General features: G+C 46.9%; 2 protein-coding genes and 1 long non-coding RNA gene across 7 annotated transcripts; all 3 read left to right on the plus strand.

Annotated features, from left to right (window-relative positions):
• Positions 1 to 15,086: 15,086 nt before the first annotated feature.
• Positions 15,087 to 20,034, plus strand: LOC125944850 (uncharacterized). Its single transcript, XR_007466554.1, has 3 exons — positions 15,087 to 15,440; positions 16,204 to 16,307; positions 18,357 to 20,034. It is a non-coding gene; the product is annotated as an uncharacterized LOC125944850 (long non-coding RNA).
• Positions 20,035 to 52,207: 32,173 nt separating this feature from the next.
• Positions 52,208 to 146,018, plus strand: LOC119450779 (uncharacterized). 3 transcript variants are annotated; one of them, XM_037714280.2, is made up of 11 exons: positions 52,209 to 52,453; positions 61,945 to 62,093; positions 67,117 to 67,318; positions 77,719 to 77,822; positions 96,241 to 96,443; positions 120,299 to 120,334; positions 122,906 to 123,074; positions 124,021 to 124,302; positions 125,703 to 125,847; positions 138,902 to 139,171; positions 145,857 to 146,018. In XM_037714280.2, exons 2-11 carry the CDS (start codon positions 61,956 to 61,958, stop codon positions 145,973 to 145,975), a joined length of 1,668 nt encoding a protein of 555 aa, XP_037570208.1. In that variant the 5' UTR covers positions 52,209 to 52,453; positions 61,945 to 61,955; the 3' UTR covers positions 145,976 to 146,018. The 3 variants fall into 3 exon arrangements, with proteins under 3 accessions (XP_037570209.1, XP_049522180.1, XP_037570208.1); XM_037714281.2 differs by lacking the exon at positions 138,902 to 139,171 and having other exon boundaries at positions 52,208 to 52,453; XM_049666223.1 differs by lacking the exon at positions 145,857 to 146,018 and having other exon boundaries at positions 52,208 to 52,453; positions 138,870 to 139,108.
• Positions 53,175 to 231,172, plus strand: LOC119450780 (uncharacterized). 3 transcript variants are annotated; one of them, XM_049666225.1, is made up of 10 exons: positions 53,175 to 53,195; positions 176,179 to 176,327; positions 181,199 to 181,400; positions 197,421 to 197,524; positions 202,420 to 202,622; positions 208,618 to 208,786; positions 220,476 to 220,757; positions 221,841 to 221,985; positions 222,948 to 223,217; positions 231,011 to 231,172. In XM_049666225.1, the coding sequence occupies exons 2-10, from the start codon at positions 176,190 to 176,192 to the stop codon at positions 231,127 to 231,129; spliced, it is 1,632 nt and encodes a 543-aa protein (XP_049522182.1). In that variant the 5' UTR covers positions 53,175 to 53,195; positions 176,179 to 176,189; the 3' UTR covers positions 231,130 to 231,172. The 3 variants fall into 3 exon arrangements, with proteins under 3 accessions (XP_049522182.1, XP_037570211.1, XP_049522181.1); XM_037714283.2 differs by lacking the exon at positions 53,175 to 53,195 and adding an exon at positions 174,770 to 174,954; XM_049666224.1 differs by lacking the exon at positions 53,175 to 53,195 and adding an exon at positions 175,616 to 175,687.
• The last annotated feature ends 29,222 nt before the right edge of the window (positions 231,173 to 260,394 follow it).

The following is a 260,394-nucleotide window of genomic DNA, read 5'->3' on the forward strand; positions in this document are numbered from 1 at the left end:
GTCCTTATGTCACCGTTTCCTCCAGTCCCTGATGGTGAATATGTGGTCACTCCCCTCACAGATCTGATCCTTTCGCGCAACATCGCACTTCCCCATACCGTAGTGCTTATTGCCAACAACAAAACGTTGCTTCCAGTCCTCAACTTTTCTACTTCGACCCATGTTCTTCCTCAAGGAATTTCACTAGCCGAACTGTCACCTTTGGAAGAATGTATTGTTTCTGCATTCGCTGCTGACGCTGACACCGCGACGCAACCTGCCATACCGGCGCCAACCCAGGCACTTCTGGACGAAATGATATCCCCCGACCTCCTACCTTCCCAAAGTGCAGCACTCCATGGTGTCCTATTTTCGTACCTGGACGTATTTGATGTTGCGAACAGTCCACTAGGACGTACACATGTAGTGGCCCACCGCATCGACACTGGTGACGCCAGCCCCCTTCACAAGCACCCTTACCGAGTATCTCACTCTGAGCGCGAAGTCATCCAAAACGAGGTAGAGAAAATGCTTGATAAAGATGTTATAGAGCCTTCCTCTAGCCCTTGGGCATCCCCTGTAGTGCTTGTGAAAAAGAAGGACAACAGCTGGCGGTTCTGCGTCGATTATCGCCATCTCAATCGGGTAACGAAGAAGGATGTGTATCCTCTCCCACGAATTGATGATGCGCTCGACTGCCTCCATGGTGCCAAATATTTCTCGTCACTAGATCTCCGCTCGGGATACTGGCAAATTGCCGTCGATGACCGCGACCGCGAGAAGACCGCATTCATCACACCCGACGGCCTCTACCAATTTGTTATGCCTTTTGGGTTGTGTAATGCTCCTGCAACTTTTGAACGCATGATAGACACTCTTCTACGCGGTCTGAAATGGTCGACCTGTCTTTGTTATCTGGACGACGTTATAGTTTTCTCGCCCAGCTTTGACAGCCACCTCCCTCGTCTGTCGGCCATTCTCGACATCTTTCGCCGGGCTGGCCTCCAGCTCAGTTCGTCTAAGTGTACCTTTGGGCGCCGCCAGATCAAATTACTTGGACACTTAGTCGACGCTACTGGTGTCCAACCAAACCCTGACAAGGTCCGTGCCGTCCGCGAGTTCCCAGTTCCACGGTCCACTCAAGAAGTACGCAGCTTTCTTGGGCTCTGTTCCTACTTTCGCCGCTTTGTTCTCAACTTCGCGGACATTGCTCGACCCCTCATGGACCTACTCAAAAAGAATGCGGCCTTTTCTTGGGGCGCGGACCAAGCGTCTTCCTTTGCGTCGTTGATTTCTGCCCTCACTACACCACCTGTGCTGGCTCATTTTGACCCGGCTGCTAGAACAGAACTTCGCACTGACGCAAGCGGCCATGGCATTGGTGCTATCCTCGCCCAAACACAGAACGGAGCCAACCGTGTGATAGCGTATGCTAGTCGTCTTCTGTCACAGTCGGAGAAGAATTACACAATTACTGAGCGGGAGTGCTTAGCTCTCGTCTGGGCTGTCGCGAAATTCCGTCCGTACCTATATGGACGGCCGTTCGTGGTCATAACAGATCATCATGCGCTCTGCTGGCTTTCAACACTCAAAGACCCCACAGGGAGGCTCGGCCGTTGGGCATTACGATTACAGGAGTACACGTTCTCGGTAGTGTACAAATCTGGCAAGTTACACAATGACGCCGATTGCCTCTCCCGCCATCCCGTTGAACCATCTGACTCCACTGAAACGGACCCCGACACCTATGTCTTGGCGATAACAGACTTCACCCATGTGGCCGACGAACAACGTCGAGATCCATCTTTGCTCTCTCTTATTGACCGTCTGCAATCCGGCACCCTCGATCCTTCCATCAACATGTTCTTGCTTCAGGATAACGTTCTTTACCGCCGCAACATGCACCCCGACGGCGCAGAACTCCTGCTGGTTGTCCCGCATCATCTGCGCAGGGATGTCCTCATCCAGTTTCATGACGCCCCCACTTCCGGGCACTTAGGCGTCTCCAGAACTTATGATCGCATACGACGACGCTTTTTCTGGAAGGGCCTTTATCGGGCCGTTCGCCGCTACGTAACATCTTGTGACCTGTCTCAGCGTCGGAAGAAACCTGCGACTCTACCCGCTGGTCTCCTTCAGCCAATTGACGTTCCAGCCGAGCCATTTTATCGAGTGGGCCTGGACTTGCTGGGTCCCTTTCCAATTTGCACGAAAGGCAACAAATGGATTGCAGTCGCTACGGATTATACCACTCGATTTGCAATTACTCGAGCGTTGCCAACCAGCTGCGCCACAGACGTAGCCGACTTCCTACTGTAGGATGTCATCCTCCAACATGGTGCTCCACGTCACCTACTCACAGATCGTGGTCGCTGCTTCCTGTCTCGTGTGGTTGACGATCTACTTCGATCATGTGCTACTCATCACAACTTCACGACCTCATATCACCCTCAAACTAATGGACTCACCGAACGCTTAAACCGTACACTGACCGACATGCTTTCCATGTACGTTTCCAATGACCACCATGATTGGGACGTTGCGCTCCCGTTCGTCACATTTGCATACAACTCATCGCGTCATGAAACTGCCGGCTACTCACCCTTCTATCTTCTCTTTGGACGCCATCCCTTACTACCCTTTGACACCTTGCTCCCTTCTGATCCGGCCTCCACGTCCACGACTTCCTATGCGCAAGATGTCATCACGCGTGCGCTTGTCGCGCGCACAGTAGCCCGCGCTCAGCTCACGTCATCGCAGACCGCACAAAAGGCCATCTACGATCGTCGACACCGGGATACTGATTTTCCACCGGGCTCTCTCGTCCTTCTCTGGCTCCCTTCTCGTCGCGTCGGCCTGTGTGAAAAGTTAATGTGGCGGTACGTCGGACCCTATCGCGTGATACGCCAGGTGACTCCTGTCACCTATGAGATATCTCCCATGGCATCCACCTCATCGACTGCCGCACAACTAACTGACATCATACATGTTTCCCGCCTCAAACTTTACAACTGTGATAATCCATTTTGATCACAACAAGCACCGGGACGGTGCTTCATCGGCCGGGGATAATGTCACGAGCAATGGCAAAGACAAAGACATTGTAGTGGGGCTGGGTCAGAGGCTCTCTTGTCGGACTGAAAACCTGCTGGAACCTGTGCGCTCTGTGCAGTCTTGACTAGGCAAGCGCTAGCCGTTCACGGTTAATTAAATACTCCCCGTAACAATATGCTTCTACGGCAATCCTTCTCAAGCGGATGGTATGCGGGCTCTTCATAAGAGGTGTCGAAATCTTCAACTTTAGCCGCTTTCTATGTAGAAGGTAGACAAATAATATAAGCAGAGAGTATTATAAAGTATCTCGTTTGCTGTAGTAAAAGTTCTATCGCGCTTATGAAGCAGGAAGAGAGGCCGATCAGCTGCATCCAGCACCCCTAAATTTACAATTTACACGAGCGAGCATATGCACGTCGCAGCAGAAATGCTTCTCTGTATACGTCGCACACGCTATGGCGTAACTTCCCGGTGCAGAAAGGTAGCCAAAGATATCAGAGTGCATACTATACCCTGAAAACGAGAAGTGGCACCTCGAAAAGGTTGCCGCATTAGTACGGAAAGCTGACGTGTAGCTTTCAAACTTGTACATACAACTATATAATATATAAACACGTTCGCGCCCATGCATTCACAGAAGTGCCACAGTCATGCATGTAGTTTTCCTGCATTAAACTATGCGTGGATCATACCCCGATGGCCGCTTCATTGATTAGGAAGAAACTGCACGCGCTCTGACCAGTGGCGCACCGACGGGGGGTGATTCGGGGGTTGTAACCCCCCCCCCCCTGAGGCCAACTTAACCCCCTCTTTTGTTTAACCCTTTTTCTTTCCTTACGCATTTCAGTACTGCAACTAAGATGTAAGACGCGCAATCGTCTGCACACTCGCAAAAAGCGCATTTTTTGACAATTTCCCCCGAAGAAAGTGAAATTAGCGCTTTTTAGATGGTATTGGCAAACTGTCAACCCCCCCCCCCCCCCCCTGGCAGATATCCTGGGTGCGCTACTGGCTCTGACCAACCTCCAAGAAGACCACAGCGTGCGTGTACGCGCTGTTGTCAAACTATAGAAACCTATCGAGACTGCATCAACAATTTTCGGGCGCATCGCAGAAGAAAGCCTTTAGGAGATCAGCATCAGCAGCGTGACGGCAGGCACGCTGTATTTTGTACCCGCAGCTGAATGGAAGTCACTTTGCCGTCCTACGGAAATTACAGCTGCCCTGTAAGACACTAACCGAGACGTCTTCATGATGTACCGTAAACTCTAAGACGAATTCTTGCTTCTTTCTCATTTTTATAGGTGTAAGTATATCTATAGTAGTGTATGTGTACAATCATTGCATACTACCGGTGCTAACATATGGGGCAGAAACTTGGAGGTTAACAAAGAAGCTCGAGAACAAGTTAAGGACCGCACAAAGAGCGATGGAACGAAAAATCGTAGGAGTAACGTTAAGAGACAGGAAGAGAGCGGTGTGGATCAGAGAACAAACGGGGGTAGACGATATTCTAGTTGACATTAAGCGGAAGAAATGGAGCTGGCCAGGCCATGTAATGCGTAGGATGGATTACCGGTGGACCATTAGGGTTACAGAATGGATACCAAGAGAAGGGAAGCGCAGTCGAGGACGGCAGAAAGTCAGGTGGGATGATGAGGTTAGGAAATTCGCAGGCGCAAGTTGGAATACGCTAGCGCAAGACAGGGGTAATTGGAGATCGCAGGGAGAGGCCTTCGTCTTGCAGTGGACATAAATATAGGCTGATGTTGATGATGATGATGATGATGATGATATCTATAGGTCATCTTACCGGGGACCAGAACATCAGTTTACCTTCGTATTTCGCCTGTGCTGCACATGCTTATACCGTTGTTCTTAGTTTCCCGGAAAACATTAACCAAGATATAAAAATATGCAGTGTACTCTAGGAGCACGCCACTAATTTCATGTTGCTGGTTGTTGTATGCAACAAGCCACACTACTTTTGTGTGGCCTTTTTTGCATATTTATTCAAGAATATTTACCCTCTCCTAAAGTACCCGCCGTGGTTGCTTAGTGGCTATGGTGTTGGGCTGCTGAGCACGAGGTCGCGGGATCGAATCCCGGCCACGGCGGCCGCATTTCGATGGGGGCGAAATGCGAAAACACCCGTGTACTTAGATTTAGGTGCACGTTAAAGAACCCCAGGTGGTCCAAATTTCCGGAGTCCCCCACTAAGACGTGCCTCATAATCAGATCGTGGTTTTGGCAAGTTAAATCCGATAATTTAATTTTTTAACCCTCTCCTAAAGCATTGAGTTCAGGGTAAAACTTCAAATGTCAAAGTTGTAGAGCCTTCTAAGAAAGATCTCATTCACGGCCTTTTTTTTAAAAAACAGAGTTATGGAGTGGAGCCTTCCACTTCATTTCCACTGCATTGCGGAGTGTGAGAATCTATGTCAATTCCACTCTTTCAGTCTGACCATTCCCACTCCTGAAGGGGCTGAGCTGATCAATTCTACTCCTCCTTTCAAGTAAATGAAACGCTTTCTCTATAACTGCTTACTACTTTCGCTCGCATGCGCCTTAACAAAAACATAGTCTTGGATGCCTAGCAATCTGAGAAAGACAATTTATAAGTCACTTTGGAAACCATTCTTCTTTTGCAGGACAATCTCTGGTTTTACATTTACGGGCATATGTTAGGCGGCATTATCTTTTTTTCAAAGACACATTGGTGACCTCCTGTTATCGAGCCTTCTAGATATTGGAAATTGGGCAAAAACATGGCGCGTGCTCAAAATCACCATAGACTGGCGCCAAGTGCAATCATTTGCGACATAGTCTTTGGCCTCCTACGTGGTGTGGTAGATCAAGGACGGTCTCCCTAAATCGAATCATACTTGGCAGATTAAGGTTGCTGTCTTTAAATGCAGTGAAGCTTTGTAACGCAGAAAATATTTGAGGTTTTAAGAAGCGTAGAATGTGTAGAAAACCGTTTTGTTTGTAATTATTATGGCAGATGCAGTCTATCCCCTGAAGGAGCTGTTATTCAGAAAAAAAGTGGAAAAATATAAGAAATTGGCCAAATCTAGAGGAATTTGCAAATATACTGGTTTCATAGATTTAATTACAATGCATGTTTAGCGCTCTAGGACTATACGCCCGTTCCATTCGAATTCTATTCTGAAATGTCGGGGTTTAATTCAATTTCCATTTCCAAAATGACGGTTTTGTCTTTCGCCTTTGCAGCCACCCGCGTTTCCCTTGGCGGTTCTGCACTTGCTTTTTCGCCTTGCCTGTTCTGTTATCTACCGCGAGATTGCGGTGATTGATTGTCTGCTACGGCGGTTCTCTTTTCGTTCCCCTTCGCAAGCAAACTTTTCTACCTTGCTCTTTCAGTGCTTTCTTCGTCGCCTTAACCTTTCTGCTATAGGCCGCGAGACTGCGGGTATTTTTTAGTGCTTCGTTACGTCATAAATTAAAACAGCTTCTGTTCTTGGCACCGCTGCTTCTTTCCCGTGCTCATCGCGGCTCGCGGAACCCCTGAGAGAAGGCGAGGGGCCTTACGCGCATAAATTTTACTCTGTCGTGCAGTGGTTCAGAAAATCTTACCCAGAAATATGAAGGCTCGTATCCATGATCGTATCATCTACTCGCCATACCCCAACGTGGGTATTCCCGAGTGCTCTTTCTATGCTCTGACCAAAGAGAAGCTGCTGGTGAACCCTGACAAACTGTTGCTGGTGACTCCATAGTAATATTTTTTCCGGATCCCATCACATGGGCAGTACGCGCCTTTTAAAGGGAAGCCATGCATACGCGTGCCTGCTTATACGCCTTTCAAACAATCACCTCGTGCCAGAAAGTGGCCTGTAAAAAAATCTTCGCACCAGATTGGTTAAAAGAGCATAAATTTGCTTCTGGCGAAGGGACACCACTTTTATCATTTGTGTTGTTTGGTCCAGAGAAAGTCAGGCATGCTAAATGCTGGGAAAGGAGGTTCATCGGAATGGTTGCTTGCGCTCCTTATTACGTTACTGAAGTATAGAACGCGAAAATTACACAGACAGAGATGAATACCCTGGCTATACATAAACAAAAAACGGATGAAAAGATTAGAGATGTCAGGACACTGGGAGGATAGTTGTAATAATAATGAAAATGCTGAAATTTCTTATCTTTCAAAAGAACAGATCTGAGTAAGAAAAATATACGTTGTTTTTAAATGAAAGGTAACAACTTGCACGAAAGAAATCGCTCTTTACAAATGTCAGTAAATCAATACTCGTTACAAATGAAAGATACGCCGCAGAAGATTACATCAAGTTAACAATAGACCATGTCACTGCCTGGGAACACATTACTAACGGAGAATACAAAAGAAAAATAGCTTGCAGGACCCTTAAGCTTCCCTACTAAGAGTGGAACGCGAAAGCATTCCAAGATACCTCACTGCTTATCACGCTTCCCGGCAAATGCAGCTTATGTAACCGTAAAGTTTACCGGGAAGTGCTTGCGGCGAACGTCATGCACGAAGGCGAGCTTTCTGGTATGAACACGGCCTCTTGCGTGGGCCGATCCCAGAGGTAACGTGGCTGGATCCCATCACCACCAAACCAAAAAAATTACATAATTTCAAGGTTTGCGTAATTGTTTAAAACTTTTAATATTCTAGTCTGAGAAGATTTGACATAAAAGGCATGCACTGTCTGTTTTTTGCTTCATGACATTTGTTTGTGGACTGTCATTCTCAAACTTCCGAGGGATAACTTTGTCAAGAATCGAAGACAACATATGAGCGACTTTCGTGAAAGAATGCTGTGGGAATATAACCCACATATACCGCATGTCATATAACAAGGCGTGGCATATACGTACCTAAATATATACGGAAATTTTCGCTGACGCAGAACGACGCCGACACCGCATTCTCTGCAACACGGGGCATTCTCGGTTCAGCAGTCGGATTAACGCGATCAGTTTACTTTTGAAACTAGCAGGTGTTGACCAAGGCTGTTAACTGCGATGCGACGGGCGTGTGAATATTTATTGGCACAGAGTGGCCCTTGCCGTCACTACATCACTAGTAGCGGAGTTCCAAAGCTGGAATCACGCGCTAGGGAACGACGCCTCTGCTAGAAGACAACTGAATAACATTCACCTGCTTCGGGCTATTTCTGGTAAATCCGTTCCAATATGGCGCTGTAAACACGTGCTGGTTCAAAGCGAGATACCTACTTTCAAACCTGCGATCGCGCATTTCATTTTGCGTCTTTATACACGTACTTCAGTTGTCAGAACGAATGCTGCTACTGTAGGCAGAGTACTGTTCGAAAGGCCTAAGCAACCTCCATAGTTCATTCGTTCCTTCATTACCACGAGTGGACAAACTGTTCCGCACTCACCGACACCACATCAGAGTGTGGCTTTGTGCCTCTTTATAGGCTTGTGAATGGCTTTGAAATGCTCTAGTAGCAGGTTAAGATTGTCTTCAAACCCTTCGCGCTACAAGCTGTTTCCGACGCTAGCAGACGTTCCACAACGAGCACATTCATGAGCTCCTTGTAGGTCCGTGGGGAGGAGTTCCTCTCCTTCGAATAGTATATTGCTCACTGCCGTACGGCATTCTGCTTCATCTCTGTTCCCACAATTACGAGAATAAAGTCGTGTAAATTAGAAGTGCTGCCAGTTGTGCCAGTAAAATTAGACTGGTGCTTTACCTCCACTAAAACTCATAGAATATTTTGTAGGTGCAACACTCGCAATTACTCTTGACCAGGCGTGAGTGTTAAACATCTTACGCAACCACTTTTATTTATTTGTCATCTTGCCAGTTGCATCAAGCTAGAACTGCTGTATACCGTCTTCGGACTAACATTCAAAGAAATAACCACATATTCTCGGTGCCTGATTATCACCGCACAATGCTGCATAATATGCACATTGGTGCTCGCATATTTGGCCACACATTATTTGTTGTGACCTTTAGGTGGTGGCCGAAACAAAAAACAAGAGCGAGTAGTGCCTGTCTGGCGCAGTCCACATAAGACTGGTACACCTGGGCAATACCCCTCAGGTTTTCTGTTGTTTAACTACATTCCGTAACAAACGCCTATACAAGGTGTTTCACTTAACTCGGGCCAAATTTTAAAAACATGCAAATGCCCTGTAGCTGGACAGAGTCAAGGTAATGTTGTTTGCCCGTGAATACCTGCGAAGTGCCTCGTGCGGCCGGTGGCGCGGCAATATTGCGTGTATTCGCGGACTTCTCTCACGCTAGAACAAACATTTTTATGTAGCACGTATTGATAAACCTAAAGCTGTATCGAAAGTTTCTCACGTCGCTCTACAATTTTCTCATTGACACTTTTTATGTAAATATAATATTTGCGAAGTTGAATAATTCATTATGACTAATTATCTAATTAGTCGGAATTCAAAAAGATAGTCTGAGTACCTCCAAGCGACGGCAAACAACATTACCTTGCTTCCGTCCAGCTACGTAGCATTGCATATTTTTAAACTTTGGTCCAAGTTAACTGAAATACCCTGTTACAACATGCAAGATTTGATTACGTAGCGAAGTTCCATGCTTCCAACGTACTTCTCTTCATTTTCTCTTTCTCATCTTCCATCTCCGAAGTTTACCTCTCATATTTTATAAAAGAAAGTAAACGATTACGCTATCCAGAAATTGCACGCTCATTGGCTTAGAGTATCAGCTACTCCTTTTGTGAAAGTTTATGATCTAAAGCGTAACGTGTGGAAGCTTCTTATGGTATTATTCTTCCGTCTTCCTACACCATGTAATTCTTACGTCCCACACCTAAAAATTTAGAGCTCTGCTAAGGCGCAAAGAGCAATCTATGCCGAATGAAAGAATTAGAGTGGCACAGAAGGCTTCGCGTTTCAAATCTGTACGACGCGCGCGGCCAACAATAGACTGAGCACTTCTTGCGGGAGTGTTATCTACGATACACCGGTACTCATCAAATAAATGAAAAATTATATTAACTTGTAGCGTACATTATAACATCCACCTGCTGCGTGCAGATTTTACGTCGCCTATGTTTTACTTGCTTTTAGCAGCAAAGCATGGATGGCGCTGCTTAGAATTTCACTCTTTCAAGGAAAATGTATTTATCGACAAAGGGCTATCAGTAATTGCGCGACTTGCTTTATTGCCTTGCAGGTAACCTTGCTGTGCACAAGCATCTCTACGGCGATGTTTATTTCGTGGATTCTTTCCCGAAGACAGAGACATCAAAAGTCAACAGAAAAGCCCTAGCTCTTTCTCTCCTGAGAGTGTAATCTCTAAACTCCAGCCTTCTGTTATGTCTAGTACAGGAAAGTTTATTTTTCACCATCAATAAATTTTGCTGTGCCACAAGTGTTTTCAAGTTTTCCTCTAGTGTGAACTGTGGATATTCATTTCTCAACTTTTTTATAATACAGTCGAGACCGTATAAATCGAATCTGATGGTGATCACAAGAAAGTTCGATGTATATATATAAGCTTAGATATGCATGACAGAGCCCAAGTTTATGTTGAGCGAGGGGGTTTCTACAGAAAATGTGTCCATCGGGGTCATACATTACCTACCAGAAAATTGTCCTTAAGCGTAAGCAGCAATCTTCACGAGCATCCATTAGCACTTCGGTTAAACAGATTCCCACAATTCATTTAGTGAGCAAATTTATTCCTATTTTTGTAGAGCACAACTAAATGTGTCAATTTTAGTCCGTTTACATTTCTTACCCGCAATCTTTCGCGGCCCAGTTAGTGGTGTTACCAGAGCTGCACGGAAAATAACGACCAATGGCAAATGGTACAACACACTCAGCGAATGGATTAGTTGCGCTTCTCAGGTTAGTGAAGGAGAAAACGAATGCGAGAATGCAAAAAAAAGCACAACTGCGAAACGAATGGTGCACTTCGTTTCATCTCGTTCCGTCTACGATTCATTTTCTTTGTCAGTAACCTGGTGAGCAGTAACTCCAGTATGAATGTCCAACTATGTTTTATAGAAGCTCTAAATTATATTTCGTAGACACGATCCATCTTACGTATCAGTATTTGCGCGTCGAAAGAGTGTCGACAACAGCGGCTTTAATTGGACAACACAAGCGCCGCCTTTGTGTTGTCCACTTATCTTGTGTCCCTCTCTGCACGCCTTACCTTTTTTCTGCATTATGAATCCTTACCCACTAGCTCAGCTTTCTGTCGTTCTAATACCAGCTTTAGTTCGCTCTCTAAATGGTGTAGAGGCTCATTTCATTGAAGCTGTTTGACATTCTCTGGTACGCTGTTTTTCTTGCCAGCATTGATGAAAGTCGAAGGTAACAAACTGCGATATTTGTGTGTCACTACTGCGTTGAAGACGATTCTTGTTATTGGAGAAATTAACTCTAAGCCCAATCTTCATTTCGTGAAAGCCCGATCGTCCGCCTTTTGTGGTAAGTCTGCCGTGATGTAGAGTAAAGCTCGAAAATTATTTTTCACATATGCCTTCTTCGTATAGCAGTTATTCCAGTCATCGATAAATGTAACTGACGTTAAAATGACCATTTCAGAATTACATTGTCGCACAAAGTACCTGAATGCGTTCAGCAGAAGCGGAGTAATTGGCAATCAAATAGCCCGTTCGCGGTGCTTCCGCTCCTACTTCAATTGCCCTGCACTGTGAAGGCTACGGAGGAGAGGAGAGCGCCCACAACGCTTCGGCTACTCGACGTCCCCGTGGCGCGCTGTTCACATTCGATTTCGGGTGTTCAAGTAGACGCTGCTACTTCCAATTTTGGCGCCTACGACACGCCAAACGCGGTTGTCCTGAGCAAGCCGCAGTGCGCTAAGCCAGCGGATTCGTCCCGGAACCCTGCGTCTGCCGTGATATCTGCGGTACGTACCAGACCATAAACTGTAGTGCGTACGCGCAGCGTTTGCTTTCGTACACGACCGGGCTGGGATGCGTGCTCGCGCTCATATGCTCCAGTGTGGCCGTACTACTAGTGCAGACCAGCTTTGTCTTGCGCCAGCTTTACCGACGGATAGTAGCCACATCCGACTTGCGCATTTGGAAGCGCTAATAATATCTCAATACGAATCGAAATCGGCCAAGGCGTCTAACAAGCAGCGGCCTGTAGTAAGCGCGCGCTGCCCTTACGAAAATGAATTTAGAGTTCCATTAGAACTCCTAATGAGTTCCTATGAAGTCAAAAGTAACTCTATAGGAACTCGCGCTCTATAGAGTCGTCTGCATAGAATCTCTATACGAAGTCTAAAGCAACCTCTCTATAGAAACATGTCAGTTCACAAACAATAAAAGTGCAATAGAGGGTGTATTGACGTTATATTTACTGAATTCTATAAAGTATTTTTTAAAGAACGTCTTTAGAACTTCTAACGTGACTTCTCTATAGAATGGCTCTCCATTGGCTTTCTATAAATGTTCTATAGAGGGTGTATTGATATCTTATGTACTAAATTCTATAGAGGAACGTTTATAGAGCGTTTTAGCACTTCTAATGCGGCCTGTCTATAGACTGGCTCTCAATTAGCCCTCTACAAATGTTCTATAGAGGGTGTATTGATATCTTACGTACTCAATTCTATAGAAGAACGTTTATAGAAAGTTTTTTGCACTTCTAATGTGACCTGTCTATAGAGAAGCTCTCCATTCGCTCTCTATTAACGTTCTATAGAGGGTGTGTCCATATCATATGTACTAAATTCTATAGAAGAATGCTTATAGAACGTTTTTAACACTTCTAATGCTGCCTGTCTATAGACTGGCTCTCCATTCGCCCTCTGTAAAAGTTCTATAGAGGTTACATTTACATCGTATGTACTAAATTCTATAGAAGAATGTTTATAGAAAATTTCTAGCACTTCTAATGTGGTCTGTCTATAGAGCGGCTCTCTATTCGCGCTCTTTAAGCATTCTTCAGGGTGTTTCACTTACCTTGTGCCAAACATTAAAAAATATGCAAACGCGACGTAGCTTGAGAGAACCAAGGTAATGTTTGCCGTCGCCCTCAGATGCTCAAATTATTATTACATTCCGCCTAATTCAATAATTAGTCTTAATTAATTATTGAGCTTCTCAAGTATTATAATTAGATAAAAATTATCAATGAGAAAATTGCAGAGCAACATGAAATACTCGCGACACATATTTCTGTTGCTCAATACGTGCTGCATAAAAGTGTTGTTCCGAATGTAAAAGAATCCCGCGAATACACGCAAAGTGCCTCGAGCGGCCAGTCGCGCGGCAATATTTCAGAAGCTGATTAATTATTTAAGACTAATTATCTAATTAGGGGGAATGCAAAAATTATGTGAGTATCTCCAAGCGACGAATAACATTACCTTGGTTTGGATAGTTCGGTCCAGCAACGTGGCATTTGCATATTTTTAAAGTTTGGCTCAAGTTACGTGAAACACCGTGTATGGAGGGTGTTTTGGCATCATATGTATTAAATTCTATAGAAGAATGTTATGGAATGTTTGTAGCACTTATACTGCGGCTGCCTATAGACTGGCCCTCCATTCGCACTCTATAAGCGTTCTATAGTGTGTGTATTCACATATGCACTGAATTCTATAGAGGAACGTTTATAGGATGCTTAAAGAAGCTACCGTGCGGCCTGTCTATAGAATGGCTCTATATTTGCACTCTATAAACGTTTCAATAGAAGGTGTCGAATACTGCTGAATAATATCTCAAAGTGTCTTTTTAACTCTAAAAGACAACAGTGCACCCATGCAAATTTTTGTACTTGCAACAAATGAAATGAAAAAAAAAATAATATACGCTAGTTCAGAGCGAATTGGACAATTGCATTTGCCTTTAAGGTGGTGGGAGGTCCTCAGCGGAGAACGTACTGAGATATTGACACATAATAGTAAGATTCACGTACTGTAACACGTTTAGATATTTTGCTTTTTAGCTCGATATACAGAGCTGTTGCTAAGCTCTTGTAAAATTACCACTCGCGCCAATTTCCAAGGAATAAAAAGCCTGATTATTTCAAACCCGTTTCATAGGTTTTTACTATCAAGCAAGAGCATCTTTACAATCAGTGAAGAAGGCGAACAAAACAAAAAGTGAAATTACACAACGTAACGCCAAGGAAGCGCATTGTGGTTTCTATCGCCGGTGCTGGTGAATCACAAAGATGACCAAGGAACACTAAACAAAACTACGCGTAAGCAGTCGCGTCTATCTGCTGGAACGCAGTGACTGCAGCACTTGGCAGCAAACACACAGAATGCCGCCGCACATTTTGGCCTACGTCACTAAAATGCGACGCATGCACGCTGCAGAGACATGCGGTTTTTTCGAGGAATCTTCGTAGGTCGCACGATACACAGAGAAGGCACGAACGACATGAGTGCAATCCGCGCACGATAAACACACCGACACGAAAGCAAGATACGGACGACATGGGTATAACCTGCGCCACACAAGCAAAATTAAGAACCATAGTATATTTGTTGCTTTGCGACGGACAATTACAATGCGCACGGAAACATCGCACAATTCCATGCGTACCTCCGAGATTGTGTCAAAAATTTCTGGGCTACATTTAATGTTGAAGAAAGCAGGAAGCTATTTAAAACGAAGTTACGGCCCAGGTAGCGCAGCTAACGGCTGCGGAAAATGTCATTTAGGCGCTTTAAGGCAGGTGATCGGAGTTCAAATCGTTCAAATCACGCCCCAGCGACGAATTTCTCAGGATCACATAACCAGATCTCGAAGGCCATGCTTTGTTGGCTACTTGCGGCATAAGTGATTCAAAAACAAGAATTGGTTATGGAATTTCTTCCTGCGCTAAATTGTAGCGTACAATATAGACTGGTGGATGGTTCCTTTTGTCTCGGAACATATATATAAGTAATTGGGCACAAAATGGCAGAAAAACGTGCTGTAGTGGTTATTATTGCTGGCATCACGGAGGCCATAACAGCCTCACAATTATACAGACGGCGCTGGCGGCGCCGGTGCCACTCGGCCGGTAAAATAAGGCGTGTTGTTATTCCTCCGTCTTGAATGTGCCGGTCGGTAGTGCACGCTGCTTCGATGTGTTTGTTTGATCGTGTGTTTTTAGGTTTGCCGTAATGAAATGTGGTGTATTTCGTGTGCACGAAAGTGCCGGAAGGTAGCCTGCGTCTCGCTGCAAACTCGCCGTATGCGTGGCGCGCCAGGCAAATGTGGACCAACGATTTTCATGCCGTGGAGTGTGTTCCCTTTGTCTTGGGTGGCCGTGGAAAGTTTTGTGGACGTCGCGATGAAATAATGCGTATTATTAGCGTGCCTCAGCTCGTCCATTACGCAACGGCATGTATGCTGGATCAACATCGTCGACGCAGCACTGGCAACTCGGAGAGCTCTTTTCGATCTCATTGTACTGTTCAAAAGGTAAGCAATCGTAGTTGCTAACTACACGTGTGTTGTGCGTGCTTATCGTGTGCATAGAGAGCCTTGCGGACGTAGGAAATAGAACACCAACGACAACAGTGAAATCTGTGCTGATGCTTGCGGCGCACTCGTTGTCAGAATTTAGTTACGCAAATTTGTTGCCACAATGCGGAATTGATAATCCTGATAAGCGTTTTCTTCCGCTGAGATAGATTACGTTCGGAAATCATCTTGTGCACCTGTGCGTGAGCTCCCGTTTTTCTGCTGCAGTTGCATAGTAACGATCCACCTGCCTCTTCACCGATTCTTTCAATGACGTTTCCTTGCTTATAAATGCTTCGACGTTGTGGGTAATCTCTGCTTACGAGGTTTTAGGCTTACGAGCAGCAGGGAAAAAATGTAAGCCAATCACAGCTTGCTACTTACTAGCATAGCTTTCTTTTCATGACAAGCTGTGCTGACATAACTTTCACATAAGTAAACATGGTAGGGGAAAGTTGCTTAATCTAAGTAATAAAAATAACGACTCTCTAAAAAATTTAAATATACATTGTAATGTGCAGGTGCGACGTGCCCAAAAATTTACTTTGATGAAGAGGTCCATATTATCAAGCCATTCAATAATTTCAACCTTTTGCTCTCTTGCCATCATGTACTAGTGCAGACATTGTTTTCGTGACTATTTTAGTTGCTCCTTGCATGTGTTTACGATATGACAGCTTTATTGTTCCACTGCTATAAGCTGACACAACTCATTTTGTAGTGGTCAGGCCTTGGCCCGCAACAGTGTCCACTAAAAGGAGGAGCCCCGAGAAATGCTGACCCCATACGAGTGCCTGCAGCAGCATGGCTCGATGCTCATGTCAGGTATGTATGAAATGTACATCTTCCAAAAAAGTTGGATCTTGGTATCATTCATGGTTCAGTTTAGCGACTCATTAGTTTATGCAGTTTACTAAAGAGGATAAATATTTATGCAACTGTATTCAACTTACTTACATGTGTGCGTAAAGATTATGCACACATCATCATGTTCTGTATAAAACTAGACCTAACATGTCCTGAAGTTTAGTATTTTTTCCTGCATAAATTGTTTGGCTGCAACATAAATTTTATTTTTGTTTAGTACACAGTATGTTTATCGCTTTTTAGTTTTGTTCTATTGTCTTAAAACTGTTTCCTATGCTGTTGCATTTATTTCCATATTTTTCCTGTTTGTGCTGTAAGCTCATGCAGTTACCTGTGCATATGTAAGAATTTGTAGTGTAGTTTGCCACATATGTCACAAGTCTAAGCACGTAGCGTGCACACCATTGTTTATCATTAATCTCTGACCAGTTATTTCTGTCCTGTTCCCAGAACAACTGTGTCTGGCAAATGCACATTTGATTAGCTTGAATTTGCTGAAAATAAATATGAAGGTCAGTATTCGCTGTGCTCAATTACTTCAGTAATAAATAGGCAGACTGATTTCAATCCCTTGTCATCTAGAAAGGATATCTTTTTTTCGAGCAATATAAATGAGAGCTCGCTCACACATGTCTTCTTATTTATGTGGCATGCCTCACTGATTTCTCTAGTTGATTTTTCAGTGTGGGTGAACACAGATGAACAATCTTAATCCTACATTATGCCCTGTTGTGACAATGCATGGCCAAGTTGGATAAACATACTGGTCTTTTGTGTGAAATATGGTCATCGCTTGGGCACATGTTTAGGCACCGGCCAGTTTGCCCTATGTAAGCTTCACCACATGTGAAAGGAATACAGTACACTACCTGTGACACATAATGGACAAATTTGGTGGTATTTCTCACCGAGGCAAGCCTCCCTTGCCTGCTTGCCTTTCTCAATTCGCTTGCGGGCTGCCATGCATATCCGGCCTGCTTTATTTTTCGCTAGAAATACATGTGCATAGCAGTCTACAAGTGAACTAAGAAAGGCACCCTGGCCAGGGAGACTTGCTTTATTAAAGATACCATTAAATTTGTCTTGTGTCTGTCAGGGGTAGTGTTGTCTATTTCTGTGATCATATGCATATTTGGTCAAATGTACATGGCGCAGACAGTCCGGTGCCTCAACATGCGCCTAGGAGAGAAAATTATACGGACCAGGGGTTGAGCGATAAAGCCAATATTTTCCTCTGCCTGTGAAAGCAATGCGAAATTGAGGACGGCAGTCCAAACTTGGCATTGCAAAGTTTTCATCGCAAACAACCCTAAAAAAGTCTGATTGGTCCCCATGCAACAGATAGTTAAATGCATTGTTATCATGATTGCTCAAAATCTCAAGCTCCACGTGAGAAATTGAATACTGCCATATTACGCATAGCACATACGAACTATGGGGACCGGCAGATGTAATATTTTTTCACCCACTGAACAATAGAAGCCAGTAGATCATTCTCTTTTCTTCCATAAATTTGTTTGCTATGCGTAGCGCGATGTCTATATAGGAGCCTCAGTTCATGGGTGTTCCTGCTTACTTACATGTTAAAATTAGAATGTGTTGTCATTACAAGATGACGTTAATGTGTGACTGGGCTTGCTGTTCTTTGGAGACACTTTATTTTTGTCACTAGCAATATCATTCTAGTGTCGGTGCATTGGCCTAGTTCTAGTGTCACAAAATCTTGGGAAAGTGAAAATATTCTCAGAATTGATTGCCTGAGAACTGTCCCTCTTCACGGAGATACTTCAGCTACTTTCTTGCTATAATTTTTTTTCTGAAATACTTAAATGAAGCAGTGTACTGCTACAACTATATATATATATATATATATATATATATATATATATATATATTATACCACATTTGTAGATATATATATATTTGTGACATGTTTGCGCCTGCCTATACATTATGGCTAAATGTTCAGTACACCGTTTTAAAATGATTTTCAATTGTATTTTGCAGGCTTCACCGTGGCAGAGTACCAGGCGGAACCAACGAGGTTAAAAGCTAGCCTTTCCTCGCTGCTTTACCAGGAAGTGAAGTAGTGGGCGATCATGTAAGAATGAACTTGCAACATGTGAGCAGTAGCCAAAGCTTCATACAGGTCATGCTGGTGGTAAAAACTGGAATGCTGAGACAAACCACATTATTTATTTATTTAAGTATTAAATAATTTACATTTATTTGTTTATACCTCACTAAAGCCTTACATGCCTCCAGGAAGTAATTAGGTAAAATGGGAAAACATTATTACATCAAAGTAAACACGTTATTCAAAAAAGCATCATTCGCATAGCACAAGCATGATGTAACATTTTTTATTCAGGGGACGTTTCATACAAACCACGAAAATTCCAAGAACCGAAGCTATTAAGTTAACAACTCTTACTAAAAAACAGTGATATCTGTTGACGGATCATACACTGCTCTAAAATACAATAATTAATTTGTGAGTGCAAAATGCTTACAAACATTGGAACATTTACTCAAGCTGTAAATTCATATATCAAATTCCTTGACTTAAGACATAGCTGATCTAGTCTGCAGAACTGTGATATGTGTTTTTATTGCAGAGTTGGGGATTATTAAACTTCGGGGTGCTTTTACTTTTCTTTAAACACGCCTATTTTAAAAAATTTTTACTTTAGGCTCGGAATTGAAATTCTTCCAACTGCTAGGCCTTAACTTTCTCAAATGCTACAAATTTAATTCAAATAGCCCTGTGGTTGTCTCAAAACCATTTAGGAATTTCACACGTATTTAAGGAGGGACATCGGAGTATGTCCTTAGCTAAAGCTCGAGGCCAATTCCGATTTGCAGAACAGAATTGTGCTTGCTAGTTTTTTTTTGTGAATTATAGTTCAAAACATGATAACTTTTTTTAATTGTGCAATTTTCAACCATTCTTAATAAAAATTGATGGTCTAAATGTAAATAACAACAATGAAAATGTTTTAAATAACAAACATCAAGTTCAGTCCCGTGGTTACCGAGAAAAACGATTTCACTTTTCACATGCATAGGAGCTCCTGAGCTAAATCGTTTTCTTAGGTATTGGTGTACGTCAGTAATGTTTGTATTTCCCAGCATAATTTTGGAATATTGAGCCTGATCTCAAAATTTGCCTTATAACAACATTCAAGCTTATTCGGCTTTGTACAATATATGATGCACTTCTCCAGGAGTACCACTGTTTACTGCATTTTTACAAGGACTACCAGTGTTCTTTTTATACTTCAAAATAGGCCAGAATGCTGTGGTTTGTAAGTTTAGTGTGGTTTTGGTGGAGCTGACGCATAACATTGCAGTGCACATATACTTGTGCACATTGATATGAATCTACTTTCAGGCTTTAGTATCCAACCATTTAATGTGCACTGAGCAGGTCCTTCTGCGGTTTTAATGCGAAGCTTTCTTGTTTTAGACAAGCCTGCTTTTCTCAGATGTCAACTCCAGTCGAGTGTGCCACAAATGTTTTCCTGTTTCGTATGTTAGCACCACCAGCTTGATCCGTGAAGCGCATTGGCAGCTACAGTTTGTGTGTTGCAAGTTCTACAGTCTGCATGTATGCAGACTGTTCTGAAGTGTGTATGTAGTATGTATGATGCATGTATCTAGTCTGAAGTGCAATAAACGTTTAAAACAGATCACTTTGTGGTTCTAGTGCCAATTTATTTTGGCCACTGCATTTACTGTAATCGTTAATGCCTACAGTACAGTTCTCTAGAACCTCGGCAAAGTACAAGCACATTACAAACATCGACATAGGTTTTGTAGAGATTTGTCTTTTGGGTCTGTAAAGCAACTGCAGAGAAATGTTCTAAAGAAATTTGTCTTTACATTCTTGAAAGGAACTCAATAGAAATGTTCTATAGAAATTTGTCTTTAAGATCTTTAAAAGAACTCCGTAGAAACGTTCTGTAGAAATTTGTCTTTACAATCTTAAAAGGAACTCAATAGAAATGTTCTATAGAAATTTGTCTTTAGGATCTTAAAAGGAACTCCGTAGAGATGTTTTATAGAAATTTGTCTTTACAAGCTTAAAAGGAACTCCATGAAAATGTTCTATAGAAATTTGTCTTTAGGATCTTAAAAGGAACTCCGTAGAGATGTTCTATAGAAATTTGTCTTTAGGACCTTAAAAGGAACTCTGTAGGAATGTTCTATAGAATTGTGTCTTCAGAGTTTCTATAAGAATGCGGTGTCCAAATAACTGTTGGAACTCTATAGGAAAATTCTATAAGCAGTCAAAATAAACACAATAGAATTCTATCGAACAAGTTCAAAGGACTTTCTAAAAAAACACATTAAAATTTTTGTAAGGGCCATGGCAAGCGTGCATGTGGTCTGACCTTAAACTTTCCTTCTTTTGAGGCTATATTAGTACCCAAACTAGTAGAAATTAGCGAGATCTGATGGCTACGACTCCGATAAGCAGCGTGGTCAAAGTTCCTACAGCGGGCGGCCGCGGTTGAGCGTGAGCAGACGATAGACTGCTGTTTAGAAGAACGTAATTATTATCGAAATTCGAAAGCAGATATTCGGTTATTGCAGCCTTCTAATTGAAATGTGTCAATAAGTATACAAAACAGCACTCGGAAGAAGCGCACTGATCGAACCTTCCTTCTTCATTAATGTCAGCTATTGGCCAATAGCAGCCGCGTTTGGGAATCTGCTATATTACAAATTAATACAGCCCGAAGGGAATCAGGAACATGCTTCTGTTGAAACGAGATCGTTTGAGAAAAACACGACTTCGCGCTCCGCTTGTGAGCTGCACGTGTCGAGCACGACTGCAAAGTTTGGCCTTAATATACACAGCAGCGTAGCTATCCGCACAGCCTGTTGTTTTTTTTTTTCTTTTTGACCAAGCCCAACGGGTGGTTCAGGACCCCTTTACTGAATCCTCGCGTACCATATGCTTTGCAGCTGCTAAAACAGGTCGATATTAAGGCGCGACGGGGGTCTTGAAAAAACACAAAGAAATTTAAACCAAATTCTGCACTCACTTCAGTAGCTGTTTCGGTGTGATAGGTAAGCATGGAGAACTTAGGGTTGGTAATATCGATGAACGATTAATCGATTAAAAGTATCCCGCTAAACGATTAATTGTCATCGATTTCCACCTTTCATTTAATTGACTTAATCGATTAGGCCTGTTCGATTAATAGTTTTCGAGAGATGGACAGGAGTGGCACGAGAATTTTGAAATCGTACTGGAATGGCGGCCCACGAGCAGTGTCGGTGAGGCTGGGGTGGAGCGACTGTCGACTGTCTTTCCGAGTCCAGAGTGATGCCGAGCTGAGCGCTTCCCCTCTCTTCCCCCTTCCCCCACCCCCCCACATTGCACACGCCACCACGTCGCGCGAAGCCGGGGCTTGAAATGCCCTCCCAATTCAAGGCACACTATAGCGAACCAGTCATTGATCGTAGTACCACTGCCAGTCCACTAAAAATGTTTCACAGCATGCGCGCTGGCTTAGACCATGTATTTGACACAACGATGGAGTTCTATATTCTCGCATGCTGGTTGTGTGCCATTCAAAGTAGGTGTCGGTTTCACCTAAACATGCCAGCTAATTGACATTCCTTCACTCTGTAGAAAATATTATGTGGTTTAAAATCCTAAACCACTGACTTTCTTTTCCCCTGTGTACATTCCAATTTCTTGCATATTTCAGTTGGACTTCACCTTTCACTTTTGTCATTTTTCTTAATTCTTCTTTAACTGTACTGTACTTGGATTCAATAGTGCAATGTACCTTAATAAAGCGAAGCTTTATATGTCTATAGTCGCATACAACTTAAGTCTGCAGTGAAGCCCCGTCCACGCCCTCATAACCGCCAGCCACTGTTCCTCCGCGAGGCTGAAAATAGTTCGTACTTCAAAGTTTCCCTGTTACCTAAATAAGGCGGTAACCACGAAAATGAAATTATAAACCCGTAATTTTATACGTTTTCACTTAACTATTATAGTGGAAAGTACAAGTACGACAAGTACAGTCGTATCAAGTACGACGCCATTTTAAAACTTCGCAAGACGACAATTTTGTTTGCTTCTGTGATTGGCTGGCGGAGTAACACAACCACGCGTGGTCCCTATACCTTTTTTGCCAACTGCTGTTTCTAAATTTGTATCCTACTATAGGCGAATTCGTATATGGCTAGGCGAAATCGCCTGTGTACACAAAACTATAATCATCAGCATTCGCTCGAGCGTCATCGTCTTCTTCCGCAGCTCGCTCGTAGGCGCCCCTCGGGTTGCGCTCGTGCTCGTGCTCGGCATGCGCTCGTGCCACTGCTCCCGCGTTCGTCGTCGTCGTCTGCTTCGAAAGCTGGCTGCGTAGCCGCTAATCATTCCAGCGTAGAATTTCACTTCTCTTCTGTCGTCGTAATGGGGAGGCCGGTTTACGGCGCTATCAGCCATTGCTTAAAGGGGCATGAGCCAATCATTGTTTTACGTGACGGACAGATTTAATTTTTGAATCAATTTAATTTAGAAGACTCGCAAGCGGCAGTGGCAGGCGAATGCTGCTAACAACACCGCCGAGAAAATTCGAGACATCGAATGCAAGCGACAACGGCGGACTGCGGGCATACCGTCAGTGACGTCGTTCTCTTCGTCGCAGCCGAACGTGTGTGTAACCTCATAATTGAGCAATACTCTAATGAACCCTAGGGATCAACCCATTGATAAATACCGGGGCTGCACGTTTCAGCTTCGCTAGTTAACCATCTTCACGGAGTGGTAGGGCTGCAGAATTTTTTCATTCTTGACTAAGTGCCATTTTATAACACATAAAATAGCACTATATTGGCATATATTGTTTATATTGTCAGAAGCCACTAGTCTTTAACAAGGCAAAGATTACTTTGTTAAAAAATATATACTTGTGTTTCAAACTTGGTTCCACCACTCAAACATTGAAATAGGGCCCTACAAAAGTAGATAACTGCGTTTCAGCCTTCTTGAAAGTACCCGGCAAAAATTTCGATTAATCGATTAATCGATGAAAAACCCTGCATCAAAAGTGATTAATCGATTAAAGGCTAAAACGATGAACGATTAATCGTTAATTGAATTAAATAACTCATCGACCATCCCTAGGAGAACTAAGCACAAGGACCGAAGATAGAAAGAGACGTACAAGGTAAGCATGTCAACCAGGCCACTCAACCACTCCTGTTGAGCTTCGAAGTAGGTGTCCGTCGGATGGCTGGTATAGCGTGCGTCATTGCCTGGCAAGATACTTCACGGCTGCTCTGCTGAAATGAGCCTTTTAAAGGGCCCCTAAACCACCCAGAGGTTGAAATTTAGTTGTGGAGTTGCAGTTGTGCACGAGTCTACAACGAACACGTAGCCACGAGAATTTTCCGAAATGGTGCCGTAATAGCGGAGTTACACGCGTTTGATGATCGAAAAACGGTCCTCGCTCGTTACCCTCTTTCCTTCGCTACTCTCCTCGTCAGCTGGTCTCTCCTCGTCGCCGAATATTGCTCATACGTCATCGCCAGCGCGCTTCTCAAAATACTACCTACTTCCGGTTAAGGCACGTCCACGCTAGCGGCAAATATACCGACGGCGCAGCGACCTCCCGTGCCCTAGAACGTCTGCCGCGCGAGAGGCGTCCAAAGTAGACGGTAGTTCGGCCGGCGCACCGCCCGCAGCACGATCAATGGGCCAATCGACGACTGCGAAGCTGCGCGCCTCCGCCACCGCCGACGAAAAGATCGGCTGCAGCTGCTGTTCCAAGCAAAATAATTTTCCCTGGATAAAGTGATGCGTAAATTGTACATTTATTGAAGAACAATATCCACTGTCAAACGTTAAATATGAACTCAAGAGCTCCGATACTTGTCGAGCTCAGCTTCCGTTCACGGCTACCGATGGGAGACGCCCGGTTCGGCTGTGCTCGCATCGCAGCTGACGGCGCCGCTAATATAAGCGTGTTTTCTTCTTCGTGTACAATTATTGCGAAAAGCGATAACAACGGTAAGAAAATATTTCGGCTTGTGAGCGTCAGTAATTGATTCCGAACCGCCGTCTGTTTTAGCTTTGAAGTGAGCCGGAAAAGGCCTAGCGACGATATCGGCGCCGTCGAGCGATCGGCCGCGGTGGCGGTGAGGCCAGGGGCCGGACACTTCGACTAGTTTCGGTATCTGAAATAAAGCGTCCGCCATTGTTTTGGTAGGAAGCGAAAATTCAGCAACTTTTGCATGTGTGGCCCTACCTTTCCAACCTACGCATGAATAAAGTTAAGTTATGCAATTATGTGTTGAAAAAAATATGTCCTTGGCCATTTTCGTTTTTTTAACACCCTATATATTTATCCAGACTCGGCCTTCGTTGCGCCGAAGGGCGGCGCTCTCGCTCTTATCTCGTCTGCTGCCATTCCGTTCGTCTGCTCCAGCCCTTTTCGCTGTCCACGTGTGAAACTTTTTAGAATTGCAGGAAAGCGACAATTTTGGTGTTTGTGAGTGCGAACATCTGAAAATGTCGGCGAAACTAGGCACAGGACACAAGGCGTGTTGTGCTGCTCTTTGGTGCCGCAACTCGGGAAGGAACAGCGCAGCCAAATTTTTCCGCTTCCCAGCGGACGAAAGGTAAGCACACTTTTTTTCGGTGCGAAGAATCATGTGCTGTGCTTATCAAAACGGCCACAGAGCGAACCGAAACATTTCTGCCCTTGCTTTACAGTCATTCTTTTTCCTGGCACTGCGCATTTTTCAGTAACGTTGTAAGCATGTAAAGCTACTTGTGGACAGTTTCTGGTGAGCCGGTTGATGCCAGCTGACGCTCAAACGGAAATTTCGCTTCGGTATTGGTTTTTTTAGCGGTGGACCTGCATTTTTTTTCTTCGCGAAGAAATCTTGCAAAGTCTATATATGTTCGCCGAACGCGCTTATTCGACGAACTGGCTCGGCTTCAGAGCATTCCGACGAGCAGTTCCTTGGGGTGACATTACCACATTGGAATGTTTAAGAAAGAAGCCCCCAAAATAATTACGTACGAGCGACTGCTTACATTCCGTGTCACGAGAAGTTCATGTTACCTGCGCTAAGGGCGAGCTTCGCTTCACTTTTGAACTCGTGACATATTTTCTCGCTTTTTAGCACTCTATATATTAGTGTCGCTTTTATGTGTTGTTTATTGATATTCATGGTGGTACCTGTTTCATTTTCTAGGTGTGACGTATGGCGGAATTACGCCCGAAGAGCAGATCTTGAGGGACTCGCACGGGAGCAAATGTACAACGGCTACCGCCTCTGCTCGGACCACTTCGCTGAAAATGCCTACGCCGACCCTGCCAAAACACGACTCCTGTGGACGGCTGTTCCCACTGCTGCAGTGGAAGTGGGGTCCCCGATCGACGAGGGTAAGAAAAACAATTTATTAGCGGTTGCGAATGTGTGCGCATTTGTAGTTCGTTTTCACGCGCCTTATCGCTTGATACATAATTCACGTTCCATATTTAAGCATGAGTTCAAGGTGTGTCCTTTACATTGGATTTCATGCAACAAGCTTAATGTACAACTGCCTTCCTTCGCTACCTCCTTAACCGAGACCGATTTCTACCCTATCTTCCAGGACCCTCCCGGGCAGAAGCCACAGAAGCCACGGCTGGTTCGGCTCAAGACCACCCTGCCGGCCAAAAGAGCGTCGTCCAGGTTGTAGGTATGCAAAGGCCGACATGTTGATTTTGGGCATTAAGGCAGGCGGCGTGAATTCTTGCTTTGTGTAGAACTAGTATGCAAGATACGGCGCAAAAGTGAACAGCACGGAGCGCTTCTTTCTTTCTTTTTTCATGTCGTCTGCTACGGCTTCGTGTGACGTTACGCCGCGAAATTTGTTGCGCGTGCTCCAGGGAATTGCGTTGTTTTCGTTTTTACTTAATATTCGATGATCATGCGTGGTAAAGGGTGTTCCAAACTGCTGGTGTAGCTAACGCTGCGAATATTTTCCAGCTTCCTGACGCAGCGAAAGATGCGAATATCTTCTTTTCACAACGACAGAATTCACGCTCGTAAGAAGACGCAGCCCACTTGGCCTTGCTGTAAGCGGCATATCTGTCGCCCGCCGTTGTCGCTTATCGGACATGGCGTTACACTTTGAAACACGAGGTCGCAGAAATAAATTGAGTTTCGATAGGGCCGAAGTTAACGCACGCCGCCGATGGTCGAAATATTTCGCAGTCGGTTATTACGGCGTGTCTCACGCACGCATCGTGGTACGTAAAATCGCACAATTCAATACGACGAAGCTAAGTCTTGGGTACACGCTGCAACGATCTCCATAATTTTCGTTGTATAGTAGAAATTTTACAGGAGCAGGTGTGCGCGTGCCGGCGCAGAGCAGCTTTTAAATTATTTTGACTTAATTACCTCTTGTGGGCTGTGTAGGCAATGGTAAAGCGAAAGTAAAGTAAAAAAAGAAACTGCAATACTACAATGTTCCTAGCCAGCTAATGAGACAACACCAATGCTAAACATGTTACGTAATTGTACAATAGCAATGCAACTTTGAGCAAAGCTTAATGTCTCTTAGAGGAATATTTTTAGTTGAAGTCATGCAAAGATACACAATCGAAGCTGACCCGCATAAGTTGGAAGCGCCATTTTGCGAAAAAAGTGCTGAGACTTGTTTAAAACATGTGACCTAAAATGCTGCTCATTTCCCCCTTATTTCCAGAAGATGGAAAAAGAAAAAGGAGCTGGCAATGTTGGGCTCAACGTCCTCGTCACCTGCTCTGCATGATCAGTTCATTATTCACGAACGTGTTACTATGAACCTTCGTTCGTGGTGAATTGTACTGTGTACAGCCAATGAACGTGGTGACCCCTGCAGCGATAATCTATATACGATGAATTGTGTGAAGACTTCTCTTATGTTTGTGTAACCAATACAGATGCCAACATTTGTATTTACTGTACGAATTACACAGCTCTGTGCTATTGTGGTATGCATTGAGTTGTATCGTTTGCAATACGTTGCTAATAAAATCAGTGAATACACCACATTTTCCGACTACTCAATTTTCTTGCTCAAACAAAATTGTCACGCTTCGAGCTTGCTAGCTCGCGTGCACTTTAACTGAGAAATATTTCCTAACAAATGTTTCGTGGACGTGCTCAACGTCCGAGAAAATTAGCGACCGAAAGCTGTAGAAACAGTATATGCAGCAGCAACACAATCTAAAAAAGATGCAAGCGGTGCTCTTTTCCGCTTGCGGCTCACAAAGCGGTCGCGCGCTCGTCGAGCGCATAGCAGACGACAAGTAGCTCGGCGTTTCCTCCTCTCTCATCAACAAAAGCGTTGCCATAGCAGCATCAGCAATTTTTTTATTGTTTATTGGTTTCACAGTTTGGCCTACCAAACACCAGGGGACAAATTGGCGCTAGTGACGCAAACATCGTTTACCCGGGGGGCATACCAGCTGACCTAGCCCTGGTGAGGCTACCGCACAAATGGATGCCGGTCTTAGAAATCTGGCCGTTCGCGAGGAAAACCGCCCTCGAACGGCGGTCCGCGAATGGCAAACGGCATGCGGTGAGTTACCGTGCCGGTAACGGGGACGTGGACTCAGCGCGTCTCGGCTACCCGCTGTTGCTGCAGTGCCGGCCCGCGTTCATGCGAAGCGTGCCGCTATAGACCCTGTGTGCGTGCGCGCTCGTCTCGAAAGGCCAACACTGTCGCACCCTGTTCGCGCAGCTAATCGGATCGCTAAGCACGACTGTGTTAGAAAGCGAGCGATTTGGCACTTGCGTTGCAGGCTGTAATTACCGATTCGCAAGGGCGCACAAGCGAGCAACACAAGGAAGAGCAGGGAGCGCGTGTACCTGCTAGCAGACAAACCGGAAGTCGTAGGTTTTTGTTCGACCAATGGGCATCGTCCCCGACGCTGACATCCCCAGATTCACTTTGCTGACATCGTGACGACCGTTGGGGATACCGGAAAGGCCAGGAGAGGAGGACGGCATTGTTTTTTTTTTATTTTGTGGCGCGCCTGCGGTGCGTAGCGCTGCAGCGTTTGGCATCGTGGATCACGACGGCATTCTGAATTCGATGCGCGTGTTAACTTGAAATGTTCAAAAAATATCTGGGGTGGTCTAGGGGCCCTTTAAAGGTTTGTAGACAAAAAGGAACAAGTACCCTGCAAAGCGATTCACAGTATAAGATTATGTGCCGGACATTACAGTTCGCCGATGCTCTGGCGTTTTAACAACTGTCAGAGAACATACTAAAGATACGCAAATGTCCCCCAAATAACTCGTGCACGGTGTTTCAACTATTGAACTGCTTATGAAGGAGTACCACAGACATAAATAAAAAGTCGCAATTTCACCCGAAAGGCGAAGCATCGATTGCGATAGCGAATTAGTAGACAGCTATACGAAGTAAGGATAGTAGCCTTATCGGCCGTAAAAGGTTGTAAATATTCGCTTATTAACTAAATGAAGAAGCACGGCCTCACGCGCGCAAAGGTAAATATGAACACATCTCGCTCGATGACCACGGGAGCTCGTCAAAACGCTGTATTGAGAAAGCGCGCCAGCGGCAGCGAGCAAATTGACCTTCGCGTTGGCTGTCGCTTCATCGCGAACTAAACGTCGAAAGCACAGCGCATACGAAGATACCGGCACGGGGCGCATGCACTTTGTACCCATCGCCTATCGCTTTGAAGATGCACAGTTCGGTTACACCGCAGATAGGTTTCAAGATACGGAGCCCGTGCGGCAGCTCGGTGACTAGTAGCCCCAAGAGCAGAACGTACCTCCCACCGTTTCCGTCGCCTCCTCCAACACCACCTAGACAGCAGAAGGCCTATGCACTCCGATAATAACGCCACGCTACCTGGCCTGACTTTCATAGAATATAACGGGGATGCCCCCGCGTAAGCAACAGTGATTTTGACGTAACCACTTTCGTCACGTCAGCCTTGGCAATGGAAATTTCCTGCAAGATAGCATGACGTCATAGATCGCCGTGCGTAGACCTGTGCTATCTGGGTTGTGCTGCCTCCTCCCCGTGCCTCGCGCGCGAACCCTCATATATTCATAACGAATCTAGTTTGGGCGCTTGGAGTCTTCATATAATTGCTATCGCAATAAAATGGATAGACAAATGCATAAATATTGAACACGGCATTAAGAGATCACAGTGCCTCGTAGTAGTGATGGTGACGAAATCAGTAAAACTGTGAATGACGAAACTGATGCTTTATTAGGCGAACCTGTGCCCACAAAAGCTAGGCGCGTACACACTAGCGGCAAAACGGGCGCGGCGCGCGGCCGCCGGCAGGACGCACGCGGCGCGCCGCAGAAGCATCGGCGAAGCAGGCTTTAACACGACAGCGTTAAGGGCCCCATGTGGCAGAAAATCCGGCGTTGGCATCGGCGCGGACGTCCAGGGCGGACCCTGACCGCGCGGGCGCTACGCGTGGCGCAAGGTATTAGCGCAGGACATCATCATTCGAACCAGCCTGACCCCGCAGGCCCTTCGTCGTGGTGCAAGGTGTTGGCGAACAAAAATTAAAATTTTCACAGTTAAATCCATCAGAAAAATGGTAATGTACAACTTAAGCACAACCTACAGACAGGGTGGCGTCGGACTGTTAATTGAATGTACGAGAAAACATAATTCTGTTACGAGACAACACAAACACAAGCCTCTTTTGCCAGCATTTCTACCATAACAACACCGGCTCACTCGGGTAGGCTACTTACGAAAATGATGGCATCCTCGGCAGATCAAATTAAGACTTGGCCTGCCAAATGCGTTTTCTACACGCGCGCGCTTCGGGGCAACAGCAAACAATTAATAAATAACGAAAAAAGGTCCTGAATTACATTAAATTATGGGGTTTTACGTGCCAAAAGCACGATCTGATTACGAGGTATGCCGTAGGGGGGGACTCCGAAAATTTGGACCACCTGGGGTTCTGTAATGTGTACCTAAATCTAAGTACACCCATCGAAAAGTAAGTACGCCCCCATCGAAACAAAGGTCCTAGGGCCTTGACATTTAATATAAGATGACTAATATTAGCCCTGAAAAAACTTCGTGTTTAAAAGTGAAGCCGACTTTCAGAGGATCGGTGTAAGCTTGGTCTTTGTAAGCTGGCTTTCCCCTGTTCTGTGTTTAAGTGAATGAAGTCTACTTGCCGGATGTGAACGATCCGATGCGAATGGGTCCTGATAACGCTATCGCGTTCTACGCTTAAAGGCGAAGCTTCAAGTGACACTAAAGAGAAACGGAAAATTCAGGTGAAAAAAAAGAGGAACCTTCAGGAATGCATGCACTTTTTGTTGGGTGCAAAAATATGAGTTGTTTGCGGAGAAATTCGTAATCAAAGACCAAATATCTCTTCCTCAATTTCCCTGACCCCAGATTCAGCACTGGAGTAGTGTCGTCACGGATTTCATTGCTATCAGCGAATCAGACGGCGCTTTGATACGTCACCGCTTGCGTAAACGGCCCAGGCGCTGGCTGAATCGTAGGTTGCATGGCCGCTGCGTTTGTGTTCGTTGCGACTTTTTCTTAGGTGTTCGATGGCCGCAATGGATACCGTTGCTGACACTGAACCTTCCAATGAAGATCTCACCACGGAAGCAGGACTGCACTTCAGCGACTTCAGTGAAACGGAGCGCGAAATGCTCCTCCATGCTCGCGCGGCAGGAGTTTCCGCGTAGGATGGCGAGCCGCCGACCGCGCCGACGGAAAGCGAAGCCTCGTTTTCGTCGACGGAAGGCTACGCGTCCGCATCCCCAGGCGACGATGTTCCCGACGATGGCGAAGAACTTCACTCGCGACTCACCAGCACTGACTGGTAAGTGCTGGACTGTCGATGTGGCCACGCGTTTCTTCCGTATAAGAAGGGCGCTATCAGTAAGTGCCGCGGAAGTTGGGATGGTGTCGACCCGACGAAGCAATGGTTTGGCTGTCGTTTGCAAGGGTTTGCAGGGGTTTGCGCTGGGCGAAAACAGCGCCTAGTCCGACACCACTAGCGTGCGTGCGAATCTCAGTTGGAGCAGAGGGATCGAAGTGGCGCAGTACTGGCGGTGAAGTGAGAAGGCGAAGCAGTTCTTGAAATGCGTCATCACAAGCCGGGGACCAGTCCGGTAGCTCAGAACGGCCGGTAAGAAGCTCAGTCAAGGGGGCGATTATGGAGGCAAAATTGCGGACGAAGCGTGGGAAACTCGAGCATAAGCCGATGAAGCTGCGAAGCTCTTTCAGGGTAGTTGGTTTAGGGAACGCGGACACGGCACTAAGTTTCGTAGGGTCCGGGAGGATACCATCTTTTGAGACAACATGACCGAGAATTTAGCTGTCGTGAGGCACGCAAGGACTTGCTCGAGTCGGCTGAGGTGTGACGCAAAGTCGGTATAAAAACTACAATGTCATCTAAGTAACAAAGGCACATGTTCCACTTCAGGACTCGGAGAATGGTGTTCATCATTCGTTCAAAATAGCAGGCGCGTTGCAGAGGTCGAAGGGCATGACGGCGAATTCATATAGGCCATCAGGTGTTATGAAACCTGTCTTTTGGCGATCGGCCTCTGCCATCGGCACTTGCCAGTACCCGGAGAGCAGATTCAGCGAGGAGAAGAATTCCGCGCCCTGTAGGCTGTCCAAGGCATCGTCGATGCGCGGCAGAGGATAGACATCTTTGCGCGTTATGCGGTTAAGGCGGCTATAGTCGACGACGAACCTTATGAAGCCGTTTTTCTTTTTAACGAGGACAACCGGAGATGCCCAGGGACTGTTAGAGTGCTGGATGATGCCACGCTGCAGCATGTCGTCAACCTGCTGGTCGATGATCCGGCGTTCAGCGGCTGACACGATACGGACGCTGGAGCAAATGGGTTTGTTGACTGGCGTCGATATGGTGAACGACTGCTGACGCTCGACCCAAGGACGGTTGGCCAATGTCGAATGAGGCCCGAAAACGCTGGATGAGCTTGATGCTTTCTGCGTGCTGGACAGGTGTGAGTGCTGCGTCGGTGGCATGAGCGAAAACGTCCACAGGGGTATCGGTCGCGTCGGGAGGAGTGATGGCGCAAAGCGGAAGTGATGCCGCATCGTCAAATATGGCAGCCGGGAGAACGCAGTCGAAATATTCAGAGCTCCTGAGGTACTTGCCGCGGAGTATATGGATGAAGGGCACGCGGAGACATTGCACACGTAAAGGGCAGCAGAACCACCGTAAATAGTGACGACAGCAAAATGAAGCAGAAGGTTGCGACGGCTCGCACAAGAGGCTGACGGTGTAAACAAAACAGATGAATTCCCGACAAAGTCACATGACACAGGGACCAGAGCGGCTGAGAAAGGTGCGATGTCGATGTCAGAGGCAGCAACAACTTTAGTAGAATGGTGGTCGTCAGGGTGAAAGCAGGGCACTGATAACGTAAGTTCGGCACGAGCGCAGTCGACAACAGCTTTATTTACAGATAGGAAATCCGATCCAAGAATGACGTCGTGCGAGGAATGGGATAGGACGACAAAGTCGACACCGTACAAAACGCCTTGAATGACGAGCCGGGCTGTGCATGATGCTGAAGGCTAAATGCGATGCGAGGTTGCCGTACGCAGCGATAGATATGTAAGTGGAGTGGTCACTTTGTTCAAATTGCGGCATCGTTTTTCACTAATAATAGAAACGGCGGCTCCAGCGTCAATAAGTGCGCGTACGTTGACGCCATCTACGGACAGTTCAATTTCGTTCGCAGGAGAAAAGTTAGGCCTAGAAATGTTGGACGTAAACGTAGTTCTTGCTATAGAGCACTGCACGGGCCGATTTTTTTCAGCCCGGGCCCGGCGCGGGCCCGTCTTTACGTTGGGCTGCCCGCCCGAGCCCGACCAAAAGTTTTATGGCGAGATGCGGGCCCGGCCCGGGCCCGGAAATAATCTGCATTATCCGCCCGGCCCGGCCCGCCACCCCTTTACCTTAGGCCGGAGCCCGGCCCGAGCCCGGCTCGAAACCGGCCCGAACCCGGCCTGAGACCGAAAAAGATCACCTAGCGGCATTAAAAAAAATAAAGAGAATTAAAGAAATTTATTCTTAGGCATAAATACAGGATATGTGCAATTATGAGCACCATTTGAGTTGGTCTGAACGCAAATGCCAGCGCGCTAAGTAATACCAATGACCCCACCGAGCAGTATGGCCAGCAGTTTCCAACAGCGCGACCTTGATGCGGCCCAATCCACTTCTATCGCAGCGCCGCCACAGTATTTTTCCACGTCGGGCGCCTCACTACAGAGCATGCGCAACCCCTGCCGCCCCAGCCGCTCGTCCCACTCAATCGTATTCTCGTACACTATAGACCGTTTTTTCATGGGCGCCGCCATTGCGTAGGCAGTGGCGCCATCTATGGGCAGTTGGCATGCTGGCTTGGGCGAACGCCCGTGTTGTATGCTGTGGTATACGCTCGGCGGTAGTTTCTGGTGGATCTTTTCGCACTCGCGTGGTCTGTTTAGCATGAAATTGCGTCTTCTACGTGGGGAACGGACCTTTGAGGCGTAGTGAAGGAATTTAAGTCTGAAGTAATTAGGCGCCTGGAGTAACTGCTGGTGTTAGGGCGGACGGAGCACCCAGCGCGAGGTGTGCGCGTTTGTTTGAGCTTACGATCAGCCTCGGATATCAGTTAGGTATTTCTAAAAATTCGTTTAATGAATTACTGCAGCATTCTCGGCACTGTAATTCTAAGCTCTGGTTTAGCTGCAACGAGTAGTTACGAAATATTTAACGATCCTAACAGTGTGGGTACCGTTCTGCTGGAGAATAAGTCGTGCTGTTTTCTTTGACAGGTGCTCAAGATGTTATGTGTAGATACACTGAGCGACTGCCTTGTTTGCTGGGCAAGGTTTCTGCCTACAAATAAAATAGTTTGGTTAATAATAACCGCATACCGTACACTGTGAATCACACGTTTCGAGTGGTTGAACGACCAGCTGCGGACTGTGCGAGCGCCTGAGTCAGTACTAAATGCTGTGTTATAGATCTGTTTGTTCTATATGGCGTATGGTCAAAGTGGTCCAAGCATGCGGCACGTCCATGCGGAGTCTTATGGCGTCGTTATCCCGTGTTCTGTTTTATTTTGTCGCAAAAGGAGGACATATGAACTCTTTTCTTTTTTTTCAGTCTCCTAATTCAGTCATTTACGACGCATTCACCCACGTTAGGTAAATTGTGTACTTACAAATAGCTGTTCGATTCTCTTTAAGCGATCGCCTTTGTATATTGTGCCTTAAAAGGCAAGAAAAGGCAATGCCAATCTAAGCACAATGCAATTGTGTGCATCATGTTGGTTTGCCAACCGCAGTGCTCGCTGTATTGAGCAAAGCCATCGGCCTCTTTCAGGAGGCTAACGTATACATGGTGATTTGAAGTCTACTATAGACTTAAAATCCGTGAGAACGATGCCGGTGGCTGATGGAAATGTTTCACAACAACTCTTCGTCGAGTGAGAACCGATACATCCAACATAATTCACAACACATACACACATCGCGGCTGATGATGCGCGTCGCATTTTTGCACATCCAAGAGAAATTCACAGATACTGTGGCCACTGCTGCACCTAAAGGCTACACAGTGGTTGTCCGACGACCTCGTAAGAACTGACATCCCGTAAAATGCACTCAGAACAAGCTAAAACACCTCCGAATCGTTCCGCAGCGCGCGACCGGCAACACATTCAAGCCGCGCCGCGCCGCGCCGGCTCGCACAAGCCAGAAAGGAGGAAAGGCTCGTCGCGCGCCCTTTCCTCCTCGCCCGATGAAAAGGTCTATAGCCGAAGCGCAGCCACAACCGGTCGTGAGCGCAGCGCATGGATAGAGTAAATGGAGAAAGAAAGCTTCTCGTTCTAGAGCACTGCACGGGCCGATTTTTGCGGCCCGGGCCCGGCCCGGGCCCGTTCTTACATTGAGCGGCCCGCCCGAGCCCGATCTAAACTTTTATGGCGAGACCCGGGCCCGGCCCGGGCCCGGAAATAATCTACGTTACCCGCCCGGCCCGGCCCGCCACCCCTTTACCATAAGCCCGAGCCCGGCCCGAGCCCGACTCGAACCCGGCCCGAACCCGGTCCGAGACCAAAAAATACATGTTTTTCAGAGTTGAGAAGCCCGAGAATAACTCGCAGAAAGCCCGAGCCCGGCCCGGGCCCGCGTCAAAAAACCCGAGCCCGGCCCGGGCCCGGGTCAAAAAGCACACGCCGTGCCCGAGCCCGGCCCGAGCCCGTGAAAAAACTCTTCTACCCGGCCCGGCCCGGCCCACGGGCCGGGCCGGGCCCGGGCTTTCGGGTAAGCCCGAGCCCGTGCAGTGCTCTATCTCGTTCTTCTATGGTGCAGCGTAATGCGCTGCTGCTAGGCGGCCGTTTAAGAACATGCATGCAATCATGGATGGACGCAGTGCCATATTTCAGCCGCGTGACGAATTATCTTACCAGTCATCGTGTTACCAATTCGCCTTTGAAGAATCAGCAAGTCGCGAACGTGCTTGCACCGCGCTGTAAGCATTAATTACATTGATTTAGCTGAGGAATACAATGGAACCCTTTGGTTTGAGGCGACTTCGGTCTTTCTGGACTTTTACATTCTGTTGAAACAGCGCAAAATAAGACAGAAGAAAAGGGAAGTGCAGACGAGTAGCACTGCTAGCTTCCAGCTGCGCCGAAGCAACAGGTTTTTCCGAGTCGAGACACGCGAAGATAACTCGCTGCACATTACATGCACACCACCCGAAAGTCCGAGCCCGGCCCGGGCCCGCGTCAAAATCCCCGAGCCCGGGCCCGGCCCGGGTCAAAAAGCACATGCCTTGCCCGAGCCCGGCCCGAGCCCGTGAAAAAACTGCTCTACCCGGCCCGGGCTTTTGGGTAAGCCCGAGCCCGTGCAGTGCTCTAGCTCTGGAATCGCTAACTACGACTGATAGTTTTCCTCGCGGAGTGGACTGAGTCGACGAACCATGGAGGAAATGGATCGGTGACGTGGGGAGGGCGACAGGCGTGAATCGAAGGGGCGGCGACTAGAAGACGAGTCCGGAGGAAGGTTAGACACATCATGACGCGGAAGTCGAGCAGGCATGTAGCCGGAGGCGCCCCCACTGTCAGGGAAACTGAAGTTGCGACGGCGGCAGAATCGTGCTACGTGGCCCGGGAAACCACAGGAATCGCATACTGGCCGGTTATCAGGTGTTCGCCACGGGTTGACAACAGGGGCTCCAGCGGCCGAGTAAAGAACGGGAACCGGACGTGAAGGTGGTGGCGGTGGTCTGGTAGGCGTCAGGAGTCGGAGAAAAATAAGGCCGAGCGACGACGTTAGCTTAGGTCAGTGGCCCAACAACGGGCTGCGGATGAGGGGCAGGTGGCAGCGCCTCAGCAACGTGAGTTTGAAGCACCTGACGAAGCGATGGAGCCAAGGATGTCACCGGCTCAGGAGGGCTAGTCGCCAGAGACAGTTGCCGCGCGACTTCCTGGCGGATGAACTGCTTTATCTGCGGCATTAAAGCAGAAATGTCGGCGGCGTCGGGGCTGAAATTCAAGGGAGCGAGACCCGCGGTATCCTGCTGAGCAGCACAACGTGTTGAGGCACGCTGCTTGCGCAGCTCGTCGTACAGCTGTCAGAGCTCAATTACCACGGCAATCGTCTGGGGACTCTTGGCGACGAGCGTCTGGAAGGCGTGGTCATCGATGCCCTTAATGACGTGCTTGATCTTGTCTGATTCGTCCATGGATGAGTTGACGCGCCTGCAGAGCGAGAGCACGCTTTTAATGTAGCTGGTAAAGCTCTCGTCATTGCGTTGAGCACGACCACCAATCGCTGCTCAGCACGAAGGCGGGGAACGGTGGGACGGCCGAAGACCTCAGTCAAAGTGCACGTTAAAGCGGTGCTAAAACTGGAATAAAGATTTCTGAACCAGAGGTTCGCCACACCCGTCAAATAAAAGCCTACATTACTGAGCTTGTCGCGGTCGGCCCACTTATTATATGCGCTTACACGGTCGTATTCGGTGAGCTAGTCCTCGACGTCGAGGTCGTCTGCTCCGCTAAATATAGCAGGATCGCGCTGCCGGATGACGCCAGGGCAGACAATGGTCGTGATTACGGGAGCAGCAGCCTGGGACGGTCCGGGATCATTCATCGCAGGAACTGGTGGTAGCGTCCGACTGCGGAGTTCCAGGATGTGGAAGAGATACCCAGCGCCTGCACCAGATGCAATGGGGATGTTTGCCTAGCAGCACTCGACCTAGCGTTTCAACCGTAGACCGAAATAAGTCAAAGAGAGCTACGGCGAAGCGGGCGAGCAAGCGTTGCTTGTGTTCTTCTTCCTTCACCAGTACCATGGCCCAGTACCTTCAGTACAATCAGTACAGGCCTAACATTTTTCGTTGCATCGCTCTTTCTAACTTGTTCTCGAGATTCTTTCTTAACCTCCAAGTTTCTGCCCCATATGTTAGCATTGGTAGAGTACATTGATTGTACACTTTCATTTTCAACGACCGTGGTAAGTTGCCAGTCAGGATTTGGTAATGCCTACCGTATGCACTCCAACCCAATTTTATTCTTCTGTAAATTTCTTTCTCATGATGAAGGTCCCCTATGAGTAATTGGCCTACATCAACGAACTCCTTTACAGAATCTAGAGGCTGACTGGTAATCCTGAATTTTTGTTCCCTTGCGAGGCTATTGAACATTAATTATCTTTGTCTCCTGCATATTAATCTAACGCTCGGCTTAAACAGTTCCACATTTCGTATTTTTTTTAGAATTAACTGCAGGATTTGGCCTTCAGCTACGTTGCCTGTGCTGTAATAGTGTGTTTGTCTATTCAGCGCATGCTGCGCGTTCGGTCGCTCACTCAGTTTCCCACAGACATTCCGATTTTGTTGCTACCCAACGCGTTAAGCATATCACGAAATAAGTTTTATAGCATTCTCAGGAAACTAGGTGGTCATGCACTGCAGTTCGTTAATGCATGATCGGCTTTAGAGGCATTTCAGTAAAATGCGGCCTGGAACGTCTGATACAGGGACGGACAAAATTAGTGAGTAGAGCAATGTTATACGTAGTCTCGTGCTGCAGTACTGACGTGCACACAATTTCTAATTAGAAGGGATTACTTCCACCCTTACACAGCTCGCGCCTGCATGCATCCTAACCCTTTCTTTCCTTGCTCCTACCGTGGGTAGGGTGCACATTCTCAGAGGTATGCATTCGTCCAGCGGTGATAATTAGTGATGTCGCGTAACAAAAACAGGCGACAACCTTTTTTAGATCACCGTTTCCAATAGTTTCTACTCCGTAAGCGGGTCATGCTCTTTTCCGCGTTTTTAACATAATATTTGTATTATTACGCTGATATAATAATGTCTTCCGAGTGCTTTCCGGTAGTCGTAAAATGCATTGACCGGAAGTAGTATTGTACTAACCTCAACAAATATTTTATTTCTGCATTAGAAAGTGGTAATGAGATTTATTGGCAAGAAAATAGTGCAGAGCATGCTTGACAATTGGGAACGATAGCGCGGGGTGCCCGACTAATGTTCAAGGTAAACTGTTTCTCAGTAAAAAACGATACTTTTGTTGTCAGAAAAAGTTGAACATTTGCCACCCCCAGTGAATGGATATAGAAGGGAAATGTGAAATTCGCATTCAACTACAATGCCGCATTGTCAACGCAAAAGCTTGCGCGTGAGCCCTGCGATCGTGCTTCATTTCCAAAACTGCGTAGACTGTCATTTACTAACTCGGCGCGGTGTATTATGACTGAATCACGAGATATTGGGTCATACGAAAAATAAGAATATATGCAAAAATATTACGTATAATCTCCTCAGGGAGTTATCTGAATGATGCGCAAGCATTTCGTAGTAACGACGTGGTGTTGAGCGCGCACACATAACACAGCTAGTAATCCTAGCACTGCTCAGCGGCTGCGGTCTTCTTGGCGCCATTACGGTAAACGCGACAGCACTGCGGTGACGCGAACTGCTATGGAAGGTGGCGCCAGGTGAACTGATGAGGCAAGCAAACTACTGTAGGAGGCGGCGCCAGGCGCGCTGATCATGTTCCGATCCGAAGCCATGGCTGCTCCGCAGTTCTGGCTTACTAAAGGTGTGCCTAGTGCTTGCCTGATTGCACACGTCACGTGGTCACAGACGCGCTCGTGCCACTGTTCGTGCCACTGGTAGCACAGTGGGTTTGCGGGCCAGCGGGTGAGCGGAGACGCCACTGCCCATGTGCGGTATACGCTGGGGCGAACGGCGAGTTTACGGACGGCCCCTCGTTCGCTGCTATCACCCCCGCCGCGGAGCGCGCGCACCGGACCAGCGTTTTTGCAAAACAAACATGGCGACCACTCGCACGAACCGCGGCATGTCGTCGGCGTCGTAATCAAACGCGGTGCTGGCTCGCCTCTAGGCGAAAAATTGTCGGAGGTGTTTGACCACTGAAGAGGACGTCTTACTTCGAGAGGTTTCAGCAACGGCGACTATTTGAAGGTCATGATTTGAAGTGGATGACCGCGATCGAAAACCTGAAGCGAGCGTACAAATCTTTTTCACAGCAACTCCAACCTTATTCGACAGGCGGCGCAGCAAAGCGCTCCGCTCTAAAACCCCTATATAGTAAAAGTACCGACACCTACTCTTTCCTCCGCTGTCTCCTCTCCGAAAGCGTTTGCTTTTTTCTTTATTTTTTGCTTGCGAAAGCAAGTCGGCGGTTGCGGCCCTAGAAAGTCCACATTCAAGCTTGCAGGGCGGGCGCGCGCCGCCGCCGCCAGAGACTGCGGCTGCGCATTGTGACTTTCAACATGGCTCCGAGGCGAAAAAAATATATAAAGAAGTCAAAGCGCGCGCTATCATCGTCCAATCGGAGATACAGGAGAGAGCGAAGTGGGCTTGATCAAAGGATGGCGGTACTTTTCTTATATAGGGATTTTACTGTGCTCGAAAAGGGGTTTTACTCCGCTCTCCCCTCACTCCACTCTACTCTGATCGACCAAGCGAGGGATCGCTGAGCTAAAACTCTTCTTTCGTGCGACGTTCCGATGCCGTCTCCGCTCGCCCGTAGAGCTCGCTAGCCCGTAAACCCGCTCAGCTATTACTCTCTTGTGTTGGGCCCAGGTATTCGTTTACGAAAATGGAAGTGTGACAAGAGTGACCAAGACCAAATGCGCCTTTTCAATAAGCCGATCACGCTTCGAACGCGAATAATACTAAACCATATTCGGACAGCCAGCGTGTTTCAGCGGTACACGGCGACAAATGTTGATATCTACGTCACAGATAGGCTCATTAACTAGGCCACGGAGCTTCGCTAAAACTGCAGAAAGATGTTCGTTTTTAGTGGATGGGACAACTTTAATTTCAACATTCTTGTTTCTTGAGTACTGTTCCTGGTTTGTCACCCTCTCTTCAAGGCCAGACACTCGCTGTCCAAGTTCCCGACATTTGGTAACAAAGCATTGTTTTCCGTTTTTAAAGAGGCGTTTTATTTTTCAATTGCTGCACAGCATGTAGCTATTGCATCAAACTGAGTGCTGAAGAAATCAATACAGTGCTTCATATCTTTGAATTATTTTCGAAGTTCTTATTCGATAGCGCTTCGTATGTCACGCATTTCTTGCCGACTATCTTTAAGGAACTTTGTGAGTTCAGGCACAATATTAGTACCGGCAATTTACACTTCTCGTGTGGCAGCAGCGATGGAGTAGGAAAGAAAAAAATTCATCGGCTATTACGATAGTCCCTAATGCGAAATTTAAGTGCATCTCTATAGTGTTTTTATTTCGGCAAATATTGGATGGCGCGGACAATCTATCTCGTGTGGCAAGCTGCAAATGGAGCGAAGTGTGGCGTGACTGCGTCACTAATCGGGAGATAGAGAGAGAAACAACTTTATTTATCCCATAATAAATGTAAAGGGGGTGCGATAAGAAGGCGAGAGAGGTTGTCCTACTCCCCGGTTGGCCGCCTCTACCACCTCAGCCCATCTCAGGATAGCTTCCTGAGGTTCGGGGTTGTAGCTGTGCCACATAATGTGGTTTAGGTCCGCTCTACAAGCGGGACAAAACTTGCAGGCTGAGGTAGGGTATATTCCAGGGTGAATTTTGTGACGTAAGGTAGGAGATAGAAAAGTGCGCGTCTGCAGTCTACGTCATAGCACCTCGTGTATGCGTGAAGACCGACGCATTAAAGGTGGGAGGGTTCGGCGACCTTGGCCGTAATGCCCGCAAATGTCGCGATTTGAAAGTAACCTGTATTTGGAGCTGAATGCTGGAGGGAGATTATTGGCGTCTGAACAGTCCCGTAGTCTAGCCTGCGCTCGGTTCGTGAAAGCTCGAGCACTTGCGTTGGCCGTTTCATTGCCGATTAGGCCTGCGTGAGCAGGTGTCCAGAATAAACTCAGATGTTGGGATGGCGGATAACGGAATAGGATGGCTAGGGAGGTCCTTAAAACTCTACCTGCTCCAAAGTTTTATATGGCAGTTTTTGAGTCACTTACTATGACAGAGTCATTAGGTATTGTTGCGGCGAGTGTCACCGCCGCCTCCTCCGCCTCCTCCTCCGAAGATGCTGGAATGGATGCTGCCGTCGCAACACTGCCAGTGGAGTGAACGGCTGATATGGCAAATTTGTGTCCACACAGATACTCTGCGACATCGACATAGACCACGCCTTTGCAGTTACATAATTTTTTCTGTAGGGCTATAGCTCGTTGTTGCCTTCTATGTTCTTGATAAACAGGATGCATATTCTTAGGGAGAGGAGGTATATGAAAGTTCTCATGAATCGGGTGGGGTATATTAAATTTCTCATTGGTACTAGTGTGAGTGTTGTATAAGCGCTGGTATTTAGTTGTCAGGTGGGCTTCTGCGAGCTCACTAAATGTATTCAAAGTACCTGTAGCCCAAAATTCTCTCAGTGGAGGCTCTACAATTGGCACTTCAAGGGCAAATTTGTACAGTCTGCGTACCGGTGCGTTAACTTTATCTTCCTCGGCACTAGTTATGTGGAGATAGGGAAGGGAGAATGTGATTTTACTAACAGAAAACGCCTGTACCAGTCGTAGCAGTTCTGCTTCACGGAAACCTCCATGCTTATTACACACCCTTCCTATAATCTGTGTGGTGTGGTCTACGCTGGCAGTAACCGTTTGAAGTGTACAAGTATTGAGTCGGTTCAATTGAATGTGCATGCCAAGTACACGGATTTTGTCCACGGCGTAAACTTGCTTCCTGTTAATATCGGACGAGAACCGGCATATTCACCATGGTATGACCGATGGCCTTCCCGTTAATATTAATCTGAATGTTGGGCGTATTGCGTTTAATTGCGGATAGAAGTAACAGCTCACATTTAGCACTCGAGGTGCGTGAACCCGGCTCGTAGCCACTGCCTCTGCAGCTGCTTGTAAGGTATCTTGAATGTAGCCATCCGAACCACCCTTAATCCATAGGGTAATGGCGTCTGCATACAAAGCATATTGTAGATCCGGTATTTGTGTGCGCGCCCCTGCAATAGACCTCATAGCTAGGTTAAATAGAAACGGCGAGAGCACAGATCCCCGAGGAGTGCCAAAGCTATCTAGGGTGATTTGGGGATAAGTTTGATCATTGAGATTAATGACGGCTGTACGACTTGTAAGAAATTCGCGGATATAGTCATGCATTTTTCTACCACAGTTAATAGCATTCAATTCACGTAAGATGGATTCATGATCTATGTTGTTAAATGCACCGCGAAGGTCGAGTCCGAAGATGGCTCGGGTGTCTTTACTACCTGTAGGGGTGAGGAGGTCATGCTTGAACCTTAGCATGGCTTCCTGGCAAGAGAGTCACTGGCGAAAGCCAATCATCTCTGGCGGGAACAACTGATTGCCTTCCGCGTATTTATTTAAGCAATTAAGCATGACATGTTCGAACGTTTTGCCCAAGCATGACGTGAGAGAAATAGGTGTAAGATTAGATACGTCAGAGGGCTTATTGGGGTTTGGGAACAAATATTACTTTAGTGGTTTTCCATTCGTTCAGAAGGGAGCTGTTCTCGAAGCATGGATTATAAAATTCTGTGAGGGCGAAGACATATATGTCGTCCAGGTTTCGGAGTAATTTGTTACTTACGTTATCTGTACCCGGAGCAGATGTAGTTTTAAGGGAAACCAGGGCATGCCGAACTTCTGTCATTGTTATTGGGGCGTCGAGAAGTTCATTAACCTCGCCTGTACAGTTTGTGTTCTGGTGAGTTGTGATTGGACGGAGTTGTAATCGTCCAAGCTACTTAAAAAGATGGGGAATATTATCCTTGTGTTTGTGCAATAATTGAGTGATATAGTGATTATGTTGCGCACGCGAGTTCGAGGGATCAAACAAATGTGTCAGAATTTGCCAAGTCCTTTTACTACTGAGATTACTATGCATGCTCTCACATGCTTGGCGCCATTGTTGATTAACTAGTTGCGTCGCATATGCTTGTATGTCATGATCAAGTCTAGCTACACGGATGCGAAGCTTGTGGTTGTGGCGGCGTCTTTTCCACCGCTTTAATAGCGATTCCTTCGCTTGCCACATGCTTAGCAGTTTGTAATCAGCTGTATGAAAGGGAGCATCAGGTGGCATAGTTCTAGTATGACTGTCAACATCCGTTTGAAGTGGACTGATCCATTGCTGTAGATCAAGTACGGAATTGGGAACATAATTTGCACGAGTTTGCCGAAATTTGTCCCAATCCGTAAGTTTGGGAGGTCGCGTGTTAAAAGGCTTGTGAGAAAAGTAACAGAAACCTGAATGACGAAGTGATCGCTACCAAAAGTGATTTGAAGGTTTTCCCATTTAGTTAAGTTGACCCGAAAGGTGAGGGTGAGATCTGGTTATGTATCTTTGGAGAAACTATTTCCTAGGCGGGTAGGTGTGTCGAAGTCACTGTGGAGGGTGAGTTGATGATCCTGAATGTGGATCCATAAAGCTCGTCCTTTAGGTGTGGATGTTGTATGACCCCATAGCTGATTTGGAGAGTTGAAATCGCCAACAATGAGGAGCTTGTTTCTCTGAGCTTCCTGTTTAGCACGAGAAGAAACGGTAGTAAAGCAGTGGTGTTTAGAGCTGGGACTGCTGTAAATGTTAATGATGTAAAGGGGCGCCGTCCGGGTCTTTTTATGAAGTATGTCTATGAAGTTGTGGTCAATGTCGATACCGTCGAAATGGGAGCAAGTGCTTTTGTACTAGGATCGCGGTATTGGGATGTTCGCATCTTCTGCATTAGAATGTGTTGTATCCGGGGAATTTAACATAACCATGCGTTTCTTGTACAGCAATGACTGCTGGGAGTTGCATGAGATTGGCTATGTATTGTTGCAGACTGACCTTCTTTTTGAAAACGCCCCTGCAGTTCCACTGTCACACGAATATTTTGGAGCGCTTAGGGGATGCGGCCATGGAGGCGATCGAGTCTTTCGATTATTTGATTGAATCACTCATCAATTTCGGTAAGTCGCTCGTCAACCTGGCAAAATTTAGCGTTTATGTGGCTACTGAGGTTATGAAAGTTAGTAGTAAGGGACTCAAACATAGCCTCTACGGCATCCATGCGTTTCTCGGAGGCCTCAAAGCGGTTGTTACAGTTTAGAATGTATGCGGCCAGTTTACGACTCAACTTATCATGTTCATCCCAAGTATCTCTTCCATCCACAATAGATTTAAGCTTTATGGAGGAGTTGTAGTGAGAGGAGGAGAAGTATCTACGATTAAGATGTGATTGCCATTCTCACTGACAAGGGGAGGGGTTATAGTGGGTTGTTTATCTATAGCGGGTACAGTTGGAGAAGTAGTAGTTGTACATAGTGAAGGGGTTTCGAGGTCGATAATTTGTTTGCGCAGAACACGATTTTCTTCCTGCATCTGTTGTAGGAGGGCATAGATGGGGGCATCAGGATGTTTAGGTATAGGTAAGCTGTGGGAACCTACCGATGCCCAGCTTAGCTGAGGTGGGCTTGGCATCTTGTTAGAGGGAGCAGGCGATAGAAGAGGCCAATCCCCGTTTTTTTTCTTAGGAAGAGGTTGCTGCGTCTTGATCGAAGGAGAAGATTTGGTCTTTGATGGAGGAGGAGTCTTGTCAGCCTTGAAGATTGAGACACTGAATGGATCCAGTATCATGACTTCCACTACACAGTACACACTTGGGAATGCACACATGATCAGTCGGAGGATTCACAGTTCCGCATTTATGTCAAGTATCCTCTTTGTGCGTAGGACACACGTCCGGTCGATCTACAGCTCTCCAACAGCGTCTGCAGGCCTCTATTCTTTGTCAGAAAAGCTTGCGCCGGAGCATTTCCATATCATATTTGACCCAAGAAAGGAACTTGCGTTCCCAGGTAAGTCGCGAGGGCTGCGTCAGAAGTTTTTCCCATTCGTTTAGCTTCTAGAAAATGCATTTGTGGGTTGCACTCACGAAGCATGGTTAGAATGTCTTTTTCGTATATAACTTCTCCAAGGCATACTCTGTCAATGTAGATAATGCCTTTGCACGTCTCGGAGTTCGGAACGCTGTAGGAGGTGACTTCGTGCTCTTGGCCGCCGACCATGAGCGACTTGATGCCGAGATATTTCGTCAGGCGATCGTAGGTTTCCGTGCTGAGGGTAACTGTGTTGGTGGTGGGGTTGATGGCAACGACGTCTTGTCGCAGTTCCATAGTGGCTGGAAGGTCGGCTGCCGTAGAGAGAAGCTTGCTTGGAGAATTGGAATTGGCTGAATCGGGAGGCATTCAAACTTCCGCGAATACGAAAAATAGCCTTGTATGAACCTTCGAGTAACTTGTGAGGCCTCACTTTGTTATTCCTGGAGATCATCTGTTTCCATACCGCAGCCTTGGCAGTGGCAGTGATGGTGTCCTTACGGAGTGAGTCTTGATATGCGGCGTAGTATATGTGAGTTTGCCGCCACTTGAGCATCTCATCCAGCGAGAGATCCTCCCCTTCTACTACATCACGCTGGCTGGCTCTGCCAGTCCATGGTCACAGGGAGCTGATGTCATTCGGAAAGCTACGTCAGCCGTAAGCGCGTATACCGCGTAAGCGAACACGGTATGACGTGTCAAAACGGGAACAATCCCGCACATACGCAGCCGTGACGCCCTCAAGTGACAGTCGACGTCGTTGCATTTCGAAGCAGGCAAAACCTGTATGTAGGACGATCTGAGTAATTATGTCGGCTCTACCGCCGCTCCTGCTAACGTCGACGGCAGTCGCCGACGTTTGTCCCTTGCATCAATTAGTGGGCTCTCCGTGAGGGTCACCTTGTTGCAGTATGAGGAGCCTAGTCATGATGGTCGTTACCGCTTTCACTATCACCTCCAAGATAGCGTTTTTGCTGACTGTTTAATAGTCAGCGCCAGACCCTGTCGTCGTCTAGACGGGCACTGGTGAACTGGCCGCTTCGCGGAAACCACACAAAGAATGCCCTTGCCGTTTCGTGATACCTGGTATATCAATAGTGTGCATGGAAGTACGGTAATCGCGAACATGCATCAAACACTTTTCCGTTTCTTGGTGCAGCTCTTCATCCTGCTTATCGTGGTATTATCCTCCCGGCGCCGCCACTGCGCAGCTGCGTCCATTGCTGCTGACGTCAGATGACAGCTTCCAGCTCTTGACTACACCGTCAGCGGGACTGCTTCGCTGCGAGAGAACGGCTTCCTTTTTTGAAGATAACGTTCCACACCTCACCTTGACCATGTCATTGGCGTCGACTGGTGCATCATCTTCCAAACACTGCTTAAGAAATCGGCAACACTGGAATCCTCTTAGTGGGCATGGAAGTAGGCAATTGCGAACATGCATCAAACACGTTTCCCTTTCTTGGTGCAGGTAGGGTCAGCTCCTTCACTGTTTTGCAAAAAATCTGACAATGTGTTTTTGCCAGTACTTCCATGACCGCAAGTGTGTTTTTGTCTTGTGAACGCGTTCACGCCGCGAAGTTGTTGCTCACGCCCGGTGACATAGAAATGAATACCGAAGGACCCCCTAAGGAGGATCCTTCACGGCAATACAGCGAGCTAGTTTCGCTTATAAAATTTTTACATGAAAAAATGAATTCTATGCATGACGAAGTTATGACCGCGCTCAGTGAAGTTAAGGCAGCCAAAATTCATGGAAAAGCAGATTGCAGGCATTGAAGGTCGTACTAAGGTAGTTCAAACAAGCATTTGCACATTTGAGGAACTGCAGTTTCAAAGTGTTGCTCCGCAGTTCGTGACACTTGATCAGAGGCTGAACGATTTCGAAGGTCGCTCATACCGAGAGAGTTCTAAAGAGACGTGCGCCGAATCCTAGCATGAAATGTGGTCCGTTTTGAATAACGCGTTTAATTTTAGTTTGGACGGGAACGAAGAACGTATATCTCGCGCCCACAGGCTAGGCCGTTTTGTCCCTGAAAAATGTCCACCTATTATTCTTAAATTTGTCTTATTTAAACTGAGGTAAACTATTCTTCCTTAAAAAAACAACTTAAAATCTTCCAAAGCAACCATTAGTGAAGATTTTTGTAAAGCGACAAGAGATGTGAGGAAAAAGTTGTTTGAGTTTGGTACGCAAAGGCGGCAAAAAATTTTTGGCACGGTATAACAAGCTTCATATTGGCAATAAGTGTTATGTTTACTCCGCGGAAACAGGCATTGTGTGTGTGAATTAGGACCAATTAGTGACATTCGTCCAGCCGGGTTTTCGTCTAGCACTAGCCACACTAACGTAGATACATCTTTATACTAGCCAAAGACGTGATCTTAATATCGTCCGCCGGAATTTATCGCTTACGTTTACTAACGTCCGGAGTATCGTAAACAAACGTGATAATTTATGGTCTTTCATTGACTCATGCGCTGCCAGTGTGGTGCTGCTGATGGAGACTTCGCTTTCAAACACTATCAGCAATACAGAATTAGTTCACTGTGAAAAAACAAATTACACCATCTAACGCCAAGACGGAACTTGAAAATACAGAGGTAGTGTACTGATTGCTGTTCCCGATTACCTCACATCAGATATCGTCAACGTCGCGGCCCTTGAATTAATCTGTGTCCGCATAAACCTTGACTACCAAGTGCATAATTCTGTGCGTGCTCTAGGTCACCGAGCTCGACACCATCTTTTTGCAATGACTAATGCGATGTATTGAACGGTTTGGTTACGAGATACCCTTCACTGCCTTTATTTTTCTTAGGTGACTTCAATTTTTCCAATATAGATTGGTCTTGTCCCTTTCCTAATTTCCGAGACACTTCTCAGGCAGTCAGCCAATTCTTCTTGAACTTATGCATACAGTTCAATTTTACAGAGCTGGTTTCAAGACCTACAAGGTTTGGCTCCGGTACATCTAACCTGCTAAATTTAATTCTTACCACTGCTCCTGACCTTTTACATGCTATTAATAAATTGCCCGGTTTGAGCGACCATTGGCTTATTCACTTAATTCGAAATAACAGTATATTCAATAAAGAAAGTAAACAGCGTCAAGACAACTAGAGACTATTCGGGAGGCGATTACCCATCAACTAACACCGAACATTCATTCTTCATTGAAAACTGCATGTCTGCCTTCTTAGAGAGAACAGTTGATCAAAATTGGGCTTCATTTAAATATACAGTCGCGCCCCTAGTTGATAAGTACGTCCCATTATGCCAAAGTGCGAAATAATCCCGATCACCATGGTTCACCGTCGCCTTGAAACGTCTTTTGAATAAGAAGAAACACTTCTTTCGTCTTGCAAAACGTGTTCACACTTCAGAGCGTTGGCACGCATACAGCGATGTTTTGCGCACTTAGCGATTAGCTATCAAAGAAGCCCAAACATGTCTTTCTAAATAACACACTGCCTTCACTTATTTCCACCAATCTACCAAAATTCTGGAGCATTATCAGACCGAAGGAACGAAGTGTCATTCAGCTTTCTGATGCCGCTGAGAATACTATCACAAGTGATGATTGTTGTGCTGCCTTAAACGTCGCCTTTGCCAAATCCTTTTCTGATTGTTCTTTTGATGTGGCCCCAGAAGTTCTTACGCATGATGTTTTCCCACGGACCCCATCGTCATCGATTTCACAGCCATGGTGATGTTATTCCAGGGCGTGAAGTTATGGTCTAGTTGCGGTGTGGACAACACTATTTCGAAGTATTTGAAAAACACTGCTGTTTATTCCAGCGTATACTTAGGACATCTTTTCACCCAGTCTGTTGAACACTCCACAATGCCGGCTGAATGGACGATAGCGAGGGTGGCTCCCCTTTTCAAACAAGATAATCCGAATTATCCTCTTACCTATAGGCCTATTTCATTAACAAACATTCCCTGTAAACATCTAGAGCACATTATATTTTCTAAGCTCGTTTCTTGAGAGCAACTGGTTCTTCATTTTTTGTCAGCACCGTTTTCTAAAGAATTTTTTTGAATGACTCAGCTCTTGTCTATCACTAGTATCTTAGCATCGTCTTTAGATAGTGGTTTAATAACCGACTGTATAGTTTTAGACTTTGCTAAGGCTTTGTGTCACATCATTTACTCCTTCTTAAAATAAGTACCCTGAATATTGACCACAATCTTCTCAAATGGATTGAATGTTTCTTGGCTAACCACTCTCAGTTTGTATCAGCTAACGACTCGTTATCATCACCAGGTGCCGTAACATTGGGGCTCCCTAAGGTTCTGTTTTGGGCCCTTTACTATTTCTATCGATATTAATGACCTTCCGATAGAAATTAATTTTTCCCTTAGGTTTTTTGCTGGTGGCAGTCTTTTCTTTTTCGTGCAATAAATGAAGCATGACGCCATGTGTGTAAAAGCGAACTGCTTTTGTTTGTAATGCCGCCCATTCACCGCTTTCGCGCGTTTCGCCTCTACACGCAGTATTCCTATGTCTAAATACCAAAATGACCCCCCCTTCCCCCATTCTTGTAAATTACTTTTTTTTCAGCTGATACCATCCGGTGGAGTTTCGTACGGGAACTACTGCTTACCTGGGGCCGCAACGTTGCATGAATGCACAAAAAGCCCGGACCGAGCATTTATGTAGAAAAAATAAACATTTCCTCATTTCACAAGGCGTGTTGCGTCTACTTTGCGAAATTGCACGTGGCATAGATTCGATGGGGCTTATCAACATCGTTCGCAATCATTTTTACCAAACAATAAAACAGTTCCGCACCAAGACCGCGCGCGATTGAGCAGTAGAAATAAGAAAATGCCCCACCGAGCAGCGCAGCCCTCGTAACAAGTGCCAGCTAACCTTCAAAACGCGCTTGTCCAAAACCGAAACCGGATGTGCGGTTCAGGTATTGATGCCGACCACTTGGCGCGCTGCAGTCGAATTGGCCGCTGGGCTCTGCGGAGGTGTCTGCTATTGTTGAATTCCTTTTTCTATGCTCGAAGTCCAACGATAGCGGCGAGCACAGTCGGCGATCGTAGAAATCTGATCAGCGGGTCAAGCGTGTCGGCTTTTATACATGACTCGTCGAAGGTTCCAGAGTAATCGCTGGTGCCAGCGAGTTTTGCAGAAAGCACTATACAATCCGTGGCCCGCATACATGCAATCAGATTACATAAGTCTCAGCGATAACAAAAATCAGGTACAATCATCGATAACATTCGAAGAACTTCCGATACATGCTGGCGCGTCCGGCACTGAGCGATAACACTTGTTAGACGGTCAAACGCGGTCACCCGAGAAAGATAAACAAGTACACGTGTCTATATTGTATAAGTTTTCGAAAGCATCAAGAGCAGCAGATAGGGGCATCCTGGTGCATTCAATCTACCGCTTATTCTTCTCATATCACCTTGCCTAAGATAAAAGGCCCGACCACACGGAGCACGCGATATGTGTGTCGCCACGCGTACGCTTCAGCTTACGTGGCTCCGGGTCCTTGCGGGTATGACGAAGGGAAGCGCGACCAGCCACAACGATGCGCACACATACTACGCGCTTCATTGCACATAGCCCGGTACTGCTAGATAACCCTCAGCGGAAACGTTGGGTTTTAGGAGAGCTTGTTGGAGAGTATGTTTTGCAACTTTTTTCATTTATTTATCAATACTAGAGTTACTACACTGTTTTGAAATGCATAACAAAAAGCCAGCTGTTACTCCCAGCGTTGAGAATAGAACTAAAAGCAACTTGTTTCAGCACCTGTGAGGGAAGTTTTCTTGTTAACCACATGCTGTCGGTGCTCAGGTTGCCACTTCCATCGCCTGTGCTGGCATATGATATCGGCAAATATCCACGTCGTCCCCGCGGTCTCTGGCAAGGCGCGCAGGGAAGGCGCTTGTAATGAGTCCCCTGTGATCGGGCCTTAACACAAATTGTTCCTGCCACCCATTTCGGTAACTACGTTTTCGGCTTCGCAGTTTACATCTGTCCTGCTCGCCAAATCAGCGTATATGCCCTGCTCTCCAAAGCGAAATAAAATCAATAAGTCCGCCTTTGCAATGCGTTGCCGAAATTTAATGCAACGGCAGTACTTGACCCCAATTCAGGCACATCCGTTTTGCCTCATCATAAGAGCTCTACGACTTTCAACACACTTGGCTTCTAGAGATTGCCATATATAGTTAAAAAAATTGATAGCACCTCTAGCCTACTCTCTGGAACCTTTATTGATCGAGTAGACAGTTATCAATGAAAGGAAAATACGAAATAGAAATAGGCGAAACTCTGACGGTCCTCGAAGGAGTCATCTCTCTTTGCAGTAGCCAGATAAGATACGGTTTGAAGCGCAGCCGCCAGAAAACACGATAACACCATGGCTTTCCTCTGACAACGCCTCTTCCGCGCAAAAGCTCGTAGATTATAGGCGATCGTGGAGTTTTGAAGGACGTCATCATGCTTGATTCAGTTAACACTTCCAGTATACCCTCAGTAGAAGCTGGTAGGGCTGTATTTCCGGGAAGCTCCCTCGAGGCGCCGTTTGCTTGTAATTCACTGCTTCCTTGACGCTTCCACCCAAGCGCCCACACGTCCGAAATCTCACAGAAGCGTGCAGCGCATTCGGTACTGGTGGTTCACACGGAGGTAAGCTCTGCACACGTTATTGAATCAAGGGAATGTACGTTGAATTGACGCAAGCAATTTATTTTATGAATGTTAAAATCATTGGTGTATTTTTGGTTTTACTAAATTTCAGGTGATGTGAAGTTCGTAATGCAGGCCCCACATGTAGGCAATGATTGTTGGCTCAAGACGCCTACATGTATGCTGTTGCCGATCCTATCCTGAAAAAAATCTTGCATGATATTGCAAGCGCGAAGCGAATAGTGGTGTGCATTCACGAACCACAGCGAGAACCAGCGATTACGCTGTAATGTGCGATGAGTAAATATTGCAAAAGTTAGAAGCGGATGGTAAATAAAGCACCCTGAGCGACACGGTGAGAACTTTTGTAGTAGCTAGGCATCTATGATTCTCGAGGCCATCGCTTCAAATGGTCGATCTAAACGATTTGCATTCTCCGTCGACCTTAAGAAAGCGCACGGATTTTGAATTGGCAGATGTGTGGAACTTCAGCAAACTACTCAAAGTGATGCGTCAATGATCTGTCCTTTCACGCCGGCAGGAAGCTCTGGGGGTATCTTGGTGGACTTCTTACGATTGGTTCTGGATAGTGAGACATGAAAGCCTAGCTTAGCTGAACACAGCAGGCGGCTCGCTATGTCAGTGGCTTCCATCGCCGAGGCTTGATGCAGCATACGTTCTTCGCACATGGGAGCTCGTGTTTTACTTTCCTGCGTACAACAGTACTGCATCACATGACTGGGTCTGTTCGTTTTGCCCTATTTATTAACGGTATATTGCGCAGAGCAGTAGGGATTTCACAACCGCCGATGAACTGTTTTTCGGCGGAACGATTCTTAATTAAATTGATTCGGAGGAAACATGCACCAATCAAACTTCGCTGTTGTACTGAGAGTGGTCTAGTGTAGCTGTATAGTGAACCGGTGGAACGATGCCACAGGAGAAAAGAAACTGGAAAGAAACCCTATATTCACAGCAGATTCAACTAAAACGGCGCTACCTATAAATATGCTTCTACGGCAATCATTTTCAAGCGGATGGTAGGCGGCCACTTCATAAGAGGAGCCGAAATTTTCAACTTAAGCTGCTTGCTATGTAGAAGGTAGACAAATATTATAGGTGGGGTGCTATAACATATCTCGTACGCAGATTTAAAATTTGATTCGTTCTTATGAAGCAGGAAGAGAGGCCGATTAGCCGCATCCAGAGCCCCTCAATTAACACTCTCCACGAGCGAGCACGTGCACGTGGCGGCAGAGGAGTTTCTCTGTATACGTCGCACTGGCGATGTCGATGCAGAAAGGTAGCCAAAGATATCAGTGTGCATACTATGCCCTCAAAACAAGGAGGGCGCCTCGAATCGGTTGCCACATTCGTAGGGAAAGCCGATGTACAACTGCCGCAGTTGTAAATACAACTACATAATATATAAACACCTTGGAACTCATGCATTCGGAGAAGTACCACATGATGTAGTGAAGTGCAGTTTATTTCCCTTTCATACAAAGGAGGGAGCCGGGGCTAAAGGCTGGAATGCCTGACGAAGGCCTTGGCTTCCCTGTACAATCTGACATCCAAATACATAAACACATCACTGAAAATATAACAATATAAATGCAAAATCACCTGCACATGCAAGCGTCACATGATGCAGTTATTTAAACATACAGTAGTAAAAATGGTGTTATACAAAACAAGGACCAGAATCGATAAGATATTTCTTTGTGTCCTCTTTAAACACTTTGAATGAAACATCAAAATCAACATTTGTCGACATTTTATTTATAGCCGCAATTACTTGGTAATTTAATTTTTGTTTGCCATAGTACGCGTCTTGGGGACCCGGTGGATTTGTTTTCGAAAATAGTAAGCTTCATTAGACAAGGGGTTGTTTTGGGTGTGTAATTTGTTGGATTGATCATGCTGCAGCAAACGAAAAAGGTAGACTTGGTTCGCTTTAAGCAAATCGTAACTGCGAAACAACAGTGACGCGGAAAAATCTTTTGGTCTGCCATAGCAACCATGAATGCACCGCAAAGCTCTCTTTTGAAGTACTAGTAGTTTCTCATAGTTAGTGGTCGTAGTTGTTCCCCATACTAGAATACAATAGGATAACTTAGAATATACAAGCGCATAATACATTTGCAGTCTCAACCACACGGGTACCAGTTTAGCTAATTTGTAAAGACGGCCAACCCTTTTACTTATTTCAGATGCTAGTTTTGATACATGCGTGTTCCAGGAAAGGTTCTGGTGGAACCAGACACCGAGAAATTTAATGCAATCACCTTGTTGTATGATTACACGTCCAAATTGAATGTTGACCCTTATAGAAATCAGCAGTATAAAATTGGCCTAAAAATAATATAGCTCGTTTTGGATAAATTTAAGGAAAACATGTTGCATTGTAGCCAGGATTGTAAGTTACCTAAACACCTGTTTACCATAGCCTCAGCTTGGACAAGAGATTTGGTGGTAAAAAATACGGTCGTGTCATCAGCATACATAGTCATGTCATGAGAACCTGGTAGTTTGGTAATGTCATTGATATATATTAAAAACAATAGTGGTCCCAATATAGAGCCCTGAGGGACTCCGCAAGTGACAGTCAGTCGGTTGGATGAAACGTTATTCACCCGTATGTATTGCGTCCTATGACGTAAATAATTCTGCACTAAGGTATGTGTAATACCACGTACACAACAGTAATTTACCTTTTGTAAGAGAATACCGTGCTGTGCGAACGCCTTTCGAAAATCCAAGAATAGACCAAGTGTGTAGTGCTTGTGCTCTATATTTTCAAGTATTTTGTCCTTAATAATGAGCAGTGCTTGCTCTGTGGATTTTTTCTTCAAAACACCGTAATGGGAAACAGATATGAGGTTCTGTCTAGTAAAAAAAAAAAAAAACATTCAAGCCTGCAATTGATGACTCCTTCAAATATTTTAGAAAACACTGGTAACACAGAGATTGGTCGGTAGTTTGACATTTCCATTCAATTACCACCTTTTTATATTGGCCATACCTTGGCTATTTTTAGGTCATCGGGAAACATGCCAGTAGTAAACATTAGATGAGCAAGATAAGACAATACGTCAGATATTAGAGGCACTACGTACTTGATGGGAACAGACCTTATATCATCATGACCTGCAGATACATCATTTTTAACTTGTTGATTAAAGTCTCTATTTCCTGAGAGGAAGTGGGTGAAAAAAACACACTTCGATAAAGAAGCAATAGTGTTAATAAATGCATGGTCAGCTTCAAGTGCACCACCGAGCGATTTAACAACATTGACAAAGTACTCATTAAAAGCACAGGCTAAATCAAAACCAGATAATTTTCCATCCGGCGTACTGATCTCGTTCAGCACATTATAATTATCTTTTTCTTTTGTTAGATTAGTTACTTCTCTCCATACTTTACCACTGTCTTAGAAACAACTTTATGAGGGCTAGTTGGTTCATAGTTGAGCGATGGTATGAAGTAACCGCGCGTAATGAACAAAGACGAGAAAGGAACGAAGACCACAGGACAAGCGCTGACTGCCAACTGAATGTGTATAAGAAAACCAGCCTTTTTATACATGCTCAAAATACATGCGCACATCAAACAATCGCTAATCACAATGCCAATCTTTCTTTCAGGAAGTTTATTTCTTTCTCCGATAGTAGAAGAGAAGGCGCACTGATACAATTGTCACCGTCGATGCTGATCCAAAAGTCCTCTAAAATTTCTCTTTCCTTCTTAGATTTTCCTTGTCCTATAAATTTCGTTTTATTAAACATCGGAGCGCATGCGTGTTTCTTACAATGGTCAGCTAAATGGCTACATGTCCGTTCTTTACGTTATTGCAGTGTTGACGAGCACGATCATTGAAACATTGTCCAGTTTGACCTATGTAAACTTTTCCACAATTCAAGGGAATCTGATACACTACATAGTTGTGCAATCGGACAAAAATCGGGTTTTGTGATTGACAGTGCAAGCGGGAGACTTGTGTCTTGGTTTCATGCGTGCACAAATCGAAAACAGCTCGCAAGGGGCGTTGAAAAGCAAGTCACATTATGCCTATTTGAAACTTTCTTAAGATTGTGTGATAGCTTGTGCACGTACATAACAACGTGCACTGTTCTCCTGTCTTGATCGTTTTCTTTTTTTTTTGCCTGGTTCTGCTTTTTCTCTCTGCAGGATTGTCTGACACACAGATGTGACATCTTGGGGAAAGCCTGCATCTCAATGATCGTGCTCGTCAACACTGCAATAACGTAAAGAACGGATATGGTAGCCATTTAGCTGACCATTGTAAGAAACACGCATGCGCTCCGATGTTTAATAAAACGCAATTTATAGCAAAAGGAAAATCTAAGAAGGAAAGAGAAATTTTAGAGGCCTTTTGGATCAGCATCGAAGGTGACAATTGTGTCAGTTCGCCTTCTCTTCTACTATCGGAGAAAGAAATAAACTTACTGAAAGAAAGATTGGCATTGTGATTAGCGAGTGTTTGATGTGCGCATGTATTTTGAGTATGTATAAAAAGGCTAGTTTTCTTATAATAAACATTCAGTTGGCCGTCAGCGCTTGTCCTGTGGTCTTCGTTCCTTTCTAGTCTTTGTTCATTACGCGCTGTTACTTCATACCTTCGCTTTCCACTGTCGTCTTGGATTCTTATGAAGCGCTCGATAAAATAATTTGTTTTTGCTGTGTTTAACTCCTTATTCAGTTGATTTAGATACCTCTTTATACTCCTTTAGATGGTTGGGATCCCAACTCTGAAATGAAAAGGTGGTACATCTTGTTCATTGTGCGAATTTTTGCGTGCATATGTTTGTTTATCCAAGGCTTCCTGAACTTCTTCCTGTTTAATCTTCTTCTGATTAGTGGGAAAGCATTATTATAGGCGTCTAAAAACTTTCTAATAAATTCTGAGTACGTCTTATTTACGTCACCAATATCGTATATGTTATCCCAATTTATATTCCGAACTAGGTATTGAAATTTGTTCAGAGTTTTATCGTTTATTTACCGTGTTATGTATCTATCAACGGTAACCATAGGTTTGTGCACTCTGCTGATAAAGTAAAAAAATGGAATATGATCACTAATGTCCGAACTCAGAAAGCCACATTCAATATTACATGGTACAACACTTGTAACACAAACACCTAAAAGGGTGGCTGTATCAAAAGTAATTCTTGTAGGCAAAGTAATCCGATTGGAAGATGCAAAAAATGAAATAACAGTGTTTAAATCTCTAGTGCTCTGATCGCCATGCAATAAATTTATATTAACATCACCCATAAGTACAAATGGAGGAGCGGTAGAATTCAAGTTTTAAAGTAATTTTTCAAAAAAATCTAGAAAGTGTCGCTTATTTTCAGTCGGTGGCCTATAAATTGCCCCGACAATTATATTGGGCAGTGATACAGTTAAACATTCGACATTGGGACTCATTATTAAGCTGTCAAGAACAGAATGCGGGTAGCAGCTTTTAATATATTCAGCAACGTATTCAGCCTCCACCTCTTCCGTAGGAGACCGTTCTATGCGTAGTTATTGAAATGAAGACGGTTATCATGTGTGAGCAACCAAGTTTCACTGAATACTAAAGCATCAAATTCTGTTGTTAATGAGGTAAAAAAGTTATCAAGGCAGTCGCCTTTGTTTTTGATGCTTCTTATATTAAAGTGGAGAACAGACAGTTCCTGCTGCCGGTTACAGAGCTTAGAGTTAAAATACTCAGGGTTGTATAGAGAACAAGTCGATACTTGAAACCTGGCCATGATCACTTGAGCGAAAAATGATGCAACTATTGTGATATGTTGCGCAAATCGCCCTCATCGGCAATCCTGACGGCATTGGAAGATTCGCTCTTTCTGTCGAAAATCTTGCCCCCGATCGCCCAAACGAATTTCCAAGACATTTCTTTCTTGCGGGCAATTGTGGCTGCCAGTAGTTGCTTATTAGCACGGGTGAAATGCTCATTAACATACACCCGATGAGATCCAGGTAGTCCCAGCATCTCGTTTGTGATGTGACGTTTTCTAGCCTTCGCAAGAAGCGCCTGTCGCTTATCGCGGCGCACCAAACGAACGATAACGTTGCCCTCGCCCGTCACTCGTGTTGTTATCTTGTGACATGTGTCAATGTCAGCAGCACAACGTGATTCGTCAATGAGTTCGCCAAGTTTTTTTACGACATCATCAGCATTGTTGACTGTCTTAACGCCCTTAAGCTCTAAATTATTCAAACGGCTATATTGTTCCAGCTCGTCGACTCGTTGCGCTGGCTGCTTGTTTTCTTTCTTGAAAGCTTCGTTACTTTTTAGCAGGATGCTGAGTTCCTGGCTCAAAGCTTTCAACTCTGTGTCAATCACTTTGGCTTCATCGCAAGTGTCGCTGCAGAACTTCACACTTTCTTTGACAAAGCGCATTTCAAGTCTCATTTAACGCTTGAAACCATCCAGAGCTTTCACGAAATCCTTCGACATTGTTGCAATCAAAAACTGAATTCGATGCAAATAAAACACAGAAACACAACGCAATGCAAAAATAATGAAAGCGTAATAAAGCTTGGCAGCGGTGCGCAGACTTATAGCGTATGTAGCTAAAACTAGAGGTATAGCTCACCTGCAAGAAGCAGAAGAATTAGTCTGGTGCTTGTTGCTTGCGCACCGCTGCCAAACTGTGCGTAGGCGCCGAGCCGACAGACTTTTTGTAGCAGCCGAAGCCGGTGAAGTCTTGCTAATCGGTGCCTATGACAGAGCGCCACGTCAGAAAAAAGCAGCGGCTATCAGGCTCCGAACTTGCGTCGGAGTGGGGGTTGAATCTGTCCTGCCGAGTCTGTCCAGTGCGTGCTGAATCCAGTAGATTCGTCCTTGAATAATCATCCACCACTGCAAGAAGCAGAAGAATTAGTCTGGTGCTTGTTGCTTGCGCACCGCTGCCAAACTGTCATGTCATGTGGTGTCATATCATGCATGTGTGGTGTCATGTCATGCATGCGGTTATCCTGCATTAAAATGCGTGGATCACAAGCCACGGCGGCCGCATTTCGATGGGGGCGAAATGCGAAAACACCCGTGTACTTAGTTTCAGGTGCACGTTAAAGAACCTCAGGTGGTCCAAATTTCCGGAGTCCCCCACTACGGCCTGCCTCATAATCAGATCATGGTTTTGGCACGTACAACCTCATACTTTGTATTTTAAATTGCAGTTGTTAGGACCCTACTAAACATTCTGTCAGACGTCCTTATCCATCCATTATTTAAAATTTGTTCTTATCTACCTGCTTGCCTACAGATACTTTCCCAGTAACAATGTCGCATGGAGAATTCTAGCGGCAGAAATGTATATTTTTAACATTTGTCTGGTTACCGTACTGCCTGTTATTTCCCAATAGTTATGTTCTTTTATGGCAGGTATTTCACACTATTATCACCTAAATTCCGTCAAGCTATGTCTAGAGAACTGGATTTGCATACACAAAAACAAGATACTTCATTCATAAAAACAATTAGGGCCATTTATTTATGAAGCAAAGCACATCATAGAAAATCTGTGGCGGGTAAGTGCCATAGGAATAGCGAATCCAATAACAAGTACGTTTGGAAGGATATAGCTTTGACATGCGTATTACGTAAAAGATAAGTTGATTTTGTTGACATGCTGTTGTGAAACTATAGAAACCTGTCCATACTGCATCAACGATATTCGGGCGCATCACAAAAGAAAGCCTTTATGGGAACAGCCTGGGGAGCGTGACACGCTGTATTTTTTTTCAAAGCTGCATGGAAGTCACCTTGCCGTCCTATGAAAATTACGGCTGCCCTGTAAGACCCTAACCGAGACGTCTTTATGATGTACTGTAAACTCTAATACGAGTTCTTGCTTCTAACTCATTTCGATAGGTGTGTGGATGTCGAAAGTTTATCTTACCGGTTACGCGAACATCAGCCTACCTTGGTATTTCGCATGCGCTACACTTCTTGCTCATACTGTTGTTCTCAGTTTCCCGGAAAAGTTTAACCAATTTTCAAAAATGTTCAATGCAGTCTAGGCGAAAGCGACCAATTTCATGTTGTTGGTTGTTGTATGTAACATGCCACACTTTTTTGTATTACCTTTCTTGCATAGTGATTCAACAAAATTGCGTTCTTCAAGGGTGTTGAACGTAGGGCAAAACTTGAAATGAGAACATGCCTTTGACTAAACACTTATTTCCGTGCCTTTTACATTACTAAGCAGAGTTGTGCAGTGGGGCCTTCCATTTCATTCCCGCTGCATTGCGGATAGAGAGCAGCTGCGTCAGTTCTGCCCTTTTTATCTCGTTGGAATGGTGAAAGTCTGACCAATTCAACTCCTGAAGTGGCGGAGCTGATTTATTCTACTCCTTCTTTCAAGTAAATGAAACGATTTCTCTATAACTGCTTACCACATTCGCTTGCATGCCTCATAACAAAAACGTACTATTGGATACCTAATGGTCTCACAATTAATATTACTGAGTCACTTCGCAAGTAATTCTTGTTTTGCAGGAGGATCTCTGGTTTTACATTTCCTGGCGTATGTTCGGCGATATTATTTTTAAGCGAAGCTTTATACGCTCGCAAGTGTCGGTGGTGGTGGCGTCATGTAAAAACCAAGAGTTTGGCGATTGCGCTTGAAGGAACACCAAACGGCAGGATGTGGCTAATGTACCGGAATACATTTGATAAGCGTGACTGTGCAGAACAACTTCTTGTGATTGCTGCAATTGCGTAAGGCCATCATTGTCCGTTTACCGCAGTATTATTGGAGTAGAAATCAAGGATATTTTCTCCAAAATTAACAAGTTCTTATGTGCTGTCGGGCGTTTGGGCTCTGCTTTGTTGCACGCGTGGTGGAAACCTTTGAAACGCGCGCCACAACAGCACACGCGGAATGGAGCGTGCGCACCTATCAGGTTAGCTTTGGGAGAACTTGCGTTGGCGCTGCTCGGGAAGTTGGCTGCCCGATAAGAAGTCATCGATGTCCTCACTCTGGAGCTTTTGGGGGATCAGCCTGGTGAGGAGCTGGTGGTGCGCGACCCGTCTATGGTTCTTTTCGCGCGTGGGAAAACGTTTTGCTCAGTGTCCCCGAAAGTGAGAGCTTTTTATTTCGCCTTTGCGACTACCCCTGTTGGACTGGACGGTACGGCGCTTCCTTTTCCGTCTTGCCTGTTCTGTTATCGACCGCGACGTTGCGGTGAATCATTCTCTGCTACGGCGGTTCTCTTGTCGTTCCCCTTAGCCGACACACTCGTTTGCCTGGCTCTTCCGGTGCGTGTTGCTTCGTGTTACGCTTTCAGCTGTCAGCCGCGAGACTGCGGTGATTTTTGAGTTCTTCGTTACGTCGTAAGCAGTTTCTGTTCCTTACGCCGCTGGTTCTTTGTCGTGCTGGTCGTGGCTCGCGGACCCCCTGAACGAAGGCGATGAGCCTTAAGCGCATAATTTTTCCTCTCTCGTGCAGTGCTTTAGGAAATGTTTCCCGAAAATATGAAGGCTCGTATCCATGATCGTGTCATCTACTCCCCATACCCCAACGTGGACATTCCCGAGAGCTCTTTCTACGCTCTGGCCAAAGAGAAACTGCTCGTGAACGCTGACAAACTATTGCTGGTGAGTCCCATCTCATGTGGTACGTGCTTTCTAAAGGGATCTCATTACTACATAGGTTGCACGGACGTCATCGCGGACGCCATATTGGGGTACCAGCAGGTCGAGAAGGGGCGTAAGCAAGGAACATGTCAGCATGACAGCAACAAGAAGCGCGTCTTGCGTCGAACGTCAGAGCGATAACAATGATAAACCGGTGAAACAGCAAGAAGAAGCGCGTCTTGCGTCGAACGTCAGAGGGACAACAATGATAAACCGGTGGAACAGCAACAAAAAGCGCGTCTTGCGTCGAACGTCAGAGCGACAACAATGATAAACCGGTGAAAAACAATCGCCGTGAAAAAGCAAAACAGTTTGCGCGTGATAATACGTTGCACTGACGTCATAGTAGTCGCCATCTTTGGGACCATGACGTCAGTGCAACGTATTATCAGGCGCAAACTGTTTTGCTTTTTCACGGCGATTGTTTTTCACCGGTTTATCATTGTTATTGCTCTGACGTTCGACGCAAGACGCGCTTTTCCTTACTGTTTCACCGGTTTATCATTGTTATCGCTCTGACGTTCGACGTAAGACGCCCTATTTGTTGCTGTCACGCTGTCATGTTCCTTGCTTACGCCCCTTCTCGACCTGCTGGTACCCAAAGATGGCGTCCGCGATGACGTCCGTGCAACCTATGTATATGGGTACCTGTTTATAGGCCTTTCAAACAACCACCTCGTGCCAGAACGAGGTCTGTCAAAAACGATCACCCCAGATTTGTTAAAAGAGCATAAATTTGCCTCTGGCAGAGGGACAACACCTTTATAATTCATGTTGTCTTGGTGCAGAGAAAGTCAGACGTAGTAAAAGCTGGAGAATCATTATATAGAAATGAGGTTCAACAGAATGGATGCTAGGGCTCCTGATTACTTAAATAAATGACGCGAAAATTACACAGATTGACATGAATACCGTGGCTATATATTAAGCAAAAAATCATTTTCAGGTTTTCGTAATTGTTTCACACTTTTATTATTTTAGTATGAGAATATTTGACATAAAATCAATGCGCTGTCAGTGTTTCGTCCCATGACATTTGTTTGTGGGCTGCCGTGCACAAACTTGCGAGGAATAACCTTGTCAACAATGTAAGACAAGGTGTGAGCAACTTTAGTGATAGAATGGTGTCGCGATATAACCCGCATATACCGCACGCCATATAACAAGGTGTGGCATGTACTTATGCCTAAATATATAGGGAATCTTTCGCTCACGGAGAACGACGCCGACGCCGACACCGCATTTTCTGCAACACGGGGCCCTTAATGCTGTAGCGGAAAAAGCTTTGAAGCTAGCAGGTGTTCACACAGGCTGTTAACTGCAAAGTGAAGGGGGTGTGAATATTTATTGGCACGGAGCAGCCCTTACTGGCACTCGCATCACCAGTTACGTAGTTCCAAAGCTAGAATCTGATCTAACCAGTTTTGCCTATGTTTATCTAATATTTTCAACAACGTGTAATAAAGAAAGAAAGAATAATGCTCAAGAACCGACCCTGCTGTTCAAGGTGTTTCCCGTGGTCAATAGAGGTCATGTGAAATACACTAAATAGGCTTTTTCGCACCATTTTATTGCCCGGCACGAAAGGCCCGACCTCCTGCTCATGGCACCATTGGGCCGAAGGTAGGCTTGCGGACAGCGAGGATGAAGCAAGACAAATATTTTGGCTAGGATAGCGGTGTCAGCTTGTGTGTTCCTGCTTTATTTCTACTTCAGGTTGACGTTCCTGATCATGCGTGGGTCAACAGGACGAGTGGGGAAGCACGCTTTTAGATTTTCACATATCGTCTATTGCATCTCTCGACGGTTCACTAAGTGCACTCACAACTATTACAAGGTTAGCCTAGATAAGCGGACGCTCATGTCCGACGAAGGAAAGGTTTACGGCGTTCATAGCAGCGGGAACAATAAGGTACTACTACCTTAATGTTTAAACCATTTCACAGATGAAGCTCGCCGCTTCGAGTTAACAGTCGAACACTACGAAGGTAAAGTCAGCGCCACTAGGAATGGATGGCAACGCGATGTTCCTTGCTGTGTGAATAGACAGCCTTTCTTCTAGGCACATGTCATAGAGATCCTGTGTAAGCGGGCCGCTACTGCTCACGCCTCTACTTTGTCACAACAAGCACCTGTTTACAGCTACGATCATCCATTGCTGCATGCCTTTAAGTACAGGTAGTGAACTTAACCTATATTCTCCATGTAGGTATGCGTAGAACCGTAGTCAAAAAATCTATATATCCGCCTTTTGAATAAAACATTTCTTGTGCTCAACCATCGCTAGCGTAAGAGCAACCAGCGTCTCACTGTTAGTAATATCTGCGCTCACGATTTTTAAAGAAAAGTGATTTACGCATGCGCTTGTTCATCGCTGAAATATTACAGAATGCTTTTTTGGCTTGGAGTGACAGTTGATATCACCAACGAGTAACTGTAAGTTGTCGGTTGTCTCCAATCATCATGTATGTTGGACGTTGTTTGGAGTTTCAAAGAAGAGCATTGACTGATTATTATGCAGCCCCATGAAACTCTTCTACGTGCATACTTCGCTCTCGACATAAAGCGCAAACAAATAAAACTTCGGTATGTAGTTTATACGCCTTTTGGCGAGCCACGCCACTTCATCAAATTATTTATGAAACAAGAACAAGAAACTCTCGTGCAATGGGCATGGATTCGCATGGCGATTTCTGAAGGAACCCATTTCCGCATGAAGGAAATGTTCGGCACGCACGCAGCGAGATAGCGCAGCCGAGACACGTCACACAGTGGGAACTTGCACGAATAAGGTTGCGCACGTAAGGAATCCGACAAAGAATTACAATTTCACAGCATTTGTAAGAACTTTGATTAGCAATAGGTGTTCCATTGGGCCCTGTTTATACCAACCGTGTGTCTCGGCCAGCCGAAAGGTATAATCGAGAAAATAAAAAAAGACACTTCGATTCCTTAGATATGCCTTAGGTTCCATGCAGGCCTTCGTTACACTGTGTTATCGCTGATAATGAATGCCACATTGGTCTTAGCTTGTCAAGAAGGGTTTCGAGCGTTACCATGAGCGCAAAAAAAAAACCGGCAGATCCCACACCCCGTGGGAATCGATGTCATGCGAAGCAGTGCGCGGGTAGCCTACCAAATTTACGAAACGACCGTGATAGCACCGAGACTTAGGCAGCTGTTTTATAGCCTACATGACACGCATGTCATGACATTTACGTTATGAGTACTCAGGAGTCCCTTTAGCTAGGCCTAAAAACCATTATTGCAAAAGCCTTAGTCATGCTCATAACTAAGACTTCGACCAAGAACCTTTAGCTTTTCAATGCGAAACATTTCTTGGCGACCATTTGCTACTTTGACAGTATCTATATATCTATCTGTCTATCTAGCCGCCTACGTCTTGGAGCTCTCATGGTCATTTCCTTAACTTGGTATTTATCAAAATTGGCAATATTATGACAAGAGTGTATGACGAACATGTATCATCGGTCATGACATGAATATCATGACATGTAGGTCATGAAACAGTTGCCGACGTCGTGGTGCTCTCATGGTCGTTTCGTTAACTCAATAGGTAGGCAAAATTGGCATAGTATGACGACGGTGCATGACAAACATAAATGATACGTTATGTCATGATATGCGTGCCATTTATGTCACGAAACAGTCACCTAAAATGCCAGTGACCCAGCAAAACCATTTCACACTCAAAAAACACTGAAATGAGTTCGGACGTAGCTACTAAGGAAGGAAACGCTAAAAGATGATGGTAGAAGGCATAGTCATGAGCATGACTCAGAAAAAGTGACGATTACTCAGAAAAATAAAGATTACCACTCAAAAAGCGCTGAAATTGATTCGGAGGTGGGTACAACGTCAAGGAAACACTAAAGAATGGTGGTAGAAGCTGGACAGATAGACAGATTGATTGATTGATAGACACTGTCCAAGTAGAAAATGCTTCGCATTTGAAAGAAATGCAAGCTCGGTAATGCCGTTACCTGACCCGCCACGGTGGATTAGCAGCTATGGTGTTGCGCTGCTACGCACGAGGTCTCGGGATGAAATCGCGGCCGCGGCGGCCGCTATTTAGATGGGGGCGAAATGCAAAAACGCCCGCGTCTCGTGCATTGGGGGCACGTTAAAGAGCCCCTGGTGGTCAAAATTATTCCAGAGTCCCCCACTACGGCGTGCCTCATAATCTAATCGTGGTTTTGGCACGTAAAACCCCAAAAGTCAATACAGTTTCCAGTAGTGTTCTGCTTCACAGCTGTATCAATACCATACTCAGCTAGTAAGGACTAAGTTGTATAGTTTAGTTGCTTAAAGGCGCGAGATACTATCTGTCAACGATAGCGGATTGTAGTAATCACTGCCAATATGCGCCAGACTGTAAGGGATTCCCATATTAGCTAATGGCGCAATAACAGTGTCCATCAGCGAAGTCCCAGCTCGGAAACCGTTCATCCTGCGCCGTATTTCAGCAATAAGATAATAACGATAGCGAGGGGTTGGCGATAACACCTCAAACACCTAATCATCTTGTAACCTACTCTTTCACGCAAGGCCTAGCGCGTTTTGCTCCACACTTCTCATATACATAAGATTACGAAGTGAAATGTAAGCACGATGTATACCCCTGCTAATAGGAATGGCTTTAAAACCCGTGCACATACCAGCATGCATTCTCACAAGTGTACAAACCCTTTAGAAACGTTTTCTACAATGGTACGCTGCCCTAAATACTATGGCATCGTCTGGTATCTCTGAGTTGCAACTCAAGGGATGGATGTGATGTCCTCCAAGATTTAGGATGCCGGTTATCACTCTGAGGTGGCTCCTCTGGTTTTCAGATGTAGCCTTAGCACTTACCACTTCGAGCAACTAAATTGCTCTAAGGATAAAAGAGTACTCCAGGGCATTGAGAAGCACATACAATGTTACAATGCTGCAAATGAGTGAATTTTACGACCACTTACAGGTTAGCGATGTCGTCAGCCTCACCCGAAGCGAAACGTTGGCTCACATGGAGCGTTATGCTGTTGGTTTCCGGAATAATGGCGTAGTTCCTGGAGACCGGGTCTGCATACACCTCGACAATGGAGTGGAAAATCTGATAGCCATCTATGGGTGCATCCTCGCTGGGGCAACCGTGGTCTTAGCCAAGCCTTCGCTTACGGAAAGTAAGTAGAGTGCAATTTTCTTTTTGGCGTGTTTGCGATGGGGGAGTGGGGGCGAGGAGTTGCGTGGGTGGCCTAAAAAAGCAAGTTTGACTATAGAAGAAGAGTTAACGAAAACGGTGTCCAGCAGATTGCGATTCTACAGAAGTCGCTGACCTTAATCTTCCATTGCAGCACAGAAAACTTCCGAGCATTGGCCGTAAAACGATTTCTCTGTGTGCATAAGCAGGCAGTTCTACGTTCGAAAAGATCAAACAAGGGTGAACTAATGCAGGGTACGCGCAGGCAAACATAATGAATTGGTTGACGAGACCACCACTAATCTAGCTTGTAATTCTGTCAGTATCTGCACTGAACTACGCGTCGGACGTCCACCTAGAAAGCCAGCTTGAAATACCTTGAAAAAAACATGTTTGTCAAAAACAGAATGTGAAAGGTAGCTACCGTGATTAAATATGTCACATACGCAAGCTACGTGCTAGCGTGGGCGCTTATCACGTTTTATTTCCTTCCTTTGGGCAATTGTAAAATCTTGGTGAGTGCTCTTGTCTATAAGTAGAGAAGTAAAAGTTCCCAATTTGCGTAAAATATTAAACAAAAGTGGACCTACTGCCCTGCGAGAATGCGTTTAGACGAAACTTTCTGTGGTGTTAGCGATGAACGCTGCGTTTCTTTCTGATGAACGGCCATTTGCAAGCCCGAAACAGTCCCAGATGATCTTTGAATACGTTAAAATAGCTTCCTTAAGAATATCAATTCCAATAAGTTCGCTTCTAATTATAATTTTTGTCCCCATCCGTTCACACGAACTATGGTAAAAAACATCTACATTCGCTACTATTACACTTTGGAATCGTTTTCCTGCTTCACTTGAAATACTACCTACATTTCAGCGTTTCAAAGCTTCGCTAAACGATTTTCTGCTAACCTCTGATAATTTGGCTTAATAGATAGTTATATTTTCATGTAACCTAACTCATAAGTGTCAGCTGTTCTTTTTTTTTTTGCAGTCTTCACGCTGCCCCCATTTTTTCTCTTTGTTCGTTCTTGTTTTTTCTTCTGCCTTAAAAAATGTATAATTTTTTACATTGCCGTGGGTAATTCTGTTGCACTACATCACATTAGAGCATTGTTTGTTGGGTCTTTCTTCATTATCATTTGCTTTCTTGCAACTAATATACTGTTATGCCATCCACTGGTATGCTGCCAACAACTGTACAATTCTGTTATAGTTTCTCATTGAGGGTCCTGTTTTCAGTAATAATACTTTGGGACCCTCGTCTGTATATTAGATTTATGTATTTATGTTTTGCGGATATCAATAAACTTCAAACATCAACTTCAACAGGACCAATTTGGACACATTTACACCGCAAGAAGCGTCACTCAACGTAAACTTGTAGCACTCTGACATGTAAATAATACTCATGACGACGAAGTATTCACAATGAAAGAGTAATTAAGGTATCGCGAATATGGTGCACTAGGATGATATGACGACAACGACAATGTGATGACAACGCTGAATGACGATGATTGAACGACCACAACAGCATGAAAATGACTGGCGGTGGATGGCGTCCTAGTTAGGTTCCTGATCGTCACGGCTGTGCAACTGTCTGCGATGAGTGCTGCCCTTTCAAAGACTCAGAATGACCCTCTAGCCTGCCGTACCTTGCACCGTACGCATCGCTGACGGTAGTACCTCTCCAGTCGTCGTCATGTTGACTGGTAGAGCGACCGTCGCCGGCCTCCAACCTACCGTTCTCTTTATCGTTCAGGAGCGCTGTCGTCATGACCTGATTTTTGGTGCATGGCGTCTTTCTTCCGATACACTGCGCCCATATTGACTACTCTACAGGTCTTGTTCAGTTAGACGTGCTATGCGACACTTACTCTGTTTTCTGCTGCACCTCCTTCTTTAAGTTATTTTCACTTCACCCGTTTACTATCTCAAGCCGCTGTTTCGGTCATTTTCACCTTGCGTCCGCCTGTACATGACATCAACTATACCATCTATGACACTGTACGCGTGACACTGTACGCTTTGGCGTACAGTGTGACGCTTCCTAGTACTGTCATCACAATTATGTCCCACTCTATCTACCTTCCTATCCTCACCTTTGGATTGTCTACGCATGTATTTCCACGCGACGTTACAGTGGCCCATTTGACATATTCTGGCGAGTGTCAAATCGCCTCGCTCACTACCGATGCTTGTCCTAATACCGGCGTAAAGCTGAGGTACTCTCGTGCGTGTTCCTCGTCTTACCACGCTAATGACAAGATCGCCGCCCCTAATACTACTACTCCGAATGGGGAACTTCGTTCCCTAAGAATCACTTAACGGGATATGTTTTTTTTTTGTTTCGACGATTATCCTTTTGGCCTGGCAACCATCGTCACACATTGCATTAACACTGGTAATGTAACTCCCGTCCATCGACCACCCTGCCGTGTCTCTGTGGCTGAGCGGGACATCGGGCTGAACGAAGTAACAAAGATGCTATATAAAAGCACCGTCAAACATTAAGCTTAATCGTGGGCTTTCGTAGTCGTCCTCCTAAATGAAAAGGGCACACCTGGTAGGTTTGCGTAGGTTACCGCCATATTGACAAGGTTAGCGAAAAGTACGTCTATCTTTTGCCTCGCATCACTACTGCGTCGTATCTCGACGATGTAATCGAGTTTGCCCCAGCCTTTGAACGGCACCTTCAGCGCCTGCGACATGAGCTTGCTATTTCAGAGAGAAGCTGCATACATCTCGTGGCGAAAACACAAAACTCCAGGTTAACAATTGAAGGCAAACGGCATATCCTGCTTTGTAATCAGGCATACACTATATTTATGTATAGATATATATTTATACGCGGGAAGGCACCTCGACACCAGCACTATATATATATATATATATATATATATATATACGTAGTAACGTCACCATGCTTCCATATATAAAAGAGAGACCCGTCAAGCGACTCATTGAGTTCATTCTAAGACTGCCATGGGTAGACCTCGGAAATAAACATAACAAAAGAACAGCGTGCATACGAGGCTCGACCATGTGTGGTGTTTGGTAGAGCTTTGCTGGACGTTCACGTTCGCAGGGCGAGATGGCGACCAATTTTTTTCGTTCCACCAACCTTCCGCACAACTAGTGAAAATGCCCCTTCGGTCGCCGTGCAATCACTGTTCTTGAACACCTCGCCAACGCTTTGGGGATTCAACCTGAACCGAACAAATTTCGTGTTGTCCATACCCTTCCCGTACAATGCTGGGTGCGAAGCTTTATTCGCCCGTGACCGTACTAACAACGCTTTGTTAAAGACTTGACTTACCGTACCGGCGCTGCAAAAGTAGATGTCCGGCGAAGCAGCTGTAAACCACCACTAGAACTGCTCAGGAGGATATGCATTGCTTCATTGCTTTAGAGACATAGTAGGAGTGTGAGTATTGCTCCTTTAGGCAGCATGCCGCCGCTCGTCGTATTGCGTTTTTTTTTTTTTTGCATTTGCAACGCATCCTACTGACGCTGATGCTCGGGAGTCCCTACTATGCGTTGCCTACCCGTAGTGGTGCTGCTACAAGAATGAAATCAGTTAAATCAGTTGCTAGGCTGGTTTTATATTTGAGAGGCTAAAAACGTCACTACGTCTACCCACCCCCATCGCAAGCCTACGACGTCGCGGCAGCTTGTGCAACAGTAATATTTACCGGGAAACGTTTAGGTGGAGCGCTACGTGCTTCGCATTGTTATTCGGCGCGCCTTATCATCAATGATGTGGTTTGGATGCTTATTTAATGGTTTTCGTTATTGAAACGTATGCTGTGGTGTATGTTGTATGTGTGCACTTTTCAATGCAATCGCTGGAGTTTTTTTATCGCTGTAGGTATGTTTTTTCCGTGAAGATGCGCTGCGAAAAATTCCGACCAACTAGAGGTTAGCAGCTTCACTGAAAAATTTTGCTCGTGTTGCTCGGCCTCTCACTGATATTTTGATAAACGATGTCCCTATCTCATGAGGAAGCAGACGCTTCGCTCACGCTCATTGGAGTCCTTACAAACAGCCCGATTTCAGCCTATTACCACCTTTCTGTGCCCACCGAGGTCTGTAGAGATATTAGTGGATTCGGCGTCGGCGCTCTCTTTGCTCTATTCCTGAGTGAATGAGAGTTCGAGCTAGCTTACGCTAGCGGCCTCTCTCGTCCCCGGACTCAATTACTTCATTAGCGAAAGAGGACGTTTCGCCACGAGTCTCGGTAGTCGCAAAATTTGGTCTGTGCCTGCTTGGTTGCCCATTTCGTGTAAGTACTGATCACTACGCTTTATGCTGTCTGTATTTTATGAATAAACTTACAAGTGGACTTGTTTGGGCGTTAAGACTGCAAGAGTTCCCGTTCACCGTCGTGGGTAAATGCGAACGTGTACACCAGGGCGCTCACTGCTTGTCTCGCAATCCATTGGATCCCCCAGAAGCCACAGATGTCGACTCCAACACCTGCGTAATGTCCATCTCTGACATCTGCCACGTGGTAGCCGAGAAGTGCCCCGATCCTGGTCCACGTTTCATCATGGGTTGTTTACGCTCTGCAAACCCCTGATTGTTCCCTTAACTTGGTTGCTCTGCTCGATCGAACCCTATACAGGGGTAATTTGCATTTTGATGGCACTGCACTTGTTTTAGTGGTTCCTGTGCACATTAGGTCCACCATCCTCAAGTGAGTCCTCGACGACTGGGCACCTGGGCATTACCCGCCCCTACGACCGAGTGCGACTGGGTATTTTCTGGTCCGGCCTTCAGCGTTCGGGACGCAGATAAGTCAGCGCTTGCGACCTGTGCCAACGCTTAAAGCTGCCTTTCATGCCTCCCACTAGGCATCTTAATTCCATCGACAATCCTGCCCAACCTTTCTTTCGTGTGGGACTCGATCTGCTCTGCTCTTTTCCAACTTCAAGTGGCGGCATCAAACGGGTGTCCGTTGCGGATGATTGCACCACCCCCTTAGCCATTAAACAAGCCCTGCCCCTCTGCTATACCACGGTCGTCGCGGATTTTAACGCGAGAACGTTAAGGACCCCGTGTCGCAAAAAATCTGGCGCTGGCGTGGACGTCGGCGTGCACGGCGGAAAAAATCATCCGCAACCAACCCAACCGTTCAGGCCCTCCTCTTGGCGCAAGGTGGTAGTGCAGGAGAAAATCATTCCGAATCACACCGACCGCGCAGGCCCTTTGTCGTGGTTCGAGGTGTTAGTGAACAAAAATTGAATTTCTCACAGTGAAATCCGTCAGAAAAATGGTAAACTACAACTCAAGCACAACCTACAGACATGGTGTCGTCGGACTGTTATTTCAATGTACGAGAATATTTCTGTTACGAGAAAACTCAAACACAAACTTCTTTTGCCAGTATATCTACCATAAGAACACCGGCTCACTCGGGTGTGAGCTTGCGAAAATCTTGTCCTGATGACGCTTGCATCATCGGCAGGTAAAATTGGAACTTGTCCTGCCAAATATGTTTTAGACACGCCTTCGCGTCGGGGCAAACGTAATCAAATAAGAAAATAATGGAAAACGGTCCTAGGGCTTCACATTTTATTATAAGGCGACTTATATTGCCCCCGAAGAAACGTCTTCCCAGCAATGCATTTCAGTTTAGAAATGAAGCCGACTTTAAGGGCATCGGTGTAAGCTTGGTCTTTGTAAGCTGGCTTTCTCACGTTCTGTGTTGCAGTGAATGAAGCCTACTTGCCGGATGCGAACGATGCGATGCGAACGGGTCCCGATAACGCTGTCGCGTTCTACTCTTAAAGGCGAAGCTTAAGTGTCCTACAATTTTTTTCTGCATAATGTTCTGCACGGCACTCATCACGTGCTCCCCAGCAATCGCGTATGCAGCTTCCTGTCTAAAAACAATGAAGATATCTATTGCTAATGCTCTGCTACCCACCAAGTCGCCACTTCTTACCACCACTAAGAAACTGCCTTGCCAAACCCCTCAAAAATCACCAATCGACATGCTTGCTGTGTACCATAGACCAACGCGACTAGTTCGTCGTTAGCCGTATCTTACTTTTGCATATAACGTACCCGTCATGACCGCGCTAGTTACTCTCTGGTTTATTTACTGTTTTTCAGTGATCCTGTTTCGCCTCTGGACAACCTACAATTCAATGCACCACAGTTGACGAGCGCTTATGTTCAAGAAACAATTTCTCTGGCTGCCTAGACTCGCCGATAGCACGCGTCCGCCTTAGAGCTTCCCAGGCTTAGCGACAGTCCCGCCATGACAGGCACCACAGGGGCGTAGTGTTTTTGGTCTGGCTACCTCGTGCTCCTGTGGTCACCTTCTCCTGGTGTAAGCTTACCGCAAAAATTTGCGCCCTGTTATTCTAGTCCCTACAGGCTCCAACGACAACCTTCCGATGGTAGGCATGAGATTTCTGCGGCCGACTATTGTGCATCGTCGCTTTACGAAAAGCGGACGTTATTCACGTTGCTCGTTTGAAACCCTACGTGCCCGCTTCCAGTGCCTGATGGTAGCTTGCTCGGGGACGGCGAAGCCGATTAACGAACTTAAACGAGCAGGACAAAGTTCGGTGTCATCAGCTAGGCGGCGGCCCTGTGCCATCTTTTTAGACTGAATTGAACCTTCTGCGTTGGTCGCGTTGCTACCACTTGTGTAAACTTAGCGTCTGGTCCTCCCTGCTAGCAATATTTTTCAGACACATCAAATCGACTGTGATACCATATTTCCTCGCCGCTTTTGTCACTGCATACATTATTTTTTTCCATCTTACAACTTATCTCCTGGCTCAGATACATCAAGCGAAAAAACCAGAGTGTCCCATTATTTCTACCAAGAGCACTGTAACTCAAAATGTATCTAGTGTGCAGACTGCGTAATTACTAACATTTCGGCTACTTTTCCTTTATTAATAACAGAAAGAAATGATTTCGTGAAAGGTACTATAGATGTTAACACTCCTAAAAGTAGCATTCTGGTGACACCTAATGTCACGTCCCTATACGCAAATAAGTAGCACATCGAGGCCTATCCGATGTCATAAAGGCATACAGGGAATGTGATTTTGATCAACCATTTGACGGTAAAACGGTTGGTATTCTCATGAAGCTCATTCCTGAACTGAACAATTTTGAATTCAGTAAGTCACACTACGTTTAAGCTAACGGAACTTCTATGGGCCCTAATAGGTAAACCCTAGGGTAACTTTGGGAATATATTTATCGGCATTTTGGAAGACAATTTTCTTTACAAAGTGATTTTAACGCCATTATATTATAACAGTTTCATAGGCCCCATATTCATGATTAGGTCGCATGGTGAGGCATGCTTTGAGGTTTCATTAAAAACTACAATGACGCCCATCCGTTCATTGCTTCATCATTACGCCTTAACAACTATAACGTTCCTTGCTGTTACGGTCACGGCCTTGCAAAGATTACTATCCACACAAAACTTTTACGTAAACCAACCGATAACTCTCACACTTACGGACCAGTCAGGTCCGGCATTGCAAGACGCGAATACCTTATAGCAAGACGCATCAAATTAAAATATGCTGAAACCATGATGATTTCCTTACAAACTGCCAATAACCAAAATATGCTCTCCTTCAATGAAAATATTAAATGCAAATAGTTGGTGATACCATAAAGCGTTCAGACCAACTAAACCAAATCAACCTTAACGCCAGTTCATCGCTCCCAGAATATATCAGACAAATGTCGTCATGGCTTACTCTGCGTCTGCACCAAAAGTATCTGCGTATTGACATGACACCGCAACATCCTAACGCTAAGCTAACGACTAAAAGAACTTTTCTCTAACCACTGAGCTTGTTCACCGACGGTCAGAAGGCCTTCGCGACATTCATCTTTAAAGCTCCATGCGCGTAGAGAGAACGGCTGTACGACTTGTGGTAATCAGCGATGTAAGGTTTGTGCGCCCTCAGTAGCTACGCAATTTGTTACCAGCTCGTGAACTGATTTTTAGATGAAAATTAAGAGGAACACAAACTGTCTGTTCCAATTCAATATATTAACCAAGCATAAACGCCGTTTAGAACGCGATTTCACAATCATAATTCTCACGCCATAACACTACCCAAACTGCCCCTATCAAAGCAAGTCAAGATGTGAGGTCACTTCTTTGATTATGTTTGACAAAGATTTTTGGTCGCACCATGGGGGGGAAATTCACGAATCGTTTCGCATCTAATAATTCAACACTATAATGTCGGGCACAAACGAAAACACACACACACACCTAAGTCTACCGAGCAGTACCTAACCTCACTTTATTGCGTCTCATGGTATTTTTCAGTCATGATACGGAAGCTAACCGCAATAACCTCATGTTAGTGTGAAATTTTAATGACATCTTCGGATTTCCTTGGAACCTGGGCTGGTATATAGTAAAGCTATTCCAATCGGTTCTTATTCCAAATTGGTCATTATCCCTGCGTGATTGGTCAAAACGGCTGCAGCTCTGACCATACGGGCGTGGCGTGCTCACGTGCTCGTGACGCCTGCGGCAGAAAGAATGTTTCACATCCGCCCCTAAGTTTGTGGGTGGTGGCGCTGGCTAACACCCCCAGGGTGAGTTCTATAGTTGTAAAAACATAAATACCTCAGAAAGTGGATGGGAAAAGGCTCCGCAGTAGCTCAATGGTGAGAGCATCGCACGCGTAATGCGAAGACGTGGGTTCGTTCCCCACCTGCGGACAGTTACTTTTTCATCCACTTTAATTTCTGTTAATTTATCATTTTGTTTAATTCCATTAGTAAGTATAAGTGATGTCCCCTATGTTGTCCTTGGTGTCATTGTTTGTTGGCTTCTTATGATATGATGAATAAAAATCGGGCCCCTCGGTTCCCTTTCTTCTCGTTCACTACATAACGAGGGCTCGAATCCGGCAACATTGATGCCTTCAGGTCGCATATGTGGATTTATTGACCAGTTACCATCACCCAAAAAGATCACGTGCTCGTGATGCATGCGGCAGAAAGGATGTTCCACATCCGCCCCTAGGTTTGTGGGTGGTGGCGCTGGCTAACACTCCCAGGGTGAGTTCTAGTTGTAAAAACATAAATACCTCAAAGTGGATGGGAAAACGGCTCCACGGTAGCTCAATGGTGAGAGCATCGCACGCGTAATGCGAAGACCTGGGTTCGTTCCCCACCTGCGGACAGTGGTTTTTGCAAGCACTTTAGTTTCTGTTAATTTATCATTTTCTTTATTTAAAAAAAGATAAAAATATTAAAAGACGCTACGAAGGATTGCAAACTAACTGCATACAAGACACTGATCGGGCCAGTTTTGGAGTATGCGTCCGTTGTCTGGTCCCCGTATTCTTCTTGTGACGCTAACAAATTGGAATATCTGCAAAACAAAGCGATAAGATATATTTACAACAGATATGACCACCGTTTTTCACCCTCTTCACATGCCCATCACCTATCGCTTGACACACTTGCACACAGACGCACGTGTGAGCGTCTTATCACTTTGAATAAAATCATACACGGGTTGTCCGTTATTGCGGCACCGGTTTCATTTGTGAAGTGTCCTGCGCGTGCAACTTGAAGCACTCACCCCCTTAACCTTGTTCCATTTCAATCACGCTTTAACACTTTTAAATTTTCATTTTTCCCGTCAACAGTCGAGCTCTGGAATGACCTTGACGGCTCACTTCGACAGTTACCTCCCGCACAATTCTCGAAAGAAATCTACAACATCTCTCATTAGTTCTAAGATCTGCTGATGTACTCTTTATTTTTTGTAGCTTTGAATACATGCCTTTCTTTACACGCAATATTGTTTGCACTGACCATGCACATATGTAACATGCTCTACTGATTGTATGCTATATACTGTTTGATTTTGCCTATTTAGGCTACTTATGTACCCACCCCTGCAATGTCTCACAGAGAGACGGCAGTATTTGTAAATAAATAAATAAATTTTCATTAGTAAGTATAAGCGATTTCCCCCATGTTGTCCTTGGTGTCATTGTTTGGCTTCTTATGATATGAGGATTAAAATCGGGCCCCTCGGTTCCCTTTCTTCTCGTTCATATATATATATATATATATATATATATATATATACGGGAGATCATTTTTGTGTTGTCCGGCATTTTTGCACAAGCAATCGAAACACATACAATTATTCTATAAAATCCAGTGATAACGTTTATTTAATGACTATATGGCATATATTCCAGTTTACGAATTGTTGCCGCTGAGACTGCAAGGTGTATCCACTTTGGGAAACAGTATCTTTTTAAAATAATCCTTAGCTAGCGCGTTCCTACAACTTAGAATGGTAATTTTGAAGGGTGTAGACCTGATCGCAACACTGCCGTTATTTTCGCAGATGAGCTACGTTACCAGGCCGAAGACAGCGACAGTACACAGATTCTCACCGATCAAAAGTACACGCATAAAGTCATCAAAGTAGCGGAGGCACTCAAGATCAAGGTAAGCAGTTGCAGGAACGCCGCGATTGGGTTCATAAGGCAAGTAGTTATGATCTAAAGTTTCTGTTTAACTGAAGATGCACATTTCGTCTATTGGTAACAGACAAGCCTGCACGTTTTATTCCTGCTGCTGCATAGTATCCTCGCTTCTTTTTTTTCTTGATGACCAATGTACTCCTTCATACGTGCATCAGACTGATCGTATTATGGTGTAACGTGGGTTTCTGCAACAATAATATGCTGACGTTTATTTTCAATTAATGAATATCCGTCTTCAGATGTTTTTGTTGTTTTTATATAGGTAAATTTCCGAAGGCTTTTATTCAACAGCGTCTGTAAACTGCGTCATAGAAATTACCCCTTTACTTGCTTGAATGGAAACCACATAAGTATTTTTCAAATAATAATTATTTTAATGTGACAGAATCAAATGACCCATTGAGCGAAAAGCCCGCGGCGTCTGTAGCCGCCAAACGGCATCTAAATTCCCATTGGCTGCGACGCCGCGGGGCGAGATGGCTTGTGGTCGGCGAGACAGACCCGTGACGCACGTGTGCGGGTGCCGCCGTCTCACTCTCGGAAGCAGGCGCACGGTCCGTACCTCTGTCTCTTACTCCCACTGGGCTTAGCTGCTGCGCGTGCCTGCCGACATTTGTGGCCGCTGCTGCTTGCTTGGTTTCTCAGCAATGTCGTCTAAATGGTTCCGGCCTACAGCCAACATACGAAAGTAGAAACTGTACAGAAGAAATAACCGGCAGCAATTCGAAAAGATACCCCGTAGCAAAACTCGAAGGAACGCTCAGCAGCGTTCAATTGGACATTAAGGCTAACGCATTCATAACTCACACGTGCTTCAGATTCTTTTTTTTTGACAAATTGGCCTTATTTACTACCCAGCGGCCCGAATGCTAATAACGACATTGGCTAAGTTTTACTCATTATGTTTGAAAGTTTCAACGCAAATTTAGATGATACTTTAACATTCATATCTAAGTAGTTTTGACTGAATGGTTTATTTGTTTCTGTAGATACATACAAAAAAAAAAAACGAAGCGAAGCTGAAGGCCATTCGGCCTGGCGGGGCTTCGCTACGAGGTGACATGAGTGACATTAGAGCATACAAAAATCTAATTTAGCATACAGTGTGATTCAGTCTACCGTGATAGAAATATAAGGAGCAGCAAAAGTAAATAAGCATACACAACGGAGAAATTTTATTGGCATCAACATCTCTGTGTGCGACACATGCATACAAAATGAACAGAAAGGTAATAAAAGAAGAGAAAAAAACATGGAAAATGGCAAACCAGGATTATAAACCAAAAGATCTAAAGATTTGGAAGCAATATATAGATGATGTGCATGGCATACACGTAAACGAATAGACATCATTGGTAGCGCTAGATGGTAGTGTCGACTGCCTACTGTAGTCCATTCACAAATAGTTCTTTGATGTGTTGTTTGAACCGTGTTATTGAGAGGTAAAAATTTATTTTTTCATCGACACGATTTAGAAGCATAGGCACGCGATATTTAGTTAGGTCTCTACCCACCCTGTCCTTGTGGCAGGTACCTGAATTCGTTGTTTACGTAGTGAATGCTTGGTTGTAGTAACTATGCGGTAACTATGCGCCAGACAATGGTAATAAAGTTTCGGAAAAGCAACTTGAGAAGAGAAATTCAGCAGCGCTCACTTTAATTCTGTTTAAAGTGCACCACGCTGAGTTCACTCTGCAGAGTAGTTGTGGCTACGTATCTACGCGGCATCTAACAAACAAGGGTAGAGCGAGAAATGCGGTGATTTGGTGTTCATTCATCTTGTAATGCCAGGAGTGAAACTGGATACGGCTAATAACACGGAGATTGAATAGGCTAATCATATCAGATAGACCTCGGTCTTAGCAGCCGTACTCAGTTTAACTCAGCGTGTTGCAAGACGAATGGCATAAACGTGTCCGCCCAGATAGTCCGCGCCAGGCATGCTCGTCGGCTTTCACAGAACGTTTAGGTAGAACTTGTGCCTTGTTATGATGCATAGGTGGTGGCGTGGAGCAGAGGTAGAACACCCGACTTCAAATCTGAAGGTCGTAAGTTCGAATCCTGCTCCAGTCCACTACATTTTCAGGCATGGATTGGTGCCTGACACCGGCAAAAAAAAATTTGCCGAGAGCTAATGGGGCTATACTAATTCAGGTGCAACCAAACTAGGCAGGCCCACTAAGCTTCATCAAAGTCACTCCCTCACCAGAACAGGAATTGTCCTCCCTGGTGCAGTATTCGGCCACTACCTTTCTCATGACTCCGACAATTAACCCATGGCCCTCAGTCCCCAGTGGCTGCGGAGCACCTGACCAAGGCGGCGGTCAGACCGGCAACGTGGCAGAGGGTGCTAAGAATATCTGGGTCCGGACAGGCTGCCAATACAAACTGAAGCTGGCAACGTTCAACACGCGCACCCTCTCGAGTGAGGCTAGCTTAGCAGGACCATTCGGGGAGTTATCAGTTATTATTGGCCTTAGTGAGGTTAGAAGAACTGGTGAGGCTTACACAGTGCTGACTAACGGCCACGTCCTCTACTACAGAGGTCTTTCAGATAAGAGAGAATCCGGGGTAGGATTTCTAGTTCATAACAACATAGCCGTCCACATTGATGAATTCTACAGCATTAGTGAGAGGGTAGCAGTCGTCGTAATAATGCTGAATAGGAGGTACAAAATGAAGGTAGTACAAGCCTACGCCCCAACTTCCAGTCACGATGATAACGAAATAGAACAGTTTTATGAAGATGTCGAATTAGCAATGAGAAAGGTTTAAACTCAGTATACTGTAGTGATTGGCGACTTCAATGCAAAAGTGGGCCAAAAGCAAGAAGAGCAAGCAATTGGCAACTACGGCATCGATTCTAGGAATGCAAGAGGAGACATAGTAGAATTCGCGGAAAGGGATAGGCTCCCAATAGTGAATACATTCTTCAGAAAGCGCAGCAACAGGAAGTGGACCTGGAAAAGCCCTAATGGAGAAACCAGGAGTGAAATAGATTTCATACTGTCTGCCGATACAAGCATAGTGCAGAATGTAGAAGTGTTAGGTAAGGTGAAGTGCAGTGACCATAGGTTAGTGAGGTCTAGGATTTCTCTCAATTTGAAGAGAGAAAGAGTGAAATTAGTCAAGAGGAAACAGGCCAACCTGGACGCAGTAAGGGTGAAAGCAGACCAATTCAGGCTGGTGCTCGCAAACAAATATGCAGCTTTAGAACAGGAAGATGAAGATAACATAGAGGTAATGAATTAAGATCTGAGATGAGCCCTCACTACGCTGATCTCAGAAGCAGCAATTGAACTGGGAGGTAAGGCACCAAGGCAACCAGTAGGGAAGCTCTCCCAAGAAACAAAGGACCTAAAAAAGAAACGTCAGAACATGACATGACTATCTGAACTCAAGAGATCAGATAGAATTCGCTGAACTGTCGAAACTGATCTACAAGAAGAAAGTAAGGGATATTCGAAATTATGACATGGGAAAGATTGAGGAAGCCGTAAAAGGTGGACGCAGCATGAAATCAGTAAGAAGAAAGCTTGGCATAGGACAAGGCACGATGTATGCACTGAAAAATAAGCATAGTAATATCATCAGTACTTTAGATGACATAGTAAAAGCAGCGGAAGAATTCTATACTGACCTGTACAGTTCCCAAATCAGCCTAGGTACTTCTATTGGAAATGGTGATGAACCGGATACAGAAGCTCCTTCTATAACTAGCGATGAAGTTAGAAGGGCCTTGAAAGACATGACCAGGGGAAAAGCGGCTGGAGAAGGTGGAATAACAGTAGATTTAATCAAAGATGGAGGAGATATCATGGTCAAAAAGCTTGCGGCCCTTTATACATAATGCCTCACAACGTCAAGTGTACCAGAGAGCTGGAAGAACGCCAACATTATAATTATCCATTAGAAGGGAGACGTTAAAGAATTGAAGAATTACAGACCCATTAGCTTGTTTTCAGTATTATATAAAATATTCACCAAGATAATTTTCAATAGAATCAGGGCAACACTTTGCTTCAGCCAACCAAGAGAACAGGCTGGCTTCAGGAAGGGATATTCTACGATGGATCATATTCATGTCATCAATCAGGTAATCAAGAAATCTGCGGACTACAATCAACCTTTATATATGGCTTTCATAGATTATGAAAAGGCATTTGATTCAGTAGAGATACCAGCAGTCATAGAGGCATTGCGTAATCAAGGAGTACAAGAGGCATACGTGAATATCTTAGCAAATATCTACAAGGATTCCACAGCTACCTTGGTTCTCCACAAGAAAACTACAAAGTTACCTATCAAGAAAGGGGTCAGGCAAGGAGACAGAATCTCTCCAATGCTATTCACTGCATGCTTAGAAGAAGTATTTAAGCTCTTAGACTGTGAAGGCTTAGGATTGAGGATCGACGGCGAATATCTCAGCAACCTTCGGTTTGGAGATGACATTGTCCTATTCAGCAACAATGGAGACGAATTACAGCAAATCATTGAGGACCTCAACATAGGAAGTGTAAGAGTGGGGTTGAAGATTAATATGCAGAAGACAAAGGTAATGTCCAATAGCCTGGCAAGGTAACAAGAATTCAGGATTGCCAGTCAGCCTCTAGAGTCTGTAAAGGAGTACGTTTATCTAGGTCAATTACTCACAGGGGACTCTGATCATGAGAAAGAAATTTACAGAAGAATAAAATTGGGTTGGAGAGCATACAGCAGACATTGCCAAATCCTGACTGGGAGCTTACCACTGTCGTTGAAAAGAAAACTGTACAATCATTGCATTCTACCAGTGCTAACATATGGGGCAGAAACTTGGAGGTTAACAAAGAAGCTCGAAAACAAGTTAAGGACCGCACAAAGAGCGATGGAAGGAAAAATCTTAGGAGTAACGTTAAGAGACAGGAAGAGAGCGGTGTGGATCAGAGAACAAACGGGGATAGGCTATATTCTAGTTGACAATAAGTGGAAGAAATGGAGCTGGGCAGGCCATGTAATGCGTAGGATGGATAACCGGTGGACCATTAGGGTTACAGAATGGATACCAAGAGAAGGCAAGCGCAGTCGAGGACGGCAGAAAACCAGGTGGGATGATGAAGTTAGGTAATTCGCAGGCGCAAGTTGGAATACGCTAGCGTAAGACAGGGGTAATTGGAGATCGCAGGGAGAGGCCTTCGTCCTGCAGTGCACATAAATATAGGCTGCTGCTGCTGCTGCTGCTGCTGCTGCTGCTGATGATGATGATGATGTTGCATTGACTGATGTATTTTGCTTAAAAATTGTTCCTGAAGGGTATTTGAATTAAAGAGGGCCAGTGTTGATTATTTACGTAAAACTTTGTATCAGTAAAAATTTACTTAAAATGTATTGACAGCGTAGTTAAAATTGGCACTGCTAAAATTTACATGTCTTCCTGATGAAAATTCACTATCCACGGGCAAGTAAAATATTATATTTGGCTCAAGAGCATCAACGCCATCAGGGTAATATATTGTCATGTGGTAGTGACGGCCGAGAACACAGTACCAATAGTGGTTGTCACATAATTTTGTGCTGACTGTATGGCGGGCATGGAAATGGAAGGATAGCGTCGCCGTAGACTGATGATATCACACTATTACTTTTTAGAGCGCAACGGCTCAACCGATTTTTATAATTTCATCACGTGTGCCTTTAATGATCGAAGTTTATTTTATAACCTAGAATCATTAGGAATAATGAGGCCAGCATTACAGCTACTAAAAGATTACTAAAAGACAAAATGCATGTAGGGAGTGTCACATGCGTTCAATCTAAAATCATGTTCACGAACATTGGTGTGCCTTCGGGTTCTATATTGGACCCACTTCTATTTCTAATATACTGCCACAGCAAACGGTATAAATGAAAATATATTTACAAACTATTTACAGCGAGCTGTAGCACGCCAAGAGGCAGAAATACAACCTTTTTTTCCATTGTCGTCTTCTTCATCCCAGTGGTCAACATCATATTTGTCCCATTGCGTGCAGCCACGTGACATTAACCTCCGCCCGGAAAAACGCCGATCTGGCGCCTAAGGTGGGCGAAAGGTGTGGCTTGAGGCGGGCCACATGCACGACCTCTGAGGAAGGAGAAGACGTGGTATGATCGAGCGGGGCTATTTCGGAAGTAACGTCTGTCAGTTGTCGCAGGACGCGATAAGGGCCAGAGTATCTCCAAAGTAGTTTTTCAGAAAGGCCAACGCGCCGAGACGGGGACCAGACAATGACAAGTTCACCCGCACTGAAGTGGGCGTCCGGGTGGTGAGCGTCGTACAACTTCTACCATGACTGCGACGCAAAGAGGCGAAGACGGGCAATGTGAAGTGCCTTTTCTGCTGTAGCAATGGCGTCGCGTGCGTATTCAGTAGGCAGTGCGGCAGGAGTCAAAATAAGTGTGTTTAAAGGAAGCGTTGGTTCTCGTCCATATAGAAGTTAGAAGGGAGAGTAGCTGGCCGTGCCATTGCGTGAGGAATTATACGCAAAGGTGACAAAAGGTAGCGCAGTGTCCCAGTCATGGTGATGAGACGAAACACACATAGTGAACATATCAGTGATCGTGCGATTCAGACGTTCAGTAAGTCCGTTCGTTTGGGGGTGGTGCGCATTCATAAGTTTGTGTAAGTTGGCACAAGAACGAAGTAAGTCATCGATGACTTTAGATAAGAAGTAGCGAGCCGGGTCAGTGAGAAGCTGACGAGGGGCGCCGCGATGTAAAATCGCGTCTTGCATCAATATGTCGGCGACGTCTGTAGCGCAACTGGTTGGGAGCGGTCTTGTGATAGCGCAACGGGTCGCATAATCTGTTGCAATCGCAATATATTTATTGCCAGTGGTGGAGAGAGGGAAGAGGCCGAGAAGGTCGAGGCCTACACGGAAAAATGGCTCGGCGGGTATGTCAATAGGCTGGAGGAGCCCAGCTGGAGGAAGAGATGGCCTTTTCCGGCGTTGGCACGACGCGCAGGCAGCGACATAACGTTGAACAGAACACGGGAGAACGGGCCAGATAAAGCGCCACCGTACATGGTCATACGTCCTGGAAACACCAAGGTGACCGGCTGTTGGGACATCATACAGTTGCCCGAGTAAGGTTGATGGAAGATGTGCGGGAACGACGAGTAGTAGTTCGTGCCCCTCGGGCTGCATGTTCCGGCGATATAATGTGCCATTTACAATGACGAACAGGCGAAGTGACCGGTCCAACGAGCCAGACTGCAGGCGATTGATGAGGCCATTTAGAAACGTGTCCCGCCGTTGCTCGTCACTCATGTGGCTGAAAGCAGAGAGCGAGACAAGGTCGGACGGTATATCCTCCGTGGTAGCCTCGGAGGCGTCAACGAGGTGCCGAGAGGAGCAGTCGGCATCCTGGTGTAGTCGGCCGGACTTGTACACCACAGTGTACGTGAATTCCTGGAGATGTAGACCCCAGCGACCTAGACGTTCAGTGGGTTCCTTGAGACTCGAAAGCCAGCACAGAGCGTGGTGGTGAGTGGTAACAGTAAAAGGCCGCCCGTATAAGTAGGGGCGAAATTCGCTAACTGCCCAAACGAGAGCGAGGCACTCGCGGTCGGTAATGGAATAATTGCGCTCGGTAGGAGAAAGAAGCCGGCTGGCGTACGCAATAACTCGATCACAATCCACGTTGGCATTGGACTAAAACAACGTCAAGGTCATACCCACTCGCGTCTGTGCGTACTTTAGTTGAAGCATAGGGATCAAAGTGGGCGGAAATCGGCGGGCTAGTGAGTAGCGTGATAAGGTATGAAAAGGCTGTGGCTTGAGCGAGACCCCCGAAAACGGAGCGTCTTTCCTGAGAAGATCTGTTAGGGGACAGGCTATGTCTGCCAAATTTCTGACAAATCGGCGGAAATACGAGCAGTAGCCCACAAGGCTCCCAAGATCTTTGGTACAAGATGGTACAGGAAACTCGACGGCAGCACGTACCTTGGCGGGATTGGGACGGACGCCAGTGGAGTCGACAATTTTTTGGCGGCAACCGAAGTGGCATTTTGAAGATTTAAGTTGTAGTCAAGCCGCACGAAACACCGACAGGAAGGATGAAAGACCTGTCAGGTGTGTGGCAAATGTTGGGGAGAACACGATCACGTCATCCAAGTAGCACATGCATATAGACCATTTAAAGCTGTGCAACAGCGTGTCCATAATTCACTCGAACGTGACCGGCGCATTGCACAAGCCAAATGGCATAACTTTGAGCTGATAGAGGCCGTCAGCTGTAACAAATGCTGTCGCTTCACGGTCCCTGTCGTCCACGGCGATCTGCCAATAACCAGAGCGCAGGTCGATGGATGAAAAATAGGTCGCGCCGTGAAGTCAATCCAGAGCGTCATCAATTCGTGGAAGAGGATAGACATACTTCTTGGTAATCTCATTGAGATGCCGATAATCAACGCAGAATCGCCAACTGTTGTCTTTCTCTTTAAGACAACAGGGAAAGCCCATGGACTCGCGGACGGCTGAATAATGCCTTTTGAAAGCATCTTGTAAACCTCTTGTCGAATAACTTGGCACCCGGATGGTGGCACGTGATAAGGTCGCCGGTGAATCGGAGGCGCATCTCCAGTATGTATGCGGTATTTGACGAGAGAGGTTTGAATTAAGGGACGGCCGTCAAATTTGAAGATGTTGGAGTATGTGATGAGCACTCGTCTACTTGAAAGGGCGGAAGGTCCGGGGAAATCGTCTGTGTGATATCGCTCTGTACTGACGGAGAAGTGGGCGCGTCGGCGGACAAAATTGCTGGCGTAGGATCAGGCAACAGTGATGAAATCTGGAACTCATGTGATGGCGAAAGAGTGGCCAAAACTATGCCATGGGGAAGAACTTGACGACAGAGTCTGAAATTCAAGAGGGGCGGCCAAGTCTGGTTCGTCGCAACAGTCACAACAGTGCGGGGAAAGGAAACGTGCGACAAAACGACACCAGTAGGCGGAGTAACCACATAGTCACCATCCGGTACAGTGGGGCAGGGTACAGCGATAGTACAGGTGATTGCTTGGGGGGACAAACGAACAACCTCGGCGCAGGAGAGCTGACTGTGAACTGCGTTAGGAACGTCTGGTGAAGCGGGAAAGTCAAGTTCAATGACACCTGCCGAGCAGTCAATTACAGCATGTGGTCAGTCAAGAAATCGAGTCCAAGGATTACGTCATCAGGGCAGTGGCGAAGAACATTAAACAACACGGAATTGTGGCGGCCAGCGCCGCTCACGCGTGCGGTGTACATTCTAAGCACGGCCGGAGTTCCGCCGCCAGCGACACGCACAACGCGGGACTCTGGAGGTGTTAGCACTTTGTTTAAGCGTTCACGGAGATCAGAGCTCATGGTACAAATATCTGCACCGGTGTATATAAGGTCTGTAACGGGTAGGCCATCCACTTCTATGGCAAGTTGGTTCTCGTGCATGGGCAAGGTTAAGAGAGGCTTTGCAGGTCGTGGGTCCAATGCAGAGTCACCTCCGACAGCTGCATTGCTCAGTTTTCCCGCGAAGAGCGGCCAGAGGGCTGCGGCGATGAATAGCTGTGGGGCAGGAATGACCCGGAACAATGGTCGTGTGGAGAAGGTGAACGGCTGGAGCAGCGGGTTGGTACATGAGCGTCTCGGAGCGGGGAGTTGTTACGAGCGGGAAACTGCAGGGATCGATTGTCGTCGAGGCGAATGTAAAAAAAAAATGAGCGAGGGGAGGAAGGTTGGCGATACCGGCAGTGACGAGAAATATGTCCAACACCGTGGCAATGCAAACATATGGGCTTATCGTCCTGGGTTCTCCACTGAGCCGGATCATGATAGCGGCGCAACGTTGCTACATTTCTGTAAGGCGGAAGAACCGAACTGACCCGAGGGTTAGGAAGGCAGGCAACAGGCTGGAGTCCTACGTTAGCTAGCTCTTCCATCACGATGGCTTGGATTAAAGAGACAGTCAATCCGGAATCTTCGGAAGGGCGTACGCAATAGGAAGGCGGCGACGTTGCCTCAATTTCACGACGCACGATGCGGACAAGGCTATCGGTGTTTGGTTGCTGATTGGGCGGCTGAACGTCCGCGCGGGACGATGTAGCGGCCGTGTTTGGAAGCCGCATGAATTGTTGGGCGATGCGGCGACTCTTCAGCGCTTCAAAACGCCGGCATTCCTTGTTATGTCTTGAACGGTCGAGCACTCCTTAAAGACCAGGAAGTTGAAAGCATTATCAGCGATGCCTTTGAGGACGTGACTTAGTTTGTCCGCCTCGGTCATGGTGCATCAACTCGGCGGCGAAGGGCAATAACGCCAAGGATGAACGACCCGTACGACTCCGTAGGAGATTAGGCGCGACAGAAGAGATGTTTCGAAGCGGCGCGCTGAGGGCCAATTGGTTTGCCAAATAGGTCACGAATCGTCTGCTTACATAGATACCCAGCTGGTCAGCTCTGTTTCGTTAGTGTTAAACCAGGCGCGTGCTGTCCCACTGAGGTAGAAAGCGACATTGGCGAGTGTCACTGTCAGGTTCCTCCGACTGTTCGTTGCGACGCGCTCATAATTCCCAAGCCAGCCATCGACGTCATCGTTGTCAGTGCCGCAAAAAGAGCCAGGATCACCGGGTAGGATTAAGACCACTGGCTGGGGTGCCGGTGTTGCGGTTGAAGCAATATACCCGCCTATTGGCATGGTGGCATTTGCCAGGACATGTCCACTGCAGAGTTCCATCTTCAGTAGTTATCCAGCATATTCACCAAAATGCCATGGGAAACGGTATAAATGAAAATAAATTTACAAACTATTTACAGCGAGGTGTAGCACTGCAGAGATGGCGGAAAGACAATCTTTTTCAATCGTGGTGTTCTTCTCCCCAGTGGTCAACGTCGTCTTTGTCCCATTGCGCGCAGTCTCGTGACAATATATCAATGGTATGTCTGACTGCCTTTCTTCAATGCGTGCAAATGTTGCTGAAAATGTACTATCACAAACTCTGACGAGTGTCTGAGAACTATAATATCCATATTTAATGACAATTTACCCGACCTGCTGGACTCGTGCCATGCTAACAAGCTACAAATAAGCCCGTCTATAAGAAAATGTGTTGTATTTCCTTCTTACCAGCGTTTAGTGGGCATCATTCCCACCTCTGCAGGTTTTCTTGTAGTTATCTCAGTGTGGAACTTCCCTGAAATCTATCCAACAAAATCGTAAGTAAAGCAGATTGTTGCCTAAGGAAATAGGGTACTTCTAAAAACTCAATACCTATTTACTATCAAATATGAATTTTCTTATTCCTCTCATTGAATCACTCGCGCACTAACTTTTGCATTATTTGCTGGGGAAACACGTAATCCATTTATGCTCATTGTAATTTTTTCAGAACCAGGCGCTTAGGACAATTACAAAAAGGTTATGTAACCAGAATGCTGCATATCTATTACCATCTAACCAATCCTATCAGTCGAACAAGTCGTTAAATTTAATCTTGGTATTTTTAACACTTGGTAATAACACACGACGTGGTGGGTTGATAGTACAACGTTCTCAAATGAATAATTCACGAGGTTCACAGTTATCAAGAACTTTATTTTACCCAAAATACATACTAATTGTGGTATCGTAGGCCGCCAATGGCACGCGCCGAAGATCGTCGATCACAGCACGTGCCTGGACGCCTTGTAATTGCGCATGCTCCAGTCGCTTGGCGCGGGTATAAAACTGTAGCGCTCACCGACGCCGCAGCGCGGGGCGCTTCGTTCGGCGCTCTCAGCTGGTGCCTCGGCGCCGGCTGTCAAAGGAGAAAATAAAAGACGCGCAGCGCGTGCTCGAGGCGCAAGCTCGGCACGCGCAGTGTCGTTCCAAAAAGCCAGCCACGCTGGTCGTCGCAGCCGTTGCTCGGCTCGCCGCCTTCGCCCTTCTAATCAGGAACGACGGCACGGCTCGTACAGCCGCCGTCACGTCCCTCCTACATTGGTGACCCGGGAGAAGGCGCCTTCCACCGAGCGACACGCTGCCATGGCTCACTGGCCGGAGCCCCAGTTCGACCCGCCACTGCCGCCGTTCTCGTCCAGCTACGCCGGCGCATGGTTCGCCCAGTTCGAGGCGGCTCTGGAGCTGAACCACATATGGATCCAGGAGTTCAAGCACGCGGTACTCCTTGACGTCCTGCCGCTTGCTCTCCAGCTCCACCTCGGCGTTCCATCGCCTGGCCCGCGCCCGTACGACGAACTGCGGCAGTCCATCCTGGACTTCTACGGTGCTGTCTACCACCCTCTTCCAGAGGTAGACCGCGCGGTGCGCGAGTCATCTCTGCCGGCGCCCTCACCGCCAGCACCAGACGCGTCTGCTCCTGCGCTCGTTAGCCACCACCAGGCAAGCCTTCCTCCCTCGACTTGCCCTGATACCGTCTCGGCGACCACCCGATGCGCTACCGCACAGTCCCCGGCCTCCGGCTCTCTCCAGGGGTCTCTTTCGTGCGAGTACGCGCACAATGTTGTCGCCGAGGGTATCGTCACGACCATGACACCGGCCACGTCATCGCCTTTCTCGCCCCCAACGATGGCAGGCGACAGTGGAGACATCACCGACCCAACGCCGGCTACCGTGCCGCATGCCATTGGGTCTGTCTCCAACGCCATCGCTCCTGCAACAACGGCACCCGACCCTTCCACGCGGTCTGCTGAGCCGGTCTCCGAGGCGGCGCGCGAGCTCGGTACCGCGCCGATCCCACTGCCTCCGACTCTGCCGGCTACCACCACCGCGGACACGGGTCACGACCTTCAGCGACCCTCACTGCATCCCACGTCAGGCGTCCTCAACGAACCACCGGATGCTCCTGCAGGCCTTGACCCCCCTTTGCCCGGTCAGCTCGTGGCTCACTCGCGACGTATTCCGTCGCTATGTACCCCGCCAGGCTGCGCCGCGTCCACCTGCACTGCTCGCGTCGTGGTCCGCACAGCATTTCAACTCCATCGGTCGTGCGCGCACCCTACGCGCCACGTAACGGTGCGGCACGTAATACGCCGCCGACAACGCTCGCGCGGGTACCGCCGGCGTACCATTCGCCTCACAGGCTTCCCCGTTCCTCCTTCAAGACGTATGGGCCGATCATTATATTGTCGGCTGGACGCGCCCCTCCCAAAAGCGTCCATTCTGCGAGTCCCTCGACCGTTGCGGAGCTCCCAGTGCCGTCCGCCTGAGTAGTGGTGGCGACCCGATGCCTTCATGTTGACGACTCGGACTGGCCACGAACACTTTTCAACCACGATTCAACTGCCTCGTCACTTCGACGTTCCGTCTGGGCGGGGGGCCCTGTAGCGCTCACCGACGCCGCAGCGCGGGGCGCTTCGTTCGGCGCTCTCAGCTGGTGCCTCAGCGCCGGCTGTCAAAGGAGAAAATAAAAGACGCGCAGCGCGTGCTCGAGGCGCAAGCTCGGCACGCGCAGTGTCGTTCCAAAAAGCCAGCCACGCTGGTGGTCGCAGCCCCGTCGCTCGGCTCGCCGCCTTCGCCTTCTGAGTAGGGACGACGGCACGGCTCGTACAGCCACCGTCACGTCCCTCCTACAAAACCACTCAGTCTTTTGAATAAACGTTCATTCTTGTTCGCACAACTAGGTGTCATGCTTTCCACGCTTCCCACAGTCACTATACAGTGGCGACGAGGATGGGATACTGGTTGGACGCACTTCGTCACTGAGATCGTTGGAATGGCATCGCGGCCGCCGGCTTTCGACGACGCTGCGAGCACCTGGAGCACGTACCGTGTCCGGCTAGAAGCCTACTTTGAAGGTAATGAAATAACAGACGCTGGAAAACGTCGTGCCCTGCTGGTGTCATCGTTGAGTGACAGTGTCGTCCGGGTCTTGCAAGGTCACCAGCCGGCAGTCTCTATCAACTCCCTGACGTATGACGACGTTGTAAAATGCCTCGAGGAACATTTCAACCCTCAGACAAACGAAATAGCAGCAAGCTATTCCTTCCTTATGCGAAGACAGGAAGAGCAAGAAAGCGTCCGGGACTACCTTGCGGAACTAAGAAGACTGGCCGCAAATTGTAACTTCGGAGCGACGCTGGACCGTATGCTGCGGGACCGCATCGTTTGCGGGATCCGAGACGAAGAAAAGCGCCGGTGCTTACTGGCCCGTAAGAAGTTGACCCGCGAAGAAGCCGAAGAATTCGCATTAGCTTCTGAGAAAGCGAACGAAGACGCTCGTGGCATGCGCGATTCTTACGCACGGGCTGAGAGCGGCGTTGTCAATATGGTACACCAACAGCAGCAAGGAAGGCACCGGAGAAAGAATTACAACCCGCCAAGTCATAGTCTTTCGTGCAACAGATGCAAAGGGACCCATGGAACGGCATCGTGCCGACATCGCAGTTCGGTCTGCCACCAATGTGGAAAAAGAGGGCATATCGCAAAGCTTGCAAAGGAGCCTACACACACACACCAGGAACATTTGCTGTCGAAGGAACGGAATGCGAAAATGAAGAAGAGATGTACGCTCTCGTCGCGCACAATTCGGCCAATAAGAACATGGTGCAGCCAATTGAGCACGTTTTTACGTGGGAGGGCCGCAAGCTGCGAATGATTGTCGATACAGGGTCACCGGTAAGCGTAATCCCCAAGAGTTTGTATAAGATGCATCGCAAGTGGTGGCTGCTGTACAGAAAACGCCGCTGCGCCTTTCATGTTTTCTGGGACCGTTGCCAGTCTTTGGCAAACTGGATATGACGGTGCAGTTTGGATCAGCTACGGTGAACAGTTCGCTTGTAGTGGTGGACCATCGAGGGCCCCTCCTGTGCGGAAGAGATACGATAGAGGTATTTCGCAAAGCGGGTGTGTCCCTTTTGGAAGGAGGAGCGTCGTTGTCCGTGAATGTTGTTCACGGCGACACCCAGTTAAGCGCGCTGCTTGGCGAATTTTCGGACATATTTCAGAAGCTCAGGTGCTGTAGGGGACCGCCGGTGAAGCTGTACCTTAAAGATGGAGCGCAACCCCGGTTTTGCAAGACTCGGACAGTTCCGTATGCCATGAGAACGCAAGTAGCTGCCGAAATCGACCGGCTCGTGGGAGAGGGAGTGTTGTCACCAGTTAGCGTGGCTGAATGGGCAACGCCAGTAGTGCCTGTAGCGAAGAAGAACGGGGACATCCGGCTGTGCGGAGATTTTAAACTGACGGTCAACCCAGCGACACGAGTAGAGCAGTATCCGCTACCAAAAATTGACGATATTTTTGCAGCGCTATCAGGAGGTGAGGTATTCAGCACTCTCGACTTACGGAATGCTGCCCCTTGATGAAGAAGCCAAGAAGATAGTTGTGCTGAATACACACAAGGGCCTCTTCTGCTACAACCGCTTAGCGTTCGGCATTGACTCTGCGCCGGCGCTGTTTCAACGTCGCATAGAAGCGGTGCTACAGGGCATACCAGGAGTTAAAGTTTACCTGGACGACATTATTGTAGCAGAAAAAGCACACGACACCACGGTACTTCGGCAAGTGTTCGAACGGCTACGGGCGAACGGTCTCACGCTGAACAGGGAGAAGTGTCGGTTCCGGGAAAAAGAAGTCGCATTTTTGGGGCACCGAATCGATGCAAGAGGCTTTCACCCGCTGCAGGACAATTTGGAGGCAGTGCTAGCGGCGCCGCCAGCGACATCGGTAAGCAAGCTAAAAGCATTCCTGGTACTGGTCACGTACTACTCCAAATTTCTGCCGAACTTGTCGTCTACTTTGGCTCCGTTATACCGACTGTTGTCTAAAGGAGCGTCATGGTGCTGGGGGCCCGCACAGGCGGCAGCATTCCAAAACACAAAGCGCGCCATGAGCACGGCAAACTTTCTCGTGCATTACGATCCTCGGAAACCCCTGCGGCTGGAGTGCGACGCGTCTGCAGAGGGAATAGGCTCAGTTTTGTCTCACCGCATTAACGGGGTGAATCACCCGATTGTGTTCCGCTCGAGAACACTTACGTCAGCGGAACGCAATTATTCCCAATTAGAGAAGGAGGCCCTAGCGCTCATCTTTGGCGTTGTCAAGTTTCGAGATTATCTCTTTGGCAATAGATTCACTCTTGTTACTGATCACAAGCCTTTGACTGGTTTGTTAGGTCCAGACAAACCAATTCCGCAAATGGCAGCGGCAAGGATTCAACGTTGGGCGCTGCTCTTGGCCACTTATCAGTACGACTTGGAATATCGAAAAGGGGAGCTAAATGCAAATGCGGATGCTCTGAGCCGCTTGCCTCTGCCGGTGCGCGAGAAGGGCTGTGAAAATGCGCTGGCCGAATATGTGCTGCATGCGAAGGTGCTCGATGATTTTGCTTTGTCTGCGCAGAAAGTGTCCGGCCACACCAACAAAGACGACGTGCTTCAGCAAGTGAAGACGTGGTTCTTATGAGGCTGGCCCAGGCGTCTTGGTTTGGAACAACAGCGATACCAACCTTATTTTGCACGGAGACACGAATTGCCTGAGAGTAAGACGGTATTATACTGGGGTCACCGTGTGGTGTTGCCCGAAGCAGCTCAGGCGTTATTTTAAAAGGTTGCACGACACACACCCTGGCATGACTGCAATGAAGAACATCGCGCGCTCAATATTTTGGTACCCAGGGTTAGACAAGGATATTGAGAAGCTGGTAAAAGGGTGTCCCCAATGCGTGCAGTGCTTGCCCATGCCCACAGCGCAGGAGCCGGCAAACTGGCCGAAGACGAACAGACGGTGGTACCGTTTATATATGGATTATGCCGGTCCCCTGGAAGGGCATATGATCTTCGTTCTCGTAGACACGGAGACTAAATGGATAGAGGCGGTGCCCCTGAGGACTGCGACAGCGGCAACTACAGTAGAAACACTTAGGTGTATTTTCGCACGCTTTGCCCTACCACGGACTGTCGTGTCGGATAATGGTCCGCAGTTCACTAGTGCTGAGACAGCGCGGTTCTTCCGGGAAAATGGGGTGCGCCACATAACGAATGCCCCATACTACCCTCAATCGAACGGTTTGGCGGAAAGGGCAGTACGCACCATCAAAAAGGGTTTAAAGAAAAGCCAAGCGGGAATTTTGCAAAGTCGACTTGCAAAATTTTTGTTACGTTACAGGACCACGCCCACCCAAGAAGAGCAGTCGCCCGCGGAAATGCTGTTGGGATTCCAACCTCGGACTCGCCTAAGCGCCTACTTTGAAGAGGAGGATGGAACGGGCAAGAGTGCTACCGCCAACGGCGTCCCGAGTAACAGAGTGCAACAATTTGTTCCTGGAACACAAGTGTGGACTCGGCAGTGTAATCAGCTTGGTCAAAGGTGGCTACCGGGAACCGTGACGACTGTGGAAGGCCAGCGTTTGTTAACCGTCGACACGCCAAAAGGGGTGCAGCGAAGGCACGTCGATCAGGTACGACCACGCGAATCGTTGACGCCGTTTAAGAAGGAACATTGCAAAACGCAGTTCGCCGCAGAGCAAGCTTCGCAGGAAAGGCCATCCTCATCCGGTGACACCCAATCAACAAGCAGCCAAGCCCTGCAAGCTGGGCAGCCCGAGATGGGAGAAGCGTCTGGAGGTTGCATCGAGCCCACAGCCAGCCCAGTGTCTACAACGGAAACGATTCCTCTCAGATGCTCAACCCGCACTCGTAAGCCCCCGGACAGGCTCTAACTTAGAGGGGAGGAAATGTGGTATCGTAGGCCGCCAGGGGCACGCGCCTTAGATCGTCGATCACAGCACGTGCCTGGACGCCTTGTAATTGCACATGCTCCAGTCGCTTCGCGCGGGTATAAAACCACTCAGCCTTTTGAATACACGTTCATTCTTGTTCGCACAACTAGGTGTCATGCTTTCCACGCTTCGCAAAGTCACTACACTAATTACATCAAGCAGATTGTCCATTCTTCATTCGTCGTCTTCTGAAACGCATTACAACTGGAAATAAAAATAAACAAGATGCACGAGTTTACGAAACGACTTAGAGAATACGTTTTATCTTGTGATGATGCCTAGTTAACTTGTAACTAATATAAATTACTTCAAGTGTCTTCATTTAGTTTTCATTGTGCTAAAACACAGTTGTTATGGATGTGCTTACTGTGCATATATATTTATCTTGAAAAAGTAAAATGTGTGTGTCACATGTTAGTCACGCCTTTCTGTTACATAAATGTGTAACAGGGTATTGTAAAGTACGTGACTAATGGTGCCATTGGAGTATTTGACATCGGAAATCTATTATATAAATATTCTGTAAGCCTATTATTTTGTGGAGTAAAATTGATTTTGATTCTACAAAAGAAACTGTACCTCATGAGATAGGCGCCTCAGTACCCATGCCGTACGACCTAAAATCTGGAAACATGTCATGGAAACTTGAGCAGTACTACCTTTTCTTCATCAGGGTCTTTTCTGCATTGGACCTGCATCAGGCTTTGTCTCAGTCACCGAGTTCCTGGATCTGGATGAGCGAGACTTCGTTGAGTTGCCTGTCAAGAACCCTCGCGACACAGTCCTCGCAGTCTGCTACACTTCTGGAAGCACCGGCTTGCCGAAGGGAGCCGAGATTACGCATTACAACTACGTGGCAGCCTTCTACACAACAACGTAAGAAAGCGCCAAGGTCTTGGTGTTATTGCTGTTGCCTCAAAGCGCTTTCATGCACATGATCATCAACTTCCTCTGCTTTTATCAGCCTACTTTATATTCACTGCAAGGCTTAAAAACGTGTAATATACAACTTTCCTTCGCAGGCTTGCTACAAGCTTTACAACTCAATTTTCATGAAAAAAAAACGTGCGTTAATGTTTCTCTGACAGATATGGCTCAAAAATTATTTTTGAATAATTGTATGCACCTAAACAATGACTGGCGTCTGAAACAGCGAAGGTCGCCTTAGCCTGGTAATGGCTGCTGATCTTTAGTTGAACACTTTTGCCACTCTTACTTACAAAGTATTTCGCTGACACCACATTGATGCAATATGCCTACATTCACCCAACCATGTCACCGTTCACTCAAGATTATTTCTCGGTCAACTGCAAGCTGGTTCTTGTATCACAAAGAGCTTCGAAAACATTTTAGACAACACTTGGTGCCATTTGCGCAGTATCTTTTTCTGAGCACTACTTCATAATTTAGCACTGCTGCGTGAAAAATCACCACTCACCGAGATTATGTCAGGCGTTATAAATCCCAGCCCAGGCTCCCAAGTACGTTTAGCTGCATTTGGAACCCTTTCAGCAAAAGTAACGCTAATGAGCTAGAAAGAGTACAAATAAAAGCTGCGCGATTTGTCTTTTATAATTTCTCCAGGGAAGCAGTGACAGATCTGTTAAAAAAGTCAATCTTCAGCCTTTAGAAAAAAGAAATCGCTGCTTGCCAATTGATCGTTAGTCATTTTGAGGTCGATGTAACGGAAATATTTGCTATTCACACAGGATACGCCACGAGACAAGGCCATAACTTAAGAATCGGTCCATTTAGTATTCTTTTCTTCTACGTACAATAGTACACTGCAATCAGCTCAGCAATAAAACGAAAGCCCAGTCAATATTGGATTTCTCGTTCTATCTAGAAGCCTGTAATTAAATTTCTTTAGATAAACAGCTTTTTTATGAATATTTGTTACTCTTGGTTCATCTTTCTCAATAAGTTTATTTGTTTGTTCAATGTATATTCTTCTATTGTGTAGGTTGCATTTATGCATTCAGTATCTGTACTGTAGTCTTGAAATGTAGCTATCGTATGTTGTATCTGTTGTATACTATGTTATGTAGCTATATACTGTTATTATTTTATTGTCCACTGTTATGATGGTATCCTCATTTTCTGTCTGTCATGGAAAGATGTTCCTGTTTCCATTGGGCCCAGGAGCCTTTTAATAATGACATGGCAGACGGGAACTCTTTACATGACAGACTTTATACAGCCACGTTAACACGGTACAGAACATTTGACAAGCACGCGGACTATAATGCGAGTTCTGAAAACGCCTGCCCGTCTATAGCGATGTGCCTAGCACTCATGCAGCACCACTCGTCGGTGTGCGTCGTCGTTGCGGTGCCCGTGACGGCGGTCGTTGTGGCTGCGTCTCTCTATAGTCTCGCAGGTGTGGTGTTGCGACAACCACGTCCTACGCCGTCACCACCGCGCCGCACCTTGTCGCGACATGGAAGCCGGGGAAAAAAGCAGGCCGGTAGAGCACCGCGCCACTGCTGTACCTGGCCAGTAAGGCCTCAGCCGCTAGAACGTCGAGCTCGGTCGGCAGGCAGGTAGCTTAGGCGTCCCGGCACCCAACACAAAGCACTGCATCAGGTCGCTATAACAGCAGGCCGCTGGTGGACAGGAGAGCCCGGTCACGAGCGGGATCTACACCCAGTACCGCAGGTAGCAGCACACCGGTCGCCAGTACCCGAGCGTTGAACCGCTATTCTGCGTGCTGACGTTGGAGGCTTCCGCTCGGTCTCAAGCTCTGTGTGCTCTGCCCGCCGCTTCATCGTCCGTGGCACGTGGTCTTCTTCTATTATCAACATCCTCTTGTCTTGTCGCCGCCACACGCCACTATCGACATCATCAGAAGTGGTGTGGAGATCATCATCAGCCTATATTTATGTCCACTGCAGGACGAACGCCTCTCCCTGTGATCTCCAATGGCGCCTGTCTTGCGCTAGCTGATCGTGGTGGTGGTAGTGGCGAATTGTAGCAACAGGCGGGTTTCGCCTTGCGAATTGCTGTGCCCGAGCGTCTCTTACAAGGCCGCTGGAGGGTTTCACCATATGTCCATCAAACCAGGTTCTCGGAGGAATTCGATAAGGAGACGTGAAGTTTCTTTGCGGGCTATAACCGATCCTTCGGGAAATATAAGGTGTTGCAGGCACGCATGCGGAAGGTGCTTTTTTTTGCATATTCTTCAGGAGAGCGTCCCTTTCATCTTGGAATTTCGGGCAGGATTACAGAAACGGTTCAATGTCTGCTGCATCGTCGCATGCCATGCAGTTCAGAGAATTGATTCGCCCTGTCTTAACTAACCAGGCCAGTGTACTAGCAGATCCTGTCTTTATTCGCTATAGAAGTGAGGCTACCTCTCGGTGAAATGTCTTGGTTACACCGGACAAATGCGGTGGAACCCAAAGCGACCCAAAGTGATTTATAATGTCACATTTTTTTCACTTGATTACTCTTTGGAGCCTTGACTTAGCGAGGATGACAGCTAGAGCGCTGCGTATGAAAGAGCATCAGCTTTTTCGTTGCCAGAAATACCAATGTGGGAGAGAATCCAATGAAAATTTACTGTTAAGCCTTTGTTGTTGAGTTCTTTCACGATGGCTAGTGATTTTCATGGGAACTAGAGGGATGGCAGACTGCGGTATAGTTGTTGTAGCGCGACCTTTGAGCCCGTAAAGACAATCACATCCTGCGGCGGCAAAGTCTTTAGTTTGCGCAGAGCAGACGCTATTGCTACGCCTCCCAAAACTGTCGACGAGGCTATAGAGTCCCAAAGACCAGACTGGGTATATCTCAGAGAGGTAATATAGAATGCAGCTGAGCAGCGGTCTTGGTCTGCTTTGACAGAGCCACTTGTGTATACTTGTAGGTGATTCGGGTAAGTCGTGTTCAAATTTTCGAGGACTAGTGGCTTGGCTCCTGCAGATGGAATGCAGCTCTATGACTGCAATCGTGGTACACTTAAGTTGCATGTGATGTCCTCGAATGTCCAGGGTGGTTCTATCCTTTCCCTGTCTCGAGCAGCGCAATCATAAGACGTGAAGCGTGTTCAGTGCTGCATAAAAATGTGAGCGCGGCCTGTTACCTATACGTCTTAACACGGCTTTGCCGGACGTAAACTCATTCAATCGTAGTAGCTGTGTCATGAGAGCCTGGGAAGCCTGAAGTCGAAGAGGGCGTGACTAAGCTTCGTAGAGCACTTGCTTTGTTCGATGCTGGCGGAGGGACTTCAAGACAAAGTCGAATACATTGTCTGTGGATGGCTTCTAAGCACTCGTATTGGATTGGCTATCTGAGGGTGACATGAGAGGTATCTGGTATAGGATCCGACTGGTAACCATCGCTGTATGTAGCGGAAGCATCGCCGTCAGGTGGTTGGCCCAGCGTATGCCAGCGACTCGCTTGAGCACATATAGCCTCGGTAACGATGACGCCACAACGTGGTCAACACCGCGGCGCCAGAGTAGCCTGTGGTCCAAGGTAACGCCAAATCGGACGTTGGTGACTTGTCGAATCTGCTATCTGTCCTAGTTCAGCGTCAAGCGTCTACATTTTTCTCACTCCAGTAATTAGTACGAATGATGATTTCTCTGTTGATAGTGATAATCTAATCGTTTCCAAGTGACCTGAATGGCATTTAGTGCTGGCATTTAGTGCTCGTGCGAGGCGGCGATGCTGGTAGCCGGAGACCCATATGCAGATATCATCGGCATATATCTTCACTGGTGTTCGATGGTTTAGTACTCTTGGGAGGCTAGCCATGGCGATGTTAAATAATAAGCGAGATAAAACACTCCCCTGTGGCACAGCTCGAAATATGCCTATTTCAACGCTCGAAGTGTCACCCAGACAAACTCTGATGCGGCGATCATTGAGGAACGTGTGTGTGAAGTGTGAGAGATGACCCGTGACGCCTATAACTTATAACTAGCTGATGATGGCTGTTTGAGACACGTAGGTGTAAGCCGTGGAAACATCCATAAGTGCCGACAGGCCATCCACACTGTAATGTTCTATGTGGCTTAGCAGGTTCAGCACATTGTCTTGAGCGCTTACACGCTGCCGAAACCCAGTAATGCACGACGGTAGTTTTTGACCCTGCTCGACATACCAAGTGATGCTTGTGCACGCCATCTTCTCCATTAGCTTCGCTGCACAGGAGGTCAACGATACCGGTCTGTATGAGTCCAGAGCTGCAGCATTCTTTTCAGGCTTCAGAACCGGTACCACCCATGCTACCTTTCATACATGTGTGATATCCCCGCTGGCCCACACTTGGTTAAAAAATGCCAGCAAATCACGTCGTCTTTCAACCGGTACGTTAGTCAGCTTCTGATTACTGGTAAGGTCAGGTACCATCGCACAGCGACGTCGGAGGCTGCTCATAGCTAGTTCCAACTCTCTGAATGTGAAAGGAGCATCCATCAGAGACGACGATAGCGGTGGAGGTGGGTTGGTTGTGCCGGCTGACCTGCCGGAAGAGTATACTTGAGCAAAGGCATTCGGCAAAACAAGCGAGCGTCTTGCCTAACATCTAGGCTAGGGCTTCAAATGGTTTGTTTGGTCGAAAGCTAGCTGATACCAACTTGCGCCTGCAAATTTCTTAACTTCAACACCCTACCTAGTTTTCTGCCCTCCTCGACTGCACTTCCCTTCTCTTGGTATCCATTCTGTAACTTTAATGGTCCACCCGTTATCTATCCTACGCATTATGTGGCCTGCCGAGCTCCATTTTCCCCTCTTAATGTCAACTAGAATATCTGCTATCCCTGTTTGATCTCTGATCTACAATGCTCCCTTCCTGTCTTTTAACGTTAGGCGTAGCATTTTTGGCCCTTTGATGTATTCCACAATGAACGAATACTCATACATTAACAAGCTCCACTGTAAAACATGGTTATTTACGTGCTTGGTCGACTGTAAGTACTGCAGTGGCTGATGGTCGCACTGGATAATGAGAGGTTTGCCGCAAAGGTAAATATGGAACTCCTGAACAGCCCAGAGAACTCTAAATACTCACGTTCAATGGTGGAACAGTAGGTTTCTCAAGGCAGCAGGTTGGAACTAGCATAAGCAACCAAGTAAAAAAACGTTATCTTCGCTGGCCTGCAGAAGTACCACGCCTAGACCCGTATTCAAGGCATCCGTGCGGAGCACGAAAGGCTTCGTTAGGCCCGGGGCTTGAAGTTTTGAACTTGCGGCGAACGTGTCCTCGCGGACGGTGAAGGCTTCTTCTTGTGTCGGTCGCCAAGACACATTATGGTTCCTGACTTGTTGTTTCTTCTGACTTCGTGTTTTGGTCATTGACAACTGTGGCTGTACACACTTGATTGTACGGTAGATCCCGCTCCTGGCACTTCTTGAAAATGTTAACATGGACGACTTTTGTCTTTCCACTTATGTCAATGACATAGTCAACGTCTTTCTTTATTTCAGAGACCGTAAAGGGGTCTTTCCATTTCATGAGCAGCTTGTTCGAATCAGTCGGCAATATCATCGGGACCTTGTCCTGGTTGTAGTGTTCTTGGTCTGCTCTTGCGATTATAATGAAACTTCTGCTTTTTATGGACCTTACTTAGCTGTTCGTGCGCAAGGTGACCTGTCTCTTCGAGCCAGCTCCTGAGGTTCACAAGATAGGTGTAGGTTGTGCGCACCTCATCGTCGATGTCATCCTTTGTCCACAGCTCTTTCATAACGCTCAGAGGTCCACGCACGTGCCTGTCGTAGAATAATTAAAACGGCGAGAAGCCCAAACTGGCTTGCGGCACCTCACGATACGCGAAAAGAAGAGGAGCTACGTATCGATCCCAATAACATGGCACAATATTTTGAGCACTGCCTTCAGAGTGCCGTTGAACTTTTCAAGCAAACCGTTGGCCATGGCGTGGTACGGAGTGGTCGGGAAAAACTTGACCGAAAGCAGTCGACAGACTTCCTGCATGACCTCAGAAGTGAAACTTGTACCTTGATCGGTCACGACCTCTCGTGGCAAGCCCACTCTGGAAAACATTTCAAGTAGTGCTTCGGCGACGCTGACAGCATCGATATTAGCGTGCGCTATGGCATCAGGATAGCGTGTCGCAAATTCAATAAGGATCAGGACGTAGCAATTTCCTTTATCGGACCTCGGAGATAGTGGTCCGATCAGATCAACCGCGATTCTTTGGAACGGCATCCGTATAAGAGGCATGTTGCCCAAAGAGGCGACACCAACTTTTCCTTTTGGCGTTGTCCTCTGGCACATATCGCATGACCAGACAAAACGCTTGATATCTTCGTGCATCCCAGGCCAGTAGAAATCTCCGAGGATACGGTACGTAGTTCGTCGAACGCCTGGGTGACCAGCCATGGTGCTTTCGTGAGCAACATTCAGAATATGGAGTCGAAACCTTGTTGGGATGACTACTTGCTTAAAAGTTCTTCCCGTAGAAATACGGTAATGACGGTACAAAAGACCTGCCTCTTCATAAAAATAGTACGCAGTGTCTTTCTTGGAACAAAATCGCTTGCCAATCTTACTGAAGCTACTCTTAAGACTTGGGTCTTTTTTATGTTCCTCGGCTAGTTTTGCTGGAGTAACTACTGACGAATCTGTGAACGGTGCTTTTATGACAGAGTCCGTGTTCTTCTGCGTCCATGCGACGGCAGGGGATATGTCTGACATTCATCTAGATGCTGGCGGTTGACTCGAATTATTTGCTTCGGGAGGCACGTCTCGACATTTCCCAATCAGGATCCGGCTAATGTGGCTGCCTGACTCTTGGAATATTGCAAAGCATGAGGTCATATAGATGAATACTACTGCATAGAACATTTATGTCCCCAATGAAATAAGGTGCACGAATTCGAATGTGTGCTTCGGGTAAGTACTTGCCATTGCCATCTAACAGTACAACTTTCCTGGTTTTGCCAGTTAGGCACTAATGAGGAACCAAATCACGCCGCACAATGGTTGTGTTACTATCCCTATCTCTCAGAACGTGTGCTACTTGTCCTAGTACTCGTCCTACAACTGGCATAGTGTCCACTAGGAACATTGGCGGCTTCTCTATCGTCTTGCAGCATTGAATTGTAGCGCATGTTTCTTCCGTGGATTCGGCTAGCGAAACAGCATCTCACTTTTCCACATTGTCTGTTATGACTCAAGGTACGTGCTTCTGCTTAGGCTTAGTCTTGTAGTCAGCTGTCTTGTGTCCAAGTGGCCCGGATGTCTTCCATTTCTCGGCCTCTCTTGAAGCGCTAACACAATCGGGCACCGTATGGCATTTGCGGATGCAAAGAAAGCAAGTCAGCTGTTTCTCGTTCTTGGGTACAACACTGGGTTGATTGATACACTTGGCGTCATCCGCTACTTCGCCAATATTGTTGATGCCCTGGGTTTCGAGAAAGCGATCTGTGGTGTCCGCAAGAGATGTAAGGGTTTTGCATTCCCTTTCCTTAAGAAAGATGGCAAGGTTGGGGTGGCAGGAACGTAAGAACTGCTCAGCGATAACATTATCCCGGTGGTCATCAAATGCTTTTGGAACGGCAGTCATTGCAATCCAGTTATCAAAGTAGCTCGACATCCGTGCGGCAAACTGTTTTACTGTTTCGCTATCTTCTGGTCGCACTTTACGAAATTTCTCTTTGTACCCTTGGACTGTAAATCTGAAGCGCCAAAGAAGCGCCTTTTCTCCTTCTCGTAGTCTAGGGAGTCAGCAGCAGTCATACACCCAATCACAGTTAATGCCTCACCAGTCAAGCACATGCTTATGGCGACAGTCCATTTATCTCTAGGCCAGTCCAGTCCATTGGCTACGCGTTCAAACCTTTGCAGATACGCGTGAAGGTCGTTGAGATACGCGTGAAAAAGCGGCAGTAACTTCTGGGTATTGAATCAGGGTAGGCTCGGCGACGTTACGGGCGTGGTTGGGGCAGGTATCTGGCTCTGCGCTCCTTATTGAAGCTTGAGCTTCAACTGCAAGATTTGTAGCGGCATTCTGTCGGCTAACCGCTGACTTTCTGCTGCTTCATTGGCTGCCTCGCGCTCAGCTGCACATTCGTCCTCTGCCTAACCTGTTCTCTTTCAATCCCCTCGCGAAGTTCAGCGCCAGACAAGCTTAACTGCGATGCAGTAGCAGCTAACTTGTCCAAATCCATGTCGATGGTATAGTATTGCGTGTATACTACACCAGAATACTGGCTTCCGCGTTTGGGATGTTACTGTTTTTTTTTCAATTCATTTTTTATTAATAAGTAAATTAGTACATAGACTAGTATACAGGAAGGGGTCCCAAAGTAAAAACTGCAGGCGGGACCCCGTTGGATCCTGACAGGCTCGCTAGATTGTAATGGAAACAACATGCTGTTTTCTTTGGACCAAGGATCTTTTTAATAATGACATGGCAGACGGGAGCTTCTTACATGCAACACAGAGTTTATACAGGCACGTTAACATGGTACAGAACGTTTTACATGCACGCGGACTACACTACGAGTTCTGAAGACTTCTGTCCCTCTATAGCATTGTGCCTAGCACTCATGCAGCACCACTCGCCGGTGTGCGTCGTCGTTGCGGTGCCCGTGACGGTGGTCGTTCTGACGGCGTCATTCCGTAGTCTGGCACCAGCTCAGCTGGTGTGGTGTTGCGACGATCACGTCCTACGCCGTCACCACCGCGCCGCACCTTGTCGCGACGTGGAAGCAGGGGCACGCAATTTTGGATCTACACTCTGGGCACGTTAATACTGTTACGCTAAGGATCTACACTTGGGGTACCCAGCGTGTAGATCCTTAGCGGAACAGTATTAACGCAGTAGCGTTAAGGGCCCCGTGTCGCAGAAACCCGGTGTAGGCGTCGGCGCAGTTTCCAAAATTGTCTGAATTCACGTCAGTCAAACGGCATTTTGGTCATTTTAGGGATAAGGCCTAAAAAGAAAAAGAAAGTTCAATTGCACCTTCGGAAGCTGAATGCAATTCTGCTAAAGTACGAGAAGTTCTGGACTAGATGAAGACTGAAATAAAGCGTTCGGTTCATCAGCAGAAGCAAGACGAATTTGATTATTGAGAAACCTTTAAACATAACATTAAGATGAAAGCAATAGAAAGAGGTGGCAGTACCATCTGGAAAATTTATTTCGAGAAGAAAGAAGTAATCCTGGGTGGTGCATAAACGAAGTAAAGGAAGCAAGGGCAAAATTAGAAGCTATAGAGTTAGAAAAGTACAAAGGTGCAATGGTTCGTGCTAGATCTGCGAATCTTCTTGCAGGTGATACGCCGACAAAGCGTGCCCTCTCAGAGGGAAAACTTATGCCCGAGGCAACGAAATAGCCAAGGTAGAATACGCAGGCACTGTGGCTCGAGACCAACATGAAATTAACCTATCCTTTCCAGAATACTACCAAAATGTCTTTGCATATCGAAAGCCTAGGGATTCAAATTTTCACAGAAACTTACCTGAAGTACCACAATTAGACAGTGAACATACCAGCTCATTAGAAAGAGAAATTGACGTCAAGGAAGTGGACAGGGCTATATATTACTCATTTGCGGAAAATCTCCTGGTCCAGACGGTTTAACCGCTGCCTTCTACAAGGCGTTTAAGCCGCAATTCGCACTGATCCTGCAGCGTGTACTTGTTGAAGCCTTCCAAAGAGGGCGAGAACAATGCTCGTTCGCACAAGCACACACAGTGCTGGCTCCTAACTCTACTAAGGAAGATCAGCTTCAGTCAGCACAAGGCTACAGGCAGAATACGTTAACAAATGTGGACTACAAGGTACACATGAAAATCCTAGCTGCTAAAGGTTGCAAGGTGTCGTTAAATATATATCATGTCCGATTCAGACTTGCAGGGTGAAAGGCAGAAGCATATTTGCAAATATTTTAGTGGCAAGGAGCATTTGGAATACTTTGACGCTGAGTTAGAAATAGTAACGATGATACAAGGGTGTCATGACATTCTTGGAATATTAGAGCATGTTGGCTTGGCTTCCATAATATGCAAAGGAGTTAGAATGGCGTATAAAAACTGTACGACAAGTCTGGTTTTAAATGCAGAGCTTACACAGCGCATTAGCGTTCATTATGCTCTCAATCAAGGATGTTCCCTGTCGCCGCTGTTGTTTGCTTTGTTTTTAGTACCCCTATGTAGAAAAATAATTAACAGGGATAATTTAGAAGGTCTTAGGCTGCAGTCCATTGAAGTACGAGTCCTAGCCTACGCGGATGATATTTCAATCATATGCACCGACATGAAAAGCGCGAAAGCGGCACTGCAGATCACGCAGGGTTTCTGTGACTAAACTGGTAGCCTGTTGAACAGGGACATGAGTTTGGGATTATGGCATGGTGCATGGCATCAGTCACCAATAGTCTTTCAGAACATGCAGTGGTGCATTGTACCCAACACATACCTTGGTGTTCCATTAGGAATACAAACAGAAAATACGCAGTTTTGGACGCATAGAAGGGATTAATTTGCGAAGTAAAATTTAGGCTAGAAGGGGCTAGATTTATCAATATTGGCACGAGCCACAATACGTAACCTTTTTTAGTAGCTAAAATATGGTACGTCCTCCAAGTGCTATGTTGCACATGAACCAATTTCCAGCGATTTCATAGAGTTTTTGCAGAATTTGTCTGTCATTCCACGTACGAGCGAACATCGCGGACTAATCTTTTCAGTAAGGTCACGGAAGGGAGCTTGGGATTAAGTCACTTGGTTCTTAAAACAGGGGACAAGCTCGTTTTTGTTCTTAAGAGACCAGCAAGATCCTCTTATCCACACATACAATAAAATAATGTTGACAGGAGCCATTCCAGAATTTATAGTCTCCACCATTGAAAATGGTTCGTATAGGTTATCCCTTTACCTATGTGAGGTTGTATCCTCCTATAAGTTTCTAATTAGCAGGTTTTCTATAGAGTACCTAATGTGCCCAGGAAGTGCCTCCTAAGTGATCTGGCAGACACAGCTTCTCCGGTCCCTATATTTAGATCGATTTATTGGAAAAAGTTAGGAAACGATGTTCTGAAACGTGTTAAAAACTTGGTACTCCCTGCAGGGGTCAAAACGTTTTTCTTTACAATTCACACGGACACACTTCCAAGTAAAACTGTTGAAACACTGTCTCCTATTGGGCTGTCTTCAAAGGACACTACAGAAGGATCTTCCAATAGATGCGCACGGCATAAGATTTCTTCCTGTTCAAGGAACTAGCGTCCTCTATGATGTATTTATTCTTATTGGTCTTTATAGCATATGAAGGTGACGTATGGATTTCCAAAACGATGATCCCCAAGCACGATCAGTTAACGCCTATTTTGATGAGAATGTCACCAAATTCAAAGATGTGCTAAAAGACCATGGTGCTGAAGAGGAAGTGCTTCAAATATAGGATCTCCTTACACAATTGAAAGTCATTAGTAAGTGCAACTAACCTTACACAGACTGGCGGATGTGTTGTTACACACATATATCAGTGAAGAAAACGAACAGACAGGTGTTGAATCGGTTAACGTGGTGGTCTCGCAACCAGGAGGTCGGTGGTTCGAATTCGCATACCGACGAGAAATTTTTATTTCCACGCGGCTTGCGTTTATTCACAGAAACACTTTCTCTTATACCCATGGCATCTCTTCCACGCGCCCAGCGTGGCCTCTCATTGGTCGCCTCCTCCCCCATAGCGCCTCTCTGCTGGTCACATGACCTGCGTGACACCACCGAACAGACAGACGGCGAAGGCTCGACTTAGAATAATCCGCTGTTAACGCGTCACAGGCCTGCGCGGCACACGCAGCACAGTCACAGCGTAAGCTGGTTGAGCGGGGCAAGAGTAGCTCCAATTTCGGCACCACGCACAACAAGGTCTTCGCGGCAAAATGTCTTCGCCTCGATGTTGAGGAGAACGATCTGAACTGTCCACCCGGCGACGGCGAGCTGCGTTTGTAATGCTCTCTGCACACCAGTCTGCTGAGCCCGATGATGCCTGGTTGTAGCCGCGCACGTAGCTCTACGATTCGCTTCTTCAGCAGCGGTTCGTACCTTGCGAGGAGACGCCTTAACGTGTACCGAAAAGGTACCCTGAATACATGGTGCACATCTAACATCTGTACGGCATTGATTGCGCTCCTCGTCTGAATCGCATGCGGTGGTTGCAGGCACGTTAACTAGATGGCGGCTCCATACTGGCGGAGGCTCGGGTCGTCTGCGCCTGCGCGCCTACCTAGGCGCGCCGGCGCAGAGGCGCGTATAAAGGGAATGTTTCTTCTGCCTGATAGCAAGCGCTTGTATTAGAGTACGTGGCACACGGAACAGCCGACAAAAACTCCTGACACAGAAAAGCGTTTATTAGCGTCCGCCTCAGCCCAGAACGTCCAAGAACGCAGGCTAGTTCTTTCGAACGCGCTCACGCGCTCCCTGGCCCGATCCTCGTCCTCTTCTTTCTTCTAGGAAGAACGCGGGAAATTCAACACATTCCCGGCCGCGAAGTGGGGTCATGCCTGTAGTTCACGCGGAACCAGTCTTTGGATGGCCCTTGTCATGAGGCCGTCTTGTCGCTTTATCTTGCAAGAGCGAACGTGTCCATCTTCTCCTGCGTACACTTCAATCACCCTTGCATATTGCTCACTGATGACTTGTTGCTTTAGTTGCTCCACTGCATGCTCAAACTCTGACAGCTTGCTTCTGAGAAAACTGTTCTCCTCATTTTGGGCTGCCCTGCTCGTGGCTCCTGCTTGCACCTCCTGCTTCATGTTTTTCATCTTGGTAGAGAGCCTTTCGAGGGCAATGTCTGTCTGGCAGCGCTGCTCCCGAGATGTGGCAAGCAAGCGCTCCAGACTGGTTGGGTCGGAGCGAGCCATAGCTCCTTCGGTACGTGCCAGAGAAATATCCTCCTCTAGGCGCCTCAAGTGCCCAGAAATCTGATTGTTGACAGTTTGTCCTTTGGCGAGCTGGTCCTGAAGCGATTCCACTTGCTCGACGAGCCTTGCGCGCATGTCTGAGCTCTTCTGAAGTTCCTCCTTCAGCCGACTTCTCTCGGCAGCGCTGGACTCGGCTGCTGATGCAGCTTCTGCTTCCAACTCTCTCACTCGACATGTGAGCCTCACGACATCACTCTCCTTGCTGTTTAGGTTGTCTTGCAGCTTGTCAATGTGTGATTCTGCAGCTCGGCATGTGAAGTGGGCAGTCTGTGTATCTTTATCCTTTTCCTTGAGTTTTTCAGTGAGCAGGGCAAGCTGGCGAGCCTGGCTGTCCCTCTCCACAAGCAAGTGATCACGCTGCTTGAACAGGTTCTCCACTGTGGCTGTCAGCTTGTTGACTTCCCTCTGGAGCAACTCCAGCCGACTCAACAACTGCTTATCTTCTGCAGACGATTGGCTTGCTTGCAGATTCATGACTCGTGAGTTGACTGGCTTTGACGACATGTGCTCGGTGCTCCCTTGAAAGATCCATCCGAACTTTGAGTTCATAGCGATGAGTGTTTCCTCGTTTCCCTGTCTGGAGATTTCACCTGTCATCACCGCCCACATCTGGTCTGAGCCAATTAGTACACTTACTCCGTTTTCTCTTTCAATGGACGGGTGGATCAGTTCATCGGCAATATCGTGGCCGGTTCCTTTGAATGATGTGATGAACGAAGGAGTCATCGTGTTGGCTGATATGTCTCGGCAAATGTGGGGTATCTCTATGGCTCTCAGTGCAACTTCAACGTCGGAATGCTGACTTCGGAGGTGAAGCTCGACGATGCGAAATCTTTTCGGTGTGCAACTGCTCACACTGGCGAAAGTGTTTATTGCTATGGTATCATAGCCAAGACACCTCAACTTTAACCGCCTTGAAAGAGCTTCTGTTACGAACGTACGTTCACTTCCTCCGTCGAACACGCCTCTGATGTAACGGCATGAATAATCTGTCACTGCCCATGCTCGGAAAGTCTGTAGGAGCACGCACGTCAAAGCGTCACTTCTTTCGTTGCTCTTAGTTGTAGCTGCGCATACAGTCGTACTGCTGCCTTTCACGTCTTCATGGGCCTTTCGGTTTAGTTTGTCTGGGTCGCAAATACTAGACGCATGACGACCTCTGCAGCCGGAGCACGCAATTCTCCGTCTGCAATCCCTTGCACGGTGGCCTTTAATGGTGCATCGAAAGCACCGCATGTCGGCGGCGAGAAGTTTCTTTTTCTCTGACAGCGATAAGTCTGAACAGCAAGACTCCGTCAAATGCTGCGTTGACTTGCAGAAAATGCAGCCCGTATCCGGAGGTGTTTTTGAAGCTTGGTTATGAAGCACTGATGACGTTGGGATCGCATTGTCAAACTGGCGGTTCTTATTGTCTCTAGAATGAGTCGCCTCGTCATATACTTTTTTCTCCCCAAAGTCACTCTTTTCAAGGCTTTCCAGTTCAATAGAGACGAACTGCAGCAGACGCTCTAGCTCCGTGGCTTGCTGAATGTTGACATTGGCGGAACTTGCAGCTTGTGTAGCGCAAGATCTGTGATACGCTACGACAATGTCATGTGGCAGTGCCCTGAGCAGAACGTCGCATAGCATCGACGAGAAAGACGACTTGCTCACGCCAAGCGCCTCTAGTCCCCGCGTGTTAATGACCACCTGGTCGTACAACTTGCGAAGTTTCGTTACTTCATTAGAAGAACGCACAGGAGTGAGCCTTCGAAGCCTTGAGAAATACTCCTGCTCCAATCGCTTTTTGTCCCCGAAACGTCTTTTTAGCATGTCCAATGCGTCAACGTAACAGGCTTCGGTGGTAGGCAGCCCCGCGATAGCTGTCGCCGCGTCTCCTTTCAAAAATAACCTCAGGTAGTTGAATTTGTCGGTAGCTGTAAGAGTTCCATTCTGGTTGATGATCTGGTCGAATTGCTCCCAGAACGCGTTCCATTTGCTCAGATCACCGTCGAAAGCATTAATTACCAGCTTCGGCAACTTGACTCCTGGCCTTTCAGAATGCCCTGTGGCCACCGGCATGTCGCGAACATCGACTGGCGATGACAATGAAGTGGTTTCGGACTGCTGGCGGCGTTTGCTCTGGAGCTCGGCTAAGATGCGGGTCGCGTTGTCCTCATACTCAATTACGGTTGCGTAATCCGCCTCGAATGCCTCTTCACTTATGTGGCTTTCTAATTTATCATTGATCTTCTTCAATTCATCGTTATTGGTCTTGAGCCGCTCGTAAATACAGTCGATCTGTCGCAATGTCGCGGCATTGTTTTCTAGCACTGCACTTGCCTCTTGAATGATCCTGGTGTTTTGGGCCCTCCTTGTGGCTCGCTTCAACTTGAGCTTATCCATGGCGGTCCGCTGATCCATGTACCTCCGTGGTTCGTGGCAGTGGTTCCAGTCGGTAGCCACCAGCGAAGTCCCGTGACGGTAGCTCCCGGCTGTTGCCTCCCGGGTTTTTCGGCACCAAATAATAGAGTACATGGCACACGGAACAGCCGACAAAAACTCCTGACGCAGAAAAGCGTTTATTAGCGTCCGCCTCAGCCCAGAACGTCCAAGAACGCAGGCTAGTTCTTTCGAACGCGCTCACGCGCTCCCTGGCCCGATCCTCGTCCTCTTCTTTCTTCTAGGAAGAACGCGGGAAATTCAACACTTGCGTGGCTGATTGGTAAAGTATGCGACTCCCATGCAGCGGGCCATGTGCTCGATCCCGGCGGAGAGCGGGTACTTTTGTTGGCATTTCCCGCGATAGCGGCTACGGGGCGGCGGCCAGGGCCACTGCCAGGGCCACTGCAGCCGTCTCCGCTGTGCTGGGGCAGGCTGTGCGGACTGAAGCTGTTGTTATGGTTCTTGGAATACCGGAGGGTCCCGAAGCAGCCACGATAACGTGTCCCTTAATGTTCTGTGCTGCGTCTGTGTATATTGTGTCGGGGTTATTGCCGAATCGTTTTTCTAATTGTTTGGCTCGGGCATTACGCCTGCCTGAATGATATTTTGGGTTCATTTTTTGGGGGATGGGGGAGATCTTTAGTTTTTCTCGCATCTCCCTCGATATGTCCACTAGTTCGCTGCTGCAGTATTGTGGGTTGATCGGGTATCCCAGCTCTTCTAGGACCCTCCTGCCCGCCTGTGACATATTAAGGCGTTCTCGTTGTGTGACCATTGTCATTGCTTTGAGTTCTTCAAATGTGTTGTACACCCCAAGAGCCTCGAGTCTCTCCGTGGATGTCCCCAGTGGTAGACCCAGGGTGGCCTTATACGCCGTGCGTATTAGGATGTCTGCCTGATCTGTCTCTTTACGGTTAAGCTCGTGATACGAGAGGCTGTAGGTAATTCTGCTTATTGCAAAAGCTTGAACTAGTCTTAATGCGTCTGATTCGCTTAGTCCTCTCCCGTTCCGCGTAATTCTTCCTATCATTCGTGTGATTTGTTTTACTGAATTCTTTAGAGTGTTTAGGGTATGGTCTGCTCTAGTATTGTGTTGTATCCACAGCCCTAAAATCCTCACTTTTCGGGATTCTTTAAGTGTCGAGTCTCCAAGCTTCAGTTCAGCCTTTTCAGTTTTGTTGTAATATTTTCCGTGCACCGTAATGCATTCTGATTTTTCAGGAGCACATTTCATTCCGTTCTCAGTGGCGAAATCGTGCACTATGTTTATGGCGTTTTGAAGAACTTGTTCTTTTGTTCCGATTGAGCCTTTTGTCGCCCAAAGAGTAATGTCATCCGCATAAAGGGCAAAATGCAGATTTGGACACTTTTCCAGCCTATGGGCTAGATTATTCATCCCCAAGTTGAACAGTAGGGGTGAGAGGATGGCACCTTGTGGTGTGCCCCTATTTGGCATATTGAAAGCGCCGGATCGGGTTTCTCCTATGCCGATAGTAGCAGTTCTATTCCCCAAGAAAGATTTGATATACTTGTAAGTCTTTTCACCGCACCTAGTTTTCTCAAGTTCTTTCAATATTAATTCGTGCGCGATGGTATCGAATGCGCTTTTGAGGTCTAGGGCCGCTAGTAAATGTTCACTACCTGTTGGAATGTGGCTCAGTACCTCTTCCTTCAGTCTTAGGAATACATCTTGTGTCGATAAGTGTGGCCTGAAGCCATACATATAGTTTGACAAGAGGTTATTGTCTTCTATATAGTTTCTAAGTCTTGTGTGGATGACTCGCTCAAAAAGTTTTCCCAGGCAAGACGTGAGTGAGATCGGCCTGAGGTTTTGTATGTTACGAGCCTTGCCGGGTTTAGGTATCAAAATTATTTGTGCCTCTTTCCACTGCTCTGGAATTTTCCCGGTTGGCCATACCTCTCTGTTAAAGTATTCAGTTAGTTTCTTAATTTGTTCATGATTTATGTTCCGTAACATTGCATTAGTTAACCGATCCTTTCCAGGCGCTGTATTTTTCTTAGCTGCCTGGGTTGCTGCGAAGAGCGCTGCTTCCGTTATGGGGGCGTCCAAAATTTCGTTCGGGGGCCCATCGTATGCTTTCGAGTATGACTGAATAATTGGTTCCCCTATGTATCTTTCTTTCAGTTTGGTTATGAGTTCGCCTTCTGTGCCCTGGAATTCTCCCACTATGGTTGCAAGGGCGCGTGACGATTCTGATTTTGTTGCTGCTGGGTCTAACATACTTCTAAGTATGTTCCAGGTTTTCTTTGTGGCGAGGTTTCCCCTTAGTGAATCACTGAGCTGCAGCCAATTTTCTGTTTCTAGTTTCTGTGCGTAATCATTTGCTTCTTGTGCAATTACCTCTATTCTTGCTCTGAGTTTTCTGTTAAGCCTTTGACGCTTCCAGCGTTTTGTGAGGCCTCTTCGGCAGTCCCATAAGTGTAATAAATGTGGGTCTACGGCGGGGTGTTCCACCGTCAGAGTGATGCTCTTGGAGTTAGTCGAGTGTGCTGTTCGCACTTCTTCCGACCACTGGTTGATATCTTCTATCTGCCCTTCTGCAAAGAGATATTTTCTAAATTTTTCCCAATCGGTTATGTTGGCTGTTCCAAGCTGTCTACGGATTTTTGGTGACGAGGTTCATAGACTGACAATATAATAGTCACTGCCTAGTGTTTCATCTAGGTTCTTCCAAGACGCTGCCTCTATGTTTTTGGTAAACGTCAGATCGGGATAAGTGTCTAAACTCACACTGTTCCCCAGTCTAGTAGGCGCTAGCGGCAGCGTTTCTAGTTCGACCAAAAAACAACACGACAAGTTCGACCTAAAAGGTCGAACGACAAGCGACAAGCGACAAACGACAAGTTCGACCTAAAAGGTCGAACTTGTCCGCGACCTGCACCAGCCTGGTGCCCTTTGGCGAATCCCTTACGTATCCCCAGTGCGAGTGGGGTGCATTGAAGTCACCGGCAACAATTAATTTATCTTTGTGATTCATTTTACCAATTGTTAATTCAATGATGTTCTCAAAATCTGTGCCTTTTTCTTTGGGGGGGCTGTATATATTAACAATGAAAAATTTAGGTTTCCCCCTCTTTTTCGTGTGAATTTCAATAATTTGGTGATGAGTTGAGCCTTCAAGGGGCTCATGAATACTAGTTGCGATGTTCTTTCTCACCAACGTCACTACTTTCGAATGCTTGGGGTCCTGATATGTATACTAATCCCGTAGCTTTACCGGCTTATTTCCTACCTCTTGGAGACAGATTATATATGGCCGGGTTAACGATGTATTAATGAATTGTTGTAGGGCTGCTGCCTTTTTTTGGTAGGTGCGGCAGTTCCAGTGCCAAATTTCGATGTTTTCCTCCAATACCCGTGATCTATAGGCCATGTGGGGTCGATAATTCATTATCGGAGGAGTCGGAGACTACTACATTTTTCGTTTTGCGTGGTTGTGGAGTCCCGGGGTTATCCCCGGCTCTTTTCCTTTTAATTTGCCGTAGATTGGTGATGGATTCGTCCACGTAAGTTTTAATATTTTGAAATTCATTAAACATCTGTTGTTGGAAGTTTTGTACTCCCTGCAGCTGTTGAACTAATTGTTGCAACATTTGCTCTGTTGAATTTGTTTTAGGCTCTGCTGTGTTACTCTCCGCGCCACCCGTTGTGGAAGAGTTCGCGATTGCTGTTTTGTCTAATAGTTGTTTAAGAGACGCGATCTCCTTTTTGAGCTCCGACACGCTCTCTTTGAGTGCGCGGTTTTCCGCTATCACTCTTTGATATGCTATATTGGATGTTATGGGAGCCTGCGGTTTTGCCACCTCCGCCCAACTCACCCTGGTACCCTTGTCCTCCTCTCCCTGCCCGGGCGCGTGTCTCCCTGCGGCACCGGCCTTCTGGATCCTGGGAATGTGGTTTGGGTAAGGGAAAAGAGTTTGTTCGGATGCACTGATGCCTGGTCTTGATTTGGAGTTGGATCTTGATTTTGAGTTGGATCTTGATTTGGGTAGATTCTTATAGTCTATGTCAGGTCTTTGTCTTGATCTCGATCTGGAACTTGATCTGGATTGGTGTCCCTCCGGCGATGGAGATCTTGTTCGTGAGGTTCTGCCTGGTAGCCTTGGCCACATGTCGTCCTCCGATTCGGTGTCGTCCGTCACGAACCATCTATGTTTTCGCGAGGTTTTTGAGTGCCCTTGTTTTTGTTTGTTTGGGATTGGTTTCGTTGGTTTTAGTCGTTTAGCGCATTCTTTTGCTCCTGTTAGATGGTCTCCTCCGCATGATGCGCATTTTGGGGCACAGTCATGGTTGGGGTCGGGCTCTTGTATTCCGCATCTGTGGCATACAGGAAGGCTGGGGTTCGGGCAGACGTCGGTCCTATGCCCTATTTGGCAACACATTTTACATGTTTGGATTGTATTTTTGTAAGGGAAGCAGGTCAACTCACCCCCCTTATAATACACTTGCCTGGGAAGAATATTGCCATAAAATGTAATAACGGCTGTCTTTGATTCCCCGAGCATTCTTGCGTAGATGATTTCTACTCCTTGAGTTCTTATTCGTAAGTTGTTTTTCAGCTCCACGGGGTCCGTCTTTGGTTGCAGTCCATGTATAACACCTTTGAGCGTTCCTTCTCCGGTTGCAACATAAGCGTTTATATCGTGCACCTTGCCGTTAAGGCTGATCGAAGTTAGTTTTCGGACCTTTTCCGCCATTTCTTGTTCCGGTGTCGATACTATAAAGATATTAGATCCTGGCTTTCGTCGTAAGAGAAATTTTTCACCACTGACCTGGCCTCCGCTCGCTTTGGTAACGGCTTCGGCTAGTTGGGGGCTGGTGAAATCCCTTATGGCGAGTCCTTTGTGTGGTCTGACAATCACTTTAAAATCTTCTTTGGGTAGCGGCGGCAGCTTCTTGTAGATTGGTGTCTTCTTAGTGAAGGGACTGGTTCCTGCGGTCTGATACGCTGCTCGCAGTTCTCCGCTGACCTGACCCGATCCCTTTGTTTGATTCTTCTTCTGTTTAGCTTGCTCTTTCCTTTGGCGAAGTGTTAATACAGTCTGCCAGTCTCCGTCTTCTTGTGTTTTGTTCGGTTCTCTGCCATTCGATGCAGTCGAAGGACCCGCGGTCACCAAAATGCCCGCACTGGGATCCCCTTCTTCTTGATAATCCATTACATCGCGCTCAGAGTCCGTTTTGGGCTCAGGCGCCTTCGATGATGTTTTCAACGTCGTCGTTGTATTTGCAGCGTCGCTCGAGCCCCGCACGCTCGACATCGCGACACACGGCACGTGCGCCGCCGGTGCCGGCGTTCCAGCCTCAGCTGCCTGCCCGTTGTGGTCAGAACAGTTCGAGTTCGATTTCACAGTAAATATTGGGTGAACACTCACAAGTCTTGTGTCTCCTGGTTCCTTGGAAGTTGACGAATCAGGTCGTGTCCGTAGCTTCCATGTTTGGTCCCAGAAAACGGCTTCCACAAGCGTTTTTGTCAGAGCGCAATCACACTCAGTCAGCGTTCGTCGGAGCACAGGCTTGGCGAAAGGAAATTTTGTAGCAGACCACATGACGCCACTCTTAGGAGCATCACTGCAGCTGTGCAGGTTTTCTTTGACGGGCGACCACGCTGCATATTGTATAATGTGTTATACGCAAATATATATATATATATGCAAACATTTGTGTGCACTAATGTCAGTTTTTTATTTTACCTATTTTACTGAGACTGGGATAATATTGCATTTGATAAGCTCAGAGATAACATTTTGTGTACAACCTACACCTCATTGGCCCCGGATATTTATTGTATATCCCGGTTCCCTCTATAATGTCCAAATACCCTGACGATAGAATGCATAAATAAAAAAAATGTCGCAGTTTCACCCGAAACACGAAGCACCAATTGCGATAGCAACTTAGTAGAGAGCTTTACGGAGTAAGGATAGTAGTTTTATCAGCTGTGTAAACTTGGACATGCAGCAGCACCAGCAACGCGCAAAACTAGAGATGGGTGACTCAGGAGCGAGCCGGATCCTTTTAGCCGCTCTTTTTAAAGAGCGAGTGAGCCGTGGTTCAGTAAAAGTGAGCGGTGGTTTTCTCTCCGAAAGAATCGCGGCCCAAAAGAACCGCCGCTCACTTGAACCAAGACTCACTCGTTCTTCAAAAAGAGCGGCTCAAAAGACAGCCGAAGGCGAGGGGGTGGAGGCGACTCTTACGAGAAAGGGCGGGAGGGCGGTTTCTTTCTCGCGCCGCTAATAGATGGCGGGGAAATCGCACCCATGCTAACGTACCTGTATGTTCCAAAGGTAGCGCAAACTATTGTTCAAATAGGGAAGGAGAATTTCCTGCATGTCCTCTACCCCTCTCCTGACTTTTTCGCCGTTTTCCGCTCTCCCATTGGACGAGGCTTGACACGTGACGAATAACCCGCGCGGCTTTCGTTATCACGGGAAAACGGCGCCATTAGTGAGCTTAGAAACACCGGGACACATGTGCGCTGTGCGTGAGCGTAGGCTTTTTACATTTAAGAAGACGCGCTCGGCAGCAGCACGATGCCGACTTGCTGTGCTGTTGGATGTTCGAATAGCATTGCCAAGGGGGGGGGGGGGGGGGGGCAAGCTTTTTGCGGTTCCTCGTGGCAAACGGAACCTCACACAGTGAGCGATGTGGCTCCACCGTATCGGAAGAAACAAATTTGACTGCCACCGAGGGAGGTTATTACTGAGGGGGTTTCTGATCGCTGTTCTCACCCAATTAGTGATGAACGCGGTAAGGTGGGTGCGTTCGTGTGTTCACCATGAGCCCACAACTGAGTAATAAAAAAATGTCCATGTTTATGCTCTGCGATGAACAAAAGGGCACATTTTGGCAATGTGAATACCAGCATGACTTCTAATAAAATGAGCATAATGATAGAGTCGCCAAATAAAGAGCAAAACGCAGAAAGCGCGCGCGCGCACGGGAACCATGGCATATAACTGACGGGTAAAGAAAAGCGCGCGGATGCATTTTAGAAATAAAAAAAACGCGTTGAGGGTATTTAACACATAAATGTCTCCGCCATGTTGTGTGTACATAGTTTGATGTACCTTTTTGTTTTCGTAAATGCGTCAGGTAAACAGAACACCATTCGATTCTTAGAAACAATCAGCAGTGGTAAAGACTGCTTGGGATTGCGTTTAACTTGTTCTACCTTTCGTTCTTCTCGTCTGAGCGATGCATATTCTACTAATAATTAAAGGTACTACACATCTTACGTAGAAATCTCACGTACGAACAACCTTGTGAAACTGCGCCCAGAATTAACAGTCGCGTTTCAAGCAAGCGCTTCAACGTGCCGCATGCGATACGATATGAAGCGGGCGCTAGCGGCCGCGCGCTTCGCTTACTGGGCGAGGAGGAAACGGTGCGGAGAGGAGGAGTTGGCGCTACCTTTGAAAAATACAGGGACCTTAACCAATGCAGCAGAAGAGACAGAACGGTTCGCCACGGCTCGAGAGAGAGCCGGCTTCCTGTCTCCGAAAGAACCGCCGCTCACTTACTACTGAACCACCGCTCCCTCGCTCTTCAAAAGAGCGGCTCAAAAGATCCGGCTCGCTCCTGAGCGGATCGTTTCACTTAGGAGCGAGCCGGATCTTTTGAACCCCTCTTTTGAAGAGCGAGGGAGCTGTGGTTCCGTAAGTGAGCGGCGGTTCTTTCGGAGAGAGGAAGCCGGCTCTCTCTCGTTCTGTGAGCCGTGAAGAACCGTTCCTAGAGAGCGCTCAGGAGCGAGTCGTATCTTTTGAGCCGCTCTTTTGAAGAGCAAGGGAGCGGTGGTTCAGTAAGTGAGCGGCGGTTCTTTCGGAGAAAGGAAGCCGGTTCAATCTCGTTCAGTAGGCCGTGCCGGACCGTGCCGTCAGAGCCTTGTCTTCCGCTGGGTTTCGAGGTTTAGTTTTCTAACCGATGAGTGGTGACCGGCGTGGGCAGACTCGCGCTACTCGTACTCGCTCGCAGTGTGGTGTGCGGAGCAGTCGCTTTGTTTTTTTGTGCGTCCCGATGCCACCGAAGGGAGAATTAAAAAAGCCTTAATTGACAAAGGATGGTACTGTTCGTTGCCTGCTGCTGTTCGAACGATGTGTCACGACTCTCACCGATCACACATCGTGCGCTGGTGCAAAAACACTTCCAAGATGGTCTTCCGTGTCTTTAAAGACAACAGGTGAACGTACAGTTTACATCCTGGTCTTGATTTGTGCTAATTAGCGTAGTCATGAAAATGTCGCCCATGGCATCCACTTCATTGCATTTTCTGAGCGTGTATCATTAGCACGTCTATAAAACGAGGCGAATGATCTGTTGAGTTGTAACAGAACTTCATTTCTTCTTTTCTTCTTTTTTTTGGCCTGGGACATGATGGCATGATCGCCAGTATCGCGCGTGCGCTCAAGAGAGAAAAAAACGAAAGGTATGGGTCTTTAAGTATGATTTTTGTATTTTACTTCAAGATATGATTTCGACATTCGTTTTGCATGGCTCACTCATACTGTAGTGAGCGTGCGTATAAGATCTTATAAATGAATGAAGTTGAAAGATAATGTACAATAATTTTGTGTTCTTATTTTGACTAAAGTTGATTTTAAAGTACAACAAAAACAGAAAAGCTCCTGTAATGACAATGAAGTTACGTTTTTTTTTTCTAAGAAAAGTACGTCGCATTCTGCCTGTTACAGTATTATAAGCATTTTATCCTCAATTTGAGAAAAGAAAGTTTCATTACAACTAAAAATTAATGTTTTTAAAATTTGCAAAAATATTCTCTAAATATAGCGAATATACCAATAACACGGTTATTCAATTATGCATATATCGTTTTTTTTTTCAGAGCTAAATAACTATAGAATATGCATAACACAGGTGACACGCTTAAGTGAGCCGGTGAGCTGTTCAAATGAACCGGTTTATTTCAGTAAGCTGAGCTGTTCCGAGCCGCTCACTGAAGTGAGCCGTTTTGTCCATCTCTACGCAGAACTGTTGTCGACGCCGTCGCTGTTTTCCCCGCGTTCGCACCGAACGCGCGCGGCGTTGGTGACTGTTGCCAGGGCCTCTGGGGGTGGCTCGGAGGTTTTCGACGAGATCAGAACGGGAAACTCGTTGAGCAGCGTCGGAAGTCTTTACCACCTTCTCGCCTCGCCACGTTTTATTGCGATAGCAATTATATGGACACCCGAAAGCAGATTTCTGCCGTCGGCGTCGCCGTTGCCGTCGCCGTCGCCGTGAGGTTCCGTATGACGTCAATGGAGATGAAATCGTCGCCGCGCGCCGCCGAACGCTGTATGTGCGAGTGATTAGGCGCGAGCGACGCGCGCTTTCACGGGGAGTGAACCCACGGCGGAGAACAAACGCGCGTTCTGCGCCGTGCGTTAAGGGCTGCAGAAGTAGGCGTCTCTTTCCTCCTTTACAATCACCATATATGTAGAGCAAACGCGCCTTCTTCGGACGCACGAAAGGCCGTGGGGGGGAGGGGGAGGGAAGAGAAGCGACGTTTAGCTGCGGCACCAAGTGCCTATTTATATCAGAGGCTCCGGCAACAGTCACCAACGCCGCACGCATTTTGTGCGAACGCGGGCAAAACGCCGACGGCGTCGACAACAGTTGTGCGTGTTGCCGGTGCTGCTGCATGTCCAAGTTTATACAGCTGATAAAGCTACTATCATTACTCCGTATAGCTCTCTACAAATTTGCTATCGCAATTGATGCTTCGCCTTTCAGGTGAAACTGCGACAACTTTTTTATATAAATACGCATTTGGTGCCGCAGCTAAATGTCGCCTCTCCTCCCTCCCTCCCGTCCCCCCACGGCCTTTCGCACGACGGAAGAAGTCGCGTTTGCTCTCTAAATATGGTGATTGTAAATGAGGAAAGAGACGCTTAATTCTGCAGGTTTTCAGAGAGCGCGGCGCCGAACGCGCGTTTGTTCTCCGCCGTGCGTTTGTTCCCCGTGAAAGCGCGCGTCCCTCGCGCCCTTTCACTCGCACATACAGCATCCGGCACGCGGCGACGATTTCATCGTCGTTCACGTCATACGGAACTTCACGGCGACGGCGAGGGCAACGGCAGAAATCCTCTTTCAGTGTCCATATAATTGCTATTGCAATAATAAATGAATTACAGCAAAGGCTACTTATACGAGTGATGTCGCATTACTATCCGGCACCGAAAGTGCTCATTGAAACGCTCATTTTAATTTAAATTAACAACACGAACTACAGACCTCACAAATGGGGCTAGGTGCTGACAATACGCGCTATAACGCATATCTGCAGGTTACGTCTTGTTGTAGCCTACGCAGATAACGTTCTTTATTAATTTCAACGCGCAAGCTTCCTGCTCGTGTGGAGTGCAGTTCGATGACATAACCTGCGTGTTGCTGGGTTGCCCCTTATACGTCCAGCAAGGACGGCAGCAGTAGCAATTCAAGCTTGGAGCTCTTTTCATTCATTGTGTCTTGGAAAAATAAGTTAGCGGCTATGAAAGAACGGATTTGAAGGAAGTGAAATGATTTTATAGCAGTACAGACATATGATGGAAATAGTAAGAACAATTTGATGCAATGATTCGACTTCGTTGTTGGATTTTGTCTGTTTGCTTTTTTTTCGCTCGTACATTTGTAAGTGCTTTCGCGTTCTAAACTGACGCTTTTACAATCGTTATTTGTTTCTTTGTTTTAAATGTATTTACATTTTTCGCATAAGAGTAAAATGAAGTAGCAGGAGGCGCACAAATTCCAGCCTCTGCAGTTCAACTCTATTTGTCGCTACCTACCTAGCACGGTATATTTAAAAATCTGCTACCAATGCTTCAACAACTTGGTGCACCGCCGCACTACCAGGCATTCCTGCCAGGCGCACAGCCACAACTTTCAGCATTCTTACGTCGTATTAGGTCTGCGCTCTTCAAAAGTGTGAATAGCTCTGTAATTGGTCGTAGAAACGCACTTTCCTCTCCTTTACTCAATATTTGTGCCGCACATTATGCAGGTCGTACACGATTTGGAAAACGTCAGATGTGCTACTTGCCTCCCCTCCCATTACGCACCAGTCGGGAATGATGTTCACCATGTTGGCTGCTCTAGCCGGAATCACCTGTGTCATGGTGCCGACCATGATGACACCTGCACAAGCGGTGGAAACCATCGAGAAATACAAGGTTGTATATTTTGACGTTTTGTTTATAATGCGATAGCATTTTAGTTGGATATCGCGCACTTTGAAGCTATCCGTCTGAAAAAAAAAACGCCGCCGCAGGCTGAAAGCAGTGCAATAAAAACAAAAATGTGGGCCAATCTCAAGGCAGTGCAGTCCAACGCATCGTCTCAAAGCTCTATCTTCCATGTTGGAGTGATGTGAGCAAATCGCACTTGACAGTTTAGGTCCTTAGTGTTGACGAAAAAGCCTTGCAATCCATGCGAGATTGTGCCCTGCTGAAACATCGAAATCAACTTCTCTTGCAACGTCATGTCAACTCTGCGACGTTTAACAACCATCCGTGACATCTCTCTGTCATGAGGCCGATGCCATATTGGCCAAACCGGTCGCTGATGAAATACTTAAATTCTTAGAAACTGAAACACACTGCAAGGAATGCGGATTTTCTAGAAATCTGAAGCATAGCGCCATTCTCAGAAAGTATGCAAACTAGAATACATGAAAAATGTTTGAACCATAGGAAATAGCGGGGTAAATTGGACAGCGTTCCGAGCACACGTTTAATTAACATTTTAAATCACGAGTTAGACTTTTTAGATTGGTGTCCGCGTGTGTTTATGGGTGTTAGCACGTAACGTGAAATCACATTTAATCATGTTATCGCGATTCCTTTGCGCTTGCTCTCTTTCCTTTTTGTGGATTTAGTCCGAGCGCCGCATGCCATAATCGTTAGCTGACGGTCAGCTCTTTGTCATTTTGGTCCTTGCTTGTTTCGTTCTTCTCAAAACTTCTACTTATACGTGTACCAGATAGCCAAGTTCAACACTATAGTTTCGCATATTCTAGGAAATATGCGAAATAAAATTCAAATTATGCCATGTAACTTATGTGACATACTCACAACGTATACTTTGTCGATATTTAACAGCGTACCGACTCACCTGCAGGTGACAACGATAATGTTGTTCCCGTCTCAGCTGCAAGCTGTGGTACGTGAGCTATGCCGCACAGGACGCAAGTTGCCCAGCGTGCGGACTATCGGCACCGGCGGCAGCGTGCTTCCACCATCCGTAGCAGAAGCAGCCCGCGAGGCCTTCGGTAGTCTCGAGAAACTGTCGAAGGGCTATGGCATGACGGAGTCCTGTGGCAGTGTCACTACTCAATCGAAGGCTGGTGAACACGGGGACGGTACAGATGTTGGAATGCCCGCGACAGGAGTCACAGTTAAGGTACAGTATGCTGCAGATTGCTGATACCACACAAAACCGCCGTGCCACCGGGGAAAAAAGGAAACAGGTGGTGCACTGAGTTCCGGTCCACGGACGCTTCAAATGTTTACCTCTGACCACTTGTTCGAAGGAAGAGACCTGGATGGCGACTTTGTTAGCATTTATAGAAAGTGCTAGTGCGCTTGCGGCTAAACGGTAAATGTTATTGATATCTTTAGTCGCGTTCACTGCGAAAGCATCGCACGGCGCCTTTGCACAACACGAGCAAAGGGCTAACTATTGCTACTTTTACATTTTATGAATGCGATCATGACTAGTTTGTACGGTAGCGTGATACGTTAGCAATATTAAGTATAGCGCAACACGTGGGTGCACTTGCAGCGAAGTGCTAATTTCGTTAAGAAAGCATGGCGACTTCTTTGATGTATGTATAATAGTGTAGAACAAAGCAAAGACGGTGAAATGACTGAGTATTTCCAATTCGGTGCAAGAGCGTATTGAAAGCCTGTATGTGGCTTTCAAATTGTGCATCTTTACGGAAACATTTAATTGCACCATGAAAGAATCGCATTGACTCTGAACTGTGCCCACAACAGTACGTACATTGTAGCAAACTCTACGACTTTTACAGCTAAGCTGTCAGCCTCTCGCTGGCTGGCATTTTTCGTGTCCGCGTCCGGCAGCAAATTGTGGGCCGATCCCGGCAGCTGTGCAGGAGCAGGAGCAGTGCCTCGTAGCCCCGTAAGGCAGATGCTTCAAGCAGTCCGGAAAGTGAGGCGCACAGTGCATAATTAATTGAAATCATGCATAAATAAAAGCATACGTTCCAGCAAAGAGCAAGCATAAAACAATCATCCCAACCACATAATTGATAAGGCGCTCCTGATCACAATGAGAAGCATGTATCGCTCCCCGTTTGTATTTGTTGGTGAAGATTAGTGTTGTGCAAGTTGCCGCACCGATCGCAGTTTGTGACATGGAGAGTGACGTCCCTATCCGTTCGTATATGAAAGAACCACACCAGTAACTGATTTTAATGTTGTTGCAGCGCAGCTATGGAATGCGGTGTGCTGTCAGCATTACAATTACTCCCAATACTCGAAATTACCATTACTACCATTATTCTAAAGCAATAAAGCATTGCTTACTGAATATCCACTTTGGCAGGGCCGGCATGGCGAGTCAATTTTTTTGGGAAAGCTAAACGTTAACGAACAGTTATGTGAATTACATCTTCATGCAATAGAAATAAACAATATACTTGAAATACCTTTCTGTTTGCTTCCCAGAGGTCATAACCTTTTAATATTTCAAATTATTCTCTAATTGTATACGCTAGTACGCCTATAAGTAATTTCTGCCACCTGTTGAAGTCAATCTTGTACTCCTTTGATTCCTAGGTGGTGGACGTGTCCACACGCGAAAGGCTTGGCCCACATCAGATTGGGGAGATCTGCTTCCGCACGTTGTCGATGGTTAGAGGATACTACAAACGACCCAAAGAATCCGCGGAGCTCTTTGACGAAGAAGGATGGTGCAAATCAGGTGAAGAGTGATATCAACACCGCTCTTTTTTTGTCATTGTAACTCGCATCTTATGTGTCCGTGCCACATAGTACCATGCAGTGAAATTCTATCTCCTCCAGTGGTGATTAGAAAGGTGGCGAAATGATGCCGCCTTTACGAGGGACCGATATTGCGCGAGAGCACTACTCCCTTTCATCTAGCTCTGCTGCATAACATACTCTCACGACAGCAATAATGAAAACATGTGACGCTGTTTCTATTATGGTAGTTTTATAGAAACTACATGCGATAGCAGCCGCTTGAATGTTTTGCGAAGAGTGCTTTAAGTCGTGTTTTGGTTGAAGTAATCATTTTATTTTATTGTCATTTTATTCCGATAGCAATAATATGGACATTCCAGCCGCATTTTTGCCGTCAGCGTCGCCGTCGCTGTAAAGGTCCGTGTGAAGTGGAAGGCTGATAAAATATTCGCCACGCGCCGTACGCCGTGTGCGAGTGAAAGTATGCGAGAGTGAGCCGGCGATCATGGCTCAATCTCGCGCACGCAAGGGGAGGGAGCGGGAAGGAAGCGCACCGTCTTCCGTTACGCGCAACGCTCCGGGAGGAGAGTGGGGAGGGGGCGTTCTTCCGGGCGGCTCCGCGGCAGCGCGCGCTCGACCGGGCTGCTGTATGTTTAAAGCCATCAGCTGTGTTCTTGCGACTTAGTTCGCGTTAATGACGAAGTACGAATGTCCATTCGCTCGCTACTGCAGCCGCGCTTGCTCAGTCCAGCGTTTTGACAGCGAGTTTTCGCGGTCATCGAGTGAGATGTGTTCATGTTTGCTTGTGCGCGCATGACACGATGCTTGTTCATTTAGTTAGTATTCTTATGTTTTCAAGTTTATACGGCCGATAAAAATACTATCCTTACATCGTATAGCTCTCCACTAATTTGCTATCGCTATTAATCTTGGCTTTCGGGCGAAACTGCGTCTTTTTTCTTTGACAGAATGAGTTTTGTTAACCACGAAGCAAAAAAATCACGCAATCTTGGCATTCCGGAGTCGATAGCTGATATAAGCCAGTACAATAAAAAAAATTATGGGGTTTTACATGCCAAAACCCCGATCTAATTATGAGGCACGCCGTAGTTGGGGGCTCCAGAATAATTCGAACCACCTGGGGTTCTAATGGCACACGCCCCTTCTCTTGACCTTGTAAATCACAAAAACACATAGAGTAGGGCTAGGGCTGAGTACACGCCTTCAATTTGAAAGCAACTTGAACTGGTTAGTGCGTACTCTAAATGTTGCTGTTCCTGCGCAAGCGTCCATTCACCCACAAGGTCCGGGTTGATGGTTACTTAGTGAAATCTAGGGGTGTGCGAATATTCGTAACTTTTGGATAACGAAACGAATAACGCAATATTCGATATAATCCCTATCAATAAATAGGAATAGTTTTCGAGTAATTTTCGAATACTTCAAATCGGCAAACGTGCTCAACACAGCCCAATATTGTAGCAAAAGTACGCAATAAATATATCCCTTCAGCCATAGCTGATATAAAACACTGGAATTTTCGTGCACGCAAGGTCGCTGAGGTAGCCAGATGTTTCCGGCTAAAGGATTACCATTCGCGTTCATTGATGACTTGAAATTATGCGAATAAGCTCCTGAGTTTATCATAATGCTCCATTTAATGTCTTTAATACACAAGGCTTCATAGTATGCAATGAGATGACAATAACTTCGTAAAGTTCTGAATATACGACGATGTGAAGATCGTTTTATAATAATTGAAAGAACAGCTGGTCATTATTCGAAATGTATTCGAAACGTATTCCATTACATTCGCTTCTGGCACTATTCGATTCGTGTTCGACTGGGTCTCAAAAATTAATATTCGCACACGCATAGTGAAATGCCAAGTTCTGTGGCGACTCCAATGAATAAGCCAGGACGGACTCCAAATTTAAATTACACTTCGGCACCGTAAGTTAAATTAAAAAAACATATCTACTATGGTTTTTGTTTAATGTCCAGAATAACACAGCTGTAGGGTACATGTTGCCTTGTCAAGGAGCACGCCTTTGCAATGGTTGTTGCTTGGCCCATGTATGTGACGTGCTGGGGGAGAAAGTTCGTAATTTCGCCGACGACGCGCCACACAACTTGTTTAATCAGCGTTCACAATGATTGTCGAAGCACAAATTTTCAACAAATATGGAGTAGTGCAGTATGCGTTCAAGCGAACATTATTTTCTGCATGTATTCTGGATCCTATGACTGATTCGTAATTCATGTAGAGTGGGGTATGGCATTACAGTTGCTTTGAGTAGTTCTTAATTTGCAGCTGTGTCGTCTGTGTGAATCTTTTGTTGCGCTTAGCTTCCTTTGCCTACTTCAGCCGTTTTCAGCCTATATATCTATCTGTCTATCTATCTATCTATCTATCTATCTATCTATCTATCCATCTATCTAATCTTCTTACGCCAGCCCAGTGGCACAAGTTCTATACCAGATTTAGTCACTGTGTTGATGATCGTGATGCAGTGGTGATAATTGCATCATCATCTCTCCGGCATTTTCATCCGACTCACGCCATGCGTCGTCACGACTCCATATTCGCCATACAGTCGTCAACACTCATCACCCCGCCGACGTGATGCTGTGATGGTCGTTCCATCGCCGTCATTCCAGCTTCATCATTCAACTCTCGTTCAATGGCCAACACCTTCCATCTATTTCCGAGGAGTTATGTATATACGTAGACAGGGGTAATTGGAGATCACGGGGAGAGAGGCTTTCGGCCCTGCAGTGAACATAAATATATAGGCTGATGATGATGTATATACGTATATATATTCAGCGCTATGAGAAGAATATTTTAGCAGCAGTTTTTTAAGCCCATGAAGGCCGCTTAAAAGAGCATCCATGATAGAGAAACTAATCAAGGACACATAGGTATCCCTACGTGGATGAATGCGAAAGTATTGCGACGACTCTCCGATGACGCATCGGCCTAGTTAGCTTACTTGCGTGGACCTCTGAAGGAGCCGGGCACAGCTCTACTGACTGAGAAGTCGAAGTCGAAGGTTCGTCCATCGGAGCGCACGACAGAACTCGCCGAAATGAACGCAGCGAGTGGCAGTTCCACGACGCGCGGTGGTAGAGACCGACCATAACTAAAGTCCCTATATACGAAAAGTACCGCCATCCTTTGATAAACGCCGCTTCTCTCTCTCCTGTATCTCCGATTGGACGATGATAGCGCGCGCTTTTCACTTCTTTATATTTTCTTTTTTTCCGCCTCAGAGCCATGTTGAAAGTCCTCTGCGCAGCCGCAGTCGCCGGCGGCGGCGGCGCGCGCCCGGCCTGAAAGCTTCAACGTGGACTTTCTGAGTGCGCCATCGTCGACTTGGCTTTCGCAAGCAAAAAGTAAAGAAAAAAGCAAGCGCTTTAGGAGAGGAGGCGGCGGAGGAAAGAGTAGATGGCGGTACTTTTCTTATATAGGGACTTTAACCATAACAGTTGCCGTTTCCCGGCAAGTGGAGCTTATGCAACCGTAATCTTTACCGGGAAACGCTTGCGGCGAATTCTATGCGCGAAGCAGAGTTTTCTGCTCCATTTTGTACTTTCCGTCGCACGGCTGGCGCCGCCGCTGCCACCGATGCTAGGAGGTGAGCGTCATCTAGTCGTGCTTCAAGGAACCCAGCGCTCACCCGGCGCACTCCTCCCGTTGATCGGCTGTCATCGCGTGACGTTTTATGCCACATCCGGGACCCCAGCCGGACGTTCCGCTTCATGAGCCATATAATGCTATCATATTGAAAACAATGTATTGTAAAAGCTCACAGGTCAAGACTTCCAAAAGAGGTGTGCCGATATAAAAGCCTGTTCGGTTCGGGTGATCGAGTGTAGCTGCAGCACGCGCATTCTAGGCTGGTGGTAACCTGCGTAACACGTTTTAATCAAAGGTGCTTCCCCTGTTATAGTTTGTATCGTAAAAAAGGTTAATGATTACACGTGATTGGTTACTGAAAGAAGCTGAATTACAGTGAGTGTTGTCGACTAAAAAAAGTAATTGTTAAACACTAAGTATATATATATATATATATATATATATATATTGTTACGCGCAGGGGAGACCGTTTGTAAGCCTTACAGATCAAGGGGACCATTTATTTTAGGTTGCGAAGGTGAGCGCAAGAGCGGCTGGCTGGTTGATGCACTCAGCGTCGTCCTCTTCCTCTTTCCAACCCGGGACCGCAAGCACGTTCACCGGTCTTCGTTTTCCTCATGCGTAACATTCCTACCGTCGCAGACGAAGCCCGCCGGGCGAGTCAATCCATTTGTCTTGAAGTGCAGAGTTTTAAGCGGGCGACAAGGACCACTTGGGTCTTGGCAGCTCTTCTACCACTCGCCATGAGGCCAGCTATGTTATAGGTGACTTTCTTGAGTCGGTTAATAATCACAAACGGGGCATCGTAGGTGGCCAAAACCTTTGGCATAACCCGCGTTTCCGTACTGGAGTCCACAGCCAGACTAAATCACCCGGGCGATAGATTACCGGACGGTGGCGAATGTCGTAGCGTGCTTTTGATCTGTCCTGCGATGCCAAAGTGCGCAAACGAGCAATACGACGAGCTTCTTCGGCAAGGCAGAGGGTGTCGGCTACAGTGGGATTTTCGTGACTGTAGAAAGGGAAAACAGTGTCGATTGTGTACCGGGGTGGCCGTGCGTACAGCAAGAAGAAAGGGCTATACCCGGTAGTCTCTTCCTTGGCGGTGTTGAACGCGTACGTGATAAAAGGCAGTACGTCATCCCAGTTCTTCTGGTCGGATGAAACATACATAGATATCATGTTTCCAATTGTTCGGTTGGTGCGTTCCGTAAGCCCATTCGTTTGTGGATGGTACGGTGTCGAGTGACGCAAGTGGGATTCACACAAACAAAGCAGCTCCTCCAAGACATCCGCTGTGAATTGTCGTCCACGGTCGCTGATGATCACGCGAGGCGGACCATGTCGCAGGATGACATATTTCAGCAGGAATGTTGAAACGTCATTGGCAGTTGCGGAGGGCACGGCCGCCGTCTCGCAGTAGCGTTTGAGGTAGTCGACGCAAACAACTATCCAACAATTTCCCTTGGCTGATTTCGGAAAAGGGCCCACGAAGTCAATGCCCACTTGTTGGAAAGGCGTGCTTGGAGGCGGGATTGGCTGCAGGAGACCAGCTGGACCAGTAGATGGACGTTTGTGGCGCTGACACTGCATGCAGCTGGCCACATACGTCTGAACAGACTGTCGCATTCCAGGTTAATAAAATCGTTCCCGAATCCGGTAGAGCGTCCTCGCCGAACCTAAAAGGCCAGACGTAGGGTCGTCGTGCATAGCACTCAGGATAGCTATGCGAAGGCTCTCCGGCACCACTAGAAGAAAACGTGCGCCTGTGCCGGAAAAGTTCTTCTTGTATAGGAGTCCATCACGTACGCAGAAATCGTGTGCTGTAGTAGAGGTGGTCGTAGCGGTAAAGAGCGGTGTTAATTTAGCGTCCTTTCGCTGTTCGGCTTTGAAACAGTCGAAGTCTGGAAAACGCCGTGACAGAGAAGCCACAAGGTGATCGAAGTCGTCGGCGTGACAGTCCGTAGTGCTAAGTGGCATACGCGAGAGGCAGTCCGCGTCAGCGTGTCGTCGACCACTCTTATAAGACACGCTGAAGCTGTATTCTTGCAGTCGGAGCGCCCAGCGCGCAAGGCGGCCACGAAGGTCACGAATATTTACAAGCCAACACAATGAATGGTGGTCGGTGACAACTGTGAAGGGGCGTCCATACAGGTAAGAACTAAACCGCTGAACCGCAAATATTACCGCGAGCCATTCTTGCGCCATGACAGTGTAATTATGCTCAGGCCTACTTAAGGATCGACTTGCACATGCGATCACGTGTTCCCGGTCACCATGTCGTTGAACTAGGACGGCACCAATATCTATGCCACTGGCATCCGTATGGAGTTACGTCGGAGCTGAAGGATTGAAGTGTTTAAGAACAGGCCGTGACGTCAGTAGAAACTTCAACTGACGAAAAGAAGAGTCGCACTCCGGAGTCCACTCAAAGGGGATATCTTTTCCTAGCAGACATGTCAGCGGATACGCGACGTCGGCGAATTTAGGAATAAAACGGCGGAAATAGGAACAAAGCCCCAGAAAACTACGGAGCTCCTTGACAGAGCGTGGTGCACTGAACGCTTCAACGGCTGCTGTCTTCTGGGGATCAGGACGGATGCCGTCCTTATCAACGAGATGTCCAAGCACAAGGGTTTGACGGTCTCCGAAGTGGCATTTCTTGAAGTTTAAAACTAGGCAAGCGTTCCTGATGCAGTACAGGGCAATATCCAGACGCGAGTTGTCTTCGCTGAAGGTGCGGCCAAAGATGACGACGTCGTCGAGGTAACAAATGCAGATGTTCCACTTGAGGCAGCGCAGAATAGTGTCCATAAATCTCTAGAGTGTTGCTAGAGCGTTGCAGTCTGAATGGCATCACATTAAATTCGAAGAGCCCGTCAGAGGTTACGAAAGCAGTCTTTTCCTTGTCCTCAGGATGCATCAGAATTTGCCAGTATCCGGATCGTAAGTCTACTGAGGAAAAGCAAGAGGCGGAATGAAGGCAGTCTATTGCGTCATCAATACGTGGGAGTGGGTACACATCCTTTTTTGTTACAGCATTCAGCCAGCGATAGTCGACGCAAAATCTCCGAGATCCATCTTTCTTTTTAACAAGAATCACTGGAGCTGCGCACGGACTCGCTGACTTTTGTATGACTCCCTTTTTCATAATTTCGTGCACTTGTTCGTTGATAATGTGGCGCTCTGATGGTGAAACGCGATATGGCTTTTGTATAATCGGATTTGCCGAACCCGTGTTGATGGTATGGCGTGCTCGAGACGCGGGAATTGCAGGAATTTTGTCCTTTTGCGCAAAGTCGAATACCGAAACGTGCTTTTAAAGCATACCCACTAACGTTCGGCGTTCACTTGTGCTGAGCGATTTATTTACCATCGCCAAAAGGGCCGTTTCCGAACTGTGGCCATCAGGTTCTTCCGGCACTTCTGTAAGTTCAGCCACTGATTAAGAAGCGTGTTCCCTGGCGAAGGCTAATTTCATGTCGTTTGGTAGTATAACGGGCTCCTGAGAACAGTTTACGGTCCATAAGCCAGCGCGTCCGCCTTTGATCGACACCACACAATGTGGCACCAACACATTCTTGTTCACACAGTTAATGTGCAGCGGTTCTACGGTAGCATCGAAGCTGTCGGAATTGGCGCCGCAACAGGCAACGGGAACACAAACGGTAGATGATGCAGGTACGACCGTATCACCACAAACACACAATGTAGTTTCGCGAGCTACAGGGTTACCAAGGAGTCCTGACGGAATCTTACCACTTACGAATACCTTCCCTGTGCGGCAGTCGACAGTGGCACCACACTCCCGCAAGAAATCCATGCCGAGGATCAGACCATGGGTCGACCGAGGAATAATTACAAACTCTGTGGGAATAACATGGCCTACCAAAGACATGTCAGCACTACACACACCAATAGGTCGCAAAGGCTCGCCACTAACTCCACAGAACTTTAGATATTCGTCCCATTTAAACAACACCTTTCGCCCTAACACCTCTTTAAAAGAGACACTCATGACCGAAATTGTTGCGCCTGTGTCCACCAGAGCCATCACAGGCACATTATCTACAAAAACGCGCACTTTGTTTTTAAGCATCAACACAGGGGGTATTTCTGTCAGTAGCACATCTCCAGCGACCTCACCTCCATTGGCCGCGCTAGCTAGTTTTCCGGTGATGAAGTGGATGCGTTGCGACGTAGCCCTGAGGGAGAACGGAAAGCACAAGAACTTGGTGGGGGCGTCAAACTCCTGTCAGACGCTGGGGAGCGATTCCGTGAGCTGCGCGGCCAATACTCGCAGCCAGACGATGCGTGGGCTGGCCAGGGGACACCATGGGGCCGTTTGGAGGGCCGTGAAAACTCTGAAGGCTGGCCATACCACGTGTTCATACGTTGGTTGCAAAACCGCGATATATGACCCGGGACACCGCAAGAGTAACACACCGGGGGAGGTCGAAACCTTGGTTGTTCGTCGATGAAGCGAATATTGCTATTTTCTCTTGTGTATTCAGTTGGTCCATGGCGGCTGTCATGACGATACATCGGGGGTCGAGAAGGCGTGCGCTGTGCGCGTCGGTCATAGCGTGGAGTCGGAGAACGTGTTGTCATCCGAGACTGTGGGGCTGCGCTGTACTCTACGGTCGCTGTGCTAACCATTGGTTGCCAAGGGGCCGAATGTGGTGCAGTCATACCCTCACGCGACGTGTACATGCCATGGTGGTCAGCTGTTGAACGCGACATCTCTTCGCTGCGGGAAAGTTCCTCGCGGACAATCTGTCGGATGGTCGAAGGAAGGTCGAGGCAAAGGCTGGTATCCACACTGGCAACCGTCGTAACGTTTGCCAACCGACCAAACTTTGGCGTAATCCGACGCATTTTGGGCGTTTCAAAAGTTCTGCAATGCCGAATGACGTCGGACTCAGAACCTAGGCTTTCTTTACCGATTAGAAAATTGTATACGTCCTCAGCCACTCCTTTCAGCAAATGTCCGACTTTATCTTCTTCTGACATGCGAGCACTGACCACCTTGCACAGCTTTAAAACTTCTTCAATATACGTGGTGCATGTCTCACCTAGTAGCTGCGCCCGTTGCGACAATGTCTGCTCAGCACGCTTCTTTTTGGCGACTGAGTCCCTAAACAGCCCTTGAGCTCTTCAACAAAAAGTTCCCACGTCGTGAGCGCATCCTCGTGATTCTCGTACCACACGAGTGCGGTGTCGGTCAGGGAGAACACCACATTGATGAGCTGAGCGGATGAATCCCACCCGTTGGACTTGCTCACTCGTTTATAGTGGACGAGCCAGTCGTCGGCATCTTCTCCCGCTTTTCCTCTGAAGGTGGGTGGAACTCGGTAGTAGGGCAGCGGACTGCTCGGCGCTGACCTCGGAGCGGCTCCCTCTTCAGGCATGGCGAAGATGGTCACGGCAGGCCGGCAAGTCGACGGCTTCGACGAAGCTGCAGCAGTGACGGTTCCGTTGTTGTGAGCGCTTACCCAGCACCTAAACCACTTTGTTACGCGAAAACGAGACCGTTTGTAAACCTTACAGATGAAGGGGACCGTTTATTTTAGGTCGCGAAGGCGAGCGCAAGAGCGGATGGCTGGTTGATGCACTCAGCGTCGTCCTCTTCCTCTTTCCAACCCGGGACCGCAAGCACGTTCAACGGTCTTCGTTTTCCTCACGCGTAACAATATATATATATATATATATATATATATATATATATATATATATATATATATATGCGGATTAAACGCACATATAGGAATACATGGGAAGCGAAGCTGTAGTGATTGCGTAATTTAACTACCTTACAAGTAACGGAAAAATGTACAATCGTGCTTGCTTTAATTCTATGCAGCGTGGAACCTGATAAAGTGATTACGCTGGTCCGCTATCAAGGTGAAAGCGTTTACCTCACGTAAATTTTTATGTTTTATACATGTTTATGCACTGCGACATGCACAAGCTCTCCCGAAACGGAAACACTAAATCGGTAGGGTACAGTGTGATATGTCTTTGTGGCGATGTCACGAGGATGAAGGCGATGTGTTACGTTTGTCAAATGAGGAATAGTGATGTCAGGTTGAGAGATTATGTAGAAATAATTAAAACACAGATATTTCTACAATTAGGAATCCCGTACAACTTGTGCCACGGTATAGAAGATACCCATTCTGAAAGATTGAGCAAGAATGGGCCGTGGGCACATGCGAAATAGTTCCATCAATCATCTAGTAAATAAAAAAAATCTGTTGAATACAATGCGCTAATCTATTAAGAAAGCGGAGTACTCTAGGGATATTAATGAGCCGACGTTATATGTTCAGGTTTTATACGCAGGCACCTATTTTATTTAATACGTAGAACAGAGGCTCATCTATCCGACGGACATTCGCGGTCAGCATACACGGATGTCAAACGCCCATTTGCTGTCATTAGTATTCCGCGCGCATATCAACTTCGCGCCTATATATATATATATATATATATATATATATATATATATATATATATATATATATATATATATATATATGCCGGCCAACCCAGCATCTCCCAGCCCGCATGTCAAACCCGGGAGTGTACGCAAAGCTAGCGTTGCTTAAACATGTGACCGTGCATATTAAATATTGCTTAAACATGTGGCCGTGATTGCAATGTTGCTTTTTGAGCAATGAGCTCGCTCCTAAAAGTACAGTGATAATGTGTGATGAGTGTGCATGTATGAATTAAAAAGCAGTGATCCATTCTAAATTAACATGGGCAGCAGAGATGAGTAGTCCCTAGATCACTTAGCGCATATAGAGCCGGCGACGTAAACAGAGACAAATAAGCACGTGAATAAGGCAGCCAGACGACCCATACAGGCATAAAAAGCTCGTGATTGAGGCTCATGCCGCCGTACCAATGAGGTGCCTGTTCGCTTATACTTTAGCACGAAAAATATTGCTCCTACTCTTAGTAGTTCTCATAGTCCGAAGTGTGTCTTTAAAAGGAAATAGAAAATTGCATCGTACGTTTATATAATTTGAGTCTCAGTCACGTAGGCTACATTTTGCACTGTGGTAAGCACATACCAGTGGCAGACTCTTATTTCAACAATCATTTGGTGTTGCTCGTGCATATGCTGCCATTCAAACCATCGATTTGGAAGTAATTCTATCGGCAGCAATATCGGCACTACCCTAATTTAAAATCGGTGATATTATTCATGTCGACTTTACATTACTTCCACGATGTATTCACCCTTTGGGTGTGCTCTTGGGCCTATACAGGGTGTTTCAGCGCACACTTTCAAAAATTCTTAAAGGTTGCCTGGGGCATAAAACACAATTCTAGTTCATGAGCTGGTCTACTCGAAGAGGTGGACATTACTTGCACTATAAATTGATATACTTAATTGAATAATTAAGAAAAATGCACTTATTAAATTTTTAACTAATTACCTGACTGCCCATATTGCTATTTACAAATTGTAGCCGTGGAGTTCGCAAGGCGGATCCACTTGGAACGAATTCTCGGGATGACACCAGTTTCGAGATATTAATTCCCGAACATTGCGGAGAAATGCATTGGCGTCCAGTTAGTTTCTTAAGAAAACGTCGCTTTATGCATTGAAGCACAAAATTAACTGGAATGCCCATGCATTTCTCATCAAAGTTCGGGAATTAACATCTAGAAACTGGTGTCATCCTGAGAATTAATTCTAAGTGGATCCACCTTGCGAACTCCACGGCTACAATTTGTAAATTACAATATGGCCCATCAGGTAATTAGTAAAACACATAATTAGTGAATTAGTCAATTGTGCATTGCAATTTTTTGTGCAAGTAATGTCCGCCTCTTCGAGTAGACCAGCTCATTAACTAGAATTGTGCTATCTGCCACAGGCAACCTTAAATAAATTTTGAAAGGGTTCGCTGAAACACCCTGTATATTGCAATGACAAACATATAGAACCCCTTTTGCGACGAAGCACCGGAGAATGACACTGTTTTCAAGTCGAGCTGTCTTCTTCGGGTGTCAGTGTTCATAAGAAAGAAATGAAAGCCTTTATAACGTAGCTGCACACATTCAGCAAGCAATATGAGATGGAAAGTGGGAGCCGACTTGACATTTTCCGTAAGAGGTCCAACAAGGTGGATGGCGAGCAGTTCCCGAGATGTCAAACACAGTACGGGCTGTCGGTCGTATTTCCTTGGACGCTTTCATATCCACTTCATTAAAAGCACAGATTTTATATGCCGACCACCCGGTCAAATTTTAATCATACCGAACCAGAATCAGCACAGCCCGATCGGCTATCGTATATCCCGGCCGCGGCGGCTGCATTTCGATAGAAGCGAAATGCAAAAACGCCCGTGTGCTGGCGTTGTAGTGCACGTTAAAGAACCCCAGGTGGTCAAAATTAATGCGGAGCCCTCCAATACGGCGTGCCTCATAATCAGAACTGGTTTTGGTACGTAAAACCCCACGAAAAAGAAGAAGAAGCTCTCTTAACGCTACCTTGTGTGCCATGTTTCTTGTCCTTACTTGTCTGTTGATATACAGGGTCTTTCAGCGAACACTTTCAAAAATTCTTAAAGGTTTCCTGTGGCAGATAGCACAATTCTAGTTCATGAGCTCGTCTACTCGAAGAGGCGGACATTACTTTGAAGAAATTAAAAGGCATAATAGAATAATTAACAAAATTTTGCTAATTAAATTTTAAACTAATGACCTGATGCCCCATATTGCAACTTACAAATTGTAGCCGTGGAGTTTGCAAGGCGGATCCACTTAGAACGAAATCTCAGGGATGACACCAGTTTCAAGATAATAATTCCCGAAGTTTGCGGAGAGATGCATTGGCGTTCCAGTTAGTTGCTTAACAAAGAGTTGCTTTATGCATTGAAGCACAAAATTAACTGGAACGCCAATGCATTTCTCCGCAAAGTTCGGGAATTATTATCTCGAAGCTGGTGGCATCCTGAGAATTTATTTCAAGTGGATCCGCCTTCCAAACTCCACGGGTAAACTTTGTAAATTGCAATATGGGGCATCAGGTAATTAGTTAAAACTTCATTAGTGAATTTTTACGAATTAGGTGATTATGCACTTCAATTTCTTGTGCAAATAATGTCCGCTTCTTCGGGTAAACCAGCTCATTAACTAGAATTAGGCTATTTGCCACAGGCATCCTTAAATAAATTATGAAAGTGTTCGCTGACACAACCTGCATGTATGTAGTTATGTACCTGCTTAATTATTATTTAATTTAATTCCTAAGCTTGAGAAACGAATTTTGCGTTACTGAGGAGGAAAGCAAAACAATAACTGCCGCAGCCTCCAGCGCTATACTCATATCCTGCATTCTGGCATCCTTCTTCCAGTACTGCTAATGGTGTTCGCACGCGCTCTGCAGGCGACGCTGGATACTACGACGAGGATGGCCGTTTGTACTTCTGCGAACGCCTCAAGCAAATGATCAAGTGCATGGACAACCAAGTTGTTCCTGCTGAACTGGAAAATCTGCTGCTACGCGAGCATGGCACAGAAATCGCCGAAGTGTCTGTTGTAGGCCTTCCACACTCAGAGTACGGAGAAACTGCTGCTGCTGCCATTGTCCTCACTGAAGAAGGCAAAAAGCAAGACATCTCCACTCTCGCTAACCGGATAAGGACAACTGTTGCAAGTAAGAGATTTGCGCAGAGAAAGAAACATGCCTCTTATGGTTTAAGCCTCCGGTGGGTTGTGCGAAAATCTCCGACGTAGCATGAAATAAACACCGGGTATATGTTTCCATATTACGCAGTGGGCACGTACACAATATGCCAATTGTTAGCAACAATGTGCGTTCGAGACATGTAAGTGAAACGTGGTGGCTCAATGGCTGATAAGATACCGGTGGGCATTGTCGGCAAGTCTGGGAAGTTCAGAATGGTGTCTATTTGTTGACAATGTAGCTAAAGCGAGCATCGGGGGGTAATTAGCTTGTTGAAATTGTAATTCAGGATATATTCAAGAAATGGGAAATTAAAGTGGATGAGCAGATAACTTGACGCCGGTGGGAGCCATATTCGGACATATTCGCATGTACAACTCCACACAGCTTAAATATTTCCGTAACATACGGTGTACACGTTTCGCCAGGCAATTGGGCTCTGCGCGAAAGGTGTGTTCTGCTTTCGTCTTTTTTTGGAATTCGATTCACCAAAGCAGGCTTTCCATTCCTGGATAAAGGTCTCCCAAGTGGTCAGCACGCGTTCATGATTGTCAAACCAAAGTAGTGCCATGCCGGCGAGCAAAAATGCAACGTTCACAAGCTGCGCTTGCGTGTTCCGCCCGTTATGGCCGCTTACTCGTTTGTAGTGCCTTAGCCAGTCATCCATGTCTTCATCTGCGTTACCGGAGAATATGCGGGGTGCCAGCGGCCAGTAGCTAGGTGGCCTTGGTCGCTGACTCACTTGATGAATATCCTCTCCGTTGGTGCTCGTTGACCGGCCTGCTTGGGCAATGGCCATGCTTGTTGGCTGTGGTGGTAGGCCGGCCTGGTGTCTGCTTCTTCGAAGATCTTGGAGGACTGGGTTGTCCAGGGCGTAGAGTGCCCAGCACCTCCACCACTTGCTACGGAAGAAGAATGGATTTATTGACAGTAAGAAGTGTAGACAAGACATGGGTTGGCCCGAAACAACCGATCAGCCAAAAACCTCGCGCTGCTTCTGCTTCCTCTTCTACGCTCCTCCTGTGCGGCGTTACAATATATATATATATATCGTAGTAAAACTGACGGGCGCAGCACCGAGAGGTGAGCCTGCCACGACGACCTCATCAACGTCGACGTGGACAGTAAACCTGTCATCGCACTCATTGACCCCGGCGCCCTCAAATCGGCCATGAACTCAAACCTCCGTACTGGTCTGAAAAAGTTATTACCCCTGCTCCGATCACTTTAGTCCGCGTAGCCCATGTTGCAATGCCGGCTGTTTCTGGTTTGTGTACCGCCCGTGTCACTGTTGCCGGACGCCGCACTTTAGTTTTTCTTTTTTTCGTCTTGGATCAGTGCCCATATGCAATCATCGTAGCACTTGATTTTCTCGGCACATGCGGCTCTTATTAACTGCTCTGCAGGTGTTGTTCACGTTCTCTTACCTCATGCCGTTATGCCTTCTGATCCTGCGCCGAGTCGGCTGAGCTCCACCAATTACATCCACCTACCACATCTAGCCGAGACGTACATCGACGTCTTTCCTGATCCCCCTATGGACGATGGCGATTACATCGTGTCGCCCAACGCTACCATCCTCTGTTCGCAGAATGTCCTGTTCCCGAACTTCGTCATCAGTATAAAGGGCAATGCCGCATGTCTACCTATTCAAAATTTTGGACGATGCCCTCATGTGATACCCCAGGATATCTCTCTTGCAACCCTCGCTCCAGCCTGCGACTATAATGTTTCCGTCTTAACTAATCCTGCGGCGCCTCTTGCCGATATTTATTCGGACCCCACGATATTAGATAACGTAACAAAGATGATCGCCGCTGACCTTCCGGCCAAGCACGTGGACGTGCTTCGTTGCCTGCTCATGTCGTACCAGGATATTTTGGACCTCAGTGACCGACCACTAAGCCAAGCGACAGTTGTCAAGCATCGGTTTCACACCTCCTATGCCAAACCCATACACCAACGTCCCTATCGTGTCTCCTACGCTGAGCGCCAAGCTATACAGAAGGAAGTTGACAAAATGGTTGCCCGTGATATCATCGAACCTTTTTCTAGCCCATGGGCATCTCCTGGCGCGATCGTTAGAAAGAAGGGCGACAGCTAGCGCTTGTGAATCGACTACCGGAATCTTCACCAAATAACAAAAACATCACCAGCTCTTCCCCTCTCGAGAAAATGGGGGTAAGCGAAGCTTGTCGTGTGTGTATCTGACCGTGGTGACTTTCTTTCTCTCTCTTTCCCTCACTTTCTGTCACTTTCTCTCTTTCGTTTTCTCTCGCACTTTCTCTCTCTCTCCTTTGTCCCTGGTACGTGCCATTGAGCTTAGACCCTTCCTGCACTATCGCCAGGATCGGCCCACTTTTCAGCGTGACACCACCACCACCGACACTAGTGAGCCTATAAAGCTTCGCTTAAAAAGACGTGTACCCCTTCTCGGATATATGACGCCCTTGATTGTCTCAGTGGTTTGAAGTATTTTTCCTCGTATTTTTCTTCGTTCCTGATATTGACAGATTGCAGTTGACGAAGGGATCGTGAAAATATGGCGTTTATTAGACCTGATGGGCTCTATCAGTTTAAGGGAATGTCATTCAACCTATGCAATGCTCCCGCTACATTCGAACGAGTGATGGATGCCCTCCTTCACGGCTCAAAATGGTCAATCTACTTGTGCTACCTCGATGTTGTCATTGTCTTTTCGCCCACTTTTGACACACACCTAGAGCGTCGCTCGACAGTTCTTTCAGTGTTCCGCAAGGCGAGGCTTCAGCTTAGTTCGACGAAATGTCACTTAGGCCTCCGGCAACTTACTGTGCTCGGACACCTCGTCGACTGTTCCGGTGTTTGTCCCGATCCGGAGAAAGTTCGCGCAGTCAAAGATTTCCATGTGCTGACGTACGCAAACAACGTTCGAAGCATTGTAGGCCTCTGCTCCTACTTCCTCAGATTCATGCGCAATTTTGCTGACATCGCGCGCCCTCTAACGTAACTTCTTAAGACAGGCACGACCTTTGTCTGGGGTCCAAAACAAGCTAATGCATTCGCTGAGCTGACCACGCGACTCACGTCCCCACTACTTCTCGGCCACTTTGACGTGTCCGCTCGAACGGAAGTTCGCACCGACGCCAGAGGCCACGGTATCAGCGCTTTTTTGGCACAACGACAGCACGTTTGCGACCGTGTCACTGCGTACGATAGTCGTTTTCTGTCACCAGCCGTACGCAGTTACTCGGTCACCGAACGTGAATACCTCGCCCTCGTTTGGGCAGTGGGTAAATTTCGCCCCTACCTGTATGGACGGCCTTTCACGGTTATCACTGATCACCACGCTCTATGCTGGCTTTCGTCCATAAAAGATCCAGCTGGACGTATCGGTCGGTGGCCTTTCGGCTCTAAGAGTACTCTTATATGTGGTGTATAAGACAGGCCGACTCCATGAACACGCTGATCGCTTGTTACGTCATTCAGTAGACCCACCTAATCTTCCTGAGACCAGCGAGTCAACTTGCGTCCTCGCGGTTACCGCGTTTGGCGATATGGCCGATGATCAACGACATGACCCTTACCTGAGCGACATTATTCTCAACCTGACGGACCTGACAAGTCCCCCTTTTTGCATATGTTTTTGCTGCAAAATGGCATATTGTATCGTCAAAGCATGCACCCTGCTGAACATGGGGAAAGGAGTTCGAGTGACCCCTTTCGCCCTGTGAAAATGCTATCTTATATGCGAATCTTATGTGGTTGTCACATGGTGCAATTTCGATCGCGATCGATCCAGGCCAGCATCGAAGTTTTGGACAATTGATTCCACCCTTCCGCGAAAGAAGCAAATGGTATGCTGGTGGTTTGCGGCCAAGAAACAATGCCCAGCGATTGAAACGCGATACTAGGAGCGCGTGGCTGCCGGCACTTCTTGCGGCAGCGGTCGGCAAAATCCCACGGTGGTATCACGCGCCAAACCTTGCTGTCATTACTGGCGCGCTATAAAAGCGTGGCGCAACTTGCACATGAAAAAAATTGCCCGCCAATCCACCCTGTGAAGGTGGTTGGAAAGCGAAGCTTTTTACGCCACCCTCACGGTGACTGCGGCGCACTTGATATTTCACACACTGCAACGTAACTTTAACCACGGCTTTTGTTATTATTTACTTCACAACAATGTTCACTACTGCTTTATGATCGGTGTGATATACACTACTAGACTACCCCATAGTGGGGTAGTCTAGAAAATGAACCGAAGCAGTTACTAGGCTGGAAGGGTTTCGAATGACGTCAACCCTCTTTCAAGCAGCTGCATAAGCTTTGCAACAGCTGCAATCTAATCTTACGGACCGCGCCGAGCCTGTTTCCGTTCTTTGCCCGCAGCCCTTATCATCCATCATGTTGGCTCATCACTTTGAAGCTTGTTTTTGTGGTTTTTCTTGCGAAAACGAGTGCTTAGTTGTACGCTGACTGCCTGAATTCAAGTAAGCTATACTGCTATACCTGCAATTGTTAGCGGTTCGTCGGGATCTTTTTTGATTACAACGACGGACACGACAGAACCCTTGGCTGGTAGAGGTACAAAGCTTCGCTTTAAAAAAACACGGTAAAACACAGAGCGACACCTCACGCGAAACGTGCACACACACACACACTGCGATAACCGCAAAAAAGTGCTGATAAAGCACAGTCACCACGCGAAGCAGGCGAACGCGAAAACGAGGTGACAGAAGGGTGACAAAAAAGATCTACAATATAGACAGCTTGCGAAGTTTGACTTGCATGGTTTAACACTCGATGTAACAACACAGCTTTGCTGTTCGACCACCTTCACGGAATGGAAGGGGCGGTGATTTTTTTATTCTTTACTACTAACGCTTTTAAGGGACAAATAAATAAACACAGTGCTCACATAGCTTTACTTTGCACTTCTTTGTCGTCACTATGATATTTCTTCCAACACCGAAATGTGCCGAGAGCTTCGCAGAACGTAGCTATAATACTCCATTTAAATGCCGAAAGAACTAAAGGAGCATCTTTGAAAAGAAGGGCGCGAAGCATGGGACAAGTGATTGGAAAACACAAACTCTAGAGCGCTGTATGTTTATCTACCACTCCCTCATCCCGTCTTTTGAGCTATTCCTTTCAGAGAAGTCGATTCAACCAAGTATCCTGTATTCAGATTTATTCCAACGAAAGTGAGTTCCTGAACTAGCCATCTGTACCACCACTCAACGTGCGAAACAGCTATACCAAGTGGTATATACCAAGGTATATAATCTGCAACCATAATAACCCAAAAATGTGCGCTACCCATTACATGGCCTACCCAAATGTATTTCTTCTTCGTAATGTGAACTAGAAATATCGGCTATAATCCCGGTAGCCCTCTAATTCACACCGCCGTGTTTATATGATGTCTATCATTTCTTTTTCCATTGCTCACTGTGTGGTTTTGACCTTGCTCTCAAGGTTCCGTTTTAAGCCGCAGATTCGTACCGGCAACATGCAATGAATATAAACTATCATTTTCTATGATAGCGGTAAACAGCAGATCGTGACTTGATAATGTCTGCCGTATGCGCCGCAACCCATTTATATGCTTCTGTAAATTCCTTCTCATGATCATGAAAGCGCAGTCAAGGACGGCTGCGAACTAAAAGTTGTGATTAAATTAGGAAATTTGAAGGCTTAAGATGGGGTAAGGCGCAAGACAAATGGTAATTGGAGATAATTAGTAAAGGCTTTACCCTATGGTATACGTAGTACGCTGATAATAATGATAACGCTGATGGTTATGATGGTTAAAGCCGCTGATAGTGGTTATACCCAGGGCATACTCCTGGGAGCACGAGCTTTACAATCCACAAAAGAGCTTATAGGAGCCGCATTAGCAATTACAGTTTGTTTACTGTTGTTTCTTTTGGCGCCACCATTGCATGGGCCCAAACTGGTGACACATAGCTGAAGGGTTTGGCGTTGTCGAGGCAGAGCATGGCCGACCGATCAGGCCAGCAACTCGAAGCCACTGATTTATTCGCTAGGGTGCATGGCTAGAGCCCGAACATGGCGATGAAACGCGTCCATATGGAACTAAAATATGAGGAAGATGACGACGCCACTTGACCAGAGAGCAGCTCTATCACAGTTTTTGTGGCGTGCGAGCCACTAATAAGGGTGCACGAATTGCATCATAAAACAGTTGCAGCAAAATCTAATCATCCCGTCACTTGCATTGGTAAACGCATGTTCACAAGCCATTTCTCTTGCTTTCAGAAATTATTGAGCTCTTGGTGGCGTAGGTGGTGTGTGCGCGTTCCCCGACTCGGTGCAAGGTCACTGACACCGTCAGAAAACAGCAAAAATTTTCTATAAACGGCTGTAGCTGCTACGCTCCGCCAGCCAACACTTCATGGCGAGAAATTATAGATTACCATGCTGGCTCTTCCGTTGGTGCTGCTGTACTTTAATACGACTATTCGTCCTATTACGGACCACATTAAATGTTTTCTCAAGGAAATCAATTACTGAGATAACTGCCGCACTTAGATTCGGCAAAAAGGGTGCATTTAGGTATACCAAAGCTTCTTTGAAGGCCTTATGCTTTTATAAACTTTAGTACAATTTCAATGCTGCTTTGTCAATGACCACTTTTTTTTCGATCTCGCAGCCAACCTCGCCGTGCACAAACACCTATATGGTGGCGTTTACTTCGTGGACTCTCTACCGAAGACTGAGACGGCGAAAGTGAACAGACCAGCACTGGCTCGCACTCTCATACGAGTCTGAATCCTGCGTGATTATTTTGCAAATAAAATATTCGGTATTACAATCTTTACCATGCTTAGATGAGTTGCGTATAATCTCAATGCTGCCAACCACCCATAGGATGGGGGAAGTATGGCGTCCTTCAAAGTGCAGGAACTTCAGGCCATCACTTGCAGGTTCACCCTGGCCATGCCGTCGTGCGTTTATTTTTATACACAGGCTTAAGGATAAAAAGCTTCTGGTCAGGAGGAGAAATGGGATGAAACGCGACCATTAAACGTGCAGCAAGAGTGGAAGAGCAAACATGGATGCCCACGTAGGGCGTTTTTTTTTGTCAGTGTAGGTAGGTAGTGTGGTTGGGGGTTCCTGTGGGATGCTGTCTGCTGCTGAGTAGGTCCGTATATTAGCGCATGTATTTGTAGATATATACGCGGAAGTTATATTTGTGCCTAATGCAAGTTACAGCGAACGGGCTTACGTGGTAGAGGCTGACAAAGAAGTAATAGTAAGCGCACCTACTTCCGTCTAGCATTCGAAAGCAGACAGACGTGTTATGAAGTAGCGCAATGTATTCACAAGTTTTATATATATTTCACTTGTATTCATTTCGGCATTCGGTATGTACTAGTGGGTCTGCGTTCGTCTATGACCAATCCTCCAGAAATATTATGTGCAACAGTGACACAAGAGGTACACAATACTTTAATGCAACCCGATATGTGTCACATTTACTATTGGCGCGTAACCCTGTTATCATCACTCTTCCCTCGAAAAGCATTCCACATCTCCTTTGTAGACGGGTCTTTGTAGACGTGACTGCATAGGCATAACACGCTGCGCATCCGCCTAATTTCGCGTTAATATTTTCGCCTCGCTTGTGAATGGTGTAATTCGCAAACTTCAAACTTGTAAGACTTTAATGCTGTGAACTTTGTGGTAGATGGAACATCAACATCGTCTGAGATTACACGTTGCCATAGAATGAAGCAAGCACAACTGTTCGGATCACCGTTAGTTGAAAAGTATTTAATTACCCGAATCACTAAAGCTTCACTTTGCGTATATTCTAACAAGTGCATTTGATCTGCAGACTTTTGACGTGAAACGTCTTTCATTTTGCTCAGCATAGGGGAGTCACTTTCTAAAAATTCATGTAACGTTATATGTGTGTAAGGAAACATGTAAGATTAATATGACCTATGTGTTTGCAACAGTACTTCCAAGCGTATCGTTTTGTTAAAAAAAACACCATTGCTCTAATATGCTTGTGTCGCACCATACATGATCTAATCGAATCTGAATTGGGCCTCTCGCTCGCTGTTCGGAGAGGCAGTATATCTTCGTCCATCTTAGTGCGTGTGGTGGAGTTTGAGGGAGCTCACTCGGGCCATATTAGGCATAATCTAATGAAACGCAATCCTGTGCACATCAGGAGTTAGAGGGCTTACACATGTGAAATATGTTGCAGAAATTTGATCATCGCTAGCGTGTGGCACCCTGAGTTTGACACGTGCGGTTCAGAAATGGCGCGAAGAGACTCGCGCAGCAGAACAGAGGGATGGAATTGGGCGCCCGCACATTTACTGTAGCAGACTCACTACCGATAGGGAGCGAGCACTATTAGACGATTTGACCGTAGGACCCCCAATAGCTTTGTCATAAGTTAAGCATGAAGTGAAGCATTGTAGTGCGTGAATAAATGTCACTAGTGTATTTGATGATGTCTATTTCTGTACCCTATAGTGGCCATACACCATCAGCAGCACGCACAAGGCATTTCACGTACCCGTTTCGCAATATGTCCTACTGCGGCTGCGTCCCCGATTCAACCTACCTCATATTTTTTTACGTTGTTTTGCAGCATCAGTGCTGTAACGGGATGATGACTTCACGCTGAGTGGCTGGTGAATTGTTAAAAGTTCTAATAGTGTAAACATGAGGCTCTGTGCTAGCTGGTTTCAACCTTTCAAGTCTGCCTGTCATGACACATGCTAAAACGACAAAGCGCCAGATAAGCCCACTTAGGAGTAAGTAGGCTCAAATAGGCAGCATAAGTGTCATTTGTCGCCCTTTGCATATTCGTACCACTGAAGCATTACTTCATGACAAGATATCGTTTGACGGATAGCCAAGATTTATGTTCGTAATTATACTGTGTAGACTTTGATTCCAGAATACCGCAACTGCCTTCGCCATTAATAAAACAAGTTCAATTGCACTTACTGGAAGGCTCATGTAACGGGTTACTCTGCAAACTGTGGTGGCTTTCCTATATTCATTCATGGCAAGTTTTGTTTCTCTGGTCTTCGCACTTCAAACTTCACCATATTTTACGTACTGTTGTAAATGAGACAGTTACAGTGATTAAACACAGCGAAAAAAAGACACCTTGCTGCTGTTTTATTGCTCAAAAAGCCCTGAGGGTGTTAACTTGTTTTAAATATCGTCTGCCAATCATGCGAGTGCTTATGTTTGTTACAAATTCAAAAATGCTGGCAAAATGCTGCAAATGTTTTAAGCCTTTCTTTAACATTAGCGCGCAAACAAATTAAATACAACACACCTCGAGAATTTTATTATTACACCTTAAACCACTACCTGCAGTTCCGGTTTCCCAGAAGGTAGGTGAAGTTAAAGATGAGCAATGTTCTTAAAATAGCCCACGTAAGAATGCATTGTCTGCTGCGAAATCTGTTTATGAATCACAGATCTAATAAGACAAAAAAGAAAAAAAGTGAAATTACTGAACAATGTATTCAACAGAACATCATAGATTAAAGAAATAGACAATTTCTTTGGCTCCTTCTATATATATATATATATATACAGGGTGTCCTAGCTATCACGCAGCACGATTTAAAAAAAGAGGAACGGCGTTACGCCAAGCAAACCTAGTGCGTATTGTTTTCAGTGCAGTGGAGTAGCCGCCAATAATTTCTCCGTTGCTGAGATTTAATTAGCTCATTGTAATTAATTATCTAACTCGAGAAGTACTGCCCTAATTATCAAAGTGTCAATGAGAAAATTGTAGAGCAACATGAAAAACTTCCGATACAGCTTTCTGTTGCTCAATACGTGTCACATAAATGTGTTTTTCCGAGCGTGAAAGGAGCCCGCGAATACACGGAGAATTGCCGCGTGACTGGTCGCTCGAGGCACTTTGCCTGTATTCGCGGGCTTTATTCACGCACATCCACGACTTCAGACCTGGAGCTGCGGAGCCGGACGTTGCCCACCGCCGTTCCGAAAATGCCTGATGGCGCCATCCAGCAAGGCGCGGCCCAATTTCCGTCGGTCATAGTGTCAAGCGTGCTGCGCTAGCGCGATCCTGCTTTCTTTAGTGGGTGTTAACCCCAGGTGGTCAAAATTATTCCGGAGCCCTTCACCACGGCGTGCCTCCTAACAAAGCTTCGACGAACTACGTAAGCAACGTGTCTTAGCTCGCCGGCAGACGTCAACAGACGATTCCCTCGCCGCGTTCAGCTTCGGCGGCGACCACGCGGCGCTCGTGGCTCAGATCAAGGAGCTTGTGCGTGAGGAAGTTGCTCGAAAACTTTCGTTCTTCCCAGCCAGGTAAGCGCCTACGCAATATGTGACTCCGACCATCCGACAAGCGATACAGGAGCAGGTCACCGAGGCAGTCTGCCTGTCAGCCGACTGCTGTCACCGCGCCGCTATCATTTGTGGAGCCGTCTGCGTCTGCGCCGGCTTCTGTCGCCGCGCGACTGACGTATGCAAATGCCGTCACGAAGCCACCGTCCTCTGTCGGTATTGACCCCTCAACCAACAATTCAACCGCCAGTGACGCAGCTTTTCGGACACAGCCACAGTACGCAAATCCTTGGTGCACTGCCGACAACCGACCGATCGGCTACGCTTCCGAATTTGTGGGTCATGTTGCCCACCTCTGTTGCCGTCGTTTCAGGGTGACCGCGAGTGCCCCGAGATATTCAGGTTACTCCTTCCGACCACCTTATCGCATGCAGCCAGAACAAGAACCCGAAGCATAAGCCCGCGATCAAATGCAAAAACGCCCGTGTGCTTGCGTTGTAGTGCACGTTAAAGGGTCCCTGAAACGGTTCGGACAAATTTTGTAGACGCGTAGGGTGCAGCTATAGTAAAACATTCGCGGCACAATTTAAGTCAAGCGTCTCATATTAAGGGAGCTACGGACGATTACAAGCTACCCTCTTTCCTAGCCATGCATTTTCACATCAACTCGCTCGCCGAGTGATCGGGGTACAGTGCACTAGAAAATAATATACTCTAGTTCACTGTATATCGGGGTTAAGCTCCACCTGCGCTGGCTCTACGTCATGTTGTGACGTACGTTGTCGTCTATTTCCGCTTGTCTTGGAGCCAGCGCGCGAAGGCTCGCCAACCTCTCCACCAGCCGCCCGGCCGTCGATCCCCAGCGAGAGCGATAAAGCAGCGTGCGTTGCGAGCGTTCTGTCGCAGCGCCGAGTGTGTCCAGTATTCCGGTAACCACAGGCGAGCTGGGTGTTATGAGGGATAGCCAGAGGCGTAAACTAAAGCCCCTCCATACCGCTGTGATGAAGGAGCTTCGTAGACATACGTGACCGGCCTGATCAGCATGCGCCGTCCAGCCATCTGGTGGTGCTGAGCTTAACCAGCCAAAAACAGAGCTAATATTCCTGTAACCAAGTGTAAAACATTTTAAACGTGACAACGTGTTCAAGATTATGCTCCTGCCAAAAGTTTGAGCCAGCAGCAAAGTAGAAAAAAAAAAAAAAACTTGGTTACTGCTATATTATCTGTGTGTTTGGTTGAGCTTTGTGCCGCCAGGTGGCTGCACCGTGCAAGCAGTTCACGTTTGCACCTCCGTTCATCACGTAAAACGTGGTAAAGCGGCCAGTACACTTGCGCTTGCGTTCACCTGAATACCGGACACGCTAAACTCTATTGTGGCAAATATTCAACGTGAAGCGACGGAGGCAAACACGTAGATGCTGGCGCCGTTTGGATTGGTTTGCATACCGAAAGTCCGATGCGCTGCAGCCACTCCGCTTGTCTGCTGCCTTGCAGCGGGGCACGATGTCGCAGCGGCGCACGATGTTGCAGCTTTACATGTCGCCGATCACCACGTTTGCAGTCCACAACGCAACAAGGGCGAACCGCGGTGTTCGCGAAAAGAAAGAACAAGACCAACACTGACCGCGCAGCGCTCGTCAACACGGAGCACGTTTTAGCACAAGCAGACGACACTTGCTGTGGGCCGGAAGTGCTTTTAGTGTAGTGATACATGTCCTTGTGCATTCTATTTCTATAGAAACAAATTAACTAACATGTAAACTATTACGAACAACATTTGTTCGCCATACTGTTGGAAAAATTATCGATGACGCGCCCTGGGCAGCCAATCGGATGGATGGATGCCCAGTGCCCAGCTGCCCAGCTGGCCCAATGACGTTGGCCCAGCTGGCCCAGCTGGGCCCAGTGACCCAGCTGGCCCACTGCCCAGCTGGCCCAGATGCCCCAGCTGGCCCAGTGACGTGTTATGGGTAAATCGCGTCATTTGGCCACAAAACTCAGCCGAGTGGCGTGCTGCGATCTGTAGCTATGTACCTTTTTAAAACGTTATAATAAATTACACGCTCTGCGTGGCGCGCTTAGATGCGTTAATTAATGATCAGGAGGACCTACACTAACGACTCAGTACGTTTGTACAAAATCGTCAAAAACGTTTCAGGGTCCCTTTAAAGAACCCCAGGTGGTCCAAATTATTCCGGAGCCCTTCATTATTGCGTGCCTCATAATCAGAACTGGTTTTGTCACGTAAAACACCAGAAAGAAGAAGCCAACTTCCGATGCCCAAGCTTTCGCTTCTTCTCGGTCACCCTCACCGTGCCGCCGTTCTCCTTCGCTTGTGCGTCGCCAATCAAGTGCTCTTGAGGCGGGAAACTGACAGCCGCAGCTTCTTCTTTGCATGCGAAGACCGCAGCTTGCATTAAATACGGATTGCCACCACACAAAAGACAAGTAACGTGCGGCCCCTTTTGGTGCCGTACAACTAGGAATTATAGTTGCAGCGTTTGGAAAAAGGATATAATTATCTTGAGCCAGTCTTTGCCGATCGCGAGTGAACGAATTGTACAATCAATTAAATTCGTAGGTTTTAGTTGCCAAAAGCACAATATCATTATGAGGCACGCTGTAATGGAGGGTATCAGGAATAAATTTGACCACTGGGGTTTCTTTAACGTGCACAAAAATCAAAGAACATGGTAAGAACTGTATTCTTGCATTTCGCCCCCATTGAAATGCGGCCACCGTGGCCGGGAATCGAGCTCGCATCGTCGAGCTTAGCGGCGCTACACGTATGCATTTACCGCTAAGCTAACACGGTGGATGTCACTGTACGATTCAACTACGCGAGACGTCTAAAGAAACGGCCATGCGCTAAATACAGGCACATTACTATCGCGTTTTTGTCAAGCGGCCGTGATATCGCACGCGAATGCGAAAGTACGTCACTTACTTTACTCGGCGCACTGCAGTTATCCACACTTGTCGTCTGTCCTCCTCGTGCCACCTCCCCGGAATTCTGTAGAACTTCACGGGCGGCTTTCGACTTTTCGAGGCTCTTGTGGCAATCAACAACACAGCAGTATTGCGTGCCACCTTTCCTGGTTGATGAGGTCGCGCTCGCCGTCACGAAAACAACGAAAGCGTTCGCTCGCGCTTTAGAGAACACGGGCGCGCGCTGACCCGACGGCGACCTTCGACACTTTCATCCTTCCGCAAGGGGAGTGGGCGGCGCTGGAGCCGCGCGGGCAAACTTTAAGTTGCCTCGTCTATGTCGGTGTGTGATCTTCCAAACACGGCGTTCGTTACACCCGATAGCCTGTATGAATTTACAGTGACGCCTTTCGGGCTTTACATTCGAGCGGATGATGGACGGCATCTAACTCAGTCTGAAATGTAAGATTTGTCTTTGCTATCTCGATGACGTCTTTCTGTTCTCCCCCGATCTCGCCTCACATCTTTCTCATTTACGCATAATTATCCGCTGCTTTACCAACGCACGCCTTCAACTCAACCTGAAGAAATGTCACTTCGGGGCTCGCCGTCTCACCATCCTCGTTCACGTCATCTCCGAAGATGGAATTCTCCCTAACCCGGACAAACTACGTACTGTTGCCGAGTTTGCGATACCATCTACCATCAAAGAGCTCCGAAACGTTGTCGGCTAGGCCTCCTATTTTCGTCGCTTCGTCCGATATTTCGCCACAATCATAGAACTGCTTACCAAGTTCTTTGCCGGCCCCAGCGACCTTTCTTACTGCGCGACGGCCTGCAACGACGCACTTGTGACTCTGCGCCGCCTAGGTACTTCGCCACCCGTGCTACGCCATTATGAACCTGCTGCTCCAACCGAAATACATACAGACGCCAGTGGTATGGGTCTTGGTGCAGTTCTCACGCAACGCAAGCCCGGCTTCCCTGAGTATGTTTTGGCATGTGCAAGCCGCGCCCTCCCCAACGCAGAAGCGAATTATTTGGTCAGGGAAAAAGAGTGCCTCAATCGTTGGGCTCTTCGTATACAAGAATTCCACATTCACGTCATTTACGGATCCGGGCGCAAGTATTCTGACACGGATGCGCTCTCTCGATCGCCCGTGAAATCCGACGAAGGCCCACCTTCACCAGTCGACATTTCCCAGGATGCTCTCACCATTACAGACCTGCCTTCGGATCAGCGCAAAGCCTCGTGGATCGTATCCCTTTTGAAAGTTATCTCCGCCTCTGCATCCCCTAGTCAACCCCGTGGCTTTCATCGCCAAGCCATGTATTTCGCAATACGCGATGCACTTTTCTACCACCACAACTACCATGAGCACGGACGTAAATGGCTGCTACTCATACCCAAGCTCTTGCGAACCGGTGTGTGTGCACACTTCTATGCTGATTCGCAACGTGCCCACGCTGGCGGGCTGAAAGTGCTTCAAGGGCTCCGCCAACGCTACTACTGGCGTGGGATGTACACATTTGTCCGCAAATTTATTCGGTCCTGTTCCGCTTGTCAACAACGAAAGACGTTTCACCATACACCCGGTCAGCTGCAGCCTTTACCACGTCCGGCACGCCCTTTTGAACCCATTCGAATCGACATTTATGGAGTGCTTCCGTGCTCTGTTGCTGGCAGTCGCTGGATAATTGTCGCGGTCGACCATCTCACACGATACGTATAAACAGCTCCACTCCCTGCGGCTGGCGTTCGTGGCGTGGCTTCCTTTATATTGCGCCATTTCATTCTCCGTCATGGTGCACCACGGGAACTGCTGAGCGACAGAAGCCAAGTATTTTTGTCCAACGTCATACAAGAGCTCCTCCGCTCGTGCCGTATTCTTCACTGCAGAACTACTGCCTACCACCCTAGGAGGATGCAGACGATAAGCTATACAGGGTGTTTCACGTAACTTTACCTAAACTTTAAAAATACGTAAATGACACGTAGCTGGACCGATCTAGGTAATGTCATCTGCCGTGGCTTGGAGTTACTCAGATTATTTTTTATTGCGATAGCAATTATATGGACACTCCAAAGCGGATTTCTGTAGTCGGCGTCGTCGTCGCTGTCGCCGTCGCCGTGAGGTTCTGTATGACGTCAACGGCGATTAAATCGTCGCCGCGCTTCGGACGCTGTATGTGCGAGCGAAAGGGCGCGAGGCACGCGCGCTTTCACGGGGAGCGAACGCACGTCGGAGAGCAAACGCGCGTTCTGCGCCGTGCTCCCTGAAGGGCTGCAGAATTAAGCGTATCTTTCCTCCTTTACAATCACCATATAAAGAGAGCAAACGTGACTTTCTCCGTCGCGCGAAAGGCCGAGGGGGGATGGGAGGCGCCTTTACCTGCGGCACCAAATGCGTATTTATAAAAAAACGTTGCGAGGCGAGAAGGTGGGTAAAATCTCCGACGCAGCTCGACGAGTATCCCACTCTGATCTCGTCGAAAACCTCAGAGCCGCCCCCAGCGGCACCGGCAACAGTCACGAACGCGCGCGAACGCCGGCAAAAACCCCGACGGCGTCGACAGCAGTTCTGCGCGTTGCTGGTGCTGCTGCATGTCCAAGTTTCTACAACTACAACTGTCCTGGAAACACCAAGGTGGCCGGCTGTTGGGACATCATGCAGTTGCTCGAGTACTGTCGCCCGAAGGTGTGCGGGAACGACGAGTAGTAGTTCCTGTCCCTCGGGGTGCACGTTACGGCGATATAATGTGCCATTTACAATGACAAACAGGCGAAGTGACCGGTCCGACGAGCCAGACTGCAGGCTGTTGATGAGATCATTTAGAGACGTGTCCCGCCGTTGCTCGTCACGAATGTGGCTGAAAGCGGAAAGTGAGAAAAGGCCAGGTGGTGTATCCTGCGTGGTAGGTTCGGGGGCATCAACGGGGTGCCAAGACAAGCAGTCGGCATCCTGGTGTAGTCGGCCAGACTTGTACACCACAGTGTACGTGAATTCCTGGAGACGTACAGCCCAGCGACCTAGACGCCCAGTTGGGTCCTTGAGGCTCGAAAGTCAGCACAGAGCGTGATGATCAGTGGTAACAGTAAAAGGCCGCCCGTATAAGTAGGGGCGAAATTTGCTAACTGCCCAAACAAGAGCGAGGCACTCGCGCTCGGTAATGGAATAATTGCGCTCGGCAGGGGAAGGAAGCCGGCTGGCGTACGCAATATCTCGATCACAACCATGTTGGCATTGGGCCAAAACAGCACCAATGTCATAGCCACTCGCGTCTGTGCGTACTTCAGTTGGAGCATTGGGATCAAAGTGGGCGAGAATCGGCGGGGTAGTGAGTAGCGTGATAAGTTGTGAAAAGGCTGTGGCTTGAGCGAAACCCCACGAAAACGGAGCGTCTTTCCGGAGAAGATCTGTTAGTGGACGGGCTATGTCTGCAAAATTTCTGACAAAGCGTCGGAAATACGAGCACAAGCCCACAAAGCTCCGAACATCCTTAGCACAAGTTGGTACAGGGAACTCGATGACAGCACGAACCGTGGCGGGGTCGGGACGGACGCCAGCTGAATCGACGAGATGCCCGAGGATGGTAATTTGGCGGCGACCGAAGTGGCATTTCGAAGAATTAAGTTGTAGCCCAGCTGCACGAAACACCGACAGGATGGATTAAAGACGTATGAGGTGTGTGGCAAATGTCGGGGGAGAACACGATCACGTCGTCCAGGTAGCACAGGCAGATAGACCATTTAAAGCTGTGCAACAGCGTGTCCATCATTCGCTCGAATGTGGCCGGGGCATTGCACAAGCCAAATGGCATAACTTTGAACTGATAGAAGCCGTCAGCTGTAACAAATGCTGTCTTTTCACGGTCCCTGTCGTCCACGGCAATCTGCCAGTAACCAGAGCGCAGGTCGATGGATGAAAAATAGGTCGCGCCGTGAAGGCAATCCAGAGCGTCATCAATTCGTGGAAGAGGATATACATCCTTCTTGGTGATCTTATTGAGATGCCGATAATAAACGCAAAATCGCCAACTGTTGTCTTTCTTTTTAACTAAGACAACAGGGGAAGCCCATGGACTCGCGGACGGCTCAATAATGCCACTTGACAGCATCTTTTCAACCTCTTGTTGAATAACTTGGCGCTCGGATGGTGACACGCGATAAGGTCGCCGGTGAATCGGAGGCGCATCGCCAGTATGTATGCGATGTTTGACGAGAGAGGTTTCACCTAAGGAACGGCCGTCAAAGTCGAAGATGTCGGAGTATGTGACGAGCAAATGACGGAGGTCGTCGACTTGGGAGGGCAGAAGGTCCGCAGCAATCATCTTTGTTATAGCGCTCTGTACCGACGGATAAGTGGGCGCGTCGGCGGACAAAATTGCTGACGTAGGATCAGGTGACAGCGATGAAATCTGGCACTCATCTGATGGTGACAGGGTGGGCAAAACTATGCCTTGGGAACTTGAGGACAGAGTCCAAAGTTCAAGAGGGGCAGGCAAGTCTGGTTTGTCGCAACAGTCACAACAGTTTGGGGAAAGGAAATGTTGTGCGACAAAAGGACTCTGGTAGACGGAGTAACCACATAGTCACCATCCGGTACAGTGGGGCAAGGTACAGCGACAATACAGTGAGTGCTTGGGGTGGCAAACGAACAAACTCGGCACAAGAGAGCTGGCTCTGGACTACGTCAGGAGCGCCTAGTGAAGCGGGAAAGTCAAGTTCAACGACACCGACCGAGCAGTCAATTACAGCGGAGTGGTCAGTCAAGAAATCAAGTCCAAGGATTACGTCCTGAGGGCAGTGGCGAAGAACATGAAACAACATGGACGTGTGGCGGCCAGCGACGCTCACGCGTGCGGTGCACATTCCAAGCACGGCTGGAGTACCACCGTCAGCGACACGCACAACGCGGGGCTCTGCAGGTGTGAGCACTTTGTGTAAGCGTTCACGGAGATCAGAGCTCATGACACAAATATGTGCACCGGTGTCAATAAGGGCGGTAACGGTAGGCCATCCACTTCTACGGCAAGTTGGTTGTCGTGCGTGGGCAAGGTCAAAAGAGGCTTTTCAGGTCGTGGGTCCAATGCAGCGTCACCTCCGGGACCTGCATTGCTCAGTTTTCCTGGGAAGAGCGGCCAGAGGGGTGCGGCGATGAATAGCGGCGGGGCAGAGGGGACCGGGAACGACGGTCGTGCGGAGAAGGTGAGCGGCTGGAGCTGCGGGGTGGTACAGGAGCGTCTCGGAGCGGTGAGCTGTTACGAGCGGGAAACTGCAGAGGTCGATTGTCGTCGCGGCGAATGTCAAAAAATGAGCGAGGGGAGGAAGGTTGGCGATACCGGCAGTGACGGGAAATATGTCCAACGCCGTAGCAATGAAAACATATGGGTTTATCGTCCTGGTTTCTCCACTGGGCCATATCACGATAGCGGCGCAACGTCGCTGTATTTCTGTAAGACGGAAGAACAGCATTGACCCGAGGGTGAGGCAGGGATGCAACAGGCTGGAGTCCTGCGTTAGCCAGCTCTTCCCTCACGACGGCTTGGATTAAAGAGACTGTCGGTCGGGAGTCGTCGGAAGGGCGTGCGAAATAGGAAGGTGGCGACGCCGCCTCAATTTCACGACGAACGATGCGGACAAGGCTATCGGTGGTAGGTTGCTGATTGGGCGGCTGAACGTCTGGGCAGGACAATGTAGCGGCCGTGTTTGGAAGCCGCATGAATTGTTGGGCGATGCGGCGACTCTTGAGTGCTTCAAAACGCCGGCATTCCTTGATAATGTCTTCAATGGTCGAGCAGTCCTTAAAGACCAGCAAGTTGAAAGCATCATCAGCAATGCTTTTTAGGACGTGACTTACTTTGTCCGCCTCGGTCATGGTGGCATCAACTCGGCGGCAAAGGGCGATAACGTCAAGGATGTACGACACGTACGACTCCGTGGGAGATTGGGCGCGACAGGAGAGATCTTTCGAAGCGGCGCTATGGCGGCCAATTGGTTTGCCAAATAGGTCACGAAGCTTCTGCTTACATAGATCCCAGCTGGTCAGCTCCGTTTCGTGAGTGTCAAATCACAGGCGTGCTGTCCCACTCAGGTAGAAACCCACATTAGCGAGCGTCACTGTCGGGTCCCACCGATTGTTGGTTGCGACGTGCTCATAATTCCTTATCCAGTCATCAACGTCGACGTTGTCGGTGCCGCAAAAAGACCCTGGGTCACGGGGTTGGATCAAGATCACTGGCTGTGGTGCCGGTGGTGCGCTTGACGCAATATCCCCGCCTGTTGACATGGTGGAACTTGCCAGGACACGTCCGCTACGGAGTTCCGTCTTGAGTAGTACCCCAGCACTTCCACCAAAATGTCACGGGAAACGGTATAACTGAAAATATATTTACAAAATATCTACAGCGGGCTGTAGCACTGCCAAGATGGCTGAAAGACAATCTCTTCAATCGTCGTCGTCTTCACCCAAATGGTCAACGTCATCTTTGTCCCATTTCGCGCAGTCTCGTAACAATATTGTTTGCATTAAAAAGGAACATAGACATCTTGCGCATCTGCTAAGTTAAAGACAGACATAAAAGCCTATAAAGGTCCACCCAGCCACAAAATATTACCGACCATGAAATCTCAGAAAAAGCTGAATACATCTGCAGCCTCAGAACGCAGCCTTTCGGGCCTTGACAAAAATATGCTAACAACGTTGTCGTATGCAGTTTTCCTGGCCACTGCTACATGCTGCTCGGGAATAGAACGTTTGCTGATATCCCGTGGTCCGTAAACTATTGTGGCCGGATGTATATTTGTAACAAAGGGACGCAATCATTCCGCGCAAATGTTTATATACGTTTCTGTTCACCGCCATGGTGATTACTTAGGCGGGAGGCAACAAAAAGACGATTCGTATTGAAGTTTATGATCCCTAATGAAACGGTTCAAAATGCTCGAAGCGTGTTATTTGTGTCTCTGCGTGTGTGTGTGTGTGTGTGTGTGCAAGTGCTGAAAGCAAGTTCCAACAGTAACACGAGCCAACTTGGTAATAGTTCCGGCTTTGTACTTTGATAGTGTATGAGTTCCAGTTTGCCGCGTTTTATGTCTTTTTAAAAACAATGATATACATTGAAGAGAAACAGGTAATGCAATTATTGTATTTACACCCCCAAATCACCCCTTTGCCTTTAGACCCCCAAATCACCTCTGCTTGAATCGACTGAGTGCAGACAAATTTACGCGTTTGTCAGTCAAACGACGTGCCATTGCATCCGACCATGATAAGACAGAACTAGGGGAAGCAATAAATGTCAAAAGCGCGATCACGGGTTCATTTTGTGGCGCGTGTTAACGCTGCGGTCCGCAGAGACGAGACGAGAAATGTCAGCTTGAAACTTCGTTCCGCCGGTAGGGCGTCGCGAACCCAAATAAGGACTGTTTATATTCCTCCTCACCAGTGTGCTAGGCTTCTCCGTCGGAAGCGGCTGTGGCGAGCTGTAGTCTGAGAAGTGTAGCAGAATCAGCGCAGCCTAGACGAAACATGAAGGCGCGCCTAGAAAACGGAATTGTGTAGTCGCCGTTCCCGAGCGTCGATATTACTTTCTGTTCAGCCTATACAGTCATCAAGAAAGCTTTGTCAAAAGCTCCGGAACGAGTGGCATTGGTGAGTGGCTTGATCATAAACAGTGTCAACATAAGTTCAAGGTGTGGTGATTGCTACCTAACAATTTTGCGCGTCAAATTTCCTAGAAGCTTGAAACCTCGCGCAGAAACGCTTACCTATCAACCCCTATGCCCATGGAGGACGAATGCCATCTTAAAATATAATAAACTCAGAGCACTGGCTTTTGCTCTCGCTTATGCGCAAAGTGAAGAAAGAATGTTACAGCAACTTAATAATCCAAGCAAGGGTGATGTCGAGGGAAGTCTGGTGCATAATTAATTCCGTTATTGATCTATCAGAACAGCGTGTTATTCTACCTGATCTATGTATGTTCAACTGCAGTGAAACCAACCTTGCGAATAATTTTAATGATTTCTTTATTAGCACAGTCCGACTACTAATGTCGACTATTAATGCTAATTGGCCTTTCTGCCACCAATCTATGATAACACACTCGCGTTTAGAGGAATTGCTTCAACTGAAGCAATAATGACTGCCAATGAGATGGCAACGAACAAGGCGGTGGGTCACCATGAAATAACTGTTAAGCTAACAGGAAATGTTAAGCTAACAGGAGAATAACAGGAAGTTACTTGGCCAACACGGACCACCTCGGCCGTCCGAACGTCCACCTGTCGAGACTGCAATTGATTTGGCTCACGTACTCCCTGAGCAAAAGCGTAGATGTGTGGCTGTTGAAAGAGATGACAGGCAACTTGTGTCATCTATCAGAGCATGCCATCGCCGACTGGAGAAACTACGCCCGAGAGGTCATGAGGGACGAGCTTCTGGTGCGACCTCCACTCGGCGGCCCCCGGAAGATAGTGCAAATTGACCAGTGCCTTCTTCGCGGCAAGCAAAATTACAATCGAGGCCGCCTAATGACGGGCGACAACGGTCCGCCAAGTCGCCAAAATTACGGCGATGTTAAAGAACGTTAAAGATGATGGGTTTTCGGCAAGGTCTGCGCAACCAGAGGGGTGCTGTGACTTTTCAAAGTCGGCCGACAAAACGCTGCGGCGCTAGGCCCCATTATTGCAGCCAATGTTCAACGGGGGACCATCATTCACAGTGACGAATGTGCCTGCATACAACTGTATCCCGAATTTAGTGGATTCTAATGGGGCGAGCCTCAATCTGCAGTAGGAGACAGCCAAGCATAGCGTGAACTTTCTGGAACCCATCACGGGCGTTCACCGCACGCAAAAAATAGTTATTGTCAGAAAGTGAAGTGCCACCTCGTCAGGGGTGGCTACAGGGTGACAGCAGCGCTGTTGAAGTTCCACCTGGGATGGATGTGGTGGCAGTCAATTAACGGCCACATACGCTGCAAATACCCTCTCTTGCGTTTGATAGGAGCCACGGATCGTCTGGGGGCTACACATTATGAATACTCTTTCCGGCGGTTGTTAGAAGCCATCGCTCGGCGCTAGCCAGTATGAAGGTGCATCACAAAACAAAAGAAAGTGAAGCGTAGTTTTCTGACTCCTTACTTATATGAGTGCTTTCCGGCGTTCCTTAGTGCTTACACGGTGATCCCGCGGCAAACCCTTTCTGCGCTAGCCGACGCACACTTCGTCTCGCAGCCTTACTTTAGCGCGAGCAAGAGTTGAAAACCCAGAGTGAAAACCAGGCCCACACCAATCTGTGCTCGGAAATGCGAGCACAAGTAGGTATAGCGAGCTGCGCCGATCCAATACAGAGGAAAGAGGAGGAGGGGGAGCGTCCCCTCATAGTAGAACGCGAAACGTATGAAACTGCAAATTATTCTAATATACATTTAGTGTATATCTTGGCAACTTAAAATGCTTATAAACCACGGTAATGTTACCAATAAAATTGTACTAAATGCATTTATTTTATAACTTGCTTGTGCCTGTGATGCACTCGATGCAACGAAGAACAAGTGAAACAAGGCACGACCATGCACTGGCGGTATGATCACGTGAGCCCAAGTTTGTCGACCGCCCATCCCTTGGCAGCGCCCAAGGAATGACCGCCACCCAGAGTGAATCTGTATAAACCAATTTACCGAAGGCGTGCTGACAGACAAACTTTGTCTTGGTACCATTAGTTCTTTCATCTTGGGGCGTCGCAGAGCTCGTGAAGATCCCGAGTTTCGCCAAACTCGGCGCATCCTGCATATCACCCCAGGCGTTATTTTTTTTATTTATTCTTTTGTGTGTGTGCGTGTGTGCGGAGCGGGGATACACAACATTTCGCCGCACAACGTATAATACACCCAGCGCCGTAGCAGACAACGCGAAGAAATGAGCGCTTGTAGTGCTTTCTGGACTAGCGAAGTGCTCCTTGAATTGGGTTCCGCACCTTGCGAAGCTCTAGGCGACTTGCAATGTCTAACCAAGAACAGACAGCAAAATGTTCGCTAACTTGTACTCCTCGTCCGTGCAGCAAACATTGCAGCATCTTCAGCAAAGATAAATGATCAGTTTTAGAGCGAAGCTATATACCTCTACCGACGAACGAATCTTTCGTGTGCCCAGCAAAAAACTTCCGTCAAAAAAAAAAAAGAACGCGTATAAACCAAGCATAAAAATCACATGACATATGAGAAGGTCCCTGTTGTCAGCAATTGAAGGCACAAAACAGCACATCTTCGTTGCCATATCTTCGCCACGCAAAAACCAGTCTAGCCACACAGCCAAGCGCTTGTTTAAAAAAAACACAGCGCAATCGCCGCACGTCTGGCAAAGTGTTCATTGGGCAACCACCCAGTTCGTGAGCTACATATAATAAAAGGGAAACCGGTGTAGCAACGCCTTCAGTTCATCCCAGGATGCCATGGGGGGACCACGCAAAGTGAAGACTGCAGAAGAAGAGCGGGAATATAATGCTCGAAGAAAAGAACAAAACAGTCTCGCTGAAGCGCGTCATAAGCAGGATCCGACATATGCCGCTAGACATGCCAAGCCTATGCGGCAAGCCCGCCAGGACGACGATGAGCGTCGCGAAGCAGAGAATGCTGCGAAGCGACTAAAGTACCGCGCCGACAAGGTCGCCACGTTCAAGAGACCGACGGCGAAATTCAAGCGCAACTTCCTCGACGTGGAATTTGGATTCTCCTGTGTCGTGTGTGATCGCCTGTGCTTCCGTGACGACTTGTCGCGCATCTCCGCCGTACAGAACGCCGCAAAGAAAAGCAGTGCCCTCAACGTTCTCGCCCGTGCATTCCCCGGACAAGCCGTGTCTGTTTTTGAGGTGCGCGGACCTTGGTCAAGAACGTTTCAAGCAACAAAACAGAAAGCATAAGCGTATACCACAGTGACCACAAAGCAGTGGTGAATGTCGTTGTGCAATAAAATAAATTTCATACACAGCATTTTAGCCCATATTCTTTTTTATAATTCCTTTGGTGAATCTCAACAGGTTCGCTAAAATCCACCTTCACAACATGCATTGGACCTACATTTATTTTATTCCATAAAGCGCACAGCAGTCGCCGAGATATAACGAAACGCCATTTCCGTCAGCGGGTCAGCTAGCGCTCATTCGACTCAGGAGCTGCTGTCGATAGATAGCTTCAATTTATTTACACACCACAGATAAATGTACCGCGTACGGAATACCCTTTCTTTCGTCTAATAGCCGTTTCGATAAGGTTAGCGGCTGGTCGCTACATAACTGCATAAAAAGCGTGCTTTCCTTTCATTCTCTTGGAAGCGCAAAAAAAGCTGCTGTCCGTTTGCGTGCTGGCCCACCACATAGCCGCACAGAACGTCTTCTGGCGTTTGTTGTGTTTTATTGCGATAGCAGTTATATGGACACTCCAAGTGCATTCCTGCTGTCGCCGTCGCCGTGAGGTTCGGCATAAAGTCCAGCGGCGCATAAACTTGTCGCCGCACGCCGTATGCTTATGTGCGAGTGAAAGTGCGCGATGGACGCGCGCTTTCACGGAGAGCGAACGCACGGCGGAGACCAAACACGACCTCTCCGGTCGTGCGAAAGGCCGTTGGGGGATGGGAGGGAGAAAGGGGAGGCGACATTTAGCTGCGACACTAAATGCTTATCTTGCGACCAGGCGCAAGGGGAACTGGTGACTCAATCTCCCACGCGAAAGGAGGAAAGCGGGAAGGCAGCGCGGGAGGGAAGGTGCGCGGCTTCTACTCTGCCAGGTTCTGCGCACTTTTACTTTGCGCGGCTGAGGGCTGTCGCGTGCGCCGCATCTTGAAAGCGATCTCCACAGGGTTCTGGCCTTTGTATGCGCTGTGCTTTCGCCGCTCAGTTTCCGTTGAAGCGATACACCCCACGAACCTTCGGTAGCTGCTCGAACAGCACTTCCTCACGCCAGCGTTTTGACAATGCTTGTCTGCGGTCATCGAGTGTGATTTATTCACGTTTTCTTGAGCGCGCCGACACCGTGCTTGTTTATTCAGTTAGTAAGCGAATGTGTCCAAGTTTATGCAGCTCTTGAAACTACTATCCTTACTCTACTAGTAAATTTGCTATCGCAATTGATGCTTCGCCTTTCGGGCGAAACTGCGACTTTTTCATACATTGCTGAAGTACTAGCCAAGACAGAACCAAAATATTGCAGTGCACAGTAGAAGGCAAAGGCGTGCACGTGTGCAGAGGGGCAGAGAGCGGCAGGAGCAAACGAACGGAATGGCCGCCAAAGCGATAAGAGCGAAAGCACCGCCCAATGGCGTAACAAGTGAAGTGACTAAATAAAGATATAACATGCCAAAAAAGTTAATAGTCTAAACCTCATTTTATTTCCGCACATAATTGCATCACTTCCCTTTATTTCTACGTAGCTTGAAAAGATAGAGCCACATATGCAAAAGTTATCGAATTTTCCTTCGGCTACCAGTGTCATGGCGACGTTTATTGGCAATACCGAAACTAGCCGAATTGTCCACCGCCTGGTTTTGCTGCTTCTTAAAATAAGTTCCCCGAATATTGACCCTAATGTTCTGAAATGGAATAAATGTTTCTTGACTAACCGTTCTCAGTTTGTATCAGCTAACGACTCGTTATCATAACTATGTGCCGTTACATCTAGTGTTCCCCAAAGTTGTGCTTTGCGTCCTTTACTCTTTTTAATTTATATTAATGACCTTCCGATTGGAATTAGGTCTTCGTTTTGGCCTTTTTTTGGTGACTGTTCTTTTTCGTGCAATAAGTGGCCCTAGCGATAGTAGCCTCCTTCAGTGTGATCTTGAGAACTTGTTTAATTGGTGTGAGCGATGTTATATGGTTATCAGCCCGTCTAAGTTATGTCCATCTCATGCCAACCTAACTCGTCCAAAACGTTCGATTACAAGATTAACGTAGTTTGACCGGAGAGCGTCCCGTCTTATAAATACCTTGGCATTCACACTACTTTAGTAGCGCAGCTCAACAAAGAAATAGAAAAGCACGCACTTACCCTGCAACGACAAAAATGGGAAGAGAAATGCGCGGAGATGGACAGTCAACTCACCACGCGTGGCACGTGGCAGATGCTGCGGTACCTGATAGATCCCGCCAGCACCAAGACCACACACATGCAAGGCATATGCAAAATCATGCACGCTTACGGGGGAACGGAACAACAATTCTTACGGGATGCGGAACTCCTTTACATATCTCAAACGCCACCGCTAATACATCCGGACTACACAGGAGAAAGCAACGCCACCCTGGACGCGGAATTCTCCATTGCCGAAATCGAGGCGGCCCTCGTCAAGCTCAACACCAAGTCGGCCCCTGGCCCCGCTCGAATATCCAATAGGGCACTACGCAATCTCGATGACGGATCAATTGAGAAACTCACAAAATACATTAACGAGTGTTGGGCGCACGGCAAGCTACCACAGCAATGGAAAGAAGCAAAGATCATACTGATTCCAAACCCAGCAAGAAATTACAGCTGGAGAACCTGCGCCCCATCTACCTCACGTCCTGCGTGGGCAAGTTGATGGAGCACGCGTTTCTCAATAGACTCACGGATTACCTCCAGGACAACGAATTATTTCCACACACCATGATTGGGTTCAGAAGACATCTCTCCACGCAAGACGCCCTTCTGCAACTAAAACACCAACTCATAGACAGTCCGGGGCGCTCGACGAGAGCCATCCTCGGGCTGGACCTGAAGAAGGCCTTCGATAGCGTTCGCCACGATGCCATATTACGACAAATAGACAAGCTAAATCTCGGACTGCGAACGTACAACTACATTCGATACTTCCTCACGGGAAGAACAGCTCGCATGCGAGTGGGACAACTAGACTCAGATCAAATCAACATCGGGAGCTCGGGCACCCCGCAGGGCTCGGTCATCTCGCCGATGCTCTTCAGCCTCGTCCTGCTGGGGTTACCCGACCGTTTATTGCAAATCGAAGGACTGCACCACACGCTATACGCGGATGATATTACGATCTGGACGACAACGGGCAGCGACGGAACGATCGAGCAACGTTTACAGCAGGCCATCCAGTGCGTGGAAATCTACCTGATGGGCACGGGACTCACCTGCTCGGCCGAAAAATCCGAACTGCTGCTATATAGACCGGTCAGAAAGGGGCGGCCACCTAAAGGCTACACCCCCCCCCCCCCCCCGGAAGAAGAAGACATCAAATTAACGGCATCAAACGGCCTACCCATCCCGATGGTAGACAAGATGCGGGTACTAGGAATGATGATTGAACACAAGGGCGGCAATGGCGAAGCACTTCGCAAGATAACAGCAAAGGCCACCAGCACGATGCAGCTCATCCGACGCATCACCAACAAACACGCGGGCATGCGCAAAGGCAACGTCATACGCCTTATACAAGTCTTCGTTATTTCTCAAATAACGTACACGGCAGCGTTTCACAACTGGACGGTTGCGGAAAGAAACAAGCTCAACGCCCTCATACACAAGGCGTACAAATGTGCGTTGGGACTTGCGCCCGGAGTGAGCACCACCAAGCTCCTGGAACTAGGCTTGCACAACAGGCTCGAGGAACTCGTGGAGGCGCAACAAGTGTCCCAACTCGAGCGCCTAACCAAGACCCGCCCGGGCAGGCACGTGCTCGAAAAGCTCGGCATTACATACCACACGCAGCACGGCATCAAAGTGGAAATTCCAAGAACCACGCGCGAGCAACTATACGTGCCCCCATTGCCTCGCAACATGCACCCCCAACACCACACGGGGAGACGTAAAGCCAGGGCACAACACATGAACCAAAGTTACTCCAACGACAAGGAGGCAGTCTTCACCGACGCAGCCCGTAATCGAGACGGGAAGAGTTTTGTGGCGGCTGTTACTAGCCGCCGAGGTAACCACCTCACGAGCGTCACCGTGAACACGGCATATGCCTAAGCGGCAGAGGAAGCGGCCATAGCACTGGCCCTCACACCAACCAAGCTACATAAGTGATCTGCGATTCGGAAACGGCAATTCGCAATTTTGCAAATGGGCGCATATTGCAAGAGGCGTATCACATACTCAAGCGACATCCCATACACCAGGGAGAGGCCAACGTCGATAACCGAAGGCACTTGCTATGGATCCCGGCACACACTGGACTGAGCACCCCCAACGAAGCGGCTCACCGCGTTGCTCGAGGCCTCACTCACCGAGCATCATCGTAGGAACGGCCCCCACGGGATACTGCAAACGTTTGGGCGTGGGAGGATCGTTTGACCAGGTTCCACGACATCACGACACACTACCAGTTACAGAGACGCGTATACCCATTCCCTCACGCTAGGTTAGACAGGGCGCAAGCTGTACACTACAGACAATTACAAACTGATTCTTACATTAACCCAAGACTCATGCACGCCATGTATCCAGACATGTACACTACAAACAGATGCACATCCTGTGGCGAGGTTGCCACACTTAATCACATGTTATGGGAATGTCAGGACATAACAAACAATTCGGGCAGTGCCGACACCTCCGTCTCTTCCATCGCCAGCCTCCGCTCGCGTTGGAAGACCGCACTGCTCAGCTCGAACCTGACAGTACAGCACTGGGCCGTCCAGCGAGCCGAGGAAGCCGCTTCGAGACAAGGTCTCGGAACCGGCGGGTGCCCAGACGGGTGCCCAGACCCACTAAAAATACGCCGGACTCAAACCTTATCGATTTGATAATAAAGTTTACGTTCTTCTTCACACTACTAAAAACATATCCTGCATGCACATCGAACATGTCACTAACAATGCGAACCGTGCCCTTGGCTACATGCGCAGAAACTTCTCTCAGGCTCCATCCCATCTAAAGCTACTTTTGTGTCAAACACTAATATGGCCTATGCTAGAATATGCATCATCCGTACGCATGGGACCACGTGCAACTCACCTTAGTTGGGGCTTTAGAAGCGGTTCAGAATCGGTCAGCTCGATTCATCTTTTCGAATTATTCTCGCCCGACTAGTGTTTCTTTAATGAAATCGAAAGTTGGCCTAACTAATCGGGCAGTTCGTAGAAAAATTTCACGCCTTTGCCTTTTCCACAATATTTTCTTTCTTAACCAGACACTAACACAGGAGTTTCTTCTTTCTTCAATCCTATCATACATATCACGTGTTGATCATCCGCATAAAGTTACCATCCTATAGTAGCATGACGAATGTGCTTCTCCATTCTCTCTTGCCTATGATGAGCACAGAGTGGAACCACCTTCCGCCCCTCACTGCCTGCATTGGACGCGCTATTCTTCAAGACAGTCATCACCAAGCATGTGCATCAAGATTTTTGCTTGTACTATTTTAGTATGTATATTATTTTTGTTGTCCGACCCATCTGTAATGCCCTGCAGGACCGAGGGTATTGTAGTAAATAAATGAATGAATAAATAAATAAATACTGGGCGTTCCTGCTGCGGGAAAAAGGTCACTCTTCCACATGCTTTCTCGATGATATTCCTAAGTACTTTTAGATATTGTCACGTAGTCCTGACGGCGAAAAAAAATCACGTCTCACCCTACGGGCAACCATGGTGGGATGCTAAACCATCGCGGGGGGGTGCGCATCGAGTTTCCGTTTAATTTCACTTGGCAACACAACCGAATGAAAGTTAGAGTGAGAGAATGTATTGAGAAGAGAGGAGACGTTTGTACGGGGTTGTTGCGTCTTTATTTAGAGATCGTACATGATTCCAAGCGTCGGTGCGCGGGGTATCTAGAAGACGATGGCTTTGTGGTAGGTGAAGTGTAGCATCAATGGGTCTTGCTGCAGAGGGTCGAGTTTGAAATTTGCGAAAACGAGGTCTATGCACTTCGATCGGAACATTCACGACTTGCCCCTTGATTCCGTACTGCCCGTTGCCGTGCGTTAGTCGACGAATGCTCATGAACGGGAGTCGCGGTGCGATGATCCGTTCTTCAACCGGGTTCAGCGCGGGGAGTTGCTCGGGTTTCGGCGGGTATCGGTAGCCGTTGCTCACGCTCATCACCGGAAACTTTCTTGACGTTAGAGCCTCCTTGCATGCGGAGCACACCGGAGAGTCGCCGGTGTTGTTGCTGAAGTGGTGTCAAAGAACGCCGACGGCCGTGTTACGCTGACGTTCGTTCTGGACGCTCCCGACCTTGCTCTGGTTGTTGTCGAACCAAAGCCGGTCGCACACGTTGCAGCTGTGCCCGAAGCTCCGATCGAGGAAGTCGCGCTTGAACCAGGCGTCAGCAGAGTCGAAGCCCGGGCGTTGTAATAGCCTCGAACGTGTTGCTGCTCTTGCCGCAGACTCGCGTTGCCTCGTCGCTTCGGGATCGGGAGCTGCCGCTCGACGTTGCCGTTGCGCTTCGACTTCCGGAGCCCGGAGTTCGGGGTCGGCTTGATAACGCTGACGTTCCACTTCGGCGTGCTAAGCCCGTGTTCCTTCCGTAGAAGTTTCCTGCCGACGTTGACGTCTACGTTCGGCTTCCCTGGCCCGAAGTTCGGGGTATGCTTGCCGACGCTTACCTTCGGCTTCCCGAGCCTTCCTCTGCTCCGCGGCGGTGGCGCTGCCGCTGCATCTAGCGCCGACGTTTACGTTGTTTATGGCGTTTCCCACATCGTTGCACAGAGAGAGAATGACGGATGCACAGCGAACGCGCGCTTTATACTGCGCCGCGACACTTGCGCCGCCTACTGGCATACCCTTAGAGAGAGAGGGAGAGATTGAGAGAGAGAGAGTTATATGCAATGATTTGCTGCGCCGCACCTGTGGCGGAGAGGGGGAAAGAGGAGGAGAGTGCACACCTGCGTAGGAGAGGAGAATGAGGGAGAGTCGCGCATGCGCAGTATAGGTGCGGACGCCGCAGAACGGACACTGCCCCGAGCATAAGATGCTCTCGCATCTAACACTGTCGTAAAACTGCGAATGACGAAGCTGATTCCTTATTGGGCGAACCTGTGCCCACAAACGCAAGTTACTCTTGAAGAACGATATCGGCGTACACAGTCGGCGATCATGGAAATCTGATCAGGGGATCAAGCGCGTCGGCTTTTATACATGAGTCATCAATGGTTCCAGATTAATCGCTGGTGCGGGAGTGTTTTGCAGAAAGTACTGCACAATTCGCGCCGCGCGTACATGCAATCAGATTACCAAAGTATCGGGGACAACAGACAGCGGGTACAACCATCGATAACATTCGAGGAGGAGGAAACATGATTATTTTGTTACTTTGGCTTAATGAGGGGTGGCTACCAGGTGATGCCTTACAGCCACCTGCTCGGCTCTATTGATGGCCTGAAGTTGAAACTGCAGGTTCGAGTTCCTGAGTATCGCTTCCCACGCTTCAGGCGAGGGAGCGGCCAGGAGATCTGGTGGAGGGGGATCTTCCCTGCAGTCCCAGAGAATCATTTGTGGACCCGCATAATCAGCAGTGTGGGTATGTCAAGTCAGGGTAACAGTTTGCGTATATTTGTGGGTTGGGAAAGGAGTGCGTTTGGAGTCGGCGCCAGCTGAATTCTTGTTCCTTGGTGAGCTTGGGATGAGGTGGGGGTATTGTCCATCTTGCGAGGCGATAGTGTCGGGCAGTATCGTGGTATGTGGTCAGTGGCTCGCTGACCAGGTATTCCGGGTCCTAGACGGGACCCAACGCTCAGCCGACGAATCCTTGAGCATATTTGGGGGCCACCTCGTTCTCCGGGTTCCCTGCGTGAGCCGGGACCCATATCAATTAAATTGGGGTGGGTTCTTCTTCACTATCTTGTTGTTTGGGGGAGAGTAGGGGGTGCAGTATTCGTAGCATGGCTGGAGCCACGATTCCACGCGCAAAGTTGGATATGGCAGTCTTTGCGTCACTGATTATAGTTGTAAATCCGGCCGCTGCAGCATGGGAAATGGCCGCCTCCTCTGTCTCCGCCGAGTTGAGGGCACGGACAGCACCGGCCGTCCTTATTAGTGTTGTTCGTGGCGTAGGTTAGTTGTTGTCATTGTTATTGTTGATCTAGGGAAGGGTAATTACGGTGATTGCGTACGTGTTACTTGGCAAGTAATATTGAGCAGCGTCGACGTATGCTGCTTCGGAGTCGGACCCGTTGGTTTTGGGGAGGGCTTGAGTTCTTGCTTTTCGTCAGCCGTCGTGATGACCTGCCAGCATGTTCTCCGGCAGCGGCTTGATGATTAATCTCTTTCTGATGTCGGGGGGAATGGTGGCAGGATCCTTGTGCGATGGGGATGATCTGTGCCCGATGCGGTCCAGGATCCAACGGCCCGCCTTGCTTCGCTGTAGTCGGTGAAGCTATTCTAGAAGCTATTCCACGGTATTGTGTAACCCCAGGCTTAGGAGGTGCTCGGTAGGGGTGGTACGGATGTACACTTTGCGAATGAGGCGGTCCAGTTGTGCTCTTTCGGTTTGGAGCAGATGTGGGTAGGGAAGGGCGTAGGTGAGCCTTGATATGGCAAAGGCGTGGATGATTTGGAGTAGCTCCTTCTCCTTCATACCTTGCTTGCGTGCCCTCCCCCGGGTGATTAGATGAACCGTCTGATTCACCGCTGTGGTGAGACGGGCAATGGTGATGTTGTTGTGGTGATTCTTTTGTACAAAAAGGCCCACGACCCACCTGTGATCCACGTGGGGTATTACCGTGTCGTTGACGTGCACGTTAATGTTGGGCAGTGGGGTCTTTATTCTTGGCCGGTCTAGGGGTCGGAGTATATTATTAGTATCTCCAATTTGCTCTGCGAGCACTCTAAGCCCCCGTCAGTCACGTGCTGGACGACCATGTCTGTTGCCTTCTGCAGGATCTCTTCGACTTGTCAGTCGGGCCTGTGGTTATGTCGTCAGCGTAGAGAGTGTGTCGCAGGCCGGGTAATGTGTCGAGTTTGGATGGTAGCGACTTCATTGCGAGGTTAAATATAGGGAAGGTGAAGGAACGGATAATTGAGGAGTGCCGCGATTTCCAAGATTGATCAGTTCGGAGAATAGATTGCCCACCGAGAGTTCATCCGTACGGTTGGATATAAAAGCAGATATGTTTTGTACGTGCGTTCTCCCGGTTGCAACTCGGCCAAGCTGTTTACTCTGGCAGTGTGCTTCACATTATCAAATGCTTTGTGAAGGTCTAAGCTAAGCAAGGCTTTCGTGCTTGTACCACTCTCTGGTCTTAGGAGATCATGGTGCAGTTGGATGAGAGCATCCTGCATGGATAGAGAAGCTCCGAAGCTTAGCATAGTGGGGGGAAGTAGGTGGTGCTCTTCCGTGTAGTTTTGTAGACGGCAGAACACGACGTGTTACATTAGCTTGCCCAAGCAAGAGGTCAGAGATATAGGTCGAAGATTTCCGAGGTCGAATTTCATGCCCGGTTTGTGTATTAAGGTGACTCTGACGTGTTTCCATTCCGGGAGTAATTGTCCGGATTTCCAGTATTCGTTCATGTACTTGGTAAGGGCCCCTACCGACTTTGGATCGAGTTTCGCAGCGTTTGTTGGTCACACCGTCGGTGCTGGGTGCCGATGATGTACGCAGCTTGTGGAGCGCGGCGCAGACCACTGCCTCCGAGATATTCGCGTCCAGTTGTTGGTGGGGATTTCTAGTGTATTGCGGAAGTTGTGCTGTTGTTTGCATTAGTGCTGCTGCTCTTGTTCGATAGCATTCGAGAAACTTCCAATGCATGCAGGCATGTCCTGCGCTGAGCGACAACACTTGTGGATGGTCAAATGCGGTCACCAGAGAAAGATGAACAAGCACACTTGTCAATATTATACAAGTTTTTGAAAACATCAAGAGCAGCAGATAGGGGAATCTTGGTGCATTCGATGCATCGCTTATTCTTCTCAGATCATCCTGTTTAAGATAAAAGGCCCGACCACATGGAGCACGGGACATGCGTCTCGCCTAAAGTTCCTATATCGAAAAAGTACCGCCATCTACTCTCTCCTCCGCCGTCTCCTCTCCTAAAACCCTTGTTTTTTCTTTACGTTTTGCTTGCGAAAGCAAGTCGACGGTGGCGCAACTCGAAAGCTCTCATTGAAGCTTTCAGGCCGGGCGCGCGCCTCCGACGGTGACGGCGACTGCGCAAGTGACTTTCGACATGGCTCTGAGACGGAAAAAAAAACAAAATATAAGGAAGTGAAAGCGCATACTGTCATCGTCCAATCGGAGATACAGGAGACAGAGAAGCGGCGTTGTTCAAGGATAGGATAGGAATAAACTTTATTTGTCCAGCGGTTAAGGCTGTTGGTGCCCGGGGCTAGGCTGCCAGGGGTCCATCGCCGGAGAAAAATCTTTCGAGATCCTCGGCAAAGAATGGCAATACTTTTCCGAAGGTATAGGGGCTTTAGTCTGGCCCCGCGTACGCTTCTGCTTACACGACTCCGAGTCCTTACAGGTGTGATGAAGGGAACGGCAACGATGCGTACACAGACTGCGCGCTTCATTGCACATAGCCTGGTACTGCTAGACAACTCTCAGCGGAAACGTTGGGTTTTTGAAGCGCTTGTTTCTAATTTTATTTTGCAACTTTTTTTCGATTTATTTATCAATGCTAGAGTTACTACACTGTCTTGAAACAGAACATTTGCAGAAAACCAGCGGTTACTCCCAGCATATGAGAAGAGAACTAAACCCAATTTGTTTTAGCACCCGTGTGGGAAGTTTTCTTGCTGACCATATGCCTTCGGTGCTCAGATTGCCACTTCCGTCGCATATGCTCGCATCTGGTATAGGAAAACGCGTGCAAGGAAGGCGCGTGTGATGAGTCCCGTGTAATCGCGCGTTAACTCAACTTGTTCCTGCCACCCATTTCGGTAAAAAAATTTTCGCATTCGCAGTTTACATCTGTCCTGCTCCCAAAAGCAGAATATATGGCTTGCTCTCCAAAGCGAAATAAAACCAGAAAGCCAGTGCCTTTCCAAAACGTTGGCGAAATTTCATGATAAGGCAGTACTTGACCCCGATTTGGACCCGCTTTGCTTCATCTGCCTGCAACTTTCGACACACTTGGCTTCTTGAGATCGTCATCTAACGTCACAAGCAAATTGATAGCGCCCCCACCCTTACGCGCTGGAAGCTTCATTGGTCGAGTAGGCAGTTATCAATCAAAGGAAATTACGAACTAGAAACAGGCGAGCAGAGAAACTTTGACGGTTCTCAGAGGAGGCCCCTCTCTTTGCACTAACCAGATAAGATACGGTTTGAAGCGCAGCCACCTAAAAGCCCGATAATACCATGGATTTCCTCTGGCGTCGCCTCTTCTGCGCAAAGCTCGTAGATTATAGGCGATCGCGGAGCTTCGAAGAACGTCATCTTGCTTGATTAGGTTGACGCTTCTAGTATACCGCCAGCAGAAGCTGGTAGAGCTATATTTCCGTGAAGCTCCCTCGAGGCAGCGTTTGCTTGTAATTCCCTGCTTCTTTGACGCTTCCACCCAAGCGCACACAAGTCCGGAACCTGACAGACGCGTGGAACTTATTGTTTACTGGTGGTTCATACGGAGGTAAGCCTTGAACACGTTATTAAATCAACGGAACGTAATTGAATCGACGCAAAGCAGGAGCAAATTGAAGTGCTATTAGTTTAGCAATGTTAAACTGATTGTTTTGTTTTTTATTTTACTAAATTTCGGGTAATGCGAAGTTGCGAAATGTAGGTGCTACATGTAGGCAGTAAATGTTGAGGCCGATGTTATAGTGAAAAAATCTTGTATCATAGTGCACGCGCGAAGCGAATAGTGGTTTACATTCACGAACCAGAGCCAGTGATTACGCTGTAATGTGCGATAAGTCAATATTGCAAAAGTTGGCCGCGGACGGTAAATAAAGCATCCTTAGCGACACGGAGATAACTATTTTAGTAGTTAGACGTCTGTGATTGTCGACGTCATTGCTTCAACTGGTCGGTCTAAAGGCTCTGTAGCCTTTGTCTATTTTCAGGAAGCGTACGGATTTCGAATTGGCAGATCTAATGAAACTTCAGCGAACTACTGAAAGTGATGCGTCAATGACGTAACGTTTCATATCAAGCCGGCAGGAAGTTTGGGCGGTATCTTGGTGGACTCCTTACGATGGTTTCTCGATAGTAAGACATGAAAGCCTAGCTTATCTAAATACAGCCGGCGGCTCGCTATGTGAGTGGCTGCGCCATATCTGCGGTTTCACGCAGCATACGGTCTTAGCACATGGGAGTGCGTGTTTTACTTTCCTGCGTACAATACCGCATCACATGACTAGGTAAGTTCGTTTTTTCTGGGGCTTTTGGGAGTGGGCCTGGTGAGGCGCTGGTTGTGCGCGACCCGTTTAGGGTTCTTTTCGAGCGAGGTAAAGCTTTTTGCTGAGTGTCTGCGAAAATTAGGGCTTTCTCTTTCACCTTTGCGACTACCCGTGTTTGACAGGGCGGTAGGGTGCTTCCTTTGTCAAGTCTTGCCTATTCTGTTATCGGCAGCGAGGTTTCGGTGATTGTCTGCTACGACGGTTCTCTTGTCGTTCCCCTTCGCCGGCACACTTGTTTGCCTCGCTCTTCCGGTGCTTGCTCCTTCGCCTTAACTTTTCTGCTATCGGCCGCGAGACTGCGGTGATTTTTCGAGTGCTTCGTCACGTCGTAAATTAAAGTAGTTTCTTCTCTTTGAGCCGCTGGTTCTTTGTCATGCTGGTCGCGGTTCGCGGACACCCCGACCGAAGGCGATGCATGCGCTTAAGCGCATAATTTTTGCTCTGTCGTGCAGTGCTCCAGGAAATGTCTCCCGGAAATATGAAGGCTCGTATCCATGATCGCGTCATCTACTCGCCATACCCCAACGTGGACATTCCCGAGTGCTCTTTCTACGCTCTGGCCAAAGAGAAACTGCTGGTCAATCCTGACAAACTATTGCTGGTGAGTCCACAGTAAACTATTTCAATATCGCATCACATGTAGGGCGTGCCTTCGAAATGGATCTCACGCATATGCGTACCAGCTTATACGCCTTTCAAACAACCACCTCGTTCCAGAAAGTGGTCAGTGAAAAAACTATCGTCCCACATTGGTTAAAAGAGCATAAATTTGTCTCTGGCGAAAGAACACCACCTTTATCATTCATGTTGTTTGGTGCAGAAAAAGTGAGACGTAGTAAATGCTGGAAAAACATTATACAGGGTGTTTCAGCTAACTTGGCCCAAGCATTAAAAATACAAACATAGGCGCTACGGGTGTCGCATCGGCGCAGTATTGTTCTGGGCCGTATGGATCACGTCATGACATTTTGCTAATCCGCCAACCTGGGTAATTAACAAAAATACTTAATAAACTTTTTAATTATTAACTAGTGGAAAAATCTTCAAGGATAAAGTTGCAGTGCTTGTTCAGGAATATCGGAATATTTCATCTGTGCTAGAATAAATGTCCTGTTTAATGTTCTTCCAACCTTTCTTTAAAGTGCGCGAAATTTTCAAAAAATACCACGGGACTGCCGGATAATGCGCCGTGCTTTTAGTGCCCACATATGTAGTTGAATGAATTAGCAAAGGCTGCTCCGCGCACAGAGGCCGATTGAACAGGCTGTCGGTGACTGCGATCGCGGTTTTTATCTCCGTCCTTGATCATACTGTCACCCTCTCCCCCTCCATTGTGTTTCTTCGATGGTCCGAAAACAAAAGAAAAAATACCGACGCTGCGTCAAATGCTACCTCCGGTCCTAATTGCATTGGCACGTTGCGGCCGCTTTGTCGTAGAATTTTTTTCTTAAAACGGTACGCCCTTTTGTTACTTAACGTCCATCGCAGTCACCGACAGCCTGTTCAATCGACCTCTGTGCGCGGAGCAGCCTTTGCTATTTCGTTCAACCTACATTTGAGGGTACTAAAAGCGCGTCGCGTTAGCCGGCAATCACGTGGTACTTGAAAAAACATTAAACAGGACAGTTACCTTAGCACAGATGAAATAATCAGATGTTTATGAACAAGCGCTTGAACTTTTGCATTGAGATGTTTCGCTAGAATTAATAATTAAAAAGTTAATAAGTAATATTTGATAATTACCCCGCTTAGCGGATTGGCAAAGATATCATGACGTGATTCGTACGGCTCAGAACAATGCTGCGCCAATACGACACACGTAGCGCCTATGTTTCTGTTTTTAATGCTCGGTCCAAATTAGCTGAGGCACCCTGTATATAAAAGAGGTTCCACAGAATGGATGCTTGGGCTCCTGTTTAAATTGCTGAAATAAATGACGCCAAAATTACAGATATAGATGAATACCGTGACTATATATTAAGCAAAAAAAACGACAAAAAGGTACGAGATGTCATGGCACTGGCAAGATCATTGTAATAGTAATAAAGATGCGGAAATTTTTTATGTTTCATAAGAACACACCCGAGTAAGAAAAAAATACGTTTTTCTTATATGAAAGGTAACAACTTGCAGTAAACAAATCCTTTTTTTTACAAATGTCAATAAATCAATGCATTTTAGATATGAAAAATACGGCGCAGAACATTACATCAAGTTAACAACAGAGCATGGAACTGCTGGTGAGTGGAACGCGATATCATTCAAAGATCCCCGACTGCTTTTCAAGCTTCCCGGCAACTGCAGCTTATGCAACCGTGATGTTTACCTGGAAACGCTTGCAGCGAACGCGACCTCTTGCCTGGGCCGATCCCGGAAACAGTGCACAGCCACGTCAAACAAAATACACAATTTTCAGGTTTCTGTAATTTTCACACTTTTAGTATTTTAGTCAGAGAAGCTTTAACATAAAAGACATGCGCTGTCGGTGTTTTGTTTCATGACATTTGTTTATGGGCTGCCACTCTCGAACTAGGGAGGAATAACTTTGTCAAGAATGTAAGACAAGGTATGAGCAACTTTAATGACAGAATGGTGTGGCAATATAACCCGCATGTACTGCGTGCCACATGACAAAGCGTGGCATCTACATGTGCCTAAATATATGCGGAAATTTTCGCTCACGGAGAACGACGCCGACACCAGATTTATTTTCTGCAACACGAGGCCCTTAACGCTTTAGCGGTAGTATACCTTTGAAGCTAGCAGGTGTTCACATCGGCTGTTAACTGCAAAGTGAAGGGGGTGTGAATATTGGCATGGAGCAGCCCTTGCCGGCACTAGCATCACCAGTAACGGAGTTCCAAAGCTAGAATCTGGTCTAACCAGTTTTCCCTATCTTTATCTATTGCATTCAAGAACGTGTAATACAGAAAGAATCAAGCGCTAGAAAACGACCCTGCTACTCAGTGGTCCCGTGGTCAATAGAGGTCATGTGAACTACACGAAGTAGGCTTTTACGCACTATTTCATTACCCGGTGCGAAGCGGCTCACGGCAGCATTGGGCCGAGGGTAGGCTTGCGGGCAGCGCGGATGAAGTAAGAGAAATATTTCGGCTAGGATAGCGGCGGTAACCTTGTGTGTTCCTGGTGTATTTCTACCTCCGTCATCATGCGTGGATCAAAAAGATGAGTGGGGAAGCTCACTTTCAGAACTTCGCATATCATCTATTGAACCTCTCGACGGTTCACAAAGTGCATTCAGGATACTACAAGGGTAGCCTAGATAAGCGGATGGTCATGTACGACGAAGGAAAAGTTTACGGTGTTCATAGCAGCGAGAATAAGGTACTACTACCTTAATGCATCAACCATGTCACAGATGAAACTCGTCGCTTCGTGTTAAGAGTCGAATACTACGAAGTTTGTAAAGTCAGCTCCACTAAGAATGAATAGCAACGAGATGTGCCTCGTTGTGTGAATAGAAAGCCTTTCTCCTAGGGACACGTCATAGAGGTCCTCTGTGAGCGGGCCGGTACTGCTCACGCCTGTACTTTGTTGCAAGAAGCACCAGTTTAAAGCTACGATCATGCATTGTTGCATGTCTTTAAGTCAGGTAGTGAATTGAACCTATATTCTCCATGTAAAAAGGTATGCGTAGGACCGTAGTAAAGCCTACATATCCGCCTTCTGAATAAAACATTCTTTGGGCTCAACCATCGCTAACGTAAGAGCACCCAGCGTCTCACTGTTCATGATATCTGCGCTCACGATTATCAAAGTTATTTACGCATATGCATGTTCATCGCTGAAATATTACAACTGTTTTTTTGGTTCGAAGTCACAGTCGATATCATCAGAGTAACTGCAATTTACACGTTCTGTCCGCACATTGTTTGGAGTTTCCTACAAGAGCATTGACTGATTATTATACAGCCCCATGAAACTCTTCTACGTGCGTACTTCGCTCTCGAGATGAAGAGCAAACAAATAAAACTTTCGTATGTCGTTTATACGCTTATGGCGAGCCACGCAACTTCATCAAATGATTTATGAAACAAGAACAAGAAATTCCCTTGCGGTGGGAATGAGTTCGCCTGGAGATTTCTGAAGAAACCTATTTCCGCATGAAGGAAGTGTGCCGCACACATGCAGCGCGATCGCGCAGCAGCGACGAGTCACACAGTGGGAACTTGCACAAAGCACGTTGTGCACCTAAAGAATGCGATAGAATAATTACAATTCCACAGAATTTTTAAGTACTTTGATTAGCTATAGGTTTTCCATTGGTCCCTGTTTAATCTAACGGTGTCTCGGCCAGCAGAAAGGTGAAATTGAGAAAAAAATCATCACTTCGATTCCTTAGATATACCTTATAGGTTCCAGACCTTCGTTATACTGTGTTAGCGCTAATAATTGATGACACATTGGGCATAGCCTGTCAAAAAGATTTTTCAGCGTTACCATGAGCGCAAAAAAGAAATTCAAGCTCTTTAATGCAGTTCCGTGACCCGCCGCGGTGGGTTAGCGGCTAAGGTGTTGCGCTGCTAAGCACAAGGTCGCAGGAATAAAATCGTAGCCGCGGCAGCCGGACTTCGATGGGGGCGAAGTGCAAGAACGCTTGCGTCTCGTGCATGGGGGCACGTTTATGATCCCCTGGTGGTCAAACTTAATCCAGACTACGGCGTGCCTCAGAATCAAATCGTGGTTTCGGCACGTAAAACCCCAGAAGACAATGCAATTTCCTGTAGTGTTCTGCTTCACGACTGCGTCAATACCATAGCCAGGTAGTAAGGACTAAGTTGCATAGTTTAGTTACTTACAGGCACGAGATACTATCTGTCTACGATTGTGGATTGTAGCAATCATCGCCAATGTTCGCCAGACTGTAAGCCATCCCATATTAGCGAGTGGCGTAATAACAGTGTCCATCAGCAAAGTCCCAGCTGAGAAACCCTTCAGCCGGCACAATATTTCAGCAATTAGTTAATTAGGATAACGAGGTGATGGCGATAACAGCTCAAGAACCTAATTACCCTGCAACATACTCTTGCGCGCAAGGCCTAGCGCGTTTTCCTTCACACTACCCATATACAGAAGAGTACGAATCGGAATGTAAGGACGATGTACCCCTGCTAACAGGAATGGCTTTAAAACCCCTGTACATACCAGCATGTATTCTCGTAAGTGTAAAAACCCTTTAGAATCGTTTTCGGCAATGGTACGCTGCCCTAAATACTATGGCATCGTCTGGAATCTCTGAGTTGCAACTCAAGGGGTGGATGTGGTGTCCTCCAAGATTTCGAATGACGGTTATCACTCTGAGGTGGCTCCTCTGGTGTTTTAGTTGTTGCCTTAGCACTTACCACTTCGAGCTACTAAATTGATCGAAGGATAAAAGAGTACTTCAGGACATTGAGAAGCACATACAATGTTACAATGCTGCAAATGAATGAATTTTATGACCATTTACAGGTTAGCGATGTCGTCAGCCTCACCCGAAGCGAAACGTTGGCTCACATGGAGCGTTATGCTGTTGGTTTCCGGAATAATGGCGTAGTTCCTGGAGACCGGGTCTGCATACACCTGGACAATGGAGTGGAAAACCTGATAGCCATCTATGGGTGCATCCTCGCTGGTGCAACCGTTGTCTTAGCCAAGCCTTCGCTTACGGAAAGTAAGTAGAGCTCAATTTTCTTTTTGCCTGTTTGCAATGGTGGTAGTGGATGCAGGGTGTGAGGTATTGCGTGGGTGGCCTAGAAAAAGCTATTTTACCTATAAAACAAGAGTTAACGAAAACGGTGTGCAGAGTTTACGATTCTGCAGATGTCCCTAACCGTAAAGCTTGCTTTTCAGCAAAGCAAATTGCCAAGCATTGGCAGTGAAACCGCTTCCTCTGTTGGCATAAGTGCGCAGTTATACGTTAGAAATGATAAAACAGGTAAACTAATGCCGGGTACGCCAAGGCAAACATAATGAATTGGTAGACGAGACAGCCGCTCATCTTGTTTGTAATTCCGTTAGTATCTGTCACTGCGCGTCGGACATCCACTTAGAAAGCCTGCTTCAAATAACCTGCAAAAAATGTTTGAGAGAAATAGAATGTGATAGCTACCGTGATTAAATATGTCACATGCGAAAGCTACGTGCTAGAGTACGAACTTATCACGTTTTATTTTCTTCTTTTGGGCAATTGTAAAATCTTGGTGCTTGACCTTGCGTACAAGTAGAGAAGTAAAAGTTCCCAATTTGTGTCAAACAAGTAAAAATAAAAGTGCACCTATGCCCTGCGAGAATCTGTTTAGACGAAAGTTCCTGTGATGTTGGCGATGAACGCTGCATTTCTTTTTGATGAACGGCCCTTTCCAAGCACAAACAGTCCCAGCTGACCTTTCAAGACATTCAAAGTAGCTCCCTTATATATATAAGAATGCCAATTCTACTACGTTCGCTTCTACTTATAATTTTCGTCACCATCCGTTCGCACTAACTGTGGTAAAAACAACTACATTCGCCACCATAACACTTTGGAACCGTTTTCCTGCTTCACTTAAAATACCACCTACATTTCAGCGTTTCAAAGCTTCGCTAAAAGATTTTCTGCTAACCTCTGATAATTTTACTTGATAAAAATTTATATTTTCAAGTAACGTAACTCATAAGTATCACCTGTTCTTTTGATTTTTGCAGTGTTCACACTGCCCCACATTTTTTTTCTTTGTTCGTTCTCGTTTTTTTCTTCTAACTTTAAATTAAAAATTCCATAATTTTCTTACGCTTAGGTTATTTCTGCTGTACTACATCGCATTAGAGCATTGTTATCAGAGTTTTATTTCTTTATTATCATTTGCTTTTCTTGCAACTAACATACTGTTATGCCTACCATTGTTATGCTGCCAACAATTGTACAATTCTGTTGTAGTTCCTCATCGAGGGCCCCTTTTCAGTATTAATTCTTTGGGTCCCTCGTCTGTATATTACATATATGTATCTGTTTTGCGTATTAGTAAGCTTCAAGTTCAAACTTCAACATGACCAATTTGGACACATTTATGCCGGAAGAAGCGTCACTCAACGTTAACTTGTAGCACTCCTACATCTAAATAATACTCATGACGAAGGAATGGCAATGAAGGAGTAATGAAGGTATGGTGAATATGGTGTACTAGGAGGACTTGACGATGACGACAATGCGATGGCAACGTTGGATGACGATAATGAAACGGCGACAACAGCATTACAACTGGGGATGAATGGCGTCTGAGTTAGGTCCCTGATCGACACGGAAGTGCAACTGTCTGTGATTGCTGCACTTTCAAAGACTCACAAAGAGCCTCTAGTCTGCCGTACCTTGCACCGTACGCGTCGCCGACGGTAGCACGTCTCCAGTCATCAGCATGTTCGCTTTGAGAGTCACCGTCGCTAGCCACCAAACTACCGTTCTCTTTATCGTTCTGGAGCGCTGTCGTCATGACCTGATTTTTGGTGGTGTCTTTCTTCCGACCCACTGTTTCCATATTGACTACTCAGGCCTTGTTCAGTTAGACTTGCTTTCCTGACACTCACTGTTTTCTGGTGCACCCCCTTCTTTATGTTCTTTTGACATTACCCGGTTACCATCTAATGCCGCTGTTTCAGTCATTTTCACCTTGCATCTGTCTGTACGTGACATGGACTATGTCATCTCTCCACTCGTCGACATCGCTTTGACGTACAGTGTCACGCTTCCTGGTACGGTCGTCACAATTATGGCTCACTCTATCTACCTTTCTGTCCTCATCTTTGGATTGTCTACGCGTGTACTTGCTCGTGATGTTGCAGTGGCCCTTTTGATACCTTCGGGCGAGTGTCAAATCCCCTCGCTCACTGCCGATGCTTGTCCATGTACCGAGGTAAAGCTGAGGTGCTCTCGTCCGTGTTCCTCGTCCTACCGCGCTAAAGACATGATCTCTGGCCATGCTACTAATACTTCGAATTGGGAGCTTCATTCCCTACTGATCACATATTTTTTATTTCGACGATCATCCTCTATTCCAGACAACCATCGTCACACATTGCATTAACACTGGTAATGTAAGTCCCGTCCATCAACCAACCTACCGCCTCTCTGTTGCCTAGCGGGACATCGTGCTGAGCGAAGTAATACAGATGCTACATAAAAGCATCGTCAAGCGTTAAGGTTATTCGTGGGCCTTCACAGTCGTCCTCGTAAATATAAAAAGGGCTCACATGGTGGACTTGCGTAGGCTACCACCATATAAACAAGGTTAGCGAAAAGGACATCTATATTCTGCCTCGCATCGATCATGCACCGATTACTTTTATGGTGCACTGTATTTTTCTTTTATTGACTTCCAGCCGGAATACTGGCAGACTCTTGTTGACGAGAAGAACCCGGAGAAGATTGCCTTTGGTACCTCGACGATGTAATCGAGTTTGCCCCAACGTTTGAAAGGCACCTTAGCGCCTGCGACTGTGCTTGCTATTTTTCGTTCCACCAACCTTCAGCTCAACTTGTCAAAATGCCACTTCGGTCGCCCTGAAATCACTGTAGTTGGAACACCTCGCTAACGCTCAGGGGATTCAACCTGAAGCGGGCAAATTTCGCGTTGTCCCTAACTTTCCAGAACTATGCTGGGTGCGAAGCTTTATTCGCTTGTGCTCGTACTAACGACGCTTTGTTAAAGACGACTGTCCGCACCGGCGCAGCGAAAGTTAATGTCCAGCGAAGCTGTTGAAAACCATCACTAGAACTGCTCAGGGGGGTATGCATTGCTTTATTGCTTTAGAGACATGGTAGTAATGGGATTATTGCTACTTTGAGCAGCATGCCGACGCTGATCGTATTGCTGTTTATTTTCCATTTGCCACTCGTATTCACGCTGCTGCTCGGGAGTCCTAACTACGCGCTGCCTACCCATAGCGGTGCTGCTACAACAATGAAATCAGTTGCTAGGCTGGTTTTATATTTGAGAGCATAAAAACGTCACTACTCCTCCCCCCTCCCCCTCGAAAGCCTACGACGCCGCGATAGCTTGTGCAACAGTAATCTTTACCGATAAACATTTGCGGAGAGCGCTACGTGCTTCGCATTGTTATCAGGCCCGCCTTATCATCAATGATGTGGCTTGGATGCTTGTTTTGTGCTTCATCTTTATTGAAACGGATGTTGTGCTGTATGTTGTATGCGTGATACCAAAGAATGTATGCCCTTTTCAATTCAATCGCTGAAGCTTTTTTTTTAATCGCTGAAGGTGTATTTTTGCCGTGAAGTTGCGCTGCGAAGAACCCCGACCTAAAGTTCCTATATAAGAAAAGTACCACCATCCTTTGACAAATGCCGCTTCGCTCTCTCCTTTGTTATCCTGTATCTCCGATTGGACGATGATAGCGCGCGCTTTTCAATTATTTATATTTTCTTTTTTTCCGCCTCAGAGCCATGTTGAAAGTCCTCTGCGCAGCCGCAGTCGCCGGCGGCGGCGACGGCGCGCGCCCGGCCTGAAAGCTTCAACGTGGACTTTCTAGGTGCGCCACCGTCGACTTGGCTTTCGCAAGCAAAAAGTAAAGAAAAAGCAAGCGCTTTAGGAGAGGAGGCGGCGGAGGAAGGAGTAGATGGCGGTACTTTTCTTATATAGGGACTTTACCCCGACCAACTAGAGGTTAGCAGGTTCACTGAAAAATTTTCCTCACGTTGCTCGGCCTCTCACTGACCTTTTGAGAAAGGATGCGCCTTTTCATACGCAAGCAGATGTTTCGCTCACGTTCATTGAAGTCCTTAAAAACAGCCCCATTTCGGCCCCATTCCACTATTCTGTGCCCACCGAGGTCTGTACAGATGTTCGTGGATTCGGCGTCGGCGCTCTTTTTGCTCTGATCCTGAGTGATTGAGAGTGCGAGCTCACTTGCGCTAGTGGCCTTCTCTCGCCCCAACGCAATTACTTGATTAGCGAATGAGGACGTTTCGCCACGAGTCTCGGTAGTCGCAAAATTTGGTCTGTGCCTGCTTGGTTGCCCATTTCATGTAATAACTGATCACTACGCAATATGCTGGTTGTAGTTGATGAATGAACTGGACTTGTTTGGGCCTTAAGACCGCAAGAGTACACGTTCACCGTCGTGGGTAAATGCGAACGTGTAAGCCAGGGCGCTCACTGCTTGTCTCGCCATCCAGTGGATCTCCCAGAAGTCACAGATGCCGACTCCAGCACCTGCGTATTGTCTACCTTTCACTTCTCCCGCGTTGTAGAAGTGTCCCCATCCTGTTCTACGTTCCATCATGGGTTGTATACGCTCTGTAGAACCCTGATTGTCCCTTTGACCTGTTTGCTCTGCTCGATCGAACCCTATACCGAGGTAATTTGCATCTTGATGGCACCGCGCTTCTTTTAGTCGTTCTTGTGCACAATAGGTCCACTATCCTCCAGCGACTTTACGACACGCCTACCACTGGGCACCTAGGCGTTACCCGCCCCTACGACCGAGTCCAACTGTGCATCTTCTGGTCCGGCCTTCAGCGTTATGGGCGCCGATACGCTAGCTCTTGCGACCTGTGCCAGCGCTTAAAGCTTCCGTTCATGCCTCCCGGCCACCAGGCATCTTCTTCCTATTCACATTCCTACCCAACCTTTGTTTCGTGTGGGACTCAATCTGTTTGGCCCTTTTTCTACTTCAAGTGGCGGCACCAAACAGGTGTCCGCTGCGGCCGATTACACCACCTCCTTAGCAATTACAGGAGCCCTGCCCATCTGCTTTACCATGGACGTCGCGGCTTTTCATCTGCACAATATTCTATTGCACCACTGCACTCATCGTGTGATCCCCAACAATCGCGGACGCTACTTGTCGAAAGTCATCGAAGACATCTATCGTTACTGCTCTACTGCCCACCAAGTCACCACTGCTTACCACCACTAAGAAAAGGCCTTACCGAACTCTTCAAAAGAATGCTGATCGACATACTTGCTGTGTACGGCGCCGTAGACCACCGGTAATAGGATGTCGTTAGCCTGTATATTACTTTTTGCATATAACCCACCCGCCATGACATCGCTGGTTACACTACGTTTTACTTACTGTTTGGCCATGATCCTGTTTTTCCTCTGACGCCGCACGACAGTTGACGAGCGCTCATGCTCAAGAAACAATTTATCTGGCTGCTTAGACTCGCCAGATAGCACGCGTTCGACTCGCAGTTTTCCAGGCTTACCCAAAGTCCCACTACGACAGGCACCACTGGGACGTAGTTTCCGTCTGGTTGCCTCGTGCTCCTGTGGTAAACTTCTCGTCTTGTTAGCCTACCACAAACATATCTGTCGCGTTATCCAGGTCCCTACAGGACCCAACGGCAACTTTCCGATGACACGCATGAGATTTCTGCGGCCGACTATGGTGCATCGTCGGTTCAACGAAAAGCGGACGCTATTCACGTTGCTCGTTTGAAACCCTACGCGCCCGCCTCCAGTGCCCCACCGTAGCTGTCTCACGGACGTATTTCCATTGCCAGCGGGGTATTCGCAACTCAGATGAACTGCAGGGGGCGCTGTGATAACTGGCCGCGTCTGGCTACACTGTGCAACATGGCGGTTATACGGAGGTCCCCGCGTCGCCGAAACCACTGTGTTTGATGTGCAGTACACTGTAGTTTGATTATTTTCGTGCGGTGTGATGCCGGTTTGCGCTGTTTTGTGGAAGGAAAGCGTCTAGCTTACGCCGACCAAATCATTTTAGCTGATCCAAGAGAGGCACAGTGGGTAATGAGGCTGAAGTGGTCGCACGGTGTGTGCAAACATCTGGCGTGACAGCGGACCCGCACGAGATTCTGATGAAAATCCCCGATGTATTCTTGAACCCATTGGTCGTGGAACCGAGGTATACTCGTGCATTGTTTGACGGTCGGAAATGTACAAGCACGTTTCTGCTGCTTTGATTCACTGTTAAGACGCGGATAGATAGTCCGGTGTTTCGAGCGTGCGAGACAGCGGCCGGCGAAGTTGGATACGTCACGCTAGCCTCGCCAGGATTGCCGAAATCTTACAACCTGCTCAGTTTGCAACGTTTAACATGGCCCGCAGCAGCACACGGACTTGCTCGATCAGCTGTTGCCGCTGTACATGCGGATAAATGCGCAGCCGGCGCGCACTTTCTCACTGTTGTTTTCGTTCGGCGAAGGCGCAAACTATGCACGCTCTTTTCTGTCCAGAGAGCAAGCGAAACTAAAATCAAGCTTTGCACCTTATCGCGAGCATGCACTACGAATCTGTGGCGAACCTTTCCCGCTACATTTGCGTTCCTGTTATCTATTTTACGTTAGAGATTTGCGCGACGTGACTGCTGCTTCATTTAGCTGTAGTTATTGCAGTAGTTGGCGCATTGTTTCTCTCGTAGAGAACAAAACGATAAATAAGAAACCCGAAAGATCTGCTTACTACAATAAAAAACACATTTGCACACCATGTACAGGTATGGCTTGTGCTGAGCTAGTGGCCTGACCATGACTGATTATTACTCCCCGCTGTCTACGAACATGTCGCTTATGCCTGCTGTGTAAACTAATGAAATAAAACAAATGTTTCTGTGTAAATTAATGTTAACTAAGCTAATGCATTATGAATCTAATTAATTTTCTCTGTTATTGTATAATTTACGTATCCTGCACTTTAAGTGGCCAAAACTGTTCGCCTCTGAACTGCCAATTTTTCCTTCAGACACTGATAAGAGATACAATTGCTTTCATAATTACGCATTTTCAAATGAGCGCCTACTAATTTGCACTAGTTACACGGGTAGCGTTCCAGGTCGCAAGGAAGGCGTACCGCTATGCCGCCCCATAGTTATAGCACGCTGGTGCGTACATGTTGTGCTTAAATAGAACGATTTACCGACGTTACTCGGGAGTTCCTGAAACTCCGATGTACCGATTTTCGCTGATGTACCATACTCGGTAGTTCCACGTTGTGCGCTGCATGTATCCGATGTAGCAGCTATAATCAAGGAAAGCTTGAGTACCGCGGCGACATTTGCATCATAAACTGCATAACCACACAGGCTATCACATGAAACTGCATGTTGCAGCACGCATACGCTGAACGTTATCACGATGGCAGTAACAACCTCAACGCAAACTTTCTGAAGTTTGCTGAAGCGCTTTACTGCAAACATAGTACAAGCAACAGGATCGCGTTCTCTTCACACAAACAAACCGACCCTCGCCTAGAAAAAAATGAGAACTTTCTCGAGCAAGATGCTGAGAACACAATTGCCGTTGTCGCAGCTTATATGATAAGATTCGCAAAGCTTGAGTACCGCGGCGACATTTGCATCATAAACTGCATAACCACACAGGCTATCACATGAAACTGCATGTTGCAGCACGCATACGCTGAACGTTATCACGATGGCAGTAACAACCTCAACGCAAACTTTCTGAAGTTTGCTGAAGCGCTTTACTGCAAACATAGTACAAGCAACAGGATCGCGTTCTCTTCACACAAACAAACCGACCCTCGCCTAGAAAAAAATGAGAACTTTCTCGAGCAAGATGCTGAGAACACAATTGCCGTTGTCGCAGCTTATATGATAAGATTCGCAATCCATGTGGCTCTTCGGCGCCGCAAAACTGCAGAACGCAGCATAATTCCACGGCCGTGCGGAGTTTCGTAGATCATATGGTGACTCCATCATACTAGAAGCGCACCCGATCGCAATGCGAAGGTACGGTGGCTAGCCACCGTAGCGAAGGCTACGGACCGAGCGTCTGCTCCGACGCTTGGACCTCCGTACGCTGTTTCCGGCGCTCGCCGCTATATGTCGCATGAATTGCTGGAGTCGCGAATAGTCGCGTGTACGAAGCCGATTAACGAACTAAAACGAGCAGGACGAACTTCGGTGTCATCAGCTAGCGGCTGCCGGGGCCATGTGTTTAGTTTAAATTGAACCTTCTGTGTTGGTCGTGTTGTTTCCACTTGTGTAAGCTTAGCACCTGGTTCGGGCTCGTAGATATATTTTTCAGATACATTATCAAATCTACTGTGATGTCATCTTTCCTCACCGCTTTTGTCACTGCATACATATTCTTTTTTTTCATCTTACAACTTATCTCTTGCGCAAGATGCATAAAGCAATTAAATCAGGGTGCCCCATTATTTCACCGTAACACATTAGGCACGGTAACTCAAAATGTATCGAGTAAGTAGACTGTGTAATTAAGATTCCAGCTACTTTTCCTTCATTCATAAAGGACAGAAATCATTTCCTGAAAGACATCTTGGACGTGAATGCTCCCGAAGGTAGCATTCTGGTGGCACTTGATGTCACGTCCATGTACGCAAATATGTCGCACAACGCAGTCTTCCGCTGTCATAAAGGCATACGGGGAATGTTATTTCGATAAACCATATGACGGTGAAACTGTTGATATTATCATGCAGGTCATCCTTGAAGAAATCTATTTTCAGTTCAACGTTTCACACTACGTTTAAGTTGACGGAACTTCTATTGGCTAAGCCCCAAATATGTGACACGTTTACGTGTTAAACTTTCTCGGGTGACCGAGTTTCGTCTTCTAGGGAACCTTATTGCTCAGTGCAGGACGCGCCTGCATGTATCGGAAGCTTCTCAAATGTTATCGATTATTCTATCCGCTGTCTGTTGTCCTCTAACTTTGGTTATTGTGATTGCATGCATGCGCGGCGCGAATTGTGTAGTACTTTCTGGAAGACACGCGTGCATCAGCGATTACTCTAGAACGATGACTCATGCATAAGAGCCGACGCGCTTGGCCTGCTGATCAGATTTCGACGTTCGCCGACTGTGTTCGCCGCTATCGTTGTGCTTGGAGTGTCACTTGTTTTGCGGGCACAAATTCGCCGAATAAAAGTTAGCTTCGTCATTCACAGTTTTGCTACTGTGTTCTTGACCGTCACTACCACGTGACAATATATTTACGGGCTTTTACGAAGAATTTTCTTTACAACGCACCTTTAAAGGCATCCTATTACAAGCGATTCATAGACGAGTTCCCATGATTTGGTCACGTGGTGAGGGAAGTTTATGAAGTTTCATTAAAAACTACAATGGTGCTCATCCGTCCATTGCTTTTTCGCAATATTACTCGTTAACTATAAATTTCCTTGACGTTAACGGTCATGGCCTTCCAAAAAGATGGCTAACCGCAAAGATTTTCCGTAAACCGAGCAGCAGGCACCAAATCTTAAGCTTTCTGAGCAGTCATGTCCGGCATTGTAAGACGCCAATACCTACAGCAAGACAGATCTAATTAATTGAATGTGCTCAAACCATGATGACTTCCGTTCAAAGGGCCAATAACCAACGTATACTCTCCGTCAATGGAAATATACACCGCAAATAGTTGACGACGCCGTAAAACGGGCTGACAAACTAAACCAACTTGGCCTTAACGCCAGTCCCTCAGCTCCGAGCATATTTCTGACGACTCTCGTCTTGGCTGACCCTGCGTCCGCACCAAATGTATTAGCCGTATTGACACTACACCACAGCATCCTAACACAAAGCGAACGAGTAAAAATATTTTTTCCCGAACCACTGAGGGTTGTGCACCGACGGTCAAGAAACTTCAGAATAGCGTTTGCCTGAGCTAGTTGCTTGCACATAGCAGAAATGGTTTCCAGCAGAACGTACTGACAACTGATTCGAAGGTCAAGAAACTTTCGCGGCATTATTTCATCTTCATAGCTCGATGTGTGCACAGAAAACGGTGGTATGCCTTCTGGTAAACCGCGATCTAAGGTGTGTGCGCATATGGTAGCTACGCAATTTGTCACCAGCTCAACTGGTCTTTAGTTGAAAATTAAGAGAAATATTAACTGGTGCGAGTTCCATTACAGTAGACATGCTTGAATGCCGTAACTGTAACATGCAATATACTGGCCAAGCAGAAATGCTGTATGAAACTACGGCCGCGATTTTGTAGCGATGCCTTATGACTTATTCTACACTAGTCATCCACTGCTCACGGCCGGCCGGTCCCGTTGATAACGCGAGCGGACCGTCCCTCTGACCACTGAGAATGCGCGATAAGCGCGAAAAGGCATTATTACCGGAAAGGCATCGCTACAACAAAATACCCGCCTACGTTTAACTCGTAAGTCTCGCGCTATAGCACTTCCCAAACTGCCCCAATCAAAGCGTGTCAAGATGTCAGGTCACTCCTGTGACAGTCAGAGCAACGATGCTCTAATCCGGTTTTCATTCGCACCATGAGCGGGAAATTCGCGAACCTTTTCCGATCTGTAAATTCAACACTGTAATGTCGGGCACAAACGAGAACACAGGCACACTCTATGACGAGCAGTACCCAACCTCAATTTATTGCGCGCTTCCTTGGGACCTGGTAACTTATTCTGTAACGATCCACTTCGGCGATAGTAACGCCTCGGCGATAATATCTCCGTCAGGCGCGCGCTGATTGGCTGGTTGCAAAAAATTTGACGACGTCGCTCTCAACCAGCCAATCAGCTCATCCAATTTCGCTAAAACAGCCAATCAGTCTGCGCCGTTGGCGGAGGCGTCGCAAAGGCGATAGTATTGCCGAAGTGGATCGTTTCAGAAAACGTCCCCTTAAGACCGTTATAGCTAAATTACGTGCCGTTTACTGATTATTCATGCAACAAATTGCGCCTGCTTTTGTATTTGTATCATATTGAATGGCTTCGTTTACAAGTGCCTGTTTTGCCACATGCGCTTAGCGTCGACTTTTCTAAGCAACACAAGCGTAGGTGCGTACTTGCTATGGAATATCTGCTTAGCATGCGTAAAGGCTCACATAGCGATGAGTGTTGCAAGTTATGCTTGCCATTATTTCGCAAGTGGGGCAAGCTTGCAATTTGTATATCATCGGCATTCATAACCGTATGTTTTTCTTTTTTTTTCTGAGCGTGAAAGAAGCCCGCGAAAACAGGCAATGTGCTTCCAGCTGCCAGTGGCGCGGCAATCTTGCGTGTATTCGCAGGCTTCTGTCACGCGCCGAAAAATACTTTTACGTAGCACTTATTGAGCAACAGCAAGCTGTATCAGGAGTTTTTCATGTTTTTCTACAATTGTTTTCATTGACACTTTTCACCGAATTATATTTGCGAAGTTGATTATATTAAGACGAATTAGATAATTAGGCGGAATGCAAATATCTGAGTATCTGCGACGGCCTACAAAATCACCTTGGTTCGGTCCAGCTACGTGGCATTTCTATATTTTTAAATCTTGGTGCACGATAGTTGCGACACTCTGTTTGCGTGCGTGTATATATATATATATATATATATATATATATATATATATATTGTTACGAGGAGAAAGGATGCTTGCCAATATATGTAAGTATGCTTTATTTCCACAAAAAGTAAATACAGCCTTGCGGGGGTAAAGTGAGGAAAAAAGCTGCTCGTGGCAGCTTGACCAGCCCTTGTATATATTGAACAGCAGCTTGTATATATATATATATATATATATAAACGGGCAGAAGACAGGCATACATGAGGCCCATGCGCCCGACTGTCGGCGATCGTCGTCTTCATCCGTCCTGTCATCATCGTTCGCTACTTGCATCGCCTCGTAGCATGACCCCCGGTGGCGAAGGCGCTGTCCCGGCGCTTGGTAGGTTCGATTGATATCGCTTCAATCGAGCAACGTGAACGATATCAGAGGAGGATCGCGGTATGCAGGCACAGATAAGTTTTATCTCGTAGGACACGTCTGTAACTTGACGCAGGACATGGTACGGGCCTGAATAGGGCGAAATCAGCTTCTTACACAGACAAACTCGCCATGCTGGTTTCCAAAGAAGCACGATGTCACCAGGGTTTTAAAGTGGGCATCGCGGTGATGAGCGTCATATATGCGTCGTTGCTTTTGCTAGGAAGTGGTCAGATGCAGGCGTGCAGTCTCAGGTGCCTCTGCAGCTCTAGATATGGCATTACGGGCATATTCTGACGTTCTATCGAGAACGGCTGGGAGGATAGTGTCAAATCGTAATATAGGGTCTCGTCCATACAAGAGAAAAAAAATGAAGAGAAACCAGCAGAATCATGGCGGGACATATTGTAGGCGAATGTGACGAACCGCAGAGCGGCATCCCAGACACGGTGGAAGGTAGAGACGTACAGGTATTCCCAGAATAATTCGGAACGCCGGACACCCAGCTGCTTGTCGGCGGAGCGCGCCGGGCGGATAAATACAGGCAAGATCTGCGCATGCACGGTCTCCCTAGCGAGCAAGTTTCGCTCCCTAGTGCATCTAGATATGCGTTGTCTTGCTCCAAAAGGGTAGTGCTAGGTGCCCTTTAGCTTTGTACAATGGGCCTGGGCGGATGAATGTCTGTAGGTGGTCTGTAGCACAGTATGCACCGTTATATATCAATAAAGGCTTGTGGATTCCTTGCAGCGTATTTTCGCCATGATCTGCATCCCGTCTTGGAGATAGCAATGCTTTGCTTGATTACGTGGGAGTGAGGCGGCTTGGCTAAAACGGCATCGCTTACCTTATTTTCAACCATGTTAGCCTGTCCTGCGGAGTATTAGTTCTTGTTAAATTATCTCCCGATTCGTGTTACTAGTTTTGTAATACGAGGACAATTTCGACTATTACATGACCGCTCCCTTAACAGGTGTGTCTGCGATAGTGGCAATAAAACAGTTTACAAAATGAAATAAGGCGGCACGTTCATCAAGGCCAATTTCACGCACAGGAAGTGAGTTCATGCAAAGGGCACTCTAATAAACTCTTCACGACTGCAGTCATTTATTTGCGCACCTCGGTACCTGATTCGCGCCAATCAATCACGGAATCTGGACCATTGGTAGCGAGTATCCTTACATTTTGATGAAGTGTCAGCGTTTGTTGGCCTAGATACTCATTTTATTTTGCTCGAGAGGGAATGTACAATGATAATCAAGGGTAGGCTGTGTGAGCTGAATGCAACGAATAGTATGGAAAACATAGTAAATGTAAATGCCAGGAAGAACACTGGGTTAATTTTTTCCACAGAAAACAAAAATAATCGAAACGTAAGTGCGTTTCGTCTGAAGCGGTTGGCATGTTCCGCTATCAGTAACTCGCGAATGCGCCGTCCAAGCGAGAGCAGCTTGTAGCCGGCGTGGAATCGACTCGTAGAGCGCACCTACGAAGTCCCTCCTCTCACCAAGGCGTTTCCAGTCACGCGTTATGGCGAGCCAGAGCTCGTCGGCACTGGCACCTCCCAGATTCAGCTTGGACAAACTTTTCTTCATCGTGCCCCACACGTTCTCCATAACATTGAAGTCCGCACCTTTGGGAGGCCAGTCAAGAACGCGAACACCAAGTTCTTGAAGATCACAGTTCTGGAGCGGATGCCAATATGTGGTAGTCCAGAATTTCGCAGTAAGCTTCAGCTGTGAACGATGAGGACAGTCGGATTAGCGGACCGAGGCCGTCCTTGCTAATTGCTTTCCCAAACGTTGACAGCACAGCGGCCGCTGCTGTAGATATCGGAAATATTTATTTATTTATTTTATTTGTGAATACTGCGGTCTAGTTAGACCATAGCAGAGTGGTACATTTTGTAGGAAACATACATTTGGGCAGAAAAAGAACAGACAATAACAAGTCAGTATTAGGACACGGACATTTAAAATAAACGCTCTTCAAAGGACACCAAAGATTTTTGGGTTACAGCTTCGTTGGAGAGGTTATTCCAATCGTTTATTGTACGAGCAAAAAAAAAAAGAATATTTCAAAGAATTGACTCTGTTTTATAGGCATAATTGCTTGCGAATGTACGGTTTCTAGTTGCGTATCCTGTCGATGGAGTCAATATATGTGATGTGTTAATTCTGTAATAACCATTTACCAACTGATAAACGTACCGAGGCTCGTATCGACACGAAAAGAATTAAGGGAAGAAATAATGCTCTTTCCAGATGAAATACCCTTTGAGCGTCCCAACAAATTGTGCTTACAAGACCAGAAAAAAAGAAAAAAAAACGTGCAGTTGTATGGTCTCCATACGCGGCGCTCTTGATCCCATCTGGATGAAAATGTCGATTCATCTGAGGACATGACTTCCTTCCATTCTTCAATCGTTCAGCGCCCATATGCCCTGGAAAACTCAAGGCGCCGGCGTTTTAGGCGCTCCGTAAGGTGCGGCTTTTGTGCCGCGACAAATCCACGAAGACCAGCCTCTCGCATGCGCCTTCTAATTGTTTCCTCGCTGGCTTGCAGGCTGAGGGCTGTTTGGATTATTTGGTTGACCGCAGTTGTAGACTTTTCTGTGAGGCGGCATATCTGGCGTTGAGGTATACCTTGTGAGCAGAGCTTAGATTTCTCCGCTCATCCATCGGCACTCTTTTCGCCATGCTGCCTCAATTGGAATAGGGCGGAGTTCATGTAACTGGCATGGTTTAAATATGTTCGTATCTCTTTATCAATGGAGCCACCGATATCATCATGGTTGCATCAGACGAAAATGCCACCCTTTGCCCGTGCTAGTCACGGTCGGCTACCATACATATTTTGAGCAAATGATAAAAACGGCCCACATGAAAAATGAAAAAAAGCGCCCAAGCACACGAACATGCACACAAGGGCGCTTATGCTCCAATGCGCGTGCATGCGCAGATACAGCTTGTCACAGACACCACCAGCCCAGCCGCCCTTGACAAAACACTAAGGGGCACCTAGGGCTCCCGTTTTGGAGCAACGCAACGCAAACTAGAAGCACTGGGCCACCACGCTTGCTGGCTAGGGAGACCGCGCACGCGCAGACCATGGTACAAATTTTTCCACGGGCGCGCTGCGCCGGCGAGCGGCCGCGCATGTGGCATTCCGAATTATTCTGGAAGCGCCTGTACATAGCGAGTTTTTCTGTGATCGTTCTATTGAGCCGCTCTGTGAGGCCGTTGGCCTGAGGAGGATACGCCGTTGTAAACTTGTGCTTTGTAGCGCAGGTGTGCAAGATGTCCTGCACAACCTGTGAGAGAAAGTAGCGGCCCCGATCGGTAAGAAGTTGTCGGGGAGCGCCGTGGTGAAGTATCACAGCTTTGAGAAGGAAGTCAGAGGCGTCGGTTGCACAACTGGTAGAGAGAGCCCGTGTGATCGCGTACCGGGTGGTGTAGTCCGTAGCAACTGCTATTCATTTGTTCTCACTAAGTGATAGGGAAGGCCAATGAGATCAAGCGCTGCAGTAGCGATATATGTACATATACAGGGGATCAATCGTGTTTTCCGGAATTTTTAAATATCGCCTGTTGTAAGATAACTTAATTGTAGTCATTGAGCTGCGTTATTCATAAAGACGGACATTACTTTCACGAGAGATTGAAACACATATTCAACTAAGGAAAAAAATCGATTATTTCCTTCTTGTTTAATTACTTTATGACAGATATCGCACTTGACGAATTGTAGCCGGTGAGATTGCGAGGCGTATCCACTTGGAAATAATTTTCAGAATGCGACAGGTTTGGCGATACTCTCCATCAAATACGCCGTTAAAATGCACATTTGGTGCAAAAATGTTTTCAACAAAACAAACTTTTATCGATTGAAACACGATACAACGAGCACCCTGTATTTAGTTCCGTAATTTTGGAAATACTTTTTTTAAAGAATGCTTCGCTAGTTCGTACAGACAACTTATGTTATTTTCGAAGAGTATTGACCTGATCGCCGCTTTGTCGCTCCTACGCAGATGAGCTACGTTACCAGGCAGAAGACAGCGACAGTACACAGATCCTTACCGATCAAAAGTACACGGAGAAAGTCGTCAAAGTAGCGGAGGCACTCAAGATCAAGGTAAGCAGTGGCATGAACGCCGCGATTGAGGTAATAAGGCAGGTTGCTATTATTGCGATAGCAATTATATGGACACTCAAAAGCAGATTTCTGCCGTCGGCGTCGCCGTCGCCGTGAGGTTCCGTATGACGTCATTTGGAGAAGAAATCGTCGCCGCGCGCCGAACGCTGTATGTGCGAGTGAAAGGGAGCGAGGGGCGCGTCTTTCACGGGGAGTGAACGAACGGCGGAGAACAAACGCGCGTTCTGCGCCGTGCTCGCTTAAGGGCTGCAGAAGTAGGCGTCTCTGTTCTCCTTCACAATCACCATGTATGTAGAGCAAACGCGCCTTCTTCCGACGAGCGAGAGGCCGTGGGGGAGAGGGAGGGAAGGGAGGCGACGTTTAGCTGCGGCACGCAGTGCCTATTTATATCAGAGGCTCCGGCAACAGTCACCAACGCCGCACGCATTTTGAGCGAACGCGGGCAAAACGCCGATGGCGTCGTCAACAGTTCTGCGTGTTGCCGATGCTGCTGCATGTCCAAGTTTATACAGCTGATAAAGCTAATATCATTACTCCGTATGTTCGTCAAGTTTGCTATCGTGAGTTCTCTTTAGGTGAAATGCGACAAAATCGTTGCATGGCGGTGGGAGGGCTATCATGGAGCCAACCCGGCGAAAGCGTCGTCGTCGACGCGTCGCGCGTCGCGTCGCGTCGTCGTGCGCCGTGGTCGTGGGGCCGTGGGGCCAAGGCGTGTGGCCGGCGGGCCGTGGGGGCATGGGGCAGTGGGCCGTGGGGCAGTGGGCCATGGGCCGTGGGCATGGGGCCGTGGGGCATGGGGCGTGGGGCATGGGCATGGGGCATGGGCTGGGCATGGGCCGGTGGGGCATGGGCCGTGGGGCATGGGCCGTGGGGGCATGGGCATGGGCCATGGGCATGGGCGGGGACTCTGTGCTACGGCACCAAATGCGTATCTTGCAACCGAGCACAAGGGGAACTCGCAACGCAATCTCCCAAGCGAAAACACAAAAAGCGGGAAGGCAGCGCAGGGAGGGAGGGGGGGGGAGCAGCTTCCACTCTGCCAACAAATACGCTTGCACTGGTGTGGTGGCGGTCGCCCGCACCGTCTCTTATCTCCACACGGCTCTGACCTTTCTATGCGCTGTGCATTCGCCGCTCAGTTTCCGTTGAAGCGATATACCGCACGATTCTTCGCCCGCTGCAGCGCCTGCGCTTGCTGCCAGCGTTTTGACAGCCGTTGTCTGCGGTCATTCAGTGTGATCTATTCATGTTTGTTTGTACGCGATGACACCACGCTTGTCAATTCAGTTAGAAAGCCAATGTGTCCAAGTTAATGCAGCCGATAAAACTACTATCCCTACTTCGAATAGCTCTCTACCAATTTGCTATCGCAATTGATGATTCGCCTTTCGGGCGAAACTGCGACATTTTTTCTGAAGTTTTTGTTCAACTAAACGGGTAGGTTTCGACTGTTGGTAACAAACAAGCCTGCACGTTTTATTCCTGCTGCTGCATAGTACCCGCGCTTCTTTCCTTCTTTTTTCTTCTTTTTCTCTTCATACATGCATCGGCCTGGCTGTATTATCGTGTAACGTGGGTTTCAGCAACAATACTATGCTGACGTTTACTTTCATTTAACGAATATCCGTGTTCAGCTGGTTTTCTTGTCTGTTAATTGTGGTAAAGTCCCGAAGGGTTTCATTCAACCGCGCCTGAAAGCTGCGTCATAGAAATGACCCTTTTCCTTGCTTGAACCGAAACACCTCTTATCACAAAAGTATCTGTAAAATAATAAATATTTTGGTGTGAAGGCATCAAATGGCCCCATGAGCGTAAACGTCGGCGGCGTCTATAGACTCGAAATGAGACCTAAATTCCCATTGGCTACGACGCCACGTCACGAGAGCGTCTCGACGGAGCAGAGGGTACAAATCGGAACACCTGCTGCCGCGACAGCGCGCCAGGCGTTGCCTGACAGGAGAGAGCATCGCCGCGACATCACGTCACCAGCGCGCCTGGACGGAGCAGATACGGTGACGGGACGCCGCGGGGCGAGACGGGTTGTCGACGGCGGAGCATTTGCGTGACGCGCGCGTGTGGGTGCCGCCTTCTCGCACTCGGAAGCCGGCGCGTGGTCCGTTTGTCTCCCACCCCCACTGGGCTTAACTGCTGCGCGCTCCTGCTGGTCTTGATCGTCGCTGTTGCTCCCTCGGTCTCTCGTCACGCAAGACGTCGGTGGCATTCGGCCCGCTTGATTTCTCAGCAATATCGTCCAAATGACTCCGATCTACAGCCAACATACTAACGCAGAAATTGTAGAAAAGTAACCCACACCGTTCGATAACATACCCCGCAGCAAAACTCGAAAACATTACATGCAGCTCGAAACTCGAAGGACGGCTCAGCGGCGTTCTATTGGACATTAAGGCTTTCGCTTTCATAACCTAAAAGAATTGCTTTTGTGTCTTCAGATGCTTTTTTTGTCAAATCGGCTTCATTAATACCTGAGCTGCCCAAAATGAAATAAGGACATTTGTTTAGTTTTATTAATTATATTTCAGTCTTATTGTGAATGTGGATGACACTTGAACGTAATTATCAATAATTAATGCAGTAGCTGTGCGCCAGACGAGGATATTCAAGTTTCGCAAAAGCAACTAAAGAAGACAAATTAGGCGGCCCTCCCTTTAATTCTGTTCTAGAGCGCAGCAAGCAGAGTTCACTCTGCAGGGTAGCTGTGGCTACGCATCTACACGGCATCTGACATAAAAGGGTAGAGCGAAGGAATCAGCTATTTGGTGTTCATTCATCCTGTAATGCGTGGAGTGAAACTGGGTAGGGCTATTAACACGGAGATCGAATAGGCTAATGACATCAGACAGGCCTCGGTCTTAGCAGCCGTAATCAGTTAAACTGAGCGTACTACAAGACAAATTGCATACAAGGGTCCGTCCAGATTATGCGTCCCAGGCATGCTCCTGGACTATCACAGAAAGTTTAGGTAGAAGTTGTGGCTTTTTACAGTGCATTGCCCCAGGTATTTTGGCGAAATATTTATTCTGAAGAATATTTCAAACATGCGAGCTTCATGTGTTGATTATTTACTTAAAATAATGAGTGAGATTCAAGTGTTGATTACGTAAATAAAGAAAGCATTACTTAAAATATATTGACAGCTTATTTAATAGTGGCACTGCTAACGTTTACATGAATCTTCCTGAAGAAAATTCACTCCAAATCAGCAATGCACGGGAAAGTAAAATAAATTAGGCTCAAAATCAACGCCATCAGTGTATTATGAATAGTGGCTGTCAAATGATTTTGTGCTGACTGTACGGTGAGCATGGAAATGCAGGACTAGCGTCACCGTATACTGAAGATACGACGCCTTTACTTTTTAGAGCGCTACGGCTCAGCCGATTTTCAAATTTTGATCATGCGTGCCTTTAATGATTCAAGCTTATTTCATAACCTAGAATGATTAGCAATAACCAGTTCAGCACTTCACGTACTAAAAGATTACATAAAAGATGGAATACAGGCAAGCGAGTATTTCAGGCGTTCATTCCAGAATCATGTTCACGAATGTTGTTGGGCCATCGGGCTCTATATTGGACCCACTTCTATTTGTATTATATGTAAATGGTATGCCTGACTACCTTTCTTCTTGAAAGCGTACGCATTTTGCTGAAGATGTACTATCGTATACTCTAACAAGTGTCTCTGAACTATAATAAGCATACTTAATGACAATTTACTCGACCTACTGGACTCGTGCCATGCTAAGAAGCTACACATAAGCCCGTCTATACGGAAGTTTGTTCTATTTCTGTCCCACCAGTGGGGGGGGGGGGGGTACATTTTCTCCAGCTTTCCCGATTTCATTGGGCATCACTCCTACCTCTGCAGGTTTTCCTGTAGTTACCTTAGTGTTGAACTTCCCTGCAATCTATCCAGAAAAATCCAAATTAAAGCAGAATATTGCCTAAGTAATTAGGGTACTTCTAAAAACACGATAAATATTGAACCATCAAAGACGAATTTTCTCATTCCTCTCATTTAATCACTCGCACACTAACTATTGCATTATTTGCGTGGGAAACACGTAACCCATTTACGGTCATTGCCAAATTTTCAGAACCAGGCGATTAGGACAATTACAGTGTTAATGCAACCACAATGCTCCACATCTATTACAAACTAACCGATCCTATCAGTCGAACAAGTCGTTAAATTTAATCTTGGTATTTTTTAACACTTGGCAATAACACATGACGCGCTGGCTTGATAGCACAATGTTCTCAAATGAACACTAATTTTCCGAGGTTCGCATTTATCAAGAGCTTTTTTACCCAAAATGCACACTAATTACGGCAAGCAGACTGTCCATTCTTCATTCGTCGTTTTCTGAAACGCATTACAAGTGGATATAAAAATAAGCAAGACGCACGAATTTAACAAACGACTTAAAGAATATGTTTAATCTTCAGCTGATGCCTAGTTAACTTGTAACTGATAAAAATTACTTCACGTGTCTTCATTTAGTTTCCATTGTGATGAAATACAGTTTTTGTGGATGTGCTTGCTGTGCATGTATATTTATCTTCGCCAATTAAAATGTGCGTGTCGCTCGTTTGTCATGCCTTTCTGTTACATAAATGCGTAACAGGGTAATGTAGAATACTTCACTAAATGGTCCCATTGCAGTATTTGACTTCGGCATTCCTATCATATAAATATTCTGCAGATGTATTATTTTGTTGACAAAAATTGATTTTCATTCTGAAAAAAAAACTGTACCTCATGAGATAGGCGCCTCAGTACCCATGCCGTATGACATACGAATCTGGAAACATGTCATGCAAACTTGAGCAGTACTACGTTTTCTTCGTCAGGGTCTTTTCTGCATGGGACCTGCACCAGGCTTTGTCTCAGTCAGCGAGTTCCTACATCTGGATGAGCGAGATTTCGTTGAGCTGCCCGTCAAGAACCCTCGCGACACAGTCCTCGCAGTGTGCTACACTTCCGGAAGCACCGGCTTGCCGAAGGGAGCCGAGATGACGCATTACAACTACGTGGCCGCCTTCTACACAACAACGTAAGAAAGCTCCAAGGTCTTGCTGTTATTGATGTTGCAGATGTAGATGTAGAGCCTTGGAGTTACTGTTGCCTCGAAGCTCTTTCATGCTGATTATCGTCAGCTTCCTCTTCTTTAATCAGTCTGTGTTATATCAACTGCAAGACTTAACCACTTGTAATATACAACCTTCCTTCGCAGGCTTGTTACAAGTGAGAGTGAAAAATGAAATTTGTTTGGCTCTTTTGCGCTCAAAACTCAATTCTCATAGAAAATACGTTTATTGTTTCTCTGACAGAACAGGATCTGGCACACAAATTGTTTTCGAATAACTGTAGGTACTTAAACATTCACTGGCGTCTGAAACAGCGAAGAGTCGCCTTAGCCAGGTAACGGCTGCTGATTTTTAGTTGAACACTTTTTCCAACCTTACAAACTATTTCGCTGACACCAGATTGATGCATTAGCCTATATTCACCCCATCTGTCACCTTTCACTCAAGATTATTTCTCGGTCAATTGCCACCTGGATCATTAAGCATAACTTAACAATCGCTCCGGGATATGCCACGATACAAAGGCATAACTTAACAATCGCTCAATTTTGCCCACGCAACATTAAACTCAACTACTCTTTTCTTCCACGTAGAATAGTAGACTGCAGTCAGCTCAGCAATATTGCAACAGCCCAGTCAATAATAAATTTTTCTTTCTATCTATCAGCCTGTAATTAAATTTATTTTAATAAACTACATTTTATGAACATTTGGTTCTCTTGGTTTGTCTTTCTAAGTTAATTTCTAAGTTAGTAAAGTATTTGTTATTCTATTGTGTAGTTTGTATTTATGCATTCAGTTTCTGTGCCGTATTCTTGAACTCTAGCTGTCGTATGCTGTATGTATTTTGTACTGTAGTTAGCTAGCCATGAACTATTATTGTATTGCTTACTGTAATTATTGTATGCTCATTTTCTCTCCTCATAGTGTAAAAAATGTGTTGCGCGTGTAGGTAATACAACGTTCCAACGTGATATGGAACCACTGTGATTTTCTTCTTTTTGTTTACGTGAGCCCAATTTCTTACACCCGGGCTGCATAACATATTTCGCACAGTGGATTACCATAGATCACGCTTTCTGATGTATTTATTGAACGTGTTGTTAAAAATATAAACAGAACCCATATTAAGGGAGAGCGTGCACCATTTCGAGGATCGTTCTATCTTTAAAATTTAATAAAATGGAAAGTGTATCAGAACCGAAACAATCATTTTACAATTAGACAATAGGCGGAAGGATATACACGCAACAACTAGCTTATTGCAAAGCATAAAAATGTGTCCTTTTCATATAGCTGCGGGAATTCTAAATGTTCAGGTGGAAAGGCTAAAGAATGGCCAGTTCTCCGACAGCCTAATTGCGCCAATTTCTAAAAAACGACAATGAATGGCAAGAAAAATGCTTAAGATAAAATTACCTCATTCATTATTTTATTTCATATGATGTATGCGGGTGATCCAGCCTTAACGGGTACTGTACTCTAAATACAAAGCAGTGTGATTGCGAAAGAAAACATTGCAGACGTTTATTATTAGAAAGATATCATAAGCAGCCAACATAAAATGACAGCAAACACAGCATAGGGGAAATAACTGGTACTTACTAATTGAATTAAAGAAATGATAAATTAAAGAAAATGAAAATGGATGAAAGAACAACTGTCCGCAGGTGGGGAACGAACCTACGGCTTCGCATTACGATATGTCGGTTTATTGACGAGTTGCCATCACCAAAAAAGATCACGTGCTCGTGACGCCTGCGGCAGAAAGGATGTTCCACATCCGCAATATGGTTTGTGAGTGGTGCCGCTGGCTAACACTCCCAGGGTAAGTTCTAGTTGTAAAACATAAATACCCCAGAAAGTGGATGGGAAATCGGCTGCGCGGTAGCTCAATGGGGAGAGCATCGCACGCGTAATGCGAAGACGTGGGTTCGTTCCGCACCTGCGGACAGTTGTTTTTTCATCCATTTTAATTTCCAATAATTTATCATTTCTTTAATTCAATTAGTAAGTATAAGTGATTTCCCCTATGTTGTCCTCGGTGTCATTGTTTGTTGGCTTCTTATGATATGATTGATAAAAATCTGGCCCCTCGGTTCCCTTTCTTCTCGTTCATTAGTAGAAAGAGGAGTTCATAATATATCCCAAAATGTGAAAAAGGGAACCGAGACAGAAAACATCAATAACACTATCAAAAAGTAAGCCATGACACTCTACAAATCCTTCATATCTATACAGGGTGTTTCAGTTAACTTAGGCCAAACATTAAAAATATGCAAAAGCTACGTAGCTGGAAAAAACCTAGGTAATGTTCTTTGCCGTTGCTCGGAGATAGTCAGATTATTTTTTTTTGCATCCCGCCTAATCGCATAGTTAGTCAATTTTTTCATCAACCTCTGAGTTATTATGAATACAAGAAAAGAGTCAACGAGAAAATTGTGGAGCAACATGAAAAACTCCCGATACAGTTTTCCGTTGCTTAATACGTGCTACATAAGTGTTTTTCTGAGCTTGAAAGAAGCCCAAGAATACACGCAAGGTGACTCGAGCGGTCAGTCGCGCGGCAAATTTGCGTGTATTCGCGGGTTTCATTCACGCTCGGAAAAGTGAACTCAAACACCCTGTATACCGTACAGCTACAAAAGAACTGAAGACAAGAAAAGTAAAGAAACAAAAGCAAGAAGACTTCCTGATGTGTTTTCACGTCAAAACTGCGGTTAAGGTGATGCGGTAGTTTTATCTGAGCATTTCATGGTCGTAGTTATTCCGAAGGCGTGGTGCATGTCAGACTTCTTATGTAGGACTTGTACAAGGATTACGTGTTAGGCTGGCTGCAACATCAATGCATTGATTCTGCAATTACGTATCCTTTCATATGAGTGCCGTGCCAAAAATATTGTCACTGCTGTAATCCAAAATTCTCCTGAATGGTGGTTTGAGCGAAAATGAAATGGGTTGTTTGCAACAAAAATTTGGAGTATGCTCAAGTTTAGCCTTTAAGATTGGAACGCGATAGCATTCAAAGAATTCAGACTTCTGCTCACGTTTCCCGGCAACTGTAGCTTATGTAACCATAGAGTTTACCGGGAAACTCCGGTGGGGAACGCTATGTACGAAGGCGAACTTTCTGGTAGAAACGCGGCCTTTTGCGTGGGCCCATCACGAAAGTCGTGAATAGCCGCGCCAAAAAAAAAGACATCATTTTCAAGTTTGTTATTGTTTTGCACTTTAGTATTTCAGAAATGTCTAAGATGTAACATAAAATGCATACGCTGTCGTTTTTTTCACATTTGTCTGTGGGCTGTCATTCTCAATATTCCAAGGAATAACTTTGTCGAATATGCCACACAAGGTATGAGAAACTTTAGTGATGGGATGATGTGGCACTATAACCCGAATATACCACCTGCCATATAGCTGGCGTGACATATACATATACCTAAATATATACGGAAATGTTCGCTCACCGTCAACTCTGCCGACACCGGACATTCTGCGACACGGGGCCCTTATAACGCTGTCGCGGTAAAACAACCGGGCACCAAAGAACTTGATTCGCAATTACGCTATTCACAGGACAGTTACATTTTCCGAGAAGGTGCCAGTGTGCGCAAACACACTTGCGTACTCGTATGAGGCCAGATCGCGGTAGATATCGAATTAACACAAGATAAATTAGTGGTTATTGCGGCGCATGGCTATATATCTTTCACTGACACAGATGTGTTTTGTTATTTCTAAGTGTAATATGCCTCCATTCAGTCATGTGCTAAGCGATTTTTGCATGCCGAGTATGAGGACATTAGAATAACTTGGTGCTGAGTTCTTGTTCATTATTAAAAGCTAGTGTTTGCATGTTCTATCCGTAACGCACCTGCCAATGTAAAACCTACCGAAACTGAGAAGAATTTCATAGACCATGCCAAGTGGCGCAAGAGACATATGGCCTAGCATTCTTCTCGAAACTCAGTGGCAGCTTCTGCGGTATTGAGAAGCGAGGGCACAAGGCAATGAGCTAATCTGGTGCTACGAGAACAATAGGTCTCATGTCCGGCCCCGTTACAGTGTACACTGTAGCCTCGTCTACATTTAGGATAAACGCGCATACCCGTGCTCCGAGGAACGCCAGTGGAGCTAGCGTAGCCTCGCATCGAAGCAAACCTTCGCGGGCACAGCGATGCTTGGAGGCTTGTCTTCGTGTCATCTGCTACATTGTTCGGGTGCATGAAGCCTGTATTTGGTGTGAGGAACTTCGCTCGCAATAAGCATTTGAGAAGCCGGGTCAACGTTGCGTTTGCGAGTCGCATATACAAAGCACAGAAAATGCCCCACTCGAGGAAAATGAAGAGCACCGCCTCCAGCAAACTTTCTCCTTAGAGGGAAAAGAAATCACCTGGTTTCCTTGTTTCACTTACTGCAGGTAACGAGAGGTTCCCTTTTTTTTTCGGCGGGTAAGTTTTCTGCCGCCTATGTAGTTTATTCGGTTATTAACAATGAAACCACTCCACTTCTACATGCGGTTTAGAAAAGACAAAATACGCGTGGAGGCAGGCACCGACGGAGACGAGAAGTTGGAAACCAAGAGTAGCGGCCTCTCTGTCTGGTTTTCTAGCGTCCGTTATAAAATTTCTTGGTGTGGCACACAAACTCAAAACTAAGCGTCCGGCGATGACGATATGCTACTAAAAGCGAAATTTGTCGTCGAAACTGCGGAGCGCAGGCTTGGAGAACCGAAAATGTGGCAGACCACACGAAGCCACGCTTACAAGCATCATTACGACTGTGCAGGTTCTCATCGACAGGCGACCACGCTGCATATTGTATAATGTAGAATACTACAGAAATAATCATATATTGTACATGAGCAAGCCTTTGTATGAACCAATGTCAGTTTTTTTTACTTTACCTATTTCATAGAGTTGGCATTTGACAAGCTGTCTAATAATATTGTATAATTAACAAATGTTGTGTATAACCTGATACTTCTTTGGCCCCAGCTATTTATTGTGTAACCCGCTACCCTCTCTAATGTCCAAATGCCCTGACGATAGAATGAATGAATGGCAAGTATCAAACGTCACTTACTGGAGCGATGTCGCATTATTATCCGGCAGCAAAAGCGCTACCAACATCCTGAGACGCTCATTATAATATAATGTCACTACACAAGGTACACATCTCACGAATAAGGCTATGCGACAGTGCTGACAATACACGCCATAACATACACCATCTCATGTAGGAGTACAATTGCGGATTACTTAACTAAGATCATGAAATTTCGTGTTGATGTAGCATGCGCAGATAAATTTATTAAATCCATTGCGCAAGCTTTCTACTAGGACATATACGTGTTACCGCACTGCTCCTTATACGCCCAGCAGAGACAGCAAGAGCGATTCATAATTCTAGCTGTGGCCGATCATTTGTTTAAGTGAGCGGCTGTGGAAGAACAGCTTTCAGAATAGTGAAATACTTTTATAGAATCACAGACATGTGATCAAAATAGTAAGAACGATTTTCTGCACCGATTAGACTTCGTTGTTAGATCTTGCGTGTGTGTGTGCGTTTTTCTTTCGCTCTTGCATGTGTAGATGTTTGCACGTCCTAAAATGACCTTTTGATTATCGTTCTTACTTTATTAAAATCAATTTACATTTCTCACATACAAGTAAAACGATATTGCCGGAGGCGCACTAGTTCATGCCTCTGCAGTTGAACTCCATTCGCCGCTACCTACCTAGCACGGAATATTTAAAAATATACAGCCAATGCTTTAACACGTTGGTGCTCCGCGATACTGCCAGGCACCCCGTGCGCACAACCACAGCTTGCAGCATTCTTACGTTCTAATCACTGAGCTCTGCGCTCTCCAAAAGTGTAAATCTTGCTCTGTAATTTGTCATAGAAAGGTATCTCCGTCTTTTTTATAGAATATTTGTGCCGTACATTATGCAGGTCTCACATGATGTGGAAAACGTCAGATGTCCTTCTTGCCTCCCCTCCCATTACGCACCAGTCGGGTATGATGTTCACAATGTTGGCTGCTCTAGCCGGCATCACCTGTGTCATGGTGCCGACCATGATGACGCCTGCACAGACTGTGGATAGCATCGAGAAATACAAGGTGGTATATTTTTACGTCTCGTTTATAATACAATAGTATGTTAGGTGGACCTCGCGCACTTCTAAGGTATCAATCTGGAAAAAAAGAAAGGCGCAGGCCTGCGCGGCACACGCAGCACAGTCAAACTGTAAGCTGGTGGAGCGGCTCAAGGGTAGCTCCAATTTGGGCACCACGCACAACAGGGTCTTCGTGGCAGTATGTTTGCCTCGTTTTGACGAGAACGATCTGAACTGTCCACCTGGCGTCAACGGCGAGCTGCGGCTTGTAATGCTCTCTGCACAGCTGTCTGCTGAGCCCGATGAAGCCTTACAACTACAACTTACATGTCGGGAGCGCCGCGTTTGCAGGCACCTTAACTAGATGGCGCCACCATACTGGCGGAGGCTCGGGAGCGCGTTGATTGCGCGCCTCGTCTGAATCGCATATCGTCGTCTGCGCCTGCGCACGCAAACGCCTGCGCCTGCAAATGTCTGCTGTGTTTGCAGGCGCCTTACCTAGATGGCGCCACCATTCTGGCGAAGGCTCGGGTCGTCTGCCCCTGGGCGCTTATGAGGCCATTTCGCGCCGCCCGATAGCAAGCGCTTGCGTGGCTCAGTGGTAGAGTATCTGGCTCCCACGCAGCGGGTGCGGGTTCGATCGCACTGGGAAATGCGCACTTTTTTTCACATTTCCGGCGATAGCGGTTACAGATCAACGCCGGCGGCGTCATCGCGAACAGAAAAATGGCTATTGGAATGAGCCCATAACAGCTTACGCTGTAAAATCAGCCGGAAGCTGAATGTAGTGCCATAAAAAAATTTGGGCCGACCCCAAGGCAGTGCATGCAGTCTAACGAAGGGTCTCAAAGCACTCTTTCACGCGGGAATCATGGGATGTGACACACGTGCCAAACTTTCAAAGAGTGACTGTGCATTGAGAGAATGCCTTTGATTGTGGCCTAAAGTAAGGCTAATGTTCGGGAGCAACGGGTTTTGATAACACCATCGGTCCCGCCTTTCATTATAGCATTATGCGCAGACATCACCTACTTTGGAGGCATCTCACAGAAACTTAAGAAGTGTGTTGAGCGTGCGCGATCGCGTCGCAGTGTGCACGAAATCGCACAAGTGCTAGGCCATCCATGATGCACGCGCGTGTCACTGTCGAAACGTTAAGATATAGTTATTCTTTTTAGAAGAAGATATCGCATAATATTGCCACGCGTTAGTATCGCTGGATTACGAGCACGAAGAAGTAGTTTATGGCTGCTGCGGCTAAAAACAGTAAACAGCAGTTCACTCAGAACCGACTGCTTGCCTTTTCCTTTCGCGACAAACTGGTGGACGTGCTGGGTACTCATACGCCCTATGCCTGCTGGTCATAAACCAGCAGCTACCGAGGCCAGTACATCAAGGACTGCAGAAATCCATCGAAGCAGCCGTCGCCTCCAAGGTCTTCTATCGGAATACAGTCCCCTAGCAAGCTCTGCGACGAACATGGTAGCAACAACCGCAAGACAAACCGAGGAGATCTCAAATGCTGCTGTGCCATGCATTGTCAACGCGCCTCGCACGCCTAACCCGTTCCACGGCAACGCCTCTGAGGACATAGAAGACTGGCTACAACATGTCGACCAGATCGCCACCTTTAATGACTGGGACGAAAGCCGTAACGTCTACCTTTTAGACGCGGCAAGGGTGTGGTACGAGAACCACGAAGCTTCATTTACCAGCTGGCAGCAGTTTTACCGACTGCTTCGTGACGCCTTCAGTACCACCGAAAGAAAAGAGAGCCGAACAGGCACTATTTGCGAGATTCCAAAGCTGAACGAAACCGTCGCCATGTTCGTGGAAGACATGACGAGATTGTTGCGTCGGGCCGAAGCCCTAATGCAAGAAGACAGGAAGGTGCGTCTGTTAATGCGAGGCGTAATAGAAAAGCTTTTCCGCGCGCCTCGTGCCCAGTCCTCCTACAACAGTGCCTCAGTTCGTCCTTGAGGCAAGAGTAATGGAACGCATGCTTCGGCAGCGGCTATCGCAGTGTGAACGCCAGACCACCATAACTGCTGCATGTTCGCTTGTAAGTGCAAATGATGACAGGGATTCCCTTACCGACCTAATACGGCAGGTTGTTCGAGAAGAACCGCAGAAGTAATATAAAGCGGTGCCGGCACCTCCGAGTGCCGCAGCTCTTACGGACGTCATTCGGGAGGAAATCAGGCTGGTGGTTATTCCTCGCCACCAACGCGAACCCAACCCCTCACGCCATCGTACGCGGATGCTCGTCGGATGCTCCATGGCCTGGTTCTCGCAGCCACCTGCAGGACTTCCTAGACGCTTCTCAAGTCCAATCCACCGCACGACTCTGCAAGCAGACTTTCATGCATGCAGTCCGCGGAAGTCAACGGTATGGCATGTTCCCGAACAACAGTCCGTTGTGCTACCACTGTGGGGAGGCTGGACACTTGTATCGCGACTGCCAGTACTGACGCATTGGTCTGCGGGGATACCACCCGTACGCCCGTTGCCCGCGTTATGACTAACGCCCACACGAAATTGAGGAATACTTGGAAAGCAACCGTCTTCCTCCTGCCCCTCAGCGAAGACAGTCGCGGTCGCCATCACCTATTCGGCCCGCATCAGCCAGCCGCGCTCGACTCCTCTTTGAGTTTACTGAAGTCACCGGCGGAAGCCCGCGCTGGGGAAACTGAAAACAGAGACCTCCCGGGGTGAGGACGCTGTCATGCGAACCGTCAAATGTCCTCCGCCGACGTCACCCCCTCGCGCCGTATCGCTGACGCCTTCCTTCGACACCTCCAAAGGAACTTCTGCTACTATTGCTGTTTCCGTCAGCTGTTATCCGGTAACTGCACTTGTCGATACGGGAACTGATTACTCGGTAATGAGTGTCTCACTGGCCACTCGGCTACGTAAGGTGCTGACAGCGTGGGATGGCCCACATCTGATCAGGGCTGGAGGACACCTCGTGTCACCCATTGGACGATGCATCGCCAGACTTGCAATTTGTACGTAGACCTTCGTAGCGTCTTTCCGCGTGCTGCCCACGTGTTCTCAGCTGGTTATATTGGGCATGGCTTTTCTTAAGGAATATGGGGTGATCAATAGTCTGCGTGACTTGTTCATTACTTTTTCTAACGGTTTCTTCGGATGTGCAGGATGAACATCATTGCACGGCTTTACGCGTGATCGATAACTGCGTAACGTTACCGCCTCGGAGTAGCATCTGCGTCCTCATTGAGTGCCCAGAAGACCACGTAGATGTAGGCATCGCTGAAGGTAATCTCACCATTTCGCTTGATCGAGAAGTCGGTGTCGCACGAGGTCTCGTCGAGATCCAAAACAGGCAAACCACGATCCTAGTTACTAACTTCAGTGATGAGTACAAGCACTTTGCGAAGCATACCACCATGGCCTACTTTGAAACACTGGACGGGTCGAACGCATGTGCTTCGGTAACGACAATCTCAACGCAGGCGTGAGAAGACACGTGCTTGATGATCTCCCACATGTGAAAGACGATAGTCTTTCTTGGGCTACCTAAACGCGAAAAACTTAGCTGTCTGTCACTCGATTCACCCGCCCGGCCAAAACAAAGCACGAAAAGAGGAGGTGCAGAGAGAGAAAGGCGACAGAGAGCGAGAGTAATAAATAAATGGAATAAGGTTTCTTGGCGAGGCGGGATTCGAACCCGGGTACCCATGGTTCGAAGGTGAGCGTCATAACCACTAGGGTATACACCCACGCTTATAGAACAAGCATCTATGGGAACCATTTGATTGCCTTGTCCAACGATTATAACAGACCTTGCTATGGGCGAGATAAAGAAAATGAGAGAGAAAGAGATTTAAAGAAAGAGAGAGAAAGGTACTCGGGTACTCGCGGCCCGAACGCGAGCGTTATACCCACTACGCTATACACCTACGCTTGCAGAGCTCCGCTATTTCATCAGATTTCACAAGCGTGGAACTAGCTTAATTTTAAAGACAATAGTCTTTCTTGGGCTATCTGAACGCGAAAAACTTTGTCTGTCACTCTATTCAACCACCCGGTCAAAGCCGATTCAACCGTCCGGGGCCAAAACAAAGCGAGCTACTAGCATTGCTACCACGGGGTCATACACGCCCACATTATACAGCGCAACGGAAATCTCAGGCATATGAGGCAAAATATATGTGCACCCGTGAGCAAAGTATACGGACCATTCTTCTTTCTATGGTTTTACGTGCCAAAACCAGTTCTGATTATGAGGCACGCCGTAGTGGAGGGCTCCGGATTAATTTTGACCACCTGGGTAACGTGCACCACAACACAAGCGCACGGGCGTTGTTGCATTTCGCGTCCATCGAAATGCGGCCGCCGGGGCCGGGATTCGATCCCGCGACCTCGTGCTCAGCAGCGCAACGCCTTAGCTGACTGAGCCACCCCGACGGGTAGTATACGGACCAGGAATTGCGCGACAAATCCGATTTTTTCAACTGCTTGCGCTCGAAACTTGAAATTGAGGACTGCAGTCCAAACTTGGCATTGCGAACTTTCCAGTGTACTCGTAAATTTCAGTTTATGTTTGTTAATAACAGAGAAATTGAGTTTTTCGGCGACCCTGTGGTCCGTATACTTTTGCTCACGGTTGTACCGAATCGTGATCCGCAGCGTTCGTTTAATTAAGAATATACATTGGGCTGGTTTCTACGTTAATAAATGAAAAATCAGCGCGTTAGAAATGGTGTCGAAGAGACGCTACACGTTAAAAACAAGCCGACAGAAGCCACGGTTCTGTAGCCGGCTTTAAGCCAACAGTAATAAAAGGCCCCAACAGAGGGCGCGAGAGCAGGGCGAACGCGGGAAATTTGAATTTAATTCAGCGAAACCTCCATTGCATCCATCATGGGAGGAGTGACAGGGTAGGGTAAGAGCGTGAGGGGTGGAGGGAAGAGAGGGTGTTACCTATCAGGGGCGGCACAAGACTATCGTATTTCGACGTAATTTGCAGCGAAGCACGCAGATAGGCGGCCAATTTGAGATTGTGAAACCTTTGCAACGACTCATCATGAATGACGTGAGATTTGTTTAGGGCTCGGCACAATCCTGTGCTTTCCACGACCTTCAACGACGTCTACAGACACCGCCGATCCTTGGTCACTTTGACACAGAGGCCGACACAGAAGTGCATACTGATGCTAGCCACATTGGTCTCGGAGCGACACTCGTATAATTTCAAGCTGGTGGTGAACACCTTATTGCCTATGCCAGCCGCACGTTGACGCAGTTTTGCATCACCCAAGTCAACTACGAAGTTGTCCCAGCAGAAACATTGCAGCAATCTCGTAGACCACGTTCCTCTGACATTGTTCACGTCACCAGGATGAAGCCCTACCACTCGCGCTGACCCCAATTCACAAAATTTGTGTTGCAGTCCCTGTCCTCACGCCCGTTGTCTTTCTCATTTCTTTGATTTTCTCCTGTGGTATTTAACCCGACACCAACTTTTGTGCTTTAAATTTCACTGTTCGTTCGTGTAGTGGCATCGAGACAATGCCTCTTTTAACGCCACGCCACGCGTTAGTAACGATGAATGACGAGGATGAAGAAGTTGTTTGGTGGCTGCTGCGGCTTAAAGCAGTAAACAGCCGTTCACTCGGAACTGACAGCTTGCCTTTTCCTCTCGCAACAATATTGCCCGAACTGCCAGATAGTAACAAGCGCAAGACAGCACTGCGTATTGTTACCGACACTGTGACACTGCGCCGCGAGTTGGCATGTTTAACTGTTGAAAGGGACCCTAAGTGTAGCGGCATCGCTTCAGCAAACATTTCGGTGCTTTTGGCTCAGCAGGCCTCCGTCGCTCGCGGCATTATTCAGCTGAATCGGAGGATGACTGAGCTTTTAGTTCCGAACTTCAGAAGCGAGTACCAACACCTGGTAAAGAGAACGGCCATTGCTCACTTGTCATAAGCTTGTCATAAGCTTGTCATAAGCTTGCTGAGCTTTCTGTAGCCGTAAACTATGACACCGCGATTGTCAGTACAGTCGACGTAAATCCTGAGCTCTTAGCTCCACAGAAAGAGCGTATATGAAGCATTTTATGCATGTTCAGTGCCTTTTTTGCACCCACGTCGAAAGTGAATCAGACCCCCATCGCAAAGCACTGTATTATAACAGACCCGAGCGAACGCTCCCTGCATCAACACTCCTATCGGGTGTCACAAAAAGAGCAAGAAGTGATCCGTTGTCAAGTAAAGCAAATCCTCGACGACCACGTCATCCAGCCCTCTACCAGCCCATGGGTGTCCCCCGTAGTACTTCTCAAAAAAGGACGGCACTCTTCGGTATTGTGTGGATGACGGCGAACTGAACAACGTGACGAAAAAAAGATACTTCCCTCTTCCCCGCATAGATGACTCTCTAGACCGCCTTCGACATGCCCGAAACTTCTCTTCAATGGATTTACGAAGCGGCTACTGGCAGATCGACGTTGATGAACGTGATCGAGAAAAGACAGCGTTCATAACTCCTGATGGCCTGCATGAATTTAAGGTGTTGACCTTCGTATTATGCTCAGCTCCCGCGACTTTTCAATGGATGATGGACACCGTGCTGTCAGGTCGTATGTGGCAATCATGTCTCGTTTGTGTAGATGACGTGGTTGTTTTTTCTCGGAAATTTGAACAACACTTACAGCGACTTCAGTCCGTGTTTCTTGCAATTCACTCTGGAGGCCTACCATTAAAGCGTGAGAAATATCATTTTGATTATCAGGAGTTGAAGTTCCTCGGCCACGTTGTTAGCCACGTTCGTGTTCAGCCAGATCCAGAAAAGAATATGGCTCTCGCTGGCGTTTACACCACAAGCCAACAAACTTGACGTTCGCTGCTTCTTGGGCCTCTGCGCCTACTAAAGATGCTTTGTAGAAACTTTTTCCAAAATTACAGAACCTGACTCATTTGATAAATGAAGATATCCCGTTTGTCTGGGGTCCGGAGCAGAGAGATGCTTTTTCCGAACTTCAACGGTGCATCCCGACACCGCACTTGGGCACTTTGATGAAGACGCCGATACTGAAATGCACACCGATGCTAGCAACATCGGCCTTGGTGCAGTCCTCCTGAAGTGGCAAGATGGCGTTTAACGTGCTACTGCTTACCGTAGCCGTACTTTAACTTCTGCCCAACCTAAGTACTCTACCAATTAAAAGGAATGCTTAGCTGTCGTCTCGGCGATAGCTAAGTTCCGGCCATATTTATACGGCCGTCCTTTCAGAGTGGTTACCGACCATCATGCCCTCCGTCGGCTAGCCAGTCTCAACGACCCTGCATGGCTTCTTGCCAGGTGGAGCCTTCATCTTCAAGAATTTTATGTAACAATCGTCTACAAGTCTGACCGGAGGCATACTGACGCCGACTGTCTTTCGCACGCTCCACTTGCAACGGTGTCAAGTGATGCTGACAATGACGGTCGTTTCCTTTGCGCTATCAATATATCTGATTTGGCTCACCGACAACGGGACAATGTAGACCTCGGGCAGCTTATCAACTATCTTCAAGACCGAAATTCGCATCCTCTACGGAAGTTTACGCGTTCACCATATTCATGCTTTCTACGCAGCAATGTCTTGTGTAAAAAGAATTTCGACCTATCATCGACTGGACATCTCCTTGTCATTCGGTCCGCGCTGTGTGCAGATATTCTGTCCACCTGCCACGATGAGCCCTCTTCAGACCATGTCGGATTCGCGCGTACCTTGGCCCGAATTCGACAACGCTACTACTGGCCTAAGCTTGCCGAGGAAGTCCAGCATTACGTGAAAGCTTGCAGCGACTGCCAGCGCCGAAAGGCTACATCTCAGCGCCCCGCCGCTTTCCTGAAGCCTGTTATACCAACTACCATTTTAACAAATCAGCATGTACTTGCTCTGGTCCTTCCCTAAGTCTTTTGCTGGCAACCGATGGAACGTGGTTGCGACTGAATACCTGACGCGATACTGGTGCCTTTCAGCGAGCCGTGCCAGATGTTGTGCACTATTTCACCCACAACATTGTTCTCCGGCATGGTGCATCATGCACCAATGAGCTAGGTGTCGACGACGACGAAGACGAGCTCTCAGTGAAGGTGTCGGACTCAAAATATGATTCCATTAGATTAAAGTTAATAGCTATTATTTCCGTATATACTAACGTGACTATATTCTTTTCGCATCTGTAAAAGGCATAAGCAGTGTCGTCAGAAAATTCTATTCACCTTCGGTTGGACGGTTATATCACAACGGTGTGCATGTTCATTGTCGTATGCATACCCAAGTCTCAGAATTTGCCTTCCATTACAGTAAAACGATAAAGTGTGCAAAATGGCGGTTGATGAAAATGCACATGCAACATGTGACGAAACAGATTAGCATAGCATATGTCCCATATTAGTGCATAAAATAGCATCATATTCTTAGGCTGTTCCCAAAACTTAGCGCGCTAGAAGCGCGCGAAGTCTCATTGAGAGGAAGCTTACTTTTCATATCTGTAATTGATCAAATGCCGATTCTACTATAATTGAAATGTGAATTAAACTGCGAAGGCAAAAACAGTATCACCAAGACAGTCGCCTCGTGAACGCTGCGAGTAGTCATACTGCGGCCTCTCCAATGCCGTATTCCTAAACTATGTCCTTTTGCGAAAGAAATCGTAAGGAAAGCTTGGAAGTGAAATTCGTTTAAGTAATTGGCGTTATGCAATATCCTACAAGACAACCTGCGCTCGCGTTGACCTAGAAATTGTTCATTCATACCTTTCCTGGTAGTTCGAAAGCGGGTGCTTTGCATGGATACTCTATGTCAAAATCTAAACGACCCGAAGGACGGCAGAGGGAAGAAGAAAACCAACAAAGCGCTGACCTTCAACTCACGCTTAATGCCTGCTGCGCGCTTAATAAGATAATATAAAGACAGGAAGGGCAGAGCACAAGCGGAAAGGAGCCTCGACAACCTCATTACATGTGGTTTCCTGTAAAATGGCACAGCCGAGCCGCGCACGCAAACACCAATCTCACAAGTGCCCCTCTTTATAGCAAAGATTGCGCTTACTCAGCCATACCTTCTGTCTTTTTTTCCCTATCTTGTAAGCTTGATATATCTAGAATAATTTTTGCGTATTTTCCTAGTATGGATGTACCATTCGATTCTGGAGAGCATCGGCACTCTTTGCAATGCACATCTATGTTTGCTGTATGTTCCAGTTCTTTTATGTATTCTGGTGAACCTGCCGCCGGCCGGTAATGCAGGGGACAGTGCATGTAATGTATGACCGGCTGCATGAAAGATGGATTCCATAAAAAAACTTTGTTGGCACTGGCACCATACTTTGTATGGTGCTTCTCAATACACGAGGAGGCATCTGGCTTGTTTGAGTTCACAAGTATGCACATCTTGCGCAACTTCTTTAGCGGGGAGAAAAGCCTGCGCACACCGGCGTGGCCCGCCGTTCGTTTGAGCGTGGGGGACTCGTTGTTCACTTATAGAAGCACAGCGATGGCCATCCTTCCCATTTCTTGGTGCGTTTACGCACATGTTCTCCCTCAGGTGCGCTTCGACAAGGCATCCAAGGAGCCGCTCGGGAAATGAGACTTCTAACAATCTCTTGAGTGTCGAAGCTGTGTTGCACTTGATCCGGTAACGAATAGACAAGAGCATTCCGAAGAAATGCGATTTCGATGTCTCTGCTAACGACCTACGAGTAGGCTGACGAAAATGTCCGATAATATTCTTTGACCGCGGAGCGTAGCTCTAACAGGTGTGCTGCCACTCCAACCTTAAAGGTCCAGCAGGCGGAGTTACGCAGTGACCCGATTGGGAAGCTGGAGGGACGGAAGTTTTATTTGTAACTGGTGTCCGTCAGACTTTCGCATATTGGTGTGTCAGCGCACAGTTTAGGTCCTTTGTGTTGACGAAAAAGCCTTTTAATCCCGGCGAGTTCGTGCCCTGCTGAAACATCCAACTCAACTGCCCATGCAATGTCACGGCAACGCTGCCACGTCTAACCATCCATGACATCCCTCTTGTCATGAGGCGGGTGCTGTATTGGACGAACCGGTCGCTACATTAATCAACGGCTGGTTAAACTCGTATTCTTTAGGAACTGAAACACACTGCAAGGAATGTGTATCCTGCAAAATCTGAAGGATAGAGCCGTTCTCGGAAAGTATGCAAACAAGAAAACAGGCAAAATGTTTGAACCATACGAAATAGCGGGTACAAATGAGAGAGCGTTCCCGAGCGCACGTTTAATGAACGTTTTAAATAAAGAGGAGGAGGAATAAACTTTATTTGTGTCGCAGATTTGTGAGACCTAGGCCTCTCTACCTAGGTCATATGACGGCCTCGAGCCCTTGGGCTCTGGCGGCATCTTCGGCCTGCTGGATTGCCTTAAGTTGGTCTTCCGGTGCAGAGCTGAGCTGCGCAGTCTCCCAGTGCTCTCTGGTCTTGTGTTCTTTTTTTCTGTGTGGGTGGTTGTCCCAGGACAAGCCCAAACCATGTGTTGTAAGTCCACCCTTTCTTGTCAGAATCTGCATCTATCGGTGTAAAGTTTTCGATAGTAACGCTTTTAGTCCACCGGGTTCGAATATGTTTCTGTTTGCAACAAGCGCCATAGCATCGCTTGCCGTCTACTTAGGGAGGAGTGCGCCGGGGGGGAAGCGGGCCCTGCCCAATTTATAGTGTTTGGTGAGCTCGGTAAAGCTGGTCATCCGGGCTCTCTCCGTTCCCAGTATTTGCGTGTCACCGGCTCGATCCGTCAGTTCTCGAGCCAGGTTGTGCGCTATTTCGTTCCCAGAAAGGGAGGAGTGTGCGCATGCCCACATAATGTAAACATCTCGATCTTCACGAAAGTTGGCTAAAATTCTTAGCACTTCTGGCGAGATTCTTCCTTTGGCATAGTTCTTGACGGCAGTCTTGGAGTCGCTGGCTATGATGTTGGCCTCCGTGGAGGGTATTGCCAGTGCTAAGGCAGCCTCCTTCGCCACCTGAGCCTTTCCTGTTTTTACAGTGCCACTAATTCTGGAGTCACTCTCTAGAGTGGTAGCAACTATCGACATACTCTATTTGTGTACTCCGCCGCGTCCAGATAGACTACTGAATCTTTTGTGGAGAGCTCTCGCTCTTGCGATTCTTCTGTCTTCGTGAAACTCCGGGTGCATGTTTCTGGGGATTGTGAGTATTGAGAGATGTTCCCTTATTTTCCTTGGGATGTCTCCCCGCAGTCCGTGCCGTGTTTCGTAGGATATCCCGATGTCGTCTAAGATGTGTCTGCCCGTCAAACTCTGCGTAAGTCTTTCATACTGCGCCACTCTAGATAAAATTGTTAGATTGATGTCCGTGTGTGTGTACGTGTGCTAGTACGTAACTTGAAATCGCATGTAATCATGTCGCGATTTCTTTGCGCTTGCTCTCTTTCCTTACAGTGGCTTTAGAGTCTGAGCGGCGTATGCTATAACAGTTAGCTGACGGTCAGCTTTTGTCCGTTTCATTCTTGCTTGTTTCGCCCTTATCAATGTATAGACTTAGGCGTGTACCAGCTACCCACTTCAACACTATAGTTTCGTATATTATAGGTGATATGCGAAATAACATTTAAAATATGGCATGTAACTTATGTGACATACTCACAACGTATACTTTGTCGATATTTATCGCTGTACCGACTCACCTGCAGGTGACGACGACAATGTTGTTCCCCTCTCAGCTGCAAGCTGTGGTACGCGAGCTGTGCCGCACAGGACGCAAGTTACCCAGCTTGCGGTCTATCGGCACCGGTGGCAGCGTGCTTCCACCATCCGTAGCAGAAGCAGCCCGCAAAGCCTTCGGTAGTATCGAGCAACTGGCGAAGGGTTATGGCATGACAGAGTCCTGTGGCAGTGTCACGACTCAACCGAATGCTGGCGAGCACGGGGATTGTGCAGATGTGGGAATGCCCTCGACAGGAGTCACAGTTAAGGTACAGTATACTGCAAATGGCTGATATTACATAAAGCCGCCGTACCACCGTGGAAACAAAGAAATTAAACAGACGGCGCACTGAGTTCTCGTCCAAGGGTGCTTCCAATGTTGAGCTCTGACAACTTGTGCGAAGGATGTGACCTGGATGGCGACTCTGTTAGCATTTCTAGAATATGATTGTGGGCAATTATGTTTGCGGCTAAATGGAAAATTTTATTGATATCTTTAGTGGTCATCACTGCGAATGCATCGCACGGCGCCTTTGCACAACACGAGTGAAGAAGGGCTAACTAGTGCTGGCTAGTATGTGCCGTAGAGTGATACGTTAGCAGTATTGTGCAGTACAACACGAGAGTGCACTTGCATTCAAGTGCTCATTTCGTTAAGAAAGCATGGCGGCTTCTGTGACATAGGTATAATAGTGTAGCACAAAATAAAGACGAGAAAGTGACTGAGTATTTCCGATTCGCTGCAAGAGCGTATTGAAAGCCTGTACGCGGCTTTCAATTTGCACATCTTTCCACAAAAATTTCATTGCACCATGAAATAATTGCATTGACTGTGAACTGTACCCACAACACTACGTGCATCGTTGCAAGCTCCACGACCTTTGCAGCGAAGCTGATAGCTTCTCGGTGGCAGCCCTTTTTTGTCCCCGTCCGTCAGCAAACATGTGGACCGATACCGTAGGCAGTGAAGGAGCAAGTGCAATGTGGCGTGCTGTCAAAATGACCATTACTCATTTCTCCAGGTTACAATTACCACCATTACTCTAAAGCAATAAAGCATTGCGTACCCCACTCAGCAACAGTAGTGGTTGTTTACAACAGCTTCGCTGGACATCAACATTCGCAGGGCCTTGATGGCGAGTCAATTTTTTGGGGAATGCTAAACGTTAACGATCAGTTATGTGAACTGCATCTTCATGCAACAGAAATCAACCAGAAATGTGACATGCCTTTCTGTTTGTTTCCCAGGGGACATTATCATTTGACAGTATTCTCTAAGCGCCTACAATAGTACGCCTTTAAGTAATTTCTGTCACCTGTTGAAGTCAACCTTGCTCTCCTTTGATTCCTAGGTGGTGGACGTGTGCACACGCGAAAAGCTTGGCCCCCATCAGGTAGGGGAGATCTGCTTCCGGTCGTTGTCGATGGTGAGGGGATACTACAAACGACCCAAAGAATCCGCCGAGCTCTTTGACGAAGAAGGATGGTGCAAATCAGGTGAAGAGTGATATCAACACCGCTATTTTTTTTGTCATTGTAACTCGCATCTTTTGTGTCCGTGCCACATAGTACCATGCAGTGAAATTCTATCTCCTCCGGTGGTGATTAGAAAGGTGGCGCAATGATGCCGCCTTTACGAGGGACCGATATTGCGCGAGAGCATTACTCCCTTTCATCTAGCTCTGCTGCATAACACACTCTCACGACAGCAATAATGAAAACATGTGACACTGTTTCTATTATGGTAGTTATATAGAAACTCCATGCGATGACAGCGGCTTCAATGTTTCTTTGAAAAGTGCTGCGTGTTGTGTTTTGCTCGAAGTTATCATTTGATTTTATGATGTTTTATTGCGACAGCAATTATACGGAAATTCCAGCCGCATTACTGCCATCGCCGTGAGGTTTCGTATAAATTCTACTATATACATACATACATGCATGCATACATGGTGTCCCAGCTATCGCGCAGCACGATATTTAAATAGAGGAACGGCGTTACGTGGCGCAAACCTAGTGCGTACTGTTTCCAGTGCAGTGGAGTAGCCGCCGTAATTTTTTCGATACTGACATTTAATCAGGCAATTGTATTTAATTATCTAACTCGTGCAGTACTGTCCTAATTATCGCAGTTTCAATGAGAAAATTGTAGAGCAACAAGAAAAACTACCGCTACAGCTTTATGTTGCTCAATACGTGCTACATACGTTTTTCCGAGTGACGAGAAGCCCGCGAATACACGCAGAATTGCCGCGTTACTGGCCGCTCGAGGCACTTCGCGTGTATTCGCGGGCTTCTTTCACGTTCGGAAAAACACTTGAGAAGCTTGAGAAAGGACTGTTGCTTTACCGAGGACGCAAAGGAAAAAACAATAACTCGAGCAGCCTCCTGCAGTACATATCGTGCATTCTGCCATCGTTGTTCAAGTACTGCTAATACTGTTCGTACGCGCTCTGCAGGCGACGCTGGATACTATGACGAGGATGGTCGTTTGTACTTCTGCGAACGCCTCAAGCAAATGATCAAGTGCATGGACAACCAAGTTGTTCCTGCTGAACTGGAAGATCTGCTGCTACGCGAGCACGGCAAAGAGATCGCTGAGGTGTCTGTTGTAGGCCTGCCACACTCGGAGTACGGAGAAACTCCTGCTGCTGCTATCGTGCTCACTGAAGAAGGGAAAAAGCAAGACTTCTCCACTCTCGCTAACCGCATAAGGACAACTGTTGCAAGTAAGACATTTACGTAGACAAAAAAATGCCTCTTCTGGTTTAAGCATCGTATGTGTTGTGTGGAAATCTCTAATGCAACAATGTGCGTTCGAGACATGTAAGTGAAACGTGGTAACTGAGTGGCTCGTGTGAAATTACTTGTTTTTAGGAACTACCTTGAAATCTCTTCGCAATCACCGGCGGTCATTGTAGGCCAGTCTGGGATTTGGATTTCAGGATGGTGTATATTTGTAGAGCACAACATTAAGAAATGGCGCTTTACAATCAACTAAGGTCGCGTGTGTGCGTGCGTGCGTTTCGTAAATCTTCAACAGCGTCTGCTTGGAGGTCGAACCAGGTTGACCATCGGAGAGGGTTCGGTAGGGAAGACAAGGCGACGTACAAATAAATAAGACAAGTTTGTTACATAGTTACGGGTGAGCGGTGTGCTCCAAAGAACACATACAAGAAACGTCCAGCGTGCAAAACAAAAGTATTCTTCACGTGTCAATTTGTTGGCTTTTTTATACCCCCCCCCCCACCCCACCATTTGGGCATTCTCCTTCTCACGTATCCCCACTGCAGAGGGCCTTGTTAGGACACGTCAGGGCAAGCCAGACGAAGTAGTGAGGGTGGGCGACAGTAGTGAGTGTGGGTTGTCGTATTGGGGGTTGATGGTCGTAACGAGGTGAACGTCCCAAGCGGGGGCGAGCTGGTCGCAAGGCTGCACGGCAGGTTTCGCACATTCCTCGGACCCACGCCATGGACACGCGTCTGTTCATGTTGATGAGCAAGATCGTTAGGCACGTCGTTTCCCATGCGTTTGCATTTGTTCTTGGCATGGCCGCTCAAAGTGAATCGCAACAGCAGGAAATCTAGAAGAAATGGGAAACGAAAGTAGATGAGAAGATAACTTGACGCTGGTGGATGCCATATCCACAACTTCAGCATTACGCGTGCGTTGCACTACCCCTTGTGCTACGGCGACGGCTTTCAATACGTCCACTAACTTGAGTAATGTTTACTGCATATAGCTCTCGGAGTGTTAGCCAGTGCAACTCAGAAGAAGGAAAACCGAGGGGCACGATATTTATTAATCATGACTATTCAACACCAACAGAAAATGAAGCAAATGAAGGCGTCGTCGAAAGTATCTGTTCTTGAAGTAGAAATGTAGAAAATAATGAAGAAAATGGAAATAGTGGCCGAAAAAAATATATAGCCAACAAAAAATAACACCAAGGCCAGCGTAGGGGAAATTACACGTACGTGTTAATTGAAAAAAAAGTTATAATTTAATGGAAGTGAAAGTGGATGAAAAATAGGCTGCGGCTTAGCTCAGCTAACCCTGGATATGCAAAGCGAAAGCTTGGTTTAGCCTGGTTAAGTCTTGGGTTCACTTGGCTAACCATTGACCATTGATTTAGCTGTAATTATTATACTTAGGTATGCTCTCATCGTTTCCAAGCATTTTGCGAGCCGAAGGGCTCGCTCTTCCTCATTCTCTGACGTTGCTTCGCGCGCTTGACATTGCGGACCCTTCCAGTGAAGCAGCTCGCCGGGCGATATCCGCGGGGTGTTCAGACGCCGCTTTCCGACGACGGCTCAAAGCCTCCAGCTCCCTCGCAACGCTCAAAAAGACGCCCTGCCTCGCTCTCATCCATGGCCAAGCTCGCACTGACTGGGCGAGCACGTCACTCCTCTTAGCCAGGCATGCAGCGAGTCACGTGGTCAGGCGGCGACCCAGCTGCGGAGAGCACATGTGCCAAGCCGGTGGCGGCGGCTAGCGCATGCGGCTAATAACGTGATGCGTTGCCAAGGCTACGGTGCAGCTGCGGTAAAATGAAGGTCAAATTGCTGGCGACGGCGAAACTTGGCTCGACTAGGTTAGTAAAGCTTTCGCTGTAAAACTGGCCGCAGGTCGGGCACGAACCTATGTCGTCGCATTAAGGTACGTCCGCTTTAATGACAAAAACGAACGGGACGCGGCGAGCGTCTGCCCGGCAGACGCACTCGGGCAAGTTCACATGGCAATGGCTCGTACCCCCGTAAACGCGGCCTCCCCATTACGATGACAGAAGTGAAATTTTACGCTGGAATGATAAGCGGTAACGCTTCCAGCTGTGGAAGATGACGACGACGAATGCGGAAGTAGTGACGCGAGCGCGTGCCGAGCACGAGCGCAACCCGAAGGGCTCCAATGAAGCAGCTGAGAAAGAAGACGACGCTCTAGCCAGTGCTGATGATCGTAGTTTTTAGTGGACAGGCGACTAAGAGATGCTTTTAAAGAGAAAGCTTTACTTACCTGATTTCTGTCAACTTAACAACGTCATAAGCGAACTGGTAACCACCCGCCCAAACGCGCAAATCCTGCCCTTCGGTGATTTTAACTTCCCGCAAATAGACTGGCGTACCATACAATCATTCTCGGTATCCGGACACACAGAGGCCAAAACTTTTGTTGATTTCTGCCTTAACTTTAATTTTTCTCAGCTAGTAACCGAACCAACCCGGATTTCGCAGCAAACTGCTAACGTCCTCGATCTCATACTAACCGACCACCCTGACAGCCTTTCATCCATTTGTTACTTGCCTGAGATCAGTGATCACAAAATCATCCATGCCACTTTTTCGTTTAATTTGTTAACACGGTATGCCTTTAAGAAAACAATATGTCTATACGACAAAGGAAATTACGAAGCAATAACTGAAGCTATGAATACCTTCTTTCCTGTATTTGAATCAACTTTTCACGATCATTCCGTTAACAGCAATTGGACGCGCTTCAAAAACAAACTAAGTGAACTTACAAAGAAATTTATTCCTAAAGTCACCTTTCGTTCTTCTCAGCAAAAACCATGGTTCACAAAAGCCCTAAAACTCCTAGAAAACAAAAAAAAAAGCGCCTGTATCGCGCCGCCAAACAGAGTGGGCACCCATGCGCATGGGATAAATATTATGAAGCCGAACAGAGCTACGTTGACGCACTGCGTCATTCCAAACACTCATTTTATCACAATGATCTACCAAACCTATTAATCAATAATCCGAGGCAATTTTGGAGAGTCATAAACAATAACGAAACGCGCACTATTAAGATAACTAACGAATCGAACGAAGTTATTAATGATTCCGATTGCGCCGACGTGTTTAATACCGCCTTTGCTTCTGTGTTCACTAACGAATCTAATGCGCCTTCCGTTTCGTCATCGCTTAGTATAAACTCGTCAATGGCACCCATTGCCTCCAATGTAGACGGTATTTGTGCGGTCATCGATAAAATCAAGTGTTCATCATCCTCCGGCATGGACAAAATTAACTAAAAAATAAAAAAAAACACTAAGCTTATTTCTGCAGCCTATTTGTCTTTGATATTTGCCCAGTCTCTTTCTTCAGGTTACATTCCAGATGACTGGAAAATCGGGAAGGTCGTTCCAGTCCACAAATCAGGTAACAGAAACTCGCCTCTTAACTACCACCCCATTTCCCTAACAAGCGTCCCTTGAAAAATCATGGAACATGTCATCTACTCTCTTATCATGATTTTTCTTGACTCGAATCACTTTTTCCATCCCGCCCAGCACGGATTCCGCAAAGGTTTCTCCTGCGAAACACAGCTGGCCATCTTCCTGCATGATGTTCACACTAACCTTGACAGTAACATACAGACTGACATAATCTTCCTGGATTTCTCTAAAGCCTTCGATAAAGTCCCTCATCAACGTCTAATATTGAAACTAACAAGACTTAATTTGCATCCTGATGTTTTGAATTGGATTATTGAATTTCTTAGTAACCGCTCCCAATCTGTAATTATAAATAATCATCTATCTAACCCTGTGCCAGTAACATCAGGCGTCCCTCAAGGATCAGTTCTTGGCCCTCTATTATTTCTAATATATATTAATGACTTACCGTCACATGTGTCCTGTAATATCCGAATGTTCGCCAATGATTGTGTCATTTATCGCACTGTACGTAACACCTACAATCAAACAGCCCTGCAGAAAGACCTCTCCACTATACTAACATGGTGTGGTGATTGGTTAATGTCACTTAATGTAAACAAGTGTAAAGTTATGTCTTCCACTCGTAGCCGTAATGCCCTAGTATTTCCTTACCAAATCGGAAGCATGCCTCTCGAATTAGTAGAGTCCTATAACTACCTAGGTATCACCGTATGCAATGATCTGTCCTGGCATAAACATATTTCTAACATCATATCATCTGCTAATAAAACACTAGGTTTTTTAAAGCGTAATCTCCGTCAGGCCCCTAAAAACGTAAAACTGCTTGCCTACAAATCCCTTGTTCGACCAAAACTAGAATATGCATCTGCCATTTGGAGCCCGCACCAAACATATCTTATCACCTCACTTGAATCTGTTCAGAACCGCGCCACTAGGTTCATTCACTCACAATATTCATATGACGTCAGTATCTCTGCACTTAAAACACAATGCGGATTAACACTACTATCTAATCGCCGACGCGTCGCTAGTCTTGAGCTCTATCACAAGTTCCTTTTCAGTGTCCTTCATCATGCTCCATACATCATTCCTGCGGCACGCATCTCTCTTCGCACCAGTCATCCGCAGCAAGTCGCACGCCCGCGTGCCCGAACCACTCATTTTTCCGCCTCGTTCATTCCTCGAACAGCTAAAGACTGGAACGGCCTTCCTGTTGGCATTCTTAACATCGCTTGCCCGTCTTTGTTCAAACAGCGCGTGATTGACCACTTTGCATATATTTAATGATGTGTACCAAAAGTGGAACCTATGTTATACGCACCCCTTATGTAATACCCCCTCTGGGGGTCCTTAAGGACAATAAACTGAACTGAACTGAACCTAGTCGACCCGAGTTTCTCGTTGCCAGCAATTTGACCTTTATTTTACCATAGCTGCGCCGTAGCCTTGGCAAAGCATCACCTGACTCGTCGCACTGAGCTCTGCCGCCGCCTCCGGCTTGGCGCATGCGCTCTCCGCAGCCGCGTCGCCGCCTGACCGCGTGACTCACTGCGCTCGTGTGAGCTAACCACTGATGAGAGCGAGGCCGGGCGGTATCCTCTGAGCGTTTCGCGGGAGCGGGAGGCTTCGAGCCGTCGTCGGCAAGCGGCAATTGACCACCCCGCGGATATCGCCCGGCGAGCTGCTTCACTGGAGAGGGTCCGGAGTGCCAAGCGCGCGAAGCTAGCGTCGGAGACTGAGGAAGAGCGAGCCGATTGGCTTGCAAAACGCCGGAGGCGGCACCAAAACCGTAGACGAAGTGAGGCTTTCGACGAAAAAAGAAACAAGCTTTCGCTTTGCATATCCAGGGTTAGCTGAGCTAAGCCGCAGCAATTTTTTTTTTTTTGCTTCGCCTTGCCATATGATACTTCGCTTTAAAATCGGGCTCCTCGGTTTCGTTCATTACATGACGAGGGTCTCGATTCCTGCAATGTTGATGCATTCAGGTGGCATGTGTCGCTTTATTGACAAGTTGCCTTCCCCCAAAAAGACAGCGCTCGCATAGCTTTACCTTGCACTTCTTTCTCGTCACTAATATGTTTTCGAACACCAAGATATGCTCACATCTCATTTACCCAGACATGTGCAAGACAGACAAATGCAAGAACTGTGGTTCTAGAGCCAATCTGGAACATATGCTATGGGAATGTCGAGGCATAACAAACAATAATGGGGATGCAGCCTCTCGCGATCGCCTCCGCGTGCGCTGGGAGACTGTGTTGCTCAGCTCTGTCCTTGACGATCAACTTTGGGCTGTCCAGCGGGCCGAGGAAGCCGCCAGGGCTCAAGAGCTCCTGGCCGTCACCTAGGCGGGACCATTTGCCCGTCCCACAAACGCAGGGCCATTAAATAAAGTTATTTGACTGACTGACCAAGATATGCCCATAACCTCGCAGAATGTAGCTATAATACTCCATGTAAGTGCCGTTTGAAAGGAAGGGTGGAAAGCATGGAACAAGTGATTGGAAAACACAAACACTAGGGTGTTCTATGTTTGTCTACCACTCCCTCGTCCCGTGTTTTGCGCTCTTCCTGTCAAAGATGTTGCTTCAATAAACTAGTCATTATACAGAATTATTGCAACGAAAGTGACTTCCTCAAATTGGCATGTGTACCATCATTTAATGTCCGAAACAAATATACCAAGTGGTAAATCCTAAGAGGTATAATCTGTGACCATTACAGTAGGCATTACATGGCCTACCCAAATGTATTTTTTCTTTGTAAACTAGAAATATTGGCATTATCCCAGTAGCTCTTTAACCCACAGTGCCATGTTTAAAAGGTGTCTATAATTTCTCTTTATGTCCTTCGGTGCACCCGCCGTGGTTGCTCAGTGGCTATGGTGTTGGGCTGCTGAGCACGAGGTCGCGGGATCGAATCCCGGCCACGGCGGCCGCATTTCGATGGGGGCGAAATGCGAAAACCCCCGTGTACTTAGATTTAGGTGCACGTTAAAGAACGCCAGGTGGTCAAAATTTCCGGAGTCCCCCACTACGGCGTGCCTCATAATCAGAAGTGGTTTTGGCACGTAAAACCCCATAATTAAATTTCTCTTTCTATCGTTCATTGTGGGGTCCTGAACTTTCTCGCAAGGTTCCGCTTTAAGCCGTACATTCGTACCGGCAGCATGCAAAGCCTGTACACTTTTTTTTTTCAAGGGTAGCGATGAACAGCCGTTTGTGACTTGCTAATGCCTGCCGTATGCACTCCAAACATTTTATAATCTTCTGTAAAATTCGTTCTCAAGATCACAAAATCGCGCAATCGAGGACGGCTGAAAACTAAGTGGTGTGATGAAATTAGGAAATTTGAAGGCGTAAGACGGGGTCAGCTGGCGCAAGACAAAGGGTTATTGGAGACTATTAGTAGAGGCTTTGTCCTATGGTATACGTAGGTACGCTGATAATGATAACGGTGATGGTTATGTTATAACACGGTAGCTGCATGTGGTTATACCCAGGCCATACTCACGAGACCACAAGCTTTACAATCTAGAAAAGAGCCTATGGGAACCACATTCGCAATGACTATTTGCGTGCTATTGTTCCTTTTAGCGCCAGCATTGGGACCAAACTGGTCTCACATAGCTGAGGGGTTTGGCGTTGTCGAGGCAGAGCATAGGGGACCCATGAGGCCAGCAACCCGTAGCCACTGCTTTATTCGCTAGAGCGCACGGCTAGAGACCGAGCTTGGCGCTGAAACGCGTCCATATAGAACTAATGGATAAGGAAGGCGACGGTGCCTCTTGACCAGGCAGCGGTGCTATCACACATTTTGTGGCGTGCGAGCCATTAATGAGGGTGCACGAATTGCATCATAAGAATTGTAGCAAAATCTCATCACCACGTCACTTTCGTTGGTAAACACATGTGCACAAGCTGCTTCTCTTGCTTTGAGCAATTATTGAAAACTTGGTGGCGCAGGTGGTATATTGCAATTGTGTGCGCGTTCCCCGACTCGGTGCAAGGTCACTGACACCGTCAGAAAACAGCAAAAATTTTCTATAAACGGCTGTAGCTGCTACGCTCCGCCAGTCAACACTTCATGGCGAGAAATTATAGATTACCATGCTGGCTCTTCCGTTGGTGCTGCTGTACTTTAATACGACTATTCGTCCTATTACGGACCACATTAAATGTTTTCTCAAGGACATCAATTACTGAGATAACTGCCGCACTTAGATTCGGCAAAAAGGGTGCATTTAGGTATACCAAAGCTTCTTTGAAGGCCTTATGCTTTTATAAACTTTAGTACAATTTCAATGCTGCTTTGTCAATGACCACTTTTTTTTCGATCTCGCAGCCAACCTCGCCGTGCACAAACACCTATATGGTGGCGTTTACTTCGTGGACTCTCTACCGAAGACTGAGACGGCGAAAGTGAACAGACCAGCACTGGCTCGCACTCTCATACGAGTCTGAATCCTGCGTGATTATTTTGCAAATAAAATATTCGGTATTACAATCTTTACCATGCTTAGATGAGTTGCGTATAATCTCAATGCTGCCAACCACCCATAGGATGGGGGAAGTATGGCGTCCTTCAAAGTGCAGGAACTTCAGGCCATCACTTGCAGGTTCACCCTGGCCATGCCGTCGTGCGTTTATTTTTATACACAGGCTTAAGGATAAAAAGCTTCTGGTCAGGAGGAGGAATGGGATGAAACGCGACCATTAAACGTGCAGCAAGAGTGGAAGAGCAAACATGGATGCCCACGTAGGGCGTTTTTTTTTTGTCAGTGTAGGTAGGTAGTGTGGTTGGGGGTTCCTGTGGGATGCTGTCTGCTGCTGAGTAGGTCCGTATATTAGCGCATGTATTTGTAGATATATACGCGGAAGTTATATTTGTGCCTAATGCAAGTTACAGCCAACGGCTTACGTGGTAGAGGCTGACAAAGAAGTAATAGTAAGCGCACCTATTTCCCTATAGCATTCGCAAGCAGACGGACTTGTTATGAAGTAGCGCAATGTATTCACCAGTTTTATATATATTTCACTTTTATTCATTTCGGCATTCGGTATGTGCTAGTGGGTCTGCGTTCGTCTATGACCAATCCTCCAGAAATATTATGTGCAAGAGTGACACGAGAGGTACACAATACCTTAATGCAACTCGATATCTGTCGCATTTACTATTTGCGCGTACCCCTCTTATCATCACTCTTCCCTCGAAAAGCATTACACATCTCCTTTGTAGGCAGATCTTTGTAGACGTGACTGCACAGGAATAACACACTGCGCATCCGCCTAATTTCGCGTTCATATTTTGGCCTCGCGTGTGAATGGTGTAATTCACAAACTTCAAACTTGCAAGAGTTTAATGTTGTGAACTTTGTGGTATAGGTGAACATCGACATTGTCTAAGATGACACGTTGCCATAGAATGAAAGTAAACACAACCGTTCGTATCCCCGTTAGCTGAAAAGTATTTAATTACCCGGATCACTAAAGCTTCACTTCGCGTATCTTTTAAAAGTGCATTTGATCTGCAGACTTTTCACGTGAAACGTGTTTCATTTTGGTAAGCATAGGGGAGTCACTTGATAAAAACTCGTGTAACGTTACATGTATGTCAGAAAACATGTAAGACTAATATCGCCTATATGTTTGCAACCGTACTTCTGAGCGTATCGTTTTGTTCAGAAAAAAAAAACACCATTCCTCTTATGCTTGTGTCGCACCATACATGACCTCATCGGAGCTAAATTGGGGATCTCGCTCGGCATTCGGAGAGGCAGTATATCTTCGTCCATCTGAGGGGGGGGGGGGGGTAGGGGGGGGGTGGCCTTTGAAGGAGCTCAATCAGGACATGATAGGCATAATTTAATCAAACGCAATCCTGTGCACATCAGGAGTTATAGGGCTTACAAGTGTGAAATATGTTGCAGAAATGTGATCATCGCTAGGTTTTGCCACCCTGTGTTTGACACGTACGGTTCAGAAATGGCGTGAAGAGACTCCGGCAGCAGAACAGAGGGATTGAAATGAGTGCCCACATGTTTTACTGAAGCAGACCCACTACCGATAGGGAGTGAGCACGTGCTATTGGACGATTTGACCATAGGACCCCCACTAGCTTTGTCATAAGTTGTGGCCCTTGTGGGGTCTCACACATGCTCTTGGGACAAAGGAACAACAACACAGTAGTGCAAACAATCAAAAGGGCATTTATTGCACATTTCATACACTAATGCACACTAGCCGAATTACAACCAATAGAGCATTCACACGGGCGCGCGACAAATCAAGGAAGTCCGACTCACCGCGACCCAATAGCGAGCGAATACGTTCGCCCCATGCTATGACACCATCGCCTAGTCGTTCACGTGTACAGTCACGCGAACGGTGGCGCGCTCAAACGATCCGTGTTCGTCCATACCGGTGTCCTGCTCTTAGCCTCGCGCGACGGTCGCGCGAAGCGGGCCGGCGCACCCGCGAAGCGTTCGTGCGTGTTGGCCGCCGATCCCAAGCCCGAAAGACAGCGTCTTCGACCTTTTTCTCCCAAGTCACCCCGCCGTTCGGTGGCGTTAGCATCGCGACACTCGCGCCATCTCTGGCAACGCGCCGCAACCACTACGACCACCTCCGGCGCCCAGCCACGCGGTGAAGCCGGACCACAGGAGACGCGTGAGAGTCGCGCATCCCCACAAAGTTTAGCATGAAGTGAAGCATTGTAGTGAGTGAATCAATGTCACTTGTGTATTTTATGTCTATTTCTGTACCATAGTGGCCATACACCGTCAGCAGCACGCACAAGGCGTTTCACATAGCCGTTTCACATGTCCTACTGCGGCTGCGTCCCCGATTCAGCCTACCACATAATTTTTTACGTTGTTTTGCAGCATCAATGCTGTAACGGGATGACTTCACACTGAGTGGCAGGTGAATTGTTAAAAGTTCTAATTGTATAAACATAAGGTCCTCTGCTAACTGGTTTCAATCTTTCAAGTCTGCCTGTCATGACACATGCTAAAATGACAGAGCGCCAGATAAGCCCACTTAGGAGTGAATAGGTTCAAATAGGCAGCATAAGTACCATTTGTCGCCCTTTGCATATTCGTACCACTGAAGCATTACTTCTTGACAAGATATCGTTTGACCGATAGCCAAGATTTATGTTTGTAATTTTACTGTGTAGAGTTTGATTCCAGACAACTGCAACTGCCTTACCCATTAATAAAACAAGTTCAATTGCTCTTACGGAACGGCTCATGTCACGGGTTCCTTTGCAAGCTACATGTGGTGACTTTCCTGTACCGGCAAGTATCGTTTCCTTGGTCTGGGCACTCCGAACTTCACCATATTTTACGTACTGTTGTAAATGAGACAGTTACAGTCATTAAACACAACGAAAAAAGGCATCTTGCTGTTGTTTTATTGCTAAAAAACTCTGAGGTCGTTAACTTGTTTTAAATATCGTCTGCCACTGTTTGTTACAAATGCAAACATGCTGGTAGAATGCTGCAAATATTTTAAGCCTTTCTTGAACATTAACGTTAAAACACAAATTAAATATAACACAACTTGAGAATTTATTATTACACCTTAAACCGCTACCTGCAGTTCCGTTTTCCCAGAAGGTCGGTGAAGTTAAAGATGAGCAATGTTCTTCAAGTAGCCGCGTAAGGATGCATTGTTTGCTGCTAAACCTTTTCTTATGAATCACAAAGCGAATAAGACAAAAAAGAAAAAAATGTAAATTAGTGAACAATTTAGTCAACAGAACGTCACAGATTAAGGTAACAGTCGTTTTCTTTGGATCCTTCTACAGAGTATTTTTTTAGCTGCACCAAATTTTTAAAATTAGAAAAGTGTAAATCTTGGTCACGTTGTGTTTACCATTCGAGTGTAGAGATTGGCGGTCTCTAGATACAGAGCAATTTCCACACTTACGTGCGTAATTAGCGAAATTACACTAATGAACTTTCTAATTATCAACAACAGGTGGCCACAGCAAATGAGTATTTTGAGGCCCGTCCTCGACACTACCAAGCCCAACGACCAAATTTCGAATAACGGAGTTCATGTGGGAGCTACGCGAACGATTAGTTCCCTTTGGCAGGCTGCTTGAAACTGAAACTGGTCGCAAAACGAGTGTCTGTGTCGGCGATGTCGCCGCCCCCCTGCCTTTCGTCACGTTTCCGACGTCACCGCTGGTCCGGCCCAACGAGCAGCTTGCGTTATCTCCTTGCTGTCTGCGCCGTTGGCCTAACGCTTCTATGCCGGCGGGCCATCAAATTTACTTCGTCATTCCATTGGGCACCACGTTGCGCTGTAGCGCCAACCCCGCTCCTTGGGCTTTTATATACTACAGGCACGGCGTCATATCAGTCTGTAGCATTGACTGCGAAGGCCGAAGATAGCAAGGAGATAACCCAAGCTGCTCGCGGTCCGGACCGGTGCTTACCGGCGCGTGTAATGGCTTCATAAACAATATGTACGCTTTTATAGCTGTCTTTAAAGCAGCATTTATAGATTGTCATCCTACAGTGACGTAGTAAGCAAAATTAATGGCCACTTCTTCGGCATACCATGCATACGTATGCTAGCTTCATGGTACACATGTTACTATGTAGAACTGAAAAGTAAATTGAAGCAATACCTTATATTATTTAGAATAACTTGCATAAACTTTTTTAACATTTTCAAATGTGCAATACACATACAAAGCAAATGTGCATAACATGCAGATAAAATTACAAACTGACATTGTAAGAAAGCGGCTTTGTTGACTAATAAATTAAAGGTCATGCAGAATGATTTTACAACATTTTAAAATACAGTAGAAAAGGTGACCACATAAAATAAGACATAGCTGCAGTAACCACAGGAATGCAGGTCCCTTGCCTCTTGGATACCACTGGCTGCCCACAGAAGTTTGCTCTGTAATACAACACTGAAGAAAAAAGTTAGTAAGCCACACTCAATTTACAAAAAAAGATGTGCAATTCGGTATTTCAAATAGCAAAATATGTGCCGCTGTTTTACCTCGGTCACATTTATTTTATAAATTTAAGCAATATATTCTCTCAAAATCTTACGCTGTGTGATGACGTTCAGTATTTAGTTGCAGATATGATATGAAAAAGCTACTGTAGAGTGAAGTGAAACTGGCAAATGGTTTAATCCCCACATGACTTGCAGTAGGTAATTAGCAGTTAGATGGTTGGCAAACAAATCTTTTACAAGAGTACGTTACTTTTATTTAGGTAGTGGTGTTGGTGGGTTGTAGCAACAAGTTTATAGCCTGGCAATCAAGGCCGGCAACTGCTCCTTCCGAGTGTCTCTTGGAATGCTACTGTGGTATTGTATAACATTCCAATAAAACCATTCTCTGGCTAAAGGGACCCTGAAACACTTTTAACTAATCGTAGAATGGCCTGACTATTAAAGGACGTCGTCTCACGAATCTCATGCCACAAAACGTTTTCCAATCCTCCAAATATGAGTGAAGTTACAACACCAATTCAAGACTGCTAGCCTGCTGGAAGCTAGACAGAGGAGAAACCAAGACAGCAAAGGCCCGGTATACTAAGCAATGCAGCATGCCACTTCCATATTAAAGGCCACACGCAGCTGATGCAGCTATGGCCAGTGCAAAGATGAAATGATTTTTGCCCTTTGGCGATTGCATCAGCTCAAAAGTAGGAATTACGTATTACTGAGAATGCTCTCGTGATTACGAAATCAGCCAGTAGCATTGGTAGGCCAGCTGCTTTCAATGTGACGACATTGCGGAAGCGATAGCATGCAATTTTTCATTGTATTTGACACGCGATTGTAAATTCCCTGCTGCATGCAATGCAGTAATATTTGGCTCATGTGTTCACAGCAGCTGCTGTGAACATTTTCTTACTATTTCAAGAAATGTTTCAGGGTCACTTTTAGAATGCAATAAGAAGACATGAAGCTTCTTTGCATGCTATAACTGATCCTTCTAGGAACACGAAGTGTCGCAGGCATGCCTGCGGAAGGTCCTTTTTTTGCAGATTCTTCAGAAGAATGTCCCTTTCATCTCTGTACCTAGGGTGCGACCACAGAAAATGCTCAATGTCTCATGTCTCGTCGCACGTAGTACAGTTTGGAGAATCAATACGGCCCGTCCTAAATAACCACGCTGGTGTACGAGCAGATCCTATCCATACTCGATATAGAAGTGATGCTTTCTCTCAACAAGATTGCTTGGTTACACAGGGCGCATATTGAAAGCACAAGAATGCACTAGCTGTTTCTCTGAAGTGAAGGTGCAACTGTATTATATCGTGCCTAAAAATGCAGAATAGCTATTGTTTGAGATATATATAAAAGAAAGATGTACACTCACTTCAGAGAAAAAGCTAGTGCACTCTTATGCTTCAATCAGTGATATGTGCAAGATAAATTGGTGCAAACTATTATTAGTGTGCCCTATTGAGGACAAAAAGATCCCCGGAACAAAAAACATGTAAACTATATATCAACACCACAGTTGTCAGTAAACAGCAAGCATTTTCAACAGCACTACAATTGGTTAATCTCTGGCTTACCATGACTAACAGAAATGGCAGCCAGACAGCCACATGGTGCGAAATAAGAAATAACAATACACAAAAGAGGTGCATAGAAATCAAAAGAAACCACTTCGAGAACAGTCAAGCCTTGCATGCTCCTACAGGTTTACCTTAACATTAATTAGGTGTGCATGAAACTGTGCGAAACAAACACCGTTTGGCCTCTGTTCATCTGTTTGTGGAACATATGCCCTACAGCAAGATAAACAAATTTGTAGCAGCATACAAATGGTCAAATGCCAAAAGTATGGAAACAATGCAGAGATTGTGCGCGCATATAAACTAAGCGACCGAGTAATCATACATTAGGGCTCTGGCTTGCAACCGTGCGACTTACCTTAAGTATACAAAAAACAATAGAAGCCAGCAGGCCTTGTGGTTCTGTGAGGAGGAGGAGGGAAAACTTTATTTTCGTCAGATGCAGAGTTATTTAAATTACTGGGTTTCTTCTGCTAGGCGGCGTGAGGTGGCCGTAAGCCCTTGACTTTCGGCGACCTCCAAAGCCCAGTTGACGGTCCGCAGCTGGACCGCGGGATCCGAGCTGGACACCGCCACCTCCCAGTCTGAAGTGTTATTAAGCTCGAGTTCCGCCCTAGGTTTCAGCCCGGGGCAGTCGCTCATTATATGTGTCAAGTCCGCTTTATAGGCGTCGCAGTTCTTGCATTTAGGTGAGAAGCAGCCCGGATATATTAGTGAGTATTTGTAAGGGCTGGCAAATGAGCCAGTCTGCAACTGTCTCCAGGTCACCTATTGCAGTTTATTCAGTGATTTATGCGGAGGGGGGTATTTTTGTCTACCTTCGTGGTAGTGCATAGTAATTTCATGGAATGTCACCATGCGATCCCTCGCTGAACCCAGGTCGAGGCCTTCCACCGCCCGGCTGACGAACCCTCGGGCATAATTGTGGGCAGCCTCATTTCCTGGGTGCGAGGAATGTGCTGGGACCCAGATGATTTGAATCTGGCGATCAGGCGGTGGATATTTGTTTAGAATTTGCATGGCCGGTTTGTGGATTTTGCCACTGGCAAAGTTTCTAACTGCGGTTTTGGAATCGCTAAAAATGATTTCCGCGGTGGTGCCACTTATAGCCAGAGCTATAGCTGCCTCTTCTGCTTCCTCTGCATGCATGCAACAAATTGTAGCTGCGGAGTGGGCCTGACCTTGATTGTTGACTATGCCTATAGAGAAGGCATCTCGACTTGGGTATTCCGCAACGTCGACGTGGACTATATCCTGCCGACCCGAGTAGTGTTTATGTAGAGCTTTAGCTCTTGCTCTCCTTCTGTCCTTGTGATGTTCAGGATGCATGTTTTTGGTATTGGGTCTATCCTTAAATTTCTGTGGTATATTAGGGGAAGTTTACATATTGAGGTGTGTGTGGATCCGTATCGGATCCCCAGGTCCTCCAGTATGTGTCTTCCTACTTGAGTTTTGGATAGCCTCTCCAGTTGGGATAGCTTGTGTGCCTCGACCAGCTCCTCTAGGGTATTGTGAATTCCCAATTCAAGGAGCTTCTCATTAGCCGTGTATCTAGGGAGGTGAAGGGCTGATTTGTATGACTGTCTAATTAGGCAATCGATTTTCTTCTTTTCAGCCGGGTAGAGGTGCAGGTAAGGAAGGGAATATACTATGCGGCTCAGGACGAAGGCTTGGACAAGTTGCCTGAGATCCGCTTCCTTCATGCCTTTATGCTTGTTTGCTATTCATCTAATTAGCCTGTTTGTTTGGCTAACGCATCCTATGATTTTGCTCAGGGTGAATGCGTTCTTTCCGTTGTTTTGTACGTACATCCCCAGAATTCTAAGGGTCTGCACCTCTTGTACGTACATGCCATCTACCATCACCTTGATGTCCGGGTGAGGTGTTTTTGCTCGTGGTTGAGCCCTTATAATCAGAAGTTCTGACTTTTGGGGGGAGCATGACAGGCCTATTTGATTCGCATGATATGACATTTGATCTGCTCCTGCTTGTAGTGTTTCCTCGATCTCACTATCACTTCCGGTATTAACCCAGAGGGTGATATCGTCAGCGTATAGTGAGTGTCTCAAGCCAGGGATTGTGCTAAGTGCGGTAGCTAGTGGTATAAGAGAGATGTTAAATAGTAAAGGGGATAGTACTGATCCCTGTGGAGTTCCTTTGCTGCCATGTTGCAATATGGAAGATGCGACGGAGCCTAGCTGGAGTTCGGCAGTCCTGTCGGAGAGGAAGGCTTTGATATAGTTGTATGTCTTGCGTCCGACATTGAGTTTCTCCAATGCAAGCATGATTGCCTCATGATTAATGTTGTCAAAGGCTTTTGTTAGATCTAGGGCTAAGACAGCTCTAGTTCTTTTCCTGCGAATAGGGTGTAAGACCTCTTCTGAGAGTCTTAGCATGATGTCTTGGGTTGATAGATTTCCTCTAAAGCCTATCATGGTGTGCGGGAAGTAATTATTGTCATCCATGTGGCTCTGTAGCCTGTTTAGATATACGTGCTGGAGCACTTTGCCTAAACAGGAGGTGAGAGATATGGGCCTGAGGTTCTGCAAGTCAAGCTTCTTTCCCGGTTTCGGGATGAAGACTATCTTTGCATGCCTCCAGGATGAGGGGAGTGCCCCTCTTTCCCAACATTCGTTGAAATATTTAGTAATTGCTTCGATCGAGGCATCATCTAAGTTTCTTAGTGATTTGTTTGTCACCCCGTCCGCGCCTGGAGCCGAGGAGGTCCGAAGTCTTTGAAGCGCTGCTCGCACTATGTGGTTCTGTGAAAGAGTAAAATTGCTGCACAGGAAATAAAAAGAGACAGTCAACGTCTGGCTTGCAACCATGCGACTTACCTTGAATAGACAAAAACAATGGAAGCCAATAGGCCTTGTGGTTCCGTGAGAGTAAAATAATTGCATAGAAAATAAAAAGTGTCAGTCAACAAAACAGTCAAGCCTAGCATGCTTCTATATGTTTACCTTAAATTTGATTGGTGAGCACACAACTGTTGAAGAATACGGCTGCTTAGCCACCGTTGAACTCTTTATTTCCGTTCCAACATGTGCCCTACGGCAAGATAAAAAACAAATTTATAACAGCCTACAAACCTTGACAACAATATATGGGTGACAAGAATGTAAGAAAATTACAATTCATGACCTGCTACACACTTCAAAAGATGCTCAGCAGTCTGTAAGGTTGCAGCCCTGATGTTTATTTTAGGTGCAATTATGCGGATTGTTTTTAATTGCACAAAATCTTCATAACACTATTGAAAATATATCTGCCCTGGACACAGAAAAGATGCACGGGCCCGCCAAAACAAAAGTGGCGTGCAAGTTGTAGCAGGGAAACGTATACGTACTGTAAGGAACTGCACCGTATCTGCAGGCGCTGGTCAATGTTTGAACGTGACCAAAAGAGCCACGAGCGGTGCACACGCTATGTAGACTCGATAGAACTTGGGAAGAGAACCATGGGCACCGATGAGCGAACGCTTACGACCATGAGCACGGCCCTTTCAATCGCTCGCGGTTAAGCCCCTCTATATAAAAAGTAGCGACACGCTTTGAAAAATGCCGCCTCCTCCTCGCATGCCCTGTCCAAGGCGGACGCCGCGTCGGTATTGGCCTAATGACATTACGTGGGCCGTCGCGCCGCCGCGCGCTGGCTGCGTTTTTTATACGACCGCGCTCCATCGCCATTTGGACCCAAGAAGCATCTACCATAGAGTAACATACAAGGATAAGAGAGGACACTTCCATAGGCCCCTGCGGCCGATTTTAAAGCCCCTATATATATAAAGTAGCGCCATCCACTTCCCTCCTCCTCCGTTCCACTATCGCGCTCGGCCAACACCACCTAGTCTAGGTGGCGTTGGCTTGGCGCACGGTGGCTTGGCGCGACCAGCGCGATCGAGGCGCGATATCGACAGTGGCGCCGCCTGCGTCGGGCCTGCCGTGGCAGACGACAGCAAACGCGCTACCAGAGGAAATCCGAGGAAAACTGCGATCGCGCCCTGCGGAGAAGTTTTTGAGGCGCGATTTTGCTTCGTCACTCAGTAACTGGTCTTAATAATGCCGTTTTGGAAGTAGCAACGCGACGATGCGAGACGGCGCAAATATCAAGTGTGCAGCAAGCGTTAGCGCACGCCGGATGGTAAAGATAAAAAGCCTTTTGCCCTCGCCTTGTCGGTTGCGGCAACTTAAGGCGCAGCAGCATGCCATCACAACGAAGTTCTTGTCCCTAACACGTTTGATCCGTTTGTGCGTACAGCATTTTCGTCGCACAGGCCCGAGAATGGTGGTCGGAGCGCGCTGGAAAGAAAAAATATACAAAAGCGCAACGCATGCTTCCACGTGACACGGATTGGCCAATGGGGGAGCGGAGGAGGCTGAGGCGACAGGAGGCGACAAGGAGGAAACGCCGGGGTGAGCGCGGTGGCGGTAAGATCTAAGAATGGCGCTACTTTTTATATATAGGGGTTTTAGCCGATTTTGGTTCGCAGCGCACCTAGCGGGCGGGTGGAATCTACGCAGACTCAGAGATTGGGACCGCAAGAAAACTAATCTTGAAGGCTATCTTCTGGTGATTTGAAAAATTACACGGCCTCCAAGATCACTTTCGTGCGAATGCTCTTCCCGGAGGCTATATTTCCATTTCTTTAACGCGTTGCTTGCATGCATCGAGTAGCTTCGTGTAAGCTGTACCACCAGAGTAGCAAGCACACGATGCCACTGTGTGTTTATGCAGACATTTTAAATAAACATGACAAGTGTTGGAAGAGATGAAACATTTTATTTTCAAGTCATATTCTCAGTAAGCACATGCACACTTTTTTTCGCAACGTTCGATGAACGCAAGCACAGAAAGATGGTTGCACTGCAAAGTGCCAGAAATGCCAATACAGGTGCCATATGTTGAGAATAAATTTCACAAAAGGAATAAACAGGTGATACTATGAAAAACCCCACAGAACAGTAAAACTGCAGAAGACAGCATTAGCATTAAACAGGAAAACAACGCTCGTCCTTTGAAGCGTATCCTTTCTTATTAAGTGGTAGTTTCGGGCTGCATAGCAAACAAGGAATGAAGGCTGCTCACTGCAGTTGTCAGCCAACCACGCTCTCTCCCTGTCCTGCCGTTGTTACTGCACCTCGCAACACAGCAGTAATTCCCGTAGTACTTGACTATGGTCGGCATGACCTGAAAAAAAAAGTATTGCTTATGTCTTCTCTCCCGCCTTCGCACAAATTTTCACCTACGCACTTCAGATAGCCCTTTCGCGAAAAGCGTCACGTGCAAATGCCGCAGCTAAAAAAAAGCAACCTTCGGTGCCATGCATGCGCCACTGAGGCAGGAGTGTTTAATCAGAATACGTCGTAGCCACAGCTTACAAACATTCTTCTCAATTGGCAAGTTCTCTCTAATTGCGCTCGTAACAAAGGCTTCAAGCAATCTGCGCACGCCACGAATAACGATCCTAAGCATAACTGCATTCTTTAACACAAGTGCAACACACGTGCATTAAATTCAGACTACGTATACCGGCGTGTGGCGACTCACTTTCTCGCGCCCAGAAACGATTTTCTCGCAAACGTGCTGCGCAGGATTCCTAATTGCTGTTTCTTACATAATGTGAAGCAATCCACGAACATCATGCGCGAAGTGAAGAACACAAAAAGCTCTCGGCGCCGAACAGCACAATGCGACAAATGTTAACTTACGTCTGAAGTAACAAATACATAAGCAATTTGCAAAGTAATGAAGGGAAAAAAGAACGTAATAAAGGCCTTCTTACCAAGCAGCAGCCAAGCAGACAGACGTTCTGGCAGACGAACCTAGCAAAGACCACGCAGACGTTATCGCACATCTTTTGTAGCGTCGCCTTGCCTGATCACACCATGGCCGATATTTTGTAGCAATGCGTTATTCTTTATTCTATATAGTAGTCTTATCATCCACCGCTCACAGCCGGCTGATCCCGTTGATAACGTCTACGTCTACAGCCCCATAGACAAGTAGACGTATAGTGCACTATAGAAAAGTTACTACAATAGATAAGTAGTACGCGCGTTCCCTTGGAGACAGGGAGTGTTGTATTGCCCTCTAGCGGGCGGCATGAAGCTGCGTAGCTCGGCCGCTTTTAGGCTCGAGTGGCCACTCTTGTAAACCGTATGTTATTCTATGGCCTTCTTGCCAAGCAGCAGCCAAGCAGACAGACGTTCTGGCAGACGAACCCAGCAAAGACCACGCAGATGTTATCGCACATCTTTTGTAGCGTCGCCTTCCCTGATCACACCATCGCCGATATTTTGTAGCGATGCGTTATTCTTTATTCTATGTACTAGTCTTATCATCCACCGCTCACGGCCGGCTGATCCCGTTGATAACGTCTACGTCTACAGCTACATAGACAAGTAGACGTATAGTGCACTATAGAAAAGTTACTACAGTAGATAACTAGTACGCACGTTCCCTTGGAGACAGGGAGTGTTGTATTGCCTTCTAGCGGGCGGCATGAAGCTGCGTAGCTCGGACGCTTTTAGGCTGGAGTGGCTACTCTTGTAATCCGTATGTTACTCTATGCATCTACCTAAAGTCCCCATATAAGAAAAGTACTGCCATCTACTGTTTCCTCCACCGCCTCCTCTCCTAAAGCGCTTGCTTTTTTTTTCTTTACTTTTTGCTTGCGAAAGCCAAGTCGACTGTGGCGCACCTAAAAAGTCCACGTTGAAGCTTTCAGGCCGGGCGGGCGCCGCTGCCGCCGCTGGCGACTGCGGCTGCGCAGAGGACTTTCAACATGGCTCTGAGGCGGAAAAAAAGAAAATATAATGAAGTGAAAAGCGCGCGCTATCATCGTCCAATAGGAGATACAGGAGAGAGAGAAGCGGCGTTTATCAAAGGATGGCGGTACTTTTCTTATATAGGGCTTTTACATCTACCGACTAGCGAGGAGCACAACGATAGGGGTGAACACAGTCGGCGATCATCGAAATCTGATCAGCGGCGAAACGCGTCGGCTTTTATACATGAGTCATCGAAGGTTCGACAGTAATCCCCGGTGCCGGCCGCGTGTCTTCCAGAAAGTACTACACAATTCGCGACACTCAAACAATCAGATTACATAAGCGTCGGTGACAACAGACAACGGATAGACGCATCCATAACGTTCGAGAAACTTCCGATACATGCAGGTGGGTCCTGCGCCGAGCGATAACGTTTAACATTTGTTAGCCGGTCAAAAGCGGTCAACGGTGAAAGATAAACAAGTGCACATGTCTCAAGTGGTGTAGGCGGCGCCACGGTCGAGAAAGGAGCGCGAAAGAGAGGAGAAACGAGGTTGAGGAAAGGCGGAGAAGGAGAGTGTCGCTACTTTTTATATAGAGGGGTTTTACTCGCGCCAACTTCAGCGCGCACCTGGTGCGGTCAGATCTTTCGCGCGCGGCCAGAACAAGCGGTGAAGCAGCCGGAATTGCGATACCAGCTATCGTCACCGGCAGATCAGGCCGCGCGCGACAGATCTGTCCGTGACGAAAGCTGGTATCGCAATTCCGGCTTCTTCACCGCTTGTTCACGCAAAGGGAAAGGAAGGCACAGCTCTGATAAGGACGCTGAACGGGCGCGCACGTGTGCGCGCGGCCGTTTTCTTTTTCTTTTTTCTAAACTTTCACTGTCGTGACCACGGTGTTGTCGTGACAGACTATGGTCTAAGATATATCAGACTCACTCATCGCGCCGTGGCACGGGTGAGCTTTGCTGGCCGCGCGGCAAACACGTTGTGGACGCGGCGACCAAGCGATAAGATCGAAAAGGAATCAAAGAAAATAATCCCGCAGGATTTTTCTGCTTGTTAACCCAAAGGGGAAAGCAGCGAACGGCTATAGGATGCGACGTTAACGGATTGCATAGGGCTTATTAAAGTCACACGGAATGTAACGCTGCGCGTCGGGCACGCGCATTTTAAATCTTTTCACTTTCACGCGCACGCCCAAGCATGTCACACAATTTCTGACAAAAACATCTATATAAGGTCTTGAATTAGGCGCTCTCAAGACGTTCACCAATGTATACTCCGCTGACGCCAGAGGTGGGATGTTACCACAGCTGAAACACCATAGCATAGTTGATTAACCGTACTTCCTGCTACAAATGTTTCCGAGAACATCTGTTTAACGTCTTCGCGTAGACCAAGACGTCCTTAGCCGTTTGAAGCCGTTCCGAGAATTTTTTAAGACGTTTTGTGTTTCGTAGATGTTTTGATGATCCAAATATAATCTATCAGGGAAGGTGGAGTCTACCTGACTGGAGTAGTATTTTTTGGGGGGGTGTTGCGGAGCGCAGCGTAGCAACACCCCAACGACCGCCGGGGTTGCGCCCGGCACCGCGGCTCCCGCCGCGGCACCGGGGCACAACCGACCGCGCCGCCAAACAGACAGGGGAAAAAAGAAAATGGTGATAAGTCATCGCGGCGAGGCCCCGTCCGTGCGCGGATTTGTTGTGAAAACAGTCACACCTTTACCGTCTCCTCGACACCATTTCTAACGCGTTGATTTTTTCCTTTGCAGCGTTTCATTTTTCATTTTATTCTGTCTCTCTCTATACATACCTGTGATTTTGTTCTGTCTGTCTGTCTGTCTCTCTCATTTTCTCTTTCTCTCGCCCATAGCAAGTTCTGTTACAATCGTTCGTGCAACGCAATCATGATTCCCATAAATGCGTGTTCTACAAGCGTGACTGTACAGCCTAGTGGTTATGACGCTCATCTTCGGACCGTGGGTACCGGAGCTTGAATCCCGCCTCGCAATTTATTTATTAATCTCCCTGTCTCTCTTTCTCTCTCTGCACCTTTTCTCCTCATTCTTGGTTTTGGCAGGGTAGTTGAATCGAGTGACAGACACATTTTTTCGCGTTTAGGTAGCCCAAGAAAGACTATCTTCTTCAAAAAACAGAATGCCGTTTGCACTCGGTGGTGCAAAGCTTAGGCACAGTGAAACTGTCGATCCTCAAGTCTTACTGGCTGCTACTGCTATAGGTATTAACTTGGTTGCTGCTAGGTCTTGACTTGATTTAACTTAACTGCGCATGTAGGGAAGGTATTCTCGAGCGATCATTTTTGGAGGTACCTTCCCTTTCGCGCCATTTCGGGTGACGAGCGCTGGAGGTGTCAGCGCCTACGAGCGAAAGCGTTCCTGGCATGCCACAAACGCAGGCAGGCTAACCAAGTATTTTTTAATATGGAGTTTTATGTGCACAAACCACTATATGATTATGAGGCACGCCGTAGTGGGGGACTCCGGAAATTTGGAACACCTGGGGTTCTTTAACGTGCACCTAAATCTAAGTGCACGGGTGTTTTCGCATTTAACCCCATCGAAATGCGGCCGCCGTGGCCGGGATTTGATCTCGCGACCTCGTGCACAGCAGCCCAAACCCATAGCCACTGAGCAACCACGGCGGGTAACCAAGGTTGACGCAGTGCCAAGAACGCTGTTGCTTGCTGACGCCGAACGCGCTGGAGGCTAGCTGCTCAATATCTAGCGAAAGTTAACACGACTAGGTACAGCCCCTTTTATGGAAAACTCCGAAGCCAAGTGCATGCGCACTGGGCGAAAGCTATGCACAGTGTACGGGCGGCGCGCTACAGACGACAAGCCGGGATGACACCACGGCGCATGCACAGTAGCACGCAGCTAGCGAGAGCTCGGAGGAGCCGTGTCTGTGTTGGGCGAAGCGAGCGCGAACCTGCGCCGGCGCATGCGCGGCTAGGCGAGGTTGGGCCTGGTGGTGCGCAGCTGTGGCTTGGTTGTTGCTAGGCAACGGCGCGGAGTTTTCTGCGGACTTCGGACGCTTCTCCTCCAGTTTTAACAGCTTCGCTGTTAAAATGATTCCGTAATCATGCGCACATGTTTCATTTGTACCATGTGACTTAACTGTCGTCATCCTCGCTTCTTTCCTGCAGTTTATAGGTATACATGCATTTGCACTTCTATGCCAGGAGTTTGATGACCCATGCGCGTTTCTGATCGACCAGAGTGTTGCTGTTCTTCGTTTGGTTGATGTTTAACGGCGTCTTTTTCCAGTTTGATTTGTTGCTAGCTATGCTCTCTTGTTTTCACTACATATTATTTCTCTTACCCCCCTCACGCAATACTCCAGTTGGAGCCTGTGAGGTACGTGTATAAATAAATAAATTAATAAATAAATAAATAAATAAATAAATAAATAAATAAATAAAAATTTCAAATGAAAAACAGATGCGAACCTCAATATAACAAAACTGAAGTAGAGCACTGCACGGGCCGATTTTTTCAGCCCGGGCCCGGCCCGGATCCGTTTTTACGTTAGGCGGCCCGCCCGAGCCCGATCAAAACTTTTATGGCGAGACCCGGGCCCGGCCAGGGCCCAGAAATAATCTACGTTACCCGCCCGGCCCGGCCCGCCACCCCTTTACCTTAGGCCCGAGCCCGGCCCTAGCCCGACTCGAAACCGGCCCGAACCCGGCCCGAGACCGAAAAATAATGTTTTTCATAGTTGAGACACCCGAGAATAATTCGCTGCACGTTACATGCACTGTACCAGAAAGCCCGAGCCCGGCCCGGGCCCGCGTCAAAAAACCCGAGCCCGGCCCGGGCCCGAGTCAAAAAGCACACGCCGTGCCCGAGCCCGGCCCGAGCCCATGAAAAAACTGTGCTACCCGGCCCGTCCCGGCCCGTGGGCCGGGCCGGGCCGGGTAGCACAGTTTTTTCCCCAGCCCGAGCCCGAGCCCGTGCAGCGCTCTAAACTGAAGGGGAAGCCGAAATTACTACATTATATCGATTGCTTCGTTATACCAACTGTTGCCCTTTACAGCAGCATATGTCTATTGGTATGCACAACATCAAACATGCGAAGAAGACTACTACGCCGCGGCCCGCTGCACCGATATGCGGCCGCGTATGGGATGAACATTGAATAAATTAACAGCAATATACTCTCCGGCGTGTCCATCACGCGATTTTTGTAGCGAGAGCTACACTGGCCGTATTCTCGCTGTTTCGCTGTGGCTGGTGGCCACACCTCGAGCTGAGCCGTTGCCTAGCAACCGTCGCAGCTGGCAGCGACGCTCGCCGCGCCATCTGGCATAACGTCAGAGGAGGACCCGGTGAAACCGCGAGTTGAGCCGATTGCCTAGCAACCACCGCAGCTGGCAGCGCCACTCTCCGCGAAATCTGGCATGATGTCAGAGGAGGAGCCGATGAGACCGCGTAGCAACAACAGAGGAAGAGCCGGCGTTCCAACGTATATATAGAAGGGGCGGCTCGGTGGCATAATTTGTCTGATATTGAAGGACCTCCAATTTTTGAAAACGAAATCGCAAATGGTCGAGTGCCAGGTTGGGACAGCTGGCACGCAACAGCCTTCTAACAGAAATGGGGCATACGGAGGGCGAAGTAATGTACACGTGACATTACGTTAAGGTGAAATTATTGATTCACGCCAGAGAACATGACAAGCATTCCGTCCTATAAGTAGTTCCTTACATTTATTTATACTTTTTGCACATTTATTTACCTTCAGTCTGGTGACCTGTGTCCGTTTTTATTATCTCCTATGTGTAGGTGGTCCACCGGTTATCCATCCTACGCATTACATGGCCTGCCCAGCTCCATTTCTTTCGCTTAATGTCAACTAGAATATCGGCTATCCCCGTTTGTTCTCTGATCCACACCGCTCTCTTCCTGTCTCTTAACGTTAGTCCTATGATTTTTCGTTCCATCGCTCTTTGTGCGGTCCTTAACTTGTTCTCGAGCTTCTTTGTTAACCTCCAAGTTTCTGCCCCATATGTTAGCACCGGTAGAATGCAATGATTGTACACTTTTCTTTTCAACGACAGTAGTAAGCTCCCAGTCAGGATTTGGCAATGCCTGCCGTATGCACTCCAACCCAATTTTATTCTTCTGTAAATTTCTTTCTCGTGATCAGGGTCCCCTGTGAGTAATTGACCTAGGTAAACGCATTCCTTTGCAGACTGTAGAGGCTGACTGGCGATCCTGAATTCTTGTTCCCTTGCCAGGCTATTGAACATTATCTTTGTCTTCTGCATATTAATATTCCACCCCAATCTTATGCTTTCTCGGTTAAGGTCCTCAATCATTTGCTGTAATTCGTCCCCATTGTTGCTGAGGTTGAATCGGAGGTTGCTCAGATATTCGCCGTTGATCCTCACTCCTAAGCTTTCCCAGCTAAGAGCTTGAATACTTCTTCTAGGCATGCAGTGAATAGCATTGGAGAGACTGTGTCTCCTTGCCTAACCCCTTTCTTGATAGGTAACTTTCTACTTTTCTTGTGGAGAACCAAGGTAGCTGTCGAATCCTTGTAGATGTTTGCTAAGATATTCACGTATGCCTCCTGTACTCCTTGATTACACAATGTCTCTATGAATGCTGGTATCTCTAATGAATCAAATGCTTTTTCATAATCTATGAAAGCCGTGTAGAGAGGTTGATTGTACTCCGCAGATTTCTCGATTACCTGAATGATGACACGGATATGATCCATCGTAGAATATCCCTTCCTGAAGCCAGCCTCTTCACTTGGTTGGCTGAAGGCAAGTGTTGCCCTGATTCTATTGGAAATTATCTTGGTGAATATTTTATACAATACTGAAAGCAAGCTAATGGGCCTATAATTCTTCAATTCTTTAACGTCTCCCTTCTTATGGATTAATATTATCTTGGCGTTCTTCCAGCTCTCTGGTACTCTAGGGTTACAGAATGGATACCAAGAGAAGGGAAGCGCAGTCGAGCTCGGCAGAAAGCCAGATGGGATGATGAAGTTAGGAAATTTGCAGGCGCAAGTTGGAATAGGCTGGCGCAAGACAGGGGTAATTGGAGATTGGAGGGAGAGGCCTTCGTCCTGCAGTGGACATAACATAGGCTGATGATGATGATGTGGAGGTGGTAAGCTTGAGATTTGTCCTATGGTGAACAATATTTTGGTGTTTATAGATGTTGGCTGATAGATGTTTATAGATAGAGGTTTCCAGTTTAAGTCTTTTCGAAATAATTAAATGTAGGTATTTGACCGCGTGAACTTGAGTTTGAAATGTTGAATTTATCTCGTAATTACCGTCAACTCTTGGGATGACCCATTTAGCTTTGGTAAGTTTCATTTTGCAGTACATTTTTTTACAGCTTTAGGGGCTTGTCTAAGGGACGGTAGATCATTTTGATCCTTAATTTCACAATATATTATATACGGCATCGATTCCAGGAACACTAGAGGAGAGATGTTGGTATAATTCGCGGATAGAAATAGGCTACGAATACTGAATACCGTCTTCAGGAAGCGCAGCAACAGGAAGTGGGCCTGGAAAAGCCCTAAGGGAGAAACAAGGAATCAAATAGATTTCATACTCTCTGCGGATGCCAGCATAGTGCCAGATGTGGAAATGTTAGGTAGGGTAAAGTGCAGTCACCGTAGGTTAGTGAGGTCTAGGATTTCTCAATTTGAAGAGAGAAAGAATAATATTAGTGAAGAAGAAACAGGTCAACGTAGACGGAGTAAGGGTAAAGGTAGACCAATTCAGGCTGGTGCTCGCCAACAAATAGGCAGCTTTAGAACAGGAAGAGGAAGACAACATAGAGGTAATGAATGAAATCGTAACTAGGCTGATCTCACAAGCAGAAATTGAAATGCGAGGTAAGGCACCAAGGCGACTAGATGGTAAGCCCTCCCAAGTAACAAAGGACCTAATAAAAAAATGGCTAAACATGAAAATGCAAACTCCAGAGGTCAGATAGATTTCGCTGAACTGTAAAGACTGATCAAGAAGAAGAAAGTAAGGGATATTCGAAATTATAACGTGGGAAAGATTGAGGAAGCAGTAAAATATGAGCGCAGGAGGAAATCAGTGAAAAGAAAACTTGGCATAGGACAAGGCAAGATGTATGCACTGAAAGATAAGCAAGGTAATATCATCAGCAATTTCGATGACATAGTAAAAGCTGCAGAAGAATTCTATATTGTCCTGTACGGTGCCCAGAGCAGCCAAGCTACTTTCATTCGAAGTAGTGACTAACATCATAAAGATGCTTCTTCTGTAACTAGCGATGAAGTTAGAAGGGCCTTGCAGTACATGACCAGCGGAAAAGCTGCTGTGGAAGATTCTATAACAGGCCATTTACGCTAAGATGGAGCAGATATCATGCTTGAAAAGCTTGTGGTTTTTTATACGCAATGCCTTACGAATTCAAGTGTACCAGAGAGCTCGAAGAACGCCAACATTATACTAATCCATAAGAAGGGAGACGTTAAAGAATTGAAGAAATATAGGCCCCTTAGCTTGCTTCCAGTAATGTAGAAAATATTAACCAAGATAATTTCTGATAGAATCAGGGCAACACTTGACTTTAGCCAACCAAGAGAACAGGCTGGCTTTAGGAAGGGATACTCTACGATGAATCATATCCATGTCAACAATCAGGTAGATTAGGAAAAGGCATTTCATTCAGTAGAGACACCAGCCGTCATAGAGGCATTGCCTCATGAAGGAGTACAGGAGGCATGCGTGAATATCTTGGCAAATATCTACAATAATTCCACAGCTAACTTGGTTCTACACAAAAAAAGTATAGTTACCTATCAAGAAAGGGGTCAGGCAAGGAGACACAATCTCTCCGACGCTATTGACTGCATGCTTAGAAGAAGTATTCAAGCTCTTAGACTGGGAATGCTTAGGAGTGAGGATCAACGGCGAATAAGCAACCTTCGGTTTGCAGATGACATTGTCCTATTCAGCAACAATGGAGACGAATTACAACAAATGATTGAGGACCTTAATCGAGAAAATGTAAAAGTTGGGTTGAATATTAATATGCAGAAGACAGAGATAATGTTCAATAGCCTGGCAAGGTAACAAGAATTCAGGATCGATAGGCAGCCTCTAGAGTCGGTAAAGGAGTAATAGGTTTATCTAGGTCAGTTACTCACAGGGGACCCTGATCATGAGAAAGAAATTTACAGAAGAATAAAATTGGCCTGGAGTGCATACGGCAGGCATTACCAAGTCCTGACTGGAAGCTTACCACTGTCGCAGAAAAAGAAGTGTACAATCATTGCATTCTACTGGTGTTATAATGTGGAGCTCGAGAACAAGTTAAGGACCGCACAAAGAGCGATTGAACGAAAAATGTAAGGCCTAACATTAAGAGAGCGAACGGGGATAGCCAATATTCTAGTTGACATTAAGCGCAAAAAATGGAGCCGGGAAGGCCATGTAATGCGTAGTATGGATAACCGGCGTAGGGAGAGGCCTTCGTGTTGCAGTGGACATGAACATAGGCTGATGATGATGATGATAGTATGCAGTCATCCATGATTAATCGAAAAGTTATGTTGATATTTACGTGATCACCAATATCATTTACGTAAACTAAAAACATACCTGTGGTGCTATGCTGGGTGCACCGAGTTTCTTGTTCGCACGAGTTTTACCCGACTTCACTCGATGGCAGTCAGTGAACGGAGATAGCAAGGAACCCGTAACAACAGCAGGCAAAAAAAAAAAACACCACATATCCACGGGGTGAATGATGATGAGTGGGCGAAGCTCCGGAGGGAATAATCGGTAAACCGTGAATCTTCCGTGTAATTCGCCCAGTCTCGCCGCACTAAATCGGACAATTGACTTCCACCAATGACACGCGTCATATGTGACGTCATTCCTATTTTATAACACCGCCCTTCATTATAATTGCACCATCTCCCGCTTAAGGGGACGCTAGCACAAACGCGTTAGAAACGTGCAGTACTCTCTAGTAAGGGGGAGAGGCCACAGCGTTGTACGCAGCCGTTTACACATGCCGGAACGTGCACCGCGTTTGCCGCCATCACATGACTGCTGAGAGAGTATAACCCTCGTATTCATAAACGCTCCTCGACTTGAACTTGACTTGCCACCGCCTTCAACGCGTTTCGAACGCGCTGCCCAAGGCGGTGGCAAGTCAAGTTCAAGTCGAGGAGCGTTTATGAATACGGGGGTAAGGCGGAGAGGCCACAGCGTCTTACACCAGCTTCTTACACGGGCCGTAACGCGTTAGCACAAACGCGTTATAAACGCGCAGTCTTTCGTTAATGTTGGGTATTTATTGCCATCGTGGTGCGTGTGTCCATGTGCGCTTCGTTTTGTTTATATATAGAGTCGTTTTGTTTGAGTGTCATAGAGAATGACTGTGTCCGCGGGTTTAAATTACATGAGGTTGAAGTACGGTAGTTGTCTTATGCGGACGATATTGCCGTGTTTTGCACAGATTCCGACAGTATAACACAGGCTGTCAAATGTGTTAAACGTTTCTGTGCTGTGAGTGGTAGCGCAGTAAACTGGGGCAAGTGGCTGGGATTCTGGCACGGGGACTGGCCGGAGGCCCCGGACACCTTTGCCAACATGACTTTCGTAACGACTCCGGTTAAATACTTGGGAGCTCCCCTCCAGTGCTACGAAGACAGTGAATCGTACTGGAGGAGTGAATTCGATAACCTGCGGGACCAAGTAAACAAGTGGAATGGCTGGAATTGGTCTATGTTTTCCAGAGCTACAATTTGTAACATATTTTTAGGGAGCAAACTTTGGTATATCCTCCAAGTGTTGCACTGCTCAAGGGTAAACATTCAGAAAATTCACCGTGTGTTCGCTGTGTTCGTGTGGGCATCGTCTTGGGAAAGATCAAGTCGAACCAACTACCAGCCCAATGGTCGAAGGTGGCTTCTTGTTATACCTCGACATTTGCGCTCCGATCTGTGGACGCACTTTCACGCCGACCCACAAAACGCGCATGCTGGCGTTTTGAAAACGTACGATATACTTCGCCAGCGATTCTGCTGACGTGGAATGTACACATACGTCCGCAAGTACATTCGTTCCTCCATTGAGTGTCAACGCCGGAAAACAACTTCTCACACGCCTGGCTCATTACAACCTTTGCCGTGTCCCGCTCGCCCGTTTGATAAAATCGGAATAGACCTGTACGGGCCCCTTCCTTCCACCCCTGCGGGCAATCGGTGGATAATTGTGGCCGTCGACCATCTCACTCGATATACCGAAACCGCCGCTCTTCCAACAACTTCAGCTCCTGATGTTGCCTTGTTCATCTTGTGCAGCTTCGTTCTTCGCCATGCTGCGCCACGTGAGCTGCTTAGCGACCTACGGCGTGTGTTTCTTTCTCAAGTCGTCCAAGAGCTTCTCAGTAAGTGCAATATCATTCATCGCACCACTACAAGTTATCATCCGCCGACTAATGGCTTGACGGAGTGTTTAACCGAACACACGCTGATACGCTCTTGATGTACAGTGCTCACGGATTGAAACGCGACAATCTAGGACTAACCAATGCGCATGCTTTTCTTTCCACCATCGGTAGTTTGTGTGACATCGGCGCAATCTCGACTCGTACGCTAAGATCAGAGTCCGCGGCACCTTTCGTGACCAGATTCAAAGCAACATGACATGCTACTCTCGAGTAATTGCACAGAAGGAGTGTTGTACGCAAAATTTGCCTGTCGCGTTTCAATCCGTGAGCACTGTACATAGCCTCCGACCATTCTAATTGGGACTTGGTGCTTCCTTTTGTGACATATGCCTACAACACAGCCACGCAAGCCACCACTGAATTTTCCCCTTTCTTTTTACTATACGGACGTGAGCCATCTTCCGCACTGGATACTATACTTCCATACCGCCCGGATGCATCCAAATACTGCACAGCCTTAGAACTTGCTGAATGTGCCGAAGAGTGCCACCAACTCGCATGCTCATTTACATCCGTGACACAAGGTCTTCAAAAAGAGTGCGTTCACCCGGCTAAACCTACCCCTACCTTCCCTGTTGGCTCGTTCCTGTGGCTTTGAATTCCATGCCCGACCTCTGGTCTCTCCCGCAAGTTTGCAGCGAAATATCACGGTCCCTACCGGATTGTTGAATGCGCATCGTCGGTGAACTACGTCGTCGAGCCTGTGACACCTCCCACCGACAGACGCTGCCACGGTCGTGAAACAGTCCACGTGAGCCGCTTAAAGCCCTGCTACGACCGTCTGGTGCTTGCCTCACCTTGAGTCGCCAGGATGGCTCCTCTTCGCCGCCGGGGCCAATGTAGTGGGGAAGAGAGTCTGCAGCCATTGAGAGAGGATGACGAAGTCCAGGAGCCCGGAGAGCGCGAGACAGCGACCGATGCTCTTGAGCCAAGGCTGCGTAGCCCTAACTACTTTGTAAGTAAACGCCCTCATTATATATATACATGTATACACATGGGTAGGTTTCGGGAAGCCGGTAAGGCCCCAGCCCTCCCCCCCCCCCTCCGGTAAAATGAGTACTTACCACCTATGCAACACGCACACAACAATAAAATATTAAAACAATAAACAAACAACATTCAAGCAATATAAAATTTTAGCAAATATGATGTATATATATATATATATATATATATATATATATATATATATATATATACCCTTTGCTAACAATTTCGTATTTCTCACAATCTGGCGACAGAAATTATATCGACACCCCAGGCAAATTTTCGCTGTTGTCGTCGCCGTGATGTGCCGCATTAAATTCAAAAGCCATATAAATGACCGACCGCACTCTGGGTGCGGGAACAAGCACGCAACAGTGAGCCGAAAAGCATGGCGGCTTGATGGGCAGTATATCTTCCCACGCGCTCAACTTTAGGTGTAGTTGTAGGTCACTTAGTTAAACCCGGATGGGAAGGAGAGCACACGTCTTCTCCTCTATCCCTGCCGTAGCGGGGAATGACTGTGCGCGGCTGACACTTAAGCAACCTGCGTGCCGTATCAAATTATTGGTAATTATTGGTGGGTGTAATGATAAAGGGCGAGCAGGGATGGCTGCTAACTTTATGAGCACTGTCTTCCTTGCCGGGCTGTTCTTCCGCGCCCCTATTGTTGCAGAGTTAAGAGACAGAGGTCATTGCAGATCACTGACATATAGGCAGATAATGATGATGAATCTAATTATGGGAGGTGCAGTGATTCGCGCGGCTGTACGAACCGTTCGCCTCCGCTGCCGGCGTTCTTCATAATGCCTGCGTTGTGAAAGCGAGTACTCGAGATCATCCAGTGAGGTATTTACAGCTTTACATGGTCCGTGCATTACACTATGCTTGCTGTTTTAATTTTAGGAGAATCTTTACTCAAATTTATATGGCCACTACAACTAACGTATAGACTCATGTAAGGGCCGCACTTTTCTGTCACGATTTTGACGGACATTTCATGGGACCGTGCCATTTCACCTCATTTTTCTAACTACGAGCATGAAATCCGCCACAAACCTCCACGATTGCGTCCTCTCGACATGCAGTAGCAACGCGCGAAAGTACGCTGCGAGCGACAATTAGCTGTTGAGTCCGATCAATGCCGTAATGAATGCCGAAGACAGCAATAAATGTGATCTAGGTAAGCAATGCTTCCTGTTCAACTATTTATTTGCTGGTGTGTGTCTGTCGTATATTTCACCATCAATTCATGCTCATGCTCGCACTATTCAGTTTTATTGAAGTGAACTACTTGCTCGCTTCATAAACACTGTTCTCTAATATTTTTTATCACTATCAGTCACCGGGTTGGTTATTCTTAAATCTCAAGTTTATGTTGCCCCCTATGCATTCCCCGCTACGGCAGGGATAGAGGAGAAGACGTGTGACCCTAGTTTATGTTGCACCCTTAGCCCTGAAGCAGTTGTCCCTGCTTTGCCTACACGAGTCTTATCTTGACCGAATACATATTTACACGGACGGTTCCACTAATTCCAACAGTTCAACCGGAGCAGTGGTGGTTCCATCGGACGCCGTCTCTTTGCAATTTAAGTACTCTCACAACACCACGTCGACAGCAGCAGAACTTGCGGCTCTTCAAGGTGCAATCCATTACGTGCTCCAGCAACCACCAAATCGCTGGGCCATTTTCTGCGATTCGAAAGCAGCCCTACAAACTCTGCAGTTTGCCCTACGTCACGGGTTACACGAACAGCTAGTGTACGAAATAAGACAAGCTCATCACCATGCGATTGAGAAAGGACACGACATCGTATTTCAGTGGTTGCCGAGCCACTGCGGAATTGTTGGCAACGACAGCGCCGATGAAGCTGCTCGCTCGGCTCATCAAAAACATCAGCGAGTGCCTATACCACTCTCAAGAACGGACGCTGCGCGGCAACTTCAATCACTTGCTCGCCACATCACACTTCAAAGATGGAATTCACCAGGTTTCAGCAACTCACGCTTGCATTCTCTCGACCCTAAATTGCGACTTCGCCTGCCACCTGGACTCTCCCGTGGTGAAGCAACTTTACTGTGTCGCGTGTGGTTGGGCGTCGCATTTACAAATTCCTATTCATTCCTAATAGGAATGACTAACAGTGCGGCATGCAATTTGTGCGGCTGCGATGAGACGCTAGAGCACCTTCTGTGTCATTGCCCAGCTTTTGACGCTCAACGACGGATTCTTCAAACTCAACTCAGCATGTTAGATAGCAGAGTGCTGTCAGAGGAAAAGATTCTGGGACCATGGCTTACGCATTCCTGCATGCGAAAGGCCACAAAAGCTCTTCTTCAGTTCTTGAAGGAGACTGGACTATATGAGCGCTTGTGACAGTGGACCTTCCTCTGCGACTGACTGTGTGAATAACTGACTCTTTATGTGTTTTTTTTCGTATTCTCGCTTCTTATCTATTCTTCCCCTTTCCCTCTCCCCAAGCGTAGGGTAGCCAACCGGGCACGTCCTTGGTTAACCTCCCTACCTTTCCCTTCTCGTTTCTCTCTCTCTCTCAAGTTTATGTTGCACTTTTGTGCGGACGCACGACATTGACCTCATGCACGGAACTGGTGTTTTGTGCTGATATTCAGTTTGTAATAACTTGATATTGCGTTTTGACTGTTAAACTGTCACATCATTGCGGTGTTGTCTTTTGTACTTGAAGGGAGTACGAACTGACTTGAGAATTCATTTTCGTTCAGTTTTTTTCATCTTAAATTTTTATTGTTACCGACATTTGCTAGACAGAAGAGTATATTTACCTTAGGCGTGTTTTATTATTTGTTCTGTGGTAGTTTTTCATCTGTTTGTGGTTTATTTATGTCTCTTTCATTACATGTTAATAGCGGTTGTTTGCAGGGCGACGCTAACAAGTAACTATGAGATTGTAAGATTACTTTTCTGTCGTTGTAGGCTCCACTACACAGCAAGGAGATCTGAAAATTAGCAAGTGACATAATAACAGCAAGGAGACATGATTGTGCTCGAAACAGGGATGAGATCAGCCTTCTCGTGGAAGTCTAAAACTTATATGTATTTGTATGTGAACATATTGTACACGAACCTTCAACTTTTCTCTTTTTTTGCCCCATTCCTCGTGATGCTGTAGAAATTTGTGATGCCACGCAGCGCTGTACTCAGAGGTTTTTTCATTACAGCTTCATGGCCGTGGAGAAGAAAACAGACCAAGGCAAAATGTAATTTTTGCTTGTGACGAGAAAACTTTGAGTTACCTTGTTTTATATACGCCAATAAAGTAAACATGACATTTTCACTAAATGTTTTGTGTCAGCTTTCCTTCTCACAGCTGCTACTCACATAATTTCCAGAATGTGGGTGCTGCCGTCTCATACCTCTATAATTTTTTTCGATACAAGAAATGTTGCATGCAGAAATGCGTATTCATTCTGAAATGTGCCGCCTTTCTGATGTGCTTTCCATTTGTGCAAAAAATAATTATTAGAAATCTCATTATCATATGATTACGACATGATACTTTTTGCAAGAAACTTTTAACATGGTCCGCAGCAAAGAAAAATGTTGCGGTACGAACCTTTATACAATGCATTCACCAGTAAAAAAAAAGCAACATGCTGTGTATTTTATCAATTATTTTGTGTTTTGCACATTTAATCCAAAATTATCAATTATGTTCCAGCTTATTTCAAAAGGTACAGCTGTCTTGATGCATTGTGCATTCTATACTAATTCCTGCAAGCTGCCTTGTGTAAATGACCTGTACTGTAAAATAGCAAGGTGGCAAACCTTTATACGTTGTTAACCAGTCTGTCTATGAATATTTAAAAAAAGGATAATTTGAGATGAAACGTTGGTTTCTGCTGAACAAGTTTTATAGTCATCGCAACAGAATTTCAATAATAATCATTAGTACTAATGGCGCCAATATTTGACTGATTAGCATGTAAATAAACAATCGTGGTTAACGGCAGAGCTCGTGAATCAGCACTCCATATCCGCTTGCTGGAAGCAATCTGCCACAGAATAGTTTCAAAAACACACACTGTGAACATGCCATAAAATGCATTGCTGTTCCAGGTGAGATATTTACAGAATTTTGCAGCAAATATGCCATAAAATGCATTGCTGTTCCAACTGAGATATTTACAGAATTTTGCTGCAGGTTGTGCAGAAAGAATAACTGAAACAGCAACGCACTTCATTGCAGATTAAATTTCTCGAAACTGGTGCCAGGCACAGTTATGGCAAATCGGTATGTTTTCAGTACTGGCTGCCTTCAATATGCAATTACCTGTCCCCAAAGAAATGAAAAAGCTAATTAGTAAAATTTATTTGCCAAATGTATTCAGTATCGCGCAAATGCTGTCTGTCGTCGCTATGAAGTTTTCACAGCAATAAAATGTCATTTTGTCTTAAGACCTGAATATTTTTTTAGTTTTAGACAATGAGTCATGTCTAAAAAATTAGGGCATAACCCCTGCGGCCACATTTAGGAACGTTTTTTTCTGTAATCTTTCGTATAGGCATCCAGTCTTGCACGTTTTCACCGGCACGTCCATCTGCGCCCGCACATGAATTTGTGCATTGCTCCTTCGGCCATCCATTGAACTTCACTGCAGGGCACTACCGTAAGTCACTGAGCAGCCTTTTCAGAAAAAGTGTATTTCAGAAGACCTGCCGAAGTTCAACTTTCCGTTAGCTACGTCGAAAGGATACCTTTTTCCGATAACATAAGCTTTTACGGCGCTTAGTCGTAATTTGCCTGCTGAATTATAGCAGTGATTTAACCTTGACCAAAGCGCAAATATAACGCAGCAGAGAAGTTATGACTAAGTGCCTTAAATCTCTATATTTTCAGAAGAGAGCATCCTCCTGACGTTGG

The sequence above is a fragment of the Dermacentor silvarum genome, chromosome 4, assembly GCF_013339745.2.
Source record: "Dermacentor silvarum isolate Dsil-2018 chromosome 4, BIME_Dsil_1.4, whole genome shotgun sequence".
NCBI lineage: Eukaryota > Metazoa > Arthropoda > Arachnida > Ixodida > Ixodidae > Dermacentor > Dermacentor silvarum.

Bases quoted from the DNA above. Each gene is read 5' to 3' on its own strand.
- LOC119450779 (XM_037714280.2), top strand. From the start codon at position 61,956: ATGTTTCCCGAAAATATGAAGGCTCGTATCCATGATCGTGTCATCTAC. The intron at 62,094-67,116 runs GTGAGTCCCATC...GACCACTTACAG, and splicing joins ACGCTGACAAACTATTGCTG to GTTAGCGATGTCGTCAGCCT. The intron at 124,303-125,702 runs GTACAGTATGCT...TTTGATTCCTAG, and splicing joins CGACAGGAGTCACAGTTAAG to GTGGTGGACGTGTCCACACG.
- LOC119450780 (XM_049666225.1), top strand. From the start codon at position 176,190: ATGTCTCCCGGAAATATGAAGGCTCGTATCCATGATCGCGTCATCTAC. The intron at 176,328-181,198 runs GTGAGTCCACAG...GACCATTTACAG, and splicing joins ATCCTGACAAACTATTGCTG to GTTAGCGATGTCGTCAGCCT. The intron at 197,525-202,419 runs GTAAGCAGTGGC...TTTCTTCGTCAG, and splicing joins CGGAGGCACTCAAGATCAAG to GGTCTTTTCTGCATGGGACC.